We start from the raw sequence: 288,358 nt of genomic DNA, 5'->3' as shown, positions 1-288,358 counted from the left end.
CTTAACCATGTTACTCTTCTTTTCAAAACCTTCAATAAAGCCCAGACTCTTTGCTTAAGATTCAAAAACACCCACAACCTGAACCCAGTCTATTTTTTAAACTTTTATCTTGAATCTTCCAAATTTATCTCCTGCATGAAACCTCCACTCTCACACAAGCAGCCTGCCCACCCGCCTCACTGCTGAGCAGATGGGCACAAGCCTGGAGTTTCTAGAAGCCATGTTGCCAACATGTGGGGGAAAAGAAGCCAACACAGAGAAAGCAGGACTGAGAGATGGAGAGAGTGATTCCTGATGACAGTGCTCGAGAACCAAGATTGGCCTCAAGCTACTTCTACCTCTGGAGGTTTGGGCTATAACTTTTTTTTTTTTTTTTTTTTTTTGCTTTTGCTTAAACCTTTTTTTTCCATTCACAAACAAAAGGGAATTCCTCCCCATACCCCTCATGACCCATTTTTAATCCCTGACTCCTCTTCAAGGTCCTCCAGGATGTGGCCATGGCTCTTATCTCTAACTCGCATAATGGTATGTCTATTATTCATGGGAGCCTTCCTGTATACAGCCTGCTAAGTCACTTCAGTCGTATCCGACTCTGTGTAACCCCATAGACGGCAGCTCACCAGGCTTCCCTGTCCCTGGGATTTTCCAGGCAAGAACACTGGAGTGGGTTGCCATTTCCTCCTCCAATGCATGAAAGTGAAAAGTGAAAGTGAAGTAGCTCAGTCGTGTCCAACTTGTAGTGACCCCATGGACTGCAGCCCACCAGGCTCCTCCATCCATGGGACTTTCCAGGCTAGAGTACTGGAGTGGGGTGCCATTGCCTTCTCCATGTATACAGCCTAGTGACAGGTATTTCTTGATCCTTGAAACAGGTGAGGTGTTTGTACTATCACCAATCCCTTTCCATGGCCCCCTTCCACCCCAACTTGCTGAAACCAACCATGGCTCAGCAGTCAGAGGCACAGGCTAGGGCAGCCCTGGGAAACCCAGAACGAACAGTGCTAGCCAACCCTCCTGAGTGGATGACCCAGGCTCCCACTTAGAACCCACGCTGGCCGAGTCTTGGATTCCAGCAGCCAGTACAGCCAAGTTGTTGGCCCACAGGGACCAGCCGGCAGGAAGAAGGTGAAAGAAGGTGAAGGAAGCGAGAAAGCAGATGTCAAAGTCAGAGGAAGAGAAAGCCACGTTCTCACCTAGGCTGAGACTATCTGCTCGTGGGCAGAGCCACGGGCTGAAGCCAAGGAAGATGCCGCCCTGGAGGGTAACCTGCAGACCGGCTGGTCCCTGGGCCACCTGAGGATGCTCTGCATCTTCTGCTTGTGGTGCCGAGTCTCCACTCAACCCCGAAGCGCTTCTGAGACCAACATGCACGGGGGTCTTCAGAGGGCTTCCTGTCCCACAGGGGCAGGTCCCCCGGGGAAGCGGCCGACTGTCAGCACAAGTCTGCTCCACACACTCTCATCTCCCCTCCTTCAGCAAAGCCGAGTCTCACTGCCCTGAGAGGTGGGGTGACTCAATGCAGCCGCGGCCGGTCACTTCAGGAGCCCAAAGACAGACTCCTGGGAGGCACAGCACCGCCCATGTTTCTCCCAGGCCTGTGTTTCTCCACCTCGGCTGTGCTTCTCCACTCAGAACCCATTCCAGGAGAGAACGCTTTTTCCTCCAGTGAGAGAATTCATAGGGCGAACAAGGCGCCTCGGGTAGGAGCCACAGGTGACCAGGCTCCCTTCCTCTGTGAGCTTGGCAAGGATTGAAGCGGTGTTTCCTGACAGCCATCCAAAGAGCTCCAGAGTTGCAGGGAGGTATCGCAGGGCCTCCACAGAGGGCAGGAAGGAGACGGAAAGTCAGAACGCAGGCGTCTCATCCCACGTCAGCCTCAGCTGCCCTACCGACAGCTGTCTATCATCGTTTCTAGGAGTATGTATTTTTGTTGGGTTGTTTTTGTCTTGCTTTTTTACTATTTTAACATTTCTAAGTGCACAGTTCAGTGACATTAACATGAGTACACTCACATTTGTGCAAACATCACTCCCTTCCTTCTTTCCCCAGAACTTTTCATCTTACAAAATTAAAACTCTGACACTAAATAATTAAATAATAATGTCCCTTCTCCCTCCAGCTCCTGGCAACCAACATTCTTCTTTCCATCTCTAATAATTTGATGATGCAAGGTACTTCATACAAATGGATTAGTCTTTTTGACTGGCTTATTTTACTTAGCATAATGTTTTCAAGGTTCATTCACGTTGTACCATGTGTCAGGATTTCCTCTCTTTATAAAAGTGAATAATATTCCATTGTATGAATGTGCCATATTTTGTTTATCCAGTCATCCATCAGTGGTCATTTAGGTTGCTTCTATGTCTCAGCCTTGTGAAGAATGTTGCTATGAACATGATGTATAAGTATTTATGTCCACATTTGCCATTCTTTGGGACATATATGCAGAAGTGGACTCCTGGATCTTATGGTTGTTCTATGTTTAATTTTTTGAGGAACTGCCATACAATGCCTCAGCAGGTAAAGAATTCACCTGCAATGCAGGAGACACAGGTTCCATCCCTGGGTTGGGAAGATCCCTTGGAGAAGGAAATGGCAGGCCACTCCAGTATTCTTGCCTGGAAAATCCCATAGACAGAGGAGCCTGGCGGGCTATGGTCCATGGGGGTGCAAAGAGTTGGACATGACTGAGCACATAAATGCATACTGTTTTTCACAGCATCTACACCATTTTACATTCCCACCAACAGAGAACAAGGGTTCCAATTTCTCCACATCCTCACCAACACAATTCTCTGACACCAGCTGGGTGTCCCCTCATTTGACTCAATTCTGACACATCTACCAAGAGAGATCATCAGATACCACAGGTAAAGTGCTCTGTCCTACAAAAACTATTCCCCCACCTCCCAATTTCAGACACCAGTTGCAAGCCCAGTTGCCACCTGTAATTCTGACCAGTCTGCTATGAGTTGAAAGTGTCCAGGACCTCCTCCTTCAGCTTGATTAATTTTCTAGAGTGGCTCACACTACTTACTAGGTTATCAGTTTATTATGAAAGGATGTAACTCAAACGGTCAGAGGGAAGAGGTGCTTTGGACAAGCTTCAGGGAAAGGGCACAGAGCTTCCATGTCTCTCCAGGCACACCGTGCTCCCAGCAACTCCACAGGTTCACCAACCCAGAAACTCTCCAAACCCCATACTTTTGGTTTTTATAGGAGCTTCCCAGGTGACACTAGTGGTAAAGAAGCCGCCTGCCCAATGCAGGAGATATAAGAGACATGGGTTTGATCTTTGGGCCAGGGAGATCCCCTAGAGGAGGGCATGGAAATTCACTCCAGTATCCTTGCTTGGAGAATCCCACGGACAGAGGAGCTACAGTCCATAGGCTTGCAAAGAGTCAGACGCAACTGAAGTGACTTCTCACGCACACATTACTTAGATATGGTTGATTAAGTCATTGGCCATTGATGATTAACTTGACCTCCAACCCCTCTCCCCTCCCAGAGGTCAGGAAGTAAGACTGAAAGTCCCAATCATGGGACAAAGATCAAATACATATTTCTTGTTATAAACAACAATATCACAGGTGTGTAGTATTAGCATCCCCCACAGACGAAGGAGCAAACCAGAACCTAGAGAGGTAACTAGCCCAGTCCACAGAGCTACAAGTGGGAGCGCCAGAGCCAGGATTTAAGTCCAAAAGTCTGACTGTAGAGAATCTGTGCTCTTAACCACCACGCAAGGCCAAAATTAATGTCCCGTTTACAGATGAGGAAGCCCAAGACCCATGTCACAGTGGCATGGCTAGACAGTAGCAAATCTAGGTCTTCTAAGGTCAGGTTACTGTCACCACTCCATCTGATTGCCAAATTCCCAAAGTATATTTGAACAAAAATGAGGACAATGAGGATCCAACTGCCTTCTAATTCCTAGGACCCAACTCTCACTCAGATAGCTCACCTCTGCCCTCCCCTCTCCAGTCTTAAGTCCTCTGCTCTTTAAACGGAGTGAAATAAATTAACTACATTGAAGGGTTTTCTCCCTCTCCTTCTCCCAACCTCACCGACTCAGTCTTCAGTCTGCCACCATAAATCACTGGCAATTCAAAGAATGGTTTCTGAGAAAATGGGCCTTCGTGGCTTGATGGATGTGTAAATTTCCATCTCCTCCATACATGTCTCACTTTTCAAAGGGAAAAAAAATCTTTATTGGCGTTAGCACATTTATGAGTTTAAATAAAAACAAATACATCTCTATTGACTGTAGTTATTATGCTTGGTTTCATGCAATGTAAGTGCTTCAAATAAAAATAGATTGGTCAGAGTGAGTATGCATCAGGTCCGATAATGATGCAGCCTGTTTCCGTAGTGTATGTGTTTCACTTAATATTCCCCTGGCTTGCAGGAGAGGAAGCCCGTTGCTGCATGGAGCTTTTAGGCTCCATTTTCTGTCTAAATGCTCCGGGTAGGTGTGAATGTTTATTAGTGTCATGAAATACATCTGGCAGGCAAAGCCTGGCCTTTGCAGAAGAGACCAAAGTGCAATGGCTGAGGATGGGCCAGACCAGGCAGAAAGTGCAAACCCTCTGACACATGAGGCCAGCACCAACCCACCAAGTGTGTGCGCAGTACCTACTGCCCGCCTGTCACTCGAGCAAGGGCCATCCTAGGACCGAATATATAGGATTACTTTTTTAACTGTATCTCCTCTATGGGGTTGTAGCTCATGAAAGGGAAGACATCTCTCTGTTTTGATCATCACAAATTCCCTTAGTCAGGTGAAAGGACGGACCTGGGCATCAGACTACCTGGATTCAAACTGCAGTTCCATCATTTAAGCAGTAAGCAAACATTTATGGAGCACCAGCTGTACCCCACAACTTTTTCTAGGTGCTGAGGCTACAGCAGTCTATTTCTATGAAGCTTACAGGGGAGGTTTAACCTTGAGTAAGACACACCTGTTGAGCTTCAGATTTTTCATCAGTAAGATAAGGATAATAGCACCTGCTTCGTGGGATTCTTGTAAATTTTAAATCTGACCTATTTAGCACAGGATTTGGCACATAAAGGGCTGCATGTCGGCTCCCGGCATTATCATGGTCGGTTAGGACACCTTGTATGCAGCACTTGAAATCCTTTTGGCCTTTCTTCTTGTTCTAGACCCGATTGCAGCCAACAATTCAGTGTGGCTTCTGACCGGCTCCTACGGATACAGCCTGACAGTCCATCCACCTTAGGCCCATATCTGACTCCTCACTTACCACCCTAAGGCTCCTCTGTTCTTGCCAAGCCTTGGCCCCCATGTAAACGCAACCTGGAACTACAGAGGAGCTAGCATGTTGGGGAGAACCTTTAGCTGTGGTGCTGTGGGTTGATCTGCATCCCACAAAAAGCTGTATTGAAGTCTTAACCACTGTGACCTAAGAAATACATATGCCCTGGCACATAGCTCCTAAACCCCTTGGAATCTTCCGAAGTCCTAAGTGTCTTTTTGTGTGCTAATAAGCCAACTGGTGGGCTGGGGTCTCCTGAATAGCCTCAGGATAGGGGCTGGTTGTCAGGGGAACCGGCTCTGTGATTACAGGGTTGGAAATTTCAGCTGCACCCACTCATCCCTAGACCTCAGGGAGGGGGAGTGGGCTAATGATTGAGTTAAATCACTGATAGCCAATGATAGCCAATCAATCATGCCTAAGTAAGGAAGCCTCCATAAAGATCCCCAAAGTACTGGCTTCCAGAGTGGTGAACTCTTGAAGGTTCCAGGAGGGTGACATGCCTAGAGGGGGGCATGAAAACACTGCACCCCCTCCCCTATACCTTACCCTGTGTATCTGTTCCATCTGGCCTGTTCCTGAGTAGTGTTCTTTCATAGTCAACTGGTAATCTAGTAAGTACTCTGATTTCCTGAGTTCATTGAGCCACTCTAGTTCATTATTGAGCCTGAGGAAGGAGCTGTAGGGACCTCCAATTCAGAACTGGCCAATCAGAAGTAGAGGTGACAACCTGGACTTGTGTTGACATCTGAGGTGGGAGAAGTCTTGCAGGACTGAATCCTTACATGGGATCCAATGTTATCTGCCGGGTAGTGTCAGAATTGGGTTAAACTGAGGACACCCAGAATTGCCTGGTGTGAGAACAAAACACCAAATATTTGGTGTCAGAAGTGAAGTGCTGAGAGTAGCACTGTGAGTCCTGGGAGAAACAGTTTTTTCCCTTTCACCCCAGGACCTATAAATACTATCTTATTTGAAATAGGGACTTTGCAGATGTAACCAAGTTAGGATAAGGACATACTTAATTAGAGTGGCCCCCATGTTCAACGACAAGAGTCCTTATAAGGAAAGAAGGACTTGGAGAAACAGAGGGAAGAAGGCCATGTGAAACAGCAGAAATTAGAATGAAGCAGCTACAAGCCAAGGAAAGCTAAGGATGCCAGCAACCACTAGAAGCTAAGAAGCAGATGTTTGGGGGAGCCTTCAGATGGAGAATTGCTCTTGTCAACTAGTTGATTTCAGACTTTTAGCTTCAAAACTGTAAGAGGATAAATTTCTGGTTTTTGTGGTGACTTGTCATGGCATCCTAAGAAAACTAATATACATGGAATATAGAAGTGGATGGATACCTGCTTCTTCCTTGCCCACCCTGGACAGATGGTCCCGGCATATGTTTCATATGGCTTCTCAGATGTCCTGTGTTGTCTATCACCCAGATACTCATAGCTGTAACCAACTCAGTAATAACTCTTGTTGGGACTCTCCCACCTCCCTTGTTTTGCTTTTCCTGTTCCTCGCTCCTGCCCCCCAGGATCACTCCTCAATAAAGGACTCCCACTTAAGCTATTTGTCTCAGGTTCTGCTTTCTAGGAAACCCAAGCTAAGACAGCTGGTACCTGGAAGGCACGTGGTTGGCATTCAATGAATGTGTATTGATTGAAAAGGTGAATGAAGATATATAAGAACACTCAATCCTGCCCTCAGCACTTCCTAAGTGGCTCAGTGGGAAAGAATCTGCCTGCCAAACAGGCGACTCAGGTTCGACCCTTGTGTTGGGACGATCTCCTGGAGAAGGAAATGGCAACCCGCTCCAGTATTCTTGCCTGGGAAATCTCACGGTCAGAGGGGCCTGGTGGGCTATAGTCCATGGGGTCACAAAAGAGTTGAACATGACTCCGTGACTAAACAGGAACAAATCCTGCCCTCAAGAGGCTTTCAGTTAAATTATCAAGAGGAAACACACACACACAATAAAGACAAATAAATTGTAGAGGCATTTGGAGGACAAAAGAGAACTTGAAATTCCTAGCTGTCTGATGGAGCACAGGCAGTGGGTAGGGCAGCCACTTCTAACATTTTCTACAGCTGGGAGCACTGATGCCCTCACACACATAGTAGTCGGGGTTCTTGACTGCAAACAGAATCCACTCTGATTAAGAAGAATAGAAATTTGGTAAAGGATACTAGAGAGCTCATAGAATTTCCAAGAGGACCAATCTCTGAAGAACAGTATCTAATCACATCCTAAGTGTTTCTCTGGGAAATAAAAAAGCCAAGAGAAAAATAACAGCCACAAATCAGATTCTATTGGCTGTAATCTGGAAAATCCAGGAAATCCACAGGGTGGCCTTGGCCTTGGCCTTGGGGAGATCATTTTAATCCAGGGGTGAACCAAGAAGAGGGAAATGAACCATCCAAACCCCACCACCTGAAAGCCCTGTCTTAAAACTCCAGGCCCTCAGGGTAAGTTGATTGCAATCTCTTTTCCAGGGCTTTCCAAAGTTACTAAAATATTTGAAGCTTTCATATGTGGTAAGTAGCTAAACCAAGATTGCAGTCGGGGTCCTTGATGCTCAAACCCTTCATGTGGTTTGTGAACAAACAGAGGCAGCATTGCTAAGCTTGTTACAAGTGCAAAATGGGGCTCAAACCCAGAGTGGCTGAGTCAAAACCCAAGGCTTCATAGGATCTCCAGCTGATCTCTACATACATCAAAATTTGAGACGCACTCATCTGGTTCCTTCCCTTAATTCTGATGTTTCTCAGATCTAGCTATATAATCATTAGGTACCCCACCACCACCAGAACTTTCAAAAATGTAGATTCCCAGGCTCCATCCCAGATGAGCCTATCAAACAGGACTGGAGGGGGCCCAGATTACTGTGTTTTTATTTTTAATTTCCTTGGAGGTTCTTTTAGGTTTGAGAACTGCCACCCTCCAGTAGACAGCCCTGTCCCTCAATATTCACCCTCTCAATCAGCACGGTGGCAATCTCAGGAAGGCCAGGAAGCCACCACTCTCGGGAGTCACCTGGCAAACCTGAAAAACATGCAGAATGCTGATCCCACCCCAGAGATTCAGGTTTCAAAGAATCCGAACAGAATCATCATAAGACTGTTATTTCATAAGGAGCATATTAAAAGCCATTTTCCTCTCACTATAAATATAAATGATATGTAACTATGTGAGTGTGAATTGACTTGTGGTTCATGCGTTGACATAGCTGTATTTTCTAGACATTTAATTAAACATTTATTAATTTTGATTTTGCAATTTTCTTTTTATGTATTGTGGCCAATATTTTTTTTTTCCCTCCTTGGGGTTCAAATGTTTACAAAAGGCTCTGAAGAGCTTATATGTTTTTCCACCATGTGCCATGCCTAAAGCGCTAAAAGGATACAAAGATGATGAGTCTAGGAAGGACTCAGGACTCTGCTTTTTTAACAAGAATGCCAGGGTGACCCTAGAGGTGGTCCTCAGACCACACCTTGACCACTGGTCTTCAGAGAAGGGAGGGTGATCCCCAGGGCAAGCCTGCATTACCACTAATTGGGAAGGGAAGGTCATCTGGACTGGTGGGGAGGAGGGATGGCAAGAGCTTTGCTGTCCCTGAGGAAAACCCCCATGACTCCAAAGTAGCCCCCGAGCTTGGGCATGTCCCCATAAAGGTCACCTAATACAAAGCACAAGGCTTGCAGGAGATGCTGCAACCTCTGATGCTATTCAGCATGGCTCAGGCTGTCCCCCCGACCATAACTGAGCCCCTACTCCAGGAAAAACCCAGCTGAATTGAAAGGATCACAAGAGTATGACAAAGTACACAAGAGGACAGTTGTAGGAAACAGGATTATTGACTTGGAAAAGAGAAGGCCAGATGACCCATGACAGTCTCCAAGCAAATGGTAAATAATCATGTGGGCATGAAGCCTTCCTGCCTGAGCCGGGGCATCTGGGCTTGGCACAGAGCCCAGTGGGGCAGGCCTTCCAGAGCCTCTCTGTGAGGTCTGAGGAGCTTTCTGGAAGATCTTGAAATCCACAGAAGCCCAGGGTCAGGAAGAAGGAATGAATCTAGTCCGGCTCTCAGACCTAGTCCCAGCCAGTCCTCCAAGGGACCAGGTCTCAAGTCCAGGGATGGTGGTGGGGATGTTGGAAACAAAAAAGTGAAGAGAGACATCAAGCAAGGAGTAGAGATGCAGAATGGCTTTAGGACACTACCTCCCAGCTGAGGGTGACCCCAAAATTTCATTCAAAGAAATTCTCGGCTCTTAACCTACTCCTTGTAGGCCTCCCTCGTAGCTCAGTCGGTAAAGAATCTGCCTGCAGTTCAGGAGACCCGGGTTCAATCCCTGGGTTGGGAAGATCCCCTGGAAAAATAAATGGCAACCCACTCCAGTATCCTTGCCTGGAAAATCTCATGGACAGAAGAGTCTGGTGGGCTGCAGTCGATGGGGTCGCAAAGAGTCGGGCACGACTGAGTGACTAGCACTTACTTACTTACCCTACTCCCACCAAGGCATGCTTCAGCAGAGAGGGGACAGCCTTGATGACTCAAGAACTTTCAGAGAAAGGATGGACAGCCCTGGGGAGACACCTTGGGAAGGTGGTGGCATCTACTGGCAAACAGCGAGGGAGCCTAGCGAGGGAAGAGCCTGTGGACTCGGGGGAACCAGAGTAACAGCTGCAGAGCTCTGAGACTGCAGACCAGCTCTGACTCCATGGATCAAGACCCCTGCCCCCAGGCGCTCCCAGACGCGTCAAGCACGGGGGGACTCTGCAGGGCCGAGGTCCTGGGTAACAGGTAAAATCAAGCAGCAGGAAGGGAAACGGGTCGTGGCCATCCACATGACCTTCCGGCACTCTCATACCCTTAAGGTCTAGGAAATAGGTCACCGGGGTTAACAGTGAGTGGTAGTGACCAGATGGCCATCACTGGATCAACCAGGGAGCTTAAAGCCACTGACCTCGATCCCTTCCTGAATGGCAGATGCCCTGGGTACCTCAAAGAGTCTGTAGATGTGAACAAAATCAAGGGAGAAAGGAAGCAATCAACACATACCCTACTGGCAGCTACAGATGCGCCTGCATGATCAATTCAACTTACCCTTCCCACACATCCCAAACCAGGCATTGTTATCCTCGTCCTCAAGGCTGGAAACAGGCACAGAGAGATTTCATCTCTCGTTCAAGGTCACAAGGCCAGCACACACAGGAGCTTGTGTTTGAACCCACTTTGGTTCAACTCCAGAGCACAGGTTCTTATCCCCTGGGCTGTCTGTGCAGCACTGGAGGCAGAACTAATGAAAAAGACAGAAGCAGGTCGTGCTGTGAACACCTGGTCTCTGAGGCTGTGTCCATAAAGCCCTCATAATATGGCACCAGGAGAAACTCATCCTCTGTTCCACCGCTGACACAGTGGCACAGAGATCAGGAGACAAACACATTCTACGCTCCATTTCCAACCATGGCCTACTCAGCTCCCAAGGACCACTGCCTACATCCCTCTGCCAGACCCTACCCCAGGGGCCCCATGAGGCCGAGCATCCAATGGGTCATCCAATGGCATAACGCCAGCTGCCGAGAGGGTAAGAGGCAGGCCCTCGATGACGCCAGACACCGCGCCCTCCACCTGGCACCCTTCAGCACCCGCTCTCCACCCCATGGCACACACACAACTACTGAGGCCAAGCTTGGCCTCTGCAGTCACTCTGGCTTCAGGACTGCAGGGCCCTGCAGCCTTGGGAACAGATGCTCCCCTCGCACATGGCTGGACTTGGATCTCGGCAGTGATGGACAAGCATCATTGACCAGGGTGGACGGGCAGCTGCAGAGAATGAGAAGGCGGCCCCAGCTCCCACCCCGAGCCCATCTCCACTGGCAGCACAGCTGCTGCCTCCCTTCCAAGGGAAGAGAAGGCGAGGGCCCCTCAGACAGCTGTGCACGCCCAGCCCGCCCCCTCCTCGCCGGTTCCCCTGCAGAGCGCCCACAGAGCAGCAGAGGCACAGCCTGCCCCCAGCACCACCGTGCCTGGCCCTGCTGTTTCCCTCCCCTCCTCTCCCCGCTCACCGAACATCTCCTAGTGCTTATTCTGCTGGGATAGAACGACCCGTCTATTGCTGCGCGGTCATCACTGTCATGTGGATCTATACTTGTGGTTTCAAGAAAGACAAGGAGCACACTGCCAGAAGGGCACGGAGAATGACGCTGTAGCACGTACGGTGGTCCTTCCTGCCTAGAAGGGCTACACCCGATTTTTACTTTCTTCCTTTCTACAGGTACTGTGTTTTCCTTGTGCTACTTATATGCTTTTTTGATTCATGAAAAGCTAATTGGCATCTCATGGCTGTGGGCCCTCCTTTGGATGTTGAGAACGAGGTCCCCTCGGTAGGTCGTTCGTAATGACAAACCCTATGTGCCAGGGATGACCTAGGGAGGTTGGTACCCTTGGGCCTGAAGCAAGACTTAATTAGAAGGTAACAGAAGAGAGTATAACACAGCACAGACTCGGAGAGCCATGAGGACAAGCTGGCTAGGGTAGGGTCAGAATCTGTATGTGGTATTTTGGTCTTAAAAGCATTTTTCTCTTTGGTTTCCTCTGAATGCACTCAAAATCTTGAATCTCTGTATCTTTGGGCTGCATCAAAAAGGACTAAGGAAGATGTTTGCCTGCACTGTGACCTAACCTTTAAAGGGAGGAATAGCGCATCCCTGGGATCAGTGTTTCAGTGAACTCGGGGAACCCCTCCCCCACCAGAGACAACTGGAACTCAGGGAGCCCTTGACTTACACCATCCTTCCCTACCTGCAAGGCCCTCCTGACAATGCTGACATTTTTGCTTTTGTTTTCATAAGGATTATGAAACTAGGATGGTTTTAATATGGAATGTGATTCATTTATGTGACTACACATATACGTCTCCCCACCGCCTCCATCCCCAAGCCCCGAAACACACACACTTTCACAAGCTTCATTCAATCCAGCTGACCATTCTCTCCCCTTCAGAAGTATTCTTCAGTCATCAAAAGGCAGGGCTCACTCAGTGAACCCCTCCAGAGGGGCATCCTCCACCCGGTTGTCTGTGGATGTCACCCCTTCGACTGCCACAGACCTGAGGTTGGCACTCTACAACCTGTCACCTGGTTCTGTTCTTGGCACAGAGCCCCGTCCATCTACGAGTGGCAGCTTTCACACCACAACAGCAGAGGTGAGTATTTGCAACAGAGATTCTAATGCCTGCAAAGCCAAAATTAGCATCTGGCCTTTTACAAGTGTGCCGTCTTTTGCCATAGACCAAGAGGTGCCTGGTGCTTCCGGGAGTCACGTGCTGAGTACCCCTAAGAGAGATCTAGGCAGGGGCTACCCAGGACAAAGCCAGGCTTAGATGGAACACTCACAGCTTAGGACCCCCCAAAACCTCCCCCCCAGCACATATACCCACATGCTCAGCACCCTTATCCAGGCTACCAGAGGCAGTGATCTTGACAGAGAAAACTCGGGCATGTGGAGTCAGGCTGACTTGGGAATCATAAAGCAAAGCTTCTGGGATTATATTTCCTCATCTGCAAAATGCTGTTCATGATATAGAATTTCTCTAATGGGAACACTGTGAGAATCAAATTAGGAATTGCAAGTTACATGTTGAGCAAAATACCTGCCACACAGCAAGGCTTCAACAAGTGTCAGCTCCTAGCTAAGGCGGTGTTGGAACAATCAGTTAAGAGTTGCATCACCAGCCTACACGGCTTCACTCTAGTGAAAGCACCGTCCGCTTCCTACCCTGCTGAAAACGTGGACATGAAAGGCAAGACCCGAGAAGGATGCCACTCACAGCCTAGCACCCGGAACCCACAGCGGGCTTGCAAGCTTCCTTTGGCTGCTGGGTGCTGGCAGCAAGGTGTTAATTCTCTGGAGTGATTCCAATAGGAGATTCTCTCAGGAACACCAGGTCTCCTAATTGCGCAGCACACACACATGCATACAAAACAAGAAAGATTTAGGACATTTTCAAATTCCTTATGTGGTCATTATGAATGGACGGGCCAGAATTATACCTCATTTCGCTTCCTTATGTCTTAGGAATTAAGCTTTAAATTTTTTTTTTTTAATTTTAATTGAGTGCGTTTGTAGACTGGCTTGTGTGTGGGGAGCCAAGATACCGGCCAGAAATTGGCAGACACCTCATCCTTCAGACTCTACTAAGACCTCTGGGCAGATAACCCCACAGGAGGAGACGGGCTGCTCTAAAGAGGCAGGGGGTGAGTAGAATGCAGCAAGAAACACAGGTCCAAGAGATGCCCAGATCAGAGAAGTTCCTAAGTCCTTTTCTCCATGTGAAGCTTTACAGAGTTACCTTCCCCTTTCTTCAATGCCACCTTCATTTTGCTCATTAGCTATGAACACATTTTTTTCCTCCTGCTAATCGCCCCTTTTAAAAAAAGAGTTATTGGCCAAACAAACCTGTGTATTACTTTAATCCAACTGAGGGCTGGGAAACAGAACTCTGACACTATGTTTTCTCGGGTCTGAGAAACTCTTAGTCATAAAAGTCATCACTGATTTAATAATAGTTCTTGGTGGAGGAGGGGAGCAAAACAACATACCTAAAGTGTACATACGGACTGCAAGACACGACATGATTTCAGATACTTTAAAATGGGGGGGGGTTGTCTTATAGTAGAGGAGAAACTGAGAAAAAATTTTAACACCCACAATAGTTACCATTTATTTGATCCCCAGCTTGGGAAGATCCCCTGGAGAAGGGAACAGTTACCCACTCCAGGGTTCTGGCCTGGAGAATTCCATGGACTGTATAGTCCATGGGGTCGCAAAGAGTTGGACACGACTGAGCAGCTTTAACTTCCACTTTCATTGAGCAGCTACTGTATTTCAAGGACTGTACTGGGTTATTTTTCTGTTAGCTCATTGAATCCTTACCCCTTTGTAAAATAGATATCATTATCTCATTTTACTAGTGGTAAAGAATCCGCCTGCCAGCGCAGGAGACAAGAGAGACACAGGTTCGAACCCTGAGCTGGGAAGATCCCCTGGTGGAGGCCATGGCAACCCACTCCAGTATTCTTGCTGGAGAATCCCATGGACAGAGGAGCCTGGCGGGCTACAGTCCTTAGGGTTGCAAGGAGTTGGTCACAACTGAAGCAGCCCGACACATCCCATTTTACAGATAAAGAAACAAACGTAGGGAGCCTCAATTCCTAGAACAACTGAGCCCCAAAATAGGCAACCCAGAGCAGCACACTGTTCTCCACCCCTTACCACTCCAAGAATTGGCTCTGGAGTTTTCCCAGAGACCTTGGCTGGAAACCAAATCCCTGAAGCGACACACGCCTACCCCCTTCTTCTGAAAGGAGGAGGCCACAGAGTGAACACAAACACGGGCTGATGCCAGCGTCGTCCCTCCCCTAAGCACGCCAAAGTCCCCCTATTCAAGAAGACATCCACAAAAACGATGATCATCGACACCAGATGGAAAGGGACCAGGAAGAGCAGGTGTCAACCCGCCACAGTAAGATGGAGGGAAGGAGGTCACAGCTCCTTCCCTTCCACGTGAAGATGGCAGGAGACACACGCGTCTGCCCACACACACACACACGCACATACACTCCCACCCCCAGAGGAGAGCCCTCCCCCTCCTCTGCAAGCTCCCTCTAGTCTCTTGCCTCCCTCGAAGGCGACCTCCTACACAATCCTCGGGAGCGGGGTGGCAGGTCGAGCTGGAAATTAGCTTCAGTTGGTCTCCTGATTGCAGATATCAGGCAGGTATCAGATCAATCCAGCCACAGGCAGGCAGTGACGGGATCGATCCCAGCAGGGCCAGTGTCCATAGCTTTTGCTATGCATGGCCCGCAGGCAGTGCCAGAAGCCCTGCGGCAGCAGGATAACGCCAGTGCTTGAAGCAGGCTTCTGGCTGCCCCTAAGGAACTGAAACAGAAGCCCCTAGGACTCACCCTGTCCTCCGACTGCCTGCCTCCTTTCCCCTGCTGTCCCAGGAGGGGAGGCAGGGCAGGGGCAGGACCATCCCCCGGCCCTTGGCCCTGTCCTTGTGCACATTATCATCCTGATTTCCCAAATGAGAAGGAAGTCATCCGCCCGGGGCACACAGAAGTGGCGGAGCTTAGACTCAGACGCAGGTCTGCCCAACTCCTAGCCTCTTGCAGTTTAAAGATCACTGATTAAGCTCTGACTGTGTGCTGCTATGCACCAAGTCCTGGGTGAGTAGATGTGGGAACAAGAAAATGGATCAAATAGGGTATTTATCACTAAGAAACCTCAATCCACTTCTCTACTTCTTCCCACATCTGTCTGTCCAGCAGGAGTCACTGGAGGAGAATATTTTTAAGGATTCCTGACCCCCACTCCAGAATATTCCATCTCTGTAGGTTTAAGGAAGTGAAGTGAAGTGAATTCGCTCAGTCGTGTCCAACTCTTTGCGACGCCATGGACTGTAGCCTACAGTCCGTGGGATTTTCCAGGCAGGAGTACTGGAGTGGGTTGCCATTTCCTCCTCCAGGGGATCTTCCCAACCCAGGAATCAAACCCAGGTCTCCTGCATTGTAGGCAGACACTTGACTGTCTGAGCCAGCAGGGAAGTCCAGATTTAAGGTTTAAGGAAAGACCCAGGAAATCATTGCTTTTTAAAGGCTCCCCAGGATGGAAGTGGATAAGTTGAGGGAGAATGGCTTCCCTGGTGGCTCAGTGGTTAAAGAATCCGCCTGCCAATGCTGGAGACATGGGTTCAATCCCTGGTCCGGGAAGATCACACATGCCGAAAGCAACTAAGTCCTTGTACCACAACGACTGAGCCTGAGCTCTGAATCCCGGGAGCTGCAGCTCCTGAAGCCCACACACCCTAGAGTCCATACTCCACAAGAAAAGCCACTGCAACGAGAAGCCCACACACCACAATTAAAGAGAAGCCCCTGCTCGCCGCAACTAGAGAAAAACCCTCACAGCAACGAAGACCCACGCAGCCAAAAATAAAAATAAGCTTAAAAAAAAAGCTGAGTTGGAAATTTTTGTTTCTTACTAATATACAGAAACATATATTTAAATAATGAGATTGTATGGGTGACATTTACTTTGGGGGGGTGGTCAATAGTTATCAAATTAAAATTTCTCTAATTAAGCGAAAGCATCTCCTGGTGATTCTAACAGTGCAGCCAGGTGTGGGAATCGACACTCCAGAGTGCCGCCTCCAGCATTTTTGGGGTTGCCACCTGCTTTGATAAGAGATGGCAGAGGAGCAGGAGCAATGTAGCTGACAAGTACATTCACACTAAGATTCCAGAGGCTTAGTAAGACACCACTCTCCCAAGGCACCACCATTTTAAAACAAAACCTCACAAAGAAAGCACTGTTCACCCTCAAAAAAAAAATCCCTAATGGTAACATACAGGCACCATGGAGCTGTTATGAGGCGGGAGAGTCTCCCGACTTCTTCAAATAGCACAGCAGCTGTGTGCAAGAAAGAATCGGGGCCTAAACGAGCTCCAGGAGGCCTCGTCCAGAGCTGAGGGAGGTGCCAGATGCTTCATCACTGACTCAAGATGCTGTTTATGCCTCAGCTTTATCGAGTTGCAGGGAGGGTAAGGCCTAGTGATTTATAGGCCAAGCACCTGGTGGCAGCTGGGCTGTCTGAGACGGCTAGCCAGCTCAGGGCTGCCTCCACCAAAACACTTATTCATCCTCAGATCAACCAGCCAAGCCCGGAGCCCTCCACTGGGAGCCGGGCACCATGCTGGGAGCAGCCAGAGCCCCCTGAGGCCTTCCATTCGTCAAGGAGATTGAGCTTCCACCCCGCACCCAACCCAAGGCTTGGACCTAGAGATTGCCAAGAAAAAGGCAACCACCCCTATGTCAGGGGCCCTGTGATCTGGCTGGAAAGAGAAGACCAACCCATATGTCAAAGGTGAAAGCAAGACAAGAGGGTGACCAGGCTGAGGGATTTTTGGAAACCATAGCTTTCCAGGGAGGATGGAATATAATTTAGCAGCAAACAGCCTAGATGATGGCTAACACCTACAGAGGCATTGTTCTAAGCACTTCATGTGCATGAATTCATTTAATCCTCAAAGCAACCCTAGAAATACGGGCATCGTGCAAAGAAACTGCACGGACTCACTCAAGTCACACAGCTACCAAGAGCTGTAGCTGAAATGGAACTCAAGTGAGGCTGCAGGGAGGGGTGTGCTGGTAAGTCCCTAACAGCGGGCTTTCCTGGGGGTGGAGGTCTGTTACATATGCTGATTTTCGTGGTGTAAATGCCCCCACCATGGCCGATTTCAAGCTACCTATGTGACGTCACCGAGCACGGAGCTGGGAGGAGATGGCCAGTAGCACACCACTGTATAATCTTTCTACCATACAGGTTCAACAGCCGCAACTTCAAGAGCGTAGTAAGAGTCAAATGTGGTAAAATGATGAGTTCTTACCTTTAGTTTTAATAAATCTGTAAGTCATTGAATTTAATTTTGAATCATGACTTTAATAATTGATTCAGAAAACTCCTAAAATTTGGAAACTGGCTATCACAAGCTGGTGCACACCAGCGCAAGCACACTACTGATCCAGAGTTACAACGTTACACAAGACCAAGAAATGCAAGATGGCGCAATCACTGTTCCAAGGGGGTTTTACATGGAATAAGAAAGAGTCGTTCACAGCAACTTCCCACTAGCCATCTATTTTATGTATGGAAATGTAGGTTTTAGTGCTGCTCTGTGACAACCTAGAGGGGTGGGGTGGGGTGGGAAGGAGGTGTAAGAGGAAGGGGGACGTATGTATACTCACAGCTGATTCACCTTGTACGGCAGAACCCAACACAATTATCCGCCAATTAAAAGTTTTAAAAATTAAAAAAAGAATGAGTGGTGTGTGGAACACTAGATTTAAGGTCATAAGGAAACTTTTAAACAGGCAAAAGTGTCCAAAGATAGAACTGACTTCCTAGGTTAGTACTGAATTCCTGCTCACCAGAGAAATCCCACAAAGGCTAGACAAGTACTTGACAACAGGATAAAGTGTAAGCTTTTCAAACTGTAGTTTGAAACTTCATACTGTGATATTGAGTCATAAAAATGAGTTTTGTGAGTTGTAGGGTCAGTATGTTTAAATGAAATAAAATAGAAAATATAGGCATATTAAGTGTAATTTGACCTTATGTAACATTAGTTTTTTATTTATTTAATATGTGTGTGCATATGTACTAACAAGTATACACATGTATACTGGGACATGTTAAAAACAAAATTTTAAATTGTTAGTCGTGATCAAAGAAGTTTGAAAAGTATTGGAATAAATGATAAGGTCCCTCCTAATTTTAAGATTCTATGATTCCATGTCTTATCAACTATTATTTGATAGGCACTTCCAGTCTCCCCAAAAGGTCAAGAACGGGGGGTGGGGACTAATCACACACATCTCCAGCCCCTGGCCCTATATCTGACCCACCAAACATCCTTAAAGACACATTCAGTGAAGGGGACAGTGACGGAAACGAGCATTAAAAATGTTTCCCTCCAGCGGCAGGAACGCAGTTCAGTTCAGTTCATTCAGCTGAGTCATTCAGTCGTGTCTGACTCTTTGCGAACCCGTGGACTGCAGTACGCCAGTCTTCCCTGTCCAGGGGCAGGAACTCAGTCACACGCAATTTACTCAGGAAGAATTAAGCCCAAAATGGTACTTTTCAGGACTTCCCTGGTGGTCCGGTGACTAAGAATCCGTCTACCAATTCAGGGAAGATAGGTTCAATCCCTGGTCCAGGAAGATCCCACGTGCCACAGAGCAACGAAAGCCAGCCCCGGGGCGACGACTCAGCCAGCACTCTAGAGCCCTTTGAGCGCTACAGTTACTGAAGCCTGCACACCCGAGAGCTCACGCCCCGCAACCAGAGACGCCTCTGCAGTGAGGAGCCCGAGTGCAGAGCTGGAGAGTAGCCCCGGCCCGACTCCCCACAACTAGAGAACAGCCCCAGCACAGCCAGTAAATAAATAAATACATTTTACAAAATTATACTTTTCTATGGCACTCTCTCCCCAGAACTGCCCTTCCAGTGGTAAAAGAGCCCTGCAGAGCCCAGTCTGACCAAGGCAACCTCCACCAGAATTTACGGGTGAAGACAGGCAGGGGAGTGACTTGCGGACAGAGATGAACTAGAGCCGTGTGCGGGATGTTTGCCTGGAGCTCCTGCTGCAGGAAGAAGGGTAAACTCACGCCCAGGGTTGAGGAGAGAATGGTGGCCAGGAGTAAGGAAGTAACAGAGAGAGCTGAGGAGAGGAGAAAGCAGCAGGCAAGACTGGGGTTTAGTCAAGAAAAGCCGCATGGTGACAGAAGACAACAGTGCCCAGGACTGGGGTACTTGCAACAAACTGCTTGTCTTATGTCCATTTTCCCCCTCTGAATTCTGAATTCTCCAAGTACCAGACTCACTGGCTGGTCTGTCCCTGTCACCTCTTCAAGAAAGCAATAAATTATTTGTTCACTCAACAGACAGATGAGTTTATGAGGATGGGACCTACTATAACAGAGTCCTACCACATATTCTAAACAGGACTGCCTCTCATTTTGAAAATCGTTAACCGGTTTCAGTTCCTTGTAACTCTGGTGCTGGGCAAGGACCGGAATTTATTCAACAGCTGTTTCTGAGACCCAACTTATGTCGCAGCTGCATTTCTCGGTGGCCAAGTATTACCAGCCATGCCCAAGTCTTGGCAGGATGGCCATGGGCTTCTTTATTTACAAAACTGAATCCAACAGGCCAGTTTGCTCAAACACAAAGAACAGTCATCTCCCAATCTCTGTAGAGAATTGGTGGTGGAACTTTGAGGGCAGGAGGGAGTGTGTTTCACCTTTCTCATCCCTGCTCTCCCAGCTCCCAGGAAAGTGCTGAATAAGACAGAAGGCATTGGCTATCAGGGCAAGAGCTGAGTTAAAGATACTTTGCGAAAAGGTGCTAGAAGGCAGATCAAGGAGCACCACGCACACACACGCCCCGCCCAAAGAGAATTTTCAGAGGACAATTGGGAGGCACCGGCTGCAGGAGGTAGGACAGAGCAGACCTCCCCAACCCAGGGCTCAAGAGGCTGTGCGGCTCCGCGGGAAGAAGGCAGGTTTGGAAGTCAAAGAAGCCAGACCTCAGCTTTTGACTTTGTCCATCACCGACTCGATGGACATGAGTTTGAGCAAGCTCCGGGAGTTGGTGATGGACAGGGAAGTCTGGCGTGCTGCAGTTATGGGGTCGCAAAGAGTTGGACACGACTGAGCAACTAAACTGAACTGAACCAAGAAAGTTCCTGACCTTCCCTGAGACTTGATTTTGTTGCCTGTAATACAGAGCTATCATCATCTACCATCCAGAACATTTTAAGGAGTCGTGAATATAAGTGCCAAACATATAGCAGACGTGCAACACTAGTTGATACGAACATTGAGAACTGGGTGGCAGCTGTGGTCCTCACTCCCAGCCACGCCAACACTGGAGAGCCTCTCAGGGCAAGGTGCTGGCACCCCTTCGCCTGGGCAACCAGTCTCAGTGAGATACACACACATGGCTTTTTCTGAACCCCAAATACCTAAGGTTATTCCCCATCTTGCTCCATATCTCAGAAGCATAGCAAAAGTTAAACTAATAAAAAAAATGGACAAATGTCTAGTCTCACCAGGTTTACATGTTTTTCAAATATTCTGTCTACTTTTATTAAAATTAAAAATGAAAAAAAAAAACCCTTATGGAGATAAGGTTGAAGATCAACAGCAAGTAGAATTAAGAAGAGAAAAAAATTACTTGTCCCATAAAGAATTACTTAGGAAAACTGAGTTCAGCAAGATTGCAAGATCAATATACAAAAATCAATTGCATTTCTATATACTTGCAATGAACAATCTAAACTGAAATTAAGAACAACATGATTTACTAACAATAGCAAAGAGAATTAAATACTTTGGGATAAACTTAACAAAAGAAGTGCAAGCTTATATTCTGAAAACTACAAAACATTGTTGAAATCAAAGACGTAAAAAGTAGAAAACCATCCCACGTTCATGGATCAGAAGATTAACATTGGTAAGATGGCAATATACCTCAAAAGTATGTATTGATTTTATATATCAAAATCCCTACTGCCTTTTTGCAGAAATTGACAAACTCATCCTAAAATTCATATGGAAATTCAAGGGATCCAGAATAACCAAAATAATCTTGTAAAAGAACTAAGTTGAAGGACATATACGTCCCAATTTCAAAAGTTATTTCAAAACTACAGTAATCAAGACAGTATGACACTGCCATCACCATAAATATATAGATCAATGAAATAAAAATGAGTCCCAGAATTCAGTTTTTTATGTCAAGCATATAGACTTGCAATTCATGTTAATTATTTCTAAGCCCTCTTCCTGCCATCAGCCTTGGGTACTTAGGTCCTTATGTGAAGTTCTTCCAATGCACTCAGCCAGGGCAACTTTATTAAAAGTGAAACTGAAATTCCCTCATCAATTCAAAGTGATTTGATATTCTTATGAAATGGAAAAGCAGCAAGGAAATCAAATAGAGCAACACACACCACGGAATAGGCACCCTGAGCCAAGGCTATGAGGGGCAACACTAACTTTTGTCACACAAATGTAGTAAGATGCAAGCCAACCCATTGTTTTGAATCACCCAACATTGTTTCTAGGACTCAGGTCAAAAGTCTGGACCTCCTAAAACCCAGAAACACAGCCCCCAAGTTTACACTTCTAAATCAGTTAGGATTACTTCAGCTGCAAGAGAAGCAATATGACCAACAGTGGCTTAAACTATAGAGACAAATATTACTTCCTAGATAAGAAGTAGAGGTAGGCGGTCCCAGGATAAGTACCCCAGCTTGTCCATATCTTTGGGACCCAGTTCCATCAATCCTCTGCCATTCTCCTTATATTAATATGGCATTCCCCTCATAATTGTACCATGGCTGCCATATTCCAACCATCATATCATCACTCAATTGTGTCCAAAACACTATTCAAAAAAGAGAGCAGCAGCATAAACAGCTCATACAACTCAACATAAAAAAAAAGCCTGATCAAAAAATGGAGAGAAGAATTGAATTTTTCCAAAGAGGAAATGAAGATGGAAAACATCTATGAAAAGATGCCCAATGTCAGTAATTATCAGGGAAACGCAAATCAAAACCACAATGAGGTATCACCTCACACTTGTCAGAACAGATATCATCAGAAAGAACACAAATAACAAAGGTTGACAAGGACGTGGATAAAAGGGAACCCTCGTACACTGTTGGTGGGAAGATAAATTAGGACACCCATAATGAAAAACATACGGATATTTCTCACAACACTAAAATTAGAAATACCATATGACCCAGGAATTTCACTCATGGGTATATATCCCCCAAAAACCAAAACCACTAATTTGAAATACTACATGCACCCCAATGTTCATAGTAGCATTATTTACAATTGTCAAGATATGGAAGCAACCTAAGTGTCCCTCAACAGATGATTAGATAAAAAAAAAGATGTGATACAAACAAATACACTATGGTCTACTACTCAGCCATGAAAAAAAGAATGAAATTTTGCCATTTGCAGCAACACAAAGAGACTTTGAGAGTATTATGTTAAGTGAAATAAGTCACTTATATGTGGAATTTTTTAAATGTATCAAACTAGTGGATTTAACAATAAAAGTAGCAGACTCACAGGTATAAAAAACAAACCAGTGGTTACCAGTGGGGGGGGCGGGGGCGGTGCGTAGGGGCAACATAGGGGTAGGGGATTAAGAGGTACAAGCAATTAGGTATGAAATAACCTGCAGTCCCGGAGAAGGAAATGGCAACCCACTCCAGTGTTCTTGTCTGGAGAATCCCAGGAATGGGGTCGCACAGAGTTGGACACGACTGAAGTGACTTAGCAGTAGCAGCAGCAACCTGCAGTCCAAGAATACTTTGTACAACATGGGGAATTATAGCCAATATTTTGAGATAACTATAAATGCACAATAATCTTTAAAATATATAAAAAATAATTTCTTTTAAAAAGAGAGGAGCACAAATGGCTTTTTCCTTCCATACTGCTCACTTATCAGGAAGGAAACACCTTTCCCAGAAGCCCTCAAAACTCTTACTAGTGCAGCTCATTGGCCAAAACTTAGTCACACTCACCTCAGATCATCCGACGAGGAGAACTGAAGGTAACCTGCCCTGACCCCATGTTAAGCGCCTTCCCAGATTTAGTTGGCCTGGCTTGCTCCAGGAGAAGGCTCCAACCACCACTCCCTTCAACTCATCTCCTGACATGACTGCACCAGTTCAGCCTCCCTGAAGGTGAGGGTCAGGCTTTGCTGTGGCCCCCACCAGACCCACCAGCAGCCCTGGCTCCCGGGACTGGCCCCTAGGTGACCACAGAGACTGGTGCCACTGTTTGTGTTTGTGTACTCCTTGGAAGGAAAGTGATGACCAACCTAGACGGCATATTAAAAAGCAGAGACGTTACTTTGCCAAAAAGATCTGTCTAGTCAAGGCTATGGTTCCAGGAGTCATGTATGGATGTGAGAGTTGGACTATAAAGAAAGCTAAGCGCTGAAGAACTTGATGCTTTTGAACTGTGGTGTTGGAGAAGACTCTTGAGAGTCCCTTGGACTGCAAGGAGATCCAACCAGTCCATCCTAAAGGAAATCAGTCCTGAATATTCATTGGAAGGACTGATGCTGAAGCTCACCTGATCTGAAGAGCTGACTCATTTGAAAAGACCCTGATGCTGGGAAAGATTGAAGGCGGGAGGAGGAGGGGACCACAGAGGATGAGATGGTTGGATGGCATCACCGACTCAATGGACATGGGTTTGGGTGGACTCAGGGAGTTGGTGATGGACAGGGAGGCCTGGTGTGCTGCGGTTCATGGGGTCACAAAGAGTCGGATGTGACTGAGCGACTGAACTCTATGATGACATCAGAGGTTTCTCTTGCTATGGGCCGTGAGCAAAAATAGCTTGAAAGCACCTGCCTTTTCTCACCTCCCTCACCCAAATGAGCCATGGAGACATATACTGAAAAAGGTTCCAGACCACCCACGGGGGGTACACAGTGAGAGAGACACAGACAGGCAGCTATGGGTCTCTCCCCACACCCGTCCGTCCATGTAATTACAGACTTCCTTCACAGAGCGTTAAGTTCACTGAGAAAAATTGATCCGTTCTCTTGTTTCTTGCTTGTTTTTAAACCCTCTTGACCTGTCTCAGCAGGCAGCCCCTGGCCCTTGCAGCCTCCATGGTGAACTGTGGAGGGGGGTACAAAGCCCGGCTGGCAGCCAAGGTCAAGTCCCGCTTACAAATCACGCTCTGGCCAGGCTGGAGGCAAATTTCCACCTGGTACTCAGAGAACCGAAGCCTTTCGATTAATCCTGGATCTGTCAGCTTCCATCGTGTTCATGCAGGAAAGGTGGCATCCGGGAGGGGGGCCGTGAACCGGGTTCTGATTCGACTCACACTTGCCCTTTTTTCTGCCCCACTCGCTGCCCTTTCCCACATACCTGGTTCCCACAGAACATTTCTTGACTCTTGGCATGCCCTTCCCCCCTTCTCCGATCTCCTCCGGTCTCTGTAGCAATCTCCCGCCTCTGCAATTGCCAGGTGGGTGGGAGCCTGAGCTCGGGGGTCTGCCAGCCCGGGGCTCAGCCCGGGTGCACCACTGCTGGTTGGGTTTCCTAGACAGAGTTGCTTGGCCTCCCTATGACTTGGCTTCCCTTATGTAGAAACCACGAGGATAATGCCTCTCCTCCCAGGGCTGCTTTGAAGATGACAAGGAACATTGATGGGTAACGTGTTCCCAGCACTTATCGAGGGCAGTCACCCTTCTAGATTTACAGATTATCCCCACAGACGTGGAAAAGGCTTAAAGCAGTATCTGGGATATGTAGGTGCACAATGAGAGCTAGCCATGGCTAAGAAAGTGTAATTAGAGGTCTCATTCCCTCTCCCCACCCCACCCCAGCCCACCCCATGGGCACCTGGGGATTCATTCATTCTTTCTTTCAATAGTCAACTGGTGCTCTTCCACTCTTGGGGTGGCCCAGAGCTGAATACGGGAAACACGGCACCATACCAGTGTTTGCAGACTAGCCAAGGGTCCCCCTTCTCTTGTTGGGCTCACTGATGACTGTTAAGGCCTCATCAGAATTAGAGCATGCTGATGGAACTGTATCATTGCTCAGAGTCACAGTGTTTTGAAAACTGCCTCTCCAAACAAGCAGCAGCACAGACCACTCTCCACGGAACTGGCAATAAATCCTGTTGGGGGCACCCCGGATCTGTAGGAGGCACAGCATGGGATTTCTTCACCCCCATTCACCACACAGAGCCTCTCTCCTATATCTCAAGTCAAAAAGGAGAAACGAAACCCACGGGGAGAGGGGGTCCTGGGCAGGACAGACAACACTGGCCTAGAAGGAAAAAGAGCCCAAGAGTGAGAACTCACTGCCACTTCCCTGTGGCTTCATAAGAGTCCCCCCAGGTCTCTGTGTGCATATCCCTAAAATGGGTACAGCAATCTCCCCGACCTCTCTCCTGAAACACTGTGACTGTTCAGTGAAACATCAGGTAAAGAAAGGCTATGAAATGCCCAATGTGCAGTGTCCATAGAAGGGATGAGCATTATTCATGTTGCTTTTCAACACAAGGCAGGTGAGTTGAGAACAGAGATTTCAGACCGTGGCCCCATCCAGCTCTCAGCTGTGTTAGGCTTGGCCATGCTCTGGGTGGTGTATTTTTTAAATGTGGGTTTGTTGCCAGCATTTAAAACCCAGGGCATTTCACATAGAAGTCCAGATTTCTGGCTCGTTCTAAAAATCGGAGGATACAGCAACAATTAGCTACAACTAAACAGCATTGGCCCCTTCAGCCAGGGTGGACACACACACACCCGCACCCCATTCACTCACTCCCCTTAGTAGCCTGGGCCCTGTGTTTGAGACTCCACTGGCAGGACTTAAGCTCTGAAGACGAGCAAGTGCTGGTGGTGGTTTATTCGCTCAGTCGCATCTGACCCTTTGCGATCCCGTGGACTGTAGCCTGCCATTGGGTCCTCTGTCCATGGGCTTTACCAGGCAAGAATACTGGAGTGGGTTGCCATTTCCTTCTCCAGGGGATCTTCCTAACCCAAGATTTGAACCCACGTCTCTTGCATTGCAGGCAGATTCTTTACCACTGAGTCACCAGGGGATCCCTAATATAAGTAGAATGAAAGCTAATTTTAGCTAAGTCACTTTACATCTCACGTGACCCAGAGAATTCCTTCACCACTCTAAGCCTCAGTTTCCTATTCTGTTCAATAAGCATTCATTTATTCAACAAATATTTCTTGAATGCCTATCCTAGGCCAGGCAATTCAGCAAACAACATAGAAGAAGCAGACACTTCAGTTCAGTTACATCCAACTCTTTGCGACCCCATGAACTACCACATGCCAGGCTTCCCTGTTCATCACCGACTCCCGAAGCTTACTCAAACTCACATCATTGAGTCGGTGATGCCATCCAACCATCTCATCCTCTGTTACGCCCTTCTCCTCCTGACTTCAATCTTTCCCAGCATCAGGGTCTTTTCTAATGAGTCAGTTCTTCACATCAGGTGGCCAAAGCAGACACTAAAAACAAGTGGGAAAAAAAAACCATAAGATAACTGTCTGATTATGATCAGTGCTAGGAAAGAAGAAAAACATGGTGAGGTTCTAGAGGATGGCTAGTGGGGGTTCAGGTGTTAGGGCCCCTTTGGTCAGGTGCTCAGGAAAGGTCTTACCAAGGAGCTGGAGGAAAATGACTGCTCTCAGCCCCAGTTTGGGGGGATTAAATGTGAGGCAACACTGCTAGTGGGGTGGGGTGGAGTGTAGGGGGTTGGTGGGGGGGTTGGTGGGCAACACCATTTGCCCAAGCTGGGTCCCCTAAGAAGGAAGGAAAGGAGGGTGGGGGAGGGGCAGCGCCCAGAAGCAGGTGGGACCTCCCCGCCCCCACCCACCAGCCCCTCTCTTCCAGTGTGCCCCTTTCAAAGCCTCTGCAATTATCCCGTCTATAAATCCAGCCTGCCAGCAGAGAGGGGCAGACACACAGGCGGGAGGGATTAACCCTTGAGTGGGCCTCCCCCAACTCTCATCCCCTGCCAGGTTTTGTCTCCCCCTCCACCCCAGAACCCCTTCCCACCAACAGCTGAATCAATGTTTGCCTTGAAGACGCAGTCGTCTCACTGTGAGCGTGAGGGATTTAGAGGCGGCCGCGGGCAACAACCTATTCCGGGTGGTGTTTCTCCTCGAAGCCTGCAGCACTCAGCGTCAGCCTGCCCACCAGCCCTCCGCTCCTGCTTCCAGACACCCAGGGCAGGGCCTCGCTAGCGGCCTCTTTCAAAGGGCATGTCTGTCTCCAGCCTCCCTCTCCCCTAGGAAGGGGAACTGGTTGTTGCAGGCCTAGGATTGAGTTACACTGAAAGCAAGCCTGTGTTTCAATAAAAAGCCACGGTTAGAGTTCTTATTTGTCCACAGGGACCCAGGAGGTGCCCCTTCACCCTGGCTCCTAGCTCACTGGCCTTCTCTGAGTTTCCAGAGCATCACAGCTTCCTTCTACCTCAGGGCACTTCTGCTCCCGACATCGACAAAAGCAACCCACAGTGTCCAGGGAACATCTCTTCATCTGTCAGATCACGGAAGCCCGCCCGGGTACCCCAAGCTCTAGCAAACTCCCTTATACAGCTTGACGTGCCTGTGGCTCTCTGTCCATTCCCCTCTACCCTGTCTGGAGAGTTATGTATCTGCTGACACTCAAACTGTTGTATGCCTACACCAAGCACAATCTCTAGAACCTGGTTGGTACTTAAATATCAATGAATGAGTAAGCCATTGATGATTGAATGAATGAATGAATGCTCAGTTGTGGGTTAACACCACGGGATGTGCAGAACCACCAGAAAACTCCTCTAGGATGTAAGCATGGTGGCTCCAGGGTGATACACATCTGTTCAATACTGACCGCAGCATCTTGCCTAGTGCCTGGCCCATGTTACATGCTCAGTGAACCCCTGGTGATGGAGCTGAGTCAGTGAGAGCTCCTGACCCAAGGAGCCCCTGTTTAGGTGTGACCAGCCCAGTGAAGGGCTTCTCAGCAGCATTGAAGCACAGGTCAGAAACTTCCTTTTGGCAGCAAAGCTACAATAATCATTAGAAAGCAAGTTGTAAAGCTCGTATTTTAGAAAACCACCCAATTAATTTTAACCGTCGATAAGAAGGGAATCCTCAGGTAAGTCATGATCCGCATGCGGAATGACGTTCCCAAGCAGTAAGTGGTATGATGGAGGAAGATGGCTAGTGCTGGCCAGAATAGTCAAGGGCCAAGGACTAGCCGTGGGCCAGAGTCATGTGTGTGCATGTGTTGGGGGGTGTGGGGACAGTGTTTCATTAATTTAGTCAACAAGTCTTAAAAATGAGAAAACACAGGGAGAGGTCCAAGAGCAGTGCCTGTTCCAAGGGAGGGACCTGAGTCACTCCCATAGACCCAATGGCCATCAGCTATCAACTTGTATGAAGGAGCTGATTGACTGTGGGCCTACCATGGTAGAGAAGATAAGATCCCAGGTCTCCTGGAAATCTAATTCTAGCAGAAGGACAAGTAAATAAATTAACTTCAGAAGAGGAGAATCCTTTTGAAGAAAACAATTGCAGAGGCCAGCTTCATACAGGGCGGTCAGGAAATCCTCTGTGAGCAGGTGAGGCAAGCGTGGAGGCAAGAATGAGGCAGTCACTGAAGAGCCAGGGGGGGCTGCGGGGGCAGTGAGGGGATGGGGGGCTGTTAGGATGGGGAACGAGCCAGGCTGCTCATGCAAAGCCACCGGCTAGCTGGAAGAGGGAGATGGACTCTAGAAACACAAAGACCAGAATGACGGACCTGGTCGAGGGCATGATGTAAAGAAGGACCCACAGTCTCTTACGATTCCTGTTACAGACCGAAGGTTTGTGCCACCCACCACCCCCCAGCTGGTTACCGTAGCGGGGCCTCCTGTGGCAGAGCAAACTGAGGGAAAGGTAGGTAAAATTCCACCGCTTTCTTCATTGCTTCAAGCTTTTAAGAACTTTCAACATGGTAATGGCTCTTCAAGATAGGGATGCAGATGTAGTATTTTCCAAGCTTATTTGAAAAGGGAGGGAAAGCCCCTCAAAGAACTGTGCTATGAGGAAGCCTCTTCCGGAAGGGCTTCACTAGACACTGGAATGACATCCTTCCTGGCCCTCCTGTCAAAAGCCAAGATGCTCTTGAGCTTCTGAACCAAAATCTGACAAAATCCCCTCTCTGGGAGGGGTCAGACACAGAAGGGAAAGAACAAAGGTTGTCCTCGATAAACCTAGCTCCTCAGCCCTCCTTCCAGCACCCACCCTCCCAACCCCGGCTCTACATCTTCAGCTGACTCACTCACCCTCCCATTCAGAAAGAACTTCTGTTGTTCCAGGCCTGGGCAAGGCCACAGTCCCAGAGCCTCAGTCCCTGCTGCCCATCTCCTTTGACCTCTTCCTTCCCTGCATGGCTACTTGGCTCCCCAACCACTGAATTCTGCTTCCCCTGATGCTTCCCTGGTGACTTAGACTGTAAAGAATCTGTCTACAGTGCATGAGACCAGGGTTTGATCCCTGGGTCCGGAAGATCCCCTAGAGAAGAGAATGGCTATACACTCCAGTATTTTTGCCTGGAGAATTCCGTAGACAGAGGAGGCTGGTGGGCTACAGTCCATGGGGTCACAAAGAGTCGGACACGGCTGAGCGATCAACACTTTCACTACTATCATACACCCTACACTCACCTCTGTGGTTTCCCCAATGTTACACATTCCCTCACCTCCTGCATCCATCAGACATTCTCGGTAACCACCAGCCAGACCAAACAGCCCTAATCTGGAAACACTCTGACATCAGCACACACAGCTGCTCTCTGTTGGGGGATGGTGGTGGGTCCTCAAGCCTCAACCAATGGGTTACTCATATCAATTACAGAGACACCAACCAGCCTCCAATAAGATCCATTAGTAAAAGGGAGGTGTACTTCCACTGGGCAGAAAAGTTATCAGTTTCAGCCGAACAATTTGGCAAGTCTTGGATAAGTTAGTGGCTAAGCTATAGACTTCTGCTTTATTGTCCAAGGAATTACTCACCACAACCACCAACCGTATACTTTACTTGTCATTTACAACCTTTGTGCCGTTAGGGTGGAGCAGTCAGTTTAAACAAACAAACAAGAAACAAAATCAGAGGGCTTTTACTCCTGGGCAAGGAACAAGACAATGGTCAAGAAGCTTCCATTGTGGCTCAGACAGCAAAAAGTCTGCCTGCAATGCAGGAGACCCTGGTTTGATCCCTGGGTCAGGAAGATCCCCTGGAGAAGGAAATGCAAACTCAGTATTCTTGTCTGGGAAATCCCATGGATGGAGGAACCTGGTGGGCTACAGTCCATGGTGTCGCAAAGAGTCAGGCACGACTGAACGACTTCACTTTCACTTTTCACTTTCAAGAAGGATCAACAGGGCCTAGAGTTACTCTCATGCCTTAAGCAACTTGGAAAACCAGACAAAACATAGGAACAGAGGTTTTCAGAGATTAGGTAACAGGCAACAAAGGGCTGTGATCTCTGAGCAAAGGAAAACACGCCAGAGGAGCCCTCCTATCACACCAGCCTACTTTACTGTGTAGGGGGAATTTCTGACCACAGCAAAAGAGAGGGTGCACAAACAGAGCCTGACGGTCTCTCTCGCAGAGTTGGGGAGCCAGAAATCAAAGGTCAAAGGGCCCATGATGGCTAAAATTTGTGGGCAGAGAACCAGAGAGAAGACACTGCCGAAAGCTCTTCTCGAGTAATCTGCAGAGCACCAGTGTGCGCCTTTACGAGAAGGAACCACCTGAGACTTGGGGAAGGACGTTTTGAAAAGGAGTAAGCAAGATCCCCCCAAAATGGAAAGAGTTCAGGTTCCAGCCAGCCAGAGTTCAAAATGAGACTCCAGGTCTCCAAGTATCAACATCAATTCTGATCCTGTGTCAACCGTCCTTCACAAGTTCAGGTCATTCTCCTTTCCCCCGTGTAGTCACCCGAGTAAACAGCCGTGATGATCATCCTGTTGATTCGTTACACAGTTCGAGTAGTATCCTTGTTGGCGGCCCCTCGGAGAAGGGAATGGCAACCCACTCCAGTGTTCTTGCCTGGAAAATCCCAGGGACAGAGGAGCCTGGTGGGCTGCCGTATATGGGGTCGCACAGAGTCGGACACGACTGAAGTGACTTAGCGGCAGCAGTGGCCCCTAGAGATGCCACGTTCAATTAACCACCCCTCAACACAACTGAGGACCCTCTGACTGCCCATGCCCTTTGTACGCACTACAACAATTGTGTCCACCTGGCTTCTGAAGGGGAGCCCCGTCACCTGGGTTCTATTGCCTCAGGTTCCTGTCTTCCCCATTGCTCTCCTTGATCCCTCTTCTGTGAAACATCTCCTGTCACCCGTCCTTGGTCTCTGGAGGAGAGCCACCTCATTGATGAGGGTGTTTCTCTTAACGTATTTCTATACTGCTTCCATAAATCCTCAGGGTCTTCCATGGATCATCATCCTTTGTGGGTTTTCTGGCTTTAATAGTATATCCACTCTACCACATTCATTTCTCTCACCCTCTTCTTCAAACCCCTCTTCCCGCCCACCAAGCCCCAGAAAAATCCAGGCATCTCTTTATGTGGGCCAACACTTTTCCCAACCCTCTGGACCTATCTTAGCAGTGTACCCCAGGCAGAGGACATACTCCCAAAGTGATAAAATCTCCATCAGCCAACTCTACCTTCTGCCCCACCTGATCAAGCATCTCTAAACTCAGCCCCAAGCATGCTCTCTTGGCTCTCATTGGAATATACTATTTGGGTCCTGTGGCGTCTTGAAATGGCCTCTCTTTCCTATCAGGCTCAATTTGTCCCTAACCAGGTATTGTGATCACACCCTAATTTTTGGCCCAATGACCAGGATAAGAGTTGGTGCATTCTTGGGCAGACACACACCATCTTGCAGAGACCTTTGCATTGTCTTCAAGGAAAGGGGAGTGCTAGGCCTTAATAGAGAGTAAAAGGTCATTCCTGCAGACTCAGGGAGTATGGGGAAATCTGTGATTTAAGATTTTCACGTATTATTCTTCAACTGGAAGACCCCATTCCATGTGTCAAGGTCCCATTTTTTCCTAACTAGGGCCCTGACCTTGGTTAGACTTGACCTAAGCACTTGTGTGGGCTTCTCTTGTGGCTTAGCTGGTAAAGAATCCGCCTGCAATGTGGGAGACCTGGGTTCAATCCCTGCATTAGGAAGAGCCCCTGGAGAAGGAAAAGGCTACCCACTCCAGTATTCTGACCTGGAGAATTCCATGAATTGCATAGTCCATGGGGTTGCAAAGAGTCGGACATGACTGACTTTCACTTTCACTTTCAAGCACTTGTGTATTTGGTTATTTAACTTTCTTTGAAGTCACTGCTCCTTTTTCATGATTAAGTCCTGAGCCTGGGTCCCAGATTTCCCTGTTCTCATTCTGCTGGTGATGAGAACCTCTTTACATATCCACAAGGAAGTCCTCTGGTCTTCACACTTAGCTTTATAGTTGTAATCAATCACTCTCAACTCTTCAATATCTTCCTCCAAAGCATTATTTGAGCTTAGCAACATTTATCCAATATCACTGGCCTCACAGTTACTATTTATCCCTTATTTCTCAAATGCTGATACACTGCACCAGCTAACCCATCATTTCCACTGGGATTATCTCCCAAATCTCCACAAGATAAAGCATGTACTGCCCCGCCTATCACGAGTAACATGACCCTTGGGGCCAGCCAGGCAGTGGTGATTCAGCTTCTAAATCCCACCCTAGAATTCCCTACCCCAGCCTATGCTAGGCGGCTACAGACATGGGTCAGGTTCACTATGGAGGGTTCTAGGAATCAACACCACCCAAGGAGGGAAAGAAAGTGGGAAGAAACACCAGGTTAGCCTGCACTGATCCTCAGAGTTTTGAAGCTGAGATGACACTTCCAGTTTCAAACTCAGCCTGAGATGGGGAAAGGAATTAGACCTTTGTGCCCCATCTTTCATCAGTCTTTGGATGTAAGTACCCCCAGAAATGAGTGTCACCTTGAGCTGGGTGGCTCTTGGTAACTGAGGCCACCCTGTGTTGGGGCAGGAGGGGCATCCCTGACAGCCAAGGGCTCTCAGCCACAGTGCTCCCAGCAGGTAGCGAATCAGCCCTTCGTTCCTAAAGGGAGATCGGATGGTGCGTCCACCACCCCTCCCAGATAAACTATCTGTCCACAAGTCCTGGCTTCAAACTGTGCTCTAAGGGAAACTGAAATGAAAACAACACGGACCAACTTGGGTGTTCGGTTCACTCTTAAAGGAGAAGAGATTCCCATAGCCCACTAAATTGGTATTTAGGAAAAGAAGAAAAGGCGTGCTTCTCTATGAGACATGGGGTCTTCCCAGTCTCTGGAAATAACTAAGTGAAGCCTCAGAGATTTTCTTTCCTAGTTCTTTTCCAGGAAAGTCCTTTATTTCACCCACACTGGACCTACTATTCAAGGAACTCTTTCTGGGACTCCAAACAACATCAATCTCTGTGAATGAAGCTCCGAGCATTCAGGAGCCAAGACCTGGTGGGAAGCTCTGGGCTAAATGTGAGAACAGAGCAAGGCCTGGCTGGGTGTTCAGGCCCGGATAGAGCTTTAGGCTTGGAGCGGAGCCACTGGCAGGAGGGCAGGTTCAGTCCAGCTGTGCCCGATATTTGCCCTTTCCTCCTCTTTCCGCAGCATGTTTTTCCAGAGCACAACTTATCTCCAGGCAACCCAAGAGCATGGGGAGAAATCTTCGCGCTTTCAGCAGCTGGTAGAAACTGGGAGGACTGGTTACATTGCAAGTTCAATGTAGGCCTGGGGGGAAATCAAGCTGGTGTGATGTGATGAGGCATATCCTCGGGGCTGGCATCATTTACAGCATCATTCTAGCCAGAGCCCTGTTCCACTGGCTGCCTCAGCCCCACCCAGCAACCTCAACCAGAGCCTCTAGCAACCATAGGTCAGCATCTACACGGCCCCAGCCTCCCTTCTCCCTAGCATGGACTCTATCTACCCTCCTTTTCTGAAAACATCGTCTCTTTATTAAAGAACAGGAAGCTTGGATGAATGAGGCATGGTGTAAGAACCAATACTGTTGGCATCAGACTGACAAAGATTCAATCTCTGCTCTTGGTTCTTAGGCAACTTCTGTATGCCTTGCTCTTCTCATTTGTAGATTGTGACTACTGCTTCCTAACTTATAAGGTGGCTGTGAGGATTAAATGAGATCATATACTTGATCTTTGCCCAAGATGCTTAATGAAATCTACTAACTACCCCTCCTGCCATAGCTGAATTTGATTGCCCTAAACTATCCAAAGAGCTTCCTTGGTGACTTAATTAGTAAAGCATCCACCAGCAATGTAGGAGACCTGGGTTTGATCCCTGGATTTGGAAGATTCCCTGGAGAAGGGAATGGCAACCCACTCCAGTATTCTTGCCTGGAGAAATCCATGGACAGAGGAGCCTGGGGGCTACAGTCCATGGGATCACAAGGAGTCAGACATGACTGAGCAACTAACACTTATTTCATACAAAGAGCTACTGAGATACTACACATGTCATTTATCAAAGAATTTACAATCTGTACACTCCACGAAGACAAGGACTTTATCTATTTTATTCACCAATATATACCCAGCCTCTGGCTCAATGCCTAGCACATGTAGGTGCTCAGAAATATTTGTTTATTAAATAATGAATGAATTGTATAACCTGAATCTTAATATCTTAAAAAAAGTATCTGTCTAGACCAGGAATGGCAAATCATTTACTCGTTGCCCACGCCAACTGATACATAATTAATACCCACAGCAGTGTGTTGAGAAAGAGTCTGAGGACATGTCTGTCTTGGCAGCAGAGAGAGATGTGATCAGTTAGCAGTATCTGCCAAAAGTAGGAACGAGGATCAAGCATCACTTGTGCCTATACTTACCACTTTGGGTTCAAACTAACATATCAAGCAGCGAAGGCCTGATGTAGGGGAAATGGACTCCCCCAGTTAGGAGGAAAGCCGGAGACTCCAAGCAACCTTTTCTTCTAGCCACTGTCCCAAAATAAATATTTTTGCTCACCCCCCATCAGCAGAGGCACAAACAGAAATCCAGAAGCAATGCTGAGGGACAGCACAGATTGAGAAATTTCAATTAGGCCCAGTGACCAGACTGACTCCCCGTAAGTCCCTCTTAGCTGGATCATTTCCCTTTAGGCCACTCAGTTCTTCATCCACTTCCTCCTGCTTCACTTTTGGTAAGTGGCCACCCCTTCCTCATCCTCAGCCTCACAGTTTCCTGAGTTGCAGCTCTCACTAAAGATAGATTTGTCCCATCTCTCTCAAGATCACTGCTTAGGAGGAGAGAGAAGAGTAATTAGCAAATTCAGCATTCCGGTACCCCTTCTACAGGGAAGGATAATCATTTTTTAGCTTGAGTAACTCCCCACACCTCGATTAGCTGTCAGACGTGGAGGAAGAAACGAGAATGGGCTCATTCACTGCACCTGGGAGGCAAACAAGGGTCGAAATAATTTTTTTTCTTTTAAAACTTTTTAGACTCCTCCCAAGGAAGGGGAGCCTAACTTCCCACTCCATAAGTGTGGGCTGTACACAGTGTGACTACTTTCTAAAGAGTACAATATAAAAGGGACAAAAACACCAGTAATAATTTTACATTGGAGAAACCTGACAAACACTGTCTTAGCCAGGTGGTCAAAGTCAGCGTCATCAGTGGAAAGTCACATTGAGACTACGTGATAAGAAGGCACTTCATCTCTGTGGTCTTCCTCCCCAAGAGCCACGGCCCTCAGTCTGCTCGTAAGAAACACATCAAGCAAAGCCCAACTGAGGGACAGTCTACAAAACGCCTGACCAGTGCAACTCTGAACTGTCAAGGTCATCAAAATCAACGAAAGTCTGAGAAATCATCACAACCAGGGGGAACCTAAATGTAGTGTGATATCCAGGTGAGATCCCGGAACAGAAAAAGAACATTAGGTAAAAACTAAGGAAATCTGAATAGAGCACAGACTCTAGTGAATAAGAACGTATCAGTGTCAATTCATCAACTGTATTAAATGTGTCATACAAACATAAAATGTTAATACCAAAGGAAACTGGATAGAGGGCATATGAGGATACTCTATTATCTCACAATTTTCTGTACACCTAACATTACTCTAAAATAAAACTTGTTTTCTTAATTGACAGAAAGAGTCTAAATGGTCATCTCTAGAAGAGCCCAGGCAGGTGTTTCTGGTAGCACTTCTGGCAATAGGGATGGTCCACATTCTCCCCCTGGAATGACTTTTTCTCACTGAGCGGCCAACCGGCCTCTTCTTTTCCCATAGTATTGGTCTGAGGTCTCCGAAACCCATAGAAAAGTCTGGAGTCTAGACTGTCTTCTCCGACACAGCTCTCAAATGTTTCAGAGTTTTGCTTTGTCAAACCCAAAGAGACTGGTAAACATGTTATAGTCCCAAACCTTCGCTGTTAAGACAAAGAAACTCAGACCCAGCAGATGGGCCCAAACAGCCTCCCAGAGTTCCCCAGGTGGCTCTGAGATCTTCATTTGCAGGAAGCCAGCAGAAGTTCTGAAGGTCTGAGACCAAAGGAGAGGTAATGAGATGAAAGAAGGAGAGAGACAGGTGAAGGGATGGAAAAGGAAGCTCCTAAGAGAGAGGGAGAGAAGAAACGGTTACCCTGTAAGAGCAGCTTTGGCTTCCAGGCACTGCTCATGATCATGAAATGCTATTAATAACACCATATTTATTTCCTTTTTCTTCTTAATCCCACTAAATCAGAGAGTTTCTTTTCTTTTCTTTTTTTTTTTTTTTTTTGGCCACACTGTGTGGCTTGGGGGATCTCTGTTCCCCAACCAAGGATCATACTCGGGGCCTCGGCAATGAAAGCATGGAGTCCTAACCACTGGACAACCAGGGAATTCCCTAGAGTTCCTAAACTAAAGCACTGTTGACATTTGTGACCAGTCAAGTCTTCAGTGGGAGAAGAGGACCATCATGTAAATTTAGCAGCATCCCTGGCCTCTACCATATGCCAGAACTACTTGCCAATAGCACGCTTCCCCAGTTTGAAGAAACAAAAATGTCTCCAGGTCTTGCCAAATGTCCCATAGCAGGCAAAATCATCCCCAATTGTGAACCATTGCCCTAAATGTTCTTTGGTGTCCATCATCATCCCATGCTACCATAAACCCCAAGTAAGCCGTTACCCTGCAAAACGAAGACATAACCTCTTCTGGGTATTAATGCTTGGGCTTCAAACTGCTTTCCAACAGAGCTTCACTGCTTACTATCAGGTTCTTTGACTGCTAATCACTCCCGAGGGACCATCTCAAACCTCACCATCTCCCACCATGAAGTCTTCCTGCCAACTTGAGTCAGCTGTGACCTACCCCTTACTGCGCTATCCTACCACTCATGATACAGTACGTACAGTGGTGGTACACGACTGACTTGAAGATCTACACATATTTCACCTTGCACTGCCCCATAATTCTTTATGAGTGTGCAAACATTGATAGAATGTGTGTGATATGTCAGAAACATGCTGGTGCAGTGGGATGTAAGAGATGTAAGGGCATGATCTTTACCTTTAAAAAGAACACAGTCTCATGGAAAAGGCAGACCCAGATTTACAGTCCTACTGAGCTGTTTGTCTCATCTCCTCTATGGGATCCCTGAGCGTGAAGGCAAAATTCCAGTCTTTCTTTTATGTCCAGCACAAAGCTGAGCACACAGTGGATGCCCAAGAGACTGCACTGAACTTGAATCAGCACAGAAGGAGGATTCCTGCAAGACCTCATCTCCACAAAGGCAACCGCCAAGCTTCCTGGACTCCACTGGGCAGCTTCTTTTATGAAGTGATGGCAGAAGTAAAGGGTATTCATCTTTATTTGGAAAAATTAAAAGATAGCAACCCTACATAAGTTCCCTGCCTCTCTTTTTCTAACTTTCATGCCATGAAATCCAAAAATCCATAACCCACTGTTTGAATAGTGAAAATACGGGAAAGCAAAGAGGGAGGCAGCCAAGAAACACTTTTAAACAGGAAGTGATGAAGACTTTGTAAAAATAACTATCAACGACAAACAGGCTAGGGGATACTTGGAAAATATGGACAAGTACAAAGTCAGTAAATCTTGCATCTGCATTACTAAGTCTTTGGGTGGGAATATACTGAGGCTCTCACATTTTTGAGAGGTAATGAAAAACAGAGGAACAGAAAGAGTGTGAGAAGACAGGTTAGGTTTTCACCCTCCTAAGCCAGAAATAAACAAGAGTCCATGATTTAAGAGAGCTAGCTTTCAGTTCAGTTGCTCAGTCATGTCCAACTCTTTGCAACCCCATGGACTGCAGCACGCCAGGCCTCCCTGTCCATCATCAACTCCCAGAGCTTGCTCAGACTCATGTCCATCCAGTCGGAGATGCCATCTAGCCCTCTCCTCCTTTGTCGTCCCCTTCTCCTCCTGCCTTCAGTCTTTCCCAGTATCAGGGTCTTTTCCAAAGAGTCAGTTCTTCGCATCAGGTGGCCAAAATATCAGAGCTTTAGCTTCAGTGTCAGTCCTTCCAATGAATATTCAGGACTGATTTCCTTTTAGATTGATCCGTCTGATCTCCTTGCAGTTTAGCATTTCAGAGAAACAATGGAAGAGAGTTTAACATGTTAAAACAATAAAGATGAATCAAGGTCACCTGAACCGCAAGATGAGCAGAGATACAGCTAACCAGTTTGAATCAAGAGATAGAACTCACTGTATCAAAGCTCAGAAATGCTCAGTAAATAGTACCAGCAGTTGTTAGTACTATTACTGACACATTGAGTTCCCCCTAACCACGCAGCCTGTCTCTTTCCTCTCCTTTGATTTGAACTAGTAGCACATGTGGCATTTATACAGAGGCCTTGAAAAGAACTAAGATGATGGCTAGAAAAGTTTCCCAAAGATTCTGTCCTACTGTTAACCTGAGAAAACAGAGAGTGACCAGAGACAGTGAGTATGGACCAGGGCAAGTGACGCTCAGGCCCACGCATTTCAGAAGGGCTGTCTGGAGCCTGCATAGTTCTAAACCCACATCAGGACACGTTCCACCCGGTCTCTCCTTCCAGCACTCCACAGCTCATCCCACCCCGTTCTAAGCCATTAATAATTTGGGGTTTTGTTTTGTTTTTTTAATCCAGAAAATATATAGAAACCTTTCCACACTTTTCATCTGATTTGTTCATGCAGATTGTAGTTCTATTAAAAATCCCTTATTTTACCTTACAGATATTTGTTGCACAGGTAGACTGCTACAATTAGAAATTTCTATTTCAGTTCATTAAAAAAACTGAAAAACTAATCTGTTTCATGTACCAAACTGATTTAAAACAAATCTGCCTGATTATCGGGCTGGGGGCAGGGCGGCAATGGATCTCTTTAATATTAGTCACTGTCGAAAAAACTTGCTTTCAAGTAAACGTTGGTGCGTGTGTGCATGCTAAACCACTTAAGTTGTGTCCAACTTTTGGAACCTTACGGACTGTAGCCCACCAGGCTCCTCTGTCCATGAGATTCTCCAGGCACAAATACTAGAATGGGTTGCCATGCCCTCCTCCAGCGAATCTTTCCAACCCAGTGATCGAACCCGTGTCTGTTTTGTCTCCTGTCCTGGCAGGTGGGTTCTTTACCACTGATGCTACCTGGGAAGCCCGAAACAATGGTAGAGTCTAACAAAGTTTCAGTCAAACTCATCATTCATTCATTTATTTGTTCATTCAAAAATATGCATAGAGCACTTGCTATGTGCCCCGCCTCTGCTAGGACTCAGAATACAATGCATTTAATAGTCACAATAGCACAGTTCTGACACACCTCTAAGTTCCTTACATACACAAATATATCAGCCCTCGAAACAAGCCTGTGAGCTAGGTTCCATTGTCATGAATATCTTGGTCGGATAAGTAACTTGCTCAGTGTCACAAAGTTAGTATCTGGTAGCTCTGGAATTTGAACCATCCAGTCTAGCTGCAGAATCTCTGCTCTTATCCACCAAGCAATATTCCCCAAGGACTTGTCCTATCGTTCCCAATAAGATCTTTGTTGCAGCAATGAATTGTATTAACCCGAAGCCACAACAGATTGGACCTGTGTCACTAACTCCCCTGGGTCTGAACTGTTTGGCTGGCTAGTCAAATGGAGGCTTATACTTTGGCTTCCTGAGAAGTCTGCCATAAGAGATAGAACACACTGTCCAGAGTACCCACTCCCCTTGGCATTTCTTGTCACACAAATCAATGGATTGTCATTCTCTCAATTATGTGCATTCATGTCAATGAGCTTCACAGGCTGACAGGTCAGTATCTGGGGCTGCAAGTCTGAGAGTCAGTCTAGGCCACAGAGACGTCAGCAAGGAAATGCCCCTTGAATAGCTGTGTGCCCTTGGCCAAGTTACCTTTCTGTGCCTCAGTTTCCACAACTATGCAATATGGATGAAAAGAGTATCTCATAAAATTGTTGTAAGGATTTAATGAAATAGTAAATGTAAGGTGTTTAGCAAATGCCTAGTATTTAGTAAAAAAAAAAAAATTATTTAGTGTTTAGTAAGTGCTTATTAAATGTTTGCTAACTGTTATTTATTTAGTGCTTACTAGTATCAAATTTTTCAACCAACGTGAGAAAGAACATGTAAGCAAGATCATGCCTATACAATGCTATGCCAGGCTAGAGGAGTTCAGGGAAGAGGCACTTAAGTTAACCAGCAAATTTCAGAGAGAAAGCATTATTTTGAGATGAATCTTGAGGATTGAACCAATAGGTGAAGAATGCAGGAAAGAATATCCCATCCAGACAGACAGAGTCAACAACTTGGCAGAAACCCAGAGGACCTTCGTGTGCAAAGTATATACACATAAATAAAAACGTGTAAGTACAATTTCCCCTGATGCAGGTATACCCACGTACAAATATCACCAAAGAAAATTCCAACAAAAATTCCTGCAGCACAAGTTTTTCCAATGTTGTTTCAGGCGCTGAAATACATATGCAACGTGCATTTCATATATACTCACTTCTAGGCAAGCGAATGGCAACCCACTCCATCCTGGAGAACCCCATGAACAGAGAAGCCTGGCGGGCTACAGTCCTTGGGGTCACAAAGAGTCAGACTCGACTGAAGTGACTTAGCAGGCAAGTGACAACCTCAGTCCTAAAAGAAACTTAAGGGGGAAAGCATCTGTCCCTACATACATTAGAAATGTATGGACAGGCTTTAGAGAAGTGGGCCCTCTCCCCCCTGACACCTGGGAACTTGTTACTGAAAGTTGCTCAGTCGTGTCCAACTCTTTGTGACCCCATGGACTATACAGTTCATGGAATTCTCTAGGCCAGAATACTGGAGTGGGTAGCCTATCCCTTCTCCAGGGGATCTTCCCAACCCAGGAATCAAACCGGGGTCTCCTGCATTGCAGGCGGTTTCTTTACCAACTGAGCTATTAAGGAAGCTCTCGTTAGGAATGCAGATGCTCGGCCTCACCCACACCTACAGAATCAGAAATTCAAGAGGTGGGGCCCAGCCACCTGGGTTTGAGAACCACTGCTTTAGAGAACTTTGCCAAGAAGAAAACAGAGATAAAAGCAACAGCAGTCCAAGCAACAGCTCCTGTGAAGAGCTGGGATCCCTGTTCCCAGAACCAGGCTCAACTGAACACCACAGCTAAATATCTCAGGCTCTGTACACCCATCGCCCAGGTCTGAACCCCAGTTTTGGTGCCCGATGGCTGCTACTTCCCTTCACCACTGCATCCTCATGTGCAAAATAGAGATAATGATTCCTGCCTCTGAAGACTCTTCTCAGATTCGGTAAGGCACTGCCGAGAGGAGCTCAGTGAGAGGCAGTGTGCCTAAGGGGAACTCAAGCAAACTCAGTCTCTCCAAGAGCGATAGCATCTCTGTGATCTCTGACAGCCTCTGGAACAGCAGTCTTCAAGTTGGGGTACACAGGCTCTTGGTTTGGGGACACGGAGAGACTGATGAGGATCCATTTTCAAATCCTCAGTTTTCCTACAGACTCTCCTAAACTTGATCTGCCTGCAACTGGGGCAACAGGCAAGTTCTCCTCCCCATCGTCCCTAGTTCTCTTTCACAACAGCCCTCCTCCCAGCAAGAAAGGGTTCCCTCATCCCGAATCTTACAATGATGTATCCTGGAGCACAAACTTCCAACCAGGGGGTAGGAAATAGAAATACTGAGGTTGCGAATGTCTCTAATAAGCAGAGAAAATCTATTTGCAAGAGAACAGCTCAAATGACTGGTTGCAAGTTATTTTCCAAGTCAGGTGTTTTCCACATAATCAAAGGAGGACCTAATGGAGCTGTCAGCTGATAGATCATTAAAATTAATTTTTGATGACAGGCCACTATGTGATTTTTGATATACAACTTGGAAGTAGTTCAAATAACTCAAAGATAATAATATTCCTTACATTCCCATTTACGTGAACGTATTCAGCACTTTCGTTTTTTTTTAATTGAAATATAACATTACACTTGTTTCAGGTGTATAATGTAATGATTCAATACTTGTAAACATTGCAAAATGATGACCACAGTAAGTCTACTTAACATTTGTCCACACTTATGTCTTAATAAACAATAACAGGCTTGCAATTGATGCCAAACTGTTTCATTCAAGCAATAAGTAATACTCATACATAGATACATGATACAAGTTTTTAAAATCCCATCCATCTCACAGCATATACATTTGCAATGAATTTCACTTCTGTGTTTAATAATTCCGTATCAAACGGTGTAATATATTTATGTTGCTTTTCTCAATTATATAGTATAATAATTTCAATGATAACTCAATCCAGAAGAAATGTTTTAGCACTGAAAGCCTTTTAGTCACATGAAATGTTTTAAATTGCTGTTTCAACTTATGTGTATGTTTTTGTTGCAAAGAAGCATGATATACAAATCAACAAAGCAAACTTTCAAGCCTAAAAATATATTACATTAGAATAAAATTCTGTGAGGAAACTGGAATGAGAATGTGAGTACAAGGAGAAAAAGAAAAGATGTAAAATTTTCTAACTACTAAAGGAAAACTCGTTTGCAAATTTTAAAACAGAAGACAGTAGTATCAAATCAGTATGGTATTTAGACTGGAAATTTTAAAAAGCAATATAAAGGTTTATTTTAAAATTTCAGTATTAACTACTTGCCAAAAATTACATACATTCTTTGTAATTTTTTATGTAAATTTATAACAAAAACTGCAAATACCAGGTTTAAAATATACAAGGAGGTACATTGTCTCTCAAAATGTTTTCAGGGAAAAAAATGTGAAGACTTCTGCTCTGGAAAAATCACCTCCTTATTATGTTCCTCTTTCTTCAACAGGTGAACGCATTAAATAAAAATGACATTCTCAGTGCTATGTTGGATGCTAAGAAGCATTCCAGAGAAGTAATCATCATTATCTCTGTTTTCAGTAACTCACTACCTAGTTGAACCAACCAGAAAAAATAATGCAAAGCAATTGAGGTATGTAGCAGACACTGGCCCTGCCCACATAATGCTCATGGTCTCTGGTGTCCTTGCTAAGCAAATTCAGACTGTGTTTAGAACAGCAATATGCCAGATAAATGCTCATTTTTTCCAGCCTCTCTTCCCATCAGAGTGGCCATATGACAAAATTATAACTGGTGAGACGTAAGTAAGGATATGAGGGTTTCTGGGAAAGCTTTTGCTTTCCTAATAAAACCATATAGATGAGGCAAGCTCTGCTGTCCTTTCTTCTTCCTAACTTGAATGCTGATACAATGCCTGGAGCTACAGCATTTATGCCAAAACTATGAGGCAACAAGCATGAGGACAAAAGGTAACATTAAGGAAGGCAATATGAACGGATGGAAAGATCCTGGGTCCCTAATGGTATAGCTGGGCAATGAACTAATGCCAACAAGAGCTTACCTCTCGATATCTCACTTCATTAAATACAGGTATATACATATTTCAATTGCTGTAAACCAGTGCTAGCTGGATATCCCAGTTACTTGTACAATGTAACAAGATACTTTAAAACTTAGCAACATTAAAATAAGTCATTTTATTAAGCTCACAGTCTGCAGGTCAGGAATTCACACAAGGTCCATCTGGAATGGTTTGTCTGTATGGTATCTGGGGCCTCTATTGAGAAGGCTCAACCAGGTAAGTGACTCAAACAACCAGGAACTAGAATAACAACTTGCAGAATCCAATTCCAAGAGTACTTCTTCACTCACGTGTCTGGTACTCAAGCTGGAAGGGACAAAGACTAGACTGGTGTGGGACTATTGACCAAGTGCTAGCATGCGTGGCCTCTCCCTGAGGTTTGGGCTTTTCACAGTTACAGCAGTGTTCTAAGAGCAAGCATTCCAGGAGGCATATGTAGAAGTTTCATGGATTTTTTATGATTCAGCCTCATGCAGGAATCAGCGTCATTTCTTCATTATTCAATTGGTCAAAGCAGTTATCAGATTCAAGGAGAGGGGACAGAGATCCTAGATCTCAATTGGAGGTGTATCACAGAACTTGAAACCTTTTTTTTTAAACACCACATTGATTGAGGTTTTTTCGTTGTGACTTAAAGCATTTCTAAACTGAAACAGTGGAAAAGAAAACAACACAGATGCAAAGTTGAACAGTTCAGTTCAGTTTAGTTGCTCAGTCATGTCCGACTCTTTGCGACCCCATGGACTGCAGCACACCAGGCCTCCCTGTCCATCACCAACTCCTGGAGTTTACTCAAACTCATGTCCTTGGAGTCCATGATGTCATCCAACCATCTCAGTACAAGTAGGCTATTGAACTCAAAGGAGGAAGAGATAACGAGAGACGGAGTTAAGAAAGCCTTCATTATAAATGCTGATTGAGGGCCTCTAAGTGCACAGCCCAGAATAAAATGCCAAGAGGACTGCATAAATCAAGACTCCATATCTATCCTGCATGCTAGATAAATCTCAATCTGCTCTTCTCAACCAACGTGGCTTTGAAAAATCCTAGCTGAGACTGTTTGTGTATCAGCAAAATGGAGACCATATGCCAAGGTTATGATGAGACCTAAATAAAATAGAATGAGAAGGGCCTAGCATGGTGCATGGCACTCAGCAAGTGCTCAATAGTGAAAGTGTGAGTCGCTCTGATGTGTCCCACTCTTTGCAACCCTGTGGACTGTGGCCCCCAGGCTCCTCTGCCCATGGGATTCTCCAGGCAAGAATATTGGAATGGGGAGCCATGCCTTTCTCCAGGAGATCATCCCGACCCAGGAATCGAACCCAGGTCTTCTGCATTGCAGGCAGATTCTTCACCATCTGAGCCAGCAGGAAAGCCCAGTAAATGCTATGCATATGTTTATTCATTCACTGAACTTACACATGTATGAAAATTGGTGTAGAATTAGAATTCCCCAAACATAAGTCAGAGCCCCAAAACCTCCCTTAAAGACTTAGCACCCTTTATTCACATTTATGTAGTGCAGAGCTTAGGTGACTTGGACCAATTTTTCTGGAGGGAAACTAAAACAGATTTGAGAATATCTTCTAATGTCCAGGCTAATGTCAAGCCTTTTCCCTGCAAAGTCCATCCCCACCATTGCTGCCAATTTGGAAAAATCTATAGCATTTCTCATGAGAGGCCAACCATTCCAATCTGGGATAAGTTTTCTAAATATTAGATCTGAATTGATTTATTTTATCCCTAACTGCATTGGGCCACAATCTTCCTGAATGGATAAAGTCAGACCTTCTATTTTTTAGCAGCTGGCTCATTCAGTCCATTTCCTTACTATAAATACCTGAGTGCACTTGTTTTAAAGTAGAACTCTTTTGTCATCTGATTGTCCCAGTCTAGATTAGAGGGGGATCAAGGAGAGAGAATGAAAAATGAGACAGAGGACAGAGAGAGACTGCATTGCTATACTCCGCTCAGCAGTCGTTTGCACAGTCTCCAAGACCCACAGGTGTCTGGATGCAGGAGAAAGCAGAGAGGTTGTAGTCTTTCTCCACATGTTAACCTTGAGAAGTTGATAGCTGTTTGGGGCTTGATGGAACTACCCAGACTCTTTTCTATCATTTTATCCACTGAAAGTATCCTTTTCAGAATCCTATGTCTCAGTCTCCCTACTGGTAACATACAGACACTAACCCCAGCCTCTGAAGTAGGCCAACAGAGGCTTTTTCTGGTCTTAATGCCCTTGAGTGAAAATAAATTATCATAATGTCTCATACCCATCTCCCTGGAGTCTTGAAGAAGGGGACACTGAGCTCTCAACAAATACTGATCAAACTCTTACTGACCTCAAAGCACTGAAGGGACACAGGCCAGAGTCAGAATAAGGAGTGGCTCTGCCAGGCACCAGTACAGAAGGAAAGGTATGCTAAAACATCACCAGATGCTGGTATGCCACTGGAAATTAAGGAGAAGGAGGAAAACTGCAATTTCAAGATTCTTCTCAGGAAAATAAAAGGTGTGTTTAAAGAAATAATGTAAAATGATCCTGAAGTTGTGGCTAAGATCCCTAAAGGCCATGATTTCAATAGTAAATATCTGTCATTTAGGGTAGCTAATATCTTAATATTCTCCCTATTTTGAGGTTTCTACCAGCAGCCCTCCTTCTCCATTCTTTTTTTCACTATCCCAGTTTTCAACTCCTCTTCCAAATTAAAGTTGAACAAACATTTTGATTGAACAAATATATTGATTCAAGTGAACAGGAAATTATCAACAGTTTACCAAAATTCCCACATGTCTCAGTCTGCACACTTCCCTCAAGGATCTCAAACAGTTATGAAAACCCATTTATCCAAGTTTCAAGCACCAAGGGAGCACTGTGATCCCAAAAGCAGCCAATGGGAGCAGAGTCTCCTGGTTGCTCTCAGATGAAATGTGCCTCAAATAATAGAAAAACTGGCTTAAAACTGAATATTAAAAAAACTAAGATCATAGCATCCAGTCCCATCACTTCATGGCAAATAGAGGGGGGAAAGGTGGTAGTAGTGACAGATTTCCTCTTCTTCAGCTCTAAAATCACTGTGGATGGTGACTGCAGCCATGGAATCAGAAGACTTTTGCTTCTTGGCAGGAAAGCGATGACAAACCTCGACAGTGTGCTGAATGGCAGACATCACTCTGCCGACAAAGGTCCATATAGCCAAGGCTATGGTCTTCCCAGTAGTCATGTACTGTGAGAGCTGGACTGTAAAGGAGCACTGAAGAATTGATGCCTTCCAACTGCTGGAGAAGACTCTTGAGAGCCCGTCGGACGGCAAGGAGATCAAATCAGTCAATCTTAAGGGAAATCAACCCTGAATACTCATTGGAAGGACTGATTCTGAAGTCGAAACTCCAATATTTTGGTCATCTGATGCGAACAGCTGACTCATCAGAAAAGTCCCTGATGCTGGGAAGATTGAGGGCAGAAGAAGAGGGCATCTGAGGATGAGGTGGCTGGATGGCATCACCGATGCAACGGAAATAAACTTGGGCAAACTTTAGGAGATGGTGAAGGACAGAGAGGCCTGGTGTGCTGCAGTCCTTGGGGTCACAAAGAGTGAGACACAACTGGGTGACTGAACAATAGCAATTCATCAGATATTTTCAGAAACAATTCATACATGATGATCAAGTGGACTTTATCTCAGGAATGCAAGGTTGGTTTAACATTCAAATATCAATCAGTGCAATTCAACATGTTAACAAAGCAAAAAAGAAAGAACATAATTATCTCAATGGATCCAGAAAGATTAGTAGAAAATTATTCATAATAAAAGATGTCAGGGCTCTTGGAGCGGAGGAAGAGTGACACAGATATGGTAACTGTGTCATTGCCTCCACCACCCTTCTGACGCCCGATCCCCATTGTCCACCACCACAGAATAATAATCCAGACCTACCATTCCGAGTGAGCAATCATAGATGAATTTTCCAAAACAGAGAAAGTTGGAGAAGGTATCTATGGAGTTATGTGTAAGGGTAAACTACAGATCAAGTGGTAACCATGAAGAAAATCAGACTAGGAAGTAAAGAGGAAGTGTTCCCGTGTTGCAATTCAGGGAATTTCTCTTTTAGAACACTGTCACCCAAATATAGTCCACCTTCAAATGTGGTTATGCAGGAATCCAGGTTACATCTCATCTCTGACTTATAAACTCTATCCCTCCAGGTCTCTTCATGGGTTCTCCACTTGTTAACAGTTATCTGCACCAAATCCTACAATGCACAGAGATTTAAAACCTCAAAACCTATTGATAACAAAGGAATGTTTAAGTTTGCTGATTCTGGTTTTGCCAGAGCTTCTGGAATGCCTATTAGAATATATGTACATGTGGTAGTAACACTCTGGTATAGATCTCCAGCACAGCTGAAGTCAGCTCACTGCTCAACTCCAGTTGACATTTGGAGCACAGACACCATACAGAGTTAACAACAAAGAAGCCACTTTTCCATGTGAATTCAGAAGTTGATCAACTCTTCAAAATGTTCAGAGCTTTGGGCACCCCAATATTAAGTGTTGCCAGAGCAACTTATAAGAATATATGACCATAAGACTGTAAGAATATATTTCTCAAGTGAAAACCAGGAAGCCTACCACCCCATGTCAAAAACTTGGTTGAAAATGGCTTGGATTTGCTTTCAAAAATGTTAGTTTATAATCCCATCAAACAAATTGCTGGCAAAATAAAACTGAACTGCCCATATTTTAATGGTTTAGATAATCAGATTAAGAAGATGTATTATAGCATTCTGACAAAAAGTTTCCACATGCTGTGTTAAGAACAGATGGTTTTATTTTTACTGTTAACTCTATTATTACTTCATGTATTTTTCTTTTCTTTGTTGTAAAGCTTAGACTGTACTTCATCTTCTAATTTCAAGTATAACTTAAAATGTAAATATTGTTCTATATGAATTTAAATGTCATTCTGTATATGTGTGTAGGTCTCACTGTAACAACTGCTTTTTACCATAATAAAACTATAAATCTAGTATTGATAACAAAAAAAAAAAATGAGAGAAAAAATTTTAAACTTCTCGGTAAATTAAGAACAGAAGAAAATTTCCTCAGCCTGATAAATGACCTCTCAGAAAAACCTACAGCTAACATTATACCTATGGTGAGTGACTGAATGACTTTCCTCTTAAGATCAAAACAAGGCAAGAATATCTGTTCTCGCCATTTTATTCAACATTATACTAAAAGTCCTACCAATAAGGTAGTAGAATAAACAAAAAGTATCCAGATTTGAAAAGGAGAAAAACTGTCTTTGCCACAGATGACAGGATTGTTTATGTAGAAAATTCTAAAATATCTGCCAAAAGGCTAATTTTTAGAAAGGACACAGAAAACAAGGTCTCTCTTTACATATGTGTATATGTGTGTATGTATATATATACATGTCTATGTGTGTGTGTGTGTGTATCGGAATTTGTAAATGGTAAAAACAAAGTATTAGAAATTGAAATAAAATAGATAGCTTTTTTTTTTTAACTGCTGTAGTAGTTCTCAATTGCTACATAATGCATTATCAAGTTGTCAACGTGAAACAACAGACATCTATTACCTCACAGTTTCTACAAGTCTGGAACCTGGGAGAAGATTCAACAGGTCACCTGGCTCAGGGTCTCTCAGGAGGTCAGGATGTTGGCCAGGGCCGCTGTCATCTGAAGGCTCGACTGGGTCTGGAGGCGCCACCTTCAAAATCACTCATTCATGGCTCGTTAGTGGAGGCCTCAGTTCCTCGTTTATGATGGCATCTGCCCTTAACCCCACTGGGCCGCCAAGTAGAGCTGTTCTCGTATCTTCCAGAGCAAGCAATCCAAGAGAGAGCAAGGAAGAAGGCGTGTTGCCTTTTTACTGCCTACTCTCAGAAGTGGCGTTCCATCACTTTGCCGTATCCTGTTAGTCACACAGACCTGGGACAAAGTGTGTGTGTTCCAGGGGGATTGTACAAGGGCATGAATACCAGCAGAGGAGGAGCACTGAGGGACAGCCTGGAGGCTGGCTGCCGCAAACACTGCTTGTGACAGCATCAAAAATATAAAACACTTGTGGATAAATTTAACAACATATATGCTAAACCTCCACGCTGAAAATGACAAAATACTGAAAAAATTAAGACCCAAATGAAGGAAGTGTATACAATGTTTACGGATTGTCAGATATACAAATACAATATGATTAAGATGTTTAATATTTTCCAATGTATTGGGATTCAATGTAATCTCAGGGTTTTTTAATAGAAATTGATGAACTGATAATAAAATATGTATGTAAATGTCAAGAATTTAAAATTGCGAAAACAAGTTTGAAAAAGAAGAACAAAGTTGGAGGACTTACCCGACCTCCTACACTATATCCAGAAACAGTGTAAGAACCACACTTGGCTCTTACACTGCTTTTGGATTTATCATAAAGCTACAATAATAAAGACAGTGTGCTATTAACACAGGATAGACGTATAGATGGGTGGAATAGAATAAAAGGTCCAGAAATAGACCAAATCATATATGGTCAATTAATTTTTGACAAAACTGCCAAAGCAATCCAACGGGAAAGGATTTTAAACAATTGTTGCTGGGACAATTGAATATCCCAGGAACAAGTAAACTTTGAACACTGCCTTACACTATAAACAGAAATTAGCTTAAAATGATCATTGATCAAAACTTCATGGATGATTAAAGAATATACTATGAAGAAAGATAGTCTCTGCAGTAAGTGGTGCTGGAAAAACTGGACAGTTACATATAGAAGAATGAAAATACAACATTCTCTAGCAGCACATACAAAAATAAACTCAAAACGGATTAAAGACCTAAGTGTAAGACCAGGTACCATAATAAAAAATTCCTAGAGGAAAATATAGGCAGAGTACTCTTTGACATAAATTGCAGGAATATTTCTTGGGTCTGTCTCCTAAAGTAAGATGAAACAAAAGCAAAACTAAACAAATGGAATCTAACAACTTAAAAGCTGTTGAAAAACATTGATAAAACAAAAAGATGACTTACTAACTGGGAGAAAATATTTGCAAATGATATGACCAATAAGGGATTAATGTGCACTATATACGAACAACTCATACAACTCAAAAAAAGCAAAAACCAATTAAAGAATGGGCAGAAAAACTGAATAGACATTTTTCCGAAGAGGAAATGAAGACAGCCAAGAAAAGATGCTCAGCATCGCTAATCACCAGGGAAATGCAAATCAAAACCATAATGAGATATCACCTCACACCTGTCAGAACGGTTATCATCAAAAGGAACACAAATTTTAAAAGTTGGTGATAATGTGGAGAAAAGGGAATCCTTGTACACCATTGGTGGAAAAGTTAGTTTGTGCAGCCACTGATGAAAACAATATGGAGGCTTCTTAAAAAACTAAAAACAGAACTACCATATGATCCACCAATCCCACTCCTGGGTATATTAATACATCCAAAAACCCACTAATTTGAAAAGATGCATGCCCCTCAATGTTCATAGTAGCATTATTTATGATTGCCAAGATAAGGAAGCAACCTATGTGTCCATCGACAGATGAATGGATAAAGAAGATGCAAGATAAACACTCACACACACAATGGTATATGACTCAGCACCCAAGTCCTTGTCTGAGGTTTTCTTTCAAAGAAACCCAAACCAAGACATATATACTCTTTGTTTTTTTAACTTAATATATTTTGTAGGTTGCACCATATTAGCCCATGTGATCTGCCATGTTGCATCTCATATATACTCTGCTGTTTATGGATGTACCACAGTTTTTATAATCATGCCCCATTAGTGGTATCTCAGGTTGTTTATGGAAAAGGCAATGGGACCCCTCTCCAGTACTCTTGCCTGGAAAATCCCATGGACAGAGGAGCCTGGTAGGCTGCAGACCAAGGGGTCTCGAAGAGTCGGACACAACTGAGTGACTTCACTTTCACTTTTCACTTTCATGCACTGGAGAAGGAAATGGCAACTTGCTCCAGTGTTCTTGCCTGGAGAATCCCAGGGACGGCGGAGCCTGGTGGGCTGCCGTCTATGGGGTTGCACAGAGTCGGACACGACTGAAGCGACTTAGCAGCAGCAAGTTGTTTACAGTCTCTTCCTATTGTATACAGTGTTTTTCAAAATATCCTTTTTCATGTATCTTTGTAAGTTAAATCTCTGGAGATGGAATGGATAAAGCACAGGGTGTGTGGTAGTCTTATATAGGAAGTAACCCCAATACGATTCACTTATAAAATCTTACCTGTACTCATAGCTTCTCAGTCACAAATCCAGGGTGTAATGATGCACAACTCTCCCTATCAGAGCTGATGCAAGACTGTAGTCCTACATCCTAAAGCCCCCTCTGCTCAACTCTCTAGCCGCCTTTTCCTTGAATCAACCTGTCTTCTCTCTGTGAACAGTCAGGAGGCGGCCCGAGACAGAAAGAGTAAGAACATAAGCCAAAACACAGAGAAATGGAATCAGAGGGAAAATATACATAAAACCACTCATCGATTGCCAGGAAATTTAGAAAGAACTCTCTTATTCCCAGGCTTCCCCAGCGGCTCAGCGGTAAAGAATCCGCCTGCCATGCAGGAGCCACAGGAGATGTGGGTTCGATCCCTGGGTCGGGAAGATCCCTGGAGAAAGGCAAGGCAACCCACTCCAGTATTCTTGCCTGGAGAATCCCATGGACAGAGGAGCCTGGCAGGCTAGAGTCCATAGGGTCGCAAAGAGTTGGACATACATACTTTGCACATACACACTCATTCCCAGAAGTAAAGAGCACTGGACTAGGAGTCAGGGAGTTCTAGATACTCTTAGTCAAAGCAAGTGGTGTCCTTGAATAAGGTAGTCTCCATTTGCCTCAATTTCCTCATTTTTAAAATGAAGAGGTAGGCCTGAATAACTATTTCTGGAGCCTTCATCATCCTGATATTCTGATTTATACAATCTGGGCAGCTTATGGAAATGGCTATCGTATATACCAAGGTGTCAACCCAGCCACCATCTGTTTAAAACTCCTCTCTGAACCACAGGCAGAAGATGGGAAATACAGGCACACCTTGGAGATAGTGCAGGTTTGGCTCCAGAACACCATGGCATAGCTAATACCACAACAAAGCAAGTCACACAAATTTTTTTTATTTCCCAGTGCATATGAAAGTTATGTTTACACTATACTGTAGTCTATGAAGTGTGCAATAGCATTATGTCTAAAAAAGCTTTGTACATACCTTAATTAAAAAATACTGTCTTGCTAAAGAATGCTAAACATGATCTGAGCCTTCAGCGAGTTCTAATCTTTTTTGCAATAGTAACAGGAAAGATCACTGATCACAGAGCACAATAACAAATATAGCAATAATGAAGAAGTTTGAAATATTGTGAGAATTGCCAAAATGTGCACAGAGTCAGGAAGTGAGCAAAAAATGGCACCAATAGACTTGCCTGATTCAGGGTTGCCATAAACCTTTAATTTGTAAACAAATAAAACACTTTACCTGCAAATAAATACCAATAAAATGGCATGTGCCTACACTGTGTGAGCTGTCTCCCACTTTAAATCACAACCAAAATGCAAATTCCTCAAAAACAAATGCAAATATCCCTAAGAATAGGGCACATTTTTGCTGATAACTATCCATAGGAGCAGATTTCTACAGAGCATACTTTGGGAACAATGTTTTAACCCCCATGAGCAGCTTGAGCTCAGGCTTTAGGGTCAGAAGGACCTGAACTCAAAATCTAGTTCCTCCATATGTTAGCTATATGTCCCCGACTAGTTCTACAGGAATGAGGCAAATAACGCCACTTTTTCAGGGTGCTATGAGAACTAGAAGAGATGTTAAATAGTAAACTTGTACCTAAGGCTGAGTGTTAGATTCCAAATTTGTGGTAAGAAAAAGCTAAATCCCAAAGGGACTGACTTGCATTTGGGGGCCATGTTAACCTTTATCACACACACAGACACACACTAACACACCTTTTTAAGATCTATATATTGGGTCAATACTAGCTATAAATTGAATGTTTGTCCCCCTCCCCACTTACATACTAAATCCTATGCCCCAGTGTGATGCTATTAAGACATGGGCTGACTGTGGGAGGCCAAGGCCAGCAATGGCTTGAATCAGGGTTTCAGTTCTGGGCCAGAGATTGAAGTCAGGCCACTGCAGTGAGATCACTGAATCCTAGCCACTAGGCCAGTGGCCAGTGACAAGGCCTTGCCCATTGACTTTGTAGAAATGAATTTCCACAAAGAGATGGAAAGTAGTAAAAATAATCAAGTGTTTATTAGGAGGAAAAATTTATATGTGAATAGACTCTCACGGGTGGCCTCAGAGAGTCACGCTCTCATGGTAGCTTGAATCACTTACATGGGGCTTCCTCTGGCCAGTCATCTTGCCTTGTGGGCTCTGAGTCCATATTTAATTTACCCCAAGGTCCTCACAGTGTGCACACACATCTCTTAGCCAAAAAGGATTCTAGTGAAGAGGCCTATAAGAGGTTGACATCACCTACTCCAGGGTGGTGCTCCCTTCCTTTTTGACCCCCAAGGAGCCTTTCTGTGCATGTGAAATTGGGGAGGTCTCCTTGATCTCAAGAATGATAAATACATGGTCCATTCATCTCTTATCTGGGCAGAGTTCAACTCCACTTCACTCCTGCTATTATCTTCATCTTGGAGTATCTGTGCCCAGGAGCCAAACCCCAGTTACTCAGCCTGGGGCCCATCTGTCTCCTGCTTCAAGGCCTTTGGAAGCTGATGAGTCATGAGGGTGGAGCGCTCATGAATTGGGTTAGTGCCCTTATTAAAGAAGCTCCAGAGTGCGCCGTATCCCCGCTGCCATGTGAGAATGCAATAGGAAGATGCATATGAATCAGGACGCAGGTTCTCATCAGACACCAAACCTTCCAGAACCTTGATCTTGGTCTTCCCATCCTCCAGAACTGTGAGAAATTTAAGTTTTCTTGTATCAAAGCACCTAATCTGTGGTATTTTTGTCACAGTCCAAACAGACTAAGATAATACTAATCAGTTCAATCACTCAGTCATTTCCAACTCTTTGTGACCCCATGTACTACAGCATGCCAGGCTTCCCTGTCCATCACCAACTCCCAGAGCTTGCTCAAACTCATGTCTATTGAGTCAGTGATGCCATCCAACCATCTAATCCTCTGTCATCCCCTTCTCCTCCTGCCTTCAATCTTTCCCAGCATCAGGGTCTTGCTCTATGCTAATCTTTCATCATTATTTAATAACTTTATCTCACAAATTTACCAACTAAATTCTGTTGCTGTGGTTATTTAGTGTATTTTCCATTCCTATTTGTAAGAATGAATTATCTCTATATACTTATCTTTGACAGCCTCACTTAATAGGTCCTAACTAGATGTCAGACAACCAGAGGCCTAAAGAGTAATTGCATAAGACACAAGTTAGCCCCAAGTTCATCTAAAAAGTATTTGCTGAGCTTCTGGAGGCCAAGCGCTGTCCAGGCACACTTCCATGTCTTCCAACACTTACAGTGCTGCCCCAAAAGGGTACGTGTGCCTCTTTTCATACAGAGGATGTGGCTTTGTCCTATAAATTAGACTACCAAATGGGAGATAAGACAAGAGTTAAGGTTTAGATATTACTGTCTCAGCCTCAATGGGCCAGAAAGCAAGAAGAAACTTCAGAGAAATAAAAGGAGAGGACAGAGCAATCTGGAATACAAAGGACCCCAAACTGAATATGGTATATCCTATTTCCTCCAGTCATCAGAACATGAGAGTCCAGCCACCTGGATGCAGTTTCAACATAATTTATTCAACTCGTCAACTATTTACTGAGCATCAATTACAGCCAATTATAACTCAGCTGTCATTCACTGAAGCAGACTAGAATAAGGGTTAGGATTGCAGGCTCTGTCTTTAAAAGACTAAGGTCAATCTATAGGGAACAATCTGCAGGATAATAAGAAATTAAAGTAAGGTGCAAAACTGCAGCAGAAAGAGGAGAGGATATATATGCCTGTTTATGCACTGAATATCTCTGGAAGCATTCATAAGTCCTGGTGAAAACAGCACTCCTTCTGGCCATGGTGCAGTAACAGGAATGAGATCGACCCTCTTTCCTTATTCAGTTGTTTTTTTTTTTTTTTTAATGACAAAAGGAAATAACAGTTTAATACATTGTGCAGCAGACAGTGCTGGAAGAGTTGCTGATGGCTAAGAGAAGGAAAGCCTGGCATGCTGCTGTCCATGGGGTCGCAAAGAGTTGGACACAACTGAGCAACTAAATAACAACAACAAGAGAAGGAAAAGGAAGGACGTGGCCATACAATTGCCCCAGCTTACCGCTAGGCCATCCTTTCCAGGTGGAACCTGATGGCCTCCCTGAGCTAAGGAGGCAGAGATTGCATCAGGGTGTCCACGTCAGCTAGATTGACAGGGTAGGGTGTCAGCGAAGAGAGAGCTCCTGTAACTTGCAGAGGGATTCCCTCCAGTTACTGCCTGAGAACTGGCCAGGACACGTGTGAGAAGCTGCTAGGGGCTAACGTGTGAGAAGCTGCTAAAGAATCACTGCAAAGCAGTAAGTCCAACAGCTTCTCAACATCACACCCGGCTGGAACTAGTTTGTGTTCCTGCCAGCCCAAATGGAACGACCTCATAATAAACTGGACATGGGGTAAAATCCTTGGAAGTGGAAACACATTAGATCTAGACGACAGACTATTCTGGATCAGCATGATAAAGCATAGAAGTGATGAAACCTCCTGGATGAATGATTGCGGGGAGGAAAAGGGGAGTTGAGGACCAGGGTCAGGGCTTGAAGTATAGCTTCCTGTTCACTACACACCTTTTTTCACTGTTTGGAATTTTTACTGTGTATATACATTCCTTTTAAAAATCTTGTTTTTTAAGAGGGCAGGCTCTGGAGTCAGACTGTTTGAGAATCAGGGTCCATCTCTTGTAAGCTGGTTAAACTCAGGCAAATCACTGAAACACTCCAAGCCTCGGGATTCTCATGGATGAAATGAACTTTGTCCTTTTGTTTCAGGTGAACATGACCATCCCTCAGTTCCAGAGATGGGCATATTATGATGATCTTAGGCGGTGGGATCTCTGGGGGTGATTAGATCATGAGGGTGGAGCCCTCAGGAATGCAGTTAGTGCCCTCATATAAGAGCCCCTGGATTTGAAAAAAAATTGAAAAAGAATAGATGCATGTATGCGTATAACTGAATCACTTTGCAGTACACCTGAAACTAACACAACATTGTTAATAAACTGTTCCAATATAAAATAACAAGTTAAAAAATTAAAGCCAGTTGATTAAACAAACTTGATTTGTTAATGAAATCTATGTAGTCTAAATCTACCTTTAGCTGAATTATTATTAATTGTAGTTTTTTTATTTCTGTAAAGCAACAGGTCATATATATTATTAAGACTGGATTTACTTAAACAAACCAAATACAAATTATCTGATGATTAAAAAAGAAAAAGAGAGAGATGCTGGAGAGTTCCATCATCCCTTCTGCCATGTATGATTATAGCAAAAAATGGGCATCTGGGAAGTATAGGTACAGAAGCTACCAGCACACTGATCTTGAACTTCCAGCCTCCAGAACTATAAGAAATAAATTTCTATTATTTCTGACCGATCACCACATTTCATGCCCCTGGGATAGCAACTAAATCAAATTGGTCTAAGGACAGTAGTGTCCAGACTTTCACTGAAAATGTTGGGAAAGAGATGCCATTAATTTCAGGATTTCTCAGGGTTGCAAAGCCCCTGATGGTTATTTTCAGGGCACTAGCTTGAGAATGAAACCAAGACAGAAGAAAACAAAGCCAAGAGCTGGAGACAGATATTGTCCTGATGGTGTCATTTGAGTACAGGGATCCAGTTGATGCCTAATGCCAATTTCTGTCACTTGCAATCAGAAGGCGCCTGACAAATTCAGTAGAGATCATTATTCAATTAATTCAACAAGCCCTGAGCCCAGATGAGGTGCCAGAAACTGTGCCAAGAGCTAGGCATTTGAACATGATATCCTTGCCTTTAATAAGTTTATGGTCTAGTGGAGGAGACAGACATGGAAATTGACAAATTGCTAGGATAGAGATATTCCCAGGGTGCTGCAGGTGAGGCATCTAGACCATCCTGGGAGGAGGGGGGTTAGACGTCCAGAAAGACTTTGTGAGAAGTGATCCCTAAATGAAGGAACTGGGTCCCTGAGAAGTAGAATAACACCTAAGGTTACACTCTCACAAGTGGTATAACTGCAACCAATACGGACAATGTAGGACCCACACCTGTGCTGTTGACCATGCAAACGCACATTGCTTACTACATAGGGAAAAGGTAAGAGGAGCTGGCCAAGAAAATAAAAATAACTAGGGAGAGAGAGGGGAGCCTGGAGAGCTCATTGTCACAGAAAGAAGGAGGTGAATGCCTGTTCCTTACTTCCGTGGTAATTAAATACCCATCACTCAGTCGGAAGACGACAGTCTGGGCTTAGCCAAGAAGAGATTTTCACAATTCTGTAAAATAGGTATTTTCATAGCCCCAATTTCCAGATGGGGAAACTGAGGCTTAGAGAGGTCAGGGCACTGCACAAGGCCACTCAGCTGGTAAGGACCCAGCCATTTCTCAGACCCGGCCATCACCTGCACGCTGGGCTGGGTCCCCCAGAGTGCCGTCCAGGCGCCGAGGGCTGGATCAGGGCGGGAGGGGAGCACACAAACATGATCACATCCCTGCTCCCAGTGGGTCTGTAATCTCGCTGCTCAGACAAGGCTGTAACAAACAGAAACATAAATATCATCAGAAGGCAGCATAACGGTGTGTACCAGGCTAAATGACAGACTCTGGGCACCTGGGGCTTCCCTTGTGGCTCAGCTGGTAAAGAATCCGCCTGCAATGTGGGAGACCTGGGTTTGATCCCTGGGTTGGGAAGATCCCCTGGATAGGGGAAAAGTTATCCACTCCGGTATTCTGTCCTGGAGAATTCCATGGACTGTACAGTTCATGGGGTCGCAAAGAGAGGGACACGACTGAGCAACTTTCACTGGGCACCTAGAACAGGTGAGGAGGCATCAGAGAGCTGATGGACATGGGCTGAGTATTGAAGGACAGGCTGAGTATGCCCTTCCACCAAATGTGGTTTGAACAGGCCTGGCCACACCGCCCCCTCAGACTCCAGGCGTAAGGGTCTGATGCCAGTCTGGTCAATCACTGACTCAGCAATCTGAACCCCATCCAGCCCAATGATCTCAGGCGTGTGCTGGGACTATGGGAGGAAGAAACTCTTTCCCTAAGACACATGGCTCTAGGAATGATGTCAGCTTGGGGATGCTCAGGGGCCACATTCTATAGAGGTCTGTCTAGACACACACTGAGAAAGGGGGACAGAAGAGATAAAGATCTGAAAATAAGATTTGGGCTCCTGGATGCAGCCATGCCTGACTGCAAACTAGTAAATTCCCTTTGTTGTTTATGCCAGTTTGCCTTGGGGTTTCTGTCGCTGGAAGGTGAAAGGGGTCTGACTGACACAGACCCCCCAGAGGTGACAAACTCCAGGAATCCAAAGCCGGGGTCTGTCTACCTTCTCTGAAGAACAGGAGTTGGACAGGAAGTGTAGGAAGTTAAGTCCATAAACAAGACAAGGCCCGTGGGCCTCTGTAGAGGGGTGAGATCGCTATCAACTTCACAGAAATGGCTTTAGTTTCAAATGTGTCTCAAAAGGTGGATAACGTTTCACCACCTGGCATTTGGGGGAGTGCAACACAGGAGGAAAGGGACGATCTCACAGGAGAAGGCAGAGAAAGAGGAGAATGCAGCACATGTTTAGGATGTATCGAAAAGTCAGATTAGCCTAGAGGATGAAGACACGAGGGGCACTCCGAGAGGTCAGGTTGCAAAGGTGCGGTTGAAAACTCCAAGCGCCCAGAGGTGTGTTTTGTGAGGTTCCTAGGGACATTGACAGCATATTAAAAAGCAGAGACATTATTTTGCCAACAAATATGCATCTCATCAAAGCTATGGTTTTTCCAGTAGTCATGTATGGATGTGAGAGTTGGACCATAAAGAAAGCTGAGCGCAGAAGAATTGATGCTTTTGAACTGTGGTGTTGGAGAAGACTCTTGAGAGTCCCTTGGACTGCAAGGAGATCCAACCAGTCCATCCTAAATGAGATCAGTCCTGAATATTCATTGGAAGGACTGATGCTGAAGCTGAAACTCCAATACTTTGCCCACCTGATGTGAAGAGCTGACTCATTTGAAAAGACCCTGATGCTGGGAAAGATTGAAGGTAGGAGGAGAAGGGGACGACAGAGGGTGAGATGGTTGGATGGCATCACCAACTCAGTGGACATGGGTTTGAGTAAACTCCGGCAGTTGGTGATGGACAGGGAGGCCTGGCGTGCTGCAGTCCATGGGTTCTCAAAGAGTCGGACATGACTAAGCAACTGATCTGAACTGAACTGGGGACATAAACATGACAGTTTCATGGGACGGGAGACAAGTTTCCTCCTCCAACGTCTCTAGACTCGTGTGGATCGCAGGGAAGCCAGAGAGACTCTCAGGATGTCACAGAGCAGGTAAAGAGCTAAGTTCGAGATAAGAGAGGAAAGAGGGGATTTTGTTTGCTGGCCGCACTCTGTCTGGGCCCAGATCCCCGCTCGCTGCTCTGGCTGAGCCCGGGGCAGGAGATGAGATGGATCTGTACACAGGCACTGTTCCCGGAGGGGCTTCCCAGCCGGGCCCGTCCAAGCACCCCGGCCCTGGGGAGGGGGAGCCATCTGAGTGTCTTGGGGGGGCTCCCCTCGGCCTCCCCTGTGGTGCCTAGCAGCGCCTCCCAGCACCTCCCAGCAGCCGCTGCGGGGCGAGGGGATATGTCCCCGCTGCTTGAGTTAATTACAGTAATTATACCTGCTCTCTCTTCTGGCTCTGGTTCCCTTTGTTCCCCCGTTTCCTGCCCGCTCATTTGCAAATCTAATCGCTCTGTGGATTGATTTTTTTTTTAAAGAAAGATGGGGATAAAGAGACAAAGATAGGGTGCAGAGAATGTGGGAGAGAAAAAGTGGGGGTGAGGGTGCGCTGAGAAGGGGGGCAGGGAGGAGGCGAGGGAGAGAGGTGGGCAAAGTGGATGCGAGCATCAGAGGAGGGAAGGGATTAAGAGCACCTCGTGCAGGTCAGGAGGTTCAGGGAGCCGAGGGCAAGTGTTGGGTACTGAGGACGCACGTGTTCTTGCCTAGTCCTGTCTGACTCTGGGACCCCACGGACAGTAGCCCACCATCTCCTCCATCCATGGGATTTCCCAGACAAAGAATACTGGAGTGGGCCAGGGGATCTTCCCCACCCAGAGATGGAATCCACATCTCCTATTGCCTCCTGCATTGGCAGGAGGATTCTTAACCATTAAGCCTCCTGGGATGCCTAGCATAAAAGGGTGTTCTAGCAACAGTCCCAGGGAAGGTACCAGCCAAACAGCTGGTGTCAACTGTCAGATATCAGAGTGAGGAAACCTTCAGGTAGTTCTAAACCCAGATGTTGAGTCACCCCCAGCCTCTGAGTCTTCTGGTTGAGACCCCAACATTGTGGAACAGAAAGAAACCATCTCTACTCTACCCTGTTCAAATTCCTGACAGTCTGTGAGCAGTTATTTTATGCCACTGAGTTTTGGGGTAGTTTGTTGCATGGCAATGGATAGTCAGAACAGAAGGTGTCCAGAAGCTGGAGCAGATAGTCCCCGGATGAAGTTAGCTTCAGTTAAGGAAGCAATCAGGAATCCCAAGAATAGAGCTGATGCCATGAATCCAGGTCCTCAGCTATCACTTGGATTCACCCTCAGCACTGCTAACGAAGTCTCAAAAGAGAAAGTCAGGGTTCAAGTAAGCAAGAAGGCAGAAGTGGGATGGGAGTGTGTGTCAGCTCCCCACAACGGATCAGACGATGTTTACTAAGTACGTACCATGAGTCAGACATGGAACAGCGTCCCCGCCCTTGGGGAGACAGACACATCCACACTCAGAAGTAATTATAATGCAAAGTTCAGTTGCTATTAAAAATAAAAGTACTCTGGGAGACTTTAGAAACAGGGATGTCAGACTTAAATGTTCCATATTCTAGAATGGTTCCTGTTTTCTCATAGGTATAAATGATACACAACTCCTGGTTCTCAACTCTTAGAATCCAAATCTCTTAGTCCAATCCTTGTACTTGAAGGCCTATTGTACACCCTTGCTTAGAAAAGTCAAGGGCGGGGCTGGGGAGAAAAAAAAAAAAAGTCAAGGGCTTCATAAATGCCTTTTCATATTTTATATAACCCTGTGGAAGTAGAAGTTATTTGTTCCCCAAAATCCACTCTCCTGTTCTCCAGAATAATATGATCTGTGATATTTCCTGGTTAATAGTCACTTGGAATGAGGATTATGTTTCTAGGCCTCCCCCTCCTTGAAGCTATATGTGGCTAAGTGACAACGGGATGTACAGTAGGTGGTGTATGAAACTTCTGAGTTACAGCCTTAAAAGGAGAAGACATGCCCTTCTTAGCGCCATTTCTGCCTCCTTCTTAGCTGGAATGAGGATGTGGCATTAAGCCATTTTAGATGATGAATTAAATGCCTTAGAAATGCCAGAACCCAGGTCCCTTATACCTCGGAACCCCATTTTAGCTGTGGTCTGGCTAAGGCAAATAAACCTTAGCCTTGTTTAAGGAAGTACTATTTGAAGTGTCTCTGTTACTAAACCAAACCCTACCCCAAAAGTCCATTAACTTAAACTGTTAGCTCTTGACTTCTGTGCACACACACACACACTGTGGCCCAGGCCCCAACAGATACTCAAGAATTAGTTGAGGAATTTGTTGTTCGCTAAGATCAACTGTGGGCTTCCCTGGTAGCTTGGGGATCTTGGTGGTAAACAATCTGCCTGCCAATGCAGGAAACATGGATTTGATCCCTGGGTCGGGAAGATCCCCTGGAGAAGGAAATGGCAACCCACTCCAGCATTCTTCCCTGAGAAATCCCATGGTCAGAGGAGCCTGGTGGGCTACAGTCTATGAGGTGACAAAGACTCAGACATGACTTAGCCACTGAACAACAAGACGACCAATTGTTCATTACTGGCCCCCTGCTGCCAGGGGGCTACTATCTCAGAAGAGTGCAAGAGCACGCTTTCCCCTGGGCTCTGACATCCCCAAGGGTACCTTGCAGTCTGCCAAGTGATATGCAAGTAGCACTTTCCTAGAGGCCATTCTGCTCAAAGATTTGCTAAAAGGGGCTTTGAATTGTTTATCACTTAAAAGGTTTTGTCATGTGCACAAGACAGAAGCAGCAAAACTCCACTTTCCCGTGTCAGCCAATCTTGTACTTTTCATGAATACTAGGAAAGCAGGTAATGTTTGCGTGCAGTGAGTGATTGAAAAAGTTGTTCTTTGTGTCATCAAGGAAACCTCAGTGGTGTCCAAGTACAGTGGGCTATATTACTTTAGGGAGGGAAGATTAAGCCAGCCTTTCCCTAAGCATGTTGCTGGATATTCCATGGGGAGAAGAAAGAAAAGGTTTCATGGTCAAATGAGTTTGGGAAAAACCAGATTAAAACAAAAAGGTGATTGCTATGGGATTTCTCATGGTTTTCAATCTAGTGACTCATGTAATGAACCTCCAACAGGGGGATATAGCATGCAGAGGTGCAGACAGCACACCTTCACATGGACAGTTCAAGGTGGGGTATCTCTAAGAACTCACTTGCTGAGTTATGTACTGTGACTCTCATTGTTGGTTATGTCTGCCAAAGCCAAGGAGTGGGAAGGTGATTTTAGCCTGTTAAATTCTGGAGAGAGTAATGTGCCAAATCAAGCCCTCTGCTATTTTGTCACTTCCCTTTCCACCCCCACTTCCTATTGGTGATTGTTAAGTTTTGTATGTCAGCATGGCTTGGCCATAGCACCCAGTTATCCAATCAAACCCCAATCTAGGTGTGATGTCCAAGGTGTTATGTAGATCCCGTAAATATTTACAGTCTTGATAATATTACCTGGGCCTCATCCAACCAGTTGAGAGGCCTTGAGAGCAAACCTGAAGTTTTCTGGAGGAAAAAGAAACTCAGCCTGTATCCCACAGCAGCGACTCCTGTCCAAGAGTTTTTGAGACTCCCAGCCTGCTCAGCATTAATTTGTAAATTTTGGACTCGCCTACAATCAAATAAGCCAATTGAGCCATGCCAACTATTTTTGTTGCAGAGCAAGCCAAAGCTAACCCCACATACTGTTGGAGTAAATTCCTCAATAATACAAAGTTCCAAAAATTCTGGAATTTTGCATATATCTTTTCCAAGTGTAATATTATGAAATTTGAGTTGAAACTTGGAACTGGGATAGATAGAAAAAAAACCAAAAGTTTGAAACACTAACTTGATAACCAGATATTCAGAACATTCCAAAAATCATCCAAGATGGTAACTGACTTGGTATTGTCCTTTAGGCTGCCACTGATGACCTTGACAGTGACAGTGAGTCATAACCAACAATCAGTCTTAAGAGTGTAAAATTTACTTAGGTTCATTATATGGATTCCATATATAGGCTCATCATACGGTTTTTCTCTTGTTGTCAAAACTCAATTACCAAATAAATGAATCTAAACTTCGATGTTTCTTATGTGAGAAACCCCTGTGCAATGACTGCATGTAACCTTCTCTTTTGTGGCAACATTCAAAAACAAGAAGCAAGCTCTGAAAAAAAAATCTAAGTTTCTACACCAAACGAAAAGGAATGCTAACAAGGATCAATATAATGAAAAGCAAAATCAGATAGCAAATCTAAACACTGAAGTCCTCTGTGAGATCAAGTTCAGAATTGTCTGTGAAAGTGAAATGCATGTAATGACAAAGTGTGGTTCAACCTTGCTCTCTATATTTTTGTCCGAAGCTGTGTACAAACAAGCAGTCAAGCTAAAAGGGGGTGCTCTCATTAAACTTATTCATACAGGCAGATATTAATAAACTCAAAAGCAGACATGAACAGTTGGTCAAGACAGTGGAAATAACTGAGATCTCTTTGCCTTATAAGTCAAAGTATTTTTCTGATTGTAAAAACAGTGCAGACTTCTGGATGGAATCACCTGAGCGAGAACACAGAATCTCTCTCTTCAAATACTCAATGAAACAAAGCAAAAAAGGGAAACAAGCCAGGAAAAAGTGATGAGCAGCAACCACTGAAGAGGAGTCGAAACTTATACCATAGAATTCCAAAATGATAGCCAGGAAAAGAAACACGATACTCTGGTGTGATCAGAATGCCTGCTTACATCACTTTTTACAAGAGTGGAACGTAGGAACATATGGAGTCCAAAGATTCCTGAGAATTCTCACAAATACTCTGTAATTTGAGGAGATGTGACCTGAGAGAGTAAGTAGACATGGAGGAGCTGTGGGAAAATTCCAGTGAACAGAAGCCCTTCCATCCACGAGGCCTCTGCAGAGGCAGGAATGGCCACCGGGAGAGAGACGACAGGACAGAGAAAGGTTATAAACCCAAGCTAACAGTCAAGGGAAAAAAGTAACCCAAGGAAGACAACTGAGTCCCCCATGAGAGTCTTAGTCTATGAGACTCAATAAAAATATAAAATCAGCAAATACTGCATGATAGAATCATAAAATGAAATTACAAGGAATTTCACAAAGCCAAGGAGACAAATTGTGAACCAAAATAAACTTTCTACAAATCTAATAGATAAATTAGAAAGAGCTGCATGAAATGAAACAGACTCAGCTGACAAACAGAACTATATGTTTGGGGGAAGACCTGATGTAATCACAGTGAATGAGGAGAAAAGAAAACAGAGATTAAAGAAATTAGGGAATTACAGGTGTAGAGGACTAAGATTGACAAGTGTAAGAATAATTGGTGCCCCTAAGCTTTAAAAAATGAGAATCAAGAAATATCCGGAAATATAATACAGGAAAATTTCATGACCATGAAGGAAGAATCAGCCATTCAAAATGATACATATATCATAAAATATCAAAAATAATTATTTCAGAATAATAGACATCAAGATGTAGCCTATTTATACTATTGAACATCCAAGAAAAGAATAATCAAAATAAATAAATCATAATAGACATCAAGAAGACACATCCTAGTTGAATTATTGGGCCTCAGAGATAAAAACAAACAGAATAAGCAAGAAGGAAAACATCATATGCATATAATTATTATTCAAATAAACTTGATATGAAATAAACTTGATATGGCATTTAAAATTTTTTTTAAGTCTGTCTTTATTTTCAATTAAAAAGAAGAGGGGAAAACATCAGGCTGGTTTCAGACTTCTCATAGCCACACTCAAAGCCAGAAGACAGTAAGATGTCCACAAATGTCTACTCATGCATGCGAGCTCAGTCATGTCCAACTCTTTGGACTGCATAGACTGTAGCCAATCAGAATCCTCTGTCCATGGAATTTTCTAGGCAAGAATACTAGAGTGGGTTGCCATTTCCTCCTCCAGGGGATTTTCCCAACCCAGGGATCGAACCTGCGTCTCCTGCACCTCCTGTATTGGTAGGCAGATTCTTTACCGCCGGGCCCTGGGAAGCCCACAGAATTCTAAAGGAAAGCAAACTTGACATAACTACAAATTACACAGATTGTTGTACAAACATAAGGTTATGATCAGCTGTTCTCAAACATGATCAAACAAGGAGTCAAGCATCCCAACACCTTCTTTTAAAAACTGCTCAGTGAAGTAAGAAAGCCAGGGCAGTGAGTGTGTCAGAAGAAACCCTCAGGAAAATACTCTAAAAGGAGCCTTCGCTCTCCGGCCCAGGGGCCCACGTGTAGGTTTTCCCTTCCCTGGAGGAAAAATGAGACTGATAAACCTGAGCCTTGCTTGCAGGCCCTGGGTTTCAGGTGCATCTGCACAGCAGCAAAATGAGAGTATCTGCAAAGCCTGTAATTGATGTCTCTTGGTTTGGAATCTGGTCACTGGTCACTGTCATATCACTTTCCAACACAAAACGAGGCAAAATGAAGCTGTCGTTGGGTTTCACTCTGGGCCCGCAATTTCTGCCCTAAAGAAAGTGACTAAAATCGTGGATGACCCTTCCTTTGGTGGGGACAGCTTCACTGCAAACCCTGCTCTCTGCTCCCAGCCACTGCATGACCAAGCCCAGCTCTGGAGTCGGGGACCTTTCAGACAGCTCTAGAAACAAGGCTGGAAGCAGGGTGGCTGGCAGCGTCTAGACACTGTCTGGGTGCTGCGTTTGATCAGGAACAAAGGGCATGTGAAGTTCTTTTCTCCATCTGTCTCTTAAAGTGCTAAAATTGCCACCTCACTGCAAGATAAAAAAGAATTACAGCACGTCTGGCCCAGAAGACAGGCACGCAAGCTAAGGCACCCCCCAGTACCCTGAGTGTGGGGAGAGGCCCCCAGAGCGCGCTCCTCGAGGACACGGCACGCTCACGGCAGCTCGGTTCTCCTCTGAGGCAATCTCCCGCTCCCTGCCAGATGAGAGTGTGGGGGACGGGGACCCGAGTGGAGAGGCAGTGTAGCAGGGTGGCCAGGATGAGCACTTGGCACCGGAGGGCCTGGATTTTAATTCCCTCTGCAACTCCCTGCGTAACTTAGGGCAGTTCCCGTTCATCTGTGCCTCAGTCTCCTCATCTGTAAAATGAGACTAACTGTAGTCCCTATTTTATAAGGCAGTTATGAGGATTAAATGTTAATCCATGGAGTGTAGTTAGAAAAGCACCCGGCATATTGTAAGCTCAGTATTAGCTATGAGTAGCTCCGATACTTTGGCCACCTGAGGCTAACAGCCGACTCATTAGAAAAGACCCTGAGGCTGGGCAAGATTGAAGGCAGGAAGAGAAGGGGATGAGAGAGGATGAGATGGTTGGACGGCATCACTGACTCAATGGACATGAGTTTGAGCAAACTATGGGAGCTGGTGATGGACAGGGAAGCCTGGCGTGCTGCAATCCATGGGATCGCAAAGAGTCAGACACGACTGAGTGACAACAACAAGTAATTCTGGGCAAGAGTAATCTTGAAGTGTTTACACACACACACACACACACACACGCACGCACGCACGCACACACCCCAATGCCATCCAGGGCAAGGAAGCATCTCTGCCCAGGAGCTGGAAGCAAGCAAACATCCCCTCTTAAGAAGTCCTCTGAGAAAATAAAATTCAGGTGCAGGAGACTAGGGTTTCCTCCCTGAGTGTCTGAGACCACCTATGCCCCCTACCTGGTTCAGTATTAATCAGGACCTCATCTTCTCTCTTAAGGTCTGGTTGACATCAGGTATCATCAGTTCAGTTCAGTCGCTCAGTCGTGTCTGACTCTTTGCGACCCCATGGACTGCAGCACACCAGGCTTCTCTGTCCATCACCAACTCCTGGAGTTTACTCAAACTCATGTCCCTCGAGTCAGTGATGCCATCCAATCATCTCATTCTCTGTTGTCCCCTTCTCCTCCCGCCTTCAATCTTTCTCAGCATCAGGGTCTTTTCAAATGAGTCAGTTCTTCGCTTCAGGTAGCCAAAGTATTGAAGTTTCAGCTTCAGCATCAGTCCTTCCAATGAATATTCAGGACTGATCTCCTTTAGGATGGAATGGTTGGATCTCCTTGCAGTCCAAGGGACTCTCCAGAGTCTTCTCCCACACCACAGTTCAAAAGCATCAATTCTTCAGTGCTCAGCTTTCTTTATGGTCCAACTCTCACATCCATAAATGACTACTAAAAAAACCATAGCTTTGACTAGACAGACCTTTGTTGGCAAAGTAATGTCTTTGCTTTTTAGCATGCTATCTAGGTTGGTCATAGTTTTTCTTCCAAGAAGTATCTTTCAATTTCATGGCTACAGTCAACATCTGCAGTGATTTAGAAGCCCCCAAAAATAGTTTCATCACTTACAAATGGACTTCCTCCATCCATTCCAAATGGTCCTCATCCCAGGGGTGTAGATAAAGTGCAATTATTCCCATTTTCAGATGTGAAAACTGAGATTCAACGCAGTCAAGTGACTTTTCCAACTTCAAAGAGCTTGAAATAGATAAGTGAAAGTAAAAATGTTAGGGGCTCAATGGTTTCTGACTCTTTGCAACCCTATGGACTGTAGCCTACCAGGCTCTTCTGTCCATGGAATTCTCCAGGCAAGAATACTGGTGCGGGTAGCCATTCCCTTCTCCAGGGCATCTTCCTGACCCAGGGATCAAACCAGGGTCTCCTGCAATGCAAGTGGATAATTTTACCATCTGAGCCACCAGGGAAGCCCAAAGTTCGTATGCAAATCCATTCTTTTGTCTCCAGATCAATGACCCTGCCCGTGTGTATGTGTCACTATCTCTCACTGTCTTGCTCTTTGTTTTTTCTGATGTCTGACTGTCTCTTTCCCCTGTTCTCTCCTCTGATTTTCATTTTTCCAATCCCTTTCTTCTTCCTTCCCAGTTCAGATCTTAGATTCTCCACAATCCATCTGAAACAAAAGAAAGGACTTGGGGCAAACAGCAACCCAAGGGAAAAACCTAACCAAGGACTGGGCTCTGTGTGCAGAAAGTTCGCTCCTTCTGGAATAAGAGCAGAGGGCTGCTTGTAACACGGAGAGAGGGAAGAAACAATGGCAAAAAGCAGCCCCTCACCACCCTGTCTTCCTTTCCATTTCTGTTCTACCCTCATCACAGTCCTCTATTCTGATCATTCTCTCAGAACCGAGTGCTCATTCTAAGGGGAGAAAGTCCCAAAGAAAAGAGGTGTTAGTGGCACCCCTAAAGGGAAAGAGCTGCAGGCCATGCCCTGGACAGAGAAGTGCCTCTGACCCTGCAGAAAAGAAGCCCCACGCAGGATCCTGCATCCAGGGAACTGTTGTCTGTTCAGAAGAGGGAAACAAGGGCCACTGCATCTCAGCGCCTCTGAAACCCAAGTAAAGCTCTTCTTTTTCCCTCCCCACAGTAAGGACCGACTACAACCAACTGGGCAGAGAAAGGGCGCCACCTCCTGTCCAGATACAAGTTGGGGACCAATACAGGTAGCTGACAAGGAAGTCACACCTTCTGAAGGATGCTGGCACAGTCTTCAGGGCCTTATATGACGGTTACCCACGGCCCCTTCGAGGCTTTGGAAATTAGCAGCCTCTGTTGAACCACAGCATAAGGTTGCCTCTTCCACAATTAGGGTCAGCAAGGTCACCACCCTTTGTATGGTCAGGTTTAGCTGGAAACTATCGAAATAATGTCTTGAACTTGCTGTTATATTTTTTTAATAACTGTGAAAGGATTTGAAGAAAGAGCAGATGCTAGTAAGAAGGTAAAATTCTCATAAGCTTAGGGCAATAGAGAAAAGGTGAATCATTAACCTTGACTGGCCACCCAAGTCTGTGTTCAATCATGGAGGGAAAAATTGAAATGAAAGGCATTCCGAGGGACCTAGAGCAGCAAAGATTACTTCTAAGAAACAAGATGAAATTAAGGATGATATAGTTTGATCAGAATATCTTTGATAATATCTAAGTCTATTCTGGCTTTCAGATATTCTGCTTCTATATGGGTTCAAGAGTATATTAAAGCAAAAGGAAAGTAGCAGTGTCCTCCTTGCTCATGAAACAGAGCACGTGGGAACTGTTTAGATCCTGTTTTCCTCAGTGTCAGCAGCACGTGACAACATCAATACACCATGACCAGAAAGGAGCTACTGGTAACATGTTGTGCGGAGACAGTTATGGGGACCAAAGACCCGAATTCAAATCCCAGCTCTCTCACTTGAAAGCTCAGTGGCTTTAGGCAAGTCAGAATATACCTCCCTGGTCTCAGTTTTCCATTTGTGAAGTGGGATGATAACAATTTCTGCCAAACCTGCCCCTCACAGATGATGTAAAGCTCAAATGAGATGAAGTTTAAAAAAAAAATGGAGATGGAAACTAACATTTAATGTGTATATGCTGCAGTGGGATAAGTACCTCACATACCTGATTCATTTAACCATGTTATTATTGCATGCAGTTTACAAATTAGAACATTTGTAGAGGTTGCCTAAATTTTCCAAAGACCCCACAGGCTAAAGGTGGTAGATAGAATTCAAATTTAGTAGCACCTGACTTTTCAATGCAGAATTTTATAAACTATGAAGTGCTAGACAAATAGCAGATTATATTTGTTGAGCCCTAGATTAAATTTCTTTAAGAAATTTGTGGACAGTGACTTTAAAGTGAAAGTGAAGAATATTCAGTATATATTGATCTTCATGCTCCCCCTAGCTCTTTGCCCCAGACCTCAGATTCTCTCTCTGTTTTCAAAACCTGGCTTCTGGAAGGTTTCAATGTAAGTCATCTACCCCATCTCTGAGGACAGACTTGAAATGGAGGGGCCTCCTCATAGGAGTATTTGCTTTTTTAGCTTCTATCTATGACAGACCTAGACAGCATAATAAAGAGCAGAAACATAACTTTGCTGACAAAGGCCCAGTATAGTCAAAGCCATGGTTTCTCCAGTGGGCTTCCCTGGCAACTCAGTGGTAAACAATCTGCCTGCAACGTAGGAGATGCAGGCTCGACCCCTGGGTCAGGAAGATGCCCTGGAGGAGGGCATGGCGACCCACTCCAGTACCTTGCCTGGAGAATCCCATGGACAGGGGAGCCTGGCAGGCTACAGTCCGTGGGGACAGAGAGAGTCGGACACGACTGGAGCGCCTGAGCACAAGCATGGTTTTTCCAGTCACGCAGGGATGTGAGAGCTGGACCATGAAGAAGGCTAAGAACCAGAGAACTGATGCTTTCAAACTGTGGTGCTACAGAAGACTCCTGAGAGTCCCTTGGACTGCAAGGAGATCCAACCAGTCCATCCTAAAGGAAATCAACCCTGAATATTCATTGGAAGGACTGTTGCTGAAGCTGAAGCCCTAATAGTTTGGCCACCTGATGTGAAGAGACAACTCACTGGAAAAGACCCTGATGCTGGGAAAGACGAAAGGCAAAAGGAGAAGGGGTGGCAGAGAATGAGATGGTTAGATAGCATCACTGAATCAGTGAACATCAACCTGAGCAAGCTCTGCGAGATGGTGGAGAACAGAGGAGCTTGGTGTACTGCCGTCCATGGGATTGCAAAGAGTCGAACACAACTTAGCGACTGAACAACAACTAGTGGCCAAGTGAGCAACTCCCCTCTAAGGGAATTTCCAACAGGGAACTGGAGGAGCCTATGGCTCTGGAAGCAGCCACGTCTTCATAGTTCCTGAAGCCATATCATTTAAGGCTCTGGAACTTACTGTTAATATTATGGACTGTCACAGGTAATCTCCCCTCGGTGTCCCCTTTTTCACCATCAGAGATGCATTGCCAGATTGGATGGACTGGTACTGAGTCCTGGGATAGAATTCTGTATGTTCTATTATGCATTCCTTCCAATCTCTCCGAAACCTTGAATTCCTTCCCAGGATTACAACTGCCTTTCTCTACCTCTAACTGCTACTCCCAAGTTTTAACCTAACTGTCCCCCATCCTCTCCATCTCAACACCTTGTGTCACTAAATAGTATTAATACAATCTTCCATATATTAAAAAAAAAAAATCTTCCATGAGACACCAAAATCAAATCCAGTATTTGGCACAGAGTAGGGACTCAGTGAGTCCCACAGTCTGGCATACAGTGGGCATTCTTGAGAGTCCCTTGGACTGCAAGATCAAACCAGTCAATCCTAAAGGAAATCAGTCCTGAATATTCGTGGAAGGACTGATGCTGAAGCTGAAATTCCAATGCTTTGGCCACCTGATGCAAAGAGCTGACTCATTGGAAAAGATCCTGACGCTGGGAAAGATTGAAGGCAGGAGGAGAAGGGGACGATAGAGGATGAAATGGTTGGATGGTATCACCGACTCAATGGACATAAGTTTGAGCAAGCTCCGGGAGTTGGTGATGGACAGGGAAGCTTGGCGTGCTGCAGTCCATGGGGTTGTAAAGAGTCAGACACGACTGAGCGACTGAACTGAACTGAGGGATTCAGTGAACATTTGTAGAGTTCATGCACTGAACAACATTGATGAGCATCATTAATATGTCAGGATCTGGGGCGGGGGGGATACTGCAGTGAACAAATAGATGAAAGGCAGAGATGGATGAAGGATACACATGTAATGAAACCTTACGTAGTGATGAACACTAATAAGAAAGTTGACCAGGACAGGAAGTGGTGCATGATGAGTGATGAGGTGGACAGGTCTGTTTTAGATAGAATGATCAGGACAGAACTCTCTGAGGAACTGACATTAGAGACCAGAGCAGATTGAAGCAAGAGCTTAAGACATGTCTATATCTGGACAGAAAGCATCCAGGCAGAGGGAATGCCAAATAAAAGGCCCTGTGGCACACCCAAACTTGGGAATCTGAGTCCAGACAGGGCCAAGGATACCAGAGCAAAACGAGTAAAGAGAAAGACAGTAAAAGAAGAGGTTGGCGACATAGACCAAGGAGGGTTCTTCTAGCACCTGAAGGCCCTGGGAGGGACTATATTTTGGCCTGGGCCAAAGTTGCTGAGAATTGTTCAGACTCAGATATGTTTTGAAGGTAAGCTCACAGAACTTGATGAGAGTGTGTAAAGACAGGTAAAAGACAAGGAGACTCCCAGAAAGTTTGTCTGAACGAGTAGGAGCGCCATTATAAGGATGGGGAAAATGTGGGAACAAGCACGTGCTGAGGACAAAGCAGCTTGGATCCCAGTGGAAATGTTCAGCAGCCAGTTGGATATAAGAATGTGAAGTTCAGGATAAAGGTTTAAGGCCAGAGATGCAATGGCATATAGGGATATTAAAGCCATGGAAATGGAGATTTCCCAAGGTATGACGTATATATAGGAAGACAAGAGGGTAACTGATTGACTGTGTTCTCCTCCTTAGCCTCCACATTCAGTAGACTCCCACTTCATATTTCATTACTTCCCAAATGTGGACCATCCTGTCCACTCTCTTGGTCAAAAATCTGCATCTTTACCTAGACCTCTGCAATTGCTTTCAACTGGCCTCGCTACCTTTAAGATCACTTCATTAGGTCATTCTTCATATAGTCACCAGGGGGATCTTTGTCAAACAAATCTGGTTTTACCACTACTGCTTTAAAACCCTGATACAAATTCTGTAACAAATGGATTACCCAGTAACCAAAGTTAAGCTCACTAACTAATGATTCACTGGGAAACACACACCACTACCCATGAAGCCTTCTTGCCGAAAGAAAGCGAACCTGAATCTGGTCAAGCCTCTAGGCCCAGCTACCAGTTTACGGTCAAAGTTGGGGTTTTGAGGAGCTTGCTAAAGGGCACCACAAAGGTTTGAGACAATCAGCCAAATCCAAACTTTAGGGGTACCGCAGGAAAAAAACTCAGTTCCCTAACCGTGTGTTTAATTACAAAAAGACTTTTTAAGCCAAGAGGTGGATGGGTGGAGAACAAATACAGAGTAAGAGAGGCTTAAGAGACAAGTCATCTATATGCTGCATGCGGACTCTGTTTGGATCCTAACTCAAACAAACCAACTGAAAAAAACATTTTTTGAGAAAAATAAGGGAAAGCTGAAAAGGGACAGGATTTTAAATTATATTAACAATTTTTTATTTTGTTGAGTGTACAAATTATATTTTAGTTTTATTTCTTTAAAGAAAGAAGCTGTCTGCTGTGCTTTTGTGGTTATATATTCTTCTAAAATTATTTTGAAGGCAAAAGGAGAAGGGGCCAGCTGAGCATGAGAGAGTTAGATAATATCACCGACTCAGTGGACAAGAATTTGAGCCAAATATAGGAGATAGTGGAGGACAGAGGGGCCTGATGTGCTGCAGTTCATGGGGTCACAAAGATGTTTGCAATGTGACCGAACAACAACAACAAGGAAATAATACTGAAGTATGTATGGGTACTGGATCTGCTTCAGATATTCCAGCAATTAAAAAAGAAACTGGAAGTAATCAATAGAAAAAGTCATTGGTTATTAAAACTGGGTTATAGGTATGAAAGGCTTCCTTTATACTCATCCCTACTTTTATGTGTGAGACTTTTCCATTATAAAAAGTAAAAAAAGAAAAAACCTTAAAATGTGTAGCAAGTTAAGCATTAAGTTGGCCTTACATATCTTCATTTCTTTCTTCTTTCTCTCACCCTCATGACATAGTCTGTTCCAGATACACCAAAACCCTTGGTTATCTAATAAAATACACTCACAGCTTATTAACATATTTTATCAAGATCTTAACTAATACTGATCTTGGTTTCCTTAAAGTCACAAATAGCCAAAATGTCCGCAACCAACCTGAGTGTATCGCTAGTAATGGTCTACAAGAGAGCAGCATTTCTTTTGAGTTGCAAAGCTTAACGGAACACTACAGACTCCCATTTTCCTGAACACCTTTCCAGTTCTCTTTAATCCCCCCAAACCTTTTCTTATATTGTTTGCTCTCTCGGGGCGGGGGGGACCTTCCCCACTTTACTACCTGGCAAGCTCCTCCAGTGTTCCTCTCGAATGCCAGGCTCCCTTCTGAACCCTTCCTGGTCCTCGTGGACCCCCTCCCCTTGTCCCCCACCTCCCTTCCTAAGCAGTCTGTTGCTCTCTCCTCTGCTCCCCGGCTCCTTGCACAGACGTCATCATCACTCTAGGTTGTAATTGTCGGTTGCCTCCACAGCTAGACGGAGAACTCCCTGCTGTCTTCTCCACAAGTGTATTACCCAACTTAGCACACAGTAGGCACTCAATAAATTATTGAAGGAAAAATGAGAAAGGAAGGGAAGCAGCAAAGAAGGGAGGCAGGGATGGGTGGGTAGGGGAAGGGAAGGATGATTTATTCTCTCGCTTCTAATTGCAGAGAGATTCCCAAGATGATATGTGTCCCCAGAGAGCCCGGGAGCATTTTATCCCTCACTGCCCACATCAAGCATCTCAAAGAACCTACTGCCTACCCAGCTTATGTCCCATCAAAGCAGAAAAGTCTCTAGGCAGATGTAAACCTCCTTCATAGATCCCCTACTTATCTGCCTCCTCTAATTCTAAAATCAACAACAACAAAATGGGCAGAATTCAATCTCCAGACTTCTGAAGACTTTTGCCTTCTCAGCCCATACGCTGTAGACCACAAGGAGGATGGACATAGCCATGTTTTTTTCTGGGCCCCTCCTGATAGCTCCCATTTGGGAAGGCCTCTAGCAGGGTGCTTTGGGGTCTTGCAGGATCTAAGGTCCTGATAGAAGCAGGAAACATGATTATGGCCACTCTCTCCAGGCCATTACTGGCTCAGGCACTCTAACGCTCTCAGCAAAAATTACCTCTCCATCATGATGAAGACAGAAACAGCAGCCACAAATGAATGCCAACTTCTGCAGCACAAAGCTGCAGAGTTAACCCCTGGGAGCCCACAGACCCTGACCCAGAACTCTAACTGCTAGAAAAGCCCTGGGTCCCGAAAGGTACTGGTATCCCTACCCCAGACGATGTTCCCACAGCCCTCACAGGAGAGCTGTGCACCTTCAGTGAGGCCACCACCTCTGGCATCCCTTCTAAAGCCACTCCTTCTTGGGTCAACTCCATGACCGCAGGCTGAGGATCAGTTTTGCACTTACAGTATAATTAGGACCTAAAGCTATGACAAACCTAGACAGCATATTTAAAAGCAGAGACATTACTTTGCTGACAAAGGTCCGTATAGTCAAAGATATATGCTTTTGGTTTTTCCAGGAGTCACATAAAGATGTGAGAGTTGGACCATAAAGAAGGCTGAGCTCCGAATAATTGACGCTTTTGAACCGTGGTGTTGGAAAAAGACACTTGAGAGTCCCTTGGACTGCAAGGAGATCCAACCAGTCCATCCTAAAGGAAATCAGTCCTGAGTGTTCATTGGAAGGACTGATGTTGAAGCTGAAGCTCCAAAACTTTGGCTGCCTGATACAAAGAACTGACTCATTTGAAAAGACCCTGATGCTGGGAAAGATTGAAGGTAGGAAGAGAAGGGGACGATAGAGGTTGAGATAGTTGGATGGCATCACCGACTCAGTGGACATGGGTTTGAGTAAACTCTGGGAGTTGGTGATGGACAGGGAGGCCTGGCGTGCTGCAGTCCATGGGGTCACAGAGTCGGAAACAACTAAGCAACTGAGCAACAAAACAAAGCAGTGTTTGAATCTACTTGGCATGCCCTACCTCCTTCCCCAGAATCAAAACATGGCCCCTGTGCCCAGCTAGATTTTGTCCCAGGAAAGACACTGCCCTGCATTTGGGTTTACGGGACAAACATGAAGTTAATCTGGTACACAGAGAGCAGGGACCATGTTAGTGGGGCTCTTCAAACTGGAAGATTTTTGCTCAAATTGTAAGATAAAAGGAAAGATGCCCGAAGGTCCCAAAATTTGTGTTGAAATACCTAGTGACCTCCATCATACAATCCCCAGTCCCATGCATGTTCCAGAATCCCCAGCTAAGAGAGGCAATATAGATAAGTGGTTAACAGAAGGTCTTTGGAATCAGCAAAGTGAAAGTGAAAGTCGCTCAGTCGTGTCCGACTCTTTGTGACCCCATGGACTGTAGCCCACCAGGCTCCACGGTCCATGGAATTCTCCAGGTCAGAATACTGGAGTGGGTTGCCTTTCCCTTCTCCAGGGGATCTTCCCAACCCAGGCATCAAACCCAGATTTTCCACATTGCAGGCGGATTCTTTCCCGCTGAACCACCAGGGAAGCTCTGGAATCAGGCAAACCCAGGTCTAAATGCTGACCCCATCCCTTATGAGCTATGTGGTTTGGGAGAAGGGATTTACACATGGCACTGTGGTAAAGAATCTGTCTGCCAATGCAGAAGACACTGGAGACACAAGTTTGATCCCTGGGTCTGGAAGATCCCCTGGAGAAGGAGATAGCAACCCACTCCAGTGTGCTTGCCTGGAAATCCCATGGACAGAGGAGCCTGGCAGGCTATAGTCCATAGGTCACAGAGAATTGGACACAACTGAGCAACTGAGCATGCATGCATGCTTGGGAGAAACTTCTCCAAGCCTGATTACTCATCTGTCAAGTCTCTCTTTTTAGCCTCCCTCACCAAAAGTGGTAAATGATACGACATATAAATCACCCAGGGCCTTCTGTAGTAGCCGTTATGGCTCTTGCCCCTAATGAGTGAATTTTGTGATCAGTCCAGAGGAACAATAAAAGCTGAGCCTTACTGAGAGCTTGCATTAACAACAGCGCTGATCTGTGCCAGGCACTGTTCAAATGCTATACATACACTGTATTAACTCATGTAATCCTCATAACAATCTTAAAAGTATTATGCCTCCTATTTAATAGATGACAAAACCAAGGCACCATGATGCTAAAATATTCTGCCCTAAAAAAATTAATTAATTAAAATAAAATATTCTGCCCTAATTCAAACAGCTATTAAGCAATGAAATCAGGATTCAAATTCAGGTCACCTGACTTCAAAATCCAGCTCTTCAAGGCCACCCCACTCCATCTGTTAGAATACACCAGCAACCTGTGTTTTCAGTCCTGTGGATACACATACCACACTCCTATCCCACTGTCACAAGAAGCTCATGCACCACAACTAGAGAGTAGCCCCTGCCCACTCCAACCACAGAAAGCCTGAGTGCAGCAATAAAGACCCAGCACAGCCCACAATAAAAGTGAATTAACTACTTTTTAAAATAAAAATGCTTAATTATATGATATATGAAGCCTTCCCAGGTGGCACAGTGGTAAAGAATCCACCTGCCAGTGTAGGAGATGCCAGAGATCCTGGGTCAGGAAGATCCCCAGGAGTAGGAAATGGCATCCCATTCCAGTATTCTTGCCTGGGAAATCCCATGGACGGAGGAGCCTGGTGCGCTACAGCCCATAGGGTCGCGAAGAGTCAGACATGACTGAGCGCGCACGCACACGTTATATGAATTTCACCTCAACCTTTGGTGCTTAGTCTAGTTCCATGTGCTCATAGGGTGCCGTGTGCAGGGGCCTCCAACCCCACTTTTCAAACCAGAGGTCCCAGGGCCAAGCAGACACCTCAGCTCGGCAGGCCGCGTGCAGGAGCGCTGCTCACAGCTCTGTGATTCAAGATGGAGGCGCCGGGCCGGCACTGCACCTGGGACCGCCGGGAGCCGCGAGCGGGCCCAGCTGCTCGGGAGAACTCCACCTCCCTCCCTGCTGCGGGCTCCCCATAAAGCAGCACCACTGGTGGCCTGGCCCCGAGGGAGAGGGGAGAGCAAGTGCTCTACTTTTATTTTATTTTATTTTACTTTTTTGGCCATGCCACATAGCATCCCTTGCAACGGAAGCCCAGAGTCTGAACTACTGGACCACCAAGGAGGAATCAAGTTTACGTTTGCTTCTAAACGAAACTCAGTCTCACTCTATTGGCCTGAGTGGCCCCAAGCAGAAGCACCCTTGTCTGGAAACCACTTGGGGCATCTGTAACTCTGCATCCCCAAAAAGTCCAATGCACACCAATGTCCTCTCCTGTTTAGATGCTGTTTAAGCTAGGAAGTTGGGGAAAGCAAGAAGGATGATTATAGAGCCTACGGGGCTAGACGTCTATAGTGGATTCTTGCTGGTAGTCCACAGGTGAACCACTGAGCTCCTCTTTTGTCCCCCGCCCTCAGTCCACATGACCTAGTGGACTCCCAGCAGCCAATTTATTCAGTGTAACTCAGCTACCCTGGCCACAGTCGATTGAACCAAGAGTGAGCACATGACTTAAGCTAGCCAATCAGAGACCTCTCCTTAAGAAGTCTAGAGCTAGGACCTTGAGAAAGAACTGCGTCTCTCCATGATGCTGTGGGTGTATGTATAAAGGTGAGGATGGAGGACAGCCATGTTTCACAGCTTGTGATCTGCTCTGTGGTCAGCTGAAAGAGTCCCCCGGTGGCCTACACCTCCTGACATTCATGTCCATATATAACCCCCTCCCCTTGATTGTGGGTGGACCTAATGACTTGCTTCTTATAGACAGACTATGGGAAAAGTGATGTCACTTCTTGAGATTAAGTTATAAAAAACTATGATTTCTGTATTGCTCCCTTTCTCGCTGGCTCTTCACACTTGCTTGCTCTGATAATAAGCGCCACATATTATGAGCTGCCCTACGCAGCACACATGGCCAGGAGTCAAGGACTGCTTCCTGCCACCAGCTAGCAAGGAGCTGACGTCCAACAACTGTCTAGGAACTGAATCCTACCAACAGCCATGTGCTGCGTTTAGATCCTTCCCTAGTTGAGCCTTGAGGTGACCGCAACTCTGGCTAGCATCTTTGATTACAGCCTACGAGAAGAGGAAGACCCAGCTAAGCTCCACCAGGATGCCTAACCTGAAAACTGTTGATATAATAAATGATGTTTTAAGGCATTAAAATTTGGGGTAATTGGTTACATGCAACAGATATCTAATGCATAGTCTGAAAAGGAGAAAGGGAAGGCAAGCTGAAGAAAGAAGAGAAGAAGCAGATAAACATAGAGAAGGACAAATGACAGAGGGAAGCTTGGTAGTCAGAGATCCCCACGGATGGGAGTGGATGTGGGGAAACCCACCAGAGGCAATTGCTGTTGTTCGGCATGAGATAAAGGTAGTTTACAGTGCGTGCTAAGTCGCTTCAGCCATGTCTGACTCTTTGCGACCTTATAGACCATAACCTGCCAGGCTCCTCTGTCCATGGCATTCTCCAGTGAAGAATACTGGAGTGGATTGCCATGCCCTCCTCCAGGAGATTTTCCTGACCCAGAGATCAAACCCACATCTCTTACATTTCCTGCTTCGGCAGGCAGATTCTTTACCTTCCTAGTAAAGGGAGCCCTAGTTTACAGTAAGGGGGATGCGATATCCCTTTCTGTGATGGAGAAGAGATGAAGGGAGGAAAGTGATCAGGGAGAAAATCCATAGATGAGTTTTATTTTAACATATGACCGGTTAACATCTCATGACATAATTGAACTCTGCAAACACAGTATTGAACTGTGTTGGGGCTCTTCCAGTACTGCAAAGATGAAGAAGATGAGTTCCTTGTCCCCAAGGTGCTCACAGTTTAGGGGAAGAAAATCAAGATGATCCAATGTATAAAGTGCTACATTTGGCCTGTGAGCAGAGAGTTATATGTTGAAGAGAAAAGGGAATGATTAACCATGTCTGAGAGACAGAGAGGCTTCTCAGAGGGGACATCAACATGAGCCTGATGACACCTATAGGAAAATGCATTTCTGTGCAGTAACAGGACATAAAAAGAATTCAAAGGAATAAAATGAATATGTTTCTAGGTTCCTTGTAGTCTTCCTTGTCTTGAGGGCATAGTAAAACAAGTCTTTCTTCCAGTTAGGGGAACATAGGGACTTAGATCAAAGGAGTGAAGGGAGGCTGTGTGAGGCAATCTGGATGGTTCCTCTGCCTCACAGATGGTAGCCTCTGCCCACTTCGAAAAAAACGGATCAAGGCATGAGCTTTTATGGAAAAACAGTAGGCTTGACTGAGTCACAGCTATGAGACAGACAGACTTAACTGCTCCCAGCATATCCAGAACCTACCCTTTATCTGCTATGAGACCTTGGCCAAGTTACTCAAGCTGTCTCACTAAGCCTCATTTTCCTCAATGTGAAGTAGTGCGTGCATGTTAAGTTGATGCAGCTGTGTCTGACTCTACAACCCTGTGGACTGTAGCCCACCAGGCTCCTCTATCCATGGGGCTTCTCCAGGCAAGAATACTAGAGTGGGTTGCCATGCCCTTTTCCAGGGGATCTTCCTGACCCAGGGGTCAAACCCACACCTCTTAAGTCTTCTGCATTGGCAGGCAGGTTTTTTACCACTATAATGATTTGATTAAATAATATTCCAATGCTTCTCAATGAGGATCCACAAATACATTTTCTGGGTCTAAAGAATTTTCTAAAACTACATTTTTTAATGTATAAGTTCTCAGTTGGGTAGTAAGAATAAAATTATAATATTAATATATTCCAGATCACCTGGTTGATTACCTCATAACTAAATCCTGCTGGGAAAGTTCAGTATCAAACTTTTTGATGCCATTTGCACAAATGTTGGCACCAGTGACCTCTTGGGCTGGTAACAAGAAAGAGAGATACAGACCAACAGAGACAGAGACACTTAATATGTAAATGCTGCTTGGAGTTGAAGATGGGCCAAATAATGTCACATCACACTGTACAAAGGGAAGCTTCAGAGTGGTGCAGTGGTTAAATAGAGAAATTAGTGAGAGAACCGAGCCATGACTCAGCACGAGGGAGCAATGATGTATCTTAAGAATCTGCACCACAATCATCCACCACAATTCACAGTATGAACAGCTATTTAGTTTCAACAAACATCATCATCTGTCACATTAAATAAATGATGTTGGTTTACATTGTTTTGAGTTGTACTTTTGTTTGCATCTAATTTATAAATTTCATTTTGTTTTATAGTTCTTTAAACATTGTAAGCATAAGAATCTGAGACCTAGTTGTCTTCAACACATATTTATATAACAAAACGATAAAAGTAACTTAAATCAACTCGAGAAGTCCAAGAAACAGTGTTTTTCCTTTAAACGGAGGCCTTTAAATCGACGCCTCGATTAGTTCAATGGCAGAATAGATAATGCTTTCCTATGTATTAGGAAACCAACTGGCAGATGAATAAATTTATTCAAAATGAAGAACAAAGATAAATAAAATGAAAAAAAAAATGAACAGAGCCTTTTGTGTTAATAGAATCCCAGAGAGAAAAAATAGTATGTTGCTGAAAATTTTTTGAAGAAATAATGGTTGAAAACCCCTCAACCTGGAAAAAAGAAATAAACATACAAAGTCAAGAAGCTCAGCAAATTCAAAAAGGATAAACCCAAAGAAATCTATGCCCAAGTGCATCAGAGTCAAATTGCTGTAATACAAAATAAAAGTCTTGAAGGCAATCAGAGAAAAACAACACAGTAGCTATAGGAGAAGAGTGATTCAATGACTGTGGATCTGTCTGGAGAAACCATGGAAACCAGAAGGAAGCAGCATACCATTTTCAAGGTGCTGAAAATAAAGCACTATCAACTGGGATTTCACTCATCAAAAATTATCCTTCAGAATTTAAGATAAAGACCTCCTCAGATGAAGAGAAACTAAGATGCCAACTGATACGCCCTAGAATTGTTAAAGGGTATTTCTCAGACAGAGGAAAGTAATACCAGAAGAAAAATTTGGAACATCAGAATGAAGGAAGAGCCTCAAAAAGGGTAAATATCTGGTTAGGTATAATAAGCTATTCTTCATCTCTTAAGTTCTTTAAAATATATTTGATGACTAAAAGCAGAATTATAACACCACCTGGTGAAGCTTTTAGTGTATGCAGATACATTATGTAAGAGAATCACAGCCTGAAATCATGAGAATAGAGGGACTGATGTGGCAAGATTCCTCCATTCCACCTGAAGTGGGAAAATATTGACTCTAAGTAGTTTGTGAAAAGGTACAACTGTATATTGTAACCCCTAAAGCAACCATTAAAAATAAAGTACAAAGAGATAGACTCAAAAATAAAGAAATGTAGATGAAACACTAAAAATTATTTAAATTGTCTAATAGAAAAAAGAAATAAACATACAAATTCAAGAAGCTCAGTAAATCCAAAAAATGGTAGACCCAGAGAAATCCATGCCCAAATGCATCATAATCAAACTGCTGTAAACTAAATACAAAATAAAAGCCCAAAATAAAATAAAATAGAAAAAGAATCAGAGGAACAAAAAGGCAGTACAATCTAGAAAACAAATAATAAAATGGTAGACCTAAATCAAATTTACCAATAATCACATTAAGTAAAAATGATCCAAACATACCAATTAAAAGACAAATATTGCCAGAATACATTTTTAAACCCATAACACAACTATGTGCTATCAACAGGAAACTTATTAAAAATAGAAAGAAGAAGAAAGGCATACAATGCAAACACTATAAAAAGGTCATAGTATTATATCAATATTAAACAAAAAAATATTTCAGAGATGAGAAAATTACTGAGAGTCATCCACCAGAAGAAATAGCAATTCTAAGTGTGTATCTAACAAGAGAGCTTCAAAACACACGAAACTAAAAATGAACTGAAAGGAGAAGTAGGCAACTCTACAATTATAGCTGGCGACTTCAGCACTCTTAATAACTAAAACCAGTAAACAGAAAGCCAACAAGAATATAGAAGAACTAAACAACATCATCAAACTAGATCTACAATAATTGACATTTACACAGCACTTCACCCCACAATAGAAGAATATTCACCCTTCTCAATACAGCACTTCACTCAAGAACAGCAGAATATACTTTCTTGGAACATTCACAAAGATGGACCAAATCATGGGTGATGAAATAAGCCAGCAAATCTAAAAGAACTGAAACTATTTAAATGATGTTCTCTGACCATAAAGAATTAAATTGATTAGGAACAGAAAAATAAAAGGAAAATCTCCAAATACTTGGAAATTAAACAATAAACTTCTAAATAATCCATAGGCCAAAGAAGAATCTCAAGGGAAATTAGAAAATATTTTTAACTAAACAAAAATGAAAACACAACGCAGCAAAATTTGTGAGATATAGCTTAAGGCCATAGTTCTAGAGAAATTTATAGCATTAAGTGATTATATTAGAAAACAATCCAGGTTTCATGTCAATCAACTAAAGTTTCTACTCTAAGAAATTAGAAGAACAAAATAAACAGAGAGCAAGCAAAAGAAAAGAAACAATAAAGATTGAAGACATCAGTAATAAAGATTGAAGAAATCAGTGAAATTGAAAACAGAAAGAAATAAAGGAAATTAACACAAAGAAAAGCTGGTTACGTGAAAAGAGGAATAAAATTGAAAATTTTCTAGAAAAAAAAAAGAGAATACAAATTACCAATATAGACATTTTAAAAGGGGCTATCACTATAAACCCCACAGACATTAAAATGATAGTAAGGGAATGCTATAAACAATTATCCACATATAAATTTGACAATTTAGATAAAATAACCAATTCTTCAAAAACCACAAACTACTCAAACTCTCCCAAGATGAAATAAATAACCCAAATAGTACTATAACTATCAAAGAAATTAAAATATTTAAAAATCTTTCCTCCAAAATAACCCACAGGACTAGATTGCTATGCTGTCACTTCAGTCGTATCTGACTCTATGTGACCCCATGGACAGCAGCCCACCAGGCTCCTCCGTCCACGGAATTCTCCAGGCAAGAATACTGGAGTAGGTTGCTATTTCCTTCTCCACTAGATTATTTCACTGGCAAATTCTACCATTTAAAGAAGAAATAATCCAATTCTAGATAATCTCTTCCAGAAAATAGGAAGGAACACCATGTCTCAATTTATGAAGTTAGCATTACCCTGCCACCAAAAATCAAAGATAGTACTCCCTGCCTTAAAAAAAAAAGAAAAAAGAAAGAAAAGAAAAAAGAAAGAGATAAGAGAAGAAAAAAGAAAACTGGAAACAATATATCTCATGAAAACAGACACAAAATTTTCAAAATATATTAGCAAATTAAGTTCAGGAGAATATAGAAAGAATAATATTCTACAAACAAGTGAAGTTTATCCTGGAAATTCAAAGATGGATTGATATTTCAAAGTCAATCCATGCAATCCCCTATATCAACATTCTAAGAAGAAAAACCTCATGATCATACCAACTGATGCAGAAAAGCATTGGACAAAATTCAGTATATACTCATTTTCTTTTAATCCCAGCAAACTAGGAGTATAAGGGAATCTTCTCAACCTAACAAAGGACATCTACAAAAAACCTACAGTCTACAGGTAACATCACACTTAATGGTGAAAAACTGAATTCTCCTTTAAGGAAGAAGATATACTCTCACCAGTCCAATTAACATCATACTGGAAATTGTAATTAGTGTAACTAGACAAGAAAAAGAAATAAAATACAGATTGAAAAGGAAAAACTAAAAATGTCTTTCTCACAAACAACAAAATTTTCTAAGTATACAATCCTGAGACATCAATAACAATAACAACAAAATTCCTAGAAACAATAAGTAAGTTTAACAAGGTCACAGGTCACCAGGTCAACACACAAAAATCAATCAGAGTTTTAGACACTGAAGGCAGGAGGAGAAGGGGACGACAGAGGATGAGATGGTTGGATGATATCACTGACTTGATGCACATGAGTTTGAACAAGTTCTGGGAGCTGGTGATGGACAGGGAAGCCTGGTATGCTGCAGTCCATGGGGTTGCAGACAGTCAGACATAACTGAGAGACTGAACTGAACTGGAAAATACATACCATTTTCATATTTCAAGAAACATGAAATACTTAGGCATAAATCTAAAAATATATGCAAAGGATATGTGTGCTGGAAAGACTACAAAATGTTGATGAAAGAATTCAAATTTGGCCTAAATAAATGGCAAGCATGGGGTTGCAAAGAGTTGGACACGACTGAATGACTGAACTGACTGAAGCGGCAAGATATACCATGCTCATGAACTGGAAAATTCAATGTAGTAAAGATATTCACTTTTTCCAGGTAGGTCTATAGACTCATAATTTCAGTCAAAGTTCCAGCAGGATTTTTTCTATAGACTTGGGCAGGCTAACTTCAAAATTTATATGGAAAAGCAAAGAAACTAGAATAGTGCTATGCCCTGAATGTTTGTGTACTCCTAAAATTCATATGCTGAAACCCTAATCCTCAATGTGATGGTATTTGGAGATGGAGATTTAGGGAGGTAATTAGGTCATGAGGGGGAGCCCTGATAATGGAATTACTTCCCTTACATGAAGAGATAAGAGAGAGCTTGCTTCCTCTCTTCTTTCTTCCATGTGAAGAATATAGCAAGAAGGCAATCAACTACGAACCAAGAGGGGGCTCTCACCAGGACCCAGACGTGTTGATACCTTGATCTCAAACTTCCAACCTCTAGAACTGAAAACTAAATGTTTGTTTAAGCCATTCAGGCTATGGTGTTCTGCTATAGCAGCCCAAACTAAGGAAAACAAATAAATCAATCAATTTTGGAAAATGAAGAGTAAGATTGGAGAAGTCACACTACCCGAATTTTATTAAAATTATAACAGTCAAGACATGGAATTAGCAAAAAAAATAGACATATACATATCAATGAATTAGAATAGAGTCCAGAAATGGCCCCACACAAACATGGCAAACTCATTTTTTAAAACAAAGGTCCAAAAGCCATTCAGTGGGGAAAGGACAGTGTTTTCAGCAAATGGTACTGCAACAATCATGTAAAACACAACCACACTAAAAAAAAAAAACAACTTCACACCATATGAAAAAATTAACTGAGTCATATATCTAAATATAAAACTACAGTGCCCACTTCAGCAGGACATACACTAAAATTGGAACAATACAGGGAAAATTAGCATGTTTGACTTAGTATGAATAGAATGCTAGATTTATAATTAAAAAATAGATATGCAACCAGAAACAAAGGTTTACTGTATAGCCCAGGGAACTATGGTCAATATCTTGTAATAACATATGATGGAAAATAATTTCAAAAATAACATATCTGTATTTGTATAATTGAATCCCCTTGCTGTGCATCTGAAATATTGTACGTCAGCTACAATAAAACGTATCTATATTTAAAAAGAAAAAATAAAATAAAACTACAGAACTTCACCAAAGGCATAGGTAAAATCTTTGAGATCTGAAGTAAGGCAAAACATTCTTAGATATGACACCAAAAGTATAAATGCATAAAGAAAAAACTGAAAATCAGATTTCTTCAAAACTAGAAACTCTGGCCTGCAAAAGACACTATCAACAGAATGAAAAGACAAATTACAGACTAGAAGAAAATGTTTTCAAATCATATATCCAACAAAGGACTTGTATCCAGAATAAGTAAAGAATTCTCAAAACTCAACAATAGGAAAACAAGTAACACAATCTAAAAAGGGGCAAAGGACTGAAGTGAACACTTCATTAAAGAGGATATATGGATGTCAAACAAATATTTAGCATTATTAGCCACTGTGTGAGTGCCCGCGTGCATGCTAAGTTGCTTCAGTCATGTCCAATCCTTTGCAGCTCTGTGGACTGTAGCCCGCCAGACTCCTCCATCCATGGGATTCTCCAGGCACAAATACCAGAGTGGGTTGCCATGCCCTTCTCCAGGGGATCTTTCCGACCCAGGGATCAAACCTGTTTCAAATACATCTCCTGCATTCACAGGCAGATTCTTTACCACTAGCACCATCTGGGAAGCCTGCTCTTTGGTGTCAGGACCCCGAATAGGTGTCTCCACATTTCTTTGGCCTCTTGGTAGTAAAATGTCTGCCAAAGCCACATCATTAGTCAATGAATTTCCACTGTAGGAAGCAGGAGGGCAGTATGAACAGGGAGATCCCGCCCACCCACCAGCTTCACATCAAGAAGAAAGTAGGTGTCAGACAGAATAGAGAGATACTCTGCCTGCCTTCTCATATCAGGGAGTGAAAATGCCAGAACTATCCCCAACTCATTCCCTTTTCATCTCATTGGCCAGAAATGATCACTTGTTCACTGTAAGATCAGGACCTGGCTCCCCAGAGATCATGGGAACTGATACCTGAGCAAACTTAATATTCCACTGGCAAAGAAGAAAAGGAGGCGATAAACACTGTCTGTCATGGTTCTGCCCAAGGTCACCCAGCTGATAAGTGCAGAAGCCAGATTTCAAAACCAAAACTGTCTGGCAGCCAAGCCGGTGCTCTGTCTCTATCCGTTGCTCTTTGGGATGCAGCTGACGTTGTGATCAGTTCCTTCCCTCTCCAAGGCAGCATGCCAGGAGGGCTAGTAGGGATTGCACTGTTAATGACAATGCAAGCCTCAGAAGAGAGGACAGAGCAGGATGCTCACAGTGGACCAGCGTCCGGGTCATCCCGAACCTGCTTACCTGACGCAGGGGAAAGCATGTCTGTGAGATCTCCATCTTCCTGTGACTCTGTCTCCCTTGGCCTCTCCCCACCAGCCTCCATCTTTGTCTTTGAACAGGCCTTTAGATACTATAAAGGGAAACAGGGCTGGGAAGGGAGCTGAGTTGTAAAAGTCTGCCTCTCTGCCTTGCCCCCCGACCCAACCACTCTGGGTTGCTCCCTTGGCCCTGTTCATTCTGCTCCCTGCGGGTTTCCCCTGGGTCCCTGATATCCAAAATAACTCCAAAGTCACCATATGTGACTCTATTGCAAGTATACCCTCCCTTAAAGTGAGGGCTGCAAACCATATTTCAATGAGAAAATAAATTAGCAAGTAATAGACTGTCCCTCCTTTCTCTGTGTTCCTAGTGGGCCTTGAAATTAGCCAGAACCAAATGTCACGTTAATTTCACTGTCAGGAGCCAGCACTAAAGGGTGACATCATAGTGTCCCCTGGGACTGGAATCCACTAGCCTGGGTGGGAGGTAGGCCAGCCGGAGGCCCTGAAGTGGACCAGTGGGGAAAGCAAAGTGGACACTCTTCACGAACAGGTCCCCTGCCAAGTCCTGTTGTGTTTTGTCCTGGGCTGTCTTCCAAGAGGAGAGAGCTGGGTCTCTAAAAAGCTAAAGGTATTACGGTTTCGGGTGCCGGCGTGAATAGATCTGCCCACACCGGTTATGTTCCCAACATGCTGCTTGTACCTCCAGCCCCGTTTCAGGAGGCCTTGTAGGCAAAGAGCATCTTGTTGTGTCTAAGTGATGGTCTCTCCGTTCCCAAAGAATTTCTGCTACAGTATTGAGTGGGACGAGGAAGGATTAGCAAATCCGAGGATTATCTGAGCAATAAAGATATACTGCCATAGGCCTTTTCATTTGGAACTCAGACCTGGTCAATATCAACATCTTACGGCAAGTCGATAAATCCCGGTATCAACCGCAGTAGAAGACATGTCAATGCCTGCTGCCGGCAACTTAGTTTATGGTGAATCAAGACCTCGAACGAGGCTTTAAATTTGCTGATGCCTTTTTCTGTGGGGTTTGTCGCGGCTCACCCAGCCAGATCGATTCGATGCGTTGTGCTGGGGAAGAGGAAAAGGTTTGTGGCTCTCAGAGTATTAGCAAGTTCATTTCACGCTGATGCTGTGACAGAGGCCAGGGGAGGGTTTACAGACTCTGGCATTCATCAAGCCGGCTGGTCTCACCCACGACGTCCCTCAGGCTTGCAGCAGAGAGGCAGGGAAGGGAGGGGCTGACGGCTGGCAGTTCATGGGCAAACTGTGGCTCTCTTTGAGAGGAGGGCGTGGAGTGAACAGCGGACAGGATCTGGAGGCTCCTGTGACTCCCCCAGCCAGGAGAGGACTGGAGCTAGTTGGAACGAAGGGCACGTTTTCCTTCCCAGAGAGTCTGGGGCAGACTGACTGCAAAGATTACCCTAATTCTCCATTTTTCCCATATCCCTTGCAATGTAACTTGGTGGTCCGCCTCATCAAGAAGTTAAATCTCCGACAAGGACCTACTGTGTAGCACATGGAACTCTGTTTAAGGTTATGTGGCAGCCTGGATGGGAGGGGCGTTAGAAGGGGAATGGACACATATATATACATGGCTGAGTCCCTTCACTGTTCACCTAAAACTGTTACAACATTGTTCATCGGCTACTTATCAGCTGTTGCTGCCGTTGTTGTTCAGTCGCTAAGTCCTGTCCAACTCTGCAACTTCATGGAATACAGCATGCCAGGCTCCTCTGTCCTCCACTATCGTCCGGAGTTTGCTCAGATGTATGTGCATTGAGTCAGTGATGCCATCCAACCATCTCATCCTCTGCCACCCCCTTCTCCTTTCTCCTTCAATCTTTCCCAGCATGAGGGTCTTTTCCAATGATGTGGAGCCAGCTCTTCACAAAATCAGGTGGCCAAAGTATTGGAGCTTCAGCAACAGTCCTTCCAATGAATATTCAGAGTCGACTTCCCGTAGGATTGACTGGTTTGATTTCCTGTTTGTTGTTCAGTCGCTAATCAGATACACCCCAATACAAAATCAAAAGATTTTGTTTTTCTTTTTAAAGAAAAAGTTAAATCTATTTCCCTGTTCTTTGAATACAGGCTGCCTTGTAACTTTCTCTAATCAATAGAATGTGGGCCGCAACATCTCAGCTCCAAGTTAGGCCTCAAGAGGCCTCTCTACTCCCCCATACCTCTCCCCCAGCTAGTGAAGATCAGCTAGTGTTCTGGAGGTGGGGGGAGGGAGCAGGTGGCGAAGAGCCAAGTCTCCCCAGCTGAGGTCATTCTGGACCAATCAGCCTCCAGTCAACCTGACCACAGATGCTGAGCCCAGGTGAGCCCAGCCCAGATCAGCAGAACTGTGCAGCCGATCCACAAAACTACATGGTTTATAAGCGATGATAATGGTTATTGTCTTAACTCAGCAAGGTTTGGGGGCTGGGATGGTTTTTTATGTAGCATTATTATGTCAATAGGTAACTGATACAGCGTTCATCCAATGGTTTTGGTAAGCAACCAAAGTAACACCCAGGGAAAATCACCCCAGGCCCTGAACTGCGCGGCCCCTGACTCTCTGAGGACCAGAGTTCTACCAACTGGTGCTAAAAACCTGAAGCATGTACACTCTACACCTGCAACAACAACTCCACACAGCCAGTCCATGCCTTCCTAAAACAGACTGCCAGCAGAAGACCATACACATTTCCCCAGTTTAACGCACGTCTTAGGGGTAAAAGTAATGCTTTCCGAGACAACCAGGCCAGCTTTAGCTCCAGGACTCTAGACAACACTGCTTCTTTTCTAGAATGGATAGACAAATACCATCTGGCCTCCACCTCCCCAGTCTGCCTTCCTGAGTCACTGAACTATTTTGTGTAAGTGGCAAGGGTCATGATTGGCTAAAAAAATGGGGGTATTTGAATTTCTACTGCTCTTATAAATAAATGATCAGAAATGTAGTGTCTTCAACAATACAAATAAGTTATCTGACTGTTCTAAAAGTCAGAAGTCTGACGTGGGCCTCAGGAAGATACAAGGTGGTGTGGTGTGGCATCAGGGCTGCCTTCCTTTCTGGAAGTTCTAGGGGGAAATCTGTACTTTATTTTCCCAGATTCTAGAGGTTGCCCTTACTCCTCGGCTCATGGCCTCTTCCTTCATCTTCAAAGTCAACAACAATGGATGGAGTCCTTCTCATGTCATGGTTCTCTGACTCACTCTCCTCCCTCCCTGTTCTACTTTTAAGGACTTGGTTTATTAAATTGGACCCAATCAGAATGGAATCATATATTGTATAATTCTATTTATACAAAATGTGCAGAACAGGCACATAATCCAAGATAATAACTATCCCAAAACACAAGAATCAGACAAAATTTAGGGACTAAACCACCAACCTCCAATCACATCTTCAAACTCCCATTATAAAGTAACATGGTTACAGCTTCCAGAGATTAGAATGTGGACATCTTATGCTGCCTATCAGGATTTCACTTTGTATACTTTGTTTCACTGTGTTAACTTTGTATAACAAAGATTGAAAGATAGAAAGCTTTTGTTTTTCTCAGACATCTCCCTAGAACTGCCTTTTGGAAAAGAAAGGAGGAACTGGAAGGAACCAGGATCAACAACACCCCATAACTCTTCCCCAGAGTTGCAGGGCATCCCTCCCTCCATGAAACTACTTACTACTGAGGAAGCAGGATCTGGCTCCTAGATCGAAGGCAGGATTAGATAGCCTTAGCCCACAAGGAACACAGATCTTCATGATGTTGTAACCCCACACAGAACAGTCTGAAACTATTGATGCCCCTTGTGGCAATTTCAAGGAGGCCATTCAGGACCCACGCAGACCATGCAACCAACAAGATTTTTTCCCCATTCAATGAACTCTGGGCTAAGAGCTGAGTGGTTGCAGGGGAAATGGAGAGGGTGGAACCAATGGAGAGAGTAGCGGGGAAACATACGCACTATCATATGCAAAATAGATAGCCAGTGGGAATTTGCCGTTTGACTCAGGGAACTCAGACCAGGCGCTGTGACAAGCTAGAGGGGCGGGTTGGGGTGGAAGGTGGGAGCGAGGTTCAAGAGGGAGGGGACATCTGTATACTTGTGGCTGACGCATGTTGATGTACGGGCAGAAACCAACATAGTATTGTAAAGCAATAATCCTTTAATTAAAAATAAATAAATGTTTAAAAAAGAGTTGAGGGGTTGGAGAGATGGGTCTGAATTGATTCTGCCTGCAAAGGAACTACAGACTAGAGATTACACACAACAGTTATTTATTTATGTATTGGCTACGCCACGTGACATGCCAGATCTTAGTTCCCCAACAGGGATCAAATCCATGCCCTCTGCAATGGAAGCAGACACTTAACCACTGGACACCAGAGAAATAGCAGAACAAACATTTAAACACATGACTGTTTCAGTTTTAAAAAAGAGAAATACATCACAAGGAACAAAGACATAAAATGTGATGGAAGTTCAGGGCAAGAGAAGATGGGAAGAGTACAGATAGGGAGAGGAAGAAAAAAGAATCATCTGGAAAGGCTTTTTGAAAGAATTTCAGGAAACATAAATTCAAGTTATAAACTTTATAGTTCAAGTTTTTTTGAAAAGAGAAAAATAGTAAATCATTTAGGCTTTGTGGGTCATATGGTCCCTGTTAGAGCTATTCAACTCTTTTGATATAGTGCAAAACAGCTAAGTAAGTATGTGAGCATGACTGGGTTCCAATAAAACTTTATAGGAAGAGGTGGGCCAAATCTGTCAGATCCCCATTTTAAGCCATGTTGTAAGCATCCACTTGCATAATCATGAAAGGATTTATAGACGATACAGTAATTCTTTGGTTAAGCTTTGGTGAATGGATAGAATTTGAGTAGGAAGGAAGGACAACTCAGAAGAAAGTAAAATTAACAATTTTTATGGGATGTTGAAGAGACCAAGTCTTCAAGAGTTTGAAACAGAGGATTTGGCATGGCAGAAATACTTGAAATACAGCTAGTTTGAGTAGGGGTATTTATGGAAGAGGCTTTGGCTGGTGGCTCAGTGGTAAAGAATCTGCCGCCAGTGCAAGAGATGTGGGTTTGATCCCTGGGTCGGGAAGATCCCCTGGAGAAGGAAATAGCAACTCACTCCAGTGTTCTTGCCTGGGAAATCCCATGGACAGAGGAGCCTGGCAGGCTACAGTCTATGGGGTTGCAAGAGTCAAAAACAGCTTAGAGACTGAACAACAAGGCCAGATTTTATGGAGAACCTTGATAGGCAAGTAATAAAGTTTTGATGTAAGACAATGAGAATTAGGGAACCACTGACAGGTTCTGAGCTAGAAATAATGGCAGGCGAATATTTTTCAAATCACTGAGACAGTTCAAGGATTGGCATCTAGGGCCATGCAAACAAGCAACGCAGAGGTCCTGAAGACTGTCTCCACAGGGTTAAAAACTAGCCCTTTATTCCCCAGTCAACAATGGTCATGATGCCATCTGCTTCCGCACACAACTAGAGTCGGTCTGCACATCACCCAGAGCTGGGCCCAGAAGATTCAAGATGCCCATTAGGATCTGGCTTGGTTTCCCCAAAGCCTTGGGTGATTTTGCCTTCCTGTCCTCTGCCAAGGGGACTGTTCCTCCATCTTTTCCCCTGCTGTCTGCTTTGCCTCCTGCATCCCAGGGCCCTCTCGCTGCTGGGAACCGAATGTTATCACAAATGAGTTACCAAAGGCTCTGACAAGCTGCTCGCCACTATCCCCAGGAGGAGAAAAGCAGCCATGACCTGGAGCGGGGACCTTGTTAGAGTCTCTAATGAACGGACAGGAAAATATTTCTCCCTGATTAGAATCCCGAATGAGCTGCTGACAACGGTGAGCAGAGAAAGGCCAGATTCCAGCTTTTTTCTCCCAACCCCTCCATACCTCTCCCTGCTCCCAAGCAGAGCTGCAGGCAGGGAAGGGTTCTTTGCCAGCAGTTAAAACCATAAAGAACAAACACAAAGCGGCCCCAGACCCCCCTGTCCATCCCTCTTCTCCCTCACCCAGAAGGCTACCTCCCTCTTACTCATTTTTTCCATGCACCCTGATCTCTGCCACCTACTAACATTCTAACGATGCCACCTGGACCATACATAATAGGTCACAGGTGCCCCATGGGGCCTGGCGAGGGCCTGACTCAGAAAGAAATAGAAATGCAGGAGAATACAGCATCTGACCAGCCACTGGAAACATGAGGCCACAGGCCAAATTCCCACCGCGACCAGTCAGAGTCAAATCTTCACTGCAAAGAATTTTGCTCATGTTCAATTCAGAGAATTTTCTGATAGCCCCATCTTCTTCTAGTTGACTGAGTTTAGAAAGCATCCGGATTAGTTCCAGAGTGAATTGATTCACCACAATGATGACTTTTTAGAAGGAAAATAAAAACTCAGAACATATTTGGGGGATAGTTCATGGTTCAATAAAAACATAATATTTGGGTTCAGCTTGGGATTCAGGTGGTGCTTATGGTCAAGTCCCTGTGTTGGAGGGACTTGAATTTTTAAAGCTTATGAGATGTTTATGTAGTCCTGGGTTATGAATTCAAAGGAAGAGAAGGTATTTTGCAGTAGTAAGAAAAGAAAGTATTCTGGGATTTGGTGAAATCCCCATGGGGATACCTGTGCATCCTGTCTGTTGGATAAAGCCCAACCTGGCCCCTCTGCCAGGCACCTGGCACTGAAGTGGAGCACCTCCCACTTCATTTCTAAGGGACCCGACCACTACCAAGGTCCCTTTGTTGTGTCCACAAGAGAAGCAGGCTTTGACTGTAGGCAAAACCACAAAACATGAGAACTTTTGGCTCCTATTAAGCAAATCAATCCTGAATATTCATTGGAAGGACTGTTGCTGAAGTTGAAGCTCCAATACTTTGGCCACCTGATGCGAACAGCTGACTCACTGGAAAAGATCCTGATGCTGGGGAAGACTGAATGCAAAAGAAGAAGAGGGTGACAGAGGATGAGATGGTTGGATGGTGTCACTGACACAATGGACATGAGTCTGAGCAAACTCCAGGAGATGGTGAAGGACAGGGAAGCCTGACGTGCTACTGTTTGTGGGATCACAAAGAATCGGACACAACTTAGCCACGGAACAACAAGCAGATCAGAACAAAGCAGTGATCATCGACCTTGGCTGTACATTGTTATCTCCCAGGGAACTTTTAAAAAGGAGGATATCAGGATCCACCCTCAGAGATGCTGATTTAATTGGTCTGGGTGTGGTTTGGGTGTTGGGACTTTAAGTGTACATTTAGAGCTGAGGGCTACTGGTATAGAACAATGCTTCAATGTATACATGGGATAGCCTGGACTCCTGTTAAAAGGTAGGTTTTATTCAATAGGTCTTGGATAGACCTGAGATTCTGCCTTTCCAACAAGCTCCCAGAGGAGGCCCATGCTGGTCTTTGGACCACTTTGACTAGAAACGATCTAGCTTATCACCCTGAAGTGTTGTTCTATTTATTGGACGATATATTTGCCAGAACTCTGTCAACCACAATCAGTAGAAATCTAGCTCAAATTGGAATAATCAGAAGGAGGAATTTATTGGTACAAATAAATGGGAAAATCTGAGAGTGGGGCTGGCTTTAGGCTTGGATATTTAGGCAGGAGTTCAGATGATTTCACCAGGACCTTCTGTTTCTACTTTTGCTTTCCCTGGAGTGTGTTCCATTTTCAGGCAGGTTCTCTCCATGTGGCATCAAAGACGTTCCCAACAGTTCCAGACTTACCTCATCCACACAGCTACTGAAGCCAGAGAAAGGAGCCTGCCGCTGTCTCCCTCACCATCCAAACAGGTCCCTGAAAATGACTCATAAGTCCCAGCTTAGGTCATATCCCCACTGCTGGGCAGGAACAGGCAGAGCTCCATAGTGAATCGCCTTGCCTGACACACAGCTATTGAGGAATAACAATTTCCCAAGGGAGGCAGGCAGGGCAAACCACACAGGAGCTCAGGAAGAGGACCACAGAACAGACCCTGCTTTAGAGACAGAAATAACATTCCGAGCACATGCTGAATCCCTCCATTTTACAGATGAGAAGACTGAGGCTCCACGTGACTGAGTAACTTGTGTGAGAGCGCTTAGGCAAAGACTAGCACAGCCACAACCTAAATTCAGGTTTTCCTTTCCAGCAATAACCAGGAAGCCAAACTGAGCTGTCAGAAGCAGAGGGACTGGTCCCCAACTAACTCAGTGTTGGGTTTGTTTTGTTTCCAGGCTGGATGCTACATACCCCACTGGCCGGAGCCGGGGCAGAGAGAGCTCCACTCTCCAGAGGCCTCGGAGTCCAGGGTGCAGCCGCACTGGCTGGGACGCTGCGTCCTAGGACAGCGGGGTGATCCGGGCTGGCTCCCCAGGCTCCCCGGTCCACCAGCCACCGCACCCCTGGCAGAGGAGGCTGTGCCCGCCCTCCTGGCCCTAACGATCCGTGACTGCAGCCAGACTCCTGGGGACACTCGACCTTCCTTTGCAAACACAAGGGCCTGGGGAGAGAGGGGGAGGGCAGCAGGCAGAGCAGGCTTGCCTGGGGGCCTCCACCATCCGTGGCCCCCAGCAGCAGCCGGCGTGATGCCCCCCGCAGGCCCCTTCCCAGTGAGGCAGCTGAGGAAGGGGGCAGCAGGATCGCATGTGGGAGGGGACATGCACATACACAGGGTCTCAGCTGTGACTTGGGCCAGCCACCACTCTGCCAACCCACCCTCCTCCCCACGTGAACCATCAGGCCCCAGGCTGGGCCAGCTGTTTCGAGTGGAAGGAGATGGAGGCAGCCAAGACTTGCCAACCTCCAACCATCACCACTCGTCTCACTGATCCCCAGCTCAGAAACCACCAGGGGGTCAGCCAACAGAAAAACAGTGGGTCCCATGGCAAACTTCTCATGTGAGTAGGACTGCCCCTACCTCCTACAGAAAGGCTGGGAGCTGTGGCCCCGAGATGGGGCAGCTGGCAGCTCTGGTTGAGGCGGGGGGCTTTGAGCTGCAGGGAGAGGCTGCCCGGCCCCCAGACCATCAGGGCCAGGTTGCCTTTATCCTTCAGGTTCCATCACCTCCATGCCCACCTTCACCCTCCCTGTCCAGCCATCATTCAGCTCGCCCTGTGTGGTTTTCTGCTCTGCACTTCTCACTGCCCAGGGTTATACGTTTGCTGTCTCTCTCTCACCTGGGCCGTGTGCACTGCTTGCTATATATGCAACACGGACAACCATCCCTGGCCTGCAGAAGACTCAATAACGGCAATGGATGCTGTGTGAGCAATGGCCTCCGCTGAAGACAGCTGCCTGGGCCAAAGTCATGCAGGCCCTTCCCAGGTTGGCCCACATCCCTGGACTGAAGGAGGCCCAACTTCGAGGCCTGACCCCGGACCCTCTGAAGCTCCAGCACACCCCTGTGAAGGATCTTCAGTCCTGCTCCAGTGCCCACTGTGGGATTGGCTGAGGCTGTGTGGTTTTCCTCTACCCTCTCCTGCAGCCGTTCCCTCCTTTCCCCAGGTGTTCATGCAAGAATGCTCCTTAATATTCGCGCTCGATAAACTCGGCCTCAGAGACCACTTCCCAGGAAGCCAGAGCCGTCCAGCACGTGTGTGTGGAACGAAAGAGAGAGTTCGACTCTTTACTATTATCACTGTCACATCCCCAAAGTACCTCAACCTGCCTACTTCTCTCCCCATCCAACACCACCATTGTAATTAAAGCCACCACTCTCTCTTGTTCAGAGGTGCCGTAAAGCCCACCCCAGATTCTCTAGCCTCCTCTGAGTTCAGCTGCCCAGAGCAGGGCAGACCGCACTGTTACAGACTTGATGGCCCCCAGGGACACTCCGTAAGAGGCACAGATGACCACCATCCCCTCCCCAGGGAGGACCACACTGAGGCATTTCCAGGAGATTCTCAGAGGTCCCCCACTGAAACCCAGCACCCCCCCTTCACTCTCCCACCCTTTATTTACTTTTCTCTCTTTTCATCTCAGTTCCCCCACCCCTTCGCTTGTGCTTCCCAGGTAGAAACTAGCAGCACCTAGATCTCGTTCTCAGCACCTGCTTTGGGGGGAGGGGGGGAATCCCAACTAATGAGCCTCCTACCTGGCTCCTGGACTTCTGCTTTAAAAGCTGCTTCGAGCTTCTAAAGACAGCGCTGCAGAGAGCCGGCCTTCCAGTTTCCTCCAGGCCCCAGGGACTTTGCTGTGTGACCGGGCTACTCTCGCACTCAGCGGCTCTTGGTTGAGTGCCTACCGCTTCACACGCTGGAATACACGGCAAACCAAAGCCGAAATCCTTCCCCCCTGGAGCTGGCATCCGGCCTCCACCTGCCCCAGTCCCTTCTCCACCCCAGTACAGGCGCTGCTCCTCCTGCCTCGCTCCTGCTTACCGCTGAGGCATCAGCTCAAAGGTCCCTGAGATCTGACCTGCCCGCGCCCTCCCCCGTCTAATTCCCTCCTGAGAGCCACCCTCCCAGATCTGTTTCTTTCCCCTTACCCCTGTCATCAGACCCGTCTCCTCCACCGTCACACCCACGAGCACCAGACGATGCCTGTTTCACTCCCACGGTAGCCGAGGCCCTTCACACTGGGCCTGGCACCTAGAGAATGAATGGATGAACAAATGAATGAGCTAGTGGCTCCATTCCTGCGAGTGCAGGGCAGGGAGAGATGTGAGAAGTTCATCCTCATGGATGGACAAGGAGAAGCAGACAAGGAGAAAAATGTCGCCAATACTGGTGACTCAGATGACCACAAATTTTGGTGTCCTAGACCACCGAGTGACAGCAGGAAGGTCCCTGGGACCCAGAGAGAGTGGCAAGGGGGAAAAGCAGTGAGATGCAGAAAGGCCAGGCCAACGCAAGAAACCACTTCTTCCTCTTTCACGACCTCCCAGCCACAGAATGTCAACAGTGGAAGGCGTCTCAGAAACCACTGATGCTCTTATTCTATAGGTAAGAAAACCAAGACTCAGAGAGGTGCCTTGGCCTAGGGAAGGTTCCACAGTTAGTGACAAGCCTCCAGAGAAAGAGCTCATTGCTCTTGCTTGTTAAAATCTGAGCCTCAGTCTGGCCCATCCCAGGCTGTAGGCACAGCTTCCCGCATCACTGCCTCAACCATGAGCAGCTCACTGTCCTGTGAAAGACAGCTTCTGGGTATCAGCAAGCACGGACTTGTAAGGTGGTCAGACCCCTCTCCTCTGGCCTGGTACTCCCACCTTCCCGTCTCTCACCAAAGGACTGCTCTGGGGAGACCCCCCCAGACTCCCACTTTCTATAACACGGGCTTTGGATTTCAATTACCTCTCGCAGGGTTGACCTTATTCCTGCATGTGCTTGGAGTCAAAGGACTCCAAGAAGCTCGTCATTCACAGGATACTCCGGGCATCTCGATGCTACTCAGATGGGAAAGGCAAATAAAGGCAAGCTCCCCCGATTGACAGCACACTAGACCCTGCTAGCTCATTCTGGTTTTTGTCCTAGTGACAAGCTGAATGGTAGACCATGAATGATGACTAGGAAGTGTCCCAATCAAACTCTTTTTATACCCTCTTTAGTCTATCAAAAGAATGAGCACGTATACAGAAAAAACACTAGCTCACATTTACTGGAGGATTATTACGTGCCAAGAGCTATGTTAAGGATGATATTGGTTTTGATTCAGCACATCTATCCCTTGTGGCTCAGCTGGTAAAGAATCCACCAGCAATGCAAGAGACCTGGGTTCAGTCCCTGGGCTAGGAAGATCCCCTGGAGAAGGAAAAGGCTGCCCACTCCAGATTATGGCCTAGGGAATTCTGTGGACTGTGTAGTCCATGGGGTTGCAAAGAGTCAGACACGACTGAGTGACTTTCACTTCCACTTTCACTTTATAAGGTAGAAGCTTTTATTATCAATCCAATTACTTATGAAGAAACTGAGGCTCAGTAAGGTCAAGTGACTTGCCCAAGGCCACACAGCTAATAAGTGACAGAACTGGAGTTCAAGCCCAGGGCATCGGATCCCAAACCCTCCACGTTCTCCGTCTACCAAAGCACTCATTCTTTCCCGGAGATCACTGTGGTCCTAAACACCAAGAGGCAGGCCAGCGTGAGCCAGGCACCATCCCTTCGGAAAATAGCATCCCAGAGCCAAGCAGTCATCACAGGACAATAAGGGCTGATGACGAGTCAGGAGAAATGGTGACTATTGCCACAAGGAGTCGGAATCAGCACCCTCAGAGGCCCCTGTGCTTGCCTCTGAGCCTTGTTATAGGGCTCAAGGCAAAACTCTGAGGCTTTGGAGCACTCAGCCCCCGTCTCTACCCCACGCCCCTTCTAACAGCCCTACCCCACGTCCCCCCAACACACCACACACACAGACACAACTCCATGTCACACCTGGTCAGACTCCATCATTACACAGAGAAGTAGATAGCGAGTCAGCGATATGTTATCCTTTGGGAATATTTGCAGTTTTAAAGCAGATTTAGGAAGAGGCACTAGTAAGGGCTTTCATGGTGGTCCAGTGGCTAAGATTCCATGCTCCCAATGTGGCCCAGGTTCAATCCCTGGTCAGGGAACTAGATCCAACACGCTGCAACTAAGGCCCAGCACAACAAATAAATTTTTTTAAAAAAGGAAAGGAAAGAAAAGAGAAAAAGGCGGCACTGAAACAAAAGAATAGTCTATTCTCTAGCTGACAGTGTCTCAATCAGCTGTAAGGCAATGTCTTACTAATAACAGTGAGTCTACTAAAATTTGTGACTGAGCTACTTCTTGGAAAATTACCTTTTCTAAGACAACATCACAGTCCCTTAAATTCAATATGCATCCTCAAGGAGAAGAGAGAAGATGGCATGGCAGATAGTTCACTGGTAACTGCATAACTCACAACCCATTTTGAACAAGGCACAATCCAAGTGAGTAATTAGGACCTGTGCATTCTTTGTAGTTGCAGCATTTATAAATTATCATAGCACTGCATCCATGAAATTAAAAGACACTTGCTCCTTGGAAGAAAAGCTAAGAGCAACCTAGGCAGCATATTAAAAAGCAGAGACAATACTTTGCCAACAAATGTCCGACTAGTCAAGGCTGTGGTTTTTCCAGTAGTCAAGTATGGATGTGAGAGTTGGACTATAAAGAAAGCTGAGCACCGAAGAATTGATGCTTTTGAACTGTGGTGTTGGAGAAGACTCTTGAGAGTCCCTTGGACTGCAAGAAGATCCAACCAGTTCATTCTAAAGGAAATCAGTCCTGAATGTTCATTGGAAGGACTGATGTTGAAGCTGAAACTCCAATACTCTGGCCACCTGATGCGAAGAACTGACTAATTTGAAAAGACCCTAATGTTGGGAAAGACTGAAGGTGGGAGGAGAAGGGGACGACAGAGGATGAGATGGTTGGATGGCATCACCAGCTCGATGGACATGGGTTTGAGCAAACTCCAGGAGTTGGTGATGGACAAAGAAGCCTGGTGTGTGGCAGTCCATGGGGTCACAAAGAATCGGACATGACCAAGCTACTAAACTGAACCGATAGCTCTTTACTTTCTCCCATCCAATTTTTTAAAGACTTTATCAAAACCTGAGTAGCCAGGAGAGTATATTTCCCTGATGTGGGAAGAGATGCTGTAAAGAAACTACGGGGAGAGGAGGGAGAGCCCCGAGATCCAGAGGTGGCCCCGGCAGCTTGGAAAGCACACCCTGTCTTCATTCAGGAAGCCCCAAAACCCTGCCTCCTCCATGCAGGCTTCCTCCACCAGCGTGAGGGGGCTCTCCTGCCCTCCACCAGGGCCAGGTAAACCACCTGTCTCAGTCTTCATGGCTGCCATATAGACGCCATAGACTGCGTGGCTTACACAGCAGGAGTTTCTCTCTCGCAGTCATAGAGGCTGAGAAGTCCAAGGTCAGGGGGCCGGCAGATCGGCTTCCTGGAGAGAGCTCACTTCCTGGCTGGAAGCCAGCCACCTTCTTACTATGCCCTCATGCGGTCTTTCCTCCACGTGTGCAAGCTGCTGCTTCATACGGGCCACCAATCCCATCAAGGAATCTTCCCTGTAGCCCAGATGGTAAAGAACCTACCTGCAATGCAGGAGACCCAGGTTCCATCCCTGGGTCGGGAAGATCCTCTAGAGAAGGAAATGGCGATCCGCTCCAGTATTCTTGCCTGCAGAATCCCATGGACAGAGAACCCTGGCAGGCTACAGTTCGTGGGGTCGCAAAGAGTCAGACACGACTGAGCGACTAACACTGCTACTACTAATCCCATCATGAGGGCCCTATCTTCACGATCTAAACTAGCCCTAATTATCCCCCAATGCTCTGTCTTCAAATATCATCCCATTGTGGGCTAGGGGCTTCAACATGTGAATTTGAGGGGGATACAACCACTGAGTGATGAGAATGATCAGTAAAAGAGATTGACCCTCAGATGAGTGATGTAAAAACTGAATCATTGAGGCTTAAAGACTTAAATATAAGACATGACACCATAAAATTTCTAGAAGAGAACATAAGCAAAACATTTTCTGACATAAATTGTGCCAATGTTTTCTTAGGTCAGTCTCCTAAGGCAATAGAAATAAAAAACAAAAACAAACAAATGGGACCTAATCAAACTTATAAGCTTTTGCACAGCAAAGAAAACCATAAACAAAACTAAAAGACAGCCTGCAGACTGGGAGAAAATATTTGCCAATGATGCAACCAACAAGAGCTTAATTTGCAAAATATACAAACAGTTCACAAAAATCAATAACAAAAACACAAACAATCCAATCGGAAAATGGGCAGAAGACTTAAATAGACATTTCTCTAAAGACATATAATGGCTAAGAGGCACATGAAAAGATACTCAACATTACTATTTATTGGAGAAATGCAAATCCAAACTACAGTGAAATATCACCTTATACCAATCAGAATGGCCATCATCAAAAAGTCTGCAAACAATAAATGCTGGAGAGGTTATGGAGAAAAGGGAACCCTCTTATATTGGGAATGTAAATTGGCACAACCATCTGGAGAATAGTTTGAAGGTTACTTAAGAAGTTAAAAATAAAGTTACTACTATGATCCAGTAACCCCACTCCTGGGCATGTGTCCATAGGAAAACATGGTTTGAAAGGATACATGCATGCCAATGTTCATTGCAACACTGTTTACAATAGCCAAGGCATGGAAGCAACCTAGATGTCCATCTGCAGATGACTAGATAAAGAAGACGTGGCACATATACACAAATGGAATATTACCCAGTCATTAAAAACAATGAAACAATGTTATTTGCCGCAACATGAATGGGCCTGGAGGTTATCAGACTAAGTGAAGTAAGTCAGACAGAGAAAGACAAATGTCACATGATATTGCTTATATGCAGAATCTAAAAAAAAGAATAAGGATACAAATTAAATTATTTATAAAACAGAAACCAATTCAATGAGTTAGAGAACAAACTTATGGTTGTCAGGGGGAAGGGTGAGGGGAAGGGATAGATTGGGAGTTTGGGAATGACACGTACATACTGCTCAAGATTCCTTGATGGGATTGGTGGCCCGTATGAAGCAGCAGCTTGCACACGTGGAGGAAAGACCGCATGAGCACATAGTAAGAAGGTGGCTGGCTTCCAGCCAGGAAGTGAGCTCTCTCCAGGAAGCCGATCTGCCGGCCCCCTGACCTTGGACTTCTCAGCCTCTATGACTGCGAGAGAGAAACTCCTGCTGTGTAAGCCACGCAGTCTATGGCGTCTATATGGCAGCCATGAAGACTGAGACAGGTGGTTTACCTGGCCCTGGTGGAGGGCAGGAGAGCCCCCTCACGCTAGTGGAGGAAGCCTGCATGGAGGAGGCAGGGTTTTGGGGCTTCCTGAATGAAGACAGGGTGTGCTTTCCAAGCTGCCGGGGCCACCTCTGGATCTCGGGGCTCTCCCTCCTCTCCCCGTAGTTTCTTTACAGCATCTCTTCCCACATCAGGGAAATATACTCTCCTGGCTACTCAGGTTTTGATAAAGTCTTTAAAAAATTGGATGGGAGAAAGTAAAGAGCTATCGGTTCAGTTTAGTAGCTTGGTCATATCCAACTCTTTGTGACCCTATGGACTGCCTCATATCTATTTAATATAGATAACCAGCAAGGACCTACTGTATAGCACAGGGAACTCTGCTTAAAACTCTGCAATAACCTACGTGGGAAAAGAATTTGAAAGAGAATAGATAACATGTATTTGTATAACTGAGTCACTTTGCTGTACGCCTGAAACGAACACAGAACTGTGAATCAGCTACACTCCTGGAGGGAGTGTGGAGAAAAAGGAGCCTTCCCACACAGGGAACTATATTCAATATCCTGTGACAAATCATAACAGAAAAGAGTATGAAAAAGAATATACATATATCTCCTCACAGTCCAGAAAGACTAGACATGCTGCAAATATAACACAGTAAGTAGAATGTAAGTTCTACAGAGTTGAACCATGACATATGCATATAACATTCGTGCATGCAATAATACACCGAGAAGAGAGAAAATCATCAGAGAAATAACACAATGGCTCTCCCACCCACCTTCCTCCCACTAAGCAATGCCCCAGCATCAGAACAAGAGGATAAAGAAAAGCAATCGGACCCTCAGTTTGTTCCATTCTCTCTTGCCTTTCTCGGTGTGACCATTGCCCACCGCACTGACATCCATTTCTCACTAAAAAGATTTTTTGTCATTCAAGTTCCCTAAACTGAAGCCAACTACTTCATCTGGGTCATCAGCCAGAGAGGTGGGATCAGTTTCATCACTGGCCAGGTTGAGGTATTTAAGGACTCTGATGTATTTCATGGATGGGTTGACCAGACAATTTAGCACCCAAACCAGGACAGAGGGGAAATGAAATGGTATTTGTAATTACTCCAGAACTAGAGATATAAACTGGGGCTGTCCTGGGCAAGCCAGGCATATCGCATTTCTATTTACTGGTAACTTATGGAATTTTTATTTATTTTTTTAACCTGAGTTTTTTAAACAAACATTTTGTTATACAGGTGTTAATTACAAGAATGTTTTCCAGTTCTTATTTTAATTTTATTTTTTGATAAATTAAAAGCTCACAATTATTCAAAAGAAACAGGAAAAAGTCTCTCCTCAGCCACTCAGTTGCCCTCAGAGATAACCTATGGCATTAATGTGTTAACCTATTAACACAAATAATAGCATGGTACTCACATTTTTCTGCACTTACTTTTTCTCTTAACAATATACATCAGACCCATAGCTGATTCATGTCAATGTATGGCAAAAACCACTACAATATTGTAAAGTAATTAGCCTCCAATTAAATTAATTAATTTAAAAATATATATATGTCAGAGAGAATTCATGTCAGTATGAATTCCTCTTAAGGAATTCCTCCTAGTATACAATGTTTATTATTTCACTGTATGGATGTACATAATTTATTCAACCAGTCTCCACTGATGAGCATATAGATTGTCTCTCATCTTTTGCTGTAATTAATGACCTTGACCATACATCCTTTTGCAAATGAGCCAGTATATCTGTAGGACAAATTCCTGGAAGTGAAACTGCTGAGTCAAAGGGCATATCAGTTAAGATTCTGTTTGGTTGCTCATAACAGAAGAGCCAAAACAACAGTCCCTTAAACAAGACAGATATTTATTTCTCCCTTAAATAAGGAGAGTCTGGAGATGGGCCATCCAGAGCTGTCATGGGCTTCTAAGTGTCATAGACACCAGGATTCTATCATTTTGCTCTGCCATCTCCTGCCTAGAGCTTGTATAATTATGGAGGCAGTTATTTAGTTATTTAGTTATAAAACAGTTATTTAGAATGAGGGGGGAAAATCATAGTGCATTGTAGCTTTTTAAAAGCTAAAATAACACAAACATCACTATATCCAGGAAAAATATAAATATTCAACTTCCCAAGATACCTTTGTAAGTTTTTTCCAACTTTTTTGTGCTGTACAATCTTTGATCACTTTTCCATAAAATAAGATTTTATAATATCTTATGGAAAATAAATTAAAAGATAATTGAATTTTTCTTTCAGCATGGTTCATTAAAATTTTATTTCTATTGCTGGTAGTTGATATGCATAAACACATGAGATACACTATTTGTAGTACTACTGAGGGTTTTGTCCTCCAAATGGAACACTGATAAACTCTATGATTTGTAATGCCCATCAAAAAATATCTGGTATGTTCATAAACGTGTCAGCTCAGTTATCGAGCATGTTCTTGATAGGAGAAAGTCTCCATTTTACTAGGCATCAGTGAGTACCAAATTCTCCACTTACAATTTTATACATCTGGTAAGTGGAAGAAAATTATACAGACTAGCTTCTGGCTTTGTACATTTCAGCCTTTTTTTCTCCTCCACTGTGGGATGCTTCTGAATTCACATAGTGATGTGATCTCTGGCCCTGCACCTTAGAATCATAAAGCCAGGGAGCTGTCACAGTGAGCAGCAGGGGTCTTCACGGAAGCCATTCCTACAATAGAACAACTTGCAAACGAACACAAACCACCAAAGCGGATCTCATTAAACACCAACTAAATGTTTTCCTTGGTGGCTCAGTGGTAAAGAATTGCCTACAATGTTATTCAATCCCAAATTCAGTCTCTGGGTCAGGAAGATCCCCTGGAGAAGGAAATGGCAACCCACTCCAGTCTTCTTCCCTAGGAAACACCAAGGACAGAGGGGCCTGGTGGGTAACAGTCTATAGTGTGGCAAAAGACACGAATTCGTGACTAAACACCCGCTCAAATGTATCCCCAGTTAAACTTCCTCTTAGCTGGATCCCCAGACTTCCCATGGCCATTCCAATACCATCCAACACAAGAGAAAGTATGGCACATGGAAAGTCAGAGTCAAATTAAACAGCAGTCTCAACTATTTACAGTTGAAATAACTGATTTCTGCAAAGACAGTTACAAAAGCACCTTGGAAGATGCCTGAGCAAATGAAGGGCTCTGAGGCTTAAGTTCCATTACCTGCATGGTAAGAGGTCCCTGGCCAACAGGGTTAATCACACACCCGTGATTCAGAAGATGGAAGAGAGGCCGAGGCCCTTCTTCCTTTGCCAGTGGCAGTTGCTGAAGCACCAGTTTCAGTGACAGGAGTTTTTGTGATGGCCGTTCGGCTCTATTCTATGATTTATCACGGTGTAGTCTGGGCTGTGCAGGGCAGCTATGTGGATCCAGCAGCAACTTTCTCCTGTTTGTTCCTTGCTTGTTTCAATGTCATTTCAATTTTCATTTCAAACATACAGAAAGGGAAAGAATATAACAAACATCCATGTACCATCCACCTAGTTTCAATCATCATTCTTATTTTGTGATTTTTTTTTTTTTTTTGCCTGTGTCATTTGTTAGTAAATTGAAAACATCATGATACTTAACCTCTAAATAGTTCAACATGTGTCTCCAAAGAGCAGGGCTAATCCTCCAATTAACAATACCACCATTACATGTAATAAAAACAGCAATAATCCCCTAACATCACCTAAAACTCACTTCATATTCAAATATCTATAATTATCCTAAAAAAAATTTGTACCTGTTTCTTTGAAACCAGGATCTAATAATGTTTCATGCAAAAAAAATTTGTTTATTATGGCTCTTAAGTCTTATCTTATCTAGGACATTTCCCCCTCATGACATTGACTCTATAAAGAGGTCAGGCCAGCTGTCATGTAGACTGTCCCAATTCTAAATATGTCTATTTTCTTATGCTTTCATTTAATTATCCCTAGAATTTCCCATGAAATAAGATAGATCTAAAGGCTTGGGTTTTTTAAAGCCATATTATTGAGGTATAATTTATATACAGTCAGCATCATATTTTTTAATTTACAGTTCTATGTGTTTTGACAAATGCGAGCAGTAATGTAACCTAAAAGCTTGGTTTGATTCAGATTTAACATGATTGGTCAAAATAAAGGGATGTTTTGAACTCACTATTGAACTTTATATCACATCTGAAGGCAAATGATATCTAGTTGTCCCACAGTTAATGATACTAATTTTGAACACTGGGTTCCTATAACTTTCTGTACTTCTACATCCATTAGTAAAAGTTAACAGAAAACTACAATAATACAAGAAGAACCATCAAGAGAGCACATTCTTCAGGAAGGAAGGCTTGGGTCATTCTACCAGAGAGAGAAATCTGAACAGCTAAATGCTGGCTGACAACAAAAAGAGGAAGGGACAGGTAGCAGAAGAAGGAAGCTGCAATCATCAACAGAGGCTGGTTGCAAAATGTAGCAAATATGCATTTACTCTTCCTTGCTTCGTTAGGTACTTTCTTCTTCTTTCTTTCCCCTATTATTTTATACAAGGAATGTTAGCGGTAGCTAATCTTACAGTCTTTAGAACAGCAAATCTTATCACATTTAGAATATTCCATTTGATATTCTAAAGACTATAAGCAAGATTATTCACTATTCTGGTGACAGAACTGGAAGGGAGAAAAACATCAGTCAGACAGGGACACAATGACTGATGAGTCTCTGGGTCTTTCCTCTTGGGGAAGAGTGTGGCTATCTTCTTATTTGCATTATTTTATGTAACTCTGCTTGCTTTTAGATGGAAGCATGCTGTCCTTATTAATGCTGTTGGGAATTTAAATATGGACAAAGGGTGTGTATGGATGCTGAGAAGCCAGAGAGCTGGACCATATTAGATACTGTCAGCACCTTTCTATTCCCTGCCCCACCCCGCCCCCCCACCATTCTCTCTCATGGGAAATATGATACAGCTCACAGGGACTAGAAACTCAGGAACTATATTTCCCAGACTTCTTTCCCAACTGGGCTATGAATACAGTTAGTTTTTGCCAGTGTGAGGTACAAAAGACTAAAGGGGGCTAGAAGCCATTCACACAAGCTTTGGCCACTGTGAGTTTTTGTACTAGCCAGTACATCAGTGACTTCAGACTGCAAGGCAACTTTGACTTTATAGTCTCCAAGTGGCAGCAACAGCTTTTCAGACCTCTTGACCAGAGCTTTTGGGCCATGTGATCAAAAGGAAAAAGAAAAAAAAATAGTGGCACAATCCTATAATCCTAACTTTTGCTATTTAAATCCCACCCGTGGTTATACCATCATCTAAGTCCTTGTATTAAATCCCTTTCTGCTTGAAATACCTAAGATGGTTTCTGATTCCCTAAACTGACTTCTGATATACTCTCTTCCAGAGTTGGTACCAATTTGCATTCTTATCAGCAAAGTTGAAGAACGTCTGTTTACTCTGGACCCTAAGTAACACAGTGAATTATTAAACTTTTATTATTATTAGTCTTTGGGCTAATGTGATAGCACAAAAAAAAAAGGTATCTTAATGTAGTTTTAGTTTGCACTTCATTTATTATCAGTGAGGGTGAACATCTTTCCACATGTTTAGAAATGGTGTGAATCTCTTTCTGTGCATCGTGCACTAGCTTGCTATGTCACCTAGCTACAACCAGAAGGCTTGGATCCCAGGTGATGTCAGGTCACCAGACTTCCATGTTGTCAAATCCAATGAATAATCTTTGGTCATTTTATCTATATTACAGAAGCATTTAACAAAGATGGCCAGGGCTCTTCTTTGAGATGCTTGTTGTGCTTGACTGCTGGGGCCCATAATCTCCTAGTTTTCTTTTTGTATATTCCGTCTCATCTCCCCATCTCTATAGCACTGGACTGCCTCAGTCCTTGGGCTACCTCCACTGACACCTATTCACGTGTGATCTCACCTAGTCTCAGGGCTTTCAATCATTTCTACACTGAGGGTCCCAAATTTGTATCTCCAGCTCCACCCCCTCCCTGATTCAAAATCTCCACCTGGATGTTTAAACATCATCTCAAACTAACCACGTCCAAATCAAACCCAATCCCTTCCTCCCTCAAAAAATAAATAAATAAAATCTCCCGCCATGGTCTTCTCTATCTCAATTAACACCTTTGTGCCAGTTTCCTGGGGCCAAAAACCTAGCAATTACTCTTGACTCCTCTGTCTCAGCACCCCCTCATCTAACCCTTGGCAAACTGTCAGCTCTATTTTATTTGTTGTTGCTATTTTGCTTGCTTGTTTGTTCAAGTTTTTGTTGGAATATCACTGCTTTAATATGTTGTGTTAGTTTCTGCTACAGAGCAAAATGAACCCTCTCTATGTATACATATATCCCCTCCCTTTTTGGACTTCCTTACCATTCGGGTCACCACAGTGCCTTAAGTAGATCTCCGTGTGTCTACAGTATGTTTTCATTAGTTGTCTAGTTCATACATAGTATCAACAGTATATATGTGTCAATTCCAATTATCAGCACTACTTTTAAAATTGATCTATGCATCTGTGTCTCTTTTTCTGTTTTGCATATATGCATTAGTATACTGTATTGGTCTTTATCTTTCTGGCTTACTTCACTCTGTATAATGGGCTCCAGATGTACAGAACAGACTTTTAGACTCTGTGGGAGAAGGCGAGGGTGGGATGTTCTGAGAGAATAGCATTGAAACAAGTATACTATCAAGGGTGAAACAGATCACCAGCCCAGGTTGGATGCATGAGACAAGTGCTCAGGGCTGGTGCACTGGGAAAACCCAGAGGGATGTGACGGGGAGGGAGGCGGGAGCGGGGATAGGGAAGGGGAACACATGTAAATCCATGGCTGATTCATGTCAATGTATGGCAAAAATCACTACAATATTGTAAAGTAATTAGCCTCCAACTAATAAAAATAAATGAAAAAAAATTCATCTAGAACATCATGTCCACAGTTCCATCACAGTTCCTGGCTTATTGGAGTGTCCTCCAAATGACTTCCTTGCTTCCTACCAGCTACTGGCAGCAAGCCTGCCAGAATGATTCCATTAAAACATACCTCCTATCAAGTCACTCCAATCAAAACACTCCATTGGATTCCTATATTACTCTAAGTAACAACCAGCTCTGACAGCAGTCTGCAAAGCCCTTTTGACCTGCCCTCTCGGCCAGTCCTTCTCCAGTCTTATCTCTTCTACTTCCTTTTCATATGTCCTATTCAGCCACACAGGTCTCCTTGTTCTTCAAGTACACCAAGCACATTCCAGCCTGTGGGATTTTGCACTTGCTGCTCCCTCAGCCTGGAGTAATCTTCTAGATAGCCAAGCTGCTGGTCCCATGTCTTCTTGGTGTTCAAAGGCCATCTCACCAAGGAGGCCTTTCCTATTTAAATAGCAGCTTCTACCCTCTCTCCAGAACTCCCTATCTCCTTTCCATGCTTTCTAGTCACATCCTGTATCATGATCTGAGATCCTGTTCGCCACCACCACTAGGATTACAAGCTCCGTGAGGATAAAGGAGTTGGAGTTATTTTGAAAAAAAGTGTGAAAGTGTTAGTCACTCAGTAATGTCTGACTTGTTGTGATGCCATGGACTATGGCCCACCAGACTCCTCTGTCCATGGAATTCTCCAGCCAAGAGTACTGGAGTGGGTAGCCACTCTGTTATCCAGGGGATCTTCCCAACTCGGGGACTGAACCAGGGTCTTCCGCATTGCAGGCAGATTCTTTACCATCTGAGCCACAGGGAAGCCCAAATTGTTTTATTTATTGCTAAATCCCTAGCACGTAGAACAGTTCTTGGCACATAACAGGCACTAAGTAAATATCTATATGAATAAATGAATGAATGAAGCGAATATAAGACCTATGAGATTTTTGTGTAAACAGGACTGGGAGATATAAATTTGGGGAGCAATGAAAGTGGATGAAAGTACTTAAAGGACGTAAAGCTATACATGGGAAACTGGGTCACAAGTCTTGTTAAGAGTGAAGTGTCTAATGCATATATATGGAATCGAGAAAAATGGTACTGACAAACCTATTTGCAGGACAGGAATAGAGATGCAGATACAGAGAAAAGACTTGTGGCCACTTGAGGGAAGGAGAGTGTGGGATGAACTGAGAGAGCAGCATTGACATATATACACCGCCACGTGTAAAAAAATAGCTAGTGGGAAGCTGCTGTATGGCACAAGGAGCTCACCTCGGTTCTCCGTGGTGGCCTAGAGGGCTGGGAGGGAGCCTGAGCGGGGAGGGGATGTGTGTGTACATGCAGTTGAATCACGCCGTTGAACAGCAGAAACTAACACAAGACTGGAAAGCAATTATCAGTTCAGTTCAGTTCAGTCGCTCAGTCGTGCCCGACTCTTTGAGACCCCATGAACCGCAGCACGCCAGGCCTCCCTGTCCATCACCAACTCCCGGAGTTTACTCAAACTCATGTCCATTGAGTCGGTGATGCCATCCAATCATCTCATCCTCTGTCGTCCCCTTCTCCTCCCACCTTCAATCTTTCCCAGCATCAGGATCTTTTCCAATGAGTCAGTTCTTCACATCAGGCTGCCAAAGTAGTGGAGTTTCAGCTTCAACATCAGTCCTTCCAATGAACACCCAAGACTGATCTCCTTTAGGATGGACTGGTTGGATCTCCTTGCAGTCCAAGGGACTCTCAAGAGTCTTCTCCATTCCCAATTTTCAGGCAACTAAATGAGCACAGAGGGTTTGAGACTTGGCCAGGGCCATTTGACGACGCTGCAGTGAGAAGCTGGGCTTCAGCCCTCATCCTTTTCCCTCTGCACCGTGACTGCCTTGACAAGAGCTGACTAGGACTGTATCAAGGCTGTGGAGGATCCATCTCCAGTCTCCATCTCTGTCCTCACCAGGAAATACATGAAGCACACACTTAGAGGAAGTCAAAGTGATCCGTGAGGGCTGAAACACATTAGCAGAAAGCACTCTGGGTAGAGGATGGGCCAGGAAGCATGGGTTCCCATCCAGGCTTTGCCACTAACTCTCAGGAATCAGGGACTTGTTACTGCCCACTCTGACCACCCCCTGCCTCACTGTCTGGAGAGGAGCCCACTCATATATCTCAAAAATTCCTTCCAGCTGGGAAATTCCAGTCTATAAACAAGCACCAACTCCTTTAGCAAGGGTGATTACCACACACTATAGACACACCTTTCCTGTAACACCAGGTAAAACATGTTAGGGGAAAATGAACAAATATTTGGTGCCTCTTAGACAGACTTTAATTTATATGCAGAGCACATCATGAGATACACTGGGCTGGATGAAGCATAAGCTGGAATCAAGACTGCCAGGAAAAATATCAATAACATCAGATACGCAGATGACACCACCCTTATGGCAGAAAGTGAAGCAGAAGATATTAAGAAGAGGTGGCAAGAACACACAGAAGAACTGTACAAAAAAGATCTTCATGACCCAGATAATCACAATGGTGTGATCCCTCACCTAGAGCCAGACATCCTGGAATGTGAAGTCAAGCGGGCCTTAGAAAGCATCACACGAACAAAGCTAGCGGAGGTGATGGAATTCCAGTTGAGCTATTTCAAATCCTGAAAGATGATCCTGTGAAAGTGCTACACTCAATATGCAGGCAAATTTGGAAAGCTCAGCAGTGGCCACAGAACTGGAAAAGGTCAGTTTTCATTCCAACCCCAAAGAAAGGCAATCCCAAAGAATGCTCAAACTACCGCACAATTGCACTCATCTCACACACTAGTAAAGTAATACTCAAAATTCTCCGAGCCAGGCTTTAGCAATACGTGAACTGTGAACTTCCAGATGTTCAAGCTGGTTTTAGAAAAGGCAGAGGAACCAGAGATCAAATTGCCAACATCCGCTGGATCATCAAAAAAGCAAGAGAGTTCCAGAAAAACATCTATTTCTGCTTTATTGACTATGCCAAAGCCTTTGACTGTGTGGATCACAATAAACTGTGGAAAATTCTTAAAGAGATGGGAATACCAGACCATCTGACCTGTCTCTTGAGAAACCTGTATGCAGGTCAGGAAGCAACAGTTAGAACTGGACTTGGAACAACAGACTGGTTCCAAATAGGAAAAGGAGAACGTCAAGACTATATATTGTCACCCTGCTTATTTAACTTACAGGCAGAGTACATCATAAGAAACAATGGACTGGAGGAAGCACAAGCTGGAATCAAGATTGCTGGGAGAAATATCAAAACCTCCGATATGCAGATGACACCACCCTTATGGCAGAAAGTGAAGAGGAACTAAAAAACCTCTTGATGAAAATGAAGGAGGAGGGTGAAAAAGGTGGCTTAAAGCTCAACATTCAGAAAACTAAATTCATGGTATCTGGTCCCATCACTTCATGGGAAATAGATGGGGAAACAGTGGAAACAGTGGCAGACTTTATTTTTGGGGGCTCCAAAATCACTGCAGATGGTGATTGCAGCCATGAAATTAGAAGAAGTTTACTCCTTGGAAAGAAAGTTATGACCAACTTGGACAGCATATTAAAAAGCAGAGACATTACTTTGCCAACAAAGATCCATCTAGTCAAGGCTATGGTTTTTCCAGTAGTCATGTATGGATGTGAGAGTTGGACTGTGAAGAAAGCTGAGTGCCGAAGAATTGATGCTTTTGAACTGTGGTGTTGGAGAAGACTCTTGAGAGTCCCTTGGAGTGCAAGAAGATCCAACCAGCCCATCCTAAAGTTAATCAGTCCTGATATTCATTGGAAGGACTGATGTTGAAGCTGAAACTCCAATACTTTGGCCACCTCATGCGAAGAGCTGACTCATTTGAAAAGATCTTGATGTTGGGAAAGATTGAAGGCAGGAGGAGAAGGGGATGACAGAGGATGAGACAGTTGGATGGCATCACCGACTCAATGGACATGAGTTTGAGTAAACTCCAGGAGTTGGTGATGGACAGGGAGGCCTGGCGTGCTGCGATTCATGGGGTCACAAAGAGTCGGACACGACTGAATGACTGAATTGAACTGAACTGAAGAAGAACTAAAGAGCCTCTTGAAGAAACGTGAAAGAGGAGAGTGAAAAAGGTGACTTAAAGCTCAACATGCAGAAAACTAAGATCATGGTATCTTGTCCCATCACTTCATGGCAAATAGATGGAGAAACAGTGGAAACAGTGGCTGACTTTATTTTGGGGGGCTCCAAAATCACTGCAGATGGTGACTGCAGCCATGAAATTAAAAGATGCTTACTCCTTGGAAGAAAAGTTATGACCAACCTAGACAGCATATTAAAAAGCAGAAACATTACTTTGTCCACAAAGGTTCATCTAGTCAAACCTATGGTTTTTCCAGTGGTCATATATGGATGTGAGAGTTGGACTATAAAGAAAGCTGAGCACCGAAGAATAGATGCTTTTGAACTGTGGTGTTGGAGAAGACTCTTGAGAGTCGCTTGGACTGCAAGGAGATCCAACCAGTCCATCCTAAAGGGCATCAGTCCTGGGTGTTCATTGGAAGGACTGATGCTGAAGCTGAAACTCCAATACTTGATGCGAAGAGCTGACTCGTTTGAAAAGACCCTGATGCTGGGAAAGATTGAGGGCAGGAGGAGAAGGGGATGACAGAGGATGAGATGGTTGGATGGCATCACTGACTCAATGGACATGAATTTGAGTAAACTCCAGGAGTTGGTGATGGACAGGGAGGCCTGGCGTGCTGCAGTCCATGGGGTCGCAAAGAGTCGGACACGACTGAGTGATGGAACTGAACTGAGACAGACTTCTCCTGATGGCATTAAAGCTCTCAGAAGGTAACTAGGACCTACAGCTTGGAAAGGGGCATGAAGAAAAGGACTGGGCAACTGAAATGTAGTCCCTCTATGTTGGCACTGCACACCTTGGAGGCTGTGTTTACAGAGTTCTTCTTCCTTTCGTTATTATAATGATGAGCAAAAACAGAAACTCCACAACGCGTCAAGGGAGAGGCTAGGAATAAAACTTAATTCCTGAAAACCTGGACAATAGAAGCCGTGATCCTAAAAAGGAGGTGTTCTTAGGCACATACGCAGATCTATAAATAACTGGAAGTTTGTGTTGACTTGGCCACATACCTGCCCACTTCCTGTGCCTGTGTGTACATGTCCGTATACACATTCACATGTGAACATCTAAGGGTACATGTGTATCTATATATACCCCCAGGAGTAGCCAGATCTCTATTTATATATTAGAGCCTGGCTCTTTAAAACGGGGGATAATGATACTGAAAATTTTCTAAGCTTTCCAAAGACATAAATGACCAAACTGCCTCCTGACTCCTGAATTACATTACCCAGAAAGGACTTAATAACATGTTATTATCGCTTCTCCTCACTGACAGGATTTCAGGGCTGAAAAGACAAACAAGAAGTGTGCTCGTAATCACCAGCACATTCACCTCGGCCAAGCCACGGCCGCTGCTAATTCCAGGTAGGTGCTGTGGGGTGGAAGAAAGCCTGGGGCTGATAATGTGACTCGGTGCTCGGTAATTGTCACAGTTCAGCGGGACTGTCACCATCTGAGAGGGGGCTACGGGGGGAGCTCACGGAACCAACAGAGAACCCCACGGGTGAAGGGCAGAGGAGAGAGGATGCTTCGTGGAAACCAACACAGAATTTCTCAGTTCAACTGACACCATGGAGGTGAAATTTCTTGTAAACTATAAAGTGCTCCAAAAATGTGATTGTGAACGGGAAGGGCTATCGTTAACGGGTCTGCTTTGAGTCATCAAGGCTGCCGTGTACAGCGAAACAGGCCGTGCGTTGCTCCGTTTCCGAGAATGCCGTGTGTCTGCGTGAATGGTGTCCCCTGGAGTTCTACACTGTGGCAGCCCTGTTGGTGGAGTGGGGCCACAGTAGTTGACGACGAGCAGGATGGACGGCTGGGCAAGGCTTGAGCCCCAGTGATGCACAGTCCAGAGAGGAGCTCAACAATTCAAACAGCAAATTGCCAGTGATTGGGGAAATTTGCTGCTGGGTAATTAAAAGGCAATTATAAATAAGATCCTTGAGGGCAGGAGCCACGTCTTATTCACTTAGTATCCTGAGTCTTACATGTTTGGTATAAAATAAGTGTTTAGAAAATGTATGTCAAATATAAGAATGGATGGATAATGAATGAATGAAAGATGGGGACTCATCAGGGTCAGCTCCTGGGGAGAACTGGTGGCAGGGTTTGCGGAAAGCACGCTTAGTTCATCAGATAACGCCTGTACTCTCTGCCCCATGGCTCCTTGCCCATGAATTGGGTTATGACAAGCCTTTTGCGAAGTGCCACGGGCATGTCATGAGTTCAGCAAGGGTTTGTTTAAGATTTATGAACTGCCTCACCCGATGCTGAGTGCCATGAGCCTGTGTAGTGGTGATTACAGTGGAGCCAGCAAACAAGACCCGATCCCTGCCGTCAGGGATCTTACGATTTAGATGGTGTGGCCAGACGTAAGGCCGTGCAGTAGTGAAATAACGCCATCAGGTGACATGAGCCCAAGGAACAGCAAAGATGGTAAGTTTAGAGAAGTTCTGGAAAGAAAGCACAGATATCTGCTCTATCCCTTGCTCATGAGCAATGTACTTACCTATATTGAGCCTCCCTCTTCCGGTTGCATGACTGGGGTAATCAGGCCTGCCATGCCAGGTCCTTAAACAGAAGATTAAAACAGATAATGTAAATGCTTACAATCCATTGCACAGTGCCTGGCACACGGTAGAAATTTCCAGGATGTTGGTTCTTATATAAGGACTCTCCAGTCCCAATGGACAGAATCCCAGATGATCCCAACTTAAGAAAAAAAGAAGCGCATGGGGAGGGGATTTTTTGATGTGTATATTTAACCCCAAAGTGCAGCAGTAGGTAGGCTTCAGGCATAGTGGGATCCAGGTGCTCAATCAATGTCACTAGTGCTTTATCTGTATTTCCATTTCTCACGCCAGCCTTCTCTAGTGCTTTTCTAGGGTAAGAATAGCTGCCAGCAGCTGGAGTCCAGCTCAGCCTCAGAAAGTAGAGCTTTCACCCCAGAAATTAGGAATAGAAAAGTCTCAGGGAGCACTCTGACTGGCCCAGCACAGCCCATCCAACCATTCCTCATCCAATGGCTGTGGCCAGAGTAATGAAATAGTCTGATTAGGGAGGCCGGAGTTGTGTTCCCGCTCCTAAGTTTACGGGGACAGGAGGCGGGGAGGATGTTCAGTTCTATCCAAATGACTTGTGGAATGACTTTCTGAGTAGAAAAGTGCTGCCTATTTCTTCTATATACTCAGGAAGAAATAAAAGATACAGCTGCATGTTTCTAGAAAAAAAAATAGGAGAGCTAGTATTACTTGCTGGAAGCAAAAAAAAAAAAAAGATTTCTACTGGATTTATATGCAAATACCAGGTGGAAGTGTGTAAATTCCTTGGTCCCTGGACTCAGAACTGGTACTCGCGAGGCTAGGGTGAGGGAGCTGAGACTTTATGACCCTTGGGGAGCAGGCACAGTGCTGTGATTATCTTTCCCCAAAAGCAGAAAGCAGGAGAGCCCTCTCGAGTGGGATCAGGAGAGGCTGGGTTTGCCGGGAGACAGTGGCATGGAAGGCAGAGGCAGGCAGTTACTGAGCCCACCTGGCTGACCTCCTGGTCCTCACAGACCCTTCTGCAGGAGCCAGGGACCAGCTCCGGAGTCAGCATGGATTGTCCATGCGAGTAAATATTCCAGACACGCGTGCGCCGAGCAGGGGCCTCCTGGAGCCCTCGGAGCTGCCTGTGGTTAGAGCAGCACAGAGGGTCGGTCCCCCAGCCACGATCGGCAGGAGGGGGCCCAGCCAGGAGGCCCCACAGCCTCTGCCCAGAGCAGTCAGCCGCTCTGAAATGCCGCAAAGCCTCCTTCCCTAATGTTCTGTTCCATTTTCTTGTCTTGAAAAATAAACAAAGCGTGGGGAGGGGGGACTGTTTACTTAACATCCTGTAACCGTGGCCTTGAGTAACCAAGCATTTAATGTCAGAGAGTGGGAGGGAGGGAAGGGGGGAGAGAGCAGGAGACAGACAGAGACAGAGAGAAAACACAAGCACCGGCATAAAATTTGCCATCACGCTCGCCATTGTAAATCATTTATCATGCGTTTGTTTGCCAGGGCATATTTTTCTAAATTCAATTTAGGACGGGAATCAGAGCCGGCCGCAGAGTCGGAATGCACCAGTTCATGTCCCAGCCTCCTCTGTAAAAGCTGTAGTCGTGACAAAGAGAGTAAGGGACGTTACAGTCGCGGAGAGACCGTCATCATCACTGACTTTATGGCGTCTTAGGCAGGATCTGCCCTCAGCAAGGTCCCCACCTTCTTTGAGTTAGTGTCACCTGGAATGTAGAAACACATTTTGGAGTTTCTACTTACCATGATATCTTCCAGGCTGAAAGAGACATCGTGTGATAGACTGAATTCTAAGAGGGCCCCCAATATTCCCACCCCTCCAATGCCCACACACCACCCCATACACCATGTATAATCCCCTCCCTTTAAATGTGGGTGAGACTGAATACGATGAGATGCCACTATGTGGTTTGGGGGCATATTACTTGGAAAAGGTGGAAGGATTTCGCAGCATCATTGAGTTGGAGGTAACCAAAATAGAGCTTATCCTGGGTGGGCCTGGCTTAATCAGGTGAGCCCTTAAAAGCAGGACTAGGTCCTTCCTGAGGTTAGAGAGATACTCTCTTGCTGGCCCTGAAGAAGTAAAGCCTTCCTGTGAACTGCCTGTGGAGAGGGCAGCCTGCAAGAGTTGAGAGCCTCGATCCTACAGCCACAAGGACTTGACTTTTGCCAACAACCTCAAGGAGCCTGGAAGAGAGACTCAAGCCTCAGAAAAGAATACAGCCAAGCTGACTCAGGGTTCAGCCTTGATCACAGCCTTGCAGAGGACCCAGCTAAGCTGTGGGACGTCTGACCTACAGAAAGCTGTGTGCTGTTGGAAGTGACTAAGTCTGTGATATTGTTACCCAGCAATAGAAAAATAACACACAGTCTATGTCCGCTTAAAGCCTTGTTGAATTCTGTTTTAAAAGAGGGTGTGCCTGAGTGCATGTGAGAGAGGGAGAAAGAAAAAGATAGAATGATTTAAAACACGGTCATTATTTTTGTGTTATAATTGGCACTATGGAATATCATTCAATCTACAAGTATTTACTGAGTATCTACTTACTTATACAAGGCAATGGACCAGGAACTTAATCAGGATCAGAAACCAAAACAGGAAATTTGTTACTGCTGCTTCCTAAGAGAATTAAAGGGGAAATGCTTCATGTTGAAATGTAAGTCTCCTTAAAGCACTTAAACCACTCTTATCAGAGCTTATGCTTGACAAGGATGAGTTTCTGTGAGATAGTGAATGAACAATAAAATGAGTAGCAGTAGTAGTAATAATAACGAGTGCTTAGTCATTCAGTCGTGTCCGACTCTTTGCGACCCCCATGGACTGTAGCCCGCCAGGCTCCTCTGTCCATGGGGATTCGCCAGGCAAGAATAGTGAAGTGGGTTACCATGCCCTCCTCTGGGGATCTTCCCAACCCAGCGATGGGACCCGGGTCTCCTGCATTGCAGGCAGATTCTTTACCATCTGAGCCACCAGGGAAGCCCAGTAATAAAAATAGGCAATGTTATTAAGTGCCTAGTATCCCCCAAGCCACTCCAGTATTTTGGCCTGGAGAACCCCATGGACTATCCATGGGGTTGCAAAGAGTCGGAGAGGGCTGAGCAACTTTCACTTTCACAGGATGCCCCAAGCTTCTTCCATTCCAATCCTCATAACACTAAGAGGTAAGAAGTTGGTATCTTTATTATGTTTATGTTACAGAGGAAGATACAGAGAAATAGAAAGGTAAATGACTAGCCCAAGGACTGACACAACTGGTACAAAACAGCGCCAGAATTAACACAGCTCTGTCTGGCAAATCCATGCAAACAAACTCTTGTTGATCCACTACTATCCTGTGGGATCACCAATGGTCCTTTTTGCTTCTTACCTCCTTCGCCACCCACCTTCCAAAGGACTCCTCTCCCTTTCGTTTTACTCAGACACTGGTGGACCCTCATGTCTGTCTCTCTAGATTTCCTCTAGAGACAGAAGAGAACAAGAAGAAAACTTAGTTACCCAATAAACACATCCTCGGCAGAGCTGGAAGACAGAGAATGCCTACACTTCAAAATCACTGCAAGTAAAAAAAAGAAAACCAAGTTCCCAGTGAGTGATCTTTCACACTCCTGCTTCATCACCACCAGGCTCTGCTGTGCGCTCCGCTGAGCTCAGAAAAGCCTGCAGGCAGAACTTCTCAGGCAGAAAAGGGCCAAAGGGAGGGAGAGGCATCCTTGGGTCATGGGGCAGGGCCGGAAGAGAACTCAGAGACCAGAAGGATCTCCTGACACATTCTTCACCGAATGGAAGACTCGGTGTGTGGAAGCAGATTAGGATTTGGCACTTTTCAGTGATGGCATTCTCCCTGACCCTGTTCTTTCCTGTTCACCACCCTTTCCCCATCCCCACGGTCAGGCAGCAACCAGGCTTCTCTGTATTCTGCTGGGGAAGATAGGAGGCTGCAAAATGGCAAGGGGACGGGCGCCTTTAGGGGGCTTTTGAGTCAAAAAGCCAGCTATTTGGATTTTCCCTTAGGGAATGGAGTAGACTATAGCAAAGGATTTGGGAGAAAACAGTAAGACAAAGAGGAAAGATTTTCTCCTCCCCCTGCACCCTCCACCACTTCCCCCAATCCAACCCCAAGGACAAAAATTTGTTTTCCCTGAGGTGGTGAGGAGGGAGACAGGGGACATTGATGAAAGCTGAGGCCGCACCCGGTCCCAGAGAAGGACCCTACATCCTGCTCCTTGCTCCTGATTTAGGCCTCAGGGTTCCGGAGGGGATGGGGGTGGAGGTTGGTCAGAAAATGTGAGCATTTTCTAGGTAGAGCTACCTCTGAACTGGAGGCAAGATCCCAGAAAAGAAGCGGAAAAGAAGCGGTCACGTGGTGTCTCTAGTTTTATGGTCTCAGGGCTTCCCTGTGGCCCAGCACAGCGGTCCGGGGATTGCTATACCCAGAAGTCATGACAAAGTTGCCCTGAGCGGGGTGGAGCAGAGACGGATGAGGATCATCACTCTGCCAAACACGCTTTTTGAGGTTCACAAGATAGATGTCTCCAGGAAGGGTAAAGTGAAAGTCGCTCAGTCATGTCTGACCCTTTGCAACCCCACGGAATAGTCCATGGAAATCTCCAGGCCAGAATACTGGAGTGGGTAACCGTTCCCTTTTCCAGGAGATCTTCCCAACCCAGGGATCAAATCCAGGTCTCCCGCACTGCAGGTGGATTCTTTACCAGCTGAGCCACCAGGGAAGGCCAAGGAAAGGTAAGCAGTGACTTAAGCTGGCTGAGGAGCATTGGTCCAGCCCCTTGGTCCAGCCCAGTGGACGCCTGCAAGGCCAGACAGCATCAGGGGCAAGTAGGCCCCTCTGGATGCTTTGGTGGCCCTGTGGAAACCCTCAGGAAGGAAAGAAATGACCACAATAAAACCTTTCCCTCCTGACTTAACGGGTTCGAGACTGAAGTGGGGAAATCCAGTGGCCTTCCTGACCCCAGCTTCCTTGTGAGAGACACAGATGTGGATCTAGAGCACTGTTTGGGGAGCCAAAGCGGGGTGGGGGGTGCTGGCAGAGGCTGAGCCAGGAGGAGAAGGGGGTCCCAGGGCGTGGGGATTCTCAGGCTGATGAGACATCATCAGACCTGATGCAGTGACAACAGACATCATTACAGCTCTTCCTCTGAGAAACAGCCAATGGCCAGCACCCCTTTCCCCTCTGATTGTCCAGTCGTTAGACTGGGCGGTATTGGAAGCTAAGGAGGGGTGGTGGACAGGGAGCAATGCAGAGGTGAGTGAAAGGAGATGGAGGTGAAGAACGCAGGGAGTGGGGCACTTTCTATTCACCCTGTTGGTTCCCAGAGGGGCCTCCAACTCAGGTTCCCAAGTGGACCAGGCCGCCCACATCCCTGGTGAAGCAGGTGTACAATCACCCTGAGGCCGGGTCACAGCTGGTCCCAGCGTCCCCGGGAACAGAGCCCCGCGTAAGTTGCTCCACGTGGGGCACTGATCACATCGTAAGACCATGCACTTGTTTGCCTGCCTGCCTCTCCCACCCCAAGGGATATCTTTCTTTTTCCTCTGTCTCTCCTTCTTCTAGAAAATCCAGCTCCTCCAACGTGGACAGGAAGTATTTAGTGAGTAAGTCACTGCACAAATGCCTAACAACTTCTGGGACACGTCACCTTTGTTACCACCTCTGAACTCACCTGGTGAGCTGCTTAATACAACCACTACCAGGAACAATAAGAACACATGCCCTGCCCCATAAAGAAAAAAGAAAAAAAACAGCAGAAATGAGAATTTGCTGTGTAAAACAGGGAGCTCAAGCTAGTGTTCTGTGACAACCTAGAAGGGTGGGGTAGGGTGGGAGATGGGACGGGGTTCAGAAGGGAAGGGCCATGTGTACACCTGTGGCTGATTCGTGTTGATGTGTGGCAGAGGCCAACTCAATACTGTAGAGCAACTGTCCTCCAATAATTGTATTTTGTTCTGCATTTCTAGATGTTGTACAATTATAATCTTTGATAATATTAAAAAGCACACACATAGCGGAAAAGGAGGAGGTGACCTCGGTACAATTTGACAGTAATTGTCCTACTCTGGAGACCCCTGACTGCAGTTAGGCGTTTCATAACTTTGCTTTGGCTTCTCCTTCAAAAATGACAACACCTGAAAGGAGGGTGACCTGGTGATCCTAGCCCCTTGTGACTCCAAGTGCAGTCCCTAGACTGGAGGGATCAGCATCACCACGGGGGCTGGTTGGAACTGCAGGATCTCAGGCCTCACCAGACCTGCTGAATCAGAGTCTGCATTTAACAAGAATACAGATTCGGGTTTGAGTAGCAAGGCCTTCCGTTACAGAGAGAGACAAGAGTTAGGGCTGGGGAGACCAGTGAGGTGATGCAACTAATTATTACTCAACAGTCAAAAGAAAACCACAGAGACCAAGAGTACATGTGACATCTGAGGCCAAAACCAGCCTGCCTGATCCCAGGGCGGCCCGAGTGAGATTTTTAGCATACAAACATTCAAAAGTGAACTAGCAGGCCAGAGGAACGTGCCCGCTTGCCACTTCCCGGCAAAGCCTTAGCCACTGCTCCGTGTCCCCAGGAGGCTTGCTTTAACAGTCCCAACTCCCCTCTAGCCCCCCGCTTCTCAGGAGAAATTGACCATTTCCTACTTTATTCCCAGCACAAAGTAGGCGCTCAATAACTGTGTGCTGAATAATGAACGTGTTGTGCTAGCAGGCTTGGATCAATTAGTGACTCTAATTGAAGTTGAATGTAATGAATTATATAATTTGGGGCTGTTCAGGTTTAATTCTCCTAAAATCACATCACGGGAATGGGGCATGAGGAAGGACTATGGATGGACGGGGAGCAGATAAGCTTCCACACAGGTACAATAGGTGCCCATGAAGCTGGATCCCTTATGGACAATAAAAAGACCCACGTGTCTGCCTAGCTAGGACATTCCGATCCTGAAGTCCACCTGGCACCGAGTCCAGAATCAAGGGCTTCCCCCCAGTGAAGGGCCATGCAGCAGCGGGCACTGCCAGCAGCTGAGTCCACTCAGTTCGAGGACATTAATCCTTGCCTTGAACCATTTCTCCCGTTGCATGTTTTCCATTTTATTCATTTCAAGTGAGGCTCCTCTCAACCATCATGCTCAAAGGATGCTGCAGCTAAAAAGGCTCTTGGGAGACCTTTAGACCAGTGCTCATTTTAGTCCAGTCAAACCTAATGCACCCTTTTTTACAACAAATATTTTGTAATGCTGCTGACCATTCTGAAACAAAATTCATAGAAACTATAATCTATGTAGATATAAAATTAATCTACTTATATACTTTTCAAAAGTCCGATTGATGCAGAAACACTCAAATGCAGGCTCTGCATTGCCATCACTTATGTGCTTTCCCAAAACAGAGACCTAAAGAAAAACAACCATGCCTCAATTCTCATGGTAATGGCATTCCTGGAAAACTCAACAAGGCTTGAAAAGTCTTCCCCAGTGGCTCAGCGGTAAAGAATCCTCCTGCAATGCAAGAAACTCGGGTTCGATCCCTGGGTTGGGAAGATCCCCTGGAGAAGGAAACAGCAACCCACTCCAGTATTTTTGCCTGAAGAATCCCATGGAGAGAGGAGCCTCCATGGGAGGAGCCAATCCACAGGGTTGCAAGAGTCAGACACAACTTAGAGACTAGACCACCACCACTAATACCATGAAGGAAGAAAAAAAGGTTTGTCTTTATATGTAAAACAGGCTGTAAATTCGGTTCAGTCGTGATTATTACTGCATGAATAGCCTGTGGGACATTCGGACACCACTCTGCTCACAGGACAGTTCTTTGGTAGGTAAAGCTGCCCCACCCACAGGGAGATGTCTAGCATCCCTGACCCCACCTAATCGGTGCCAGCAGCAACCCCCTTCAGTTCAGTTCAGTTCGGTCGCTCAGTCATGTCCGATTCTTTGTGACCCAATGGACTGCGGCACGCCAGGCCTCCCTGTCCATCACCAACAAACCGGAGTTTACTCAAACTCATGTCCATTGAATCAGTGATGCCATCCAACCATCTCATCCTCTGTCATCCCCTTCTCCTCCTGCCTTCAATCTTTTCCAGCATCAGGGTCTTTTCAAATGGGTCAGTTCTTCATATCATGTGGCCAAAGTATTGGAGTTTCAGTTTCAACATCAGTCCTTCCAATGAATATTCAGGACTGATCTCCTTTAGGATGGACTGGTTGGATCTCCTTGCAGTCCAAGGGACTCTCAAGAGTCTCCTCCAACACCACAGTTCAAAAGCATCAATTCTTCAGTGTTCAGGTTTCTTTATAGTCCAACTCTCATATCCATACATGACTACTGGAAAAACCATAGCCTTGACCAGACGGACCTTTGCTGGCAAAGTAATGTCTCTGCTTTTTCCTAGTCATTAGGATAACCAAAAATGTCCCTATATATTTCTAGAAAGTACCTGGGGATAGTAGCATGTCCCTGGAGAGCCACTCAGTTTCCTTAACTTGCAGGTAAGAAGACAAAGACTTGGGGAGGAGATTTGCCCTAAGTAACTAAGCTGGTCAGTACCCAGTGGGCATGCAGTCTCCCAGGAAGCTGGGATCCCTGCGAGCTACACACTGGAGCTTCCAGGCTGAACACTGTGGAAGGAGGTCAGGCTCTTGGCTGGAACGCCTTTGGTTCCCATGCACAGATTTAGAATCTCTCCCCACACCCCCTGGGAGATCAAAATCCCTGCAAAAGAAAACAGCCATTCAGTGTTAAATAAAGTCCTCCAAGCTAGGGAATGACATAAAAACACCTTGAAATTAATCTGCCCAAATGAGCCCAAGATGTCTCCTTCCCACCCCCAGAAAGCTAGGAACATCCTGTCATTCTGAAGCTAATTTGATGGTCCTCCTGTCTTCATTTATGAGAGCCCTGAAACTATGCCAGGGAAAGAAAGGATCCTACTTCTAGGCCCAAAATAGCAACTGGGCATTCCATACCAACACTGCTCAGCCAAGAGCCACTGATGGTGTGCTCTGTTAAGAGATTCTGGAGCCATATCCCAGTTCAATGAGAGGGTACCAGGATCCATTTATGGAGTTTGCATAGACCGCGGCAGGGTCCAGGTGTTTGTCTGTCTTCAAACCCTAGACAAATCCAATCTATTTTCTTGGGTCAAAAGCTCATTAGTTTTGCCAGTGACAGTCTAGTTCATACCACTGGTTTCTCTGTTTCAAATCTGAGGCAAATGTCTCCTTCCTGATGGTTGACACAGTTCGATTGTGAGATAAATTGTTTTGCCACAAGTGGCAGTACTAGACTCACGTCTCACAACCTCACTCATTCCTTCAGGACCTGTGAGCTGAGCGTGCTCTATGCACTAGTCATTGACAATAGGGAGATGTAGCAAACCCACCACATCGCATATAAGAATCATCCTTGGACTTTCCTGGTGGCTCAGTGGTAAAGAATCCGCCTGCCAATGTGGGAGATGCAGGTTCGATCCCTGGTCCGGGAAGATTCCACATGATGTGGAGCAACTAAGCCCGTGGGCCACAACTATTGAGCCTGTGCTCTAGAGCCCGGGAACCACGGCGACCGAGCCCACATGCCACAATTACTGAAGCCTGCGAGCCCAAGAGCCCATGATCCACAATAAGAGAAGCCACCACAATAAGACATGTGTTCACCACAACTAGAGAAAAGCCCATGCAGCAACAAAGACTCAGCATGGCCAATAAATAAATAAATAAAATTATTTTTTTTTAAAGAATCATCCTTTTCTGAAGTCTCTAATTTACAAAATAGTATGCACCACACAAAACTCAACATTAATATTCAACATTTCCCTTTGAAATTGATGGACCCTCATTGGGCTTCCCTAGGAGCTCAGTTGGCAAAGAATCTGCAATGCAGGAGACCCCAGTTCGATTCCTGGGTTGGGAAGATCCACCGGAGAAGGGATAGGCTACCCACTCCAGTATTCTTGGGCTTACCTGGTGGCTCAGCTGGTAAAGAATCTGCCTGCAATGCAGGAGACCTGGGTTCAATCCCTGGGTTGGGAAGATCCTCTGGAGAAGGGAAAGGCTACCCACTCTGGTATTCTGGACTGGAGAATTCCAGGGACTGTATAGTCCATGGGGTCGCAAAGAATCAGACATGACTGAGCAACTTTCACTTTCACGTTAGTTATGAGCTCAAGGTAACACAGTGCATAGTGATTGATTGTAATTAATGTCTTGAATTTTTTTTTTTTTTTTTTTGCTAGGACAGCTATATTTGAAGGAAAATGTCTTTAGGAAAAAAAACCGGGCTAAATATTGGTTATCTTTAAAGTTAATGAAAGTAGGTATTCTAGAAAAAGATATCTTTAGGAATACAAAACAATTATTCAAAACTGCCTGTTTAAAAAAATACTCATGAGAAATATAAAATTAAGTCAAATACTTGTGCATGAATTGGCTTTTTAAATATTTAAAGTGGGGGGGGGGAAGCAAGAAATGATAGGAAGGTTAAGTGGATCTGAAAACATTTAAGAATACTTAATTTGAGGTAAACTTGTCTTTGGGAGAACTGATCCCTGGACAAACAGGGTTTTGGTCATGTGGCTGTAGGCCAGTTGGCTTTAGGTATATTGAACAGTAGCCAGGTTAGTGGGACATGAAGGGAGGAAAGGAGATAAGATCTGAACCAGGATGATGGAGGTAGCAAGTGAGAGGAGAGTTGGTGGATAAAAGACATACAAGAAGGTATAGTTTATGGGGCATTTCTAAGAAGGTCAAGACCCTGACTTCAAAGACTGACTCCTGGCTTTTGGACCTGGGTGACTGCCAGTGGCACTATCCACTAAGACAGTGAATGCAGACCCTTCGGTAAAAATGAAATTTGGGGACATACTGGCCCCAAAGAGAAATACAGAGATGGTCTCATCAAATTTTGCTTCCAGGTAGAGCTGCCGACTGGCATTACGGGTCCCCAAGAATTGTTGAAATGTTTTTCTCTCCTCCCAGACCCAAGACTTCGGGCTCACCACTGCTCCCACCAGCAGCTGCATCCTCCTTAAACAAAATCAGGTGCTCTTGTGAAAGACACCCTAGTTCCTTAAAGGCAGGTGGCTTGTCGGATTCATTTTATCTCTCCACGCCCCTCCCCAATAAAAGGGCGTCGAAGGAATGGATGTGACACGCATGAGCTGAGGCATGTGTAAGTGGCCACATGGTGACCAATGAAAGGCCAACCATGGCCTCCACTGTCCTGATGTCAAAGAGCATGCAAGAGACAAAGAAGCGTTCCTTGCCCTCTGAGGACTGCACAGGGCAGGTGGACAGCTGAATGCGGATGGTGGGAGCAGCATCACGAGAACTGGGAGGAGGAGAAGGCAACTCAACTAGGGTAGTGGTCTCGGGAAGCTCCCTGTAGAAGGCAGGACTTGAGAGATGTCATGAAGATAGAAAGCAGAGGACTTTGCTTTGCATATAAGGAAGAGCTGAGAGAGGCAGAGTGAACACCCAGAGCAAGACCATGGAGATGGGGTGAACTTGGTTATTCCATAAAATGTCAAGCTCAGCCTGTTTAGGAATCTCACCGCCCAGACAGGCAGAGAGAGGTGACAATCCTCAGGTGCGTACTCACCTCACTCAATCAGGCTGTGATACAGGAAAAGCAGAAGGGAGAAAAGCAGAAAAGCCTCTGCACACACAGTCCCAGTTCCCAGATTTGTCCCTGGTTAAACATGGGCTCTGTGAACTGGCCAGTTCAGCTCTCAGGTCAACGGGGAACACCTCCACGAGACTGTCCTTATCTTAAATGCTCCCAGGATGTCTCTTTCAAGCTAATACTGTGATTAAAGGAGAGCTCCTGCCAGTTCTCTGGGGGTAACCTGTGTGGGCAGCAACTAGCAGAATCGATAAGAGAAATTAAGCCTATTTCAGCCAAATAACCAGTTTCTAAATACCCTATGGATCATCAGAAAACAGCCATGACAATTACAGAAAGTATATCCATACAACTGGCATCCAGCCAGAATGCCATGGCCTTTGCGTTGGTTTTGACCAGAAGATGACATATAAGCAACCAATCAGAAGCCCTTACTCTCATTGTCTCAACAACAGCGGGAACAAGAAGACCTTACTGTAATTTAACTGTTTTCTCTTACTCAGCTCTCTGGAGAGTGTGTCCAGTCTATAATCATCTCTTTATTTTCTATCCCTATAGACATCTCTATTGTTCTCCTCCAGACTTCCTCTGGGCTCTCCACACCTTCCAGTCATGCGTCCAGGGCCCTTAAAGATAATAGCTGCAATGATAAGGGCGCTTTTGGTTACTCAATTTCAGGATACTCAATTTCAAGTAACATACAAAAAAGGGAGAGGCAGATGTATTGTTCATGTCATGAAAAACCAAGGGTGGATCTGGCCTGTAGGAATGGCGAGATCTAGGAGTTCAAAAGTGAAAGCCGCTCAGTCGTGTCTGACTGTTTGCGACCCCATGGACTGTCCATGGAATTCTCCAGGCCAGAATACTGGACTGGGTAGTCTTTCCCTTCTGCAGGGGATCTTTCCAACTCCTGGGATCGGACCCAGGTCTACAACATTGCAGGCAGATTCGTTACCAGCTGAGCCACCAGGGAAGCCCAAGAATACTGAAGTGAGTAGCCTATCCCCTCTCCAGTGGTTTTTTCTGACCCAGGAATCGAACTGGGGTCTCCTGCATTGTAGGCGGATTCTTTACCAACTGAGCTCTCAGGGAAGCCTGAAGTTCAAAAGAGAGACACCCAAGATAGTCACTGGAGCTTAGCAACCTGTAGAGAGAGAGTCATGCTTCATAGTATCAGCTGGAAGTCACAGGAATGCTCTTGGAGTCATGAACCCACACTGGAACTAATGTCTGTGACCAGAGAGATGGCCATCTGTCTACCCCCAAGGCTTATGGGAGAGTCTAGATCAGCACGCTTGCAGAAATGGGTGTCACTGCAGGAGAAGGGAGTTCTGTTAAAGCTGCAAGGGATGCTGGATAAACAGTTCACTTGCACACTATGTTACCTGTTAGTTTCTTAGAGTTGCTTTTCCCTGTCACTTTCACCGGCACTCTCTATTCACATCCATGACAGCCCTCCAAGAAGGGGAACCAATGGACAACCACCCCATTTCATAGCAGGGGAAGTCGAGGCTCAGAGACCAAAGCAACCTGCCCAGTGATAGCAGAATTAGGATGATGGGCCTGATCTCCAGCTGCCTGGCTCAGTGGAGGCAACACTGGCCCCTGTCCGGAGAATATGGTCCAGGACAAAGGTAGGAAAGAGATCAGATCCTACTCTGGACACATGATGCCATCTATTATGAACACAAACTGTTCCAAGTCAGAATTCTCTTATAACAAACTCATTATAACACCCAGAGTGTTTATGGTTTCTCTCCCAAATTCCTTGGCAGTCTCGTCACTCTTACCTGCGCACCTGGGGCTGAGGGAGGGGGAGAGGAAGAAGTGAAACAGGCAGGACTTCCTCCACATTCCCACTTGTTTGTGTGAGGGTGCTCAGTTGCTAAGTTGTAGCCCACTCTCTGAAACTCCGTGGACGGCAGCCCACCAGGCTCTCTGTCCATGGGATTCTCTGGGCAGGAATACTGCAGCGATTGCCATGACTTCCCCAGGAGCCTTCCCCACCCAGGGACTGAACCCACCTCTCCTGCATGGGCATGCAGACTCTTTACCACTGAGTGACCTGGGAAGCCCATATTTATACTTACTATAGGGCAAAGCTGAACTCCATCAATGTCAACTGCCCTTAGAGGGATTTCCCGAGAAGGGGGTTCATCCCAGCACCCAGAGTTGCTTAAGAGGCCTTCGGTGACACCTCACTGGCTGAGTGAGCTCTGGGCCACACAGGCCCACCCTCTGCAGAGAAATGACTCTTCCTGGGGCGCCACTGCCCAGCTGCACCCACTGCAGGAAGCACAGAAGCCCACCTACGCAGAAGCTCACTAGCTCCAGACTGAGGAGGCTGCAGGAAGGCAGGATGGGTCCAACCCCTAGCAGGCTCAACAGATGCAGCCACTTCAGCAGAGAAAAATGGAAAGGTAGGAGCTGAGAACCCAAGCTCTGGCTACAGATTACCTCGGCTCAAAGCCTGGATATGTCATTCACTGCTTGTGTGCCTCCAGCAAGCAACCTAAACCTTCTGTGCCTTAGTTTGCTTGCCTGTGTAAAGGGGATAAGAGTGGTCCCTAGCCTTCATAAGAGTGCCATGTGCCTGGAAGGGACACTGCCCAGCATCCTGCAGAGGAGACTACATGTCCAAATAAAACATCATGTTCTGCTTACCATCTCAAGACCACAAAACGGCTGCTAAAGTTCCAGACATCACCACACACCAGTCTCCCTTGCTGGAATGAAAAGAAAGGGGCAATACTAACTATACCCTTATCAATATCTAAAGAAAAATTTTCCCGAAATCCCTTCAAAAGATTCCTCTTCACTGGCCATGTCATGTGCTACAGAAGCTGGGAAACCAAGACCTCACTTTTTCATCCTGTCAAGTAGAGGGCAAGGTTAAGAAAAGGAGTAAAAAACAGGGTCTGCCATGGGGGCTAATCATAGAAACAAATGACATTTATTGAGCACTTACTATGGTTTCTCTTCTCTAAACATTTCTGCCAGTACATTGAATATATTATCTAACTTCATCCTCTCCATGACCCCAAGGATGTAGGTACTATTATCCTCACTATTCAAATCTAGGAACTGAAGCCCAGAAAAGTTGTATTACTTGTCCAAGTTCACACAGAACAGAATTTGAAATCAGGCCAGCTGCAGAGGCCAGGCTCTTGGGCTGGAGGGAACAACCTCTGTGATGGCAGCAGCCACTGTCAACAGATGTTTGTAGATACTCTGATGTGAATATACTTATATTTGGCATGAAAGGGAGCAAGCACCCAGGGACCAGGGAATATCCACCACCTACAGACAGACCTGGAAATCCTAAGAGGGCAGGGCATAGCCGGAGCCCCTGACCCAATTCATCAGCCCAGAAGGACTTCATGTCCCACCCCGTGTCACCTTGGAGGGAGGCAAGCCACGCTGCTGGCACTCCGTTCTCCAGCCTTCCCTCTCTGTGAGTACTCACCTAGAGAAGGTCACCACTGCTTCCATCTTTCATGGCTCGGGCAGTCAGTTGTGGACTTGACACAGTCGGCCACCACCCTAAGAGAGACCCTGTCTTCCCCACAGGCACTGGGAAGTGGCTGCCAGGCCAGGCTGATGCAGAGGGCCCCAGCCCACCGTTCCGTGGTGACTGACCAGAGGGCTTCTTGCCAACCCACTTCCATTTCTAGAACCGCAAATGCACTTGGAAACAAAATCACTAGTGCCAGGCCTGCTTTTCCAGGAAGGGGCATGGTGCTCATGTTTCTGATGTTACATCCATTTGCCACTATATTTGTGTATTTGCTTAAAGAGTTACCATGTGGTATAAACATTAAAACTACCCAGCCATTTCTCTTATCTTGTGTTGGTATATCTGTATATTTGGGGGGGGGGGGGGTTTCCTGGAAGCCTTTTAATTTGGAAACAGTCAGCCCCTTAATCTTAAAGTCACCCCCTTAATCTTAAAGAGGCTCTAGCTAACACCCACCTGTGGAGACATTCATAAGCTGCAATTTTTTTCTTTCTGCAGAAGATACCTGGAAGGTGCAGCCTAATGCAGGCTCCCTACCCTGGCTGCGGAGGTTTAAAGAACAAAATCAGTACATGTCCCCTGGTGATGTGATGTTTTCCAGATGTGGCACGGTGAGGGGGCCCTCCTCCTCTGTGATTTTCTTCCTCAAACCCATAACTCCATTCTCATCACAAGAAAACATCCAGCTAAACTTGAGAGACGATCTACAAGTCAGAAAGAAAAACCCCAATACAGTATGTTAATGCATATATGCATATATATGGAATTTAGAAAGATGGTAACGATGACCCTATATGCAAGACAGCAAAAGAGACACAGATATAAAGATCAGACTTTTGGACTCTGTGGGAGAAGTTGAGGGTGGGATGATCTGAGAGAATAGCATTGAAACATGTATATTACCATATGTGAAATAGATCGCCAGTCCAGGTTCAATGCATGAGACAGGGCGCTCAGGGCCGGTGCACTGGGACGACCCTGAGGGATGGGACGGGAGAGAGGGGGGAGGGGGGTTCAGGATGGGGGACACATGTACAGCCATGGCTGATTCATGTCAATGTATGGCAAAAACCACTACAATATTGTAAAGTAACTGCCTCCAATTAAAATAAATTAATTAATTTAAAAAAATTATCCGAACAGTGCTCTTCCAAAGTGTCATGGTCGTGAAAAACAAGGGAGGCCTGAGGAAGTGTCCCAGAGCAGAGACTAAGGAGACGTGACTAGTGAATGTAAACAGCATCCTAGACTGGATCCTGGGACATGGAGAGGACTTGAGCCAGATCAGAATAGTTCACTTGATGGTATTGTACTAAGGTTAACGCTGAGTGTTAATAAAGGTACTGTGGTTATGTAAGCTATTAACATTAGCAAGCGCTAGGTGAAGGCTACGTGGGGGACCTTCTGGGTACTATCTCTACAACTCTACTGTAAACCTAAAGCTATTTCAAAATAAAAAGGTTTTTAAAAAACTGTTTCAAATGCCTGTCCCTCATTTGAAGCAATTTAATCAGGATCTTGGGCATTCAGCACTCTCCCGGTGCCCCGGATATGCAGGTTGCATTAAGAACCACAGACCAGAGACTTCAGCTGTGAGCGTGTGCGTCAGAACTCCCTGGAGGGTTTAGGAGAACAGACTGCCAGGTCCTGCCCCAGAATCTCTGCTGTGGCAGATCCGGAGTGGGCTCTGAGATTCGCCTGTTGAAACAGCTCCCCGGTTACAGTGATGCTGCCGGTCCCAAGATCACACCTTCAGAACCACTGATCAGAACCTGGTGGCTCGAAGCGTGGTCCTCAGATGCACAGCATCAGTACCGCCTGGGAGCTGGTTAGAGATGCAGACTCAGGCCCCACGCAGACCCACAGGAGCAGGATCTGTATTAACATGAGCCCAGGTTGTTTACTTACACAGAGGAGTTCAAAAAGCACTGCTCAGGGAGCAGGGATGAGGAAGTGGGAGCCGAAATGTTGGGGGTCAGGGGGTTATTGGTACCATCACCTCACCACTTCACCAGTGTGGTCTTCCCTTTATACATGGGAATGAGAAAAATCAGGGAGAAACATTGGAGGCTCTTTGCTGAAGAGTCAATTAAGCCAAGAGCATAACTGAGTAAGAAAGAGTGTTTTCTGTCCCCAGCAGGGCTGGGCAGGAGCACGGTGACCCGGCCGGGAGGGGAGCTGGCTGAGGACGAGGGCTGAGGCCTCCCTCGGAGAAGTCAAGTCAACCGGGCTGGGAGGCCCTGGCTGCAGAGCAGACATCACAGCCCCAGGGTTAATATTTCCTCTGCTGAGGGCTGACCTCGCCCTCCCTTTGGAAAAGCAGAGAGCAGCTTTGTAAGAGGCTCCACTTCACAAGAAGGAAGGAGGCAGGGAGGGAGGGAGTGAGCTGCATTCAGAGCCTTTCTAAACAATTGAGTTTTTACCAAAAGTTTGCAGACTTAAGGCTTAGGAGGGGCTTCCCTGGTGGCTCAGATGGTAAACAATCTGCCTGAGATGCAGGAGACCTGGGCTGGATCCCCGGGTTGGGAAAATCCCCTGGAGAAGGGAATGGCAACCCACTCCAGTATTCCTGCCTGGGGAATCCCATGAACACAGAAGCCTGAGGGACTACAGTCCATGGAGAGAGAGAGTCGGACACGACTGAGTGATGAACACCTTCACATCCAAGGCTTAGGAGATCGGGCCTCCCCAGGGCCCCTTGGCCAGGTGCAAACCACAGTGGCACCAGACTGCTTGGCATTCAAGGTCTCTCATTAAACATGGGCCCCCCGCCATCCACCCCTGCCCAACCCAGCCTGGCAAACCAGCAGGCCAGGCTGCCAGGAACTCTCTGCGACTTTGCTCATCCTGTCTATTCAGATGTCAGCAATCAGTTCCCGACTCAGACCTGAGCTCCACCGGGCCACCACCCTTCTCACCTCTGTTTACACGGAGTGTGTTAGTCACTCAGTCATGTCTGACTCTTTGCGACCCCACGGACTGTAGCCCGCCAGGCACCTCTGCCCATGGGATTCCCCAGGAAAGAATACTGGAGTGGGTAGCCATTCCCTTCTCCAGAGGATCTTCCGAACCCAGGTCTCCCACATTGCAGGCAGATTCTTTACCATCTGAGCCAGCAGGGAAGCCAGCTAGTGTAAAATAAAAGGGTTTAATACTAAAGTAACTGAATGCTAAAATATTAGAAATCATACAAATGATAGTTCACTATCACAAAAGTCTAGTGGGGAGATGGAGATAATATTTCCAATTAAGTGACTGAAGCAATTTGTGCTTTTTCTTCTTCACCTATCCTCTGGCATTTAAGAGATGGATCTTCATAATTGTTTCAATTTACAGTCTGCTTACACGGAGGGGAGTCCCAAACCTCCCAAGCGCTGTCCCTGAGGACCTGTGTCTCCTGAAACCATGTTCATTTTCTGAGATGTCACTAGAAGTTGGCATTCTTGGAGCCTTACAGCTGTGGGGGGCAGGGTGGTGGTAGTGGTCTCTAAGCCAATTATCCTGAGAGTGACCATCCCTGGTCCCAAGAGTGGGCTTGGAACACTGCAGAAATTAACCTGACAATCAAACAAGGCAGCGTTCCCAGGGGAAGAAGAGTAGCATGTGAGGCTTCTTTATAAATACACAGGTTTCAGCATCCCTGAAAATAGCATCCCTGAAGTAACCTCAGAGTCCAACTTTCACATGCTTATTGAGCACCTACTATAAATAGAGACATTACTTTGCCAACAAAGGTCCGTCTAGTCAAGGCTATGGTTTTTCCAGTGGTCATGTATGGATGTGAGAGTTGGACTATAAAGAAAGCTGAGTGCTGAAGAATTGATGCTTTTGAACTGTGGTGTTGGAGAAGACTCTTGAGAGTCCCTTGGACAGCAAGGAGATCCAACCAGTCCATCCTAAAGGAGATCAGTCCTGGGTGTTCATTGGAAGGACTGATGCTGAAGCTGAAACTCCAATACTTTGGCCACCTAATGCAAAGAACTGACTCACTAGAAAAGACCCTGATGCTGGGAAAGATTGAAAGTGAGAGGAAAAGGGGATGGCAGAGGAGGAGATGGTTGGATGGCATCACTGACTCAATGGACATGAATTTGAGCAAGCTCTGGGAGCTGGTGATGGACAGGGAAGCCTGGCGTGCTGCAGTCCATGGGGTTGCAAAGAGCTGAACACAACTAAGCAACTGAACTGAACTACAAACCAGGACATCTGCACTTCCTATGAGCTGGGCACATATTTGAGAGGCCAAATGGGCCATTGAGTTGGAAGTCTTCTCAGGGGGGTGAGAAGAGGGGAGGGGAACTATAGCCATGTTGCCCAAATCAGAGAAGCCAACACCTACATAGGACTAGGATCCAAGGATTAAAAGAAAAAGCACCCTTTGAAGTAAGCTGATGCTGACTTCCCAACACGTCGTCACTGCTGGAGGAAGAAAATCACAGGATTTTACTCGAAGCACCAAACCCCAATCAACGTACGGCAAGTTCCGCCGGACAGAGAAGGGAGCGGGACAGAGATCTGGCATAAAAGTTCACATGCATGCTCTGTGAACTGCAGAACAGAGATGATGGGAGCTCCTAAAGCTCTCCTTCCAGACACGGCTCCACCCAGAGGAGGAGAAAGTACAGGCCATCGGTCAGCTGATAAAGATGCACCTCAGGCCGAGCACACAGGACAAGATGACACCAGAAGTATACTTATATATGAAGAACCTGTCTGGTCTTTGTCCCTCGGTTGCTCCTGGAAGATGACCCTCAATCCCTGGACCTTCTTTCTTTCTTCACTTGGCTGCACCGGGTCTTAGCTGCAACATGTGGATCTTAGTTGTGGATCTAGTTCCCTGACCAGGAAATGAACCCAGGCCCCCAGGAGCCTAGAGTCGTAGCCACGGGACCACCAGGGAAGTCCCAATCCTTGGATTTTCTTAGTACCGGGGGTGTATCTTTGTTATTCTCGGTGCGCCCTTGAGTCACACCTGAGTTTATGCTAAATGACTCAGAATGGGAGCAATAGAAGCTCCACTTTCTCTGGGGAGGGAAGAGGGTCTGGAGATTACAATCAATCATCTGGTTAATGATTCAGTCAATGGTGCTAATATAACGAAACCCTGATAAAAACTCTGGACACTAAAGCTCAGTGACGCATCTCTGTGCCAAGAGAGTCCTTCCATGGCAAGAACCCAGAAGCGCTGCACGCAGGACCCCCTCGGCCTCACCCTCAGTGTCTCTTCATTTGCCTGGTCTCACGTGTAGTGCCTTCCTGAGCTCTGTGAGTCCTTCTAGCAAATTATCAAATCTGGGGGGGTGGGAACCCCCAAATTTGTAGTCAGTTGGTCAAAAGTACATATGGCCTGGGGACCCCAAGCCTGCAGCGAGTATTGAAGTGAGGGCAGGCTCACGGGAAAACTGTCCTTAAGGGAAGAGAGTCTGTACTCACTCCGGGTAGTCCACATCAGAATCGCACTGCAGTATCACAGGGGTGCAGGGCCACCCTGTCTCAGGCCCGAGGAACATGCAGGACTCAGTCTGAATTTTCCAGGGCTTTTGGTCTCCTTTACCCACCCACTCCCCCAAATCCACTGAAAATACAACTTCCTCTGAGGTCAGAGTGTTAAGAGTCACAATTAAGGCGCATATGGCAGCCCAAGTAGCAGGCGTAATTCACACGGCCAGCACTGGGGAATAAAAAGCAACGTTTAGACCCTCATTCAGCAACTGTGTGACTTCAAGCAAATGACTAAATTTCTCTGAGCCTCAGTTCCCATCTCCGTGAGATGAGGCTAATGACCCTTCTCCCTCATAGAGCTGATGAGACAAATCAATGACGCAACTTATTTACAAAGAGCCCAGCATATTCTGTCACACGTGGAAGGCACTCACACACCAAGCCCTCCGTTTCCAAACTGCCCTGCACCCCGAACTCTCTCAGCCTCTCAGCTCTCTCTGGATAACTGTTCTGGCAACATGCTGATGTTTTAGATCCCAAGGCAGCAGGAAGCCAACCATTAAACCAAAAGTGAAAAGCAAGTAACCATTACCTTGAACAAAAAGGACATTTATATTTACTTCAGTGGCTATAAAAGACACCATAAAATATAATATGCAGCATGCATCCTCATGATTCATAGCAGATCTTGCAAATTATTCTCTCAGGTCCCTGGGTGCATCCAGCTGGTCACTAAGAACAATTAATTCAAAGGGATGGCGAACCATCTCTGGTCAGTGAAAAATCTGCTTGTTGTATTATGAATAAAGAGAATAGAAAATGAGATTCAAATTTAGGATTTTTTTTTTCCTACTGTTATGAATGAGGTGAAGTAAGATCAGAGAGATTCAGACACAATTACCATGAGCCTGGGTACTCAGTGAGAGCTGAGACCTGCCACACCTGGGGTCATAGGGACCTGGAGACTACAGACACAGGAGTTAGAACAGGCGTTTGCAGGTGTCCCCAGAACTGGAGCAGATGATTGGGGCCAGGTGGAGGGGGCAGGCTGGCAGCAGGCAACAAGGCAGAAGCAGCGTCTAGCAGGTAACAGCAGGTTTCAGAGCAGAAGCCCAGCCACATGACTGAGGTTTAGACAACAGTCTCAGGAGTGGGGATATCGAATGATGAATCTGAGGGCTGTCAGGAGCCAATCAACAGAACAAGGGAGGTGCCAGGTCACAGGGAATGAGGGGAGAACCCAGGGGAAGCAACATCAGAGATTTCCACTAGCCTCTGAGTTCTTGGCCTTAGCTTCCTGACAGTGGCAACCAAGATCTGTCTCAGAAAGGAAGAGAAACAGACGAGAATCAGAAAGCAGATGCACAGCGGAAGGCTGGAAGGATTTGGGGGACAAGAAGTCAAACAGATCACAATGGCACGTGGCATCCGTGGCCACTCCTACCTCGTGGCCAGAGTGGACTCACTCCCAATCTGGAAAAAATGGCCCACTGACCACGCTCTTGTCCTGAAGCCCTGAAGTGGTTTTTATTGAATCACAGTACATAAAGTCACCAAAGGGGTCACCACGACAGCCGTGAACTCACAGTTGCTACAGAACCTGGCTCGGGGGCCAAGCCACCCCGGGAAGGTCGGCACCTCTGGGCAGGGACAGCGCAAAGAGAGAAAACTCCTCCCCAGCAGTTCAGGGACCACGCGCCTCTGCAGCAAAACCAAATGCCTGGCGAGTTAAACATGCCTTCAGTGGGCTCTGTGGTCCATCCTGACCACAAGATAGGTGAACAGAAGCGGGTGGGGCGGGTATCCAACCCAAAGGCACAGACGGGGAGCAGGAAAGCAGACTGCCGTGCCTCCTCCCTGGGAATGGGCAGAAACCTTCCCGGGACACGGCCCCGAGACGCGGGCTTCACGGGAGAGGACTTCCAGAGGCGGAGCATGACGGTGCCATGGACAGGGATCGCAGGGCTCCACGGGGCAGGAACGGGGCAAGCGGTGGAGACATGATGGAAGAGTAGGGGGTGAAGAGACCCCTCGGCCATGGCAGGGGCCACTGCCGGGCAGGGGGCAGCGAGTCCACTCAGTGTGGAGCAGGCAGCAGCCAGCAGAGCAGAGCCCAGACCCAGCCGGTGAGCCTCAGCCCCTTCACGTGCAGAACGAGCTCGTGAAGGTTGATCTTCCATAAGCTGAAGGCCTCCCTGAGAGAGATCCGGGCCCTTCTGAAGAGTGAATGGGTCTTCTGCTTCTTGTGCCTGCAGCAGGGGCGCGAAGGAAGGGAGAGAAGAAGAGACACAGAGTTGAGACGCACAGCATCACTTAGAAAAATGGAAGGCGGTGGCTCTGTCAACTCACCACCCACCTCCCCAAGGGGACGACAGCTCCTGGCTACGTGATCAGACCACTGCCCAATCCAGGCCCAGAGGAACTCAGCTAGTTTGCAGGCGTTTTCCAGGTAAGTTGGTAAGTACAAGCAGATGCTGCACACCTCATCAAAGGCCTGGAGGACCCACTGGGTATCACGTTTCAAAGTTTCTCTTTTTCCAAAAGTAGAGTTAATATTCATCAAGTCAGAATCCCCCAAACTCAAATGAAAGAGCTCTCCCAAACTTTCTGAGGCTAAGAATCGCCTGGAAACCTAATCAAGGTGGTCCTGGGGAGCTGGGGCCATGATGGATTCCGCCCAGTTCAAGGCCGTCTGCACCAACAAAAGGATATGATGGAAACTGGTGTTTATGAGGATCACCTATTCAAGACTTTTGTTTGCCATTTTTTTTTTCTGGCCACACTACGCAGCTTGCAGGACCTTAGTTCCCCAACCAGGGACTGGATCTAGGGCCCAGCAGTGAAAGCACAGAGTCCTAACCACTGAGCCACCAGTGAACTCCCCAGACTTCGTTTTCGGAACCTCAGAGGAAGAATGAATCGTGTTCAGCCCTTCCCTATACAGTGTATTTTGCTGTAATCTAACTCAGTATTTGATAGTGGGTGCATGACGCATGTGGTCAACATGTCTGACCTGTTTACCAGAATGAGCCACTGTCTGCCTAGGAGGGACGGATGGCTTGGAGCTGACCCGTCCAAGCCTCCCCTCTTGGGTGGGAACACTCAGGCAGAGCGTGGGCCTTCCCATGTATGTGCTACCAACCAGTAGAAGAGCCTAGGACCCCATTCCTCTACTACTCCCTCCCTGGGGAAGCACCCTTTCCTTCCGCATCAACAGCTCCAGATGCTGAGGCATCTGAAAAGACCTGAGATCCCAAGAGAGCCAGTTGGGGACACGTGTCCTGAGTCACAGTCACACTCGCAGGGAAAAGAACACCGGCCTCGCTGCCTGGCGGGTGCTGGGGACACAGTTCCAGGACCAGGCACAGATGAGATATGCGTCAGGGCATCTTGATGCCAAGTCTGGGGACTCTCGGGTGGAACTGAGACCATCAGAAAATGCTGCAGACTTTACTGAGCATAAGGGTCACGAGGAATGCTTGCTTGGGAAGGTGAGGTCCCAGAACCCACAATTTTAACCAGCAGAGGTGGCTCTCTTGGAGCTCCTTAAACACAGACCCGAGGTGTCAGTCTGTTCCCTGGAGCTGGTTTCTGCCCCTAACTTCCTGCTGGGGGAGCTGGAGACTGGGGTGCTCAGGCGGGGCCCTGGGGGCTAGGGGAGAAAGCAGAGGGCTGCAGGCCCCTGGGGCGGATCGGGGAGCTGGGGTGGGGGGTGGCCCACACTCACGCGGCCAGTGCCCTGATGCAGCATCGCGACATGTTGAGGAAGGAGCTGGCGCTGGCGCGGGTGCCCAGGGCGGCCTCGATGCCTCGCAGCAGGTCATTGGTCTTGAAGATGAGCAGCATCTGGCGCGGCACGCGGTTGAGGAGCTGGCTGATCTGGGGGAGGTAGTTGGCCGCGTGGTTGCGGATCTCTGAGTCCTGAACAGAAAGAGGCGGCCTGAGTGGGGAGGGGGGCTTGGGGTGGCAGCAGGCGTCCAGGCTGCCAGCGATCGGAAGGGGCTGTAGGGAGGCTCCGGGAGGGAGAGTCTAGCACAGTGGCCTCAAGGAACCTTCCCGAGGGAGAAGCTCAGCCCAAGCAGTGTTGTAGCCAGACGAACCTGGACAGGATGTCTCCCCCAACTTCCGGCCCAGAACCAGACACAACACCAGAGCCCATCACCCGGGGGGGGCGGGACAGGCCTCATTTCTACTGCCTCTGCCGTCCCAGCTCCTTGCAGCCAAGGTCACCAACGCCCAGCCCCCATACCCCCAAGCCAGTACCGACGGGGCAGGGAGTCTACCTCCCCACCAACCATCTGATGGGTCCAGCCTCTCAGCCCAGGGGTCCACCTTTGTGTTATTCTCCAAGTTTCTGCACTGGCCACCAGGTTTCAGGTCGGGAAGGACTCTGGGAAGCTAGTACTGGCTGAGTCACCAGTACTGGCTGAGGCCCTCGTCCCTCCAGACAAACCCAGGCTGGAGCAGTCGAGACCTCTGAGCTCCTGACCCCAAACCCAAATCCAAAGTCCTGCCCCACACCTTGCCTGACCCCGAGCCTCGCCAGACCTGTTCACACAGTCACCGCCCATCACTGTCCTCCAGGCTGGAGACAGCGTCAGCCCACCCATGCCCAAGGTCCTCAGGCCCTCGGAGCAGGATTCAGGGCCAGCCCTTGCCCCATCCTGGTGGGTAAGCTTCTGGGCCGGTTTCCCAGCCTTCCACGTCCCTGAGTTCTGCGTGGTTCTGGGCAGATAACTGCCTCCAGCCAGAGTCCTGAGTACAGAGCGAGGCTCTGATCCCATCTCAGGCTCCAGGGAAGCAATGATGGCGATAGTGATGACAAGAGTCCACGTGTACTGATTATCACTAAGGAACGCAGGCACTCTGACATGCTTGCATGCATGGACTCATCTCATCCTCACAACAACCCTCTTAGGCGAGTGTATATTCCCATTTGAGAGGAGGAAGCTGAGGCACTGAGAAGTAAAATAACCTCCCCAAGGTCCACAGCTAGTGAGGCAGGAGTCAAACCCTGGCCATTCAGCTCCCAAGCCTGCACCCTCACTTCCAGGCTACACTGCCTGTCATTTCACAGAGCACTGGGAGGCCCAGGGTCCTGCCCTAAAACCCGGGCATGCTGTGCCCGCCTCCCAGCAGAACCCTGAGGGTCCCCAGAGGCAAGGTGTGTGGGGTCACACAGGGCCGGGCGAAGTCAAGCCAGGGCCCAGCGGTGCCGCCCAGCACTTCGCCCCGAAGCTGCCCTCTGCAGCGGGAGCAGGACTCTCGGCCCTTTCAGACACACATGTGCACAGCTGACAACTGCCTCACTGTGAAACCCGAAATGTCCCCCAGGCAGGAGCTATCAGACTAGAACATCTCAACACGAAGCCAGATGCCAAGAGCTTGTCTGCCTCCCCACCTCCCGTCCCCCGCTGCTTACAGGGACTAAGGCCAGATCAAGGCCCCGATCACCACAGAGACCCCTCTAAGCGAGGTCAGACTGGCCTGTCCACAGCCCCTCTGAACCCAAACGGAAGCTCCTGAGTCACCCAGGCAACCCTGAGGGGCTATTTGTCAGAGCAGCACAACCTTCAAGCTTGGCCCCTGCTAGATGCCTACCCGATTGCAAAAATAAAACTCTAACTTAGTTAATATCAACAAGTATCATTCACCAAGCACGTACTGAGTGCCACACGATCTTTTCCATCTCTGTGTCTTTAATCCAATCTATAGGCTGTGTGCATACTAAGTTGCTTCAGTCATGTCCATCTCTGTGAGAACCCATGGACTGTAGCTCTCCAGGCTCCTCTGCCCCTGGGATTTTCCAGATAAGAATACTGGAGCAGGTTGCCATTTTCTCCTCGAGGGGATATTCCCAACCCAGGGACCGAACCCAGGTCTCCTGTGTCTCCTGAATTGCAGTCAGATTCTTTACGGCTGAGCCATCGGGGAAGCCCGTAAGACCTGGCACAGCCAAAAGAAAGGAAATAAAAAGCAAACAAACAAAACGCATCTTGGCTCCATCCGCTTCTCTCCACCCCCACTGCCGTTAGCATAGTCTCAGCCCCAAGGTCTTTCCATCTGCATCAGCCCCTCAGCTCATCTTGCCCCACTCCAGAGACTTAACAGACTGAGTCTGAGCATATCCTTCTCCTGCTCACAAGCTGTCAGAGGCTTTGCTTCATCCTGAGAAAGAATCTGAACTTCTCCCTGTGTGATGCTCTCCCAGCCCAGCCCTCCGTACGCTTCTCAGCCCAGCATCCCTCTCCCTGGCTCTAGACTACCCAAGCCTCTGCCTGGTTGCTTTCTCCAAGTCCTCCTGTGGCTGATGCCTTTCTTTCTTTCATCCATCCGACTGCACGAGGTCTCAGTTTCGGTATGGGGGATCTCGTTCCTTGACCAGGGATGGAACCTGGGCCCCCTGCATCGGGAGTGTGGAGTCTTGACCACTGGACCACCAAGGCCGTCCCTGGTGCCTTTCTCGTCCTTCAGGCCTCAGCTTACATGTCGACTCCCCAGCAGGGTCTCCCCTGTGGCGTCCCCCTACCCCACATCATCACCGGCGCCCTGCTGGTCTCTCCCTGGCACCTCTAACCTGCGATCACTCCATTTACCCGTTTGTTCACTTGTTTACCATCTGTCTCCCTCCGTCACAGTGCAAATCCCATGGAAGGCCTGTCTGTCTGTTCATCACTGGGATCCACAGGCACTCAGTCCAGCGTCCAGCAAAAAACAAACGTCTGTTCCATGAACAAAGCTCAGAAACTATGGGGAGGCCCTTTGCATGGGTTATCAAGGAAGCAGAATTATCCTCCCTGTTCAACAAAGGAGGGAGAGGGTCCCTCTTCTTCTGAGACGATGCGCTGAAAGCTGCGTGAGCCTGGGGCAACCGGCGGTCATCTTTGCCACCAAGTCTGCTGGGGAATGACGTCAACTTAGTGGAAAGCGGCACCAAGAGACGTGCCTGCTGGGGGACGTCGCTGGAGGCCCTGGACCCGGGCATTGCTAAAGCCCCCACCGCAAGGCAGCTCACGGGGCAGGACTCTGAGGCTCAGAGGCAACGAGAACCCTCCAGGGGAAGGCCTCCAGGAGAAGCAGGGGCCGGAATCAGAGCCCAGGGCCCTCCACCGCACAAGCAGAATTCAGTCCCTGGTGGCAGGCGTGAGCTCCTCCCCACATGGACACGAGCAAGTCTGGACAGGCCTGCCAGCTGACGGCCTAGGAAGACAGGAGGCGATTCCACGAGGAACTGAGACGCCTCACCCCGAGCCAGGAAGTCAGCCCTGCATCCAGCCCTGCCGCGGGGCAGTAATGAGGACGCATACAGAGAAGGGTGCTCCCAGGGCCGCATTGAGCCCAGGGACTCCTGACCCCTGGGGACTCTCGTCCAGAGCCTATTCCACCACAAACTCCATAGGACAATGGGACAAGAGCAAGCCTTTGGGCACGCTGTGAGGAAGCAAAGCCCCCTCCCCACAGGGCGCCCTAGAGGAGCCCCGCGATGGGAGACGATGCCCAGCAGGAGACAGCGGGCAGTGCCAGACTCACTTATGAGTCAAGTCTCTGGTGAATGCCCAGAAGTCCTGCAGGAGAACGTGGTGGCAGGCTGAAGCCTTGTGAGAGCAGGTCGGAGTGAACATCACAGGGCCGGGGTTATACAGTCTACACGACCTACTTAATCCTCCAAGGCCGGAAGGCGGACACAGCGGGACACCGCTCCCTGTCCCCCTGCCCCCCGCCCCGGGACACTGTTCCTCCCACCCCCTACTCCTCGGGCAGGACCTCTCTAATTGTGCTCCCACCCCCCCACTCCAGCCCCACCGCCCACCAGGGTGATCTCAGACCCTGGGTGAGCAGGGCTCCACCCTCGGCCCTGCCCCCTTGCCTCCTCGGGCACAGGGCAGGACCGGGAGCGCGGGGCACCCACCTCTGTGGCGGTGACAGAAGTCTGGCCGATGCCCCTGTTGACCGCGTCCCACGACCGGGCCGTCAGCATGCAGGCGAACAAGGGGTAGAGGTCGCCGGCCCCCAGGCGCTGGCTGTACTTCCTCACGCTCTGCATGTCGGTCCAGATCAGCGACTGCCAGAGGCGGCAGTAGTCCAGGCGGAACTCCTCCGTGAGAGCCTATGGCGGGGGGCAGCGTGGCAGGGCGGGGGCCTCCTCCCCACCAGTGAAAGACCCCGTCCCCGCCCGGTGTGACCGCCGGGAGCAGGGGCGGGGGGGACCGTGACACCTGCCCGGCGCCCGTATCCCCCGCCAGTCAGCCATCCTTGAAGATCTAAGCGTAAAGCTACTCTTGGGTCAGCCTTTGGAGAGTGTTAGAGGCTACCAACGGCCCACCAAAATCTACACTCCCCTCTTCTCCCCACACACAGCCTACCACCGGGCCGTCCTCCGTTTTAGATGTAGCTCTCTGCCTGAGCTCTGACCGATGGGATGTGTCAGAAGCTCCACTTCCAGGCCTGGTCCATGAAACGTTCCCAGGCATGTTCCTCTGAGCCTTTACTCTGCTCCTGGGGGCTGGTGGGCAAGACCCTCAAGGAGACCTGGGAGGTGCAGCTTCGGTCAGTCCCTGCCTTCGGGGCTCCTCCACACAGCCCGGACTGGTGTGCGAGCAGGCAATGAGACGTCCGTTTTATCTGGGCTGTGACTCATTTAGGGGCTCTGTCCACCCAAAACTAACATGCCCAGCATCACTGAGCCTTTCAAAGGAAGCCCAGGTTTGGGCATGTGCGTGGGATCAGAGCTCTGAGCGGAGGAGCGGGAGACCAGCGGGGAAACCTCTCCAGGACCATCGGCTTCATGGAATCAAACCAGGACCCGGGGCCTGGGACTGGTAGGGAACGTCTCATCTTCCCGGCAGCAACACACGGCTCACTGGTACCAGCTCTCTGTACTCAGTTCCAGAGGATGGAGTCAGGGTCAGCCAACCCCTGTGAGTTTCCCACACCCTTCCCCAGTAAACACGACCTCCTCAGTGGAGCTGAGTGACCCTGCCCCCTGCCCCATCTAAGCTCATCTGAGAGCAGCTCACCTCCCAGGGTCTGCCTGGCCTGAGTTTCCCTGGGGGAAAGGGGTTTTTTTATTTTTTGGCATCTGACAAAGTCAATTCACACATCCAGGTACGATCTCATCAACCCCTCGAAGCTGCCTCTAAACGAGGAATTATCACTCTCACTCTGTTGCTGGTGTTCAATCACCCAGTCGTGTCCAGCTCTTTTCGACCCCATGGACTGCAGCACACCAGGCTTCCCTGTCCATCACCATCTCCCCGAGCTTGCTCAAACTCATGTCCATTGAGTCAGTGATGTCATCCAACCATCTCGTCCTCTGTCACCCCCTTCTCCGGAGGAAGCTGGGGCTCGGAGAGCTTGGAGAGCTCACATGAGCGTGCCTTGCACAAAATGACGGCCCTAGGGGGTAGGGCAGCGCCCTCTCCAGCTACCTTGCCATCTGATCCCATTTCTGTGGTGGACAGGGGAGTCCAGCGGGCTCTGAACCAGGCCGGACCAGAGCCTGGGGCTGGCTGGTGGGAAAGGGCCCTCCTACCTGGTACAGCCCGTGGTCCAACAGGACGATCTCCACCTTTCCCGTGTCCGGCCGCTTCCGCACCAGCACGTTGCCCGGGTGGGGGTCACAGTGCACGAAGCCGTTGACAAAGATCATCTCGCTGTACATCCTACCCAGGTGACGCGAGATCTGCAAGAGAAGGGAGGCGGGTGGGAGCGGCAGCGCGTTACCACCTGCCTCAGAGACTGCTACGCTGGCAGCTCGGGCTGGCCACCTTTAAGAGGAAGGCCTGAGCGATCACGGTGGAGGCGATGGCTTGAGACCCTGTAGTTCTTGAGTGGATGAGAGAACCTGATCGCTAATCCGGCTTTTCCTAACTTTAGCTACACGTTTGATTCAGCTGGAACTCAGAAATGTTGGGGGTGGTCCCCAGGCAGATGGCAAGACAGGAGAACCACTGCTTCTGGGTTTCCTAAAGGCTGTAACACCCACCTCTCCACACTTCCCAGTTCTGTTTTTTTCCTTCTTCTCTCTTATCAGTCCCTCTTCACTTTGTCCCCCCAAAGCTGAATGAGGGTTGGAAAGCTGGGTTGCGGGTGGGGATCATTCTCCCTGCCCCTCCTCCAAGGCCAGGAGGTGCTGGGTACCAGGACAGGTGGTCCCAGCATCTCCAGGTCAGGTCCAGGGGCACCTGGAGTCACATGCCCGCCCCACCCCCTCCCCTCAGGCCCTGGTCCCTACTCCCCTCCCCACCAGCGCCCAATGCTAATCTGATTTATGATGTCTGCACAGAAGAAATGACACTGCAGAGGCCATTTAAATCATCCTGTCACTGCCGCTCTCCCTGCCCGGGCAGCCTCCTTATCTCTACTCCCTTTTTATTAAAGCTAAAAGCCTTTTCCCAGCTAGGGAACAGCTGCTGAAGAGAGGCAGACCCGGCCCCACAGATGGTCTGTTGATGGGTTTCCGCGGGACAAAGGGATGCTCATCCCAGGAAGCTGATGTCCCGAGGGTTCACGCTGCCCTCGGCATCCCCCAGCCTCGGCTGGACCCCTCGGGCACTAACAAACATATCCCAGCCAGAGGGGAGCAGGGGCGCACGGGGTGAGGAACACAGAATGAGGGTCTCAAGATAAAGACTCAAGTCCTTTCCTTGGCCTGCCTGGGTGTGTTCAGTCGTTTAGTCGTGTCTGATTCTGTAACCCCTGGACTGTTTAGCCCGCCAGGCGCCTCTGTTCATGGGACCTCCCGTTAAGGATACTGGAGTGGGTCGCCATTTCCTCCTCCAGAGGATCTTCTCAAGCCAGGGATCGAACCCACACCTCCTGTGTTCTCTGCATTCGTTTCTTGGCCTACAAAGTCCGCTTTGACCAGGCCCAGCCTCCCTCCCTGGTCTGTCTTGTACCACTGACATTCCAGCCATATTTGATCTCTTTCTCTTCTCTGAAAACCTCTGTGCCTTCCTACCTCTGGTAGGAAGCTCCTGGTTCCGCTTCACCTGGTTCACTCCTCTCTTCCTTCCCATCTCAGCCGAGCATCATTTCACTGGGGACGCCTTCCCGGACCTCCTAGATTAGAGGTTCTCCCATTATACACTCTCATAGAATGCTGCAGACTGTTCCTGTTCCTTTTGTTTTTATTAACGGTGCTGTTTTTTGCTTTGTTTTCAGTTTTATCTATGTATTGTTGGCGGTGCTCAGTCTTTGTTGCTGTGTGGGCTTTTCTCGAGCTGCAGCAAGCAAGGGCTACTCTCCAGGGCAGCCCTCACCTGTGGTGGGCAGGCCTCTCACTGTCATGGGTTCTCTCTCTCGAGGGCACAGGCTCTAGCGCACGCAAGCTTCAGCAGTTGGGGCAGTGTGACCCCCGGTTTTAGAGCAGACGCTCAACAGCTGTGGTGCACAGGCTTACCTGCTCTGCAGCATGTGGGTCTTCCTGGGCCAGGGATCAAACCTGTGTCTCCTGCAGTGGCAGGCAGATTCCTTACCAGTAAGCCACGAGGGAAGGCCTGCAGTTTTTCTTTTTTTTTTTTTAATCACTAGCACACTCATTGTATTCTTATTTGATAACAACCATCTAACCCTCCTATGATGACTAAAACTGATTATTTTCTTGCATAGTTTCATTGAGGTCTAAGTTCCATATCACTGACTGGCTCTGTTATCCATCCCCTTGCCTATAAACAGGCCAAAGATGTGAATACAGGACTCTGCCTTCAACATGAGTGAGACCCTGGTCTCTCCATGTTTTTCAGAGATGCCAAAGTTCTCGCCTCTGATGCTTATCCTAACCCCATTAGTCTCCTCTGAATCCCAACCATGATAACTGGCCTCAAATTCAATCATCAAGTATAATTCTACTTTAGTAACCATAGTTGTCATCCTTATTAAAGGGCCCTAAAACTAAGTACAACTATAATCCCCATTTTGCAGATGAGGAACTGAGATTCATCAAAGGTTTAACTTACCCAGAGCTACCTGGCTGGAAAGAGGTAAAGCCAAGATTCAAACCAAGTGAGACCTAGGCTTCTAGGAACCATTATTCTATACCAGCTCACACGACTTCCGCACTTCTCAACTGAACTTTGTGACCTTAAACAAGTTAGTCAAAGTGTCAGCTTCAGTAACATGGAAATAATAACAGTGCCACTCTCACAGACGACGGTCGGGTACATGACAGCATCATAGTCCTTGGAACCTCATGTGATGTCTCCTAGTGCCCCTGATTCCTCATAACACTCCCGGAGGGGCCGAAGACTAGGTTTTAATGTACCTGTTTTTTTTTTTTTTTAAGAAGTTAGTTTATTTATTTCTAGCTGCATCAGTTCTGAGCTGTGGCACGTGGGTTCCAGGGCGTGTAGGCTCGGTTGCTCTGCAGCACGTGGAATCTCAGTTCCCCAACCAGGGACTGAACCTGTGCTCCCTGCATTGGAAGACAGAATCTCAATCCCTGGACCACCAAGGAAGTCCCTCCTTGCGCCTTTTAAAGGAATGATGGAACGAGGGTTAAAGAGGGTAACTGAGGTCCTGAGGCTCCGACTGTGTCACCAGGGCCATGCTACCACGCACTCCAGCTCCTGCCACTTCTCCTGGGGGAAGAGGAACGCGGTACTCGGTGTCTGCTGGCATCAGGAACCACCTTTGCCCCGTGTCAAGTCTCAGACTCCGGCTGAGATGGGGGGTGTTTCCTGGGAGAGGGGGCTCAGCCAGAGCTGGTCCCTGGATGAGCCAGCAGGTCCCCACCTCGGCATTCCCAAGATCCCCTTTTAGGGAGGCTCTTGAGAGCTCTATGGAGCCGAGCCCTGAAGGGCCATATCTGCCAAACCAATTGCATTTATTAAGTCATAATTCATTTTTATTTGTCAAGGACGCATATGAGGTCCAATCAGGGCTCCTGATCAGCCCAAGATAAGCAGGGCAGCCAGATGGAGCTGACGGAATTTCAGCCCAAAGCAGAGAAATGACATTTCATTTAGTCTGAGCCGACCTGTCATGGGGAGATGTATGATCTCCTCGAAGCTTTCTGAAATATTGCTGATCACTGTGGGTCCCCTATTACGACATTGAGAGGTGGCCCCGAGGGGTTTGGGGATTCAGGCTGGGGAGCCTTGGCCCACGAGAACTGAGATGCTGCTACGGAAGGAGGAGGAGGGAGAGGCTGCCGACCGCGGCTCATACGCGAAGCGTTAGTCGCTCAGTCGTGTCCGACTCTGTGTGATCCCGTGGACTGGAGCCCGCCAGGCTCCTCTGCCCATGGGATTCTCCAGGCAGGAATTCTGGAGTGGGTTGCCATGCCCTCCTCCAGGGGATCTTCCCGACCCAGGAGTTGAACCGGGGTCTCCTGCACTGCAGGCAGACTCTTTATCATCTGAGCCACCAGGGAAGCCCTTCCCCATCCGGCTGCCCCTACCTGGTATCTTTCCTTTCGGGGGCTGTTTCTGATGCTCATTTTAACCAGATTTCACCCGGACAGGCAGACGGGGAAGGCAGAGACAGGAGTGAGGTCCAGGAGTGGTCTGGCTCCACCCTGGGGCCATCCCAACACTGCCACTGTGGGCACTGGGGGACAAGTCACCTCCCCTCTCAGTCTGCCCAAGCTCCCTTAGCTGTTAAGGGGGACTGGCCCCAGCGATGCTATTTCCTCACAGAGCAACCTTGAGATTCAAGGTCAAAATGTGACTGTGTAAAAGGGAAAAGCACTTGACACCCTACACTATACAGCACAGATATGCTTGCTTTCTATAATGAAATGTCTAATTATTTTAAACTTGGAGGAAAATATACCCATTATCACCATCAAAGAGTAATTTTCAAAAAGTTAAAAACTAGACTCTGGTACAAATGTAGACTGAACATGTGTCAAAGGCTGGGAAACTCATCAATACAGGAGCCCGCAAGAAGGCAGAGCTGGTTCAAACTGAGGATTTTGAGGGACTGGGTATTTACGGGCATTTAAACAGGAATAAGAGGCTAAGATTCCAGGATTATATATAAAACTGGTTATTGGCTGACTGGGCAATAAGGAAATCATAACCTTCGGGTTATCTTTGCTAGTGGGGAGAAGTTATTGGCATCTCTACTGGATAAGATCTAAAGTTGACATATGACTTCAGCCTAAGCCTTTAATTGTCAGTAGCAAAGTCAAACAAAAGTACATTCCCTTAGATGCTAAAAAATCCTCAGGTAGGTTGTTTAAACAAACGCCCAAGAGTGATTTTGAAAGGACAAACTGCACACTCCCATCTCTAAATTTTGGGTAGCTTTTCCTTTCTCTGGCCACACTATGCAGCGTGCAGGATCTTAGTTCCCTACCTGGGGACTGAACCCAGGCCTCCTACTTGGGAGCACAGAGTCTCAACCACTGGACCACCAGAGAAGTGCCTCAGTAATTATTCTTATCTATCAGAGTTGCAGTAGATTGTAAACTGCCGAGAGAAAGGCGGCCGGTCCCCTCCCTCCTACTCACAGAAGTACCGAGAGTCGCAGAGGGAACCTGAGGCCGTTACTGGGCACAAAACCCTCCCCATCCCTTGCAGGTACTTAGCTCGATCGCCTCCTCAAGAACAAACAATTCTAAATAAGGCTGCCGTGAACATGGGAGAGCAGGTATCCTTTCCACACTGATTTCCTCTCCTTTGGATGTATACCCAGAAAGGAAACTGCTGGATTATATGGTAGATCTATTTGCAGTGTTTTGAGGAACCTCCATATGGTTTTCCATTGTGGATGCACCAACTTACGTCCCCACCAACAGTGCACAAGGGTGCCCTTTTCTGCACCTCCTCACCAACGCTGTTATCTCTTGTCCTCTTGGTGACAGCCATTCCAGCAAGTGCGGGGTGATCTCTACTTGTGTGGTTTTTATTTGTATTTCCCTGACAAGTAGTGGTGGTGAACACCATCTCGTGATCCCCTTGGCCATCTGTACATCTCCTTGGGAGAAATGTGAGTTTTTCTCTAAGGCTGCCCCTTACCCTGTTAAGGGCAGTTATCTTCATAAAGACCAGAGTCCCACCTTTTCCCAATAGCAACAGTTGACACTCTGTGCCACCCACCATTTCAGGCAAATTATCTGGACTCACAGCCACCTCTGCAGTAGACAGGTGAGGGAAGCGAAATACAAAAAGAGGAGGCAACTTGGTCACCTGGCCAGCAGTCAGTGAAACCAGGATCCAACCCAGGGAGCCTGGCTCTGGGGAACACAGTTTCAATCACCCACCCTTTCTGCCTCTGCACTCATGGGAAAGCTGCTTACTGGAGTCAGAAACTGTGCCAGAAATCCTCTGCAGGTCCCCACAGCAACCAAGAAAGCATTCCATTTGGAGAAAAGAGTCACAGTGGGAAATCCGGGGCTGTCTGTCTAACCAAAAATACACTGTTAACTAAAGCCATAGTACAGCTCTTTTTAGGGAAAAAAAAAAAATCAGTGACAAGTTTTTAACTGTTCCATGTAAAAAGAATGTGCCACTCACATAAGTAATTTCAGTAATTACACAACCCCTTTATGTTTCTAACAGTAGGGAGGGGAAAAAAAAAATAGAAATCTATTTTTTCGAAAAAGTCTGAGTAAAGAATTAAATTAGTAAATAATATTTAAATGAAAGAATTATTTCTGGATTTTCCTCAAAACTTGAATTGGCTGAAAGTACTTTAATTATTCTATAATTGCATGGATTAATTTATTCCCAGCCCCCAAGGGAAAGTCTATGTTCTTGGGAGTGTCATGGAAGTAAGGCCAAGATCTCCAAAAGAAACAGGAGGTCAGTGTTGCAGGATATTAATAATCACACAAGTAACCCGATATTAAGTATAAGGAGGTTAATAATGCAAGCACTCTTTGCCCTTCCCCTGGTGGCCACCCAGGCTTCTAGAGGGAGAACCACAGCCTCCAGGGTCAGACTGGACAACTGCCCCAAGCATTTTACCCTCCGCCTCAATCCCACCCCTGGGATATATAGGCCTCAGTTCCTTACTGCTTCCCATTCACAGAGTGGTCAATCTTGGGCCAGAAAACACTGCGATGAAGTCCCTGAGAGTGAAGACAGTGGGACCTCATTCAGCCACATGTGGCTGGGGGACGTAGAGAGGAGGACAGAGGACCTGGGTTCATTGACAGGACCCTGGGGGAGTTTCTCTCATCTTGGAGCCTCCAGGAGCTCGGTGAGAGCTTCTCTAGACTCGGCTTGAACCGGGACAGCACTTGAAAGCCAGGGCGTGGCGTATCCACAGGCCAATAAGGGCTCCCGGCTAGTGAGACTCACAGGGTCCTGGCTACCAGATGGACAGGGAGTGGATCCAGGGGCCATGGCTCCAGGGAAGACACAGATAGCGACCTCTGACATCCCTGCCGTGGGCGGCAGTTCACTCCGAAGAAATATGTGTCCACATCCATCCACCCTACCTAGGTCAGTATAAAAAAACTGAGCAAAGAGTTTTTCCCTAAATTTCCCGCTTCTTTTGGCAAATATTTTATTGCCAGAATTCCAACAAAATAGGCTGTGCTGAGCATGGACTGTGAGCCCTGCCCTGCCTGCTTCACGTTTCAATCATCAAACAATCCAACACTTGTTTTTTTTTTGGTTGCACCACAGGGCCTATGGGACCTTAGTTACCTGACCACGGATCAAACCTGTGCCCCCTGCGATGGAAACATGGAGTCATAACCACTGGAAGCACGAGTCTTAACCACTGGACCACAAAAGTCCCTGATACTCTCCTGTATCCACTTCACAGTAGGCATCTGAGGCTTCCCAAGGGTGATGCGCACTGCCAAGGCAACACAGTTCTTAAGCAGCAGAGCCAGCACGAGAATCCAGAGAGGCCAACTCCAAAGCGATGCTGTCCCCACTTGTGACAACCCTGCTGTTGGGGAAATGAGTCTCCAGGAGCCCACTTGGGCATCTAGACCCCTCCAACGTCCCCAAGCTTCTAACGACTTGGGGTGAGAGGTCGCAGAGGGTGGACGATGGGAGGAGATGTTTTCACTCTAGTGATTTCAGTTATTCTTGTTGTTTGGTCACTCAGTCATGTCCAAGTCTTCTGCGACCCCAAGGACTGTAGCCCATCAGGCTCCTCTGTCCATGAAATTTCCTAGGCACGAGTACTGGAGTGGGTTGCCATTTCCTTCTCCAGGGGGCCTTCCTGACCCAGGGGTCAAACTCACATCTCCTGAACTGGCAGGTGGATTCTTTGCCACTGAGCCACCAGGGAAGCCGAGTGGTTTCAGTAACCGGAGTCTTTGTGCCTCTCCGGCGTCTCCTCCCTGGTCTTCCGACTGCCTTCTACCACAGAGTCAGAGAGGCCCACCAAACGGGAAAGGATGCTGAGCACTAAGGCAGAGTCCTGAACAACGCGAGCTGGAATCGGGGGACAGGAGGAAACCCTTGGGCAGTATGGCTTTTAGAAACAGGAAAGAGCGTCACCAGTGCTCAACCAATGACCACTGATGACCCCCGAGTCTACACACTCATGGACAGCAGAGGTAGGTGGACAGAAGCGAAGTGAGATTCTCAGAGATTCTATGGAAGAAGATGTGCCTCTGTGACTAATAACATCATATATTATAAATGACTTTTTTTTTTTTTACAGAACCTCACAGCCTGCAAGAGTTGCACAACCACCCCACGAAGGAAGTACTGTTATGCCTACAATTGTATAGATGAGGAAACCCAGGGGCACGTGGCCAATAAATGACAGAGCCACGCACACCCCCGGGGGGACCCGACTTTGAACCTTCTGCCCCGCCGGCCACACACCCAGCCTCGGTGACAGCTGGCCAGCCCACTTCTCCCATGCTCTGTCCACACCTCTCCTTTGGCACTGATATGCCAGGCCTGTGCATAGTAGGTACTCAAGAAACATCTGCTGGAAAACACATCTGAGATCTTTCCACTGCTTCTCCAGTGACATGGGATGGAAAGACTACCCAGAAAGAAGAAACGTGGCAAGGGCAGTCAGCTACACATGCAGATGGAACCCAGGCACTAACTGTCTTCCTGTACCAGCCCAACGAAAATGTGAAAAAGACAAAAAAGGCCGAGACACCCCACAATGGAGAGTAGAAGGGCCAACAAAGGCAGGCAAAGAGATCAGCAAGGCTATGTTTGCAGGGGGAGCGGACAGCCACTGAGAAATGCCTCAGCAGGCGACAGTGGGGAACTTGATGATGGCTGTCTCAGACACCAGACAGGCCAGCCCAGTGGGGCCCCGGCACCTCTGAGACACAGGCTGGGGGTGCAAAGTAAGAGCTAAACCTCCAGATCCCCTTCCGATCCCGATGGAAGGTAAGATTTGCTCTCTGGAGCGGTAAAAAGACAGACTCTGCCACACACACCACAGACCAGAGGGCCACCCCGAGGACAGAGGTCCCGGCCCAATTCCACATAATGACCACTGCGGAGCACCCGGCCCTCTTTCCCCAGCAGGCTCCTGGGCCTCTGGAGTGGACAGGCTGGTGGTGTCTCTTGCAAGCCCCTCATCTCTGCATCCAGCTCATCCTTCTTGGAATGTGCATGTCGGCCTCCAGTCTTCACTTCACCCAATCCCAGCTCCTGACTTTGTCACCTTTCTCTCAGCTAATTTCCCACAAATTCAATAGGGCCTCAGCCCAGGTAGGGTCTTAAAAACAGACTCACTGAAATCCAATTAACCTTCGATAAAGGCCCTGCAATCAATAGTCATCCTGTGGCTTGAGGAGGCTGCATCCAGCCTGGGCAAGCACGCTCCTGCATGACCTTTATTCTTAATGAAATCAATGACAGTCACTGTCACCAGCTCTTAAAGTGACTGGCAAATATGATCACCGGGTCAGGCCTTCAGTAATATGCCGCTTCTGGGCTCAGAGCAGGGACAAACGAGGGCCCCTGCAGGCTGCGGGCACTGGAGCCCACATGCCAGCCAGAGAGCACACCCAGGCGGGCCGCCACGTGCCTGGAAGCACACCACAGCGGCGGTGAGGCCTGAGGGCCCACCTGGGGCAGCCAGGGACGCCCCTGGCCCTGTGGCAGGGGGCTTCTGAACTCCAGTGAGTGTCTGAACCACCTGGAGAGTCTGTTAAAATGCTGATTTCTCGCAAGCCTGCTCACCCCAGACTCTGATAAGTCAGTTTGGGATGGGGCCCAGGAAACTGCATTCAGGTCTTATCTCCCAGCAAGCCGAGAGTGGCTCTTCTATAAACATCTGAGCAGAACAGACCCTTAAGAGTCCAGCTAACCCCACACCTCCAGTAAGCATATTGAGGCCCAGAGAAGGAAGTAATTTGTCCAAGGTCACGCAGCGGGCCACCAGCAGAGACGGAGCCTGAACCCAGGTCTCCGGCCTGCTAACATGGTGTCTTCTTAGCTGAGTCTATCAGGAACTGGCCACTTAGCCTGGTCTTTGGGTCCTCACATATGAGGCCCAACTGGGCTGGGGTGCTGTGAGGTGAGGGGGGCCTCTCCAAGTGGAGTGGAGACGATTAACAAGTGCTGGAGGGGTATGTAACTCTCCCCACCTCCCTTCAAGAGCAGTTACCCCCAGAGCCACTTCCTGCTGAGCCAACAGCTTGTAGCAGCCACGATGTCACTAACTACTCTCCTCCGCAGGATCATGGCGAGCTCTGCCTCTGGTCACTCCCCCCTGTCCCCTGCATCTCCCTCCCCAAGCGACATTCAGTAAGGCAGTCCTCAGCAGGGACAGTCATGCCAGAGACAGGCCCACTCAGGCCCACAGTCCTAGGGAGGCTTCAGAACCTCAGAAGTTTGTTAGAAAATTCCAGTCACATGGAGTCTTTCATGCTACTCACAAATACACACACACACACACACACACACACACACACTCCACTAGTCTTCCATGAGGCCTGTGGTTTTGACATTGATTGGGAATCAGGAAATTAACCTAAAAATAGGTTAATTTCTGCACAGCAAGACCTGTTCCTATTCTACTCCCAGCATCACTGATGGGCAGCAGGGCACATGGCCCACCACCCACAGCCCAGCCTAAGGTTCCAGTGCAAGGATTGAATGACATCATCTCGGAACACGACCAAAGAGCCTCCCAGGTCATGTAAACCATAGAAGCCAGGGGCAGGGGCTTAAGGGGAGAAGGAATTAAGACAGTATGGTATTATCAGAAGGACAGACCTACAGACCAAGAGAAGAGAACAGAGCCTCCAGAAAAGACCCACAGCGGCTTGATGACAAAGATGCCAGGTCTAAACTGCTACGCAGTATGATGCCATGAGCATGAAGTTCAGGTGGTCAGTGAGGGAGAAGGTGCTGCCCGGTGACAGCGGTGGCTCTGGGGGCAGTAAGAAGGGTGTGGACTCTGAGGGGGTGTGAGGGGCCTACCAGGGGGCTAGAAATGGCTTGTGTCTTTGCCCAGCTGGTGAGTACATGCGATGTCCATAGGACAATACATGGAGGTGTTCCACGAAGATCTGAGACCTCATGTAAATTGCCTTCCCTCCCTGAGTCTCTGATTCTTCATCCCTAGAATGGAGACAAGACCTCCTTCCCTCCTAAGATTGTGACACAGAATGAGCCTGGCACCCAGAGTCAGGCAGTGGGTAAACATCAATGGTCAAAGGAGGTAAAAGAGAGAAAGGGCAAGCCACAGGGATGACATAACAATGAAAACAGCAACAACCATCAACTAGATACCAATTTGGAGCTTTAGCCACGCACTAGGAGGGTGAACCTAGTGCTCTAGAAAATGGAACAATGCTTGTATGAACTTGATGTGAGCTAGAGAGAGGAGGGCTGCGTTCGGATGGTGCCCTAGGAGCAGGCAAAGGTTCTATCAGTGTTCCAACTCCTTCTTCGAGGAGTTACTGGTGTGGCTGGCAGCCAGCTGGACTCAGGTTCCCCTGCAGCCCCCGGCAGAGATGCCTGGGATGGGGATGCAGAAGGTGGAGGAGAAAGGACTCGGAACTCATGCTAACCTGGCTTCGGCTCTTGACTGTCCCTGCTAGCTCTGTGATGTTGGGCAAGCTATTTAACCTCTCTGAGCTTCAGCTTCTCATCTAGAAATGGGATTAATGAGATATCCTTAACGGGGCATTTGTAAGGAGTATATGGCATCTGTAAGGAGTATATGTTGTCACATGTTTGGTACATATTAGTTGCTAATAAAAAGCAGAGACATTACTTCGTCAACAAAGGTCCGTCTAGTCAAGGTTATGGTTTTCCCAGTAGTCATGTATAGATGTGAGAGTTGGACTACAAAGAAAGCTGAGCACAGAAGAATTGATGCTTTTGAACTGTGGTGTTGGAGGAGACTCTTGAGAGTCCCTTGGACTGCAAGGAGATCCAACCAGTCCATCCTAAAGGAAATCAGTCCTGGGTGTTCATTGGAAGGACTGATGTTGAAGCTGAAACTCCAATACTTTGGCCATCTGATTAGAAGAGCTGACTCATCTGAAAAGACCCTGATGCTGGGAAAGATTGAGGTCAGAAGGAGAAGGGGACAGCAGAGGACGAGATGCTTGGATGGGATCACCGACTCAATGGACATGAGTTTGGGTAAACTCCGGGAGTTAGTGATGGACAGGGAGGCCTGGCGTGCTGCAGTCCATGAGGCCGCAAAGAGTCGGACACGACCGAGCGACTAAACTGAACTGAACTGAGCTGCTAATAATAATTATTGCTACTGTTTTTCCCAGACCACTCTGACATCAGCCTGTCAGACTTTGCACGTTCACAGAAAATAAAAACACTCTACTCCAGCCTTGCCTCATAGAGGTCAACCCAGGGCATGAGGCTGGCTTAATTTGTCTGCTAATTCATAGGATGTCCACCAGTCTGCTCTGCACAGAATGCCGGCTTATCTGCAAAGCTGATTCAAGAGGGTTGGAAGCAAAAGCTGTCGAGCCCAGGTCCCCAGAGGACATCACCCAGTCCCAGCTCCCACCAGCCACCTCCAGCCTTCTCCCAGGTAGCCTCACTCAGCCAGGGGCAAGCAATTACATCAGAGCACATCTCTGTGTGCACTTTGAAAGTCATAGCTGCCTCTAATTAAACACCATCACAGCTCTGGGCTCACTGGACCCCAAAAGATGAATGGATTCAGGGGTGTAGCTGGCACGAGAAGCCCACTGCTGCTGGCAGGAAGTGAATTCCAGTAACCTGAAGCCCTTGGGGTCTGCCCCACTCAGCAGGCAGAGAGACCCTGCTCCCCTTTAAGACTGTTCAGGATAAGTAAGAGGTGACCTCCCCTCTCCTCCTCCCTGGAGCCAAAGACTCTGTACTCAAGGATCCTGGTGGACAAGGGACAAAAAAACCCTGGCTAGAGGCAGGGATGTACCCCCATCCCAACCAAAGGTGCGAGAGAAAGGCGAGCAGGTCTCACCGCACCCTCCTCTGCGGGAGCGCTGCCCAGACACCCTCCAGCAAACAGCGAGGGCAGCAGGCGTCAGAAGCCCCGAGCTCTGCTCCTGCCCAGTGACCCCAGGAGAGCCCTTTGCCTCTGGGCTTCTGCCTATGGCTAAAGCAGAGGTCTGAACTGGAATAGGAGTGTTCTCGAGGAAAGCCCAACAGGCAGTTTGCAATGGCCAAGCTGCCCCCGGGTGAAGCAGGGCAGGGAGTAGGGAGGCCCCTCCAGCCTCCTTGCCAGCCAGAGAAGCCCCCCCAAAGCATTCCGGGAGCCGTGTTTCCTAAGTCGGGCCAACGGCTGTCCCCCGGAGGCCAAGGCCAGCTGTGGCTCACCTTTCCCAGCCATGCTCTTGGCAGCCTCTCCTTTTATGAACTTCCCTGGTAGCTCAGAGGGTAAAGAATCTGCCTGCAGTGCAGGAGACCTGGGTTCGATCCCTGGGTGGGGAAGATCCCCTGGAGAAGGAAATGGCAACCCACTCCAGTATTCTTGCCTGGAGAATCCCATGGATGGAGAAGCCTGGTGGGCTACAGTCCATGGAGTCGCAAAGAGTAGGACATGACTGAGCAATTATTTCACTTTCACTTTTTATGAACCAAGAGGAGTCCTGGAGTCAGAGAGACATGGGTTTCAACCCTAGCTCTACAAGCTGTGTGACCTCAGGCAACGCACCCTCTTTCTCTGAATCTCTGATGCCTCATCTGCAAGGGAGGCATGCAGGCCACCCTTCTGAGATGTTTATGGAGAAAAGGGCCTGGCACAGGGTGTCAGGCATTCAGCAAACAGGAATGGTAAGAGGAGATACGGGATAAGGGAGAAAAGGACAAGCCCAAAGAGTGAGGGCAATAATCTCGCTACCATGCTGGAGGGCTCAGCACACACCAGGCACTGTTCTAAGTGCAGTGGTGCAAAAACCTGTGGTCATCACATCTGTATTACAGACAGAGCTCTCATCGTCCCCGCTGACCGAGGCCACGCTGGCACCGAGGCCTGGGCTCCCAAGCTACGTGCTCTCCGGCCACGCCCCCTGCCTCGTCTGCGGAGCCAAGGAGTGGCTTCGTCTGGGCTGTCCCCCCTCGGAGACCCTAGGCTCATCTTTGTGTGCTGCCTGGGAGAGAGCAGGGAATGGCATTCACTTCTACTAGATCTGGTTGTCCCTTGCATTCCTTCCCGCCACCAGTCACGTGGGGCATGTCACGGCACCCCTCACCCTTCAAGGACTCCCCAGGACCTGTACCATCTGCCTGCAGCCTTGCAGAACCTCACCACTCCTCTCCCCTTCCTTGCAATACCCCTCTGCTCCCACAACTCTGCCACAACCCTGAGACGGACGCGCGCACGCGTAAACACACACATACATACACACACACACACACGTCTGGCAAATCGCCACTCAGATGGCTGGGGAAGCCAGCTCAGGGCAGAGGTGAGCACTTCTTCCATGCGGCTCCCTGAGGACGGGCTCACACCCCTCGCTGCCTGAAGAATGGCGCTAAGGATGTAGCTGTGTGACCGACTCCAGCGCTGGGCTGGGAACTCCTCGACAAAGGGAACTGTGTCTGCTTCCCCTCTGAACCCACCCACCTCGCAGAGAGTAGGGGCTAAACAATGATGAATTCTGGTGAAAAGGTGCCACCCTCCACCCCTATCTGTGGGACCCCGTGGTGGCCAAGAAGAAGGAAATGGGGTCCAGGCCCCCAGCCCACCAGCCAGGGCTCCCTGAAGGCTGGGGGTGGCAGGCGGGAGACAGAAGCCCCTCTGTGTTCAGCTGTAGGCTACTCGCCGGCTCCGGCTGTGTCCTTTCCGCCTGATACCTGGAGAACCGGGGAGGGCAGGGAGAGACAGGAGGTATGTCCAGGCCCCGCAGGACGGAAGACTAAGTCCTGAGGGTCTGTACCACTGTTCTCGGGCTTCTGCAAGCTGTGGGGCTCGGACGACACAAGACAGATGGTGATAATCCCCTGTTCAGGCAAGGGCCGCAGGAGGGGCCCAGCGCGTGCCCACACCCCGCTGCCCGCTGCCAAGCCTGGCTCAGGAGATGGGCGGAGGGCTGCCCTAGAGCACCTGGAAGGCTGCTTCGTGCTCCAGGGATTTAACAACTCTTCAGAAAGACAGGCCCCGCTTCCAGGCCGTGAGGCCTCCCCTGGACACACCTGCCCTCGCCGGGCAGCCCCGCCTGCAGCAGAGCGCTGGCCTCACCTCGTTGACGTCAATCTTGTTCCGCTCCATGTAGTGTCTGTCGTTGACCTGCCCGCCGTCCACAAACTCCATCAGAAGCACCCGCTTGGTGGACAGCTCCCAGTAGATGCGGGGGACCTGGTGTGGGAAAGGGCAGGTCAGGAGGGGCCGGGAGGCTGGGGGTTCTGGGCAAGGGCTACAGACAGGCACGTGGGCCAGACATCAGCTCACATGCCTTCCAGGAACAGGAGGGAAGGCCCAGAGGGACCCCGGCAGAGACGGGCAGGGAAGGCAGGAGGCAGGCGGAGAAAGAAGGGCAGGCTGCTCCGCCTCCCCCAGCAGGGCCCCAGGCCTCCTCCAGGGACCCTCCTGCTTGGGGACCAGAGAATAAGGCCCCCACGTTCTTCAGTGTCTTCCAGACACAATGAAGAGCACATACTAAAAGTAGGGCTTAGGGGGAAATACATGGAACCTCTTAGATCCAAGCCACAATTGGGGTTAAAAGCTATTTCTCTCTCGCCAGGCTTATTTCAGGCTCCTCATGTGAATATAAACACTCTGCCTCAGTTTCAACACCTGTACAATTTCAATACCTGTACAATGGGCGTAATTATTATATATGTGAATGACTGAATGAATAAATTTTAGCTGGGTGATAAATTTTCAGTTAGGAAGTCCTGAGTTTTCTCATTACCATTCCCTGCAAGCCTTCTGTGGCAGACAGTGTGCTGAAGCCTAACCCAACACCTATTCCCAATCCTCCTCTTCCCCAGGAAGAACGAAATACTTTCCCTGCCTGCCTTGCAGGAGCTGTGGCCATGTGACACAGTTCTGGCTTGTGAGTCACAAGTGGGGAGCTGCTAGAGGATGTGGGCAGGCTTTTACTTTCTTAATAAAAAGGGATGTTTATAAATATTGTAACTCTTCTTACCCTTCTCTTCCTACCTTGAGAGTGAAGTGATACCTGGAGCTGCAGCAGCTGTTTTATAACCATGAGGAAAATTCTAAGAAAATCACAGAGATGCCAGTTCTGACACTGTCAGACCACTGAGACAATATCAACAGGCAACTGCTGCAAGTCTTCCTGTTATGTGAGGAAAATACATTCTTTTTGTTTAAGACACTCTAGATGGAGCTGTCAATTATGGACAAACAGATGCATTCCTAACTGATACTCTCTAATCCCCTCTGATTCTAAGGACACCCAATAACCAAAAAGATACTAGACTTCCCTAGAATAGCCAAGACATTGGGCTGCACCAAGGACTGCCGAGTTGCCATGTGAGTGAGTGACACCTATGAGGCCCACCAATGTCAGGAGGGAGGGAGGACCAGGCTTTCAGCACGCCACAATTTCCCCAACAACTTAATGGACTTATTCCACAAACAAATAAAGAAGCAAGGGCAGCTAACTCAAGTGATTAGGGAGAATAAGGTCTTCCCTCATCCCACCTCTCAAAGCTCATGTAGCAGTAAGATAGTAGGCTTGAGCCAAGAAACTTTTTTTGTTCCCCACTCTACTAGCAACTGTTGTGTTTGAATCTAGCCACTTAAATCCTCCATGCCTCAGTTTTTCTCATTAAAAAGGAGACTGGGGGGATTTCCCCTGGTGGTGCAGTGGTTAAAAGTCTGGGCTCCCAATGCAGGGGGCACAGGTTTGATCCTTGGTCAGGGAACTGAGATTCTGCATGCCATGGGTATGGCTAAAATAAATTTAAAAAAAAAAAAAAAAAAGGAAGGAGACTCTACCTGCTCCATCTCAATAAGGAGTTTTGGGGGCGAAGAGGGCCATACATACAGGAGAACCCTCTGGAACAAAGGTTCCTACTTAAACCAAGGCATCATTTTGTTTACCCCTTTCCTGCGGTTTTTGCCATTTGAAAATCTAGACCAATAGAGAAATCTATGACCCTATGTCACTTTGAACTTAAAATTCGGTCTCGCTTGGCATTTTTTAAAAAGTCTCTTTAAAAATACGAGTGCAAATTTGCTGCTGCTGTTTGAAAGAAAGTGAAAGCAGCTCAATCCAATTCTTTTGCAATCCCGTGGACTGTAGCCTGCTAGGCTCCTCTGTCCATGGAATTCTCCAGGCAAGAGGGATCGAACCTTGGTCTCCTGCATTGCAGGCGGATTCTTTACTAGCTGAGCCACCAGGGAAGCTGCTGTTTGAAGGCTTCCAAGTAAAAGCGACATACTTGGGGGTTTGTCTGGGGCCGAAGCTTGACAGTGGAGTGCCTAGGGCTCCAGAGACTTGCGGTCAGACACCCCTCTGTGCCTGCCTAGAGCAATTTGGAAAACAGCCATGCAGAGCCAGAGATGCAAAGAGAAAACCCCAAGGCTGGAGACTGCCTGGGCTTGTTGGTCAGGGTCCTGAGTGTGCTGGGTCTCCCTCCAAATGCAACCAACTCAGCCTCACAACGGAAAGTGTGTCTGCGGAGGCACTGCTTAGCTCTGAAACAGCAGAGACAGCACCCACACCCCCTGCCAGAAAAAAAGCGAGGCAGAGGGCTTTGTCATGGGAGCTCAGGGAGGGCTGCGGTTGCCCCTCGATGGATATAACACAGAAATGACTGCAAAATGCAAAAGTGCTTCCTGCTCAGTTAGGAGACACTTGGCCTGACAGGAGATACAAGATCAAGAGACTTGCCCCTAAATCAGCACGTGAGCAGGAGGGTTAAGGGGTGCCAGGTGAAATTCACTTCACCCCAACACTCATGTTTCACCACCACTTCTTTCTCAGCTTTTTCCATCAAAGAAGGGAAAAAGAAGGAGAAAAATTTTGAAAGAGGCAGTAAGAACCTCCCTGTCCCCTGCCCAAACAAAAATCAACCTGGGAGGCTTACAGTCAAGGTGCCTGCTGACCCCAGAGGCAGGGTCATGCCCGGCCCTCAGGACCTCTGGGTCTGGGGGTCTACCACCTCACGGCAGGGCAGGGGGCCCACTCCCATAGGCTCCATCTGCCCCCTATACCAGAGCCAATCCTGACCCCAAGAAGAACAGAGAGTAGGGCAAGTTCCAGCCCAAGACTTTGGCCTCAGCCTCATTAATGGGCCCTGACCTGCGCTTCCTCTTTGTTCCCACACCTGGGAAGCAAGTCCTGGCGTGTCTGGGCCAGCACCCGTCATCTGGGGCCACAGACCTCCCCAGACCTGAGGCCAGTGGAGCAGGGCAGAGACCTGCAGCCAGACGGTGAGGCTGGAGCCCCAGCTCTGCCTCTGCCAAGCTGTGTGACTTGGGTAAGTTGCATAATCTCTCTGAGCGCCGGTTCCCTCGCCTGTAAAAGGCTGATGACAATTACAATGAAAGCAATGTTCCCTGCTTCCTACAGGGACGGATGAGGTCCTGGGGGCTCAACACAGCACCCGCCGTACGATAGCCACAGAGAATTTCACAGGTGGTTCTGACACAGATCCAGGGCCAAGAGTTGATGCTACAGACAGTGCAACATAACTCAGATTGCTGTGATTGTTTTGTGAAAGTCGCTCAGCCGTATCCAACTCTTTGCAACCCCCAAGGACTATACAGTCCATGAATTCTTCAGGCCAGAATACTGGAGTGGGTAGCCTTTCCTCTCTCCAGGGGAATCTTCCCAACCCAGGGATAGAACCCAGGTCTCCCGCCTGGCAGGTGGATTCTTTACCAGCTGAGCCACAAGCTCGGATCTGCTTATCAATTATTCCAGAGGAACCAGAGCACAGTGGTTTACCAGGTGAGCTTGGGGCCAGGCTGCCTCTGCCCCTTACCAGGAAGCTGTGTGACTTTGGACGAGTGGCTCCATCTCTCTGGGCCTCATTTTCCCAAGGCTGACATGGAGTTAATAATGGCATTTCCCTTGTGGGGTTGTGTAAGGATTAAAGAGGAAATATACAGGGACTTCCCTGGTGGTTCAGTGGTTAAGACCCCACACTTCCAATGCAGGGGTCAGGGGTTTGATCCCTGGTTGGGGAACTAGGATCCCACATGCTGCATCCCACGGCCGAAAAAGAGGGAACCAAAGAATAAATAGACATAAAGCACTTTAAAAAACGTCTAACACAGCATAGACATGTAAAAAAAAAATTAACTGATACAGTACTAATAACTAGACATCAGTTCCTCTTAATCTTTGACATCCTTAGAAAGCTACTTCACCAGAAGCAAGTTCATCCTGGCAGGGTTTACCCCCAATTTCGACAGAGTCCCAGGCCCCGTATGTGATCAGTTGCTCAGTGGTGTTCAACTCTTTGCAACCCCCCATGCACTTGGCAATACCCACCAGGCTCGTCTGTCCATGGCATCTCCCAGGAGAGAATACTGGAGTGGACTGCCATTTCCTCCTCCAGGAGACCTTCCCAACCCAGCACTAGAGAACCCTGGAGGGGCCCCTGCTCCAGAGACAGCCCCCCACCGAGCCCCTCCTCTACATATACAGATTTGCTCCATCCCTTGCAGTCCCAAACCCTGTGGTTTTAAGGTGTCTGCCTCTATCTTGCCCCAGCTGTCCCCAAGGTCAGTCGCAGACCTCACTGCCTGTCCTGTCGCCTCCCCACACACTCTGATGCCAGATCCACAAACGCCCTGGTCTTGACCGTTCGGCCTGGCTGCCCCCTCACCTTGGCCCAGTTTCCCTGACGTGCATTTGCATTTGGTGCTCTTTGAGGTGAGGCGATTTATAGCACAGGGCTGAGGTTATTAAACCCACTGGAAGAGGCCTCACACACCGAGAGGTAAACTCTGCGCTGAGGCTTAATTACGCACAGATGTTGTGATGGGGTGCCAGGGTGCAAAAGTAATCTATCTCCTGTTTTGAAGAGCTGAACTGGGTGCACGCCGCAAAATTTGCTTCCCACTTGTTATGTGTTTAGGCAAAATTAATTACTCGGGAGCCTTAATTCCACCATTCTCTTAGGAATGGGGTGCGGGCTTGAGGAGCAGCAGGTCAAATAGTTACATTAATTATTCACCCATTTGGCAGCCTCGTTTCAAAAATTTGTGTTATTGTTATTATTACATGTCTTGGTCTGACAGATGCTAGTTGGCCCCAGCCAGGGGACGATTTTGCTGTTTCCATGGGAACAGTGGAGGAGATGGTTCTGTTTGTCTGGCTCACAGTACTGGCACGAAGGACCACCCCTGCTGGGTAAGAGGCAACAGAATGTCCTTAGACGAGCACCAGAGTTGAAGTCAGAAAATGCTGTTTGTACCCCAGCTCTTCTCCTCTAAGACTGCCACCTGTAAAATGGGATGATGGTTGTCGGAAGGATGTCGCGTCCCTGTCTGCCTAGTGTTCAGAGCCACAGAAGAAACATTCAGTAACTTTTGCCTATCCCCTCGCACAATCAACACTTCTTGGAAGCCCCACTGAGCTCCTTATCTGGTTGGAATTAGATACTTCCTCTCGGGCATCCACAGAAACAGAGATCAGTCTCTGGCACAGTGCTAACAACCTGAACTACACAACCCACGTGTGTGTGTCCCCCACCAGATGGGAAGTCTTCGCAGGCAGAAGCCTTGCCTATCTCTCTTGCCTACCTACAAACCCCAGATCCTAGCACTGCCACAGGCTCAGGACGTGCTCGATAAATGCGGAATAACAGAATGAAACAAAAGGAACAGGTAAGTAGAAGAGTCATTTAGACCCGACAACACAATGATTATTAGTTAATATTATTACTTGTGTGAAAAAGCCAAGTTTTCATTGAATTGGTGGTTTGAACCTCAAGGCGGGGCAATGTTACCAGATCATCTGGATTTGCACACACAAGAGGGTCTGCACACACAATGGCATTTCCCTTGTAGAGCTGTGTAAGGACCAGCCCGTCAGGCACGCCGGGGGCGTCTTGCCAGACCCGACTCACTCAAAGAGCTGAACTTCGCCAGTGGCTACACCTTCCACCAAATCAGGGTCTCAAGACACCACACCAGTCACCAGAGTTGTGGGTCTTCGTCCCATGGCCCGAGATTTAGGATTCTCAGGCAGCTAGTGTAGACACAGCCTCCCTCCCCATCTCTGTTCATCAAACCGGAGAGCAGAAGTATAAACCACTGCTTTCAGTTTCTCAGGAGGTCTTCAGAAGCCACGTGGACACTTCAGCCCCAAGCAAGAGTCCTTCCAGTCCCCATGCTGAGGCACCCTGCCCAGGAAGAGCCCCACTTGACTGTTTGCTCCAGAACTAGGACCCGGAGCCCTGCACCCCATCTTCCCACAACCTCCAGGCCTCTCCCGTGGAAGAGCAGAGAATGGATCTCTTCCGAGAGTTGAAAGCCAAGCTCTCCACATAGACCGCTGGAGGGGCCTGACCCCCGCATTGCTGTGACGAAAGGGGTACCCCTGGTAAATGGGTCCAAGTCCCGCCAAAAAATGTGTTGGAAGAGCAAGAGGCATGGGCTTGCATCTCTCTCATTCCAAACTCCACGGGCCCTGTGGGGAACATTAGGACAGTCCTCCAAGACCAGCTCCAAGACCAGCTCCAAGGCCGACTCCTCAGCAGAGCCTTCCCCGCCCTGCTCCCCCTGGAAGCCCCTTCTTCTGAATCTCTCCCTGAGCTGGGACTCTGTGTCATTGGATGCTGTCTCCCATGGTAAGTGTCGCCTACCACGTCAGCAGTTCCAGTAAATACTTGAAAACATGAATCTGTTCCAATGTAATAGATACATGAGGCAACAATTTGATCATAACACAGATTTTATATGTGTTGATGGTGCAGCACCATCCATGAGAAATACTCGGAAGTGCAGAAAACTTGTATCCAGCTGATTCAAAGAGGAACATTCAAAGCAGGCACACCTCAAATATCGCCATGTGTGTGATGGGTCACAGCCCTCCACATCGGACGTCACAACTTCTGTTCAATTTCAGATGACCCCCGCTACCACCTCTTCACAGGAACTCCCACGCAGCAACTCTTCTGATGCCCACTTCCGCAAGCCCGTGTCCAGTAAAGTGCCGTGTGTGCTGTGATCTTCTGTATTTCTTAGCCATTTAACGTGTGCCAAAGTATGCTAGCATTTCATTAGGTGCCCATCTGCTTTTATTTTCTGGATCACTGGTGACATTTCTGAGTGTTGTAAGCCTAACCCCCTTTTTGCCCATAAGCCCTGTGGTTTCTGTTGTGCCATTCTGCAAACAGTGGAGATTTCTAGGACATGTATGTTGCAGACCTGTGTATTCAGTGAGCTGATGCAATAAAGCTTTAGGAAACACATCAGAGCACAGTAACGTTAGCTATCATCACCATCACCATCATCATCAGTGTCATCAACCCATGATTCATGGAGGCTGAGACCATGGCTTACAGGCCCTCAGGAGGGCTCAGGGTCTTACAATTGTAGACCATTCTGTAGACATCAATTTGCTTGACAGGTCAACAGTCCCCTTTGGTAATTTGTAACTTAGCCTTCTAGAGAAGGCAATGGCAACCCACTCCAGTACTCTTGCCTGGAAAATCCCATGGACGGAGGAGCCTGGTAGGCTGCAGTCCACGGGGTCACACAGAGTCAGACACGACGGAAGCGACTTAGCAGCAGCAGCAACTTGGCTTTCAAAGGCTTTAACATGCATCACCAGGGACAAATGAGTCATCCTCAGAGAGAAGACCCAAGAAGGAGACACCCCCTGCGGGTCTTACAAGAGGAGAAGCTCAGGGCTGGGACCAGTCCTCCCCTGTCCTCCTCTGCCCAGCCACCAGGCCCCCATGGCCCTGCCCTCTTACCTTTAAGAAGTCAAAGTGCTTCAGCATTTGGGCCACTTTCTCAGCGTTCCTTCCCTCATTGAGGAAATCCAACTCCAAAGGCAGGTTCTTCTTGGCTTCATCCACCAACCACATGAACTCAAACTCTGGAAACAGCTGCTTCACAGCCAGGACAAGCACCTGAAACCCACAAGCACCCCATCAGCCAGTCCACGACTCCCACCAAGGGTGGTCTATTCCCGGTCCTCCTGCCTGGTCTGGGCGTTGACAAGTCCCCAGGCCTCCCCTGGAGTAAGGATGGGTGGGGAAGGGGCCCCCCTGGGGCCCATCTCTGTAATCCAAATCCTAGATCATAGAAGCCCAACAACCACCAGCAGAAATCACCTCCACCATTTGCCGGGTGCTCCCCACTTGCCCAGCACTGGGTAAGAGTATCACTCACCTTATTCCTCCATTTAGGTCTTCACAGTGACTCTGGGAAGTATACACACTTATCAGCCCCATATTACAGATGAAAAGAGTTGAGGTTCTCAGAGGTTATACGATTTTTACTAAATTTGCCCAGCAATGAAGCCCAGAGCCAGATTTCCCCCTGGGTCTATTCGGCCCCGAAACCCTCACTCTCAACCACATCACTGAACTACCACCTTTGTTGATCCGAGATTTGTGCTTTGTGGACCTGTCAATTAAGGACCATGGAGGGGGCCGCGGCTGTAACTGCATTCTGCCTATTTCTTCGGCTGAGTAGTTGGTATCTGAGCATTTGTAACATCTTTTATGCTTTTTTGTACATCTAAAATATTTCATGATAAAAAATTATATTGGAATACGAAACCAAGAGTGAACCCGACAAGAGGAGTAAGAGATAAGGGATTTGTCCACTTGGATGAAATGCCTGGCTCTCTGGCGATCTGGGCCCATTGTGGATTCTTGAGTCAGGACGTGATGAGAGAGGGAGTTTTAGAAGGCTTATCTGGCATTTCAGTTGTCAGTTTAATGATGTGAAAGAAACATGACTGGCACAGAACAAGAGCCCAGAGATACCTGCAGGGCGCGGCACAGCCCTGCTGTGGGCATGGACTCAGTTCTGAGGCTACACTGGAGCTCTGGGTCTGAGATGGTCTCACAAGTTCATGAACAATGGCTCTGTAGTGAGAGAGCGAGGGTAATGCCGGGGCCATGGGAAATGTTCCAGCATTGGGGGTGGGGTGGGGCAGAAGGCAACTTTTCCCGCTCACCTCTAAGCCCTCCTGTTGGTATTCAAAGTCAGGCCTGGGGAGAACCACTGACAGACTCTCCCATCTGTGATTCTTGGTATAGATTATGGTCCAAGTCCTCTGAGAATCCCCATCTCTGGCCTTGGCCAGAGCAGAAGGACAAGGAGCGAGAACTGAAGAACCATGGGCCTTTGGTACCAGGAGACGTTCCTCCGCTGTTAAGGAAACATAATGCTTATGTAGCCCCCCAAATTCATATGTCAAGCCCTAACCTCAGGGAGACGGTGTTCAGAGGTGCAGTCTTTGGAAAGTAATTGGGCCTAGAAGAGACCATGAAGGTGAGGTCCCTGTGACAGGTTAGTGTCCTTATAAGAAGAGAAAGACCAAAGCTCCCCGCTTCTCTGCCAGGTAAGGACACAGAGAGAAGGCAGCCATCTGTCTACAAGCCAGGAAGAGGCTCCCACTGGGAACGGAATCAACCAGCATCTTGAGCTTGGACTTCCCAGCCTCCAGAACTGGGAGAAATAAGTGTCTGTGGTTTAAGCCTCCCAATTGATGGTATTTTGTTGCAGCAGCCGATGCTGACCAAAATAAAACCCACTCCACCCAGGCTTTGCTGGGTCCCAGAAACAAGCCTTATCTCCTGCTTCTGTTTGCCCTGGTCTCTGATATGATTCCAACACTGTATTAGGCACACACAGCGCAGTGAAATAAATCCAGAGCAGGGCCATTAACTACAAGGCATTTACAGCTTTGGTTTTAAATCCTATGTCCGAGGCAATGTACCAGACGCCATTCTAAAAGAATCATCACACGGGGTTATTATACTCAATTTCTCTCAAACCCTCTTTAATTACATTTGGCTGCAGTCTAATTTCTTTTAGGGCTTGTCTAGTCTTTCATGGGCTAGACCTGTGACCTTATGATAATCGATTTAGTTTATGTTTTGTTTCTGTTGGTATCACACGAAGGGAGAGGTGGCAAGAGCGAGGGCCTGACTGTGTCAGATCCGGGCACCGCGTCTCATCACCGTGCCCTCAGATGGCCCTTGGCTGCCACCCGAGGGGAAGCAGAGCTGGTGCACAGGAAACAGAAGCACCTGCCTGGCCCAGGCCGAGGGCACAGCTGTCATCTAAGGCACCTGAATTCTAGTCTCTGGGCTCCGAGTTTCAAGCAAGAAGCCTCTTGTGTGTTTTGCATGCTGCATGCTAAGTCGCTCCAGTCGTGTTCGACTCTTTGCAACCCCACGGACTGTAGCCCGCCAGGTGCCTCTGTCCATGGCGATTCTCCAGGCAAGAATACTGGAGTGGGTTGCCATGGCCTCCTCCAGGGGATCTTTCCAACCGAGGGATCGAACCTGCATCTCTTATGCCTTGCATGAGCAGGTGGGTTCTTAACCACGAGTGCCATCTGGGAAGCCCTCGTGTGTTTTACTCCAGCCCAAGTTCCGGACCTTCTCACCCAGGAGGGACGAGGATGGAGCCACAATGAGACTCACTCATCTTTTTCAGCCAAAATGTATTTACTGATTACCTTCCAGATAATGACCCTGGACCAGCCATAGGTACACACAGAGACCCACATGTAGCCAGGTGGGGTCTATATCAGGCGATGAGGCTTCTGTGGCCACACACTACCTCCTCATCGTCGACTGTCTGGTCACTGTCATTTGTGAAATTTTAAATTATCGTTAATATCCAAACAGCCCTGAAAGGCACCTTAAAGATTTTTCTGTTACCAATCAATTATGTGATTAGTTCTTACTAATACTATTGGTTATTATTAATACTTTATATCATTAATCATAAAAGCAGTCAAAGATTTTATTGGTTGATATTAATTGCTAATAAGTTAGTAAAGTAATTCATAACCCCTGGGACTTTGCAGGACCTATAAAACTGGTTTCCAAACCATTCTTGGTGGTTGGCAAGTCATTCCCTTGCTTACTTTAAAATGAGAGGGTCTGTTTGGATGGAAGTTAGTGGTTCATAGTTTTAGAGGACATCATCCCCTTTATAGGAAGTCACCAATTTGAAAATGTGATGCCAGCAATGAAGCCCAGAAAACGCACATACTCCCATAATTTTGTACATAATTCGGGGGTTATCACCCCTTGAACTTCAAAGGGAGGGTGAGGTCAGGTTAATAGGCATCTGGGCCAAAAAAAGAAAGAGTCATCTGATCCAAATCTAAAACAGTTTGGGCTGCTGCCACTTTGGACTTTTCTGGACTTAGGAAAAGAAAATGAAATTCCATTTCACCCTCTGTTTTAATTCAGTTCCCTTCTGAAGAGCCTGCCCCAAGTAGATTCTTTTAAGTCTTTCTTTCTTGACAACAGATGCAATCAACTAAAATAAAACAGGTGTTGTTATCAATTTGACTTTTTGATTTTTCTCCCAAATTCATCTTCTCCATAAAATTCTTCCAACTGCCAGTGTTTTCACCAGTGCCTAGCACGTATTCAACACTCAGCAGATGTTTACTGAATATTCACATGAATGAATGAGTGAATAAATGAACATTCCAAAAGGTCTGCCTTCTCCCCAGAAATAGTTATATGCTCACATGTGCATTACGCAAATGGATTACATCTGTATGCCTTGGAGATCTGGGTGGAAGGGATTACCTCTGAATGTAGGGGAACCACAGTTTTTAAATGCCTGAAAATATTCTACTTGACTTGAAGCCTTGTCGATCAATCAGGGTATATTCAACAATTAATAGTTCCTTCAAGGGAGAATAATGAAATCATGTTCCTATAGGACTATTGGCTCCCAGGAAGAAAACTAAATTATGGACCATGCAGAAACATAATGGAAAAATTGAGAGTCACATAAAAGTTTGAAAATTTTTGATTGCTACATATGATAGCAAAAAAAATGGGAATTATCCTTATTCAGACATAAGCACTGCACTATGAGGCACTTGATATACATGCTCTCAGTCTTTCTCTTCTTGCCCATTTCACAGAGAAGGAAATTGGATCCAAGAGGTTAAAGCATTTCTCAAGGCCACATAGCTTGCAATTTCAAATGCAGGACTCGGACTCACTTTTTTTTTTTCATTTCACTTCTTTATTTACGCAGTCCTGTCTCAGGCAATACAATATAGGACAATACAATAGAGAGCCTGAGATAAAGCATAAAAGGAGCTTTGTAAACTGTAAAATGCCACTGAAATTCGAGTTACTGCTATCAACTTATTATATATTATAAAAGAAATAACGGTCTACGGGAAAACAGGACACTAAACAGAATGCCTGTACGGATCCGAACTGGTAAAAATGGATGTTCGACAAGGATCGAAAATCAATTCAGGGTGATGTAAATAGCTTACCATTCATGGAGTTTATCTTTGTTCAGGTAAGTTATTAAAGTGCATACTGTTTAGAAAACAGAATTACAGGGTGAAGAGAAGTTACCAAGGGATGATCTACATCTCTGGGGCTTTCAAAAATGTATTTAAAAAAAAATAAAATCAGCTGTTGGATTCTCTGCCAACACAAACATTACCTAGCCACCCACTGTTCAATCAACACACTCAGAAAAGAAACAAGATGACAGATAGCACGCACTGAAAATGTTGTTCAAAAAAAATCAAAAACATAACTGTCACAGGTCTTTATTTTTAGAGACCCTGGGTATGAGCCGGAGGCCATCAAATGGTGGATGGGTTTCTGGTGCTCAGATCTGAGCATCCTGCCCTCATGTTGCAGACCTTGGGGACAGCTGATACACGAAGGACCTGGTCCGGAGTTAGATTCTTTAGGATAGAGCACGAGGCATTCAAAATCAAGTTCAGAAGCTTGAGAGATAACAGGGTGTGATACAGGGTAGTGCTCTCAAAACCTGGGAATGATGGTCTTAACATTGCCTCACAGGTCAACTGAGTCCTACCCTCTTCTCAGACAGGAGAGTGGCAGTGATTCCCAGCCTGCTAAGTAAGCTCCCTGCTCTCGTGGGCAGGCAAGGACTGCTGCAAAGCCAGCCCGCCAGCAGACAGACAGACTCTGCCTTGTCAGTTCACCCCTTGCTGCTGAATCATTGTTCCAATCTCTGGGCCCAATTAGTCTGGCTCCGGACAGCCACTCGAATCAATAAGAGTCACTGGCCGTGCATCGAGAAGTAGAGTTGCCCCAACTATTAAAGGGACAATATCAGGTGATGATGACAAAGCTGAAAACACCCTTGGCTGTGCCTTTCTCTTTTGTGCAAAGTCACCGACACCATCAGGTTCATCACCATTTACTGAGAGTCGGCCTCTGATTCTCTGGCAGCAGTCAGCAGCTCTCCCCAGGACTGTCTCCTTCCCCAGGAGAAGGCCCAGGTTCAAGGAGACAAAAAACACCAGGGTGGCACATGCCACTGGGTGCCAACCCACAAGCCATTTATTTCCCCCATCTTCCTGGCCAAAAGAACCTCAACTCTGTGCATGTTTCATGTCCTTCACAGAAGGCAGACCTTAGCCTGAGAAACTGAATCACAGTCCGTCTGAGGCAATCAAAGTGGTCCCAATCCTCTTGCCAAGACTGCTTCAGGCTGGGGCGAGCAGGCCTGCTTCTGGCCAATGAGAACTGAAAGAAATTCTACTGAAGGGCTAGTCTTTAATACAAAGGAAGACACTTGTAATAGCAGGAACCCTGCAGCTGTTTTGGGGCCATGAGGAGCACTACCTTAGAAGGACAAGCCAGGAAGCTGAGCTGGCAGAGTGGAAGACATAAAGAACTTAGGTCCTTAAAAACCACAGTAAAGTGCTGGATTAGTCAACCCTGAAACAGCTAACCCTACTTGTAGATGTCTTGAAATGTGAGATAATATAGGTTACTATTATTTATACCACTGTTAGTTGGATTTCCTGATACATACAGCTAAAAGCATCCCAACTGATACAGCCAGTAGTCCCCACCTCCTTACTCTCAAAAGTCTCACTCTTGTAAACCTCTATCCTTACAGCAGATATGTGTTTGGATTTACAAGCCCACTTCGTAAAGTGCAAATATGCAGAAGTTAAGCCTATGAGCCACTGTCCCCTTAGTATGAACCACTCTATGCAAATTTTCTTCCTCTCAAGACAAGGCCCTGACCAAACACAGGGCTGAAGAGGAGATAGAGACGATAGTGGGCAGTGGGAGAGAAGTCTGAGGACACACAACACCTGGAATTAGCAAGAAAAGAAGCACCAGAAGGCTCTGCAGAAAAGTAGCTTTGTCTCCCCTCTATCTCCAAGTTTCTGGCAGGTATGACAGTCCTAACGCCTCTCAGAAATCATTCTTTCCCACCAAGCACACCCAAACATATATCATTCCTAAAATCAAGGCACCATGTAGGTCTGGGCTTAATTTAGGTCTGGAAAAAAAAAAAAGTCATGCTCATTTCATATATAAAACAAAATGAGCTTTCCAGTTGGCACTTCTTGGTTGTAAACCAGAGAAGGGTGACCAAGTTAAGACTCTTCCCACCAGAGGCCAGACGCAGTGAGAAGGCAGTACCGCTCTGTGCCGCTGCTGCTGCTGGCGGTCCACGGAAGACCTCACGCCTCATTTCCAGCTTCTCTCCTGCAGGTGTGAGTGCGGGTCTCTGGTCCGCCTTGAGATCCCAGCCCCAGCCACTGCAAGGGAGCCGCCACTCTGTGCTCGACACATGGCCAAACGGCTGGTAATTTCAAGAAAGACATCTGATGCTCATCTCAGGGAGGAAGATGCCAAATCTTCACCACTGCTATTGTTGCGGTTGACCTTACGGCCACCGTTACATAGGGAGGGGCAAGGCTCTGGGCAGAGGAGAGATGTCAGCTGTCCTCCCAGCCCCCTGTTGGCAGGGGTGGGCCCTGTTGGCACCACCAGGCAGAGACAGGTCCCAGCCCAACCCAGGTGTGGCTGCGGGGTCCCAGAAACACCCAGGGACCCTCCGAGACTGGCAGTGCGCTTCCATCTGTGGCTGCTCCATACCACGGACGGATATTTCAGAAAGCCCAGGTTCCCAGCTGGATGCCCAGGGCCACTCAGCAGCCCCACTCCCGGGTCCCGGTCAGCTCTCTTCTCTAGCTCACCCGGCAGGATTCCAAACCTTCATCCCCCTCAAGTCTCCATGCCACCTCCTACCCCCTCCTTCTCAGCAGATGGTCTTACCTCCCACTTCAGAGGAAAAAATAGACGCTATCAGGCTGGTACAACTCAGCTGCCCACTGTCCCCGCCTTCCCCCTCTGCCCCACTCACTCATCTGGACCCAGCCTCAAGAACAAAGCTCTGGCCCCAGAACAAAGGCTGCCAAAGCCTCCTGCTTCCACCTGTGTCCTTGGGGCCCAGGCCCTCCACGCATCTCCTGCACCAACTCTGTCAGTTACTGCTCTCTCCTGAATTCCTAAGCCCCCAACTCCGCTGCCCCTTCCCCATCAGTGACAGCCTCTGGGAGGCCCCCACCTAATCCTGCGCTTGGATCTAACCACTACCCTCACTGTCCCCCACATCCAAGGCCAAACATGGAAGAATAGTCTCCATTAACCGTCTCCACTTCCCGAGCCCTCAACTCACCCCATCGTCCCTGTTCTTCCAAAAAAACTCTAAGTCACCAAATCCAACATACTCTTTTCAGAGCTTTACTAATTTACATTCCACTTGGCAATATCAACTAATTCTAATAGACTCTATTTTCCAAAATAACAACAGTATCTCCCACTCTAATGCTCTTCTGAAACCATGCCATTCCCCCATCAATAGGCAGAATCTATTTCACTGCCCCTTAAGCCAAGGGTCAGTTTAGTCAAGGCTATGGTTTTTCCAGTAGTCAAGAGTCAATCTAGTCAAGGCTATGGCTTTTCCAGTAGTCATGTATGAATGTGAGAGTTGGACCATAGAGAAGGCTGAGTGCCAAAGAATTGATGCTTTTGAACTGTGGTGTTGGAGAAGACTCTTGAGAGTCCCTTGGACTGCAAGGAGATCCAACCAGTCCATCCTAAAGATCAGTCCTGAGCGTTCAATGGAAGGACTGATGTTGAAGCTGAAACTCCAGTACTTTGGCCACCTCATGTGAAGAGCTGACTCATTTGAAAAGACCCTGATGGCTGGGAGGGATTGGGGGCAGGAGGAGAAGGGGACAACAGAGGATGAGATGGTTGGATGGCATCACCGACTCAATGGACATGAGTATGTGTAAACTCTGGGAGTTGGTGATGGACAGGGAGGCCTGGCGTGATGCAGTCCATGGGGTCGCAAAGAGTCGGACACAACTGAGCGACTGAACTGAACTGAACTGAGCCTAGGGGGCTGCTGTGACTCTCGCTCTTACCAATAAAGGAAGGAAGAAGTAACCTACATGACTGCCACACCCAGGTCATAAAACCACGATGTACTTTCAGTCTTATGCTCTTGGGACGCTTACTCTTAGAACCCAGCCACCAGGCTGCCAGGAACCCACGCAGCCTTGGAGAGGCCTCCACGGAGAAGACGTGAGGCCCTGACCCACAGCTCCAGCTGGGATCCCAGCCAGCAGCCAGAACCCACCTGCCAGGCATGTGAGTGCGTCCTCCGGCTCCCCACCGGGAACCACACAGAACTGAGATGCGTCTATCACGCCCCACCCAGGCTGCAGTCAGGAGCACAGTACTCGACTGGGGTCTTCAGCCACTCCGTTTTGAGGTGGTTCAATGTGCAGACTAGTGGTTGCATCAGTTAGGATGCTAGATAGCGGACAGAGCTCTCTTCTTGACACTGTTTTCGCTGAATGCAGATGCTCAGTCCTGGTTCTCCTCTAATCCCTCTGACCATGCCTCCTTAGTTCCCTCGGGAACTCATCCTTCTGGGCACAGTCCCCAAATGACGACGTCCCTTACGGTTCTGTCTCTGCCCTCTCCCTTTTGTTTTAGTCTATGTAGCTTTTCTAAGTGATCTCCCCCAGATCCAGCTCCCATGAGTCTCCTTGCTGATAAATCCAGAAACCTGTATTCTCAGCCTGAATTATAGACAGGCTTCCCAGATGGCTCAGTGCTAAAGAATTTGACTGTCAAGCAGGAGACGACGGGCTCAGGAAAATTCTTGGGAAGAACTTCCTGGGTTGGGAAGATCCCCTAGAGAAGGAAATGGCAACCCACTCCAGAATTCTTGCCTGGGATATCCCACGGACAGAGGAGCCTGGTGGGCTATATGGTCCATGGGGTCGCAAAGAGTCCAACATGACTTTAGTGACTAAACGAGACATCCGGACAGCGATGTCTTATAGTACATGGTTGGTCCATCACCCACTCCGTTTGTTCTGACATCCATGCCACCCCCTTATCTCATAAGAAAATACATTCCCCAGGCTCCCTTGCCAATCAGCTTCCAGCTAGGTTTGGTGGCATACAGGGGGACAGGAGGAGGTGAAACACCCACACCTCAAATAGCATCTGTGGCTCCAATACCACATGACAGACCCTATGTCCACCTGGGATCCAGAGAACCACCTCTTCTTGTCCCTCCCTTCAAGGCTGGCAGTGGCTTCCTGCCATGGGTGACTATCTCACCATCCCACTTGGCTTCTCAACAATTCCATCCCCGGGGAATCCCATGTTCTGTTTTAAACTCCCTCTGAGATGCCTAGAACAAGTTCTTTTTCCCCAACTGAACCCAGACTGATACACAAAGTTAAAGACCCCCAAGTTTAATCACAGAAGCCAGAAACATACAATTTGTTTTCACTCTCATCCATACCGGTGTCTTCCCTCAATCCACGTAAACCAAGCTGGTCACAAAGTCCTGATGCTCCCACCCCGTGAATCCATGCCTCTCCTCCACCCCCATGACGCGGCCTTGGTTCACACCACCGCTCTCTCAGAGCAGTGCAGAAGCCCCTCAGTTAGTCTCCCTGGCTACAGTCCTCCTGCCTCCCCAAACATCCTCCAGACTGTTAACACACTTTTATTTCTAAGGCACGTCTGATCACGATGTTTCCCTGATTAAAATTCTTAAATGGTTCCCCACTGACTGCAAGAGAAAATCAGATCTGCTCGGTTCCCCAGTAAATACGTACTTACTATGTACTCCACCCTGTACATGAGCCTGGAAGCCAAGGACCTCCGGGTTCCATCCTGCCTATCTTCCCAGCCTGGCCTGCACCCACGCCCAGCTCGAACCATCTGAGCCGGCTGACGCTCTCCGCGTACACCCTGCTCCCCTGAGACTCGAGACCTTCAGCTGGGCCACCCTTCTGCTGTCCAGCAGTCTCGTGGGCGCCTCAGTGAAACCCCTCTGATGCCCCCGTCAGTCCAGGCTCCACGGCACCTTGTCAACACCTTAGATGGAGCTCACAGTCAAGGACTGTTTGTGTTCAGGCCTCCACTAAACGGGGGGACTCTCCGAGGATGAAGAGACAGGTCACTCACTCGTGTGTCCTATGCACCTGTCAGGTTTAGTCAAAGAGAGCTGAAAGAATAAACTAAGTGTCCAAAGTGAGGACAGGGAACCGAAGAAAGGGAAAGGAAGGAGGGGAACATGCTGGCAGGATCAGCAGACTGCCGACCTCCACTGGGCCTGCTGGCTACGGCCCAAGCCCTGGCCACTCGCCCTTTCCCCTGGCTCAAGGCAGGGAGCTAGAAAAGTCCAGAAGCATAGGATCCACTAGAGCTGTCTCAGGGCCACTTTAGGGCATGCGCATTTTGCTCATTCAGAATAAATATCAGAGAAGCAAATGAGCGATCTGCATCAACATTTCTATGTGATCTTCGTGTCATGTTCAAACTCCTTGGCTGACCACATGCTCCCTTTCGTTATAACTGACCAGATTAGGATGCAGCTTTTTCTACCCCCAAGGAAATCACCTATTTGGGTCACCTCATTTCTACAACATCCCCCACCTCGACGAGGTCTCCTTGGCCCCAGCAGTTGCCCACATGTTCTGAGACCATCCGCAGACAATTCCCAGGAATGAATCAAAAATCGGCCAACCCAGCCATGGCTCCCTGGGTCGCAATGTTGTCATGACACCTCCTTTGTGATCTCAAGCTCTCCTCTCTCACTTTGCGAATCAGAGGCCCACGCTCCACCCCATAGGCCTTCCACCAGTTTCACTGGGACTGCCCAGATCCTAGGGAAACATAGAATGAGGATGAAGGAGGGGAGGAGGAAGGCTCTCACCTCCATCAGAAGAATGTCCTTCGAGCTCTGAGCCTGCACCTTTGGGTGCTGGACCTTCACAGCCACCGTCCGCCCATCACGCAGCACGGCCTTGTGGACCTGGGCCAGGGAGGCCGCTCCCAGAGGGGTGTCGTCAAAGCTCAGGAACAAATCATGAATCTGTCAAGAGAGGAGAAGAGAGGACAGGGCAATTATGAGGACTCAACTCAGAAGGGCGGGAGGAGGATGGGCCAGGGCCTCCACCAGTGGTGGCTAATGCCTCCATAACAGACTTCTCCTCTCTCAGCTGCTTTGCCTGGGTCCTTTGCAGCCATGGAAATTCACACACACCTGTCCTGACTCAGGAAGTGAGACAGAAAACACATGTGGAGGACGTGACTCACCTGTGCTTGGGAACCCAGCGCAATCTCCACTTAAAGCCAAAAAAGTGCTATCTAGAATGTCCAAGATTGTGCATCATCCATCCATTTAATTACCTACCACTGTACCTCCAGGGGCTTCCCTGGTGGCTCAGATGGTAAAGAATATGCCTCCAAGGCAGGAGACCCAGGTTCGATCCCTGGGTCAGGACGATCCCCTGGAGAAGGGAATGGGCACCCATCCCAGTATTCTTGCCTGGAGAATCCCACAGACAGAGGAGCCTGGTGGACTACCGTCCATGGGGTTGCAAAGAGTCGGACACGACTGACTAAGCGACGAACACTTGTACCACGTGTGCCTCCAAGGCTCTCGCATATGGATATGCTCAAAAGTTAACAGAACCTGGGCCCAGGGCAGCTCAAGACAGGGGATCAGACAGAAGATGTTTCAACGCCGCCAAGTTGGAAAGCTCAGGGACACGTGGGCTGGAGGCTCCAAACCCAGCAATGTCCACTTGTTGCTGCCTGAGCCTCGACATGGGTCCCCAAGCCCACTCCTGACCCGGCCCCCTGGCAGAGCTCCCAGGCTGCAGACCAGAGGCGGGCTTTCAGTCTTCACGAGTGATGCCATGCCAGGCGTCCTGGGCAGACCCCCGTCCCCTGTGCCTCACTTGCTCTACGAATCGGACCGTATACCCCGTGCTCTTTCAGCTCCTCTTCCCTTCTTCCTTCCCCCCGCTTCCCTCTTAGAAATGTCATCCCAGTTCTCCCGAAGGAAAAGGTCTTTCTGACTCGAATGGTATCAGCTAAACGGTTCAGATAGGAATACTCTACCAGATGGGAAGGAGGGTCCCAAAAGCCTCTTACAGAATCTCCCCAGGGCGGAAATCTATGTCCCCTCCATTTCTTGAGTTCCCTGGATAGCCTCACAATTCTGGAAAATCCAGACATTCACAGGCACACATATGCACACCCCTGTGTGCACTCACACACCTCCCCTCCTCCTCACGCCAGGCTCTCAAGCCGAGGTCGACACAGCCCCCGGGCCCCGCTGCCTCCCTCTGTCCCCCTTCTGCAGCGGCCACTCCGCACTGCCCCCCAGCCCCTCGCCTCTCCTTGGACTTCGGAGGTTCACAGGATCCAGGGCCACCCCCACCCCATCCCTTTGTTTGCTAGGCCGCACCATCACTCCACTAATCTCCTCTCATAAATCACTCGCTCCAGTCCTGTCATCATTTTTGGAGCTTTCACTGACTCCATGCCATTTGTCAATATCCTGCGGGGGCCAAAGGTCCAGGCGAACGCGGGAGGGGCCTCCCCTTTTCTGTCATGGGCAATGCGTCCAGACTGGCTTCCTGTCCCCCTCCTCCCTCACTTTGTACCCCCCCCCCCTTACTGCTCGCTCCCCCAATCACACAACCTTTTTCCCTCCCCTCGTGGATTCTGGGCTCCCTGAGGCCAGCTCCTTCCCACACTGTCACCCTGAATCACCCGTGATCCTGGGCCTGGGCGTAGACTAGGAACGACGGGACCACCCGCCCTCCATTCCGCATTAGAACACCAGCTCCAAACAGGCAGCGATTTTTTTTCTGTTTTGTTCGCTGCTGACTTCCTTGCACTTAGAACAGGACCGGAACTTGTCGGTGCTAAACGAATATTTGTTGAAGGATCGAATCCACTATTCTGTCTATTGGAGAGGGGTTGAATCAACTCTTTCCTCCTTTTGGAAATGGCTGGACCACCCTGCTCCAACAGCCCTCCTACTCCAAGCGCATGTCGGGAGTAGGATTTACCTGCGGGCACCCCGCCTGCTACTCCAGGGTGGGTGTGAGACCCTGGCCTGCGGAGTCAGAACCCCGGGGAGCTCCTCGGGCCATCCTGCTTGGATCAGAGACGGACACATGACCCAACTGGTCCAATCAGACTCAACGGTTCTGTTTGACCTGTGGAAGAGCTTTTCTTTCTTGTTGTTCAACTCGGAGCTGAAAGCTGAACGTGAAGCCTGGAGCTGCCAGGGGCCACAGAGTAGACACCAAGAGGAAAGCCGAGTCGGCACGAGTGAAGCCCGGTCACCCTGGTCCTAGCCACCCTCGGTGCCCACCCCATATATCTTTTTTTTTTTTTTTGCTGAAGGCAGTGTGAGTTGTGTTCTGTCACACACAACTGAAGGGGTTCTGCCTGACGCAGCGTGCACTCAGGCCCCAGCTGGAATAGATGCAAGAGACCTGGGCACAGTGCCTGGTGCCCCCCAAGAGGCCCAGTGAGTGGGAGTTCCATCCCCTCCCCACCCTCTTGCTGGGACTTAGACCCAGAAACAGAAGCGGGCTGGAATTTCAGCAACGTTCCCGTCCGTTACGTAATGGCAACCACACCACTTCCTAGGAAACCCTCCAGTAACTCCTGAAGGAGCACCAAGGAGAAGGTTTTTCTGGAAAAATAGCTGTGAACTCAGACCCTCACCTCTGGCAGCTAGATTGGGCCAAGCTCCCCGCTGCAAGGAGGTCTTGGAGGTCATCCGAGCCTACCCCCACCCCAAGCCTCCGCCTGGCTCCCTGGGCACATTTTGCTCATCCTCTGAGAAGGACAACCCATCTTCGAATCCGTGTCATTGCAGGGACGTTGCAGAGTCACTGCAGCCAAAGAATGGCATGGCATCACTAGGGCTGTGTGTCCAGAGAGCGGCCAGGAGGGCGGGAGGGGGCAGGGGAGGGGGAGCCGGCCAGGGCAAGCATCACCCAGCCTCCAGGGTAAGGGGAAGGCTGGTCTCCCATAGCCCCAGGGAATGGGGAGGGGGCCTTCTACAATCCCCTGCTCCCGCCAGGGGCTGGTATGGGGGCAATCCCAGGACCACCCAAGCCCAGGTGCCAGTTCAGCACCCTGAACAAGGCCGAGCTGTGAGGACTTGCCCAAATCCCCCATTTGACCAGTGGAAGCGAAGAGAGGCGCGGACAGTAAGGGTGCACAGGGAACCTGATGGAGAGATAGCCCACCCCTCCCCACCCCTGACCCCCACCACCTCCCGGAGCCCCGGGAGCCATCCTTCTCCCCTCTATCAGTAAGCAAATCACACACCCACAACCCACTGTGCTTACACACACACACACATACACACACACACACACACACACACACACTAATTGATTGCTAGTCAATGTTCCTAGCTGGCTTATAAAAAAAGGTAATTAAAGATTGGTGCTACAGCCTGTAATTAAATATGAATAAAGTATCTCTAAATGGAACCTTGATTCAAAGTGTTCGCTGAAAGTACTTTATGCTGATAGAGAATAAGGAAAAATAGACCCTGTCCCCAAAGCAGAATTATACCCCCCATGCAGCTGAAACAAACGCCACCCCCCTCCAATCAGGCCTCATCCCCCCAGCCCTTTCAGCAGAAAACCATTAGCAGAAACAAACTGCAGCATTTGCAGCAATTAGATTCAAGCAGGGCCCTCAGCTGCCTCCAGTCACTCGCAGGAACCCGTCTCCCTTTCTTGGGCTTCCCTTCCCCCGTGCTCTCATTTCTTCCCCTCTGGGTCTGGCGGCAAAATCAATTAAGTAAAACAACTACATTTTAAAATGACTAGTTATGTGCTTTTTAATTACTGTCGGCTCATGATTCAAATATATCGATGTCCCTGTCTGGAAAAGGAAAAATAATCAGAAAGAAAGTTGCTCTAATTTTGTATGATGTGTGTGTGCATATGCATGTGTGCGTGCGTGTGTGTGTGTGTGTGTGTGTGTTGGGGAGTTTATGTACATCCGAAGGGCATGTGTGTGTGTGTGTGTGTGTGTGTGTGTGTGTGTGTGTTGGGGAGTTTATGGGCATCAGAAAGGCCAGAAGAAACATGTCACCCCTAGGGGTTTAGCTGACCAGAGGCTCAGGTTAAGACTTTGTAACACACGAATATATGAGATGATGGGTGCTAACTAAATTTATTGCTGTAATCATTTCACAATCAATGTAAGTCAAACCATCACACTGTACAACTTAAGCTAATACAGTGATGAGTATCAATTACATCTCAATAAAACTGGAAGGAAAAAGATGCCAGCAGACTGGCTTCAGCTGAGGTCCAGGAATCGAGAGACCACGTGACATGATACCCCTGTCCAAGGCAGAGTGACTCCCAAGAAAATCGGCCAGGAGGAGTCCCACGAAGCCAGGTTACTGGGCAGTGTTTCCAAAATGCCACACTGAGGAGCCACGTGCTGGCCAGGTCCTCATTCAGCCCAAAATAAGGAGGCAGGAAGTCAGGATCTTTGGGGAAGCCTCGATAATAATCCCTGGGGGAGAGTTCCTCCTGGGTCTCTTAGTCAGCCCCACCAGAGCCTACAGCCAGGCAGTCTCATGAGGACTGGTGCATCAATCACAGGATGGAGAATGTCCCAGATTTTCCAGGATGATCCAATAGCAAATATCCTCTCCTGTTGCCCCCACACTCATTCACCTCAGACCTCTTCTGGATTCAGAAACAACATCCCCATATGATAAAGCTAACAAATTGAACAGACCCTGAACTGGCCAGCTCTAGAAAGAAGCAAATCCAGGCCTTGATGCCAGGGCCAGGCAGTTCCCAGTGAGGAGCCAGGATGACTGCCTGGGGCACCTGAGCGGGTTACCATGGCATCAGCAGCCAACGACATCTGGCTTCATGGTCTTGAGATGGCCCACCCCACACCTGGCTGGGTGCCAGCAGCCTTTGGCCGCCGCCTGATGGGGAGAAGGACAAGAACCCGTGCTAATGAAGTGGCAGGAGTGAGCGGTACCCACCCCTGCCTGAGGCAGACAGCAGAGCTCTAGCTGGCTAGAACTCTGCAAAACACTGTCCAAGCCTGCCGTGGACAGGAAAACCATTCCCTGCTCTGGGCAGCATTCCCCAGGAGCCTGCCCCCAGAATCCCTACATCTCACAGTTGCCCCATCAACTGCTACCCCAGTTGCTGCAATTCCTGCCCTTTGAGTAGGGGCTGGACTTAATGGCCATCACTACTAACAAAGAGCGCGTAGAGGAAAGGACACTGTCCACTTTCCAAGACTGTCACTGTGATATCCTCCTTGCTTTCTCTCTTGGAATGCATGCCTGAGGGAAAGCAAGCTGCCATGTCATGAGGCCCCTCAAGCAACCTGTGGAGAGACCCATGTGGTAAAGAACCGAGGCTCCTGCCGACCATGGGCCACCGTGAAGGCAGCTCCTCCCTCCCCACCCAGGCCTTCCGATGCCTGCAGCCCAGCTGACATCTTGACTAGAACCTCACGAGGAGACTGAGCTGAAGCCATCCGGCGAGTCACCCCCAGGTTCCTGACCCGCAGAGACCTTAAGACATCAGATGCCTGTTGTCTTAAGGCACTACGGTTAGGGGTAATTTGTTATGCAGCAGTAGCTGATTAATGGGCCCCAAGCACACCCTGCCAGACATCACTAATCAATCATAGCTCCACTCCTGCTGGGCCCAGATGATGCCTCAAAATCTCCCTCAACCCTGAGCTCCAGGCAGCCACTACCAACTGACCAGAGTCAGCATATGAGACGAAACCAATCTGGCATTGCTTTGCCTGAGACAGCTGGACGGCATCACCAACTCAATGCACACGAGTTGGAGCAAACTCTGGGAGCTGGTGGAGGACAGGGAAGCCTGGCGAGCTGCAGTCCACGAGGTCACAAAGAGCTGGACACGACTGAGCAACTGAACAACAAGCCTCAGCCCATCGGTCAACAAATACATACATGACAGAAGCCCCGGCAGGAGCATGGGTCAACAAAACAGGCAGTCCCGAGCCACGAGGAGACCTTGGTCCAGCAAAATGTCCTACTGAAAAAAGGCGACAGCCTCTGAAAAACACACCTGCATTCCAGCAGGACCTGCTGGAGAGGATGCCCCCTGCCCAGGGCGCCTCACCCAACCCCAAGGGACCTTCCGGCAAGGTAAGAAGAGGGGACCTCTAACACCACCACACAGACCCCGGGGGGCCAGGGGAGAGGACAGGGCATCCAAGTGTCTCTCCCATCTCCCCACTCAACAGCTGCCCTGCCTCAAGGTGGGGGCACCCCCATCTCCAGCTGCCCGCTCAGAACAATTTATTATAATAAAAATCACATCAACAAGAACAGCTCAAGGACACCTAGATCCTTTCATGGAAGTTGTGTTCTCTCTGGGGTTCTAAAAGATCAAAGCATCGGTTCTGCAGAGCTGTTACTTACTGCTACTGCCAAGCTGGGCCAACAGCAGAATTTGAGGCCCTTCTCAACAAGGGTCACCCCCAGAAATAACAAAACATCCTTCCTGTCGAAATTCTTGCAAGGAGGCTGGCACAACACTCAACTCTTACCAATTCGTACCTCCAGGTACAGGGTAATCATCTATCGGGCTCTGCCAAGGGCATCACAGGTCAGACTAAGCTTCTTCTCTCCTGCAGGATGGTAACAAGTAGCTGACGGAAAGAGAAGCAAGAAGCCAGGAGCAGCCAAACCCTAGGAGAGCCATGGTGTGTTGCCATGGGAATGCCCACCCACTGGCCAGGACAGTCCGATCCAAGAGGCAGCAAGGCATAGCGATTTCAATGCAAGCTCAGGGTCAAACTGCCCTGACTCAGATTCTGGCTCCAAGGTGCATCAGCTTGGGCAGTGACATAACCCCTCAGTGCCTCAGCTTTCTCATCTGTAAAATGGGACTTTTGGCACCTGCCTCATAGTATTGTATGAAACATTATACATAAAAATTCTAGGATAGAGCCAAAGAAGACCCCCCAGTAACGGTACCAGGAGTACTGGGTATCCCATCCGACACCTCCATGAAGAGGACATGCTCTAATGAAAAGGGCATTGGAACAAGGAGGCTGTCAGGTCGGCTCTATCAGCGAGTGAAAGCCACCATCCTCTTTTACCTGAAGACTCCTAACTGGTCTGCCCATTCGTGTTCCTTTCTCTGCCAAGCCCTCTTCCATGTACAGCTCAGGTGAGATTTTCCAAACATAAGCTGATCATGTCACGTCTCCCTGCTTCCAACACATCACCAACTTCCCAGGGTCAAGATCCTTAGCACGACCCACAGGGGCTGAACTTGCCTACCTCTCCAGCCCTTCCTCCTCCTACTGGCCCCCTCCAGCTCTCTCTGCCCTGAGCAGATGGCCTCTTTTGATGACCAGCGCACTCCCATCCTGCCCACGACAGGCCTTTGCAATGTGCCATCCTCTCTGCCTAGAGGGAATGAATAGGAATTCCTCATCGAGGGAACTCCTACTCACCCTTCAAATCACAGCTCGATGGGCACCTCCGCAGGGAAGCTGCTGCATGTACAATCTCAGAGCTCACTGCCCTCCTCAACAACCATCACACAGTTGCCCTTTGCCTCAGTTTACATTTGCTGCATCTCCCTCTTCCCTGCCAGATGACAGACTTCTGCTCCAGCTCAGCATTGCCGCCAAGGTGCCCGGCACATAACTGGCGAATGAATGGAGGTGAAGTTTTAATGTCTCCATTCTCTTCCTGGCGAGGAGACTCCGGGCCTTCCAGCTGATCTGGGGCAGCTAAAGTGGCTACAGTTCCCTCAAGGTGGCTGGGCACCTCGAGCGCTGTGGGTGGAGGGACTCTATGGAAATGTTGTGATAATAATGATTAATAAAAAGCAGATAAACACCCAGTGTGGCTGGCCAGCCCCGGGAAGCCATCCATTAGATCTGTCATTCATTAGCGGTTGGGGGGGAGGGTGCAGTCCAATCAGATCTCCTCAGTTTCAGCAAACCTTCTGTAAATTGTAGGCTGCAGGCGCTGACATTTGATAAATTATTCTTCATAATCCGCCGTGGGCTGTCATAAATCTAATCTTTCAACGTTCCCCATCTTAATAACTTGTCCGGCCGCACAGGGTGACAGGTCTATGTCTCTGCCTGTGATAGAGATCTCTGGGGTAACGAGACTAGAGATGCCAGGCGTGCAGTGTGAAGTTGAGGACTGCCCCCCACAGCCATGGCAGGTATCCCCTAGATTATCAGAATGCAGAGATGATGGGTTGTCTGGGGAGATGAGAAGTGTCTGGGTGGGGGTGGAGGGGTGGGGGTGGGGGGTTAGGGCTGTGCCAAGTCTTCACACCCCATCACGCGCCCAGACACATGGGGTGCCAGGAACTCAGACCCAAGATCCAGACAGGCTGAGCTCTACGCCCTCCGCTGCAAGCCTGCCCATGTGAGGACTCACCACTTCTTCCTTGAACTTGATCTTGGTCGGAATAAGGGATGTCACAATATCTCTGCTCCGCGGGGGTTGAATGTTTAACTGTGGGAAATTTTTTGCATTTGCATAATCTTTGCAGCTCTTATGTAATTCCCTACCCTCTCTTGAGGTTAGGTAGAGTTGATATCACCGCCCCCACGGCACACAGGAGAACATAGCCCCTAAAGGTCAGTCATTTGTTCATTCAGCAAACACTCACCGAATGACTGCCATGTGCAGGGCCCCTGGGCGAATCACTGGGGACCTGATGGGGAGAGTGAGTCCTAACTGGGCACGGCCACACCCTCTAGAGTCACTACTGGAATGTCAGGTCCAGCAGGGAGACAGGAATTAATTACGAAATCACAAAGAAAGGTACACGAAGGGAGAGGCAGCTAGTGCCATAAGAGCCTGTGCTCAGAGGGTTAAACCTGGGCTGGGAGAACTTCTTGGAAGAGGTGACAAAGAGCTGAGCTCTGAAGGATGAGGAGCCAGTTAGTCCGCTGAAGAGAGGAAGCAGAAGCCTTGTAGGCAGAGGGGCAGCCTGTGTGAACCATGAATAAGGGGAGTACGTCGTGGCAACAGGAGACAGCCAGAGACAGGAGCATCTGCAGCCCCCAACCAGATTTGGGGGAAACCACACGCAGTCCTGGCTGAGCCCAGCTACGGGAGCAGGGGTTAAGAACACCAGCCACCGCCTGCTTTTGTAGCCCACAAGCAAAGAGTATGCTTTCACATTTTTAAGTGAGGAAGATCAAAAGAATAATACTTCGTGACATGTACAAGTTACATGAAACTCAATTTCCACACCCGTCAATAAAGTTTTATTGGGACCCAGCATGCCCATTCATTCCTTACTGTCTACGGTCGCTGTCATTCCGCAATGGAAAAGTTTAGTCATTGCCAAAGAGAGTATGTGGCCTGAAAAACCAAAGCTGTTTACCATCTGGCCCTGTGGTAGGCAGAAAAACGCCCCCCTCTAAAGAGGGACAACTCACCAATGCAATGTACGTGATCAGGGGCAAACTTGGGGAGGCGGATAGGGAGGGACAGGAAGGCCTGGCATGCTGCAGTTCATGGGGTCGCAAGGAGTCGCACACGACCGGGCGACCGAACGACAACAAAGATGTCCGTGTCTCAGTCTCCAAAGATGTGATGAAATTAAGGCTCTTGAGATGGGAGAGTGTCCTGAATTCCCGTGTGGGCCCAGTGCAATGGATATAAGGGTCCTTATGTCAATAAAAGGGAAGCAGAAGGGCCAGTATTAGAGCAGAGATGTGAAAAGGAAAGAGGTGAAAGGATGAGGGCGAGTGAAATTTAGAGATGCTTCACTGCTGACTTTGAAGGTGAAAGAAGGGGCCACAAGCCAAGGAACGTAGGCAGCTGTATAACTGGAGAAGACAAGGAAACAGGGTCTTCCTTCTTCCCTGCCTCCAGAAGGAAAGCAGCAGCCAGCACCTGCATTTTAGGGCTTCTGGCTTGGTCGGGAAGATCCCCTGGAGGAGGGCATAGCAACCCACTCCAGTATTCTTGCCTGGAGAATCCCATGAACAGAGGAACCTGGCGGGCTACAGTCCATAGGGTTGCAAAGAGTCAGACACGACCGAAGTGACTTAGCCTGACAGTAATATAATAAATGTATATTGCTTTAAGCTACGAAATCCGAGGTAATTTGTTAGAGCAGCAAGAGGAACCTAAAACAGACCCTGAAATAGAGCATTAGTGCAACACTCTCAGTACATGTCAGTTTTTATTCTTTTTCCTGCATTTCCCAGGATAAAGGTGGGACTAGAACACTGGAGACTGTGGCAAGGAGCTGTACCAGATGCGTGGGGAACCCAGGTCAAGGGCAAACCCTGAGACGTGAACCAGGAAGGGCGCATCACAGCTCCCGGTTCTGCGGCACCAGGGGACACACCCAGAACCAGTCCTGTCCTCACCCGCGTCCCAGGGCAGGGCGCTCTCTGCTCCCCCAGCTGCCTCCAGCGTTCCCTCCCAGCCCCCAGGTCAAACCCTAATACCTGAATCAGCCTCTGCCTTCCTCCCAAGGAGCCTCAGACCTCACACAGGACCATCTGTCATCAGCTCACACACCAGAGACAGGAAGAGCAGCGGGGGCCCTGAGAGACCCCTCATCATCCTGCTGATGACACAGGAGCTGTCCCCGCTGTTGAAGTAACAGCCCCTCCTTCTATAAAACCCATTTTACACACACACACACACACACACACACACACACTCCTACGGCTCTCATCAGATGCGGGTGCTGATGACTTTTTTAAATATCTGGAAACCAGGAACCCAGTGCTTGGATCCCAGCCTCTCCAGGCTGAACCCCAAATTGCTCAATCTCACGTGGACTCTCCAGCCTTCTCTGACCACCAGCTTTAAGGAGAGAGAGGGCCACTGTGCAAACCCAGCCCTGTAGGAAGACCCTTCCCCAAGCTGCTTGCAGGCTGACCCGCTAACTCACTTCCCCCACCATCCCCTTCGGTGCTGTGGTCAGAACCCTGGGAGGTCCCTCTCTCTGGTGCCTCCCTGTTTGATTCATCCTGAGTCCTGTGGATTCAGCCCCCAAAGCACATCTGTTCACCCTTCATCCAAGTCACCATCGCCTCTTGCCTGGATGACCTCGAGAGCCTGGTAACTGGTCACCCGGTTCCACCCCGACCCCCTGCGAGCCTGCAGGCTGGGCTGTGCGGTTCTCTGCAGGGAGCCGGTGCCCCTGCCAGCCTCCAAGCTCCTGAACATGCCTGGTGCCTCTCCAGCCTCACCTTTTGGAGTGTCTCTCTGTCCAGCCACTACACCCCTTTTTGCCCCCCAGACAGATCCACACTCTGCCCCAGCCTGCTGCCTCTGCATTCTCTCTGTCCCGCCTCCCCTTCCCCTAAGGTCCCCCTGGCCTCAGCTTCATCCTCACTTTCTCAGAAAGGCCACGCAGGCCCCCACACGAAGAGCACTCCTCTTCTCTTGCGGCCATTATCACAAGTGCCAATAGCTTTTCATTTTCCCGAATGTTTGCTTAGCATCTGCCCTCCCCACAATGGGATCGCGAGCGCCCATGAGGCAGCTTGCTCGTGCACATGACCCCCGGCGCCCCACAATCGAGCTCGGTAAACATCTGCTGAGCTGATAAATGAATGAGCCAAAGATGGGTGAGGTCGTGGGAGAGAGGAAGTCTGCAGAGGGTCCACGCGGGAGCCCCAGCCCGTGGGCCAGCCACGCCACCCAGCCCCAGCCCCGGAGGCCCCGGCCACCTGCTGCAGCTTGGGTTCAGAGATCTCCCCGGGGCCCTCAGCCCTGCCTCTGCCCGTCCGCTCAGGCCGCTCCACCTGCCCTCCCAGCCTGTCTGCTCACTCCTTTTACAGCACTGAGGTCCTGCTCGGGTCTGTCCCCCTTCAGAAGGTGCCCTAATTCAGCCCTCCCTGCATCCCTATTTGTGGCTTCCAAGAACACCGGAAAACTTGCCCAAACTTCAGAGAACTTCCTCTCGTCCCGTCTTGTTAAGTTACATCTACAGCTCACTCTGTACCCAAAACACAAGCTTCTCTGAGAAGTCAGTTGCGTGATGCCAATAACTTGAGGAGAGCAGCCCACATATCACCCTCCTCTGACTTCGCCCTGCCCGTTCCGCTGTGGAAAGTGTTGCGCCCTCCGAGTCCGGGGGTCTAATCCCACCCCTGCCACCAGCCGGCAGTGTGACCTGAGGGAAGCTGCTTCACCTTCTCTGGATCTCAACACCTCCTCGCTTGTAAAAGGAGGTGTCATGTGACCCTTGATAGCCTTCCCAATTCTGTGATCCCAGAACACCTACCTTCCAGCCAACAGTCCCCTAACTGTGCCTCCCAGCTGCCTTCTACACACGTGCACACATGCACACGTACACACTACATCCGCTTCTCCACCGGGAGTCGGCTTACCCTCCCTGGTCACACACACACACACACACACACACACACAGACACACTCACACACTCAGAGTCACTCCCAAGTGGCACAGGCAAGGCCCCTAAGGGGTTCTCCTTGAAGCAGAGCCCCCCGTGGGCAGAGATCACCAAGGGTGCCTGGTCTGGGACACATGCTTGTTCCTGAAGCTCCATGAATAAAGAAGCAGGCACAGCTGGCCTATTCATAATCAGCATAAAAAATTGATTAGCCCTTTCCAGATTAAACATTATTGTTTCAACGAGGAACATAAATCAGGTGGACGTGGAGGGCTTGCCCCCCTCTGCTGCCAAGGAGCGGCATCGGGTAGACAGCAAGCAGGGCCAGTGGGAGGAGAGGAGGGCCCCCCACCTGCACGCACAGAGGGGTGGTTCCTTGCCCAGGGGGGAGCTGGAGAGGAGAGCCCGACAGCGCCCGACCCCCGTCCCCAGGCTCCTCAGAGCGCCCACTGAGCCATCACCTGACGCAGCCAGCCTGGGGCTGAAGGCAAAGGGGAGGACTGGAGTGACGTCCCAGGAGGGAGCTTGGACCCCAAGGGCAAGGGTGGGTCTCAGAGGCCCAACAGCACGGCCTTTTTTCTTTTTTTTAATTAATTTATTTATTTTAATTGGAGGCTAATTACTTTACAATGTTGTGGTGGTTTTTGCCATACATTGGCATGAATCAGCCATGGGTGTACATGTGTTCCCCATCCTGAACCCCCCTCCCACCTCCCTCCCCATCCCATCCCTCAGGGTCATCCCAGTGCACCAGCCGTGAGCGCCCTGTCTCATGCATCCAACCTGGACTGGCGATCTGTTTCACATATGATAATATACATGTTTCAATGCTATTCTCTCAAATCATCCCACCCTCACCTCCCACGGAGTCCAACCAAGGAAACCAGAATTGAAAGAGACACCTGTACCCCAGTGTTCATCGCAGCACTATTTACAATAGCCAGGACATGGAACCAACCTAGATGTCCATAGGCAGGCGAATGGTTAGGAAAGCTGTGGTACATATACACCATGGAATATCACTCAGCTATTAAAAAGAATGCATGTGAATCAGTTGGATGATTCAAATGAGGTGGATGAAACTGGAGCCTATTATATGGAGTGAAGTAAGTGAGAAAGAAAAACACCAATACAGTATACTAATGCATATATATGGAATTTAGAAAGATGGTAACGATGACCCTATATGCAAGACAGCAAAAGAGACACAGATGTACAGAACGGCACAGCCTTGAACCGGCCCCTCTCCTCCATGAAGCAGGCAGGGTAACTGCAGCGTGCGGGCCTCTGGAGTCAGACACTGCTAAGGTTCAGTCACCAGTCCAGCCACTGTCCTGCTGCGCAACCCTCAGTTAAGTTTCTGAGCATCTCTGAATCTCCGTGTCCACACCTGGGAAACACGGGGAAAGGGATACCCACCTCGCCAAGCTGCTGTGAGGAATAAATGAGATCCTGGGAGTCTGAAAACCTCCAACGCGTGCCGAGGAAGGAGAAAACAGCACTTCATCCATACTCGGTTCCTTGACCTGCCAGGGTTCCCATCGCCTGCCCCAGCTCCCACTCAGCAATGCGAGGAGAGGCCATCGAGCGCCAGAATATGACACCTTGTGAACGGCAGGGGGCTCCTTACAGGGAACAAGGGAGCCCAGGGGTGAGGAGCCTGGACTCCGCAGTCGGTCCCGGCCTTTGCTCCTGATTCTGCCTGATGCTCTCTGTGTGACCTCAGGCATGTGGCTCAGCCTCTCTGGTCTTGGTTTGCACCTCTGTGAAATGGGAATAACTGCACTTCCCCCTCAAAGCGCAGCTGTGAGGGTTGTGAGAGGTAATGTCTGCAAGTTGTGCAAGGGTCCCACACATTTCCTCTGGTCTTTCCTCTGGTTCTGGCCTGACTGCCATTCTCCATATTTGCATCTGTGCTTGAGGACTCCGACTCCAAAGCCACAGGAATTAACAGCCCTCGGGAGCAGCCCTCACTCAGTAAGTTAGCTGGTGCATAAACACCCTACCTTCTCCCTGGTTGATGGGTGGGATAATTCTAAGACGAATGTTTGGCACCATTTCCGAGTCTCCCCCCAGAGTTAACCTTCGTCCACCCACCGTGGCAGCTGGCTTAAGAGCACACAACCGCTGCTCCTCCTCTGCCCTGGACCACATTCCCACTTCCCTACTGGAAACACCTGCTGTTCGTTCTTGTTATTTACTCGCTCAGTTGTGTCCAAGCCTTCCGCGACCTCATGGACTGTAGCCCACCAGGCTCGCCTGTCCACGGAATTCTCCAGGCAAGAGTACTGGAGCGGGTTTGTTATTTCCTTCTCTAGGGGGTCTTCCCGACCCAGGGATCAAACCTGCATCTCCTGCTTGATAGGTGGATTCTTTACCACTGAACCACCCAGGAAGCCCAAGCACCTAAGCTTCCACAAAACCACTTGCCCTGGAGCCCTTTTCTTGGAGTCATCTTCTGGGAGCCCCCAAACAGAATGAGCACCTCTCATGCCATTAGCACCGGGCCAAAGCTGGCATTTCCATTCCCTGTAGGATGGGGCAGAACCTGGGACTCCTCCGAACCATCGCTTCTACACCAGCCATCACCAGTAAAGACAGCTGTTGGGCTCAGACGGAGACAGAAACTAGTGCAATCACATCCACCTTGCCCGTGCCACCACTCCCAGCCCTGAGAGATGCAAGCAGAGACCCTCTTTCCACAGGAAGGGGGCAAAAGGCCACAGTTTCATTCAAGGAGAAGACGAGGGCCCTGCAGTCCCTCAGCAGCCCCAGAGGGCATGGGTGTCAGCTGTCCAGGCAGCTCCTTCAAGGGCAGAGACTACGGCACTCATCCTCTGGCCTGTAGCCATCAATGAGCCCTGACTCACTGCCCAGCTTAGGGCACTTGCTCGGAGCCGCAGGAGGATGGGATGGTGAGGGAAGAACGCGGCCCTGCCTCAGCCCCAGGAGACAGCTAAAAAAGGCTCATGGCTCAGCAGTGGAGAATCCACCTACCAATGCAGGAGACACAGGTTCGATCCCTGGGTCGGGAAGATCCCCTAGAGAAGGGAATGGCAGCCCACTCCAGTATTCTTGCCTGGAGGATTCCACGGGCAGAGGAGCCTGGTGGGCTACAATCCGTGGGGTCGCAAGGAGTCAGAGGCAACTGAGCGACTGAACATCAGGGAGCGTTCACCTCTGCCAGACGTGAATGACTGACGGAGTCCCCACCCCCTCCCTAGGTTCCTGCCTTGGGCCACTCCATCCATCTTGCACTGTTGACTGACTCTGCTGAAATGTTTTTCTCATCAGTCAGAGGGGCCTGCATAACACACGTGCATGCGCGTGCCCACATGCACACACACACACACACACACACACACACTCTCTCTCTCTCTCTCTCTCTCTCTCTCTCTCTCTCTCTTAGCTGATTTGACATAACATTGTTCCTAAGAGCTGGAATCTGGGGCCACTCCCTGAAGCTTACTACATATCCAGGCCCTCTTTAACATCTATTCTAATGCCCTCCAGGAATCAGCTCCTCTTCAGGGCTCACAGCTGGGGTAGGGCCTTAGGCAACAGAGTTCAAAACCTGCCTCTGCCTCCTTTAGCTTTGTGACTCTGGCTGTTACTTAACCCCTCAGGGCCTCTGCTGCCTCATATGCAAAACTGGAATGGTAAAACCTACTGACCTTGCAGAATGACTTAGAATGTTTCTAAGGGTTAGAAACAAAGCCTATAAAACATCCAGCCAAGGTGTACTACATAGAAAGTACCAAATACACAGACACTGTACCATCATCATCCGCTGACATGAACATCTCTGGTTCTGTTGGCCTTCCCCTCTTCTTGATGCCTTCCTGTGCCTTGCCCCTTCCACCTGACCCCAACTGTAACCTTGGGTTTGCTTCCTAGGGCTACCAAACCAAATCACTACTGACTGGGTGTCTTAGAACAAAACAAATGCACTGTTTCACGGTTCTGGGGACTAGAAGCCTGGAATCAAGGAGATGGCATGCCTGCATTCCCTCTGCAGGTTCTAGGGGGGAATGCTTTCTTGCATCTTCTTGGTTTCTGCTGGCATCCCGCAATCTTCCAAGTCTCTTGGTTCATCATCATTACATCACTCAGAGCTCTGCTCCCACTGTCTCACGGCCTTCTTAGAAGGACAAACCAATCACTGTGGCCCACTCTAAGCCAGTACAAACTCATCTCAGGTTGCTTACATCTGCAAAACCTCATCTCACAGTCTGAGGTTCTAGATAGACGTGAGTTGGAGGGGTGGTGGGGGATGATGGAGAACATTTTATTTTGTAAAGTGAAACTAGAAGGGGGCAGAGAGTCCCTCCTGGGGCCACAGTTGGGAAGAGGTGAGGCCAAGAGAGGCTGGTGGCCAGTGGTCATGGAGGGAGCCATGAGGGAAGCTGACCTTCACTCACGAAGGTCACTCAGGAAGAAGTTGAGAGACAGAGAGGAGAGTCCGGGAAGAGCTCCCCGAAGGCCCAGTTCCACTCCAACCCTTGCTGAGATGTGGTTCCATGAGCCAAGACATCTGCCTTTTTACCTCCGCTAGTTCAAGTTGGGATTCTGATCCTCACAGCCAATGCACCATCCGTGATGAGTTGATTTGTGTCCAAATATCCACGTGTTAACCCCCAGCACTTAGGACACAAACTTGCTTGCAAACAGGGTCCTTGCAACTGTAATTAGTTGAGATGAGATCATGGTGGCATAGGCTGGCCCCCTGATCCAACAGGACTGCATTTATGAAAACTGGAAATTCAGACACAGAGACAGACACACACATAGAGGGAGAACGCCAGGTGAGGATGAAGGCGGAAATCGGGGTGATGCTTCTATAAGCCAGGGAACACCACAGTCTGCCTGCAAACCTCCAGAAGCCGGAGGAGAGGCACGCAACAGGGCCTCCCCAACACCCACAGATGAACCATCCCTGCCAACACCAGGATCTTGGACTTCCAGCCACCAGAACTATAGGACAACAGATTTCTGTTGCATAAGCCACCTGACTTGTGGTACTTCATTACAACAGCCCTTGCAAACTAAGAGAACCTCAGCCAAGCTCCCTGTCATTCCAGCCCTTCTGGCCTGCTCTCAGTGGGAAACAAGTTGAGGTCAGCCCTCACTGACCAGCACGTGCCCAGCTTCACGTGCCCTCATATCTTCCTCCTTAAATCTTCTTCATCCTCTGAGGGCCAGTTCACGGCCCACCTCATCCAAGAACCCCCTTCTGAATGTACCCCACAAAGTGAAAAGTGAAAGTGAAAGTCACTCAGTCATGTCCAACTTTTTGCGACCCCATGGACTGTAGTCCATGGAATTCTCCAGGCCAGAATACTGGAGTGGGTAGCCTTTCCCTTCTCCAGGGGATCTTTCCAACCCAGGGATCGAACCCAGGTCCTCCTGCATTGCAGGGGGATTCTTTACCAGCTGAGCCACAAGGGAAGCCCAAGAATACTGGAGTGAGTAGCCTATCCCTTCTCCAGAGGATCTTCCCAAACCCAGGAATTGAACCCAGGTCTTGCACATTGCAGGGGGATTCTTTACCAGCTGAGCCACAAGGGAAGCCTAAGAATACTGGAGTGGGTAGCCTATCCCTTCTCCAGCAGATCTCCCTGACCCAGGAAGCAAACCGGGGTCTCCTGCATTGCAGGCGGATTCTTTACCACCTGAGCCCTGCATTTCTCCTGCATCAGCCCCACAGTTGAGCACTTAATTCTTCTCTAATTACTCCCCTTGTGGAATATTCTGTCTGCCTGGTTTTGGGGGTGTGGGAAGGAGGGATGTGGCTTTAACACTTTCTGTATCCTCCACAGCTGACACAGAGTTAAGAGCTATCAGTCACTCAACAAACCTGCATTTTCTGAGCGAGCAAAGTATTAGTCCATGAGTGGGGCCACCATGAGCTGAGGCTCTCTCTTCACAGAACAGCCTGGGCACAGCAGCCCAGCAGAGGATGTGGGCATCCCTGCAAGCCAGATGCCAGGGACGGGGACCACCCCAAGCCTGGCCTGTGGGCTGAGGGTGAACTGGTGAGCAAATGGGTAGAATCGCCTCAAACCACAGATGGGGCTGACAGAAGGATACAAAGAACAGAATCCTATCCCCTTGGGAGATGAACTTAGGGATGTCCAGCCTCCTCGAAATCCACAGGGGACTCCAAGGTCTCAAGCAGGGTGGAAGCTACCTGAGGCCCTCTGGGTTTCGCTGAGAACAAGAATGACCTCGTTTCCCGTGCCAGTCCCCTCCTTCCGGGAACAAAGTTTCCAGCCCTGAACGGAAGAATCCAGGAGGATGAGCCCTGGGTCAGGGGTCGGGAGACCCGGGTTCCACTCCTGCCTTTACCACCAAGAAGCTGTGCCACTCTGGGCAAGTTACTTCCCCTCTCTGAGCCTCAGTTTCCTCACTGCAAAAAAAAAACCAGGCTTGGACAAGATGACTTCAAAACCCTTATAACCCATGAGTTAGTGACACTCTGGGATAATCTGTGTCTAAAGCAGCTGCCTCCGGTCAGTGAGGGCTCAATGAGAAGATACAGTGTTTGTCAAACCCCAGGAAGATCCGGGCACCCAGGTGAGGGGCTGGATATAAAGTAAGGATCCTGTCTTACTGCTTCGTTTCTTCCTCACAGCCCCACACAGGACAACCACAGCTAACAGCTGCTGGGATTCACGATAAGCTGGGCACTGCATTTTAGATGGTCTAGTCTTTCAAACCTCGTCACAGCCCTATTAATGCAAAAGTTCTATTATCATTCCTGTTTACAGATAAGGAAACTAAAGCTCAGGGAAAAAAAAAAAAAAAAACCAATGAGGGACTTCCCTGGTGGGCCTGGGGCTAAGACTCTGAGCTGCCAAGGCAGGGGGCCCAGGTTCCATCCCTGATCAGGAAACTGATCCTGGATGCCACAGCTAAGACTAGGTGCATCCAAAGAAATGCATGAAATAAATAGATTTTTTAAAAAAGAAAGAACTGATGATACAGTGAGAATATGGTAGATTCAGGGTCTGGGCAAAGCCCACTGAATCCAGAGCCTGTTTTATTAACCTTTATGCCATGCTGCCTCAGAAATGATCCTTTTGGTCCTTCTAGAAGCCAAACCCTGGCCTCCCGTCGACCCGTCATTTAAATAGCCCCAGACGCACCCTCATACAGCCTGAACAGGACTGTCCCACGGAAGATGGGGACCGAGACCGAGGCGGGCAGAGCTGGCCTCCCTGAGAACCCAGGCCCCGCAACCCCGAGCACGATGTCCTGCCCCCGATGGGGTGTCTCGGTGCGCGTTATGACCCATTATTAAGCACCTTCTGTGTGCTGGGCATGGACAGCGTCCTGAGGAAACCCCAAGACGAGGGGCAAGGGACCTGCCATCCCGGGAACATAAAGTGCCCTCTGAGACAACCAGACCACCGGCTGAAAGAGGAGGCCAGCCTGTCCCAGGGCACAGGGGCGTGTGAAACAGCGCAGAGGCCAACCCAACCACGTTACAAGACCTACTACGTGAAGAGCCCACACCAGGCCCCACTGGGACTCACGATGGGGAGGCAACCAATCTTAGCACAACAGACAACTGCCTAAGAGCGGCAACGGGGCGGGGGGGACACAAAAGAGCATTAATCCTGACTGGGGGGTCCCTGGGGGCGCCCAGGGGGACCAGTCCACCAGATACTGCACCTCAGTTTCCCAGATGTAAAGTGAGTAATAGTAGTGCCCATCTCAGAGGGTTCTAGTGAGAAGTGAGCTGATCCATGTGAAAGCTTTCCAGCAATGCCTGACACCTGACAGGCATCCACAGTGTGTGTGTGTGTCTGTGTGTGTGCGTCTGTGTGTGTGACAGGCATCCACAGTGTGTGTGTGTCTGTGTGTGTGTGACAGGCATCCACTGTGTGTGTGTGTGTCTGTGTGTCTGTGTCTGTCTGTGTGTGACAGGCATCCAGTGTGTGTGTGCGTCTCTCTGTGTATGTGTGACAGGCGTCCACATTGTGTGTGTGTGTCTGTGTGTGTCTATGTGTGTGTGACAGGCATCCACAGTGTGTGTGTGTGTCTGTGTGACTGTGTGTGTGTGTGTATATCTGTGTGTGTGACAGGCATCCACAGTGTGTGTGTGTGTCTGTGTGTGTATATCTGTGTGTGTGACAGGCATCCACAGTGTGTGTGTGTGTCTGTGTGTGTGCGTCTGTGTGTGTGACAGGCATCCACAGTGTGTGTGTGTGTCTGTGTGTGTGCGTCTGTGTGTGTGACAGGCATCCACAGTGTGTGTGTCTGTCTGTCTGTGTATGTGTCTGTGTGTGTTTGACAGGCATCCACAGTGTGTGTGTGTCTGTGTGTCTGTGTCTGTCTGTGTGTGACAGGCATCCAGTGTGTGTGTGCGTCTCTCTGTGTATGTGTGACAGGCGTCCACATTGTGTGTGTGTGTCTGTGTGTGTCTATGTGTGTGTGACAGGCATCCACAGTGTGTGTGTGTGTCTGTGTGACTGTGTGTGTGTGTGTATATCTGTGTGTGTGACAGGCATCCACAGTGTGTGTGTGTGTCTGTGTGTGTATATCTGTGTGTGTGACAGGCATCCACAGTGTGTGTGTGTGTCTGTGTGTGTGCGTCTGTGTGTGTGACAGGCATCCACAGTGTGTGTGTGTGTCTGTGTGTGTGCGTCTGTGTGTGTGACAGGCATCCACAGTGTGTGTGTCTGTCTGTCTGTGTATGTGTCTGTGTGTGTTTGACAGGCATCCACAGTGTGTGTGTGTCTGTGTGTCTGTGTCTGTCTGTGTGTGACAGGCATCCAGTGTGTGTGTGCGTCTCTCTGTGTATGTGTGACAGGCGTCCACATTGTGTGTGTGTGTCTGTGTGTGTCTATGTGTGTGTGACAGGCATCCACAGTGTGTGTGTGTCTGTCTGTGTGTCTGTGTGTGTGTCCATCTGTGTGTGTCTGTGTGTGTGTCTGTGTGTGTCCATCTGTGTGTGTGTCTGTGTGTGTGTGTACATCTGTGTGCATGTCTGTGTGTGTCTGTGTGTCTGTGTCTGTGTGTGTGTCTGTGTCTGTGTGTGTGTCTGTCTGTGTACATGTGTCTGCGCGTGTCTGTGTGTGTCTGCGTGTGTCTGTGTCTGTGTGTCTGTGTCTGTGTGTCTGTGTCTGTGTCTGTCTGTCTGTGTGTGTGTCTCTCTCTGCGTCTGTGTGTGTGTGTCTGTGTGTGTGCGTCTGTGTGTGTGACAGGCATCCACAGTGTGTGTGTCTGTCTGTCTGTGTATGTGTCTGTGTGTGTTTGACAGGCATCCACAGTGTGTGTGTGTCTGTGTGTCTGTGTCTGTCTGTGTGTGACAGGCATCCAGTGTGTGTGTGCGTCTCTCTGTGTATGTGTGACAGGCGTCCACATTGTGTGTGTGTGTCTGTGTGTGTCTATGTGTGTGTGACAGGCATCCACAGTGTGTGTGTGTCTGTCTGTGTGTCTGTGTGTGTGTCCATCTGTGTGTGTCTGTGTGTGTGTCTGTGTGTGTCCATCTGTGTGTGTGTCTGTGTGTGTGTGTACATCTGTGTGCATGTCTGTGTGTGTCTGTGTGTCTGTGTCTGTGTGTGTGTCTGTCTGTGTACATGTGTCTGCGCGTGTCTGTGTGTGTCTGCGTGTGTCTGTGTCTGTGTGTCTGTGTCTGTGTGTCTGTGTCTGTCTGTCTGTGTGTGTGTCTCTCTCTGCGTCTGTGTGTGTGTGTCTGTCTGCGTGTGTCTGCATGTGTCTGTGTATGTGTCTGCGTGTGTCTGTGTGTGTGTGTCTGCGTGTGTCTACATGTGTCTGTGTGTGTCTGTGTATGTGTGTGTATGTGTGTCTGTGTGTGTGCCTGCATGTGTGTCTGTATGTGTGTCTGTGTATGTGTGTCTGTGTGTGTCTGTGTGTGTCTGTGTCTGTCTGTGTCTGTGTCTGTCTGTGTGTGTCTGTGTATGTGTGTGTATGTGTGTCTGTGTGTGTCTGTGTATGTGTGTGTATGTGTGTCTGTGTGTGTCTGTGTATGTGTGTGTATGTGTGTCTGTGTGTGTCTGTGTCCATTTGTATGTGTGTCTGTGTGTGTGTCTGTATGTGTGTCTGTGTATGTGTGTCTGTGTGTGTATGTGTCCATTTGTATGTGTGTCTGTGTGTGTGTCTGTATGTGTGTCTGTGTATGTGTGTCTGTGTGTGTCTGTGTATGTGTGTGTATGTGTGTCTGTGTGTGTATGTGTCCATTTGTATGTGTGTCTGTGTGTGTGTCTGTATGTGTGTCTGTGTATGTGTGTCTGTGTGTGTATGTGTATGTGTGTCTGTGTGTGTCTGTGTGTGTGTGTCTGTGTGTCTGTGTGTGTGTCTGTGTGTGTGTGTGTATGTGTCCATTTGTGTGTGTATCTGTGTGTGTCTGTGTGTGTCTGTGTGTATGTGTCCATTTGTGTGTGTATCTGTGTGTGTCTGTGTGTGTCTGTGTGTATGTGTCCATTTGTGTGTGTGTCTGTGTGTGTCTGTGTGTGTATGTGTCCATTTGTGTCTGTGTCTGTGTGTGTCTGTGTCTGTCTGTGTCTGTCTGTATGTGTGTCTATGTATGTGTGTCTGTGTGTGTCTGTGTATGTGTGTGTATGTGTGTCTGTGTGTGTGCCTGCATGTGTGTCTGTATGTGTGTCTGTGTATGTGTGTCTGTGTGTGTCTGTGTGTGTATGTGTCCATTTGTGTGTATCTGTGTGTGTCTGTGTCTGTGTGTGTCTGTGTGTATGTGTCCATTTGTGTGTGTGTCTGTGTGTGTCTGTGTGTGTATGTGTCCATTTGTGTCTGTGTCTGTGTGTGTCTGTCTGTGTCTGTGTCTGTCTGTATGTGTGTCTATGTATGTGTCTCTGTGTGTGTCTGTGTATGTGTGTGTATGTGTGTCTGTGTGTGTGCCTGCATGTGTGTCTGTATGTGTGTCTGTGTATGTGTGTCTGTGTGTGTCTGTGTGTGTATGTGTCTGTGTATGTGTGTGTATGTGTGTCTGTGTGTGTGTGTGTGTCTGTGTCTGTGTGTCCATTTGTGTCTGTGTCTGTGTGTGTATGTGTCTGTGTATGTGTGTCTGTGTGTGTATCTGTGTGTGTATGTGTGTCTGTGTGTGTCTGTGTCCATTTGTGTGTGTGTCTGTGTGTGTCTGTGTATGTGTGTGTATGTGTGTCTGTGTGTGTGCCTGCATGTGTGTCTGTATGTGTGTCTGTGTGTGTCTGTGTCCATTTGTGTGTGTGTCTGTGTGTGTCTGTGTCCATTTGTGTGTGTGTCTGTGTGTGTCTGTGTGTGTCTGTGTGTATGTGTCCATTTGTGTGTGTGTGTCTGTGTGTCTGTGTGTGTGTGCTGTTGCTGTTGGCGCGGCGGCGGTGGTGGGGAGAGTTGCAGCTTAAAGGAGGAGAAAGCCTGGGAAGCAAGGAGGGAGGAGAGGCCGGCGGCCCGGGGCGCAGAGGCACCCGGGCGGGCGGTCAGGGCGCTTGTGGGAGGCTGCGGAGAACGTGGGCGCGAGCGGGCGCCCGGCTCCCGGGGGCCTCGGGCGCACAGCGGAGAGGGCCGGGCCGGGCCGTGCGGGCTCGCGGAGGCGGGACCGCAGGCGGCGCCTCGGTCTCCGCCCGAGGCTAACGGCGCTCCATCCGTCCGGCTGACAGGGACGCTGCCCGCCATCCATCTCCCGCTCGTTAAATTACCATTTTATGGCCCAAATCTCTCTCCCATAATTGATAAAAATCTCCTTTGGATGTTCGGCATTATGGGGGGGGGGGATGTTTTCCTATTTTTCATTATGTTTTTAATATAAATGTGTTTTCCTTGGGAGCTGCTGGGAAGGCTGGAGGAGCGCAAGTCGGCGGGGAGGGCCGCCTCCCCCGGGGCACACCGCGTCCTGCCCGCACTCCAGCTCCTCCCGCTCCCCTCCCAGGGCTTTCGGCGGTAGCCTGGGGGAGGCGGGCGTGTCTGGGGAGAGGAAGGAACCAGGGTTGTGCCGAAGACCAAGAGAAGCAGGTCTACAGTCGGCTGGGCCCTCGACGTGGTCCCCAGCTCCAGGCCGGCAGAGCAGCCCTCGGGCTGATAAAGGGCGCTGGCACCTTGGCCGGCATGTGCCGGGGGGGTATGAGAACCAGGCAGGCGGCCCCCCGCCCCAACCCCGAGGCCGGGACCCCCAGGGGCTGACACAGAGGAGAGCTCCAACAGAAGCGTGAGGAAAATCAGAGACGCACAGCGAGACTTGGGTCAGCCTTGGAAAGAAGGCAGCGGGAAGACGGGACCACGGAGGCGGGTGTCATCGAGGAGGAAAGCTTTCACAGGCCGGGGGTAGGAGCGATTCCCCTGCAGTCTGCCCTACGCTCTTCTCTAGACCTAGTTCAACCCGGGGCATGTTCTTCACTCATCCCATACCCAACTCCTCCAAGACAAGGGAAGTCGACTCCAGCTGCCATCCTTCAGGTGAGGCAGGCAGAGGGGTCCTAGTGACAGAGTCCATTCCTAGGCAGGTTGATGAGACGTCCGTGGTCCCCGAGGAGGAGAGAGGGGTCTGGGGGTCTCAAGGAGGAGGAAAGGACAAATTTTTTTTTCCTCTACATTCCTTAGTCTGAGTCACATAAAACAGTTTTTTTTCTTTAAGCCCGGAACTGATGATTACACATGTCAGGTTAAACTCTGTACTAGGGGTTATGTAACAACAGTGTATGCTGCCTGACGACAGTTTCTCCTTCCTGAAAACCTTCTGACTAATCCTGGTATCTTCAGTCAGTTCAGTTCAGTTGCTCAGTCGTGTCTCACTCTTTGCAACCACATGGACTGCAGCAGGCAAGGCCTCCCTGTCCATCTCCAACTCCCGGAGTTTACTCAAACTCATGTCCATTGAGTCGGTGATGCCATCCAACCATCTCATCCTCTGTCATCCCCTTCTCCTCCCGCCTTCAATCTTTCCCAGCATCAGGGTCTTTTCCAATGAGTTAGCCCTTCACATCAGGTGACCAAAGGATTGGAGTTTCAGCTTCAACATCAATCCTTCCAATGAACACCCAGGACTGATCTCCTTTAGGATGGACTGGTTGGATCTCCTTGCAGTCCAAGGGACTCTCAAGAGTCTTCTCCAACACCATAGTTGAAAAGCATCAATTCTTCAATGCTCAGCCTGATACCTTAGAATGCATATTATAGGAGCGGGTCTGGTAGGATCTCTCTATTGTTAACTTCTAACCCTGTTATCCTAAAATGTAAATTGTGAGAGTGGGTCTGGTAAAATTTTCACAAACCTGAGACATTCTTTTGACTTATTGTAATAACTAATTAAAAAAGGATATAGCTCCTTGCTCACACTAGCGAGGGGGGCACGCTGCGCCCCCTTTCTGATGTCTGTGTCAGAAGCTTTCTCTGCCCCTTATTCACTTTAATAAAACTCTGCTACACAAAAGCCCTGGAGAGATCAAGCCTGGTCCCTGGTCCCGAAGCTAAATCTTCTTCTTCGGAGATCGCGAATCCGACATCGTTCACTGTCAGCTATCACCAGACACAGCACAGCCCCCAGCTCCCTGACCCCGGGCACCCAGGGCTCTATCGCATCTGTGGAGTCAGTCCAAGACCACACTGCAGGCGCTGCTGAGTAGCCTCAGGAAAATGCCCAGTGAGCCGCCGGCAGCCTCCCAAAGCAGAAGGAGGCTTTCAAGAAGCCCGGGGACAGGCTCCAAGGCAGCCTACAGGAGGCTTCTACCAGTGAGGGCAGGGCCGATTCCCCTAGCAAAATAGCATCAGGGACAGAGAACTACATCTTGTATCAGAAAATCTGGTTAAAGACCCAACTTCACCATTTCAAACCCCTCAGGACCTTGGTTCTTCACACACCAAAAGCAACCAGCACAACACAGAAACGCTAGCTAATGTTTCCTGGCCACCTGCTCTGTGCCAGGCGTGGGCTCCATGCTCCAGGTGCATTGATTCATTTCATCCCCACAGCAAGCCAAGGAGGTAAGGTACCATTATTAACTCCTTTGTACTAAAGAGGAACCTGAGGGACAGAGAAGATAAGTTGCTTGTCCGAGGTCGTGAAGTTGCTCACTCGTATCCGACTCTTTGTGACCCCATGGACTGCAGCCTACCAGGCTCCTCCGTCCATGGGATTTTCCAGGCAAGAATGCTAGAGTGGGTTGCCATTTCCTTCTCCAGGAGATCTTCCCAACCCAGGGACTGAACTCGGGTCTCCCGCATTGCAGGCAGACACTTTACCATCTGAACCACCAGGGAAGTCCTGGTCACAAGGCCAATAAAGCCAACATGCAGTTTCTGGCTCCTGCCCACCTCAATATAGGAGCTTGATGGCCAGGTGAAAGCAGGACCCAGCTGGGGTGCCTTGTCTTCATTCTCACAGAGTTCTCTGCATGCCAGCAGAGGTCCTGCGTGCAAATGTGCCAAAATGATAAGGGTCACCCTAGAGTTGGCCACTTACTCTGCAAGTCCCCTCCCCCAGCCCCGAGCCTGCCCCCACCCCCCGCAAGCCCCTGCCCCAGTCTCCGCGCTGTGCCCACCTGGGGATCCCCTCACCAGGAACCTCTCACTCAGGCCAAGAGCACTCTGCCCACACCTCCTCCGTCTTCTACTTTTGCCTCTGCTGCTCCTCATGTCAGCAGGGTCTTCTCTCTGCCACCCCCACCAAGCTCAATAAATGAATGATGTTCTTGGGAGAAGGGCTTCTTTCTCTCCTTTCTGAACTTTTGCTGACACCTGAAACGTCACCCTCCGCCTATATCTGTAGGCGCGTGTGAAACAATGAGGGGTGCGTTTTCCCATCTCAATTGCAATGGTTCTTGTCTGCATTCTCACAATCACTCAGGTCAGATGGTCCCTCAGAAACACTTGAGCACTTGTCCCTGGGTGCCACGAGGGGCTTACAAAACGAGGTCAAGCCTAGATCCCCACCCCACGGAAGCTCAGGGGGGAAAAGACTGATAAAACGTGCTTCGGAGGACAGAAGCCAAACCCTAAGACTTCAACACCAGCACAGACACAGCCCCTCACAAAGGTACTCCTGTGCTCCGGCCCCTGACCTCACTTCCTTCGGTTTTTCATCGAGTTTCAGAGTTGGAAAGAATATCATCTGATACAACTATGTTCCAAGATAACAGACGAAACTGGATCACTCATTGAAATGTATCATAAGGAGACTGGACTTGTCCATGTGTGGTCGGGGAGGGGGGAGGGATGTGTATGTGTATGTGTGTGTGCAATCAAAGATAAATGTACCAGCGCAGCTGAGAATTCTCTTATCTCTTCCTGAGTCCCACTGTAACTCCTGCCCCCAAGCTCTCCACCCACCTCAAACCTCCAGCCTCACCTCCCCCACCCGTGAAAGATGACCTCATCTCCCATGTTACTAAGGAAATTCAGCTCCACTCCATCCCTCTTTGTTGAGTCCCTCTCCAAGCCCTGCTCTTTCCGGCTCACCTTATGAAAAGAACATCCAAAGGCCTTTCGTAATGTAACTTTAGCCCCAGCTTTACACCTCGGCCCCGCTAGTCACCGGCCTGAATTCCCTCTACCGGTCAGCAAGACTACTCACCATGCACTCCCTCCCTGTGTCTTATGCTTTCCACCACCTGCATCTTTGGCCCATTTTATTAACTGGTGACCCCCTCCTCCAACCTCCACCTCCCCCAACCCCACCCATCTCTGAGAACCTAGATGAGACACCACGGGCTTCAAAAAGCTTCCACCCACCCAAGTGTAATCTCTCTCTCCCCACCCCCCTGCCCATCTCCCCCGCTCCCAACAGAACCAGGTATTACAGTGATGGGTGTACCCCCTGATGACCCTAGACTACAAGAGCCAGAAGTTTTTACCCATTTTGACTGTAGCTACAACTTCCAGCTCTGTACCTTTTCCCCTAAGTACCAGCTGCTTAGACAACAGACAGAATGAAAAAAAAAAAAGGAAAATGAAGGAAAAGGTGTTGAACCACAGAACTGAATGCTGTCAGAGCCTACAGGGGCCTTAGAGAACTCCTGCTCCAAATGAAGAAGCTTTAAGGATGGGTTGGTGGTCAGCACAAAGAACCCGTCCAGGTCCTCCAGCATGGCGCCAAGAGCTCCTGAGACCCAGCGTGGTCAACAGTCTTGTAACTTAAGCTCGCGTCTGCCCCATTCAGGGTGCAGAGCTGTCAGCCCAGGCTCGCTCCACAGCAGGGACCATGCCCAGGAGTAGAAAGAACCAGAGTCTCATCCAGCCGTCAGGGCTCCCCTACATAAGGAAGGACCGAACGACTCCAACACCCCTCCCTGACGCTCAAGCTCAGGCGCCATCTGCTGGTCAAGATCAGCACTGCGCTTGGACCCGCCGCCGCCCCCAGGGCGGTCAGGAGACCAACGCTGAGACCAACCTCAAATCACTCCGGATCCAAGTCACTTTGCAGGCAGCAGCAATGACCCCACCTCCTAGAGCTCTGACTGCTGACTGCTCAACCTGTCGTGCAAGACGTAAGCCTAACATTCAAAATAAAAGGAAAAAAGTAAGCTTCTTTCTGGTAATGATAGAAACTCCTAAGGCACAGACTCATAGAAAAGTGATTCCTTAAGGGTTTCCGCCGAACTGAAGTTCTGCTACATAGAAGACAAAGCGCTGGCCAGAAGCTCAGATGATCTGAGGTCTAACCCCATCTCTCACATGCCCCTCCCTTAGCTATGTGGTCCCCCCACTAGCAGCACCCCATCTCCCAAAAGAGGCCAATCCCTATGCCGGGAATGGGATCCCTTCACCTGCCCTCGCCTCGACACCAGGCTGTCCAGGGATGTGAACTGATCTGACACCAGACGTACCTCACGGAGTCCATAAGAGCTGTAGCCTCGCCCTCAAGCCCCACGCTGGGGACGCCCCCTCAGGGCCAGCTCTATCCTCCAGGGACAGGGATCAGTCTGGGCATGCTAAGGGCTCTGCTCACAAGGTAGACACGGAGCCAGTCAGGGCAGGCTGGGGCTCACCAGCCTTCAGCCCCTCTCTGATCACCCCTCTCCTCCTCTCGGTGTGGGATTTAGGGGCAGCCACAAGACCGATCTTTGGGGGCTTCTCTGGTGGCTCAGTGGTAAAGAATCCACCTGCCAATGCAGGAGACACGGGTCCCACCCCTGGGTCGGGAAGATCCGCCTGGAAAAGGAAAGGGCAACCCACGTAAGTAGTCTTGCCTGGAAAATTCCACAGACAGAGGAGCCTGGTGGGCTACAGTCCATGGGGCTGCAAAGAGCGACCAAGCAACTGAACACGTGTGCAGTCTTTGCGCTCCGGGTGACCTCAGGGTCCACCCGAGGACTCGGACCTAGAAAGAACACAGTGACGCATGGAGACTCGGCTTCCTTTAATCACTCCTGGGAACCAGGGATAAAATGGAGGGTCCCAGGGCGGGCATGACACTCAGGATTAGAGGAGCCGGCTCAAACATCTTCCTGGGGTGGGGGTGGGGGAGGGCTGCTCCCCAAGAAGCATCAGGGGAGGGGGTGGGGGAGGAGGGAAGGGCAGAGTGAGTGACTTTCCCCGCCCTGACTCCCCCACATCCACCTACTCTGCTTCCCACGCGGCCCCCTCTCCCCTCCCTCCGCCCACAGGCTGAGAAAGCGTGTCACTGGGAACAAATGCCATCTCCCTGGGAGGAAGGGGGAGAAAGGGGTGAGGGAAGACTTTGACTGCGTGTCTGTGGGGGCCGGGGTAAGAACCGAGAGGTTTCTGAGCTTCCCAGTCGGGAGGGACGCCCCACCCCCTGAAGTCATGACCTTGACATCAGTCTCCATCTCTCAGCGGGCTCGAGACCAGCTGTGGGGCAGGAGACACAGGCCGCCACTCTAAGGACGGCTTGGCTGGGGGGCTGCCTAGAGAAGGGGCCCTGAAGATGCAGGCAGCATCTCCCAACCCCAGACACCCTGCGACCGGCTGGGCGGGTGGGCACACCATGACTGCTGATTCCCCGAGCTTCCCATCTCGCTCCCCTGGCCTGGAGGAAAGCCACTGCCCTGCTCTCGCCTCCCCCTCCAGCTGCAAGGGTTAAGCTGCTGCCTTCTCCGCCTGCCTCCACCCCCATTGAGCAGCCACGGTGCCCAGCAATGCTGCACTTCATACTGCTATTACAGTGACTTATTCAGTGTTCATTTGGGGGTGCACCTCAGTGCTGGAGGAAGCAGGACACCAACCATCTTGGCAAGAAGCACAGGCACGTGAAGGCTGAGCCATGCCACTGCCGTCCCCTCGGCCTGCGGCCCCTCTGTCCTCACCCCGCTCCTCCCTGCCTGTGGCCTGCTCCTGACTCAGCCCTAAATCAGGTCTACTCTTCACGCGATCTTCCACCCCGCTCCCCATCCCCTTGGAGGAGATGTTCCTCCACAGGAAGGGAGTCCACAGAGGTGTCTATGCTCAGAACCATGAATCCAAATAAATTCTCACGCTGCTGAGAAAGTTCTAGGACCCACAGCAGATTTCCCAACCTGGGGATCTAGCAAAAGGGACTCAGAATCCCCAGGGAAATTGCCTTTGGAGGCCAGTGGGATTCAATTACAGAACCTTGCACAGGACTGGGGAGACAGACTCTTGGAGGGGACAAACAAAACCTTGTGGGCACCAGGACCCAGGAGAAGGGAGCCCTCCTATGGGATCCAGTCCCCGCCCCCTCCCCCAAAGAGTCAGATAATAAGGCCAGGCCAGGCCAGGCTGTCACTGAGGAGTGGGACATCTCCGGAGGGATGCCAGGCATGTGATGCTAGCTCTACATTAAGGGGCCGACAGTCAGGGCCAGCTGCACGCAGATCAGCAGAAACGGAACAAGTGGGCTTTATGAATCTCTGCCCCAACTTTCCACCTGGCCCACAGGGGCCTAAGGAAACTGCCACTTATCAGTTATTGGTTCATTAAACAAACACCGGTGTCCCCGATACACCATGTACTATTCTGGAACTGCAGACGGGAATAAAAGGACCACCGTGGTGTTCATCCCCAGACTTCACAGTTTGTGGTGAAACCACCTAGACACAACGAATCAACCCATGAGAAGCACAAGCAGAGGGAGGAAAGGTGGGCAGAGGGTCAGGGAAGACTTCGCGGGAGAACTGGGATTTGGCAGGACCCCCAGCACCGAGCACAGTGCCTGGCGTTTGGTAGACAGACAGACAGACGGGCCAGCGGCCTAGGAACACAAGGAATGACCGACAGGGAGAGGGTGGGGTAAGGGGGTTCCAGGCAGACAAAGACTGTGGCAAGTTGAAAGTGGACAGGGTGGACCTTGAAAGATTTTATTTGGGGAAATTGGGAAGTGTCAGAGGAAATAAAATAATTTCAGGAAAGACATCAGCTGATCTAGGCTTGACATTTAAGATTATCTTGCTCAGAAAAATCCTAGAAGATCCAAAGGATTCTCTAAGAGGAGAATTGCAGGGACTTCCCTGGTGAGCCAGGGGTTAAAACTCCATACTTCTAATGCAGAGGGTGTGGGTTGGATCCCTGGTCAGGAACTAAGATCCCATATGCTCTGCTTCATAGAAAAAAAAAAAAATTTTTTTTAATTAAAAAATTAATTACTCCTTGGAAAGAAAGTTATGACCAACTTAGACAGCATATTAAAAAGCAGAGACATTACTTTGCCAACAAAGGTCCTTCTAGTCAAGGCTATGGTTTTTCCAGTACTCATGCATGGATGTGAGAGTTGGACTATAAAGAAAGCTAAACACTGAAGAATTGATGCTTTTGAACTGTGGTATTGGAGAAGACTCATAAGAGTCCCTTGGACTGCAAGGAGATCCAACCTGTCCATCCTAAAGGAGATCCATCCTGGGTGTTCATTGGAAGGACTCATGTTGAAGCTGAAACTCCAATACTTTGGTCACCTGATGGGAAGAGCTGACTCATTTGAAAAGACTCTGATGCTGGGAAAGATTGAAGGCAGGAGGAGAAGGGGACGACAGAGGATGAGATGGTTGGATGGCATCACCGACTCGATGGACATGGGTTTGGGTGGACTCCGGCAGTTGGTGATGGACAGGGAGGCCTGGTGTGCTGTGGTTCATGGGGTCGCAAAGAGTTGGATGTAACTGAGCAACTGAACTGAACTGAATTAAAAAAGGGAAAAAAGAAATAAAAATAATTTTTTTTAAAAAGGAGAATTTCAGTTTAGTAATAGGTGAAGGGAGAAAAGCTTTACTGAATAGAGTTCTCTTGGGTACCGTGAAATTCTAGCACACAGCTTGTAAGGCAGGGCCTGCTCTATAGATCCCTGCAGATGGCTGCTCCAACCCCACCCCCTCCCCAGAATCAGGATGAGTGGATCAGGCCAACGAGGGTCCACACCACTGGGCCCACACATCCCGCAGGTCACTGGTGTGAGTTCAAAGTAATGTACGGGGCTACATACAGAATGGCCCTCAGCCCCTATGTCTGTGGCTCCAGGGGTGGAATGAAGATCAGGGAATTTTGAGAAGGCAGGCATCAGCCCTTAGGAGGAAGCACTTATTACAATTAGAGATGACTGATAATAGAACAGACCATGTCAGGCAGCCTGTAAGAGAATAAGCTTCCTGTCACTGGAGGTAATCAAGCAGAGGCCCAGACATGTCCCGGAAGTCACTGCATTGAATGATTAGGACGGGTCACTGATAGAGCAGGGTGCTGGAATCGTGTACTAATAGTCCCCTTGGACGCTTTACCTGATCACTCTAAGCCTCCATCCCTCATCCACAAAATAGGCTTATTGACAGTACGTGTCTCGTAGGTTTGCCATAAGGACTAAGTGAAATAACGTGTAGGAAACAACAGAGCTGTGAGCACACAGTAAACTCTCAATAACTGACAGCAATTATTAGATTGAAGCATATGAATCGTACTAGGTTACAGGTCGAAAACAGCCTAAACATGTCAACTATTGCATATGGTGCAAGTAACGCTTTTTACTGAAGGCCACTCGGGTTCCTTCTAACCTCCCTGATTTCACACTGAAAGTTCCTGTGCTCCCCACCTCTGTTGGATCCCCTGGGCCTGGGCCCAGGCTGAGAACTCTGCAGGGTCTTTCTAGAAACACACTGCACAGGAGGGGACCGATCCCTCCCGGCGGAGGCAGGTACCTCTTTGCCCAGGTCCTCGCGGATGACCTGGCGGACTTCCTTCATGCTGCTCTGCGGGGCCTGGCTGTGCAGCACCTTCAGCGTGCTGGTGTACTCCTCCGGCAGCAGGTAGTCCAGAGCCCCCAGGTGCTGGCCCACCTTGATGAACGTGCCCCGGTTGGCACAGCAGAGCTCACAGAGGCGCCTGGCAGAGCGGAGGTGTACCTGCAGGGAGACAGACGGGGCCAGAGAGGCGTGAGGGCTCACTGCCCACTGGGCACTCTTCTCTTCTCCTGCCCGCTCTGCTTGGACACCCTGATTCACTCCCCCAGTGCACACGCACGTCTACACGTGCACACACACCCCATCATTCACCTCTAGTCTCCTGGTATACACACACACACCCCATCATTCACCTCCAGTCTCCTGGTATACACACACACACCCCATCATTCACCTTCAGTCTCCTGGTATACACACACACACACACCCCATCTTTCACCTTCAGTCTTCTGGTACACATGCATACATGCACACACACACACACACACACACACCCTCACTCACCTCCAGTCTTATGGTATACACACACACACACACACCCCCCATCATTCACCTTCAGTCTCCTGGTACACACACACACACACACCGCATCATTCACCTCCAGTCTCCTGGTATACACACACACACCCCATCATTCACCTTCAGTCTCCTGGTATACACACACACACGCACCCCATCATTCACCTTCAGTCTTCTGGTACACATGCATACACACGTACACACAAACACACACACACACCCTCATTCACCTCTAGTCTTCTGGTATACACACACACACACCCCCCCCATCATTCACCTTCAGTCTCCTGGTACACATGCACACACACACACACACACACCCATCATTCACCTTCAGTCTCCTGGTACACACACACACACCCCATCATTCACCTTCAGTCTTCTGGTACACACACACACACACACACACACACACACACACACCATCATTCACCTTCAGTCTCCTGGTACACATGCACACACACACACACACACCCATCATTCACCTTCAGTCTTCTGGTACACACACACACACACACACACACACACACACCATCATTCACCTTCAGTCTCCTGGTACACACACACACACACACACACACACCATCATTCACCTTCAGTCTCCTGGTACACACGCACACATACACAAACACACCCCATCATTCACCTTCAGTCTTCTGGTACACACACACACATATACACACACACACCCCATCATTCACCTTCAGTCTCCTGGTACACACACGCACATACACACACACACACCCCATCATTCACCTTCAGTCTTCTGGTACACAGGCACACATATACACATACACACCCCATCATTCACCTTCAGTCTTCTGGTACACACACAAACACACACACACACACACCATCATTCACCTTCAGTCTCCTGGTACACACGCGCACATACACACACACACACCCCATCATTCACCTTCAGTCTTCTGGTACACACGCACACATATACACACACACACCCCATCATTCACCTCCAGTCTTCTGGTACACACACACACACACACACACCCCATCATTCACCTTCAGTCTTCTGGTACACACGCACACATATACACACACACACCCCATCATTCACCTCCAGTCTTCTGGTACACACACACACACACACACACCCCATCATTCACCTTCAGTCTTCTGGTACACACGCACACATATACACACACACACCCCATCATTCACCTCCAGTCTCCTGGTATACACACACACACCCCATCATTCACCTCCAGTCTCCTGGTATACACACACACACACCCCATCATTCACCTTCAGTCTCCTGGTATACACACACACACGCACCCCATCTTTCACCTTCAGTCTTCTGGTACACATGCATACATGCACACACACACACACACACACACACACACACACCCTCACTCACCTCCAGTCTTATGGTATACACACACACACACACACACCCCATCATTCACCTTCAGTCTCCTGGTACACACACACACACACACCGCATCATTCACCTCCAGTCTCCTGGTATACACACACACACCCCATCATTCACCTTCAGTCTCTTGGTATACACACACACACACACACCCCATCATTCACCTTCAGTCTTCTGGTACACATGCATACACACGCACACACACACACACACTCATTCACCTCCAGTCTTCTGGTATACACACACACACACACCCCATCATTCACCTTCAGTCTCCTGGTACACACACACACACACACCCATCATTCACCTTCAGTCTCCTGGTACACACACACACACACCCCATCATTCACCTTCAGTCTTCTGGTACACACACACACACACACACACACCCACCCCATCATTCACCTTCAGTCTCCTGGTACACACACACACACACACCCCATCATTCACCTTCAGTCTCCTGGTACACACGCACACATACACAAACACACCCCATCATTCACCTTCAGCCTTCTGGTACACACACACACACACACACACACACCATCATTCACCTTCAGTCTCCTGGTACACACGCACACATACACAAACACACCCCATCATTCACCTTCAGCCTTCTGGTACACACACATACACACACACACCCCATCATTCACCTTCAGTCTCCTGGTACACACACGCACATACACACACACACACCCCATCATTCACCTTCAGTCTTCTGGTACACAGGCACACATATACACATACACACCCCATCATTCACCTTCAGTCTTCTGGTACACACACAAACACACAAACACACACACCATCATTCACCTTCAGTCTCCTGGTACACACGCACACATACACACACACACACCCCATCATTCACCTTCAGTCTTCTGGTACACACGCACACATATACACACACACACCCCATCATTCACCTCCAGTCTTCTGGTACACACACACACACACACACACACACACACCCTCATTCACCTTCAGTCTTCTGGTACACATGCACACACACACACACCCCATCATTCACCTTCAGTCTTCTGGTATACACACACACACACACACACACACACCCTCATTCACCTTCAGTCTTCTGGTACACACGTACACACACACACACAACCCCATCATTCACCTTCAGTCTCCTGGTACACACACACACATATACACACACACACCCCATCATTCACCTTCAGTCTCCTGGTAGCCAGACCAGTCAATCCCAACCTCCAGCTGCAGCCAGCCTCCTGACATGGCCCAACGCTTCTGATTCCCTTTGCTTCAAAACTTACCTTGTCTGAGTCCCACTCCCACGGAAACAAGCATGTGTAAGGTTTTCAACCAGGTTTCCACCGTTCTAACCCACTTATGATTCATTCAAGGATACGCTAAGTTCACGCATTTGCCACCCACCCCTCAGCCATACTAATGATACTGTCTGTTTGTTTGGAGGTCTACAATTTTCAAAGATGTCGAAGTCATTATTTTTTTAATCCTTCCAGCAATTTAGGGAGGCAAGTACAGGTATCTTTAAGGACAAGAAACTCAGATGTTTTTATTATAAAGAAAAAGCTAATAAATGTCAAAGGAAGGTCTAGAAAGCACTTCAGTCCTAGGGCTCCTTAACTCAGCAGACTTTAGCAGGGATCTCCTGTTAACTGTAAGAAAACTTCACAGCGGGGCATTAGGCACATAGGGTGGGCGGCAGGGCAGGTGGGGCAAGACAGGCCAGCCTTAACTCCCAGCCTGAGGCCCACCCATCCCTCCGGAGTGGGAGGTGGCCCCCATCCACCCCCAGGCTGCACATCCCAGTCACCACCCCAGCTCAGCTGAGGATCTTGGAATTTTGACGGTCCCACCTTCCTGGAGCTATAGGTCCTGAGCAGGATGGAGCCAGGGCCACCCACAGAAGTCAAGGGAGTCCAGGGCTCTGTGGGAACCTGGTACCCTCTCCCTCCCATAAGTCAACCAGGAGAGTGAATGTTTATGATGGACTTATGCTCTCAAGTGCTACAAAGGATGCTGACATAATTAAGAGCATGTTGGAGGAATAGACCAGGTGAAGAGTTAAATAACAGTAGGCAACAAAGATGGAAGAAAAGTTCAAAGAGTCTACATGATTAGTTGCCAACAGAAAACTGCTACTTTAAGAATTAAAAAGAGGCTGATTCATGTCAATGTATGACAAAAACCACTACAATATAAAAAAAAAAAAAAGAATTTAGATTCTGGAAGCAGAGGCAGTTATTTTTCTTCCTCATTTCAAGTATGTTATTTTTATATATATTTATCTGAGGAATTTATGCTTAAACAAATTCTGATTATTACATAAAGAGGCATTAATGATTGAACTTAGCCCCTAGATGCTAAGTGCTGTATTAATAAATTTTTAGACTTAATAAAAAAAAGAATTAAAAAGAGAATGCTGCAGCCCCAAATACCCTGGTCCCAGCAGCCAGAGAGCCCACCCACCCGCTCCCTCTATAGCAAAGGGATGCCCCGGACCCCAGGCACGCGCAGGCTGTCCCTAGGCCCTGCCAATCCGCCCTTCCCTGCCGCGCGCTGTGACACTGCACTGACCCTATGTCACTTCTGTGTCAGAGGGTCGCTGTTAGGCTTGGTCAACGGGGGGCCTGGCCGGGGGGGGACACGGCAAGACCACAAGCGGCACAAGGAGGCTCCCTTGACGTCCCCACTGGGCTGCTTCCAGCTCATCAGCCAGTGGGACAGGGGCTCGGGGGGGACCCCTTTGGTGGCACTCACGGACCAGCCCACCCTCACTACCCAGTGGGCCCCTTCTGTGGACCCACTCAGGCCCACACGCTCCAGCAAGTGCTCGACTGCCCAGCACGCAGCTCCAAACGCTAGTTCTAGGTCGTCTTCTCCTACAAATCTCTCTGCCACCGGGCAGGCTGTGACCATGGCCCATGTCTCCTTGTCTCCAGGGCAGCCTGGCACCCCAGATTTGGAGGCCCCCGGCCCAGTCTTCAGGTCTGTTCTTGTTCACCACCCTGAGCCTTAGAGGAAACAGGTGCTTTATGCATTTACTACCTCTGTCGCCTTAGATTCTTCTTTTACTGCTTTTAGGAGTTAACTACCTTTTCCTAATTAATACATTTCTACATTTAAATTACAAATATGGGGACGTCTCTGGTGGCCCAGTGGCTGAGACTCCAAGATCCCCATGCAAGGGGCCTGGGTTTGATCCCTTGTCAGGGAACCAGATCCCATATACAGCAACTGAAAGATCCCGCATGCTGCAATTAAGACCCAGCACAGCCAAATACATAATTATTGGGACTTCCCTGGGTGGTCCAGTGATCGGGATTCTGCCTTCCAATGCAGAGGGACACAGGTTCAGTCCCTGGCCAGGGGTCTAGATCCCACATGCTGCATAGTGCAGCCAATAATTAAATAAATAAAAATTTTAAATAAATAAATATTTTTTAAATAAAATAAATCACAGGTATGACTAGTCCCTGGCTGATACAATTCCTGCAATTGAATTTGAATAGATTAGGACTAAAAAGGAGAGCATTTCAGGTCAAGAGAACAACACAACACGCATCTGTGTGTGTGTATGTGTGTGTGTGTGTGTGTGTGTGTGTGTGTGTGTGTGAGTGAGACCTGCTCCACCATTTTCCTTAGACTAGATTCACATCTGCATTTCTCTCGGCCACTGAAAGAACTCAGAAAGCATCAGCCTCACGCCAACAAGGCCTCCTAGCAGGGGGCAGAGCCAGGGCCCTGCTGCCTCCCTCCTGTGCCCTGAGCCAGTCCCAGGTAGGGCGTCTCCTGGCACAGAGCAAAGGTCACCTTCACACTATCTGGGCAATGCAGGGAGCCCTCTCTGGTCACACATTCCAGGACAGCTGGTCTACCTCCGACTCACTGGTTACCTGGCGCACCAGCCATTTGGAACAGAGGTCACATGTGTCCCCTGTAGCCTCTGTGTACCCCAGGGCAAGCCACGCATGAGCCGTAAATATAGACTGATGACAACCATGGGTCATACACACACGCAACCATCATCCATGAAACTGAGTCAGCATCTACTGCAAAGGACACCCATGTTTCAACCAGCATCTTAAATAAACACACACACAGAGTCATATGGGGGTGAGGGACACTCCACTCACCAAAAAATGTAAATGCTCCTTGAAGGTCAAAAGACACAAATGCTGAATAACAGAACAGGCATTCTGATCTCCAGGGTCCCTTTCCAGCTCCAGCTCCTACAGTTCCACTGTCCCTTAAGATCAGAAGGCAGGTCTCATTCAGAATTTCAAGAAACTGCTGGCTTAGTGCAAAGTCCCTCTTTGAGCATTCACCGCCTGCTTGCTGGTGACTTGGGACCAAGGACCACCCTTCTCCTGCTCACTGAGCATTTTTGCTTCTGGGATCTGTAGTAATAAATCTTGGAACTCTATTTCCTGTGTGGATGTCTGTAAACTGTACCTTCAATCAAAACACCCCAGTGAGTTTCACTTCCCCAGTGGGAGCGTGGATGCCAAGAGAGCTATCTACAGACCCCGTGTGGGTGGCTTATGCCCCCCACTCAGCAGGTCACAATCTGCACATTCTTAATTGAATACACCAGCGCTGGCTTCTCAACACACGCTACTGCCCTGAACACCGCACACCCATTTGCTCACTGGCCCCGAGGCCTGCTCTTACCCAGCACCTGGTTTCATGAGCTGGATGGGTGTGTGTCGCTGCAGCGTGTCCTCACTGCAGCGTGTCCTCACCGCAGAGTTCTCACACTCCCGGTTCCATTCCTGCCAAAACAGGGCAGGAACAGCGGGCGCCATCTCTCTGCCCCTCCTCCAACTTCATTTTCACTCCCAGCTCAGTAACTTGCCTTATGATGATCTCACTACCAATAACCTTGTTGTAATGAGCTTTACTCTGCCTCGTATTAATTAAAAGCATTGTCATTAGCCAGCTTGGGTTGGGATTTGGGGGGAGGGGGGAGTGGGCAGTATGAATAGCTAATAAGATCAACTCAGTACTGATTAATTATTGATTGGGAGGGACGGAGCAAAGGCCCAAGGAGGGCAATCCTTCACTCATGCCTAAGTCCCCAAGAGTAGGGAAGAAGGGTACCAAAGCCAGCCTGAATCAGTAGGGCTCCCCCATCAGAAGTGGGCAATCGGGCAGTACCTCCAGTGGGGTTTCGGGGTTTGAGTGTGAGACACAGATGAAAGAGACAGACCCACAAACAACCCCAGACATCACAGGAAGAGACAGCACAAGAGAAGGTCACAGAGACCCCGAAGCACACAAGCCCCTTGACACATTCTTCCGGTCACAGACTCAACACCCAAAGGCAAACGCAGCGACGTGCAGTGTTATCTCTGGCAGTGAGACTACAAGAGTACTTTTCCTTATAGGTCTCTCTGTATTTCTCAAATTCCCTAAAACTAGTATTTATCATTTCAATAACAGAGGATAATTTTTTTTAAATAATCTCTTCTTTGCAACATCTTCTGGAAATAGAAGTCCAGCCCCAAACTCTCTACCACACAGACTGGACCAGCTTGGTGCAGAATCCAGCACTATTTCCCCAATTTTGCAGGGTGCTATGATCCACATGTGTGTTTTTCATCGTGAAAATGGAATTGCAACTCCCCCTTCATCCCCAAGAAATCAAGCCAGGACAGTCTCCAAAGTCTCTTTTCTGGATGTCACCCTTTGCTTTAAGCTTTTACTTAATCAGCAAAGTAAAACTCATCATGTGTGTGTCGGGGTGGGGGGGAAACAAGTTGCAGTTTATAAAGTTTTGAAGGAGCTTGACCACAGATTTAATCATACCCCTTAGCCGTGTCCTCTGTCCCTCCTCTGACTGACTACCTGTCAGGTAGATCCTGGTTAAACTGCAACGCTAAACTTAAAGTTGCTGAAGCCATAATCTTGATGGCATCCTTAATATCTCTTTCCAAATGAGAAGTAAAATTACCTTCCGCATCTGAAGTAATAAAAACTGGACGTCAGGAAAGGAAGGAGAGTGATTCCTGAGATGCGAGGCAAACAGAGTGAACCTACGGTTGCCCCAATTTACAGTATTGGGGGTTTCCAGGCCACAGGGCCGGGAAAGGGGAGCCAGGCAGCACCCAGAAGACTCTGAGTTGGAGACGCAGAGCTGAGAGCCCAGCAAGGCCACGGCAACTAGAGTTCACAGGACAGAGTTCTGGAGAGCGGAGAGCCACCCGAAGGAAGAACTCTGAGGGGCTGCCTAGGCTCTGTCTCACGCATTCGGCTGAGTAACAGTCGGCACACACACAAGGAAACTACATAAGCCAGAAAGATAACCACCACCAAAGACCAGGGTTAACAGCACCCCGTGTTCACACAAGGCCTATTTCCACTAGCCGGAACAGAGAAATCTCGTAATTCTTGAGGCGTTTGCTATAATACCCAGAAGAGGGGAATATCCCAAACTAAACACCATTCCATTCCCAAGCAACAAATAACTAAAAGACTTGAGAAAAATCAAACTGTTTCCAAGTAACTTAACTGTGTCCCAGAACAAAGCTCTAGAATATTTATAAAAATACAAATATATCTAGTACCCCAAAAAGACAAACTTGCAATGTCTAGCACCTAGTAAAATATTTACCAGGTATTCAAAGAAACAGAAAAATTTCTCACATTATGAGAAAGAAAAAAATCAATAATCAAAACCAACTCAAAACTGAAACCTATATTAGTAAAAGAGGACAATTGTTATAACTGTATTTCATATGTTCAAAATGTTAAGCAGAGGCAAGGACAATATTAAAAAAAACGAGATCTGAATGAAACTTCTGGAGACTGTAATTTTTTATATGAAAAACACACTGGGTGACACTTCCCCGGTGGTTCAGTGGTTGTCTCTGCACTTCCACTGCAGGGGGGTGCAGGTTCTATCCCACATGCCTTGCAACCCATCTGCCCCCCACCCAAAAAAACACACTGGGTAGGATAAATGGAAGACTAGACCTTGTAGAAGAAAGGTTAGTGCAAGTCCTAGTAATAGAAGCTATTCAAAATGAAACAAAAAAAATGTTTTTAATGAAAAGAGCAGCAGTGATCTATGGGACAACTTCAAGCAATTTTATAAACACTGGAATGTTGGAATCCGCAAAAGAGAGGGCAGGGGAGAATTGGGGGGAAATACTTAAAGAAATAATAAATGAAAATTTTTTCAAAGTTGATTTTTAAAAAATTATAAACTAATAGATCCAAGAATCTCAATAAGCCCCAAGCATAAGAAAGGAAGAAAACTGCATTATGAAGTTGTTCAAAGTCAGTGATAAGGAGAAAATCAAGAAAGTACCCAGAGAAGAAAAGAGACATTACAGAGGAAGGAACAAAGATAAGACTGACAGCAGATCTCTCGCTGGAAACAATTTAAACAGAAGTTAGTGGAGCAACAACTCTGAAAGCTCTGAAAGAAAACCTAGAATTCTATACCCAGCAAAAACATCTTTTAAAACCAAAGGTAAAACAAAAGCTCTTTAAGACATGTAAAAGCTGATAGAATTCATCTCCTTACACTGTAAGAAATTTTAAAAGATATCCTTCAGGCAGAAGGAAAATGATACCAGAAATAAATACAGGTCTATCAATATATAAAGGAACAAAGAGACGGGAAACAGAAACATCACAGGTAAACGTAAAGACTTCTTTTTAGTACATAAAGAGTAACAGTATAACATGAAGTTTACAGCATATGTAAAAGCAAAATATATTAAAATAGCATAGGGGAGGAGCCAAGATGGCGGAGGAGTAGGACAGAGAGACCACTTTCTCTCCTCGAAATTCATCAAAAAAATAACTGAACGCAGAGCAAACTTCACAAAACAACTTCTGATCGCTAGCTGAGGTCATCAGGCGCCCAGAAAAGCAGCCCATTGTCTTCGAAAGGAGGTAGGACAAAATATAAAAGATAAAAAGCGAAACAAAAGAGCTAAGGACGGAGATCCGTCCCGGGAAGGGACTTAATAGAGGACGTTCCCAGACACCGGGAAACCCTCGCACTGGCGGGCCTGGGGGAAGTGTTGGAATCTCAAGAGTTTGAATCTGACTGGGAGGGATAGAATAAATAAAACCCACAGATTACGAGCCTAAAAGCAACTCCCAGCAGAAAAGTACCCCAGAGGCCCGCATCCGCCACCAGCAAGTGGGGGCGGAACGGAGAGGGGCGGGCGGCATTACTTGGGGCAGGGTCCGGGCCTGAGCGCCCTGAGGACAATCGGAGGGAGCTTTTGTGAGTTGCCAGCTTGAACTGTGGGAGAGCAAAGAGAGAGAGAAAACTAACCGGCCCGAACACACTGCCGGCCGCTCGCAGAACAAAGAGACCGAGATTCTGGGCGACCGAAGTCCGCCGGGAGGGTCGCGGCGAGACGGAGGGCGCGGGCGCCCGACCGGCGCGGGCGGGAACTGGGGCTGGGGACGCGGAGGGCAGAGGGCGCGCACGCCCGACTGGCGCCGGCGGGGACTGAGACTCGGACCGCGCGGGGCAGAAGACGCGCCGCACCCGGGGAGAGAGCGCCCGTCAAGCGCCTGGCTGCCTGGGCCGCTCGGGCGGCGTGGGGCCGGAGCACGGGCCCAGCTTTGTGTGCTGCGCTTTTGTGAATCGCCCGAGGGCTGGAGCCGCGCGCAGCGTGGCGCGCGCTTCAGACAGAACAGCCCTGAGCCTGAGCAGCGCAGACCGAGAAAAGAGCGCAAGCCCCTCCCGGGAGCGCCGGCCCCTCCCCGCACGGCCCCTCCCTGCACAGCCCCTCCCCGCACAGCCCCTCCCCGCACGGCCCCTCCCCGCACAGCCCCTCCCCGCAGCGCGACGGAACTAGCTACCTGAATAAGAATCCACCCCCGCCCCCTGTGTCAGGGCGGAAATTAGGCGCGGAAGAGAGACCGGCAACAGAACCCAAATAAAGGGAACCGCTTCAGAAGGGACCGGTGCAACAGATTAAAATCCCTGAAGAAACCACCGACTGACTACACCGGAAGGGCCTGTAGATATCGAGAAGTGTAAGCTGGAACGAGGAGCTATCTGAAGCTGAGCCGAACCCACACTGACCGCAAAAGCTCCAGAGAAATTCCTAGATATATTTTTTCTTTTTCTTTTCTTTTCTTTTTTTTTTTTTTTTAAGTAAGGAAAAAAAAAAATCTTTTTTTCTTTTTTCTTGGTTCTCTTTTATTTTCCTTTAAAAATTCCTTATTACTCCCCCATTACTCCTTAACTTTCATAGATTTTTACGATTTTTTTTAATTAGGCAAAACAATTTTTTTTCTCTTTCTTTTTTCTTTTTTTTCTTTTTCTTCTTTTTTTCTGTTCTTTTTTCTTCTTCTCTTCTATTTTCTTTTTCTTATTCTCTTATTTCTTTTAAAGCCCTCTAGCACTCCTTTTACTATGCCCTAATTTTCATTTTCAATCCACTATAACCTTACAGAAGAAAGGGAAAAAAAAAAAAAGAAGAGAAGCCCTATTTTTATACCAAACTTCATATATATTTCTAAAATTTCTTTTGTGTGTTTTGGTTTTTGTTTTTAATATAGTATTTTTAAGAGTCTAACCTCTACTCTAGATTTTTTTGTTTTTCAGTATATGATATAAATTGTGAACATTTAAGAATCCAATATTCAGCTCCCATTTTTATTCACGAATGTGTTGATTATTCTCTCCCAATCTTGACTCTGTTTTCTACCTCAGAACACCTCTATTTCCTCCTTTCCCCTTCTCTTCCCAATCCAATTCTGTGAATCTTTGTGGGTGTCTGGGCTACGGAGAACACTCTGGGATCAGACAACTTCGTAGATCTGTCTCTCTCCTCTTGAGTCCCCCTCTTTCTCCTCCTGCCCATCTCTATCTCCCTCCTCCCTCTCCTCTTCTCCATGTAACTCGGTGAACCTCTCTGGGTATACCTAACGGGGGAGAAACTTTCCACCATTAACATAGAAGTTTTATTATCAGTGCTGTATAGTTGGAGAAGTCCTGAGACTACAGGAAGAATAAAACTGAAATCCAGAAGCAGGAGACTTAAGCCCAAAACCTGAGAACACCAGAAAACTCCTGACTACATGGATCTTTAAGTAATAAGTGACCGTACAAAAGCCTCCATACCTGCACCGAAACCAACCACCACCCAAGAGCCAATAAGTTTTAGAGCACGACATACCACGCAAATTCTCCAGCAACGCAGGAACATTGCCCTGAACGTCAACATACAGACAGCCCAAGGTCACACCTAACACATAGACCCATCTCAAAACTCATTACTGGGCACTCCATTGCTATCCAAAGAGAAGAAATCAATATCCGCACACCAGAACACTGACGCAAGCTTCGCTAATCAGGAAACCTTGACAAGCCAATCGTCTAACCCCACCCACTGGGTAAAACCTCCACAATAAAAGGAACCACAGACCTGCAGAATACAGAAAGCCCACTCCAGACACAGCAATCTAAACAAGATGAAAAGGCAGAGAAATACCCAACAGGTAAAGGAACATGAAAAAAGCCCACCAAGTCAAACAAAAGAGGAGGAGATAGGGAATCTACCTGAAAAAGAATTTAGAATAATGATAATAAAAATGATCCAAAATCTTGAAAGCAAAATGGAGGTACAGATAAATAGCCTGGAGACAAAGATTGAAAAGATGCAAGAAATGTTTAATAAAGATCTAGAAGAAATAAAAAAGAGTCAATTAAAAATGAATAATGCAATGAATGAGATCAAAAACACTCTGGAGGGAACCAAGAGTAGAATAACGGAGACAGAAGATAGGATAAGTGAGGTAGAAGATAAAATGGTGGAAATAAATGAAGCAGAGAGGAAAAAAGAAAAAAGGATCAAAAGAAATGAGGACAACCTCAGGGACCTCTGGGACAATGTGAAACGCCCCAACATTCGAATCATAGGAGTCCCAGAAGAAGAAGACAAAAAGAAAGGCCATGAGAAAATACTCGAGGAGATAATAGCTGAGAACTTCCCTAAAATGGGGAAGGAAATAGCCACCCAAGTCCAAGAAACCCAGAGAGTCCCAAACAGGATAAACCCAAGGCGAAACACCCCAAGACACATATTAATCAAATTAACAAAGATCAAACACAAAGAACAAATACTAAAAGCAGCAAGGGAGAAACAACAAATAACACACAAAGGGATTCCTATAAGGATAACAGCTGATCTATCAATAGAAACCCTCCAGGCCAGAAGGGAATGGCAGGACATACTGAAAGTATTGAAAGAGAATAACCTACAACCTAGATTACTGTACCCAGCAAGGATCTCATTCAGATATGAAGGAGAATTCAAAAGCTTTACAGACAAGCAAAAGCTGAGAGAATTCAGCACCACCAAGCCAGCTCTTCAACAAATGCTAAAGGATCTTCTCTAGACAGGAAATGCAGAAAGGTTGTATAAACGTGAACCCAAAACAACAAAGTAAATGACAACGGGACCACACCTATCAATAATTACCTTAAATGTAAATGGGTTGAATGCCCCAACCAAAAGACAAAGATTGGCTGAATGGATACAAAAACAAGACCCCTATATATGCTGTCTACAAGAGACCCACCTCAAAACAAGGGACACATACAGACTGAAAGTGAAGGGCTGGAAAAAAATATTTCACGCAAACGGAGACCAAAAGAAAGCAGGAGTCGCAATACTCATATCAGATAAAATAGACTTCCAAATAAAGGATGTGAAAAGAGACAAAGAAGGACACTACATAATGATCAAAGGATCAATCCAAGAAGAAGATATAACAATTATAAATATATATGCACCCAACATAGGAGCACCGCAATATGTACGGCAAACACTAACGAGTATGAAAGAGGAAATTAATAGTAACACAATAATAGTGGGAGACTTTAATACCCCACTCACAACCATGGATAGATCAACTAAACAGAAAATCAACAAGGAAACACAAACCTTAAATGATACAATGGACCAGCTAGACCTAATTGATATCTATAGGACATTTCACCCCAAAACAATCAACTTCACCTTTTTCTCAAGTGCACACGGAACCTTCTCCAGAATAGATCACATCCTGGGCCATAAATCTGGTCTTGGAAAATTCAAAAAAATTGAAATCATTCCAGTCATCTTTTCTGACCACAGTGCAGTAAGATTAGATCTCAATTACAGGAAAAAAATTGTTAAAAATTCTAACATATGGAGGCTAAATAACACGCTTCTGAATAACCAACAAATCATAGAAGGAATCAAAAAAGAAATCAAAGTATGTATAGAAATAAATGAAAATGAAAACACAACAACCCAAAACCTATGGGACACTGTAAAAGCAGTGCTAAGGGGAAGGTTCATAGCATTACAGGCACACATCAAGAAACAAGAAAAAAGCCAAATAAATAACCTAACTCTACACCTAAAGCAATTAGAGAAGGAAGAAATGAAGAACCCCAGGGTTAGCAGAAGGAAAGAAATCTTAAAAATTAGGGCAGAAATAAATGCGAAAGAAACTAAAGAGACCATAGCAAAAATCAACAAAGCTAAAAGCTGGTTTTTTGAAAAAATAAACAAAATTGACAAACCATTAGCAAGACTCATTAAGAAACAAAGAGAGAAGAACCAAATTAACAAAATAAGAAATGAAAAGGGTGAGATGACAACAGACAACACTGAAATACAAAGGATCATAAGAGACTACTACCAGCAGCTCTATGCCAATAAAATGGACAACTTGGATGAAATGGACAAATTCTTAGAAAAGTATAACTTTCCAAAACTGAACCAGGAAGAAATAGAAGATCTTAACAGAGTCATCACAAGCAAGGAAATCGAAACTGTAATCAGAAATCTTCCAGCAAACAAAAGCCCAGGACCAGATGGCTTCACAGCTGAATTCTACCAAAAATTTAGAGAAGAGCTAACACCTATCTTACTCAAACTCTTCCAGAAAATTGCAGAAGAAGGTAAACTTCCAAACTCATTCTATGAGGCCACCATCACCCTAATTCCAAAACCAGACAAAGATGCCACAAAAAAAGAAAACTACAGGCCAATATCACTGATGAACATAGATGCAAAAATCCTTAACAAAATTCTAGCAAACAGAATCCAACAACATATTAAAAAAATCATACACCATGACCAAGTGGGCTTTATCCCAGGAATGCAAGGATTCTTGAATATCCGCAAATCAATCAACGTAATACACCACATTAACAAATTGAAAGATAAAAACCATATGATTATCTCAATAGATGCAGAGAAAGCCTTTGACAAAATTCAACACTCATTTATGATTAAAACTCTCCAGAAAGCAGGAATAGAAGGAACATACCTCAACATAATAAAAGCTATATATGACAAACCCACAGCAAGCATCACCCTCAATGGTGAAAAATTGAAAGCATTTCCTCTGAAATCAGGAACAAGACAAGGATGCCCACTCTCACCACTACTATTCAATATAGTGTTGGAAGTTTTGGCCACAGCAATCAGAGCAGAAAAAGACATAAAAGGAATCCAGATAGGAAAAGAAGAAGTGAAACTCTCGCTGTTTGCAGATGACATGATCCTCTACATAGAAAACCCTAAAGACTCTTCCAGAAAATTACTAGAGCTAATCAATGAATATAGTAAAGTTGCAGGATATAAAATTAACACACAGAAATCCCTTGCATTCCTATACACTAACAATGAAAAAACAGAAAGAGAAATTAAGGAAACAATACCACTCACCATTGCAACAAAAAGAATAAAATACTTAGGAGTATATCTACCTAAAGAAACAAAAGACCTATACATAGAAAACTATAAAACACTGATGAAAGAAATCAAAGAGGACACAAACAGATGGAGAAACATACCGTGTTCATGGATTGGAAGAATCAATATTGTCAAAATGGCTATTCTACCCAAAGCAATCTATAGATTCAATGCAATCCCTATCAAGCTACCAACGGTATTTTTCACAGAACTAGAACAAATAATTTCACAATTTGTATGGAAATACAAAAAACCTCGAATAGCCAAAGTAATCTTGAGAAAGAAGAGTGGAACTGGAGGAATCAACCTGCCTGACTTCAGACTCTACTACAAAGCCACAGTCATCAAGACAGTATGGTACTGGCACAAAGACAGAAATATAGATCAATGGAACAGAATAGAAAGCCCAGAGATAAATCCACGAACCTATGGACACCTCATCTTTGACAAAGGAGGCAAGGATATACAATGGAAAAAAGACAATCTCTTTAACAAGTGGTGCTGGGAAAACTGGTCAACCACTTGTAAAAGAATGAAACTAGAACACTTTCTAACACCATACACAAAAATAAACTCAAAATGGATTAAAGATCTAAATGTAAGACCAGAAACTATAAAACTCCTAGAGGAGAACATAGGCAAAACACTCTCTGACATAAATCACAGCAAGATCTTCTATGACCCACCTCCCAGAATATTGGAAATAAAAGCAAAAATAAACAAATGGGACCTAATGAAAATTAAAAGCTTTTGCACAACAAAGGAAACTATAAGTAAGGTGAAAAGACAGCCCTCAGATTGGGAGAAAATAATAACAAATGAGGAAACAGACAAAGGATTAATCTCAAAAATATACAAGCAACTCCTGAAGCTCAATTCCAGAAAAATAAACGACCCAATCAAAAAATGGGCCAAAGAACTAAACAGACATTTCTCCAAAGAAGACATACAGATGGCTAACAAACACATGAAAAGATGCTCAACATCACTCATCATCAGAGAAATGCAAATCAAAACCACAATGAGGTACCATTACACGCCAGTCAGGATGGCTGCTATCCAAAAGTCTACAAGCAATAAATGCTGGAGAGGGTGTGGAGAAAAGGGAACCCTCTTACACTGTTGGTGGGAATGCAAACTAGTACAGCCACTATGGAAAACAGTGTGGAGATTTCTTAAAAAACTGGAAATAGAACTGCCATATGACCCAGCAATACCACTTCTAGGCATACACACTGAGGAATCCAGATCTGAAAGAGACACGTGCACCCCAATGTTCATCGCAGCACTGTTTATAATAGCCAGGACATGGAAGCAACCCAGATGCCCATCAACAGATGAATGGATAAGGAAGCTGTGGTACATATACACCATGGAATATTACTCAGCCGTTAAAAAGAATTCATTTGAATCAGTTCTAATGAGATGGATGAAACTGGAGCCCATTATACAGAGTGAAGTAAGCCAGAAAGATAAAGAACATTACAGTATACTAACACATATATACGGAATTTAGATAGATGGTGGCGATAACCCTATATGCAAAACAGAAAAAGAGACACAGAAGTACAGAACAGACTTTTGAACTCTGGGGGAGAACGTGAGGGTGGGATGTTTTGAAAGAACAGCATGTATACTATCTATGGTGAAACGGACCACCAGCCCAGGTGGGATACATGAGTCAGGTGCTCGGGCCTGGTGCACTGGGAGGACCCTGAGGAGTCGGGTGGGGAGGGAGGTGGGAGGGGGGATCGGGATGGGGAATACGTGTAACTATATGGCTGATTCATGTCAATGTATGACAAAACCCACTGAAATGTTGTAAAGTGATTGGCCTCCAACTAATAAAATAATATTTAAAAAAAAAATAAAATAAAAAATAAAAATAAAATAGCATAAAGGCTGGAAAGAAAGCAATTAAAGTATATTATTTTAAGAATCTTTATGCTACTCCATGAAGTAGTACAGTGTCACTTGTATGTAGACTATGACAAGTTAAAGATGTATGCCATAAACTGATGCAATCACTAAAATAATAAAAAGAATTATATTTCATAAGCCAACAAAGGAGACAAAAATGGAACCATGAAAAAATTCAATCCAAAAGAAGGCATGAGAGAAAACAAATAAAACATAAATAGGATAAGTAGAAAGCATGTAACGAGGTGAAAGATGTAAAGCTAACCATATCAATAACCTCATCAAATATAAGTGGTCTAAACACCCAAATTAAAAGCCAGAGATTGTCAAATTGGATTTTAAAAAAAAGATCCAAGTATATGTTATCTGTAAGAAACTGTCCTCTCAATATTAAAACACAAACAGGTAAAATGAAAAGGATGGAAAAGGATATATCATACTAATATCAATTAAAATAAACCTGGAATGACTATGGATGTAACAGACAAAGAAACTCTGACTCAAGATGGTGTCACAGTTGAAGGATACCACTTTAGGAAGAAATACTGCTCTTCCAGAAAACTGAAGATAGGATACCTCCTAATCCCTTCTCTGAAACCAATGTAATGCCAATATCAAAACCAGACAGAAAATACAAGGGGGAGAAAAAAGCTATGTACCAATATTCATAGTGAACACAGATGCAAAAATTCTTGTTTTAAAAAACGTGTTAGCTAACTGAGTCCAATTTATAAATAGGCTCTGTTCTCATTAAAACCTATCATATAGTGCACAATTTTGATTTGTCTCCCTACAGGCAACATTAATTTTGATGGTTATCCACCTAACTTTCTCACTTATTTATTTTTATAATTAAGTATTGTATGGGGAAGTCCTTTCAAATTGTATAAATAGCCAGTTCTTTATTGAAATTTCAATTTATTCATTTATTTATATCAGTATGGACTCATGGATTTCTAATTTTTTAAGCGGATCATAATTCATTACTCTCATTGCTTGTTTAACAGCCTCACTGAGATGTTTTGACACAGTAAACTACACATATTTAATATGTACAACCTGACATATGCATACCCTTATGAATCTATCACCAAAATCAAGCTAGTTAAACATATCCATCACCTCCAAAAGCTTTAATTTCCCTTTGTAATTCCAGTCCCATCCCTCCACATACCTCCCATCTCCAGAAAGCCACTTATCTGCTTCCGATCAGGATAGCCTAGAATTTTGTAGAGTTTTATATAAGTGGAATCAAACTCTTTTTTACCTAGCCTTTTTCCCTCAGCACAATTTTTCTGAGATCCATCATGTTGTGGCATGTTTATTCTTTTTCTCAACAGTTTGTTCTTTTTTTCTTACTGAGTAGTATTCCATTGCATAAATATATTGATATCACAATTTCTTTATTTATTCATTAGCAGACATACATTTGGGTTGCTTCCAGTTTTGAAGCACAAATAAAGCTGTTCTACACATTCATGCTCAAGTCTTTGTGCAGACATGCTTTCATTTCTTACGGGCAAATACTTGGGAATGTAATGGTCAAACTGCATGGCAGGTATATGCTTAATTTTTTTAAGAAATTAAACTGTTTTCTAAAGTGGTTATACCATTTTACATTCCCATCAACAGTGTATGAGAGTTTCTCCACATTCTCCCAATGCTTGGCATAATGTCTTTTTCATTTTAGTCATTCTAACAGATGTGCAATTGTACTTCATTATGGTTTAAATTTGTATTTCCCTAAGACTAATGATGTTGAAAATCTTTTCACGTGTTTATTTGCCATCTCTGTATCTTCTTTGGTGGAATGTCAATCTTTAGTTCATTTTTAATGAATTGTTTGTTTTCTTATTATTCAGTTATAGGCATTCTGTATACTTTCCATATACAATTCCATAACAGACAAAGAAACTCTGACTCAAGATGGTGTCACAGCTGAATGACACCACTTAAGGAAGAAATACTGCTCTTTATCAAATTTACTTTATCAAATAAATGATTTGCAGATATTTCCTCAAAGTCTGTGGCTTGTCTTTCCTTTCTCTTTTTTTCAAAATAAAATTTTTTTTAATTTTAATTAAGTCAAATTGAACACTTTTTCCTTCATGGATCATGCTTTTGGTGTTGTATCCAGGAAATCTTTGCATAACCCAAATTACAGCTATTTTCCCCTATGTTTCCTTCTAAAAGTGTTCAATTTTCAGGTTTTACATTTGATTGTGTGATCTATTTGGAAGCCATTTTTCTACATGGTGTGACACATGGATCAAAGTTCAATTTTGCACATGAATATCTAACTATTCCAGCACTGTTTGTTGAAAAGACAAACCTTTCTAGACTGAATTGCCTTTTCACCATTGAAAAAAATTCACTGCTCATATTATGTGTGGGTCTATTTCTGGATCATTTAATCTGCTCCATAGCTCATTCTGTCTATCTTTACACCGATACCACACTATTTTGATTACTATACTTTTATAGTAAGTCTTGAAATCAGATAGTTTTAGTCCTCAACTTTGTTCTCCTTTTTCAGTGTTATTTTCTAGAGTTAACTCTAAAACCCTCTGCATTCTTATACAAACTTGAGAATCAGGCTGTCAATTTCTATTTTAAAAGCCTGCTAGGATTTTGATTGGGATAGTTATGAATCTAAGCTCCTGGAGTTGGTGATGGACAGGGAAGCCTGGTGTGCTGCAGTCGATGGTGTTGCAAAGAGTCGGACATGACTGAGCAACTGAACTGAACTGAGATTTGTTTGGGGAAAGTAGACTTCTTAACAATACTGAGTCTTCCAACCCACGAACATGATTGCTGTTGTTCAGTCACTAAGTGGTATCTGACTCCTTGCAACCCCTTGGACTTGCAGCACACCAGGCTTCTCTGTCCTATATCATGAACACAATATATTTCTCTATTTATTTCTCTCAGCAATGTTTAGATTCATATACATCATTTCAGGAATTCCTCCTAAGTAAATAATCTAGGACATAGGGAAAAACCCTATGAACAGAGACATTCAGCACAGTGCCAATTATAATAGAAAAGCATATATGTAAATAGATGTTGAAGCTGAAGCTTCAGTATTCTGGTCACCTAATGCTAACAGCCGACTCACTGGAAAAGTCCCTGATGTTGGGAATGATTGAGGGCAGAAAGAGAAGAGGTATCAGAGGATGAGATGGCTGGATGGCATCACCAATGCAATGGACATGAACTCTGTAAACTTTAGGAAATGGTGAGGGACGGGGGGGGCCCAGCATGCTGCAATCCATGGGGTCACAATCCATTGGACATGACTAGGCAACTGAACAACAATAAATAGATGCATCCTAAAAGTAGAAAAGGGGTTTATTATAGAACAGTCACATAGTTCAGTATTAAGTAGCCATTTTAACAGAAGATCTTGAAGATTATTCTAATAACATGGAAAATGCTAAAGATAGCAGGCAAATGACAGAACAGGAAAGAGTTAGAAAGAAAGCATGTCAAAATCATAATAAGTTTGAGTTGATGAAATCATATTTTTTTCTTAAATCTGTACATTTTTATCACTACTGCTTTAATAAATTTTTTCTATTTTTAATTGATCTATAATTCACACACCATAAATTTCACCACTTTAAAATATACAGTTCAGTGGTTTTTACTACATTCATTTAAGTAGTGTAACTATTAATATCATCACTAATTCGAGAACATATAAATTGTTTTATTTTTTAAAATCTTATTATATTTTAGTCACACTTTATATAAATATCTATCTTGAGTCTTTGAAATAAAAGTCTGTCTTCACTCAGTTTATCAGTACCCATTAATAGCTGATAAAGGTTGTGAGTGCCCAGTGTGTATGAGTTTCCTATTATGTTTTACTAACACTCAAGTTCAGTGAATAATTTCATATTAAAATGAGAATCACACAAGATGCCAAATGATTTGTCAGCACAATGCAAGTACAAATAGGTCCCTGATTTATAATTTTCACATACTCTATAATCATTAGCTTCGGTTTCAATTGTTGATTCACTACATCTGCATATGATACAAGCTGCCGGGAGCCCAAGTCTTGTTCATCACACACTCAGTAACAATGGTTGGTCCTCAGCAGTGAATGCACAATCCTTTACACCATTCACATCATCTCACCTGGTCCAGGTGAGAGCCTCAGGTAGATATCATCATTCTCTACACTGCACAGGTGCGGGAACTTCCACTGCTCAAAGGAAGTTAAGGGCCCTGCTAGGGTCACCCAGCCAGTAAATGGGAGATCCAGGGTTTGAGTCACGGTCTTCTGACTCCAAAACGAACCCCTGTCTGCTGGACTTTGCTGCCCCTCCAAACACACTGTTAAACATTCTTCACGAATGAGAAGGAAAAGGTCCAGCTGTCCAGTGCCTGCTATGGGCCCTCAGAGCTGAACTCCCGTATGCTCATATGCTCATAGCACCCCCACTCCTACCCCCAGTGATTTCCCACACCCGGCAGGTCTGGGGCGCCGGGAGTCATTCCAGCAAGCCGGCTGTTACCAAGATGGGGAACAAACCCACGCGTACACAGGGGCCTGGGAAACAGCAGTCACACAAACCGCAATTGGGGAGCCACTGGAAGCAGGACACAAGAGAGACCCAGGAGGCATAACGGGTCTCACTGCAGACCCTGGACGAGACCCCAGGACTGTACCGCCCCGGGAGGCACCTTACGGAGGGGCAGGACGCTGGCCGTGGTGGAAAAAGGGACACAGCCTTCATCAGAAGTGAAAGTGCTAGTCCCTCAGCCCTGTCCAGCTCTTTGTGACCCCCACAGACTGTATATATAGCTCACCAGGCTCCTCCGTCCATAGAATTCTCCAGGCAAGCATACTGGAGTGGGTAGCCATTCCCTTCTCCGGGGGATCTTCCCGAACCAGAGATCAAACCCGGGTCTTCCACGTTGCAGGCAGATTCTTTACACTGTCTGAGCCACCAGACAGTAACCCTCCAAAACTCCTACCAGGCCCATCACAATGCGGCCCAGGTGTCCTCCGGCTTCATCTCTTACCCTCCCACTCCCTCCCCCTCCCCAACCACAGGGATCAGTCCTGCACCAGCCCCTGCCCCCTGCCGCCCCCTGGCCCACCCAGCCTTTGCACAGGCAGCTTCACAGCCTCACCCCCCACCCTTTCTCACCTGTCAAAACCCTTCTCAGCCTGGATCCTGGCCTCAGTCCCCGCACGTCTTCCTAGCCCCAGCCCGGCCCGTGCTTCCATCCTCCCCCTCTCCTCTCCCAGATGCAGCTGCTGCCCACCAGCCCAGAACCAACAGCAGCAACCACAGCTTCATCTCCAGCGAGCCTCCCCATTCTCTGATTTTCTAAACCTCCGTTGGAAAAAAACAAAAACTAAGCTCCCAAGGGGGCTGCAGCTCTGGGCAAGACCACCTGCCCTGGGACCAAACCGCGGAAAGCAGGAGGATGCCGCAGACTCCGCCAGGTTGCAGCTGTGCTTGGCGGTGATCCAAGGTGAAAGGCCCAGAGCCACAGAGCTTCCGAATGTCACAGACGATGATGCGACCGTCCTCCAGTGGGGATGGCCTCCTTCCCACGGCCCCCTCCCCCCATCTCTCTGTAGGGAATGGACGGGCAGACCCTAAGAAGGACTCCATTTGAGCATCCAGGGCAGCAGCTTTTCCTGCACAACCAAGGACAGGATTCACCAACGACTCACTCAACAGAAGCCACGTGCCCGATCACAACACCCAGAGAGACACCCCACCGCTGCGGCCCCCGCTTCCCTACACACTCCAAGAGGAGCCACCAAGCGCTGCTTCCACGAGGAGCTGAGCAGGCTACCAAGGGGCGAAACTGAACAAGGCTGTGGGCAGACCATGGTCCTAGAGGATGTCGGCCAGGCCAGACATCGGGGATGATCACGGACTCCGCCTGGCGCTCAAGGCCTCCCTGGGTCCCCTCAAAGTCACCCAAAGGGATGGCTGGCAAGGGTCTGCATGGCTGGACAAAGACGTAAAGAGGACCCCAGCACAATTCTGGGTCTGGACTCTGCCAGGGCACTGCTTTCTAAGCACACAGGACAGGCTGGCCTGAGGGGTAGGGGGGCCAGCACAGCTGGGCGCTGACGTCCTGTCTGCAAACTAGGTCGGCACTTGGGGGCACACACTGGCTCAGGGGAGCATGGGTGGTCTGGGGAGACGCTGTCGTGATGTTCTGGTCAGAGCGGAGACCCAACACAACGGCCACTGAGGCCCCTTTGGCAGGTGGTCCTTAGGAAACCCCACCAGGCCTCCAGGGGTTTGCCGATGCTCCAAAACTCCTGTGGGGTGTGAAGTGTGGCACCCCAAACGTGGCCATTTATAGACCCAGCACCATCTCACACTTGGTTGTTAGTACTGTGGGACTTCCCATCACCAAGGACAAATTCCAGGAGCACATCAAACACAGACAATCCCAGAGCATTCAACAGGGAAGGAAGAGAAGCAGGTGTCTGAGGGCAACTCCACGGGAGACTGCAGAGCGAGCCCACCACGGGGAGGTTTGTGTCGTATCCAGCAATAATCTATAAGGACGATCCAATGAACATTTTAATCCCATTACCAACGCTTATTAATATTTTCTGTGTTTCGGCCCTAAGCCAAACACTTTATATGGGCATTGTATCTCATTTAATCCCACAACCACCCTATAAGGTAGGCACAATTATTATCTTCTGTTTCAGAGATGAAGAGGCAATGGCTCAGAAAGGTTAAATATCTTGGCCCAGGGTACTCAGCTAAGAACTGAGCCCAGGCAGTCTGGTTGCAAGACCGCCTGCTCTTTAACCACAGTGAAAAACTTCTCAGGATATCTGGATACTCCAAGTGAAAAGGCTTTAAACCTGGATTCATGATACCCGGATCCTGGGCCAATTCTACCCCTAATTGATCACCCCTACTTAATGTAATCCTGAACAAATCATCCTGTTTCATGACCTCAGCTGGCCCATATGTACAAAGACAGGTTAAAGAGAATCAGGAACACATGTGAGGCATACATGCCCCCCTTTATCACCATGGCACCCATCAGACATCACTAATCAACCACAGCACACGGAGCCCAGGTGAAGACTCACTCATTCTCTACCCTGTACTCAACCACTATGTATCAACTGGAACTGACAGATGAAATGCATTTGCTTTCCCAGAGTTAAGCTTGCTTCTAAGGTGTCTTCTGGCTCTACAAATCTACAACTGTGTTACTGGGGTTCTAAAGACAAAACTTTAATTCTAGCCCCATCCCAAACAGATTTTGTCCTTACACTTCCATCTTCCTTCTGCAAGATGGACATGTTACGTGTGGTCAGCTCCACTTTCTCCCCAACCCGCAATTGATGAACTGGACGTGCTGGCCCTCTCTCTCCTCTGTCTCTCTAAGGGCCCAATAAAAAGGGGATCTAAGGCCAAAGCCGCTGACATAATAGGATGAAGGGGTGCAGGTTCCTTTGTGCTAAGCACTGTGTTTCCAGAAAGTTCCACTTAAAACACAAATAATCCCTAGAGATGGTAACACGGGAAATTATTATCAGTCAGTGACACCTTGGCATAAGTTTCTGCCTCTTTCTCCAGCTTCAGCAACTAGTCGATAGCCCAGTTCTGTGGGATGGGATAGACACCAAACACAGGTTCTGTTTCAGAGAAGGTCATCCTAAAAAGAAAGTTGTGGGAGGGGGCATTTGGGGAGGGCAGCCACTAGAGTGGCTGAGAAAGCTTAATGAATAAAACATGCCACACAGCTGCCAAGGATACTTGCATTTTAATAGGGAACAGTTTGGGGCCAAAAGAATTAATCTCTAATGGTGGAATTACAAGCATCAGCAATGATTTAGGGAGGTATTAAGCAAAGAAAGTTGTTCCAGCACCCCTGAAATCCCAACAAATGAGCTGACGTGAGTGCGCAAGCCCTCAGCAAATAGCAAATATGCTGCAAATTTAAGGGATTAATAATATTATTGCTGACAACTTCTGACTCTGCCTGCCAGTGACCAAGCCTGCCACTACAGAGACAAACCCGGATGCTCATGGGAGCCCAGGACACGCACTCTTTGGCCTGGAAAGCATCCATTTGGGAACTTAGTTGCCAGAAAAACTGAAGAGAACCCTTCCCTCCATCTGCCACTTAATCACACACACTGAGAAGATGCATAATTAATTTGTTCTCAACAGTTGCTCTGTGGCTGGAAGAGTGAGGGCATTTCTGGAATGGCAATTACAGGCACACACAAAAAAATGTCATGTAACAAGCAGAATAACACATCCATCCAGCCTGCTTCCCTTCCCTTCCCCATCAACTCTGTTCAGGCCATGGGCCTGGGTATGCAACAGGAGTGGGAAGGACAAAAAACCAAATCCTGAAAGATACAGGGAAGGCAGACTCACTTTAACCTCAGAAAGGGGAAAAGGTGCAAAGTCCAGGTACAAGGTGAAGATCAATGAGCAGGACATTTGAGAGACAACGAAACACACACAGGAATTCAATGCAATTAAAGAACTCTTGTTAATTTCATTCATTGTGATAATGACATGAATATATACAAAAATGTCAGTTGTTAGAGATGCCCATTGAAATTACAGGTGAAACGCCCTGGTTTTTATAATTTAAAAGTCTTTAGCAAAATAAATAAATGAAGAAATTATGGCAAACTATTTTAGATCTAGGTGCCAGGCATAGGGTTCACCACATTATTCTTTAAATACCTCTGAAATTTTTCAAATATAGAGTTTTTGTCTGTGCTTTTGTTTTAAGATTTAAGGCAGATCCCTACCTATTGTTCCTAACATTTCACTGTAGCCCAGGAGGCTGTGTGTTCTAGACCTGGGCCAGCCATTCTTGTCTCACTGTGTACCACATGCCTTACCATCCACCCTAGTCCATCATGTCAGACTCCTTTTGGGTCCTGGAACATCCATACTCATTCCCATCTCAGGATTCTGAGGCTTACAGCCTCCTTTTCCTAGGGCCAACTTCATGAGCATGTGACCAGTGCTACAGTTAGACTGCACCCCACACTCAAAAGAGCTCCACACCATGGTTTAACATGAAAGACAGAATAACACCCCCCAACAAAGATGTCCACGACCTAGTCCCTGGAACCTGTGAATATGTTACCTTCCTTGGCAAAGAAGGATTAAGGCTGCAGAAGAATTGAGGTCCCTGATCAGCTGACCTTGAGATAGATTAGCTGAGATTATCCAGGTGGGTCTAGTGTAATCACAATGGTTCTTCTAAGTGGAAGAGGGGGGCACAAGAAGAGAACCAGAGATGTAGCACCATGGGGACCTAGCCAGATATTGCTGGCTCTGAAGATGGAAAAAGAGTGTTTTGAGCCAAGGAACACAGGTGGCCAATAAAAGCTAGAAAAGCCAAGACAGTGAACTCTCCCCCAGAGCTCCCAAAAGGAACACAGCCCTGCTGATGCTGACACGTTCCTTTTAGTCCAGTGAGAACCATTTTAGACTTCCATCCTCCAGAACTGTAAAAGAATAAATCTGTACTGTTAGAGGGCCTCCCCTGATAGCTCAGTTGGTAAAGAATCCACCTGCAATGTAGGAGACCCTGGTTTGATTCCTGGGTCAATAAGATCCACTGGAGAAGGGAGAGGCTACCACTAAGTTTACAGTAATTGGTTACAGCAGCAATTAGGAAACTAATACAGCGTAGCTGTCTTGAAATTCTTCATTTTATCTTTGGATGTGGGTTTTGCAAATAAAGCTGAATGGGACAGTGGAGCAAGCTCACACGCAAGGGTAGATGGAAGGCCATAATGCAATTAATAAAGCTGATGGAAGTTCACATGCAGCTCACACACAGTTCCGCCTCCCCCGTGGGTTCTTGGCTGCCCTTTCCTCACCCCAAGCCCAGTACCCCGGCTCCATCTGGCATCCCTACTTCCTCCCCACAGTTACGGCTGCTCTCCTCCCAGCAAGGCAACCAGGTCATGTTGGTGGGGGAGGCAAACCTTCTTCCATTGCCCTTTGTCCCCACTGGGGGCCTTGGTATAGCATAAGAAGGGTCAGGGCCACTTCATGCCCAGTTACATTCCCCTTCACCCCAGCAGTGAAAACACAAAATGAAATGGGAGGTGTCTGGCTTGGTTGACTGGGGCAAGTTGGAATAAGTTGCTTCACTCCTGCACGTATGTTGAAATAGTCATTTTCAGAATGCAAAATACAGCTGCTGTTTTTTTGAGGGGAGTGATTTTTTTCAATTGGACAACTTAAGGTTACAAAGGACCATGTTATGTGGGTTACCCTTTAGTTTAACATGAAAGTATAACATTTAAATATCTATTCCCCCATCTCCCCATATGTTTTTCTGCATGTTCACATTCAACTTGAGCTATTGAATAAATCTAAGAACCATGTCTTGAATGAAGTATAAAAAGATACACAAAAGAAAAATGTTTTAAAAACAAGGGTCAGGGTCATACATCTGTCATGCAGTATCCCGCCACAACCTAGACCAGCATCATTAAGACAAGCTCAGCAGGTGACTCAGCAGGAACTTCTCACTCAGGCCCAGTCCACGGCCTGAGCATCTCCCAGCACAGAGGCTGTGAGCATTTGGGAGCTTCCCATCCACTGTGGGCAGCGGGGCCATGGGAAGGGGGGACTGACTTCCCGCCCAGCCAGAGGCCTGCATGGTCATTGTGCACTGGGCCCTGTGAATTACATAACCCGCCCTGCCTCTTCTGTATCCTCTCAGCTCTTCACAGGCTGGTTCTTTCAGCAGTTCTCAGTTTCATCTGGAAAAAAACCCATGTCAGAGAGCATTTCCTAAGCCCAGCTTCCGTCACTTTTTATCCCATGACCACGTTTTATCTCTTTTAGGGCACTCAGCAAGAGCTGACATTATCTGGTTCACTTACCTCCTTGAGTCACTACAGAGTATTCACCGAGCCCATTTTATGCCAGGCACTGTTGTAAGTGTTGAGGGTACAGCGGCAAGAAAAACAGACTGAGGCTCTGCCCCTCTGGGCCATACACTCTTGTGAGTGTCATCAATTGCTAACAACCTGCTGTCCCCTCAAGAGCAGACTGTTGCATGCCCGGCACCTCACACAGCGCCTGGTACACAGTAAGTGCTAAAAAGCATTTGTGCAAGGAAGTCCCCGGAGGTCCAGGGGTTAAGACCTCACCTTCCAATGCAGGGGCTGCAGATCTGATCCCTGGCTAAGCTTCACCTGGTGGCTCAGATGGTAGAGAATCTGCCTGCCAATGCAGGAGACCCAGATTCGATTCATGGGTCAGGAAGATCCTCTGGAGAAGGGAGTGGCTACCCACTCCAGCATGGCTGCCTGAAGAATTCCACGGACAGAAGAGCCTGGCAGGTTACAGTCCATGGGGTCACAAAGGTCTGGGCACAACTAAGAGATTTCCACTTTCATACTTACTCTTGGGGAGCTGAGCTCCCACATTCCTTTGGGGCCAAAAAACCAAAACATAAAAACAGAAGCAATTTTGTAACAAAGTCAGTAAAGACATTTAAGAATGTTCCACATTTCAAATTTAAAAAATCTAAAAAAAAAAAAACAAAAACCCCACACATTTGTTGCCCAACTGACTGTATGAGTGACGAGTGGCCCAGGGACTTCGGGCTGTGACTGGGCACAGCATGGAGACATCCTTCTTCATCCTGTAGAGGGTGGAGCGTAAAGACACATCCCAAGAGCAAGAAATTGGAGGGAAGGAGAGGACTGGAGATAGACTGGGGGTGGGAGAAGGACAGTGCCCCATTCCCAAAGCATGTGGCCTTCAATCAGCCTCACATATGTCCCGCCATTATCTGTCAACAGTTTATTTGTATATTTAAGTGAAGTTACTACGCTAATTGGACATATGTCTCATGGTTCTACAAGGAAAAGTCTATTAAAAAGTCTTGCTATAACAGGCAAGAGCTTTGAGGGTAGTTTTATTCAGGAACAGGAAGGGAGTTGAGTGGATTTTAATTTGGTAGAAAATAGCTGCTTGGGGCCAAGACAGTGAGAAGCAGGGAATCAAGAACAGGCTATTAGATTATTAGTGTTGTTAACAAGCGCCTCCATCACCCGTACAGCTGCAGAACGCCTTCCATCAACTTTATTAGCTGTATTACGGCCTTCCATCTACCCGTGCTATTCCAGCGATCCCCATTTTGGAGAGACGTGGCCACTGAGGCAAGAAAAATGCATCTCGCCCAAGCCAGATTGAGTGTGGCCTCGGCCCCTGCAGCCTCCCAAGCACATCAAGGGGCGAGAATTTCAGAGTCGGAGATGAACAGCCCAGAGGGTTTCAGGAGAAATGACGGAGGACTTGGGGGACGGGAGAGAGGTGGAGGGAAAACCTTGGACTGTCAAACTCCCTAAAACAGCAAGTTTACCCATGCCTTGACTGCTGGCTGAGAGGAAGCCTGGAAGCTCATCCGGTACAGGAGAGCGCGCCGGGGAGTCGAGTGGTTAGAGACACAGGCTTGGGAGCCACACAGCCGGGGACTAAATTCAAGACCCTACACTGGGGACTTCCGTGGTGGCCCGGCGGCTGACAGTCTGCGCTCCCAACACAGGGGGCCCGGGTTTGATTCCTGGTTGAGAAGCTAGATCCTGCACGCCACAAGTAAGGCATCTGCATGCTACAACAAAAGATCCGGAATGCCACAGTGACGACCTGGTGCAGCCAAAATAAATAAATAACTTAAAAAACGAAGAGAGACCCTCTTAGTGGGTTGAATGGTGGCGCCCAAAAGATATGCCCACGTCCTAACCCCCAGAACCTGTGATTGTAACATTCAGTGGACAAAAGGGTCTTTGTAGGTATAATTAAGTTCAGAATCTTGAAATGAGATCTTCCCGGGTTGCCCAGATAGGCCCTAAGTCCAATGACAAGTGTCCTCAGAAGAAAAGAGAAAACCGAGGCAGAGACTGGAGTGATGCAGCCACAGGAAGGCCTGGAGACAGCAGCAGCAGGAGGAAGGGGGCATCCCTGGGGCCCCCAGGGGAGGCCTGGCCCTGTTGGCACCTTATCCTCATAGTTCCAGCCTCCAGAACCGTAAAAGAATGCATTTCTGTTGGCCACCTCATTGGTGGCCATTTGTCGTGGCAATCACAGGAAACTAATACACCTGCTTCCTCGCGGTGGGGCCTTGGACAAGTCACTTAATCTGTGCTTCAGTCCGTCCATCTGTAAAGGAGAGATGATAACAACAGGATCCACCTCGGGGTCCTCGTGAAGTCATAACAGAGAGAGCTCTTGGCACAGTGCCTGTCCCGTGGTGTTCGGTCAATGTAAACACTTGTTCTTAGCATCAGAAGCCACCTGGGGAACCCATTTTAAAAAAATGGGTTCTCCAGGCCTCACTCCAGAATCATCGAAAACAAACTCTAGACTACAGGGTCTAAGAGTCTATACTTTCAAGGCTCCCGGGTACCTCTGATCATCTGCCAGGTTAGAAACCACCTGTGAGCTGTCACATTCCCCGCTCCACAACAGTCTCTGCTGTTTCCAGGAAGCTGTCCTCTGGATGCCGATTTCACAGCTGCACTAAACTACCCAGTCCAGCACTCACGCCCTTCGCGCTAAGAAGGTCCAGCTTTTGCCAAATCCCCCATCGTGTAGCTTCACCCCATTTCCCTGGTGAGGTATAACAGCTTGGTCAGACCGAAAGCACCCAGTCCAGGGTGAGAAAGGAAACTGCAGGGAGACTCTCAGTGGAAAAAGCAATCAGCGGTGAGAAGTCCAGCCACGCTTAGTCTGGGACGGACTCTGAGACGAGGAGAGAGGTTGAAGTTGGGGTTTCTCCAGCTCCTGCCCCGTGGTTGCTCTTCAGTCGCTCAGTCGTGTCTGACTCTTTGCAACCCATGGACTGCAGCACGCCAGGCTCCCCCATCCTTCACTGTCTCCTGGAGCTTGCTCAAACTCATGTCCATTGAGTCGGTGATGCCATCCAACCATCTCATCCTCTGTCGCCCCCTTCTCCTCCCGCCCTCAATCTTTCCCAGCATCAGGGTCTTTATCAATGAGCCAATTCTTTGCATTAGCTTCAACTTCAGCATCGTCCTTCCAATGATTATTCAGGGTTGATTTCCTTTAGGATGGACTGGTTTGATCTCCTTGTTGTCCAAGGGACTCTCAAGAGTCTTCACCAGCACCGCAGTTTGAAAGCACCAGTTCTTCAGTTTGGTCATGGTGAAAGCACCCGGTCCAAGGTGAAAAAGGAAACTGCAGGAAGGTTTTCAGTGGAAAAAGCAATCAGCAGTGAGACGCCTGGCTGTGGTTAATCTGGGATGGACTCTGATGTGAGCAAAGACGGGCTGAAGCTGGGGTATCTCCAGCTGCTGCCCCATCAGCACAACACCATCTCTGGGGAGCAGGGCCCTCTGCCCTCCGCCGGCTCCCCCACAGAACCAGGGGCAGGGGCAGTTGGAGAGCAGCTCGGCGGCAGCAGCAGGAAGCCAGCCTGGAGGATCAAGGCAGCCTGTGTAGGCAAGGGAGCTGCAGACACTGCACACGAGGAATTGGCTAACGATGATAATTGTGCTGATCAGAGCAGAAAGATGCCCTCGCGCAGGCAATGGCCTCCCATCACCGGAAAGCCAAGGGCTTATTTTGTTTCATTTCAGCTGTGGCCTTTGGAAAGAGATCACTGCTTCTGAGCAGCAGGAACAAACACCATCCCATCAGGCAGCTTTAAGCCTGAAGCAGCCCTAACAGACAGACAGGGTGAGCTGGGGGGAGAGAAAAGCTAGAAAGAGAGCGGCCAACCCCAGCAGGGAAAAGACTGAGGCAATGGTGGGTGCAAGCCAGAGTCTGGCCCAGCATCTGCTACAGATGGTGCAGCCGGTGTTTTCCCAAGTGTGACCTGGTTACCAGTGATGGTGTGCAAAAAAGTGGTACAAGAGGCGATTTGGGGTGGTACCCAGAACATCAGAAAAATTAAATCTTACTTGCATATGCATTAGACCCACAGAAAGAAAGCTAGTCTATCAAATCTTTGATTTCACAGATATGTTTGCTTAGAACAAAATCAAATAAAGGAAAAAAGAGTCAATAAAATGCAAAAGGTCATACCACTACATGAATAGTGGGAATCAGAGTGGGAATGATAACCAGTGAATTCAAGACAATGCTTGCTTCTGGTTATACAGAAGGGAGGCTGGAATCAGGGAAGTACTTAGGAGTCTACAATTGTATGGGTAAGGTATCACCTTACCCAGAGAGTGTAAGAGTGGTCACTAAATTATTTTATACCTTTTTTAGGTCCTATATTTCATTTGTTTTAAAAAGATAAGAGGCATGCAGACATGGAAAAATGGGTACTGCTCTTGGCCATGGTCCACAAGTTACTGAGAAGTTTAGAGCAACCAAGTAGACACCTTGGCACTTGCGTGGTCTGCCTGGGAACCACAGAAAAGTCACACAGTGGCCCAAGCTCCAGGGGAAGCACAAGGCATGCCACATTCTCCCCCAGGGCTCCCACTGATGGGAATGGACCCCCAAGAGGCTTTCTGCATCTCACACCAAGACCCTCCAGCCTCCTGCTGTGGAATTCTCTCTGAATCAGAAAGACGCTGGGGTCAGGGCCACTGCAGAAAGTCATGGAGGTTTGCAAAGCAGCACTCAGAAAGGTCTGCGTATACTGAAAAGGAGGTGCTAGATTCAATAGCAGACTCTGGTCTCCCTACACTTCAGGCCTGGTCCTCAGATGACCCAACCAGAGCAAATTAAATGCAGCTCATGCTCCTGCAGAAATTATCACAAACTCTGAGAAAGCCAGTCATCAAGACGGCAAGGATTCAATTTCCCTCCTGCTCTATGCAGCACACTCTGAGGCAAAATATTCCATGATGACAAACAAAAGCAGCAAAAGGAGTCTGCGGGACAGAGTCCAGGAAAGCTCCCTGGGAAGCATCCACGCCAGGCTGACAGATAGCGAACGTGCCATGGAACAGTGGCACCATTAGAAAAGGCAACGGTGGAGGAGGCCATCCCGGCAGGTACCCCCAGCCCCAGCTGGCTTAGCAGCCCCTCCCACACAGGGCTCCTGCCCCCAACCTCTTGGCTAGGAATTAGTTGCTGTCTGGAGTGAGAGCTAGAATGAAAACACACTAATCTCCTGCAACTGGAGATTTCATGCCTGCTCCCCCCACCAGGCTGTGGGCAGCTGAAGGGTAGGGGTTGAGCCTTATTTCTCTTTATATCCTCTGAGCCTGAGCCAGCACCTGGCACAGAGCAGGCTCGATCAACGCCAGTGGATGGAAGAATGGTGAAGGCAGGCATTGGTTTGGCCAGGGCAGTCCCAAGTTTCAGAGGATATTCCTAAAGAGCCAGATGCTGCTACAGTTCCCCTTGCAGAGCAAGAAGGTCTTTAAAATGCTTATTGAATTATCACACCGTCACTAAGCTGAGAATGTGAAGTGAAAGTCGCTCAACCGTGTCCGACTCTTTGCGACCCCCATGGACTCTACAACCCATGGATCTCACCAGGCCAGAATACTGGAGTGGGTAGCCGTTGCCTTCTCCAAAGCTGAGAATGTGGTAATCCTCAAAACCAGCAATTGTTCAGCAGCTCAAGAGTTGAAACGCTTTCCCAAAGCCAAGAGCTAGCATCCTCTGGAGGATTCCTCTGGAGGGTCTACCCTCCCCTCCACTGGGGAATGCAAACCTCCCAATAATTGTTGAATTAATAGCTCTTTGGTTGGTGGATTAAATAAGTAAAGGGATCCCAGGGAGAAAGTTCTATTGCCCTTCTCTCTCCTCCTCTGTTTCCCAAGCCCACCCCAGGCAGAACCACAGCCTCGGGGCTCACACCGGGGGAGAAGCTGCACAGACATCTTTGGCTTTATTTTTTATCCAACTTGGTGCTTTCCCCAAGGTTGCAAGTGGATAAAAAGGGAAACAACCAATAATAGAGGGCAAAGAGGCAAAGAACCAGGACTGGGCAAGATCTGGATGTCCAAGCACAAGTCCGGGATCTGCCAACAAACCTGCGTGGTCCTGAAGAAATCACAGCCTGCCTCTGTACATTGGAGCCTTGAGCGGGCTGATGCCAAAGATGTCTTTCAATGGATCAAGTATAAACAGTCATCGCCTTACCTGAGACACTTATTCTGCTCCTCTGACCAATAACCACTTGTCAGAAGTAGAGTCCATTTTCCCCCCAAATACCTCACCATATGCGGTAGTTCTAAAGGTTGACAGAGTAGGACCCCTCCCCCTAAAATGTAGAATTCAGTAATGCTGAAACTGGTCATCCCATATTCCAGCCCGAGGCAACCTGTGTCCCTAAACAAAGTCAGGTGTAAAGGTTAACAGGGCTTAACAAGCACCAAAGGGTCTTACAGCAAATTTACAGCTACCTCCCCTTTCGAGGGTAAGAGCAGCCTGTCCTCAAGTTTCAGGACTTGGAGGGAGCCCCCCAAGAGGTGTAAGGCTCCTCTCTCTCCCTTCTCTCGCCCTCCCTGTGGAAGGAGCAATCATCAGCCAGATTGCTGAGTTCGGCTCACCTCTTCCTCTCTCCTCCCTTTTGGGATCTGGAACTGTGTCCACCAGCCCCTCCCTGTTCTAAGAGGCAGGACCCTACATGAGAGGCTTGTCCTGCCTCATCTATACCTGGGGAGGTAAGTCTATCAAATTCAGAGGTGAAGCCCGCCTACTCCAACCCAACATTAATCAGTAATAAAGCTGACATCTCTGTTCTCCACCTGGCAGTCCTGCATCTCCTTGGTTCTGCTTCTCAGGCCAAGAGGAAAAGAATATTTACATCGCTACCTCCTAAGCTCAAATATTTATTAACTATAGTAATTAATATGACACACACATACTAGGACCTGAAGTATCCCAGGAAGCAAGCCACAGGAGCACCGTGACCGGCTCCGTAACAAGAAATTGAATTCAGCTAAAAAAATTCTCAGTCACAAGAGCAATCAAGGTCCCCTCCAGAAATTAGGACTCTGATCAAGGAAGGAAAAGGCACATCCAGTCCCCTCACTCTCCTACTTTTCCCACTTCAAACACACACGCACAGAGATCCAGCATGCTTCCACAAGGATATATGTGGCCTACCCATTAGGCCACAAGGAACAGAAAACTGAACTCAAACCATCTGAAACAAAAAGAGAACTTCCTGGCACAAATAAAATGAAAAATCCAGTGGTCATCTAGCATCAGGCTCAGTTACATCTCGAGATTCAAATGACACCTCTCTCTACAATACTGATTCCATTCACAGATGGGCTTTCACCTCATGGTGGCAAGATGCCTGCCAGCAGCTCTAAGCCAACATCTGATACTCTTAACTAATCCAGCAGAAAAGACAGTGTCCCCTGAGGGACACCCTCGAAAGTTCTAGAGCTGACTGATGCTCACTAACCAGAACTGACTTGGATACTCAGAGGAGTGGACTACACAGACAATCCAAGTCACACATCCACCCTGAGCATGGGGTGAACCCCACTCAAACCTCATAGCATGTATATATGAGATAGGGGTGGTTCCCCAAAGGAACATTTAGATGCTGCTCCCTAAAACGAGAATGATTCCCACACTACAAAACTAACATTTGTCCACTACACCTCGACCCCTCGGGCAGAATCAAGTCAGCGCTGCCTCCTCCAGCCCACTGTCTGGGTTTCTGGACCAGCAGGGACTTCTTTGTGCTTTGTTGCTGTTGGTGTTTTAGTCGCTAAGTCCTGTCCCACTCTTTGGGACCCCGTGGACTGTACCCCACCAGGCTCCTCTATCCATGGGATCTCCCAGGCAAGAATACTGGAGTGGGCTGTCATTTCCTTCTCCAGGGGATCTTCCTGACCCAGGGATCAAACCCTACGTCGCTTGCATGGGCAGGCGGATTCTTTACCACTGAGCCACCAGAGAAGCTCTCTTTGTGCTTTATGCACAAGGAAGTTCACACCCGCCGTCTCTGTTTATAAGCATTCTGGGCGTCAGGAGCCTGGTTCTCCAAGGTATCTGGGTCCCGTCCGGTGCCCTCACGGCCTAGCAAAGTGCCCCTGTGCCCTAGAAGACACTCCTCCACCCTGGCTCCCACCCGCTCCTGACGCAGCGCTGAGTCACCATGATGCCCGCCAGCTGAGCACCAACCTTGAAAGGGCTTCCCGAAGTCACTGACAGCCGGGCTCATCTGGCGCCCGCACACTCCGGGACCCAGGGATGCTGGCTTGACAGGTGATATAATTACGTCTTCCCCTTCACTCACTTCTCTATCAGTCTCTCAGACCAGAACAGATACGTTTTCCGAGGGAAGAAAACACTCCTGCAGTATTTAGTTGTGCTCTTTCGTGCCACCCGGCTCCCCGTTCCCAGGTACACTGTCCGGGGTCCAGCCTGCATCCTGTCATCCGGTGCCAGCCACCATGCACTGCTGATCTCTCATCAACTGCCAGGCTGCACATCCCTTATTGCATGCCCCCAGCTTCTCCTTGACCTGCAGCCTCAATGCTTTCCAGATGACTTATACCCGAAGGCCAACTGTCTTCAGGACACCCGCTCCCCTGCCCACTCTGCAGATTCCCCAAGGCAGAGGGCTTGCCCCTGTCCCCATGGCCTACTTCTCTGTAGAATGTGACTCTGGTGGGTTCCAAGGCCCACAGCACTGTTTAGTTGGAGAAAACGGGGTAGGGGAAAGCAGGTGGTGTTGAGTCTCAGAGACAAAGAATTCGAGATCTTCCAGTAAAAGCTAACATTTCATCCATTCGTTCCTGTGTTCATTCTACAAACCTTTATTTAGGACCTGCTTTGTCCAGGTACTGTAACAGGTGCCAAAGATGTGAAGATACACAACACAGACCAACTCTCTGTCCTCAAGGAACATACCTTCTAATAGACATCTGACTTATTTTTGATACCTGTTTTATATGTACATTTATAAAAAACTGGCTCAGACACTATCCATATAACCCTCAGTAAGTGGCATAGCCATCTGTAGCCCACAGACAAGGAACACCGCACTACAAGAGGTTGAATGACCTTCTTAAAGCGCACGCTCAGGTCTTCTGACTACAAACCTTTCTCTTTCTGGGGCGTCTCCCAAGGCAGGGAGCTAGCAAGTTACAGCCTGGTGCTGAGACAGATGTTAACTCAGTTTCAGGCCTCATGGACAGGAGTAGAAGCTGCAAAAAAAAGAAAGACCCAGCCCCTGATCTAAAGGAATTTATGGTCTAAAGAGAGAGAAAGACACATAACCACCTATCGTGTATGCAGAAACAAAGATAGAGTGATTAAATCCAAATAGGAAGATATCTCTGGAAAGATATCCAGGAAGCAATGATTACCTCCAGGCAGGAAAACTGGGTACCTGAGAAACAGGGAGATGAGGATCATTTTGTATGTTCAAATATTATATATTTTGAACTGTGCACCAGTGAATTTACTTCCCATTGAACGACACTTTGAGGATGCAATCAGCCAAATCCTGAATGTGGGAAATTTCTCAGGATAAATGATCTGGTTTCTTCAACAAGCAAATAGCTTCTCAGAAAAAGAGGGAGGGGAAATATTACAGACTTGAAAAGATATAGAAAACATCAATCAAATGTAATACATGCACTTTGGGTGGATACAGGTTTGAATCAACCTGAAAAAGAAATTTTGGAGGGCAACGAGGAAGATTTGAATATGGACTAGCTATTAGAGTTATTAAGAAATTATCGTCAGTTTTGTTAGGTATGATGAAAGCTGAGCACCGAAGAATTGATGCTTTTGAACTGTGGTTCAAAATGAACTGTGGTTCATTTGAAGAAGACTCTTAAGAGTCCCTTGGACAGCAAAGAGATCCAACCAGTCCATCCTAAAGGAAATCACTCCTGAATATTCACTGGAAGGACTGATGCTGAAGCTGAAGCTCTAATACTTTGGCCACCTGATACGAAGAACTGACTCATTGGAAAAGATCCTGGTGCTGGGAAAGATTGAAGGCAGAAGGAAAAGGGGACGACCGAGGATGAGATGTTTGGATGGCACCATCAACTCAATAGACATGAGTTCGAGTAGCCTCCAGGAGTTGGTGATGGACAGGGAGGCCTGGCACACTGCAGTCCATGGAGTCACAAAGAGTCAGACATGACTGAGCAACTGAATGATCATGGTCCTGTAGTTATGGTGTTTTTTGAGGTCCTTATCTATTACAGATAGATACTGAAGTTTTTACAAATAATATGATGCTGGAGATTTGCTTTTAAGTATTTCAACAAAAAATAGTAACAAATGAATGAAGTAAATGAAGGAATGAATAAAGGGGACAGTAGATAAAACAAGACTGGCAAAATGCTGACAATTTCTGAAGCTGGATAACAGTTCCATACGGGTTCATACTCCTGTACCCTTGTGGATGGGTGAAATTTTCATAATGAAAACTTTAAATAAAAATTTTAAAAGTAATTATTCCAGCCGGCTAGGATGACTGAGGAGGAAAGCGTCACAGAGGCAAGGTGTCTGCGCTGAGTCCTGAAGGATGACGAGGAATTTTCTAAGGGGCAGAGGGCCTTCCAGGCTGAGCAAAGATACACAGATCTATCACACAACTCTCTCTATCACACACCTCTCTCTGGAAGAACCGAAGGTATCTATCATGCTCAATCGCTCAGTCATATCTGACTCTGCAACTCTCTAAACTCTAGTCCACTAGGCTCCTCTGTCCATGGGATTCTCCAGGCAAGAATACTGGAGTGGGTTGTCATTTCCTCCTCCAGGAGATCTTCCCACCCAGGGATCAAACCTGCATCTCTTGTGTCTCCTGCATTGGTAGGAGGATTCTTTACCAGTGCACCACCTGGGAAGCCCAAAGGTATCTATACTTGACCCCAAACTCAACTTACATCCCACACAAGCGCCCTCTTGCTTAATCCCCCAACTCTCTGGAACACATAGGCAGAGCACCAAAATCAACTACCATCTTCTAAATGAGAACAGAGTATGTGGTCGACAGCGCCACTCAGAGGCCTAGAGCAGGGGCAGTCTTCAGAGGACGGGAAAGCAATTAACCTCTTCCCATTGGGTTTTGCCTGACGAGGCAGTTTGGAAGCCAGCTGAGTTATATCAGAGACAGCTTGCCTTCTGCCTTCCTGAGTCATCGCAGACACTTGAGTTCCCCGGGAACACACACCAACCTCCCCAACAGCACCTTTTAGATTTATAACCTTAGAACCAGGGGGTCCAGCCTCACGGCAGCCTGGCAGCCCAGCTCCTGGGCATTAATATAGCTCCCCTCCTTCCTCCCAAGCCACCTGCCTCAATCCCCACCCTGTCTGTCCCCTGGCCACCTCCAGCTGCACACCAGAAGCTTGCTGGCTTTGCAGTGGCCCGGCTCAGATGGATCCCTCGGGTCCTTACCTTGGATCGAAGCTGCAAGTATTCCTCTGAGCCATAGGGGACACTCCTCAGGGATGTAAGATAGTCGTAACTGATCACAGCTGTCTGTGAACCAAGAAAGAGGAAGGCTTAGCACCAGACATCAAATATAACTCTGTTATCCAAGGCCCACATCGACAGGCCCCTGACACAGGTGGCATGTCCAGAGAAGCAATCCCATCTCTTAGAGGCCCTGCCCCCAGATTCTGGTCTGGCTGGTTTCTCCCTGTCAGTCAAGGCTCTGCACAAATACCACCCCTGCAGAGACCCTCAATCTAAAGAGACCCCCACCCACTGGGAACTCCCAATTATTTATCATGACAAACCACCATCCAAAGTTACCTTGCTCATTTGTTTCCTTGTATATGGACAGTCTCCACTTCGCTAGAAATTAAGCTCTGTAAGCACAAGGGCATGTCCTTCCTATTTATCATCGCATCCCTTGCATCTTTCACAGTGCCAAGCGCACAGGTGAATGCTCAACAAATACTAGTTAGATGAATGCTGTTGGATAAACTTATCCCACCTCTCTGTATCACAAATAAACACCATTTCATATTTATGTTTGCTCTAACAGCATAAGTTTTAAATCTAGGTCCCTTGGTCAAAAATCCAGAAGAGGTTCCCTTATGTTTGATGAATCAGAAAGTTACAGGCTCCCAGGGATCTCTGGCACAGAGGAGCCTTGAGGGTTGCTGAGACCAAACCTTCCCTTTTAGAATTCAGCAACTGCGGCCCTTAGAAATTAAGGGGCTTAACAAGGCTGGTATTGAGAAGAGTCCATTCCTTTGTCTATGCTCCCAATGTTTCATTCCATTCCATATATATTTACTGAATACCAACCACTAGCAAGACCTGGCCTGAGTGGTCCACAAGGATAATTAAGACCGGAGCCCTGTATTACGCTCAGTGAAATAAGTCAGACAGAGAAAGACAAATACTGAATGATATCACTTAAATGTGGACTCTAAAAAAATACAACAAGCCAGAGAATATAAAAAAAGAGGCAGACTCACAGATATAGAGAACAAACTTGATGGTGTGGTCACTCACCTAGAGCCAGACATACTGGAGTGTGAAATCAAGTGGGCCTTCAGAAGCATTATTATGAACAAAGCTAGTGGTGGTGACGGAATTCCAACTGAGCTATTTCAAATACTAAAAGATGATGCTGTCAAAGTGCTGCACTCAATATGCCAGAAAATTTGGGAAACTCAGCAGTGGCCACAGGACTGGAAAAGCTCAGTTTTTATTTCAATCCCAAAGAATAGCAATGCCAAAGAATTGTTCAAACTACTGTACAATTGCTTTCATTTCACATACTTACACAGTAATGCTCAAAATCCTTCAAGCTAGACTTCAGCAGTACACGAACAGAGAACTTCCAGATATACAAGCTGGATTTAGAAAAGGTAGAGGAACCAGAGGTCAAATTGCCAACATCCACTGGATCATAGAGAAAGCAAGGTAATTTCAGAAAAACATCTATTTCTGTTTCACTGACTATGCTAAAGCCTTTGACTGTGTGGGTCACAACAAACTGTGGAAAATTCTTAAAGAGATGGAATACCAGACCACCTTATTGTCTCCTGAAAACCCTGTATGCAGGTCAAGAAGCAACAGTTAGAATCAGACATGGAACAATGGATTGGTTCAAAATTAGGAAAGGAGTATGTCAAGGCTGTATATTGTCACCCTATTTATTTAACTGCTATGCAGAGCACATCATGTGAAATACTGGGCTGGATGAATCCCAAAGTGAATCAAGACTGAAAGGAGAATAACAACCTCAGATATGCAGATGATACCACTCTAATGGCAGAAAGTGAAGAGGAACTAAAGAGCCTCTTGATGAGGGTCAAAGAGGAGAGTGAAAAAGTTGGCTTGAAACTCAACATTCAAAAATAGAAGATCATGATATCCCATCCCACCACTTCATGGCAAATAGGAGGGGAAAAAATGGAAGCAATTTTTTTGGAGCCCAGGATTTTATTTTCTTGGGCTCCAAAATCACTGCAGACAGTGACTGCAGCCATGAAATTAAAAGACGCTTCCTCCTTGGAAGAAAAGCTATGACCAACCTAGACAGCATATTAAAAAGCAGAGACACATTACTTTGCCGACAAAGATCCGTCTAGTCAAAGCTGTGGTTTTCTCAGTAGTCATGGACAGATGTGAAAATACAGAAAAGAAGGCTGAGCGCCAAAGAATTAATGCTTTTGAACTGTGGTGTTGGAGAAGACGTTTGAGAGTCCTTTGGAAAGCAAGGAAATCAAACCAGTCAATCCTAAAGGAAATCAGTCCTTAATATTCATTGGAAGGACTCATGCTGAAGCTCCAATACCTTGGCCACCTGATGCAAAGAGCCAACTCATTGGAAAAGTTGATTTCCTGATGTGGGAAAGATTAAGGGCAGGAGGAGAAGGGGGCAACAGAGGATGAGATGGTTGGATGGCATCCCCAATTCAATGGACATGAGGTTGAGCAAACTCCAGGAGACAGTGAAGGACAGGGAAGCCTGGTGTGCTGCAGTTCACGGGATTGCAAAGAGTCGGACACAACTTGGTGACTAACAATAGCAGTGGGGAGAGGGAAATAGGGAAGGGCAGAATTGGGGAAGGGGATTAACAGGTACAAACTATTAGGTATAAAATAAGCTACAAAGATATATTATACAACATGAGGAATATAGCCAGTATTTTTAAATAACTATAAATGAAGCATAGCCTTTAAAACCTGTGAATCATGATATTGTGCACCCGTAACTTATATAATATCATACAGCAATCATATTTCAATAAGAGAATTTTTTAAATATCACTTCCCCTCAAAAAAAAAAAAAAAAAGACCAGAGCCCGGATCTTTAAAGAATATACAGCCAAGTGAATCTACAATAACCTCAATAAAAATTTCAAAAGAAAAAAAAAAAAAACTAAGCCAAATAAAAACAAAAATCCAGTGCCCTAAATGTAATGTGATATCCTGGAGTAGATCCAGAAACGGAAACAGAATAAAACTGACCAAATCTGAACAGAACCTGGAGTTCAGCAAATAGCAATGTACCAATGTTACTTTCTTAGTTTTCATAAATGTATCATGGTCACGTAAGATTTTAATATTAGGGGAAACTGGATGAAGGGCATACGGGCACTCTGTACTATCTTTCCAACTTTTCTATAAACCTAGAATGATCCCCAAATAAAGCACTTATTTAAAGAAGAAAGGAATGCACAGCCCAGTGGCTGGTTTATGTAGCGCTGACATAAACCTTCGTCCCTCCCCTCGGACTGTGCAAATCCCTAAGGCTCCATCCAACCCCGCTGCCCCTAAGGCATGCATCCTGACTCCCAGCCCACAGGACTCACTCCTGTGTCTGAGGTCCCACAGCAGCCGTCACCCGAGTCACGCAGCTTGACACAATCCCGGGGTTTAGACTGTTTTTCTGACCCATCCACGTGGACACTCCTCAATCAGAAGCTCTTTCAAAGCTGCACCTGGGCGGGACAGTTCGTTTCTACCCCTGAAGCCTATATGACAATATTGGGCTCAGAAGGGGCCCCTAGCAAGCACGTGGGAATCATTACATATTCCATGACCTGTGTATCTATTCGCTCATCGTGAGCTATGATAAGTTCCAGTCTACCTTGAGGCGCAGGCCCCATGTCTGAGCCAGGCTGGGGAGAGGACGGGACAACGCTGAGTATTAAAGGAAACGATTAGACAAGGGCCCAGACAGACTGTGCTTCAGAGTATATATCTACCCCACGGGGAGGGACGCGTGAGCTCGTCCTGCAGCAGACCGAGGAGGAGAGAAGGCAAGAAGCACGCGGCAGTTACACAGCGCTGTCTGGAGGAGCCGCCTTCCGCAGAGGCACAGAGGGCGCCGTCACGCCAGAACGATGCCGCTGAGCCATCCAGCACTCAAGTATTCAGCTCAGCTTCTCTGAGTGTGGGGCTTGGGGCACATCCCCAAAGTTCTTCCAGGCCCCGACACTCTGAGTGTGAGCCCCGCGTCCGTCATGAACCCTTCCCAGGAGCTCACTGGAGGCAGAGCAAGTTTTCAGCTAGGATTTAATCAAAGCTGCAAACGCCTCTTTCCCTGTGTGTTTGCTGAGACCGCCGGATGAGTCGGTCCCTAAGATAAGATACGGAAGGTTCTGGACAGGTAACGTGTTCAGAACAGAGACCCCAGGCAATCGCACTCTATGGTTAACTTCAGGATGGCAGAGGTTGTGAGCACAGGGACGTGGGGGGGGCACCTCCACGACAGTGCAACTGTGTAGTGGGAGCTGCTTCACACAGGTCACGGTACACGTGTATCGCCACATGTGTGTGACTGCTGAGTCCATCGGCTGTATGCATGAGCAGCTGCACCAGCGCTGCGGCTCCTCTGCCCCTCCCGAAAGGAGAAGAACCTACCGTGGCCACCGCTCGGCCCACCCTGACAGCACCAAAGTCATTGGGGTCCAAGTACTTGTTGCTGTAGAGGCAGACGCCAGAGGCGGCAAGAGCCATGCTGGTCCACGAAGCGAGCTTGAGAACCCTTCTGGCCATGTCCCCAGACCCTGCAGCGGGAGAGCAGAGAGAAGGGAGCAGTTAAAGAGCTTCATATGGAGCCAAATTCAAATCCAGGCTCTGCCACCTAATAGACCGTACGATTCTGGGGTCATTTTCTCAACCTCACTGCACTCACATTGCCTCATTTGTGAAACGTGATGACACCTACCTCAAAAGTTGCTGGGGAAGCACTTCCCTGGTCATCCAGCGGTTAAGAATCTGCCTGCCAATGCAGGGAACAAGGGTTCGATCCCCGGTCCCAGAAGATGCCGCATTCCAAGGGGCAGCTAAAGCCCGTGGGCCACAACCACCGAGCCTGTGATCTAGAGCCCTAACTACTGAGCCCACACGCCGCAACGAGAGAAAGCTCATGCACAGCAATGAAGACCTAGTGCAGCCAGAAAAATACAAACTAAAATATAAATTTCAAAAAAAAATATTTGTTGGGATAAAGTGAGATCATGGGGATGAAATGCTGAGCACAGTATCCGGCACAATTCAGCGCTCAAAGCCGTTCTTCCTTTCACAGTACCAGGCACTGTGCTAGGCACTAGGGAGAGAGCCAAGAAAACAAAGTTCTTACACTCTGGAGGAGATGACAGACCCTAAGGTATGTATGAGAACAGCAGCAGGTCACCAGTGCCGAAAAGAAAATCAAAGCGGGTAAGAGAAAGGATGACGAATTTGTAGTCAAGGATGCTGCTTTAGATGACAGAAGCGAGAGCATGGTAACTTCTGTTACCTGAAAACTATTATCATACCATTAATCTCACACAGGCATCATCAGCCCTCTCGGCCTGGAAGGGGCCACAGCCAAAACGGCAGTTGCTCAGAAGCTGCCAGGTAAGCCCTCCACATCTGATCGATTTTCAAACTATTTCTTTTGGATAGAACATAGACAGTGCCTTGTCTAGACTGCAAGCGCCTTGAAAGCCAACACCACGGCGGTTACTACTTCGTCTACTCCCAGTCCCGTAGGCTGCGTTACGACTGGGGGCTCAAAGTCCCCTTCAGATAAGCTCTGTTTAACCAAACTCACCGTTCCACTCAGTTGAACCAAGCGGGCTCCCAGCTCTGATACCTTTCCCCACCCAGTTCTATCGCCCAGTCCACCAGGCAACACAGTCTTTGAGGCCACTGTACCCAATGCGCAGCTTCCCCTTCAATTCCGAGGAATACTACATCTAACATCCTTGACCACAGCTGTGGCTGCCGGTGGAGAAAACCCACCCAGGAGAAGTGCCACCACCAACCCACCTGCAGGTACAAGCCCTGAACAGACGTGTAGGGGGAAATTTCCTTGCAGCAGGAAAATTTAGGTCATCACCCTGTTTGTTTCTGCTCTGGACTCAGTCTATGACCATCCCCTCCCTGATCTGTGCCTCTGATTCCCCTCCATATGGAGACAATTGCTGTAAATAGCCTTGTCTCCACTTTCTTTAGTCAGTTTTGACTCATGCCTCATAATATAGTCACAGATTTTTTTAAAGTATCCACAGGGACATCTTTTTCCATTCTTTTACTTTCAACTTACACTTTATACTGTCTCTCTAAATAGTATATAGTGGATTTTGTCTGTTTGCATTTAATATAGTCGTTTATGTATTCTGATTTAATTTTACCATCTTCTGTGCTTTCTATTTTCCTACCTGTTCTGTGTCTTTTTCTCTCCTTTCTTGACTTTTTGGGACCCAGTTCTTTTTATAATCCCATTGTCTTTCCCTCTGCAGTCTTCTTTTCCTAGCCAACATTTCTAAAGTGTGGTTAGAAGAACACTTGCAAAAAATATCAATCTGGGTGCCATTTCAAAAATGCAGATTTCTGCTAGACTCGCAGACCTAGAAAACAAACTTATGATTACCAAAAGGGGAATGGGTTGGGAAGGGCTAAATTTGGAATTTGAGATTAACAGAGACACACTACTATGTATGAAATAAACAACACAACCTATTGCGTAGCACAGGGGACTATATTCTATATCTTATAATAACATAAAATGGAAAAAGAATTTGAAAACAAAAATATGCTTAAATAAATGACTTTGCTATCCACCTGAAACATTGTAAATCAAGTATATTTCAATAAAAATTAATAATGATAATGATGTAACAGTAAAAAAGAAAAAATTAAAGACTTCTGAAGCCCACCCTTTGGCCCGCTGAATCAACACTGGGGATAGGACTTGGGAATTTGCATTTTAATAGGAAACATAATGGGTTATTTTTAGGCAAAGTTTGAGAACCATTCTTGTTAATATTTCAATTTTAATAGAGGCTTCATGTGTTCAAATTCATCAGTGAAACCATGCCCCCACAACAAACTTTCCAAGTTTATCCTACCCATTCACACCCCAGCTGACTGCATTCACCCCAGGAGGATGACTGCAAGCAATTATTTTTAAAGGGATAATTTAAGAAACTCATTTCTTTCACTAAACACAAATGTTCTGGCCCAACTCCTGGGATCAGTTCCTAACTCTGCAAGTAAGGGATTTGAAGATAAAAAGAATAAATTAAACCATGCTTGCAGTGTCCCCTTTATCCCATTCCTTGCTGTCATTGTTCAGTCCTGTCTGACTCTTTGTGACCCCATGAACTGCAGCAACCCAGAATTCCCTGTCCATCACCATCTCCTGGAGCTTGCTCAAACTCATGTCCATTGAGTCAGTGATGCCACCCAACCATCTCATTCTCTGTCATCCCCTTCAATCTTTCCCAGCATCAGGGTCTTTTCTAATGAGTTAGCTCTTCAAATCAGGTGGCCAAAGTATTGGAGCTTCAGCTTCAGCATCAGTCGTTCTAATAAATATTCAGGGTTGATTTCCTTTAGGATTCACTGGTTTGATCTCCTTGCAGTTGAAGGGACTCCCAAGAGTCTTCTCCAACACCACAGTTCAAAATTATCAGTTCTTCTTTATCCAACTATCACATCTACAAGACTACAAAGCTAGTGGAGGTGATGGAATTCCAGCTGAGCTACTTCAGCTAGAAATAGCTTTGACTATACAGACCTTTGTGGGCAAAGCAATATCTCTACTTTTTAATATGCTCTCTAGGTTTATGATAGCTTTTCTTCCAAGGAGCAAGCGTCTTCTAATTTCATGGCTGCAGTCACCATCCGCAGTGATTTTAGAGCCCAAGAAAATAGTCTCTCGCTGTTTCCATTGTTTTCCAATCTATATGTCATGAAGTGATGGGACCAGATGCCATGATTTCATTTTTTGAATGTTGAGTTTTAAGTCAGCTTTTTCACCCTCCTCTTTCACTTTCATCAAGAGGCTCTTTAGTTCTTCACTTTCTGCTGAAACAGTGGTGTCATCTGTATATGAGGTTATTGATATTTCTCCAGGCAATCTTGATTCCAGCTTGTACTTCATCTATCCCAGCATTTCACATGATGTATTCTGCATATAAGTTAAATAAGCAGGGTGACGATATACAGCCTTGAAGTACTCCTTTCCCAGTTTGGAACCAGTCTGCTGTTCCAAGTTTGGTTCTAACTTTTGCTTCTTGACCTGCATACAGATTTCTCAGGAGGCAGGTAAGGTGGTCTGGTATTCCCATCTCTTTCAGAATTTTCCACAGTTTATTGTGATCCACACAGTTAAAGGCTTTGTCACAGTCAATGCAACAGAAGTAGATATTTTTCTTGAATTCTCTTGCTTTTTCTATGATCCAACGGATGTTGGCAACTTGATCTCTGGTTCCTCTGCCTTTTCTAAATCCAGCTTGACCATCTGGAAGCTCTTGGTTCACATACTGTTAAAGACTGGCTTGGAGAATTTTGAGTATTACTTTGCTAGCATGTGAAATGAGTGCAGCAGCTTGAACATCCTTTGGCAATGCCTTTCTTTGGGATTAGAATGAAAACTGACCTTTTCCAGTCTTGTGGCCACTGCTGAGCTTTCCAAATTTGCTAGCATATTGAGTGCAGCACTTTCACAGCATCATCTTTTAGGATTTGAGATAGCTCAACTGGAATTCCATCACATCCACTAGCTTTGCTCGTAGTGATGCTTCCATGTGACTTCACTTTCCAGGATGGCTGGCTCTAGGTGAGTGATCACTCCATTGTGGTTATCTGGATCATTAAGATCTTTTTTGTATAGTTCTTCTATGTATTCTTGCCACCTCTTCTTAATATCTTCTGCTTCTGTTAGGTCCATACCACTTTCCATACCACTTTTGTCCTTTATTGTGCCCATCTTTGCATGAAATGTTCCCTTGGTACCTCTAGTTTTCTTGATGAGATCTTCAGTCTTTCCCATTCTATTGTTTTTCTCTATTTCTATGCATTGTTCACTTAGGAAAGCTTTCTTACCTCCCCTCGCTGTTCTTTGGAACTCTGCATTCAGGTGGGTATACCTTTCCTTTTCTTCTTTGCCTTTCACTTCTCTTGCTTTCTCAGCTATTTGTAAGGCCTCCTCAGACAGCCATTTTGCCTTTTTGCATTTCTTTTTCTTGAGGATGGTTTTGATCACCACCTCCTGTACAATGTCACTAACCTCTGTCCATAGTTTTTCAGGCACTCAGTCTATCAGATCTAATCCCTTGAATCTATTTGTCACTTCTACTGTATAATTGTAAGGGATTTTATTTAGGTCATACCTAAATGGCCTAGTGGCTTTCCCTACTTTCCTCAACTTAAGTCTGAATTTGAAAATAAGGAATTCATGATCTGAGCCACAGTCAGCTCCTGGTCTTGTTTCTGCTGACTCTATAGAGCTTCTCCATCTTCAGCTGCAAAGAATATATTCATTCTGATTTCATTGTTAATCATCTGGCGATGTCCATGTGTAGGGTAGTCTCATGTTGCTGGAAGTGGGTGTCTGCTATGACCAGTGCATTCTCTTAGCAAAACTCTGTTAGCTTTTGCCCTGCTACATTTTGTACTACAAGGCCAAACTTGCCTGTTACTCCAGGTACCTTCCTACTTTTGCATTCTAGGCCCCTATGATGAAAAGGACATCATTTTGGGGGTGTTAGTTCTAGAAGGTCTTGTAGGTCTTCATAGAACTGTCCATCTTCAGCTTCTTTGGCATTAGCGGTTGGCTATCCCTGGTTCCTTTCAGATGAGGGACAGCACTGTGGTTGAGAATAGGCATCCTAGAATCCAGTGGCCTGGGTCTGAGTCCCATCATGGTCTCTTACCCTGAGTCCTGGGACCTCGTCTATACCATGGGGGTGATCAAAGCCATGCCTACTTGATGGGGTGGTGAGGAATGAGGAAATCATGCAAATATTTAACAAGGTGCCAGCTACACAGCAAGAACACAATAGAAACCACTATTGTCAGGGAACCTTGAATCAAGAAGAATTTGGGAGAGTTCAAGAGGAGAGAGGCAAGCCCAGCCCATAATATGTCCTGCCAACCTCCCAGAAATCCTCACACTGGAATCCATCTTGGCTGAGAGGTGCACACCCAGCTAGTAAGGACCCTGAGTCAGACCAGATACAGACACGAACAAGATGATTGGCCGGAGACAACCCAGAAAGTAACCCACCTCCATAAAGCCTGAGCCTGCGAGCCACTGGGCAGAGCAGTGCTCCTGGGGTCCCTCGCCTTCCTGCCCTCTGCTCAGACACCACTCTTCATTACAGGCCTTTGGTTTGTCAGCACGTGTGTCTCTTCAGACAACTCACTTCCAAGTCAGACAAGAGCCCGATCCCAGGCCCTGGAAGGGTCCCCTCCAGTAACGCTACGCCCACCACTACCACCACTGTTCTTGCTATCTCCCTGCCCAAAGGCAGCCTCGGTAAAGCATCCTGTTACTCCCCAGCCTATCAGCTTCTGCATGCCCGACTGCTAACACTTTGGCGGTCCCCCACCTAACCCCACCTTTTCACCCTGCTCGCTACAACCTCAGCCTGTAGTATCTTCTGTCAAAAGCGGCAGTACACTTGATTTCCCTCCACCTTCTTTCTGCCAAGACACAGGTTCCCAGCTGAATCCAGGCGCAGGCCTTAAATTAGGCTGAGTGCTCTCAGGTCCTCACACACCTTTCTCCTTTGAGATCAAGGAGGCCCATGAGGACCATCCTTCTGGGGCCTGAAGAAAAGCTGACAACGAGAAGGTGGTATAGGGCAAGCAGGGGTCAGGAACTCAGCCTCTGGAGCCGGGAAGAACCCCGGCTCTGCTGCTCACCAGTTCTGCGACCTTCAGAAAGCCACAGCCTCTTAGAGTCTGATCGACAAAAAATGCTCTCGGAACTCCTCTGAAGTCCTGAGGGCCACTCAGCTTCCCTGGCGGGTTTTCGGCCTGCTTCACTCACACGTCTTCCTGTTGTGACCTCTCACTTCTGAAGGTGGGAAAAATTAAGAATTTTTGAAAACAGTTTTTAGAAGACCCCGTAATAGAGGTTTTCTGAGGACACAATTTCTCCAGGAATGGAAGAAGCAGATGGAGATCAATTATGTATTCAGCGCAGGACTCAAGGTGCCTTCATCAACCTTACTGACTACAGGGACAGAGAGACTTGGTATCTGTATCTTAAGGATCTTAAAGCAACTGAATCCTGGCAAAAAGATCCAGAGATCAAGCCCTGAGCCTTTGGAGAGGGAGCACTGACTCCAAGACCCTAGACTACCAGAGAACTAACCCTAGGGAGTATCACAGAGTGAGAACTCACCCAAAGGAAACCACCTGAAGACAAGACCCGGCAGCAGCCAACCACCAGTAGGACGCCTCATCTAAACAACAAACAAAACAAAAATACAGACCCAGGCATCAGCAGACAGGATTACCACCTCACTCTCCTTGCCCATCAGAGGAAAAACAAACAAAGAAAGAAAAACTCAGCACAAATCTCAGCCTATATGAAGCTACATAAACCACTGGACCAACCTTAGGAGGGCAGAAACCCAAAGCAAGAAAGAATCCAACCTTGAAGCCTAGGAAAAGGAGACCTCAAACACAGTAAGTTAAAAAAAATAATAATGATGAAAAGGCAAAGAAATACTACACAAATGAAGGAACAAACTAGAAACACAGAAGTCCAAAAAATGAAGAGGAAATGGGCAAACTGTCTGAAAAAGAATCAGAACAATGATAGTACAGATGATCAAAAACCTTGAAAACCAAGAATCAATTAACAAAGACCTAGAAGAATTAAAGAATAAACATACAGAGACAAACAACTCATTTACTAAAATTAAAAATACTCTAGAAGGAATCAATAGCAGAATATCTGAAGCAGAAGAACAAATCAGTGATCTTGAAGATAAAATGGTAGAAATAACTTCTGAAGAGCAGAATAGAGTAAAAATGAAAAAAACAGAGGATAGTCTCAGAGACCTCTAGGACAATATCAAACATACCAACATTTGAATTATAGGGGTCCCAGAAGAAGAAGAAAAAAAGAAAGGGTACAAGAAAATTTTTGAAGAGATTATAGTTGAAAATTTTCAAAACATGGAAAAGGAAATAGGCAATCAAGTCCCAGAGATGCCAAGAGTTCCATACAGGATAAACCCAAGGAGAAACAGGCCAAGACACAAACTAATTAAACTAACAAAGACTAAACCCAAAGAAAGAATATTAAAAGCAGCAAGGGAGAAGCAACAAATAACATACAAGGGAAACCCTATACGCTTAACAGCTGATCTTTCACCAGAAACTCTGCAGGCCAGAAGGGAATGGCAGGATATATTTAAAATACTGAAATGGAAAAATCTACAACCAAGATGACTGTACCCAGCAAGGATTTCATTCAAAACTGATGGAGAAATAAAAAGCTTTTCAGACAAGCAAAAGTTAAAGAGAATTCAGTACCACCAAACCAGCTCTGCAACAAATGTTAAATGGACTTATATAGTCAAGAAATACAACAGAAAAAAAAAAAAAAAAAAAAGATCTACAAAATCAACCCCAAACAATTAAGAAAATGGCAATAGGAACATATATATATCAATAATTACTTTTAATGTAAACAGATTAAATACTGAAAACAAAAGACACAGACTGTCTGAATGGATACAAAAATAAAACCCATATATATGCTGTCTACAAGAAACCCACTTCAGACCTAAAGACACATAGGCTGAAAGTGAGAGGATGGAAAAATATATTCCATGCAAATAGGGAGCAAAAGAAAGCTGGAGTAGCAATCCTCATATCAGACAAAATAGACCTTAAAATAAAAAAGATTACTAGAGATAAGGAAGGACACTACATAATGATCAAGGGATCAATCCAAGAGGAAGACATAACAATTGTAAATATCTATGCACCCAACAAAGGAGCACCTCAATACATAAGGCAAACACTAACAGACATAAAAGGAGAAGTTAACAGTAGCAGATGGTGATTGTAGCCATGAAATTAAAAGACGCTTACTCCTTGGAAGGAAAGTTATGACCAACCTAGACAGCATAATTAAAAAGCAGAGACATTACTTTGTCAACAAAGATCCGTCTAGTCAAGGCTATGGTTTTTCCAGTAGTCATGTATGGATGTGAGAGTTGGACTACAAGGAAAGCTGAGCACCAAAGAGTTGATGCTTTTGAACTGTGGTGTTGCAGAAGACTCTTGAGAGTCCCTTGGACTGCAAGGACATTCAACCAGTCCATCCTAAAGGAGATCAGTCCTGGGTGTTCATAGGAGGGACTGATACTGAAGCTGAAACTCCAGTACTTTGGCCACCTGATATGAAGAGCTGACTCATTTGAAAAGACCCTGATGCTGGGAAAGATTGAGGGCAGGAGGAGAAGGGGACGACAGAGGATGAGATGGTTGGATGGCATCACCAACTCAATGGACGTGAGTTTGGGTAGACTCTGTGAGTTGGTGATGGACAGGGAGGCCTGGCGTGCTGCGGCAAGGGGTCGCAAAGAGTCAGACACGACTGAGCGACTGAACTGAACTGAACCAAATTGAACCAGACGTAATCTACAGATTCAATGAGATCCCTATCACAAATTACCAATGACATTTTTCACAGAACTAGAACAAAAAATTCCACAATTCATATGGAAACACAAAAGACCCCGAACAGCCAAAGTAGTCTTGAGAAAGAAGAATGGAGCTGGAGGAATCAATCTTCCTGACTTCAGATTATACTACAAAGCTACAGTCATCAAGACAGTATGGTACTGGCACAAAAAGAAATATAGACCAGTGGAACAAGATAGAAAGTCTAAAAATAAACCCATGCACCTACGGGTACATTATTTTTCACAAAGGAGGCAAGAACATACAAAGGGGTAAAGACAGCCTCTTCAATAAATGGTGTTGGGAAAACTGGATGGCTACATGTAAAAGAATGAAATTAGAACACTTCCTAACATCATACACACAGAGAAACTCAAAATGTATTAAAGACGTAAATGTAAGACCAGAAACCATAAAACTCTCTGAGGAAAACATAGGTAGAACACTCGGTGACATAAATCAAAGCAAGATCCTCTATGACCCACCTCCTAGAGTAATGGAAATAAAAACAAAAGTAAACAAGTGGAACCTGATTAAACTTAAAATCTTTTGCACAGCAGAAGAAACTATAAGCAAGGTGAAAAGACAACCCTCAGAATGGGAGAAAATAATAGCAAATGAAACAACTGATGAAGGATTAATTTCCAAAATATGCAAGCAGTTCATACAACTCAATACCAGAAAAACAAACAACCCAATCAAAAAGTGGGAAAAACACCTAAATAGACATTTCTCCAAATAAGACATACAGATGGCTAAAAAACACATGAAAAGATGCTCAACATCACTCATTATTAGAGAAATGCAAATCAAAACTACAATGAGATATCTCCTCACACCAGTCAGCGTAGCCATCATCAAAAAGTCTACAAACAATAAATACTGGAGAGGGTGTGAAGAAAAGGGAATGCTCTTGCACTGTTGGTGGGAATGCAAATTGATACAGCCACTATGGAAGATGGTAAGGAGATTTCTTAAAAAACTAAGAATAAAATCACCGAATGAAATCCACTCCAAGGCATATACCCTGAGGAAAGCAAAACTGAAAAAGACACATGTACCCCACTGTTCACTGCAGCACTATTTACAGTAACTAGAACATGGAAGCATCCTAGATGTCCACTGACAGATGAATGGATAAAGAAATGGTACATATGCACAATGGAATATTACTCAGCCATAAAAAGGAACACACTTGAACCAGTTCTAATGAGGTGGATGAACCCAGAACCTGTTATACAGAGTGAAGTAAGTCAGAAAGAGAAAGATAAATATCATATTCTAAAGCATAAATGTGGAATCAAGAAAAATGGTACTGAAGAATTTATTTACAGGGCAGCAGTGGAGAAACAGACATAGGCAACAGACTTATGGACATGGAGAGAGGGGAAGAGAGGGTGAGATGTATGGAAAGAATAACATGGACACTTATATTACCATATGTAAAATAGATAGCCAAGGGGAATTTGCTGTGTCTCAGGGAACTCAAACAGAGTCTCTGTATCAACCTAGAGGGGTGGGATGGGGAGGGAGACGGGAGGGAGATTCAAAAGGGAGGGGATATATGTATATCTGTGGCTGATTCATGTTGAGGTTTGACAGAAAACAACAAAATTCTGTAAAGCAATTATCCTTCAATAAAAAATAATTTTTTTAAATGCTCTTGATAGTACCTACCTCATAGGGCCACTGCAAGAATAAAATGAGATGCTGCTTTAACAAAGGCTCACTAAATGAGACTTCTTCTCCTTATTGTTACTTTAAGTGTCATTTCTCCTGTTCTGCAAAGCTGAAGAGCTTATGCAGAAGAACTCCTAAATCTCAAGAGCAAGAATTCAGCATGACCTTGTAAAATTAATAGAGGCGGGTGGAGGGAAGCCCATCACATCTTGCCTGAGCCATTCGACCACTCCCATTCCAAACACTTTCCCACATCCCAGCCAACCTTCCCTCTGCCACGCAAGCACCATCATCCTAACACACAAGTACCTTTTTATCACTCTTACGTGTGTGTTCAGTCCCTGCAGTCGTGTCCGACTCTTTGCAGCCCTTGGGCTGTAGCCCGCCAGGCTCCTCTGTCCATGGGATTCTCCAGGCAGGAATACTGGAGTGCGTTGCCATGCCCTCCTCCAGGGGATCTTCCCCACCCAGGGTTCGAAACCACATCTCCTACAGCTCCTACACTGCAGGCTGAGTCCTTACTACTGAGCCACCAGGAAAGCCCTCTTACCACTCTTACCTCCCTCAGTTCAGTTTAGCTCTGTTCAGTCACTCAGTCATGTCTAATTCTTTGCGACCCCATGAACCGCAGTATGCCAGGCCTCCCTGTCCATCACAAACTCCCGGAGTTTACTCAAACTCATGTCCATCGAGTCAGTGATGCCATCCAGCCATCTCATCCTCTGTCGTCCCCTTCTCCTCCTGCCCCCAATCCCTCCCAGCATCAGGGTCTTTTCCAATAAGTCAACTCTTCCCATGAGGTGGCCAAAGTATTGGAGTTTCAGCTTCAGCATCAGTCCTTCCAATGAACGCCCAGGACTGATCTCCTTTACGATGGACTGGTTGGATCTCCTTGCAGTCCAAGGGACTCTCAAGAGTCTTCTCCAACACCACACTTCAAAAGCATCAATTTTTCAGCCCTCAGCTTTCTTCACAATCCAACTCTCACATCCATACATGACCACTGGAAAAACCATAGCCTTGACTAGACAGACCTTTGTTGGCAAAGCAACGTCTCTGCTTTTTAATATGCTGTCTAGGTTGGTCATAACTTTCCTTCCAAGGAGTAAGCGTCTTTTAATTTCATGGCTGCAATCACCATCTGCAGTGATTTTGGAGCCCCCCAAAATGAAGTCTGACACTGTTTCCACTGTTTCCCCATCTATTTCCCATGAAGGGATGGGACCAGATGCCATGATCTTAGTTTTCTGAATGTTGAGCTTTAAGCCAACTTTTTCATTCTCCTCTTTCACCTTCATCAAGATGCTCTTTAGTTCCTCTTCACTTTCTGTCATAAGGGTGGTGTCATCTGCATATCTGAGGTTATTGATATTTCTCCCTGCAATCTTGATTCCAGCTTGTGCTTCTTCCAGCCCAGGATTTCTCATAATGTACTCTGAATATGTTAAATAAGCAGGGTGACAATATACAGCCTTGATGAACTCCTTTTCCTATTTGGAACCAGTTTGTTGTTCCCTCTCTAGTTCTAACTGTTGCTTGCTGACCTGCATACAGGTTTCTCAAGAGGCAGGCCAGGTGGTCTGGTATTCCCATTTCTTTCAGAATTTTCCACAGTTTATTGTGATCCACACAGTCAAAGGCTTTGGCATAATCAATAAAGCAGAAATAGATGTTTTTCTGGAACTCTCTTGCTTTTTTGATGATCCAGCAGATGTTGGCAATTTGATCTCTGGTTCATCTGCCTTTTCTAAAACCAGCTTGAACATCTGGAAGTTCACGGTTCACGTATTGCTGAAGCCTGGCTTGGAGAATTTTAAGCATTACTCTACTAGTGTGTGAGATGAGTGCAATTGTGTGGTAGTTTAAGCATTCTTTGGCATTGCCTTTCTTTGGGATTGGAATGAAAACTGCCCTTTTCCAGTCTTGTGGCCACTGATGAGTTTTCCAAATTTGCTGGCATACTGAGTGCAGCACTTTCACAGCATCATCTTCCAGGATTTGAAATAGCTCAACTGGAATTCCATCACTTCCACTAGATTTGTTCGTAGTGATGCTTTCTAAGGCCCACTTGACTTCACACTCCAGGATGTCTCGCTCTAGGTGAGTGATCACACCATCTTGATTATCTGGGTCATGAAGATCTTTTTTATACAGTTCTGTGTATTCTTGCCACCTCTTCTTAATATCTTCTGCTTCTATTAGGTCCATACTATTTCTGTCCTTTATCATACCCATCTCTGCATGAAATGTTCCCTTGGTATCTCTGATTTTCTTACCTCCCTACTATCTACCAAAAAGTCCAAATTCTCTAGCAAGGCATTCAAGACCCACCCCTATTCTCATCCCTATCCACCTTTCCAGCTTCATCTCCCACAGTCAATCCCCTACTAACCTTCTACGATGCTTTCTGTCAGTCAACCGCCCAGCCTTCCTTGCTCCTTTCTCTCTGGTTTTATTGTGCACTGTTTTTACCTCTAATAATCTGGTCCAATGTCTGCCTTTTCCACTAGATGCAAAGGGCAGAATTCACTAACAAATAAATAAATGAATATGTAACCCTGCTAATTTAAAAAAAAAAAAAAAAAAAAAAACCACTGAATGAATGAAAGAGTGAAAATATTCCAGTCTATCTTCAACATGGAAACTTAAGTCCAACTATACATTCCTCTTCTCTAAACTCTCCAATGGTGCCCACCTCACTCAAAATGAATCAGTAGGGAAGGGGGCAGAGCACAGCCTTTAAAAGAATGGCATAGCTGTTAAAGATATGACATAAACTAGTTAGAACCAATTAGGCCCAAGATGGCAGAAGATTTGACTTCCAGTAGACCTTGAGCCTCATTATGCGCTCATTGTGATACATTAGCACATGCTAAATAACACACCCACAGGTGCCATGGCAGTTCTGAGGCTGACGGTAAAAGGTCAAAAGTGGGAATTTCCAATTTCTGGAGATCCCCACCCCTTCCCCAAAACAGTCAGAATAAACCCTCCCACTTATTAACCTATGAAATTACCTAGCCCATAAAAACTAACCACCCCATATTTGGGGGCCTTCTGAGATGGATAAACTACACCTGTGAAACCTGTACTGAGTCAGTAGCAACACAGATCCCCAGGTAAGAATCGCAAACCCAGGGCTGCCATCCTCCCCCAGTTATCCTCAGCCCCACCTCCCAGTCACCCTCCCCAACCCCATCCTCCTGAGGTTGCACCAACCTCCAGGCCTGTCCCTCTAGGCAACAGCCTCCCCCAGCCTCCAGACCACCTCTGAGTGGGGAAGCACCATTAAAGCAGACACAACTCCCAAGTCCCAGTTTTCATGCAAATGCCCTCGGTAATAAAAGAGGTGGAAATTGAAAAACATAAAATAGATGATATAGGAGCCCAACTGTGTCTAAACAGACTGGAGTTGGAGTTTTCCAAAAGGTGTCAGTGAATCTTTAACATGTAAATGAGTTGCTTCCCTCGGGATCTTTTAAAAGACTCTGTCAGCCGTGAAATATGTCTGTCGATGAGAAACACCTTTCATTATTAAACCTTTTGCTAATGAATCACCTGCCCTGTTCTATTTACTTGCCTTCTTGACTTTCATCTGAGTTGTCTCTCATACCATCACATCCTTCTTTTTTTTCAGTTGAGGATGAGAGGGGGAGTGCCTGAGGACCCTGGACCCCAAAACCTAACCATCAGATAATAATATTGGCAATAACTGACCTTCACACAGCCCTTTGCACTCATTATCTCAGTAGTTATTCCACACCAGCGGTCCCCAACCTTTTTGGGGCCAGGGATTGGTTTCAGGGAAGAGAATTTTTCCATGGACTAGGGTGAGTGGTGGGGATGGTTTGGGGATGATTCTAATGCATTGCATTTATTGCACATTCTATTTCTATTATTGTTACAGCAGCTCCACCTCAGATCATCAGGCATTAGATCTCATAGGCTGAGGACAGCTGTTCCACACATCCCCTTCACCAGTGAGGTGAGACAAATATCACTGCCATCCCCAGGTATAAATGAGGACACCAAGAAGCAGAAAGGGTGAGGGATTTACCCCCAGGTGGCTCAGCTAGCAAATGGCAGGGTAGACAGAGGAGCCTGGCAGGCTACAGTCCATGGAATTGCAGAGTCCAGCACCACTGAGCAACTAACACAAGTAGACACACAAGGTAAATCCCTTCAGCCCTTTCTCTTTATGGCACGTGACCTCCCTGATGGGGACTCGCAGACCTCCAATCACCACTGATCTCACCTCCATTCTCAAGTAACTGCACCAGTCACTATGACTTCTGATCCTCTACCAACCCCAAACAGAGCCAGGCACAGGGAAGCCACTGCTTGGCACCCCAGAAATGAACAGCATGTCACAAGATCGATCAAAGCACCACACTAGAAGCCACCAACTCCAGGCTATGAAACGTTGAGGACAGCTACGTTATTGTCAAGGATGAGAAAGGGATCCATCTAGCTGGACCACAGGAAACATACCAGCAAGTCATGAGACAAGGCCAGAGCAGAGTCTGATAAGTTGATGGTCAAATGCAATTCCATCCCCTGTATCGAACTAGTAGGGAACCAAGCACTTCCTGTTCACTGGGCTGGGTCTTTTCAACCACCATCCACCTGCTGCTTCTTTCCCAAGCCATATTCCAGGACAAAAAGCCTAGAATCACTGCATCCTATTTGGTTACACAAGTGAGAATGACCACAGAGGAAAGAATTTAAGGCTCTAATCCCATTAATCCCATAAAGTGACCACAGCACCCCTCCCATTTCCTAAAGAGACTGTTAGACAGACGAGCAGTATTTCTTTTGGTCTGCTCCCAAGACTGGAAGAGACCCAATAATACCTTTGGAGAGAGTGATCAGGTTTTCAGGGAAGTCTCGTTATTGATATAGGCAAAAAGCGACCAAGGGGGCGATACCATCCATTGACTCGATGTCACAAATCAATGCTGAGGAATCCCCAACTGATGCCGAAGTCCCGGAGTAGAGAGGAAAAATAAATCTCACCCAGGCAAGGAGTAGAATTTACCACTCATTTCATCCAGAGAGAGGGGGACTCAGGAAGAACAGTGTGCTTAAACATTTCATGTAACTCACACAACTGCATTCTGGGGTGCATCCTATTAGATCCTCATTCTACAGAGGAAGATGAGTTTTAGAAAAGGTAAGAAAGCTGGCTGGAAAGCTACTAAGTGATGCAGCCAGAACTTGAATACAAGTGTGTCTGATCCAAACAAGAGCGCACAAAGTAGATGAGAACAGGGCTTGCTGGGCGCCTCTGATGCATACAGCTGAACCGAAATAGTTTATTCAGTGAGTCGTGGCAGGGAGGGGTGGATGCCTGAACCAAGCACTCTTCTTATCTTACAGGTCCCTTGTGCGAGAAGAAAATGTGTATATCAGAAAGGAAAAAAAAAGTAAACTTTACCAGCAGAGGTCAAATTTTACATCCTGAGGGCTGCTGAGAAATGGCCAAGCAAAGACACAGTAAGATAAAATAGGATGTTAACTCAGGGAAACTGACACATGTAGACCTATACAAGAAAATCTGTATAAAATGTGGGGGAAGTTACAGTGAACAAAGTAATACATACATGCTTACTATCACTACCAAAGTTCAACAGGCACCAGCATAAAAAGACCCAGGTCCAGGAGTGAAGAGTTGGTGCTGTAAGTTCACAGGATTTCTTTCCTACAAAACAGGGATACTCAAAAGTGTATCCCCAGACCAGCAAGTTAGAAATGCAAATACTTGCTCCCCACCCTAGAACTGTGCATGTGTGGCTGCTCAGTCATGTCAGACTCTTTGTGACCCCATGGACTGTAGCCCTCCAGGATCCTCTGTCCATGGGATTCTCCAGGCAATACTGGAATGGGTTGCCATTTCCTACTCCAGGGAATCTTTCCGTCTCAGGGATTGAAACTACGTCTCCTGCTTTGGCAGGATTTTTTTTTTTTTTTTTACCACTGAGCCATCTGGGAACCCCAGACCTACTGAATCAACAACTTTGGAGATGTGGTCCAGGTTTCTGTGTTGTACCAAGCCCTTCAGGTGATTCTGATATACGGTGAAGCTTGAGAACTACCGCTTAAAGAAAACGTGTGAAGGCACAGATAAAGTCTAACTCACACTCAACTCTGCAAATATTTCCTGAGCACCAGGTGCCAAGAAGCACGGAGGTGATCAATAAGTATTTGTTGAATCGAATGACTTCCTAGTCAGTACAAAGTAAATGTCACTTAACCCGGGGAGAGAGCTGTTCTCGGCAGGTGTCTTCTAGAGGCAGCTCTCCGGCTGTCATCAGCACAAGTTTACCTTGCAATCCGGAAGCTCATCAGCACAAGTTTACCTTGCAATCCGGAAGCTCAGAGCCCAGCAAAGTGAAAAAGTCGCTCAGTCGCCAGCGACTCTTTGTGACCCCATGGATCTTAGCCCACCAGGCTCCTCTGTCCATGGGGACTCTCCAGGCAAGAGTACTGGAGTGAGTTGCCATTGCCCCTTCTCCAGGGGATCTTCCCCACCCAGGGATAGAACCTGGACCCCTGCACTTCAGACAGATAAGATTCTTAAGGGGACGACAGAGAACGAGATGGTTGGATGGCATCACCGACTCAGGGAACATGAGTTTGAGTAAGCTCCGGGAGTTGGCGATGGACAGGGAGCCTGGCAGTGCTGCAGTCCATGGGGTCGCAAGGAGTCGGACACAACTGAGCGACTCAACTGAACAAGATTCTTTACCATCTGAGCCACTAGGGAAGCCTCAGCCAGTGCTACCGATAAGGCGAGCTGCTGGGCGCCGCGGGCCCAGGCGGAGGGCAGAGATAACCGCGCGCCCTTGCTTCTGATCCAGACCGCGCTCGGGCCCCGGGACGCTGGCGCCTCGGAGGCCACAGACAGCAGGGCCCGAGGAGGTCTGGGTGAGCCACTGGCTGCCTTCCTCCAGCCGGCTCCACCGGACACGCGGGAGCGCGCCCCGCCTCCGCACACCGGAGAGCCGGCGGGAGCGGCCGCGGAGGAGGCGGGGCCCCAGCCCGTCGCCCGAGTCACGTGGCCGCGCGCCGGGCCCGCGGGTGTCAAGGGCACTAGCGTAGGGTCCCCCTCCCGACCGGCGGCCCCGGCGGAGGCGCGCCCACTGTGGCTTCCCCGCGCTCCCGCGGCCCCTGGCGGCCCGGGCTCGGCTTCGGCCTCCGAGGGGGGCTGCCCCTACTCACCCGGGAGGTGAAGCAGAAAGACGCGGCGCTCGGCTTCCAGCTGCAGCCTGGGCGGCGGAGATTCGAGGGCAACTTTGCCGCCACCCCCGAGATTGCGCTTGGTTAAGCCGGGGCGCTGCGCAGCCTGCCGGGAGTTGTAGTTCTTTGGTGCCTTCAGCCGCGGGGACGAGGGCCGGAGAAACACCGCGCTCCCTCTGGACCGCTGCACGTCGGAAGGCCGAGGCGTCGCAGACACTTGACCTGCGGGTAGCAGGTAGCTTGTTTCTTTGCCTGCGCTGCGGACACGAGCCTGCCTGAAAAATTACCTCCAGGAGGCTTTCCAAACTGGTCATAGATTTATGTTCAGTAAGAGGATGGAGTTGTGGCTTTGTGTATTTAAAATAAGGTATTAGGACAGGCAAGGAAAAATTTTACACAGTTGCTGCTCTTATCTTAGTCATCTTTGTCCCTCATCCATTCGTTCACTGACCTCTTTTTATGGAATGTGTGTTTATAACGTGTACTTTGGAAATGATCATCAGACCTTCATTCATTCTACAAACATCTCTTGAGCTATACTTCATGACGGGTAGAGATGGGGTGGAAGATTCATCTGTCAATGCAATTCTAATAAATTTTCCAGCAAGATTTTCCGTGGACATTTACAAGCTAAGCTAAAATTTATATGAAAAAACAGAGGACAAAGCATCGCCTAAACACTCTTGAGAAAGAGTAACATGTTTCAAGGACTTATCCTTCTATATATCAACATTTATTATGAAACTCTAAAAATTAAGACCATGGGATATTAGCATAGGGATAGGCAGAGGGGGAAAATGAAACAGCCTAGAGAGCTCAGAAGCAATCCGGGCATATGTGGAATCTTGATATATGACAGAGTTGGCATTAAATTAATAGATCAATAGGGAAAGATAGATTATTCAGCACCTGAGCTGAACCAACTGCTTATCTGTTGGACCCCTAACACACCCCCCAAGACAAAATCTAACGCTTAATTAGATTGAAGAACTTAAAAGGAAAAAGTAAAATCACAACTTTCTGAAGGAAAATAAAGGAAAATTTCCTACTTACAATCTCAGGGAAGGGTTTACTAAATAACATTGGCACAAATGGTGTAGAAAACTTTGGTAAATGTGGATGACATGAGAGTTAAGAACTCCCTCATCAAAAGGCATGAAGAAAAAGACAAGACCACTTGGGAGAAGACACGTGCAGTCCAAAGCCACAGTACAGAACTAGCAGTAGTACAGAGGTGCATGATACAGGGCCCCCCCACCTCAAGTTTGCAATGTGTAGGTGTTTTTTTTGTTTGTTTTTTAAATATTTTGGCCACACTGTTCAGCATAGGGAAATCTAGTTCCCCGACCAGGGATTAAACCTGTGTCCCTTGCATTGGGAGTGCAGAATCTTAACCACTGGGCTGCCAGGGAAGTACCAATATATAGGTGCTAACACAAGAAAATGAATAATTTCCAAATGGTATCAGAAGCATTAAGATAGAGTCATGAACAATAGGAACACAAAGAAGGAAACATTAATTTTGCCCAAGCGATTTTGAAATGTTTTACAAACTAAGAGCTGATAGGCTGAGAATCAAAGGCTGAACAGGGATCCCCCAGGAGATGGATGTTAGAGAGCAGCCAAGGCGCAGGAAAAGTCGTATAAAAAAGCATGGGGACTTCCCTGGTGGGCCAGTGGTTAAGACCAGGCTTCCAGTGCAGAAGGTGCAGGTTTGGTCTCTGGGGTCTAAGGGAACTAAGATCCTATATGCTGAGCAGCATGGTCAAAAAATAAAATAGCAATAATAAAAATAGTTTTTTTTTAAAGCATAAAGATGAAGCACACAGCAAAAGGCATAAAGACATTTAAATTAAAATGGGAAAATTTAAACTACAGAGAGAAAATATATTAAAAACAACTACTTTAATTGAACTTTAACTATGAAATTGTTACGAGCAGACTAGCAACTAACCCTAAAGAATGGAAATGGGAAGGTGAAACTGGAGTACTTTCAGTGTATACTGTACCCTTTTGTAGTATTTGATTTTTTTACAGTGAATGTACATATAATTTTTCATTTTGTGTGTGCATATAACCTCTATAATTAAAATTTAGTTGTTTGTGAATCCCCTGATGGTCCAGTGGTTAGGACTCTGTGCTCTCACTGCCAAGGGTCCAAGTTCCATCCTTGGTCAGGGAACTAAGATCCTGCAAACTGTGCAGTGTGACCAGAAAAAAAAATTTTTTTTAATTTTAATTTAGCAAATTTTCAGTTCAACATGGTATGTTTGGTATACCCATTTAAATTCATGTCTTCCTAAAGTCCCGTGAAAATGACAGGAAAGGAATAAAAAGGCATAAACCCCAAAAGGAACAATAAAGGAGACAAGAACAGACAGGAAAAATTTAAAAATAAATGTGGGTAGCTCCAAAGCAGATAGGCATGTAAATTGCTTTTAAACAAGCTAGTGCTTGAGCCCCAACCCCGGAAATTGTTTTTTTTTTGGGGGGGGGGGGGAACCTCTTAGGGTGGCGTGCTGGATCCCAGTTCCCAGACAACCTCCACCCCTTGCCTCCAACACCCCACCAATGGACCTAGAGGGAAGTCCCCACAACCCCGGAAATTCTGATTTTTAGAGTCTAGTCTGGGGTCTGGGCCTCTGTAATTCTTAGAAAACTCCCCCACGATTTTAGTGGGCAGCCTAGTGGGAAAGCTCTGTCAAGCTGGCCGTTTATGCAGTGAAAAGTGGGTAGATTGAGAGTAGTGCTTTCAGCCCCCATGGAGTCACCTGTAGAGCCTTAACAGTCCTCCTGGGCCATGCCCTGGGCCTCTTAAATCCATTTTCAGGAAACAGAACCCAGATAGGAGTATTTTGCAGAGAGCTCCCCCAGAGGATTTCCATGCACAGCCAAGGTTAAACACCACTGATTTAAAGAATCTTGTATGAGGGACTTCTCTGGTGGTCCAGTGGCTAAGACACCGTGCTCCCAGTGCAGGAGGTGCAGGTTCAATCCCTGGTCAGGGAACTGGATCCCATATCCTGCAACTTAGGCGTTCATGTGCCAAAACTTAAGAGTAACCTAAGAGTGGAGTTCACATGTCACAATTAAGACCTGGCACAGCCAAATAAATAAAATAATTTTTTTTTTTTTTAATAAAGAACCTTGTTTGAACTGTGTAACTCAAGTTTTCTAATTTGGTAGAACTTTGTTTTCTTCATGATAAAATGATCAAATGGTGGTTTCCTTCTTGATAAAAGATATTAACTATCATCTGTTCTACTTAACCTCAGAGGTTCTTGTGAGGATCAGGTGAGACAGTGTGAGTGCTTTGGAAATTGAATATTGCTGTACAGATGTGGCCCATCACACTTAGAAGAAAATGCAAACTCTTTACCCAACCCTCCCTTCCTATGGCTGTTTTACCACTCCCTCTGTCTCCAGCCTCTGTTTCCCATCCTCCTCCCCCGGCTCACATTACACTCTAGCCACACCAGCATCCTGTTTGTTCCTCAACCCCTCAATCTGGCTGCTGCCTTGAGGCCCTTACACTTGCTGTCCCCCCATAAGTTCAAAGGTCTGCCCTGTCCCAGGAATCTGTTCTCTCTTCCAACACCTCCTCTCCTGATCACTTTTATCTAACTACCACCAACCATCTGCATTCCCTCAGGCACATTCTATCCCCTTACACTGTTTTATTTATTAAAGTACTCATCAGTACTTGAAATTACATCATTCATTTGTTTAAGACAACTGTTCTCTGTCTCCTCCACTAGAATATAAGCTCCGTAAGAGCAGAGATTTTGGTCCACAGTGCTTGATACACAGTTGGTACTGGGTGATGCACAGTAGGTGCTGAAGATATAATAGTGAACAAAACAGGCAAGGTCCTTGCCCTCCCAGAGCATCATTTGGCTGAGACGGAGAAGGAGACAGACAATAGACTAGCAAAGAACATACGGGATAGTTGCATGATGTAATAAACCCTGTGAAGGAAGAAAGCGGAGTGGGGAGGAGGGGTGTAGTAAAGAGTAACTGGATGCAATCAGTATTATGTCTTTGGATAGAGTAGTCACACAAGGCTTCTTTGAGGAAGTCACAACCCAATGGATGAGGAATTCAGCCATGAGGAAGATGAGGACGCATGTTCCAAGCAAAGGGAACAGTAAGCACAAAAACCCAGGGGTAGAAAAGAGCTTGGCACCTTTGAGGAACAGGAAGGACCCAGTGCAGCTAAACAGAGAGATTGGTGTGGGCGGAAGTAAGAGAGGCAGGCAGGGGCTGGGCCGCAGGGGGCCTTTGGAGGGCTCCTCAGTTTGGGTTTTAGTCCAAGTGCACTAGGAAGCCATTGAAGGTTGTTTTTTTTGTTTGTTTGCTTGTTCATTTTGTGGGGTTTTGGGGGGGGTTCTTAATTAGAGGATAATTGCTTTACAATGTTATGTTGGTTTCTGCTATAGAAAGTTTGGTGGTTGTTGTTTGTTTCGGGGTTTTTTTCCTTTGGCCACACCATGCAGCATGCAGGATCTTAGATCCCCCACCAGGGATCAAACCCATGCCACCTGCAGTGGAAGAGCACAGCCCTAAGCCCTGGACCACCAGGGAATTCCCACACTGAAGGGTTTTAAATTGACATGGGATATGAACAGAGAAACTAAGTGGAAAATGCACTGAGCAACCAAAACCATTAAGAGAAGCAACTAACTCTTCCCAGAACCTTCCAGAGTCCCAGGTGCATTTCTGGGACAGCACAACCTGGGTTGGCATATTGAGTATTTACTGATTGAAAGCCATCCAAGAGAGGTTTTCGTTCGGGATGTTGTGTGGCTTATCCCAGAGGTGGACCATCTGTGAGAAAGCATCCCATAGCCAAAACAGAGGAAAAGCAAGAGAAACCAAAGTGCAAGATTCTTCTTCAAGGCAACGAAAAAAGAGCCTTGCAGAGGAAGGAACAAGGGGGCTTAGGGTCCATGGTAAAGGAGGCAGAAAAGCTGCATTAGCTCCCAGCATCATCTCAGAGAGGAACAATACCTGCAGGAGTCTGTCCACAGAAGCAGCAGCAGGAGGCATGGGCGATTGGCCTGAAACTTGTGTTGGCACCTGCCCAGGATAGAATGTTCCAGTAGAACAAAGGAAATTGACTCAGACCCAGAGTCAGAAGGTCAGGAGCCAGTTACCCCCGAGGACACTTTAGCATTTGCCAGAGGATCAGCAAGTCAATCCATAAAAACTTACGTAGTAGAGTGGAAGGGCAGAAACCTGCTTGGCCTGCCCCATGAAGTGGTCAAACTGGCCTGAACTTGATGGAAGGTTGAAAGGGATTTTCTTTAATACTTGGGAGGCAATAAGTCAAGATAAGTAATCTGGAATTAATTTCCATCCCGGGGGCTGGAGTGATATGGAGAACAGGGATTTCTTATCTGCCTCTGACTGGCTGAGAAATCCCACATAAAACACGTCACCCAGGCTCTTCAGGTTTTTTTTCCTCCAGCTTTATTGAAATCTAATTGACATACCCTTCACTTTTCTTATCTGTCATAAGGGAGAAGAAAAATTCCTTGTGAAAAAATAGCTGATATAGCTCAGTAAGTTTGAAAAAAGCATATAAATTCTTAAGCAGAATTCGAATTCTATTTATTGGACTATATATATATTTCCCATATACATTCTATATAGTCTAATAGATATTCTATAAACACACACATATGCTATCATTTATAAAGCACTTATTATTACCAGATGGTAGTCTAAGTGCTTTAAGTACAGACATTTTCTCATATAATCATCATGATACATGACATAGATATCATCATTGTCCCCATTTTATAATTGAGCAAACTAAGGCTCAGCGAGTTAAGCAACTTGTCCAAGGTCATGTGGAATGGCAGAGCTGGACTTGCAACCCATGAGTCTGACTCCAGAGCCCACTCTCTGGAATAGGCAACCCACAATGATCACAGATCTATTTAGAGAGGGAATCATTTGAGGCAAATGTCTGGGGTCAAAGTTAAATACACTCTGAGACCTTTGAGCAGTTTTATCAGGAGAAAGGCAAGCTGGCTCAGCAGTAATCCTTTATTACCAACTGTCTCAAATTAAGAGGCATGCTGGACTGGGAGCTAGAGAGCTGGGTTCCAGTCCTGCCTATGCTAATTAGCAATTGACCTTGGGCCTGTCATTTCCCCTCCCTTGGATTCAGTATCCTCTTTTATAAAGCAAAGTGTCAGTCCTGCAGTTGTGCCGACTTTTTGCAACCCCATGGACTGTATCCCATCAGGCTCCTCTGTCCATGGAATTCTCCAGGCAAGAATACTAGAGTGGGTTGTCATTCCCTTCTCCAGGGGATCTTCCTGACCCAGGGATCAAACTGAGGTTTCCTGCACTGCAGGCAGATTCTTTACCATCCAAGCTGCCTAGGGAAGCCCCTTTTATAAATAAAGGGATTCTATGGGCAGAATTCTAAGGGCTCTTCCATCATTCACATTCCATGATTCTTTGAGTCTGTAAGCAATGTCCTATCCCGATAGACTGACAGGGAAGGCAGGCATGAGTAAGCCCCTGTGCTGCCCAGCCTCTGGGTCCTCCCCAAGGTCCTGTCTCTGCCCTTCTCTGCCCTGCCCATGCCCACGAGGCTGACCAGGACAGGCTGCATCCCCAGGGCTCACCTGCCCTCTGTCTTCCAAGTGAGTGCAGCCAGTGGCACGTGTGAGCAGGAGGCCCGGAGGCCAAAGGAGAGAGAGACCCTGTGTCTGCACACACAGACACACCCTCCACATGTGCTCCTGCCCTTCCGGTCTGCGTTGTTACAGTGGCTGGACTCCTCTCCTGGTACATCTCCCATGGAGCACTACTGTCCTGGCCCCGGTTCCCACCGGGCTGCAGAACACCGCTCCCATCCCACACCCCTTTAGATTTAGGGATGATTAGGGATGACGATGGCTTCCTGCTCGACTAGCACCCAGCTGCTTCCCCTTAAAATCCACGCCTCCTCGAAGCAGTCCATTCGTTCAGCGCTCTGGATTTAAACCCTCCCGTGTGCCATCTGTTTCCCACAGGACCCTGACTGCTGCAGCCCCTGAGCGTGGGATGGCTTTCCTCCTTACCATTGCCACCATCTCTCCACGTGTCATAAACCAACATAAGAATGCCAGACCTCCTTTCGGAGTCCCACAGGCATTCTTACCAAGTCAGAGAGCCTAGAAATAGGCACTCTCAGGTGAGTGGGCAAGATTGCCTGATTCTCCCTCGGTGGTGGTGACATCAGTAGCAATATTCTATTAGCCAAAGTCTATGTTTAAAAAAACTGTTGGGCTCTTTTGAGAGAGGTGACATGGGTAAGACAGACAGACCTAGGTTGGAATCCCAGTTCAAACTCATTGGGTTTGAACCTTGACGCAGTCACTTACAGGCTGTAAGAACTTCCTGTGTCAGAGTCCTCATCGGCAAATTGAGGAAAATAATATCTGCCCCTCAGCCTTGCTTCAAAGATTGAATATTACAATCTATGCAACGCCTGGCACATTCTAAAGAGATGCTCAGTAAAGGTTTTCTGTCTTTCTCTACTAGGCAACTGGGAGGAAGAGGGAGGAAGCCATCAGAACAATTAGATGGGTTAAAGTGGCTTCTCCAGAAATCCCATACCACCTCCTTCAGCTCTCCAATGGAATAGCCAGGGGCTGATATGGCAGTGGACCAAGACAGGGGGAAAAAAAAGAACCCGTTAGAAACTAGGCTTTTGTCAAAAAAAGACAATGCTGAAACCCAACTGCAGCAAGCAATTAGGGAACAATAGCTAAATACTTTCTATAATTAGAGAGAGAAGCATCGCAAGTGATGAGAGAGCCTTTGTCTGCACTGACCCTCTTCACCCAAAGAAGATCTTGGCTCACGAGAGAGGGAGACTGGGGATCTTTGTGTCTTTTTTAGTTTTCTTTAAAAATTGAATCTCACACCACTCTTCTGTTGCCAGGAATGGGGACAAGCGGAGGAAGCGAGGACCCTCTGACCAGAAAGGCACCTGGAAATGTGACTCACTGTATAGGACTAATTCAATCCTGAAAGAGGAGAAAATCTTACGGCTTTACTGAGAGTTCCTGACCCCCTGGCCTTATCCTGCTTGTCGGGCAGGTGGATGGGTTGCCATTTCTGTAGGAAGATGAGGCAGATGGGTTTTGACCACCACCTAGTCTGCTTCTTTTGTTAAAATCTGTGCTGCGTGCTAAGTCGCTTCAGTCGTGTCCAACACTTTGCAACCCCATAGACTGTAGCCCACCAGGCTCTTCTGTCCATGGGATTCTCCAGGCAAGAATACTGGAGTGGGTTGCCATGTCCTCTTGCAGAGGATCTTCCCAACCCGGAAATCAAACCTGCATCTCTTACATCTTGTGCATTGGCAAGCGGGTTCTGCCACCTGGGTAGCCCTGCCAAAATCTGGGGGGCAGCAAATCCTTACTTTTTAACAATGGATATTCCAGACAAAAGAAAAGAGGATATTTACACAACCATTCACACTGGAGAATTGCTCTCTATGTCTCGACAGAAGAATAAAGCTGGCTTCCTCATCCAAAATCTCTATGCCTTCCCAGGCACTTCTGTTCTCCCGGGCCCCCAGGTTCTAACCCAAGTCATCCTTTTCCTTCATTCTTCTCAACCCCCCATTACTCACTCAGTCTCTTGATACTCCCTTCTTTTTTATTATTTTTAAATACTTATTTATTTATTTGGCTATGCTGGGTCATAATTGCAGCATGTGGGATTAGTTCCCTGACCAAGGATCAAACCTGGGCTCCCTGCATTGGGAATGTGGTGTCTTGGCCACTGGACCACCAGGGAAGTGTCTTTTGACACGTCTTTCTATAACCTTTCCCATCTTTCTCTTCCTCCCCATGCGGATCACCACAAGCATTGTCAAGCTCCACACACATCCCCTGACTAGACTTCCATCTAGTCCCCGTTCCTCCAAACATTCCACAAAACACCACCTAAGGCACTGCATTCCCAATGCCATCCTGTATACCCAGAGTTTCTAAACTACGACACTTTCTAAACTAAGTGCTTCTGGTGGTAGATAATTTTAGGTGGTGTGGTACACACCGTTAGGGTTCAGTTCCCTTGACCAGCCAGTATGCCCATCACTCAACTGCTGTGAGTGTTGGCTGCTCACAGCTCACAGTAGCTCCCTTCTCTGGAACATTGACGGGCTGAAGGGGGCTGCCTCACCAAGGTATGTCTGAAAGGTTACACCCTCTCCCATTCCTACATCATGCTTTAAAGAAGATATCCTGTTTCTCAAATGCTGAGGTGCTACAAACTGTTTCTCTGGGAGAAAACCAGGTCAGTCTAGGAAAATCTAGGACACCTGCAATGCGGGTCCGTGAGAGGCCGTGGAGACAGAGTCTCCGCCTCACTGCCTGGAAGGAAGAGTTACTGGAGGTCTGCTGTGATCCAGGTACTGAGTCACTGTCAAACACCAGACCTTGTTT

The 288,358-nt window shown here is 47.2% G+C and overlaps 1 protein-coding gene, 1 long non-coding RNA gene and 1 pseudogene across 4 annotated transcripts; 2 read left to right on the top strand and 1 right to left on the bottom strand.

The window, feature by feature from the left end:
- Positions 1 to 28,589: 28,589 nt before the first annotated feature.
- LOC136172662 (cyclin-dependent kinase 1-like) lies at positions 28,590 to 49,245 on the top strand (annotated as a pseudogene).
- A 90,876-nt stretch (positions 49,246 to 140,121) lies between these two features.
- On the bottom strand, positions 140,122 to 278,988 carry ADCK1 (aarF domain containing kinase 1). 3 transcript variants are annotated; one of them, XM_065940442.1, is made up of 11 exons: positions 278,880 to 278,988; positions 260,913 to 261,058; positions 256,476 to 256,559; positions 216,508 to 216,711; positions 182,946 to 183,104; positions 171,644 to 171,802; positions 163,974 to 164,090; positions 148,969 to 149,118; positions 147,346 to 147,543; positions 143,164 to 143,357; positions 140,122 to 141,685 (listed from the first exon to the last, which is right to left on the bottom strand). In XM_065940442.1, the coding sequence occupies exons 2-11, from the start codon at positions 261,045 to 261,047 to the stop codon at positions 141,514 to 141,516; spliced, it is 1,572 nt and encodes a 523-aa protein (XP_065796514.1). In that variant the 5' UTR covers positions 261,048 to 261,058; positions 278,880 to 278,988; the 3' UTR covers positions 140,122 to 141,513. The 3 variants fall into 3 exon arrangements, with proteins under 3 accessions (XP_065796514.1, XP_065796516.1, XP_065796517.1); XM_065940444.1 differs by lacking the exon at positions 278,880 to 278,988 and adding an exon at positions 278,407 to 278,552; XM_065940445.1 differs by lacking the exon at positions 216,508 to 216,711.
- Positions 278,989 to 279,000: 12 nt separating this feature from the next.
- LOC136171634 (uncharacterized) lies at positions 279,001 to 287,345 on the top strand. Its single transcript, XR_010663898.1, has 3 exons — positions 279,001 to 279,132; positions 285,932 to 286,092; positions 286,846 to 287,345. It is a non-coding gene; the product is annotated as an uncharacterized lncRNA (long non-coding RNA).
- Positions 287,346 to 288,358: the final 1,013 nt, after the last annotated feature.

Source organism: Muntiacus reevesi, chromosome 7, assembly GCF_963930625.1.
Source record: "Muntiacus reevesi chromosome 7, mMunRee1.1, whole genome shotgun sequence".
In the NCBI taxonomy this organism is placed as follows: Eukaryota; Metazoa; Chordata; class Mammalia; order Artiodactyla; family Cervidae; genus Muntiacus; species Muntiacus reevesi.
Note: the sequence above shows the minus strand (reverse complement) of the source record. Positions and strands in the feature narration are given on the sequence as shown.

What these genes read in the sequence shown, in the direction of transcription:
- ADCK1 (XM_065940442.1), bottom strand. Translation starts at nt 261,047, where the DNA reads ATGGCCAGAAGGGTTCTCAAGCTCGCTTCGTGGACCAGCATGGCTCTT. An exon ending in AGCACTTTGACTTCTTAAAG is followed by an intron (nt 164,091 to 171,643) that starts GTAAGAGGGCAG and finishes TTCCCACACCAG; the next exon opens with GTCCCCCGCATCTACTGGGA. An exon ending in TGGACCACGGGCTGTACCAG is followed by an intron (nt 147,544 to 148,968) that starts GTAGGAGGGCCC and finishes CCCCCGCCATAG; the next exon opens with GCTCTCACGGAGGAGTTCCG.